Source organism: Aspergillus sydowii, assembly GCF_001890705.1.
Source record: "Aspergillus sydowii CBS 593.65 unplaced genomic scaffold ASPSYscaffold_14, whole genome shotgun sequence".
Classification (NCBI taxonomy): domain Eukaryota; kingdom Fungi; phylum Ascomycota; class Eurotiomycetes; order Eurotiales; family Aspergillaceae; genus Aspergillus; species Aspergillus sydowii.
In genome coordinates, this window is record NW_024467872.1 from 1,424 (window position 1) to 259,419 (window position 257,996).

The window sequence follows — 257,996 nt, forward strand, 5'->3', positions numbered from 1 at the left end:
CCTGTGGTATATATAGGATTAGTTACCTAAGTACTCACGTGCTTATATAGTATAATACTCTATAGGAGATAAGACCATGAGCTATTAGCTCACGGTAATAATAGTCTTTTAGTCAAGACTTTATTACCACATGACCCCTAAATCGGGTGGTTTTACAGAAGTTATATAAATAAATATCTAGTTCTATAGATTTTATTAATAGTATCAGGTCTTCTCTATAAAGAAGGAAGATCCTGCTATTACTATAGCTCTTATTTCTATATCTGCTTCTATATCTTCTCCTACTTCTACTTCTATATAGCTCTTTATAATTACTATTCCTAACTATACTACTATTCTTTATAGAATAATATATTTACTCTTCTATATTCTAGCTATACTAATTTATTATAGTTTAATTAATCTAGAATCTCCCCTGCTATCTATAGGTACTTTAAAGATAGACTAGAATATATAGTATTCTACTAAAGTAATAGCTAAGTACTAGACTAGAGTCTAGTTTATTAAATTATCTTTAAATATATAGTTTATTCTGTATAATCTTAGATATTCTATTATTATCTCTAATGTGATAACATCTCGGGGTTCGGTAACTATTAAAGTCATTAAAATACCAGAGTGCAGCCTGAAGGCTTACTCTCTGATACTATTATTATTCTAACTACAGCTATCTAAGCTTTCTATATATAATTAAGCTAAGCTATTAGTATAGAACTATTTAATAGTAGATCTTCTTTAATATTTCTTTATTAAATTATCTAAAGATAGAATCTCCTGGATATTAATATTTCTAATATATATATTAGAAGTACTAATACTATTAAGTGCTAGCTTAGAAAATTATATTCTCTCTTATTTATCTAGCTATCTATCTAGACAGCCTATAGTTTATTATTCTAGTAGATATATATTTATTCTAGATATAGAATTAGCCGCTAATAGTTATTAATATATCTAGTATTAGATTATATTAATATTAGTTCTCTATTAAAAATAGAGAGGTATAGAACTTTATTAAATTTTATTATCTTAAGATTTAACTAGACTATATTTAAGAAGCCTTATTATCTTTATTAGTCTAGTTATTATCTAGAGATCAAGATAAAAAAATATAGAACTAAATTATTAAAAGTTTAATTAAATATTACTATATTCTAGATAAACTAAAATTAGGTATAAAATAGATAATAAAATTAAGATAATATTTTATTAAAAGCTTTTTTCTATATCTATACTAGACTAGTATAAAAAAGAATAAATATAAAGAAACTATTTATTATAATTTTAAATATTTAGAATACAGGATTCCCTATAATAACTGATTAGTTATTTAGACTATTATAGTTATTCTATTATAAAGACTTTAAAAGAAGTCTATTAAGAGAGTAGTTATACTCTTTACCTTTATAGTAAAGAACTATTTAAGAAATAAATATATAATTACTATTAGATTAAAAAGGTATTCTAAATCTATATTATTAGTCTAAAGTACTAAAATAGTACTATCTAGTATAGAATATATTTAAATTATATATAGACTAGTAATAATAGTAAATATTTTATTTATATTTTTTAAAATCTTAATAATTAAATCTCTATATATATTTATTAAGTTATTATCTAGCTCTTATCTCTTCTAGCTTTATTAATAATAGTACTAATAGAGAGATTCTATAGTCTAGTAATCTAAAAAAAATTAGAAAATATTTAGAAATATATAAAGCTTTACTAGTATTAATTTATTCTAAATCTATTCTATATTCTAGAAAAATACTCTTATCTATTATTAAACTATCTATAGAGTAGATTCTAGATTTATTAAGATCTTTTTAGTATTTATTAAATAAAAAGATTCTTATATAGAGAATTTTAATATCTTTATAGTATAATTTTAATATTTTTTTAAAGTTATTTAAGATCTCTAAACTTTCCAGGCTATTATTACTTTATATTTTTATATATTTAATATTATTAATTCTATTAGCTAGTATAAGTTTTAAATAAGAAAAACCTATTATTTTTTAATTAATATATACTTCTATTCTTACTCTCTATTTTTTTCTTATTAATTCTATATAGGCTATAGATATTTTAAATAATAAATTATTTATTAAGAATTATTCTTTACTCTTCTATCTAGTTTTAATTCTTAAATATATTATCTAGAAGTCTCTATCTAGTTCTATTATAAATAATAATAACTCTAAGAAGAAGTTCTTAAAGAAATAGTAGTATTAATTTTCTAGATTAACTAGAAAAAAAGTTAAGTTAGCCCTGGCAATATAAAAGACTTTTATACTAGTTATTATTAAAAATAATAATAATAGTACTAGTTTTACTCTAAAGGCTCTAATAACTAGTATCTTATATATAGAATTTATTAAACTAGTTAATAATATTTCTATTATCTATTTAAATAAGATAGTTACTAGTAAAAATAATAAAGAGACTGATAATAATAAGATTAATAATAATAATAAAGATAGAATAGATAATTTTATTAATATTAAAAAGACTTAAATATTTTACTAAAATTTCTTTTCTATTTTTTAAACTAGTATCTAAATCTATAGACTTTATTAATTAGCTATTAATCTTATTATAAAATAGTTTTTTTAAATTTTTAGCTATAAATAAAATTACTAAGATCTATCTTTATATTTATATAGCTTTTTTTTAGTAAGTCTATCTTAATTACTTTTAATAATATAGAATAACTATAATGAATAGCCCTTTAAAATCTATCTCTCTAGTATTTTTTTTAAGAATAGAGATTTTTCTAGAAGCTTTTATTTCTTCTAATTATACTATTATTATCTAAGATAAATAAGTCTTTTTTAAATATCTATTTTTCTTCTCTATCTGACTTTTATATATACTATCTAGAGTTATATATCTCTATTAATTATACTACTATTTTATTCTAAAACTAAATTTTATAAGTATATAGCTTTTTAGTTTTTTTATATATCTCTTTAGTTTAGTTTTCTAATAATATTTTTATTTTATTTTATTTAAATATACTTTTATATACTCTTACTATTTCTACTTCTATTTAATTTATATAGATAGGTCAGAGTATAAGAAGAGATCTAGTTTAATAATATTAATAATATACTAAACTTTAACTAAGTAGTAGAATATAAGTCCTATCTACTTTAATTTAAAGACTAGTTATATTAATAACTAGAGTCTTTCAGGCTTATTAATTCTAGATTAAATATTAAATATTAATTAAATTATAGATAACCTGGCTATCAGACTCTTTAATAATATAGGTTTCTAATAAGTACTATTTTAAAATCTAATATTGACTAAACTACTTTAGCTAGAACTTCTATAGTATTTTATTATATATAAGAATCTAATTATTTTTCTTAAAAGAATATTTCTTAATAAAATTATCTTAGATAATTTATTATTTAATTATATAAGTTAGTAGCTACTTATTTATTAAAGTATAGATATATTAAATTTAGATTAGTTAATTCTTTTATATTATTCTTTTTTTCTTTATATTATTATTAGATAGTCTAGATTTAATTTTATAGATAAGTTTAAGTAGACTAATACTAGTAATACTATATACCTAAATTTAAATAATAAGAAGTACCTAGAATAGATACTTATTTTAAAAATATATTAATTTATTTATAAATATTTTTATAAGTATTAAATCTAAGACTCTATTTAATTTTTTATCTATTTATTTATCTATAGATAGTACAGTATTATAATCTAATATTTTATTCTTAAAATCTGATATAATACGCTACTATCTTTAATAAGATATTTAATCTATTATTTAATACTAACTTATTTATTACTCTATATTAAAAAAGATATCTTTATAAAGGAAATAAATAATAATTTTATTTATTATATTTAAGATTATTTTAGCTACTAGCTAATCTATAATATAATTAATTATTATTATAATCTATTAGTTTTTATTTAGAGTTACTAGTAAGAGGCTAATAAAATTAATAAAAATTTAATATCTCTTTAAAATATATACTTTTATTATTCTTTTTCTAGATCTATCTAGAATTACTATAATACTTAATATACTAGATACTTATATAATATAGTCTGAATATCTTAGTATATTAATAGCTACTATATTTTTATATCTATAATATTAAGTAGGTTTAGATATTCTAAATAGCTATATAATTTATATATTCTTTTATAAATAAGTTTTAAAGTTTATTTTATAGATATAGAGCTTTAGTTCTATTTTTATTAATATAAAATAGAATATTCTCTATATCTAGATCTATTATATCTTTATATTTATTATAAATAAAATACCTTCTATTAGTTTTAATACTTCTTATTATTATAGTATCTAATAGTAAAAGTTCTTAAGTAAAATACTATATTATACTATTCTTCTATATTTTAGTATTCTTTAACTATATTAATATAAGCTATCCTATTATTTTATTTAACTATTATATTATAAATTTTTTATTTATATTATTATTCATAGTAGCTAGGCCTTTTTTAATAAAGTTAGACTATTTATTAATAATATTAGATACTACTACTTTTTTTTCTAGATAGTATTAAATATCTAGATTATAGATCTACAATTTTTTTTATCTATTATATTAAGTATTTAAAATAAGTTTAGATAGTTATATAATATTTTAGATTTTTATAGTCTATTAGAATCTTTATTCTAGTTCTATTCTCTAGATAATATTTCTAGTATTTTAAGACTTTTTAATAATTAATAATTTCTTTTTCTATATTAAATAGTTCTATTTTATATTATTTAACTTTTTTTTATTAAAGGCTACTAGATATTATTTATTATTTTATATTAATTAACTAAGGACTATCCTGGTTAACTATTCTAATATATTAATTTTAATCTAGAAATATTCTATTAGATTAATAATAAAAAGAATAGATACTATAACTAGTATTTTCTTTAATTATTAGAATATTCTTTTAAAACTAGTATTCTAAATTATTAATTAATACTTTTATTTCTATTCTTCTATATCCTTTTTCTTTAGAAGTTTATATAATAAAACTATAATTCTAGTAAAGTTATAAATAAATAATTAGTAATATATTATTAATTCTAGAAACTATTAAAGTTTATAAATATTTCTTAATTATAGCTACTTATTAATAATTTTAAGCTTAACTAGAACAGATTAAATAGTCTCTCTTTTAATAATATATCTATAAAACTCTAGTTTCTCTACTCTAAGAATATATTTTAAATTTTTTATAAATGATTTATTTTACTATAGTATATCTAGATCTATTCTTAAATAATACTTATATTCTTTCTATATATCTAAAAAAAATAAGAATATTATTAAAATAGATAGAATAAAAACCTAAATATAAAGTTAAAATTTAATTTATAAATATTTATAATATTACTAATATATTTAATAGTCTAAATAGTATAGCTAAGAATTTATACTTTTTAAAGATAGTATTAAATACTATTTTTTAGATTAATACTTCTGAACAAGCATCTCCACGGGGAGTATTGGGGTGTGAAGCTGGAATATAAGGATCTATTTCTATATATCTAGAATCTAATTAACTAGATTAGAGAAGTAATATATCTCTTAAAAATTAATCTTCTTTTAAAACACTAGTAAGTTTAAATAACAGATCTATTCTTATATATATTTTAATTTAATAATTAATAGTTAATATATATTCTCTAACTTTTATTAAATTTTAGGATAAAGATAATAGAGAAAATTTATAGACTAGATAATATTTTAATAATTTTTTTATTAAGAAGCTTTATAAGCTGCTTTTTTAACTTTTTTAGCTTTTATAATAATAGAGAGTAAAAGAACTAATTTACTAGTAATTTATTACTAATATTAATATAATATTTAAATCTCTAGTTAGAAGAAAATATTAATAGTAATTTCTTTTAAAAAATAGCTATAATTTCTTTATAATTACTTTAATCTTCTCTTCTATTATAATATTATTATTCTAGAGTAGTTAAATAACTACCAGAATAGTATTCTTTCTTTATTTTCTTAAAATTCTAATAATTTACTTTATACTTATTAGTTCTAGTATTAATTTAATACTAGAAATATAGTTTTTAATATTAATAAGCTAGATAATATATATATATTATTTATTCTTTCTTTAAAGATATATTTTAGATATACTTTAATTAATCTATAAATTAATTATCTTTAACTAATCTCTCTTTAATGTTATATTATAATGGAGTAACTTTAATATAAATACTTCTATACTTACTTTCTAATTTCTAAAAACTATTAGTAATTAAAGATACTTTTTTTATAATTAAGAATTTTTTATTTACTATTTTTACTTCTAGTTATTCTATATTTTAGGAAGATCTAATAATCTTAAGAATAATTAGCTAACTAGATTAATAAAAATAAATAGCTAGCTCTAGAATTAATAAGAACTTTTATAATCTTAGTAAGTATTCTAAATCTAATAATATAGATATATAAAATAATGTCTAATTTTATAATATATAATATAACTATCTTTTACTAAAATATCTTTAAGATTAGTTATTTATATATAGTTAAAGATTCTAATATATCTAGAACTTCTAATTTCTAAATTTCTATTCTAGAGATTTTTATTATTTATATTACTAGTCTTTTTTTATCTAACAATCTTACTCTTTTTTTAAATCTCTTAACTTAATTTCCTTACTATAGATTTATTAATAATAAATAACTTTTAAGTATTCTTTATTATACTAGAAATATACTTTATTTATTAAATACTAGACTTTTTATTCTAGACTCTCTTTTTTTAGTTAATTAAATTATATAGTAAGTATATTTAAATCTATAATATTAAGTTAATTAATACTAGTTAATATATTATTTATATGATATTTTATAATAGTATTATCTTATTTATACTAGCTAAATCTTTATACTAACTTTTTAAATCTAGTAAAATAATTAAGATTTTTTATAAATTAAGCTTAAAAAGCAGGCTTAACTTCTATCTTAAAATATTAAATTATAAGATATTTAGATAGAGAAAACTTAATTTAAATAATTATATTTAAGAACTAGCTACTATAGCTTACTATACTATTATTTTTTTAAATATAATTAATATAGTATTTTTATTTCTTATATTTATTATAATGCTTTTTAAAATTATTTAAAATTTATTATTAAAATTCTTTCTATATATTAATAAATTTAATTCTATTATTCTATATTCTTTTATTTAGGTTTACTATATAGTTCTTACTATTTTATATAGAAAGTTTTTAATATAGTAGATTTTCTAGATATTTAAAAGATTTTTTTTTTACTAGAGTATATTTAGTTTTAAAATATTCTTCTATTAATTAAAGCTATTTTTTTATAGTATTATTAAAAATCTATCTATTATATCTTAAAGATTTTTTATACTTAATAATTTTAAATATAGTTTTATAATTCTAGTTTAGATACTTTTCTTTTAGTTCTAGATTATTATTTCTATTATTATTTCTATTAATATTTCTTATAATATTTTTTATAATATAATTATAATATTATTTTATTACTCTCTTAGAATTATAAAGATTTTTATTTATTATTATTATTAATTCTCTATTTTTTTTTAATTTATTTCTATTCTCCTGCTAGAATTAGTTCTACTATTCTAAAACTTAGACTATGACTAGAATATAGATATTATCTATAACTATAAGATTCTATATTATTATAGTATTCTATTTCTAGTAAGCTAAGGAGATATTAAAATTATACTTATTAAAATTATTATTAAAGTTTTATTAAAGATTTACTATTATTGTAATTATTATAATTAATATTCCTAATTTATTAAGATTATTATTCTTAAATTACTATTTCTATATCTTTTAAAATATCTATCTATTAATTTTGTCTTATAGTTTAAAGGTATGGAAAATTTTTTATAAATAGATCTATTATTATTATAATTATTAATAAGCTTCTACTTATTTTAGTTTTTAAAGAGTTTAGTTTACTAACTTTTTTTCTTTAAAATTACTAATAAAATTAAAGATATACTACTAGATATAATAATATTCTAAGATTCAGTAACTATTAAAGATATTAAAATAAAGAGTATAGTCTAAAGACTTATTTTCTAGTATTTTTATTGTTCTAACTATAGCTATCTAAGCTTTCTATATATAATTAAGCTAAGCTATTAGTAATAGAATTATCTAATAGTAGATCTTCTCTAATATTTCTTTATTAAATCATCTAAAGACAGGATCTCCCCGGTATTAATATCTCTAATATATAATACGTCAAAAGTCCGGCTACACCGCCTATACCGCATAAAAATATATATTATTAAAACCTGAATATCTTAACCACCATAATGAATTAGATGTTCTAAATATATTTAAATAAAGTAAAATCTAATACTTAGTATATTATTTATATACCTGATATATAGCTTTAATTTTACAGGGCATGAAATTAGTTAAGCTATTAATTATTCTCTATAGTATTACTGATTATACTTCTTAAATAGTCTCTTTAAACTTACTCTAATTATCCTGGGATTTTCTCTCTAGATAAAGAAAGGGATAAAGCTAATCTAGCTTCTTTTTTAAAAGATTCTATATATATTTAATTAGATTAAGATTAAGTAAATATAATAGCTAATTAACTATATAAATACTATATAACTTAAACTACTCCTGTATAGCTAAAGCTATATAGATTTAAGTACTATCTTATTAAAAGATTATATCAGGCTTATAGTATTCTAATAAGCCTTTTTTAAGTATTTTAATATAAGAATTAGCTATAAATCTATCTTAATTGCTAGTTTTATTCTAGGGCATGATAATAAGTTTAGATTAGCTATTATACTAGATTGTAGCTTAAACTATCTGAGATATTAGTTATCTATAATACTAGAGGTTCATGAGATTATCTCTAAAGACTTTATTCTAGTAGTAGAAGATAAATTTTATATATTTATTAGGTTAGTATTAAACTGAGTACTTATCTAAAAGTATCTAAATATTCTAACTATTATTTCTCTGCCACGCACGTGTAAATTTATATTATTTTTTAGCTATTTCCTTACTTAAAGGGATCCTTTTTCTAGATTTCTACTTCTTAATAAAGTAGAACTTTAAAATATTATAAATTATTAAGATAGAAACTCCTCCGGGGGTCTTAGCAGTAAGGGCTTTCTAACTAATAAAAGGCTATTAGTAGATAATTTAATAAATATAGTATTTAGTTATATAACTAAGCTTTACTGGTCTTCTATTTCTAGGATGAGAATTTATTATTTAAAGGTCTTAATAGTATTTTTTAGTTTAGTAAATTATTAAGCAAGTAATATTAAACTATTTTATTAATGCAATTACTTGAGCTGTAGGCTATATAGAATAGTAGAACGTGTATTATTTAAAAGCTCTTAATTAGACCTTTAATTTCTACTTATTTCAGTACTGAATAACTGCATGATAGTGGAGCAATTTATTATTAAAAAGTTAGTTAAGTTTACGTGTTTTTAGATCGCGCTAAAGTGTAGCTGGACTTTTGATACCTGTTGTATATTAAGGGTACTGATACTATCAAGTACTGGCTCAGGGAATCATACTAATATTTTCTCTTAGATAGGTACTTAGACTCTATTCTTTTGTAAATAATCTTAGATCTATATACTAGTTTAATATTCTATTTTATTCTATAGGTTGTTCTATAAAGCTATTTTTAGTAATATAGACTGCTTAATAATTATTTTTAAAAATAGTATAAAACTTATTATAATCTATTAGCTTTATTACTATTTATATTGTATATTTTAGAGAATAAGAATAGAGATATAATAACTATCTCTTTTATAGATATATTTTATATTTATTTATCTAGAAGTAAATTCTAGAGGCAGCCTCTATCTCTCTAGTAATACTATATCTAGATCTATAGTTAATATTCTATAAATATCTATATAATTTAGAGATAAGATAGAAAAATAGATATATATTATAAAGATATTATTTCTATAGTTTTCTGTAGTATTTCCTATTTATATTGACTTGAATTAAATTAGTTTTCTTTATAAGATGATTCTTATAGATTACTAGATATTATAGATTTATAGTAGATTCCTTAATAGACTTATACTAGTCTATCTACTTTATTAATATTTTTATAGAATTCTAGATTCTAGATCCTAAAATTATCTTTATATAATATTCTTATTTATTCTTACTTATGAATCTTACTTTAAAGTACTTGTAAATATTTATACCCTCTATCTTTTAGTATTTATAGAGTATAGATATATAAAAAATATTATATATATAAAGCTCTACTAGTAATAATATATAATAGATATTCTTATTTATTCTTTTAATAATCTTTTATAGGCTAGCTTATAATTAATTAAACTTTTTACTAGACCTGATTTATAACTAATTCTAATTATTATTAATTTAAATATAATTACTAATTTAAAAGGCCTTTATAATTTATTTAGAGTTATAGTATCTTAACTAATATTTCTAGATCTTTATAATATCTATCTAAACTTATTTATCTTCTTAAAATACTTTACTTATTCTATAATATCTAGTATAATCTTATTCTTAAAATATAGATCTATTATAATAATTCTTAGATTTATATTATAGACTAGTTAGAATAATATTTCCTTAATTAATTATTATTATAAGTTATTATAGATAAATTTAGTAAGAGAGATATAATTTATAAGTAATATATAAAATTAGATTAAAATTATTTTATAAAAATAAATCTATAATTAGTTATAATATTTATAGAAATATTATAGTGTTAGAATACTTTATAAACTACTATGGATACTAGTTCCTTACTTTTAATTAATTTTTATATAGAAATAAAGTAAGCTATCTTATTTATATAATCTATTATTATAAGAATTATATTATATATATTATAAAATCTACTTAAATCTTTAATCTTAATATTTATAAATAGATTAATAATAAAGGTTATATTAATCTATTTTTAGAGATCTATAAAGACTAGTAATAATTCTAATAATTCTTATTATTTATTATATAGAATTTATAAATTCTAATAGATACTATATATCTTATAGTACTTTATAATAAAAGTTTATATATTTAGTTAGAAGAATCTTTATTAAACTAGCTTTAAGATCTTTCTCTTTATAAAATATTTTATTAGAGAATTATTATATAGCTTTATAAAAATCTCGATTTATAGTTAGTAGTAGTCTAGAATATATAATCTTTCTAGATTATAAAGGAATCTATTCTATACTATCTAATACTTCTATAAATATAGTATATTTTTATAGTAGTCTAGATTCTCCATAATATTATTAAATTTATAAATTATTTTATAGATCTTTCTTATAAGTAGATCTTTTTTAAGAGCTTTAGTAAGCTCTTAAATAGTCTCTATAAAAGATTATTCTAAAATAATCTTTTTTTATAAAACTATTATATTTTTTTCTATAAGTACTCTAAATTTAAGAGTTTTATTAAGAATATTATAGCTATAGCTATAATCTAGTTACTACTAGATTAAAAAGAATTAGAATTCTTTATAGTATAAATACTACTAGTACTATCTATTATAAATATTAAGAAGATTTTAGTTCTAAGCTAGTCTCTACTAGAAGTAGAAGAAAGTATAGAAACTTTTATAATATAGATATTACTGGTACTATTTATTATTATAAAAAAACTATAATTCTACTAGATAATTATATATCTATAAATCCTAGTTATAAGAGTAGTTTCTAATTTATTTATTTATTATAATCTTTATAGTCTTTCTTATATTAATTATTTTTTTATATAATTGATTTTTTATAAAGATTTATCTATAGGATTTAACTTTTTTATATAATAGATAATCCTAAATCTGAACCCTGCTAGGAACTAAGATTAATAAATCTATATTTATAAAAGTATCGTACTAGATAATTAAAATATAGCTAAGATTTTATAATTAATAATAATCTTAATTTCTTATAGACTATTCTATAAATAGTAAGTATCTTTATTTATAAAAGAATTTTGTAATTACTAGTAGTTCTTATTTATTTATTATATAGTCTACTTTACTAGAGAATAGCTTCTATAAGAAGAATATTACTAGTTTCTATATTTTTTCTAGATATAATTAGATAAGAACTTCTATAAGTCTTCTTTAGAGATATTTATTTTAACTTATAAAAACTAATTTTTAAAAAAATAATTTAATTATATTATTTCTATAAACTTCTACTTTAAAATATCTATTATCTTATAAGTCTTAGCTATTATAACTAAGCTCTTATTCTTAATTATTCTTATAGATCTATTTTTATATTTATAAAAAAGATTATTTAAGAATACTATTATCTATATATATCTATAAGTAGATCTAAGAAATACTAGTATTTTATAAACTATCTCTAGTATAGACTAGCTCTAGATTATAGTTATTTATAAGAGTTTTATTTTAATTTCTTATAAAATAATAATATATTCTAGAAGTTAATTTACTAGATTATAAAGATATATTTATTATATTTATAATATAATCTAGCTTTAAAAAGCCGACCTAGTACTTTATAAATATATTATTAATACTTTACTATATTCTATAAAAATATAATAATATTATTAATATCGATAACTATTATAATATTTAATAAATTATAGAATATCTAGTTTATATACCCTTAGAATATTATAGAAGTATTAGTTAATCTAAAAAATATAAATAAATATTTAAATAATCTATATTTTATATAAAAAGTTATCTTCTACTTATCTTCTTCTATAATTTAAATATAATTATATATATTATATAAATCTAGTTAGATAAAGATCTTTATACTATATAGTTATAGAATTATTTTATTAATTAGTAGAAGTAGATAGTAGTTCTTTAATAATATTATATTTAAATTATAGAAATCTATATAAATATAAATACTATTATTTTTCTTAGCTATATAGAGTAGTAGTAGTATTTTTATAAAGAATTTAGATATTTAGATCCAGCTCTTTATAAGTATTATCTATATATATTTATATATTATATAGATTTCTATAGGGAATAGTAATATATTAAATTTAAATAGTAGACTCTTTTTTTCTTTTAACTTAATTATTAAGTTTACTTCTTTATGATAAGAGAGTAGTTTCTCTAACTTTTTTTAAAAAAAAATATACTTATAAACTTACTATATTACTCTAGTAACTCCTTATCTATAATAATCTATTATATATTTATTATACTTATTATAAAAACTTTATTTTAACTATTATAAGAGAATATATTAAACTTTTTTATAAATATTATATCTATTAATATCTTCTATAAGTTAAAAATATATTCTAATAAGATTTAATATATAATTAGATTATAAATTATTAACTAAGATATCTTTAATATTATCTTTATTATATTTAAAAAATATTACTATAAGAATGTAGAATATCTACTATATTTCTTAAAAGTCTTAGAGATTAAAATTTATTTTTATAACTCTATAATTCTATAACTTCTTCTTATTTACTATTTATATATAAATCTAGTATAGAAGTATCTTCTATCCTATTTACTTTATAAAAAAATAGAACTATATTAATAGTTTTTTTTACTATTTATTAAGATCTTATAATCTATAGTAACTCTATTTAATAAGATAATCTTTATAAATAAGAATATTCTTTCTACTACTAGTTAATTTTTATTAATTATTATTAGTATTATATTTATAGATATTATAGTTATAGGATTCTTCTATTAAGTTAGTTTTACTATTATAAGCTTAGAATAGTTTAGTTATATATATTTCTACTTATTATAATAATAGTATTATAGATTCTAGTTTTAGTTACTAGAAGATTATAACTTTTTATTCTAATAGAAGCTTTATTAATTATTTTCTTATAAGATCTTAAACTTATCCTTAGTTCTTTATAGAAAGCTATTTTATTTTAATTATTAATTTATAGATTTTATCTCTTAGTTAGAGCTTACTTATAAGGATAGTAAAAGACTTAGTTATAGTTTTATAATAACAGATACTATCTTTATAAGAGTAGTAGAGAATTTTAGTTATTTATAAATTTATTATTTAATAATAGCTAGGTAGAATTTAAAAAATATTTATAGAAGAATAATATTAAGATTTATTTCTTTCTTTTTAAGCTTAGATTATTATTTATACTAGTACCAGAGATAGATATAATTATTCTTATCTTTTATACTTTATATATAAAGAGTCTTATTTTATATAATATATAATCTATTTATAAAATCTTCTAGCTATATAACTAGAAATTTATAAAGATTATTTTATATAGAATTCTTTATTATAGCTAACTCTATCTTCTATAATTCTTATAAAATTAAGATAAGATATAATACTATAAGATTTAAGATATTTTTATCTAAATAATTTTTTATATTTTTATATACTTAAATCTTTTATATAAAGCTATAGTAATTATATAATTAGTTATATAATATTATTCTTTCTTTATAGAGATCTTAAATAATAGTAGTTATTTCAGGATTAGTAAAAAAAATAAATCTATTATAATTATATTTTTTTTAAAGATTATAGAGGAGCTAATTTATATTAAATTATTATAATTAATTCTTACTTTTCTTTTACTTCTTTTATTATATAGCTTATCTATAAAGATATACTAGAGATAGGTCTTTAAGATATTTTTATAAAATAGTAAAGAGATCCTCCTAGTTAATATAGTTATTTATAATAATTTAGATACTTTATTTATAGAAGATATTAAGTTAGTTTATAAAGAAAATATCTACTTTATAACTTTATTCCAGGACTTGTAAGCTTAATTATATATTAAATATTATTATTTCTAATAAACTAAGTATAAAATTAAGTATTAAAATTATAAGATTCTTAGCCTTAGAAATTATTATAAATAGTATAAAAGAGTATAATATATCTAAAATAAAAGAGATAAGAATTATAAGTAGTATATTTTAAGAATTTAAGAATTCTAATAGATTAATACTAATATTCTAATATCATATTCTTTATAAAGTAAAGAGATTTCCTTGTAGGCTGAGTTAGCTAAGAGCTGACTCAGCTCTATACTTTATAAGTACTCAGGCAGTCTTGCGGAGGGTCTTATAGATTAGTTAATATTAATACTATTAATTCTTTATTAGTCTATTACCTACCCGAGACAGATTCTCTACCTAATCATTATCTATTTCTTTTATCCTTGACAGATTCTATATTAATTTAAGATTTATGTAGTATTATAAAGATAATAAAATCTTTTTATTAATTTATTTATCTTATTTAATATATTTTATATAGCTATTTAATATTACTATTTTTAGTTCTTTATCTCTAATATATAATAATAAATTAGAGTAATTCCTATATTCTAGCTTAGATCTAACCTCTATTATTAAATAAGATTTCTTCTATCTCTTCTAGCTAGTATAAAATAGAGCTACAGTATCTTAAAATATTAAATCTATATAAAGATCTATTAAAATATAGCTGTGATTCCCTGAGCCAGGACTTAGTGGTATTGAAGTCCTTAATATATATTAGAGGTATTAATACCTGAGAGGTCCTGTCTTTAAATAATTTAATAATAGAATATTAGAGAAGATCTACTATTAGATAGTTCTATTACTAATAGTTTAGCCTGATTATATATAGAAAGTATAGATAACTATAGTTAGAACAATAAAAATACTAGAGAGTAAGTCTTTAGACTATACTCTAGTATATTAATAACCTTAATATTTACTAAATCTATTAAGATATTATTATATCTAGTAGTATATCTTTAATTTTACTAGTAATCTTAGAAAAAGAAAGTTAATAGAAAATTTTTTTAAAAAACTAAAATAAATAAAAGTCTATTAATAATTATAATAATAATAGATCTATCTATAAAAATCTTCTATATCTCTAAACTATAAGAGAAACTAATAAATACATATTCTAGATATAAAAATAATATTTTAAAAATAGTAATGTTAATAGATTATAAATATTATATAATATTAAATAAATAAGTAGATAAGTATATATATAAGATCTTTAGCTATAGTAGAGCTTATTAGTTCTAGGATTATATCTTAAATAAATTAATTAATAATTATTAAAAAAGTTAAGTATCCTTTACTCTTAGATAAATTAATAATAAATTTAATAAGATATCTTATTAAGGCTAGTTAGAAATAGATAATAGTTTTAGTAATCTATTTCTTCTATCTCTCTAGGCTTTTACTTAACTATATATATTATAATTCTAGAGATAATATTTAATATTACTTAATATATTTAATTAATAGTACTTATAGCTAACTAGATTAATAGTACTTATAGCTAACTAGTATATATATCTTATTTTACTTAGGATAGTCTATAAGTATTAAGTTATATACTTACTAAATAAGGTAAGTTCTTAGTAGTTTATATTCTAGTATCTAGATTCTATTATAGTAGTTAATATAGTCTTAATAATTAATATTATATTTACTAAGAAAGGTCTGTAGCTTTAACTATAATAAAAGATTTCTAGCTCTATTCTTCTCTAGAATCTCTACTACTTTCTAATAGATAGTATTATAATTCCTTACTCCTATCTATAGATTAATTAACTTAGAACTTATTATTAGAACTATAATATTTTTTAACTAGTATCTAGTCTTTAGTAGTTAAAAGATTTAGAATTAAATATATTTATTAAAGTTATCTTATAGTATATCTTAATCTTTTTTTAATAAGATATTAGCTTAGGTATTTATACTTCTCTTATAGTATTTAAATAAAAAGTTAAATTTAGATAAAAATAAGCTCTATCTTATATATCTTTTAATAAATTTCTAGAGTAAGTAAAAGTATTCTAGATTCTTATAGTTAGTAATTATTTTAAAGAATAGAATAGACTAGAGTTCTATATTCTATACTTCTAGATAGTAGATAACAGCTAGTAGTTCTTTATTATAAATCTTATAATTATATTTAGCAGGTATATAATACTTTAAGAAATAGATATATAAATAGAGTTATATATTAGAATAGTATTATAATAGAGTCTTTTCTAAGTAGTAGCCTGATAAATCTATCTTTACTATTATTTTATATATTAGATTAAAAAGAGCAAGTACTAGTCTTTATATAAATAAATTCTTAAATTATTAAAAAAATTACTAGTATTTTTTAGTCTACTGGTAAGCTATTTCTTTATATATTAGATTAATAAGTAGTTTAGTTAATTAGAAGAACTAAGAAATAAACTATTAATAAAAGTTTATAAATCCTAGAAAATTTCTAACTCTATAAATTATTATAAAGGCTTCCTAGTCTTAAATAGCTTTAATTTTTTTAGAATTTATAACTACTTTCTTCCTGGTTTCTATTATAAATTCTAAGTACTTAGTTTTAGTATATTTAAATTTATATTTTTTAATATTCAGGTATAGTCCTGTTTCTTATAGCTTATTAAGAGTCTTATAAATATATTTATAATATTAATTTTAATAATCTATCTATAAAAATAAGTATATTATTAAGATAGATAGAGTAGAACTTATCTAGATACTCCTATAGTATCTAGTTTATATATTTCTAGAAAATACTTAGAGTATTAGTTAATCTAAAGAGAGTAATAAGCTATTTAAATAATCTATATTATATCTAGAATATAGTTAGCTATTCCTAGCTTTTAATAATTTAAATCTTATAAAAGGTAGTAGATATATTAAGTTTAGTAAACTACTTTACTTATATAACTTAATTTAATATCTTATAGATTAGTAGTAGAGGGTATTAGTTCTTCTTAATTAAGATATTTAATACTCAGTAATCTATATAAAACCTTAGACTACTATTAGGCTTTTTAATAAATAGTACAGGGGCAGCTGTAGATAAGCTACTAATATAGATAAAGTTTTTATTAAGTAGTTCTATAAGTTCTTTTTAAAGTACTATCAGTTCTTCTCTTAATATATTATAAAGAGGCTCTTATAGGACTTCTAGATCCTTTCTATTTAGCTATTTAATAAGTTTAATACTATAATCTATTCCTAGTCCTTAATAGGGTAGCAGGGTACTGGTATTATTTAGCTTAAATAGAGATAGAAATTTATAATATTAAAGAGATAATATCTTCTATAAGTCTAGTTTCTTCTTTATTCTTAGTACCTTATTAATATCCTGTAATATAGTACTAAATATTTAAATAGTAGTCTTAGGCTTCTTCTTCTATTAGTAGATATAGTATTATACTATAGTAATACTAATTTTAACTATTCCTAATTCCTTAGACTTATATAGAACAGTATTCTTTAATTATATATTTATAGAATAGAGATATAATCTCCCCTATTTTAATTCTAGTTATCTATTATATTATTTTATTTAAAAGAGACTTAGTATAAGGTCTATTCCTAGCAGGCTCCCTAATATTATATAGAAGTATATACTATATTTAGTATATATATTAATATTAATCCTTATTTATAATACTTATAATATATATTTCAATCTACTAATACCTTTAATAGATATAGGGTTAATCTAAAGTATATATAGTCTATATTTTTTATAAATATCTTACTTATAGCTCTATAGATAAGATATCTAGTATCTATTATTATAGTAGTAACTCCTATCTAGCCTACTATAATATCTAATAGAAAAGAGTTAGAGTATATATATAAACTCTTAAAATTCTTTTATTCTAGTTAAGATATTCTGATTAGTAATTTTTATATATAGCTTTATATAAAGACTATACTTTTTCTAATTCTTTATCTAATATCTCTTTCTCTTCTAATTTAAGATCTAGGGCTATTATAGCTATAGTAAAAGAGTAGTATATAAGTATATAAGAATACTTTTAAATAAAGTAATTAGAAGTACTATAGTATAGGTATACTCTATTATTCTTATACTTTTAAAGTTTATTAGCTAAGATCTATCAGATATATCTTTTAATTCTAGTACTTTATTAATTTTCTTAGTTAATATCTTTAATAACTAGTAAGGGTTACTAATCTATTATCTTATCTTATAGAGATTAAGAATTAGAGACTAGTACTACTAATAGATAGATAAAGTTTTACTATTAGTCTATTCTATTTAATTAGTCTAGATTATTACTAACTTACTAGAGTTATTTATAATAACTATTATATATTTTTATAAAGTCTCTCCTTATTATTTCTTATACTAGCTAGTAATTTAGTATAGAGTTAAGTAGGGAGATTTTAATCTTATCTATTTAAAAAAATTCTTTAGTATTTAGTAGAACTTCTTTAAATTTCTTTATAAATTATTAAATTAGGTTAATAATATTAAGTAAAAGAAATAGAACTTTAATAAATTCTTATTAGAGATTTAGGTCCCTAAATAACTTTCTTATTTTTACTATAAAGATATTTTATATATATCTAGTATCCTAGTACTTATTTAACTATAGTAATATCTAACAGCTAGCTTATCTAGATAATCTATTAAATATATATATAGTCTTTAAAGTCTCTATAGAATATATATTCTAGTCTATTTTAAACTTAATGTATAATTTAATTTTAAATAAGAGATAGTTATTCTTATTTTTTCTATTATATAGTTCTATATTAGAATAGATTAGATAGAGATAAATTATAGCCCGGGGAGAAGTCTTCTATTAATAAGTAGGCTCTTATAATAAGTTAACTTACTCTAGAGATAGTAGCTATTATACTAGCTAGAAAGATAGATTAGTAAAGAATTATAAAGAGATCTATATATTCTAAATTTTTATCTCTAGNTTATTTATCTATTTTATATATTAAGCTTATTATTAAGTAATCTAGGCTTAAAGCTCTTAAATTTATTAAATAAAAGAGCCTTTCTTTTCTTCTTATATATTAATATTTATATTTATTATTTTTTCTAGATAGTAAGTCCCCTTACTATCCTTCTTTAACTAGTAATAAGCTATTCTAAATATTATAGGTAAGGCCTGAAGTAAGCTAGTTATATACTGAATATATAATAAAATAGCTAAAGAACCAGGATACAGGGGCTGTTAGAGTTTTAATATAGCTAACTAGGATAATTATATAATCTTTAATACCTAAGGCTAATAACTTAGAGATAATGCCTAGGGCAGAGTTGACAGTAGGGCTCCAGCGGAGTTCCCATCACAATTTATTACAGTTATTCTATATTATTAAAAGTAATTAAGATAGATTTATTAAAGAAAAGTTATATAAATATAGAAAAAGATCTTAGTAACTTTATTTATAATTATTTACTTTATAATAAAATTAATAGCTAGCTAACTACTAAAATTTATAGGTATAAATACTAATCTAAAAATTATAAGAAAAAAATCTTAATAAAATATCTAAGTTTTCTTAATATTAGAAGAATTATCTACTCTATTTTTATTATTATTATTAACTTTATTATTATTAACTTTATTATTATTACTCTTTTTATTATTATTACTAGTGACTATCCTATCTAAAAAAAATAGAAATATTATTAATTAGCTTAATAAATCTTATAAGATATTATTAGAGTCTCTAGAGTAAAGCTAGTACTATTATTATTCTTTTTAATTAATAACTAATATAGAGATTTTTAGTATAACTAGAATTATTTTAATTTTTTTTCTGGTTAATCTAGAAGAATAATATTATTATTTATTCAGGAACTTCTTAGATTTATTATTATTTATAATAGAATTATATAATAGCTTCTAGATAATATATTCTAGAGCTAAAATTAAATAGAAAAATAAAAAGAAATCTTTAATAAATAATTTATTATCTAGAATATTTATAGCCTATATAGAATTAATAAAAAAAGAATAGAAAGTAAGAATAAAAATATATATTAATTAAAAAATAATAGGCTTTTCTTATCTAAAACTTATACTAGCTAATAAAATTAATAATACTAAGAATATAAAAATAAATAATAATAATAATCTAGAAAGTTTAAAAATCTTAAATAATCTTAAAAAGAAGATTAAAATTATATTATAAAAATAATAAGATCTCTTATATAAGAATCTTTCTATTTACTAGATTTTAAGAAAATCTTAATAAATCTAAAATTTATTCTATAAATAATTTAGTAGTAAATAAGAGTCTCTCTAGAATATAGAATAAACTTAAAATAAATTAATACTAGTAAAATTTTATATATCTCTAAATATCTTCTAGCTTTTTTTAGACTACTAGACTACTAGATCTTTCTATTAAAGCTATTATTAATAAAACCAAAAAAAAAGTAAAATAAAAATAAATAATAACTTACTATATATAAAAATCTAATTATTAAGTTCTTAAGAAATATAGACTAAATATTTACTACTACTACTAGTTTATATATAATTTAAATATACTCTAAGCTAGATAGTACTATCTTAATATTCTAGACTATTAATATAGAATTTAAATATTCTTTTAACCTACTAATAACTATAGACCTGGTTCTTAGATAGCTTCTTACTATAAAAATAAAGAATATAACTATCTTTCTAGTAGACTTTCTTTAAAGTTTTAATAATAAGATATCTATAATAATCTAAAGACTAATTAGATTTATAGGTTTTGGAAAAATCTAGATAGCTTTAAAGCTAGAAACTATATTAAGATAATGAAATATATTAATATTTATATTAGATAGAATTAAAATAAGAGATTTACTAGTAATTATTAAATTAAAAACTAAGATATTAGATTAAATATAAAATAAGATTTTAATAGATTTACTCTTCTAAAAAAAACTAAGTTTTAAGATATAGTAAATAATAGCAGGAAATATAATATTAAAAAAAATAAAGATTTCAGAATAATAGTATAGAGAAAAAATAGAAGTATAATTAATTAAGTAGTTTAATAAGACTTTAAGTCTAAAAAAAGATAGTAATTATAGAAAAATAAAAAAAAGAAGATTTAATAGAAAAAAATATAAATATAAAAATAGATATATAAATATTTAGATATATAAATTTTTTTTAACTATAATAAGAATCTATTAATTTACATAATAAATTTATTACTATAGAAAATCTTATACTCTAAATATTTAAAATTATAATAGATAGTTTCTTTATACTTATTTTTTTATACTAGTCTAATATAGATACAGAAGAAGCTTCTAATAAAGTATTTTTTTAATTTAGCTATTTACTTTATATCTAATATTAACTTATTCTAGATATAGTAATACTTAGTTAAGCTTTTAATAGCTTAATTCTAATTTCTTTTTATTATAATTTTTAGATAATAGCTAGATTAATAAGGATAATAAGATTTTTTTTAAATATAGTCTAGTTAGATCTTAGAATAATAGAATTTAATAATAATCTATGTCTCTCTATTTATAATAGAGAATCAATATTAATATAGCCTAGTACCAGATATACTAATAACTATTAATAATTAATTATATATTTAGAATAAATATATATTTATTAGAATAATAAACTATAAATTATCTAAATAGATAGCTAGATAAGTAAGAGAAGATATAATTCTCTAAACTAGTAACTTAGTAATATTAAAGTCTAATATATATTAAAGATATTAATATCAAAGAGATACTGCTTTTAAGTAGTTTAATAATAGAATATTAGTAAAGATCTACTATTAGATAGTTCTATTATTAATAGTTTAGCCTAATTATATATAGGAAGTATAGATAGCTGTAGTTAGAATAATAAGAATACTAGAGAATAAGCCTTCAGGCTATACTCCAGCATGTTAATAACCTTGATATTTAGTGAACCTCAGGATGATATCACATAGCTATAAGGTCTAAAAGTTATTTTATTAAAGTCTATTAATAAAGATATAGAATAACTATTATCCAGTAAATTCTTATACTCTATATTTAAATTTTAATATAAAGAACTAGTAAAGGATTAAGAGACTTTTAAAATATATTATTATTAATATTTATAACTAAAATACTAAGAAATTAAGTTTAATAATATACTATATTATTATAAAGAATATATTTCTTAAACTATATTATAATAGTCTTATAAATATCTTAAAAAATAAGAAAAAGAAATAATGATATACTAAATCCTTTTTATTTTATTTATTACAAAAAAACTCGTAAGTATAAGAGCTTTAATAATATAAAAGTGAGACTATACAGACTATTAAAATACTTTAAAAAAAACTCTACTAAATATAGAAAAAAAAGAAGAAATATTAAATCAAAGAATAATAATAAATCTAAGTATTTAATAAAAAGTAATATCTCCATCTTACTAAGAAAAAAAGTAACGTAATTCCTCACCGAGCCGGACACCTCACCGAACCAGACACCCCACCAATGTCCACGCGTTTAGAGACCTGCAACTATTCAAACAACCACCATGCCACTAAAAAGAACCCATTTATCTCGAAATTTAGTGGAGTAAGAGAGAAGGATCGAACTTGTAATCACTACTTTAAAAAAAAACGAAATTTCTAGTATTTATCGTGTAGTAGAGATTTATACTATGCTGAAATCCACCCTTTATAACCGCGTTAATAGTTGATCTTTTTGCGTTAATCTACGTGCTAACAGCTACAGATTATCTCAAACTCAGGAAGAGGCTTTAGTAGTATAGATAGTATCTAGAAATTTATATAGAGCTACTTCTAGATTATTATAAGTAGCTAAAATAGCTGATTTTATTCTATAGGTAGATAATCTATCTAGATATAAGCTTTTAGAAAAGGATTAGATTACTAAGTTTACTAAATAATAGCTAGAACTTAAATATTAATTTATATAAAAATATAATTACTAGTAAGCTTAATATAAGGATTTAAATATTATTAAAACCTAGTTTAAGATACTCTAGAAGATATAAATACAGTATAGTATTCTAGATAAAGATATCTTTAATTTTAATAAAATAGGCTTTATAATAGATATAATAGTAATATCTAAGATTATTACTAGATCTAAGATACCTGGAAAGCCTTATTTAATTTAACCAGATATTTAGGAATAGATTATAGTAATTAAATATATTAATATAAGTAGTTAGGCTATTCTAACTACTATTATCTTTAAAGAAAAAATCTATATTAAAAAATAGTATTAAGATAGCTGCTTGCTAGGTAACTAGAGGATTAAAGTTAGTAAAAATAATTAGATAATTAATAAGATAGATCTCTAGTAGCTTCTAAAGATCTTTATTCTAGTAACTACTAGCTATATAGTTAGTAGATATTAATTACTAGTCTTAGATAGCTATAGCAGTTATCTAATACTCTAATTTAATAAGATATATAGTAATAATAATAATATTATTATTTATATACCTCTATACTCTTCTTATCTTCTATAATTACTAGATATTAATTACTTTAGACTGTTAAAGCAGGTATATAGATCTTTTATTAAGTTAAAAATACAGCTTAGATTTAGCTATATTAATAAACTAGATTTCCTGGAGATATATCTAAAGGCTTACTAGAAGGTCTTTAAGTCTTAAAATATTTAAAGTAGCTTTTCTACTGCTAGAATCTATCTATTTAATCTAGAAAGAGTATTCAGCAAGCTTAATATTTTACTAGCTATATCTATACCCTTCTCTAGCTATAGAGAGCCTTTAACAGTATTTTTAATATTTATTATACCTTATATAGTTTATTAATTAAAGTAATATATATTCTTAATTAAAAAGTATCTTAAAAGAGATCCTTAAAGTTCTTTAATACTATTAAAACAAGCTATATAATAGTTAGTAAAGGGCTGTAAGATTACTTTATATAATACTATATATCTAGTAAAGAAAAACCATAATCTCTATACTATAAATAAAAAAGAGAAGTAGAAAAGAAATTAATCTAAATATTAAATATCTCCTAATAAAGATCTTTCTATACAGGAAGCTAGAGATCTTATTATATAGAGAGATAAGAGTTCTATTTAATAAGTTATTATCATGAAGAGTTCTGTATCTTTACCTTTAATAGCACCAAGACAAGCACCACTAAAGTATATAAATTATAGGATTCAAGGACATAAAAGAAATAGATATCCTGTAGATATAATTAATTAATTTTAAATAAAATTCATGTTGGTTAATTGTTGAGAATAGCTTCAAGTTTTCGTGGCATGGACGGTTCGGTGGGGGTGTCCGGTTCGGTGAGGTGTCCAGCTCGGTGAGGAATTACATTAATAGAAAAAGAATACTTATATAATAAAAAAAAATAGAGAAATAACTTTAAAATAGCTTTAAAATATTTTAAAAAGATAAAAATAAAGTTTTAGTAACTTTAAAATTAAAAAATATAAATAATAAAATTACTCTAGATACTAAAGTTATTAATAAAGTTCTTTTAATAGTAAATTATTAAGACTATTAGATCAACTCTTTATAATAATTCCTAGATTAAAAAGAATTATAAATAGTCTTATTTAATACTCTAATATTTAATATATTACTTATTCTTATATAAAATACTTGTATTATAGCCGAAAAGCTTTATTTTTAGTATTATAGTAGGAGTAAAAATCAGGCGTCAGGTGGGACCGGGCGTCAGGTGATCACTGACGGTAACACTGACGGTAAGCAATCAAGACAAACAAGCAGCAGTATTCCTGGTAAGTGATGACCATTCCGCAATATCTAGAGCTGTTATAATATTACTATAACCATATAATATAGCATGTACTGTGATAGTATTCTCATTACTGCATTCAATATAAGTAGGAGCATTGAAGGATCATTCTTTCACTGATATTCTTAATGTTGACAGTTGACACTTATTATATCGAGTCAGTCCCTACATACCCCGTGCCTTACAGCAAGTCACCTTCAACAGATGGATCCTGAAAACATACTAACATGATCCACGCAAACTGCAACATGGCAGCAAGAATTAAGCACCTTGTTAACTGTAGGATATGCCACAGTCTAGTCGTCAGGATATTCATCCTTCATATTACTCACAAATTTTCGTGATGCACAATCCCATCGTTTGAAATACCTCCCCGACACCGTAACCAGCGCTGGCGGCAACTCTGACATGACTGGTGTTATGACTTCAACATTTTCCTCAGCAACATATCGGACGCTCTTGTCCTCCACACTGGGAGCAAATTAGCATTTGTCGGGCCCAGACAAATCCGCAAATCTCACATCACATGGTAGAAGCTTTGGTGCCTTCCGCTTTGGAGATGATCGACCCCCATCCTTCTCATCCATTGCTCGCCAGCCCCGCACTCAGGATCCCAACCCGTAATTATGGCCGTATAGTTATAACGACGATGCCGACATACTTGACCCACGCGGTAGCTCACCCGATTGTGCTCAGAAGGCCGCTGTTTCGGCAGCTTCTGCATCTCATCAACGGCTCTGATGACATGTGCGCTCTCCATAATATGTTCATATTCCAGCGTCCCACGGAAGATAGACGCAATATATTGCTCAATGAGATAAATGTCGTACGGAAAGTCGGTAGCGACTAGCTCCATCAGCCAAAGAAGATGATGTCGCAGCTCAGCTGGACGGAGAGGGTTTGATAATAACAAGGAAGACCAGAGCGCAGCATATCGCGCGCAGCCAACGTCGACTGGCACTAAGCCCTCACCGGGGAACTGACCGATACGTTGTACTGAATTTAAAATATTCTTGCTGCACCGTAGCACAATCTCAGATGCCCTTGACTCACCCAAAAAGGCCGATTGTTCCATTGGTGATGCCCCCAGAAAATTCAACTGAGCCCTCATGTCCGACGTGGGGGTCTCTTTGCTAGAACGAAAGGGATCCATATAAATCGGTTCGCCATGAGAATTAGTACTTAAAGCGTTATCGTCAATGTCAAAACCCAGAGGAGGCATAACGATAACATGGACGTGGAAAGGAAACCCGCATGGGTGGGCATTGAGACCAAGCTTCTGCGCAACATGGCAGTATATGACCGCTGACACTAACGGTAGTGAATTATGCCCGGCATCATCCAGTGCAAAGCCTAAAAAGTTGTGTTCCAGGCAATGATACTCCCGGCCGGGTTCGATGCCGATCATGTTATGAGCCCTCAAATATCCAGCGATAGCAATCGCCTTTCCGCGAGAGGTCATGTTGAATATGTTTGGATACTCGAGGATAAAACGGGAAAATATCCCGTCCAACCTATCGTTAATCTGCAGGGACTTTGAGTACCAATGCCGCCACTGGTGTCATTTCAGTTTGCCTACCTCATCAAAATTCCCAAATCTACTTTCTGGTATGAAAAGATCAAACGCGCCCACCGCATTGGCAAGCGATATCGCATTCCCATTTCTAAGCGCATCCCATTCTGGAATGGCGATGCTTCGGTGAAGACTAGTCAGGACCGCTTTGGCATAGTATCTTTTACAGGTGTTAGAGAGTAGTGTTTCATGCGGCCGGAGATCACAAACCTGCGAGATAGATAATCCTCTGCACACGAGTCGACGAAAATATTGCGCAGAAGAGCGTCTTTGGCATCATATCCAAATCGGACAATTGACTGGAATTTTTCTATCCTTCCAGTTTGACTGTTAAGGATGCTGTCCAGGAGTTGACTGGTGGTGCGATCAACAAGATGTCGGGATATGTAGAGCGCTTTCCAATCCACACTCGAGACGGGGCCCGAAAGCTTTGCTGGCATGTCATGCCTTTGCGCCCAAAATTTAAAGTGAGTCTGGCAGTATTTCTTCCATAATAGTGGTTCGTTTGTAACCCCCCAAAATTGTCGCGCGGCGCTTCCGACAGCGACTGTGTCCGAGGCACTGCAAAACAACAGGATATTATAGAGTATTTCTTCTGGAAATTCGCTGAGAGACAGGACCATCCCGTTGTGTGAGACTTGGTACGATCTTTGTTTTGCATTTCTTCGACACTACTTGGGAGTTCCCGGAAGGCTGCCGGTGGGCTACGAACACGATGACGAGATTCAGCCCCTCTCTGGACCCAATTATCCGACACTACTCCGCAGCTTCCGTCCAACCTTGGGGTCTATTCAGTTACTGTTGATCTACGTTGGACATCGTTATCAATCTACATGGGCCAAGGTCACTCAACAGCCCAAGCGGGTACTGGGGATCCAAACGAGAAGGGTGCTACAAAGAAAGACTATTATGAGCTTCTTGAGGTGGATCAAAATGCGACGCCGGAAGAGTTTGTTCCCAACAATCAAACTCGACTAGGTAGCTGGACTGACTAGACCTTGCTGTCCTTTATTTACAGGATCAAGAAGGCCTATAGAAAAAAGGCACTGGAGCTACATCCTGACAGAAACTTTGGGAATGTACACGCTTCAACGAACCTGTTCGCAGAGATTCAATCTGCCTACGAAGTGCTCTCAGATCCCCAAGAACGATCATGGTATGATTCTCACCGTGATGCGTTTTTAGGGGGCAATGGTGAGGGTGATGTGACTGAAAATTCTCATAAAACGCGCATGATGACGGCTGCCGATATTCTCAGATTATTCTCGAAGTTCAATCCCCAGATGGAGTTCACCGACGCACCGAATGGGTTTTATGGTGGCTTGCGTGAAACATTTGCACAACTTGCGCTGGAAGAAGAATCAGCATGTCGCTGGGAAGACCTGGAAATTATCAAATACCCATCTTTTGGGTCGCGCGATGACGCTTTTGCATTCGTGCGAGATTTCTACGCTGTATGGGGCAGCTTTTCGACCAAAAAATCTTTTTCGTGGAAAGACGCCTACCGGTACTCGGAGGCTCCAGATCGCCGCGTTCGTCGGTTGATGGAGAAAGAAAATAGGCGTCTGCGAGAAGGAGCAATTCGCGAATTCAATGAAGCTGTTAGATCGCTTGTGGCGTTTGCAAAAAAGAGAGACCCGCGCTATAAATCTTATAGGGATAGCACGTTACAACACCGTGAAGCGCTTCGCCAGTCTGCCGCCTCCCAGGCGACAAAGTCGCGAGCAGCAAATCAAGCAAGGTTGCGGAGCCATGTCCTGCAGGATTGGGCGAAGTCCGAGGGGCTCGAGGAAGATGTGACAGACAGCTCCGACGAAGCTGAGACAGAGCAGTTTGAATGCATCGTCTGCCGCAAGACTTTCAAGAGCCAAAATCAATTTCAGGCCCACGAGCGTAGTAAGAAACACATCAAAGCTGTGAAGCAGCTTCGTTGGGAGATGAAGATCCAGAACGACGAGCTTAACTTGGGAGATGCGGCCAATGATTATGGGGACACGAAAACGAGTGGAGATGGTTCTCATGAGGAAGAAGGCACTGTCAATATTCCAACAAGCCCATCGGAACGGAGTTTGGATCGCTCGAATGGCAAAACGGAACACAGCCACCCCTCAATGTTCAAATCTGACAAGCTGGGAACTGAAACTTGCTGCGAACTTCAAGGGTCGGATTCCACACCAGGTCATAACCTAAAGGAATCGAGTAGTCGCAATTATGATACTGACTATGCCCCAAGGGAGGTTCTGGAGCACAGGCTTGACCAAGAGAACTTTCCCACTCAAATGCTGATGGATAGCGTTGAGAACCTGTCTCACGGCCTGTCAGCCGCTAGGTTGAATGAAACTTCTTCCTCAACGACAGTCAAAGTTGGCAAGGCAAAGAAGAAACGTGCTAAGAAGGCCCGTCTTGCGGAAGAAAAGCTTCAGTTAACGGAGTGCACTATTTGCAACGCTTCCTTTTCTTCGAGGAATAAGCTTTTCTCTCATCTAGAGTTGCATCGATAGCGGTAATACGCGAGTTGCAGGGCGAGATTATTGCGCATCCGTTGCTTGCTAAGGAGTCTCGGTAAACAATTTTGATGCTTCTCAGCACAGAGAATCGCTCTACAACTTTGTTAATACGCAAAACACACGTTATCATTTTGCTATTGCATCGTACACACCGACAAACACCCTGTGGTTAACTAATGGCTTGCCCTCAATGATTGAGTCTTAACCCAATCCAGTTTTCGAGTTCTTCACTACTTGTGCAACCGGCAAAAGGATGCCCTTATTATTGATGGCACCAAGGGCGGTTCCTGTACTCCAACCCATTTTTTCCAGCATCGCTCTCCCTTTATTTTCCGCACCTATTTCGGGTGCTGAAGCACCGACGACGTCACCATCCACGTAAGAGACGTTTCCATGGCCACGCTTAGCTTTATCCGACCGGCTGCGAGTTTTGTCCCATGCCAGTAAAGCGCGAGAGCTGAACTTCTCCTTTGAAAACACCCGTTCCACTTGCGATATCGTCCTATGCGTATACTTTGGTGTCCGTGACGTCTTTGACAAAATAGGAAAGCGAGAGGAGCCCTTGCCGCGGGACTGCGAGGTCAGACGCAAGGAATTTGCCATGTCATGAATAAGCATTCTGCGATTCTTGGTCATCGGAGGGAGTGATAAGCTGTATTTTTCGGGTCTCGTTAACGAATCAAGGACATACAAATGCAACTGTTTGTAAATGAAGACCTTACCTATTCTTTGGTGAAAGAAGGAACAAACGTATTTCGGATTTTAAGTCCTCGATGTCTATACCGTTCGCATACTTGGTTTTCAAGTCTGGATCATTCTTGCGTCGGCCTAGGAGTCCTTGAGCTCGAAGATCTTCCCGCTCCCTCTTCTTCGCTTTCTTCTTTAAGCGATCGTTGTTCCAGGCATTTACCAACTCATTCTCCAGCTCCGTATCAAAGGCTTCAAAATTGCAGTGTGCGTGCTTTTTATTTTTCTTCTTGCTTAGGCTGGGCCTGCCGAAATCCATAACATCTAGCCCATAATAGGGATCGAGTTCCAGTGCATCGGTGAAGCCAGTTGCGGAGGCAAATATGCTCTTTTTAGACGTTTTTCGAGTCGAACGTGATAAGCTAGAGGGCGTGGGGTGTGCTTCCCCTAGCACCTCCGCTGGTGATGAGCCCTGATGATCAGATTCGTCATCTTCGCTCACCGAGGAACGAGTTACACTCTGCGAAAAGGGCTGTATAGCTCCATGTTCAAAAGGCTGCCCCCCGGTTGAAGAGGAGCCGCCGTCCTCTGATCCGTCTTCAAGTATGTGTGCGATGTAGTCGGCTAAGATCTCATCCTCATCTGATATTTTATTACCATTGGAGTGGTCGTTACTTCCTATCCAATCGGGAGAGTCTTCGCCAAAAGCGACTGATGATTCATCGCCTGATGAGAAATCAGTAGATGTAACAGTCGCCGGCGTATAAGCTGGTGGCTCACCGTCGATATCTGCAAGCACGCCGCCATTGATTTCGGCGCCTTGTGAGTCGACGTGGCACGTTGATAGTGGCTTGCCTCGAGTCCGCCTCCCCCGGAAGACGACTTCATCCTCGCTCGAATCTGTAGGAGAGAGAGATCGTAGCCGAACAGGATGTGCTGGGCTTCCCGTTATTGCCACATATTCGTTGGCTGGACTGGGATCTGACTTATATTCGTAGAAGTCATTTGGAATTAATTCAGATGCTTTTTTCTCTGTGTGGGATTCCCCGTTTCTGGAAGGCTGTTCGGCTATGGAGGCAGGCTTATGTTCCTGAGACTGTTCAAGGTTGCCTGCGCTCACAAACTGGACTGCCTGGTGGCGGAACTGGGAATTTGAACGCCATAAATTGCGACCTTCAGTGTTTCGTGCTTCTTGCTGCATAGAAAGGTAACCTGGCTTTGTATCTTTTGACAATTAGCAGAGTTTTTGCGGGAAAGGCTGTTTGGTTATGTTGAGTGCGGACCTGTCTGTGGTTTTTTGCTAGCCTTTCGTGCCTTGGTCTTGTTGAAGCGAGCCATTGCAGCGGAAAATGTTCACCCAAGATACGAGAACTGAAGTTAAAAAAGCTAGACCATTTGTATGGTGATTGGCACACAATAATAATGGATATGAGGGCTGAGGTATAGTAACATTGGGGGACTCTTGTAGTAATTTACTGCATATGGGTCTTCTTTAGTCGTTGTTGCGTGGTGGCACGAAGGACTTCGGAACTCGGAGACTCGTCGGAAACTCGCGGTATCTAATATTACGGTTGTACGTACTTGTACTACTGTGTAATCATGGCCTCGTTAACTAGTTGAACTCTTAAGGCAGACGAAGACTGATGATATACTGTAACTTGACAGCTTTATCAATATTGCCATGGTATAACATAGATGAGGTATCGCACAAACCCTAACAAACCCAGCGGTTTTTTTTTTTTTTGAAATAAATAGCTTCTTCTATAATATTAAAATTGCAACACAATATCTCTCTCAAATAAAGAGAACAAACAAAACTTAGGGCAGCAATGCCGAGCCATACACCCCAAAGAAAACTTAACCATAGTACACACAGAAGCAGTATGTATTGTCAAGTATAAAAGGAAACAGATATTTATCTTAAGCTAACTTTAAATTTGTTATAAAAGTATATGAACTTTGACTATATCTGTAACATAATCGCGTCACAGTTCATTCCCTCGTCAACATGGAAACCGAATACAAGGCGGTAGAGGTCAGATAGCCAGAGATACCGCCCACTCTGGGCCATAAGCTTAACCGTCTTGGATATATCCATCGCGCTTGCCCTGGTTGCAGATTCTATATCTTGAAACGTGGGCTCAAACGCTACTAGACTCTTGTAATGTTTCAGAAGAGCCACCTGCCAGGGAGCAGGCCCGAAGGCGTCCGACGACAGTGACTTCACAAAGGATGAAAGACTTTGGGATCCATTGCGCTGAAATCCGTTGTTCAAGGCTGCCTTGGCGATTAGAACTCTAAGACCGTTTATATTCAAGTCGTTAGAGAGTGTTATAACCGTGTTTGTTGAGGATGTTCTCTCAGAAGAATGACTCTTCCCTGAGATACTTGATGCATTCGATGACCAGTTAGTGTGTGAAGCCTTGTCTTGATCCTGGCCAGGCCTGCAAATGCTTTGAGCGGGCCCTTCGTTCGGAGAAATAGTGCCAATATCTTCGAATATCGTTGTTGGCGTCTCAGGGTTTCTCGGACAGGGTAGCACGTCCTCGGCACGAGCAATGTCAGATTGCTTGATTTGTTTCTCAGCCAATGTAAAGGTTGCCTGGCTTGGTCGAGGTGTTCCACGATCAGAGTTCCGTAGGTTCCTCTGCGTCCATCCTTCTCGGAATATGTCACAAAGCTCCCAACATGCCTGGACTGCCGACCCTAGCAATTCTTCGTGTACCACACGGCCTGCTTTTTTGTTCTGCCGTATACTGAACAGCATCTCGGCCAATGACCAGCAGGCGCTTAGGAGAGAGTCTGTCTCCGGTACGCGATCTCTTTGTTTCATTAGGCGATGGCATAGTGTGATGTAAAAGTCGAGGGTTCGTTCCCTAAATGCATCTGGGAGGTCACGGTCGTGTGTATTATATAAATGATTGTTCAGCTCAAAGCTGACGCGAAGAACCGAGTCCGAGGCCTCACTGTCACGAACCCTAGTTTCAAATAAAGTTTGGCAGAAGTTGCGGCAAAGATCAAGCGTTGGATTAACTTGGGACGCATGGTCATCCACTTGACCTGCGTATAGCTGCTGACACAGCCGCCAGCAAGACTTCCAAGCGTCGTCTTGGGTCTTGACAGCGAAACTACCTCGTTCCCGGTGAATTGAGCTTAGGGTGGCAAGGGTGTTGCAAAGCGACCAGCACTCAACGAGGGCTGCCTGCAACGCCGTTATCTCAGCGCTCCCCATAGGAAAATACTCAGTTTTTGAAACAGGCTGATCTGCTCCTTGATCATCACTCCCAGTGGCTCTCTTATAGCTATCGATGCCTTCTGGTATATCTAATCCACCATTAATAAGAGCAACGCCAGGCCAACGGAAGTCTGCGACTCGCCTTCGAGACTACTTAAGTGTAATCTTTTGTCAATACCTTCAAAGTCCTGCCTCGTCTGTGCGCGTGGTGTTCCTTTCTCAGACCAGTCCCTTGTGGGTTCAATACTGGTAGTCAGCGGAGGAGGCGATATGGGACTGCTGGAAACCCTCTAAGAGCGATAAGTAGGACTACTTTTTATTGAGGGTGGGACCCTATATTCTACCTTTGCTCTTTGTTCCCCTATGCTTTCAGACATAATATCAATACTCTTAGGAGATCCCGAGGACGCAATTGTCTCCACTTGGGACTTGGGCGTTTTGTCCCAGCATTGCCAGGCATTTAGTTCAAACCCACTAGAGCCGGCCGTGTCATGTATCACAGACTTCGGTTCGTCATCCTCGGGCCCAGTTCTAGAGTGACCTAGGTTTAAAGTCGTAGTTTGTATCTATGTAAAGGGAAAAAGAAAATGAACATGGTTAGAAAAAAATAAATCGTAGGATTAGGAAGACATAGACTTTTGGCAATCCGTGCGTGGCCTTCTGGTTTTCAAAGACGTACCGCCAGTTTTTCTTGAGAAATATGCCTTGACGCTGTTGCTTTGGTTGCGGATATGGGTATATTTTCGGCTTCGTTATCACTAACGCCTGGGCCATAAGAATCCACATCTGCTGTTGGTATTATGAATGAGGAGTGTGAGCCTTCGGAAGTCCCGGTAGCTTGCGCAGGGAGGTGTTGCTCAACCGACCTGGGATAATCAGTACATAGCTGCAATCATGCTGGGATGAACCGAAATTAAACAGGGGGTGCCAGAATCTCCTTACATACATTATGAAGGCTCCAGAAAAACTAAAAGGTTTAAATTAGGCAAGAATACACACCCAAAAGTTGAGAATCGCCCTCAGGATGAGAAATAACTGCAATGGACAGCAACTATCATAAATCGGAATTGTGCTGACAGTAAGAGTAGTAGGGCATCGATTTCTGCATGGTTGGCCACCTGGGAGGTCAAGCTGAAGTAGCTGAGACGATCGTACTTCATATGGAGTGGACGGCAAGGTAATCAACCATAAGTTTATAAGGCGAAAGTTGACATTTTGACGACATCATGAACTGTTTGCATATTGGGGCCGTCTTTGTCCGCTTCTTTCTGAAGCGCGCGGCTGATCTGGACTAGGATTAGACATCTAGACTAAGCCGTTCTAGTGTATGGCCCCGGAGCCCAACCCAACATGATTTGTTGGTCTCAGAGCATCAGTTCACACTCAGATTTACGGTTTATTTACTCCGTAGCTTTGGAGAGAATTGGAATAGTTAACAATCATATTTTTATAAGCCATAAAACCGAATCGCGCCTATGCATGCTTACTGCAGTGGATGGATGACGCTGCTGAGCGCCTCATAATCCAACTGTAGACACAAGGTCTTTTGAAAAGGGTATTTATTGAGAAAGATATCTCCAGGTTGGCGTTGTCTAAACAGAGAGTGCTTTGACCAGGTCACGGAAGACGATGCGAGACGGAGGTAGAACAAATGGAGGCGTATCACCAAAAACACCGGCCAGCCCAATTCTTTCCGACGGCCCTGCTTTTAGATCGGCGATATTTGTTGATGTGGAGGATTTGTTCACAACGCTGGTAGGGTGCCGCCTAAACAAATTTTCTAGCCCAAGGCTCGAATATTGGACTAAGTTATTGTCTGAGTGAACAAGTGGAGAGGCTCTGCCTGCACAGCCAATTCGCTGTACATCTGCTCCAGCATCCACGACAATGTATTCAGCTGAATGCGAATTCGAGATTAACGCCACCGGTTCTTTGGCCAGTTGGAAACGAGAAAGCAATGTCGCCGAGTTTACATCGTATACCTGCACTGTAAATCGAGACTTGCGAAGCCTTTTCGAAGTTGCCCTTTTTTGCAAATCCTTTGAAGTCGTGGCGAATGTCTGTGTTCTGGAGTTCACAGCTAAAATGCGTGGGTCGCTGTCATTGTTTGACTGTAACTCTGGATGTTCTATTGCTTTCACAACATCGTTGACTGTATCCCACATAAACACCGACCGGTCTGTGGCAATGAGAAAATAACAGCCCAGAAACGCAGCCGCAGAAATATCTCCCGAGTACACCCCAACCTTGCTGTATCTGATACAGCAGCTCCGCACGTCAATAAGGATTGTAAGGCCGAGGTCTGTGGCGTCCGACTGTAAAGAGGCTGCCAGTACTGACCCATCTTCAGAAAAGCAGACTGAAGCAGAGCTTAGGTGGGTAGAATTCACGTTGTAAGATTTCAGATAACCCCTCAAGTCGAGCGTATTCCGGCACTTCCAAGTTTCCGGTGCCTGTTCACTATCTCTCTTCATACCATGACGCTGCCTGATAACTGGACGCCAAAGACGCAGTAATCCATCAGACCCAATTGTCGCAAACTCATGACCATTTGGGCGTGATGCGATACCAAAAACATTTGCAGAGCCATTTGCGGAGAGATGCGGATTATCAATGCGGGTAACTAGCTGCCAGAGAGAGGATGTTTCGTTCCAACGCCAGAACTTCAAGTATATTTCCCCCGAATCAAAGTAAATTCCATGGTTCATGTTAAGAGCCTCAACATCTTCCGGGTAGGGGTCCCAGCTATCAATGGTAGCCATCCATTTCCCATCTTCGGAGACACTGAGATATTCAATATTGGGTGTAAGGAGCCGAGCCCCATCGGGACCAATATTTAATGCTGTTGCGTTGGTACGTGCGAGAGCTTGGCGGGAAATATGACTGCCTGAGCGGATATCATAGGTCTGTAGAACGGGAGCACCTGTTGACGTGATGCCGTCATGAGTGAGTTGGTGAGAGGTTGGGACAGTTATGAGAAGTTGATCTGGACACTTTGGATGCAGCGTTGCCGCAAACGTCCTGGATGCATGAGAAGATTTTGCTATTATTTGCCCAGGGTGTTTTGAAGACCTAGCACACAACTGTAGGCCAGTTATAGTAGCCAAGGGCTGCAACTCTCTAGCTGATAATACCACAACACGATTATCAGCCAACTTTATGATATATGAGTTCCCACTCCCGGAGACAACTATATTGCAAATTGGGGATGATAGATGCGGCAGAAATTGCTTTCGACCCGTATCTAATTGCCACAGCACCATGACCGACTCATGGCCACCTGAGAGGACATAATTGCCTATTTTTCATCAGCAAGATTTATATTTGATTTCACAGAGGAAACAGACCATCATTTGACCAACGAACGGCCATGACAGGATTTCGATGCCAATGGAGGCGCCTGGGAGCTGCTGGTTTCTTGTCCTCCCCACCCTTGACACCGAAGAAGCTTAACGCATCATGGTATATCAGTATAGAGCCGTCAACCCCCCCGACAGCAATAGCAAAATCTGGCACCTTCTTGTTTTCCGAACCGCGTGGCTTCCCCTGTTTGATATCGATACAGGTAATGGTGGCGGCCAACTTGACCTCCCTCCAAGCGTAATTCGCTAACTCTGAGTCTGGAGTCAAGCACGAAGTCCCCAAAAACATGCGCGAGCCACCGTATGCGATGATTGCCTGACCACTTCCTATTATTTTAAAGTTGTTGATGTTGGCGTCAGTTTCGAGTAACACTGTGCTCTTGGGGGTTTCAGTATTCAACGGAGTAATCGTTAGCTCCCTTCTCCCGTTCTTGCGCTCTCGCAGACAAAGCAATTGACTATAAGTGTCTGTTGTATTATGCATGGAAGTATTGCAAATCAAGTCGGCTGAAATTGTTTTGTGTGACGACGTTTTCCAATGCGCAAGCTGTTTGTTCGAGAGCCAATCCCACTCACTCACCGACCCTGACGCGATGAAAATGTGGATATGCTCGGGGCTGAACGGGGATAGTAAATACCCAATTATGCTGTCGCCGTGGCCTACCTCTAGGACGCGGAAGAGACGGGAAGTTGCAACTGAATAGATATGAATCGCTGTTTCGAGACCGAGAAAGAGGTATCTGCAATTACCGTTAGATCGCGGCCTCAAATAAATGAAAAATGCGCGCTTACTGTTCATCGGCTGAAAGCATAGGATCCAGGTGAGTAAACTGTCCGGCTATGCCCCGCGTCAATGACCAACAATCGGACGGCCTTGTCGCATTCTTATCGTCGATGCTAACGGCGACCTCAGAAGTTGTGTAATAACATGCGGGCTTTTGGGATAATTCCGAGGCAGTGGGGGATTTCGGATGCCCTTCAACCACATCATCGCCAGTAGAAGTCCGGCGCCTCTTCGTACCCTCTCTTCTGGTTTGCATGTTTTCAAGTGCTACTTCACTTGGCCGGGATCGTTTCGCAAGCCGCGCTGCGCTTGCGTAGTCTATTGTCGACATCGATGACTGTAGATCAGGCGATATTATGCCCTTGGTTTTGGAATGTTGCTCGACACGACTACCGGCTAGGTAGGAGGTACCACCAACGTTGAGTATATACAGAGTACTTGGAATCGAAAAAAATCTCTCTTCTGGAGGCTAATTTTTGGAGCCCAATTATTAGTGGCCAGCAAATGAGAACAGATACAAATCTGGTTAGTGGCATACTTTCACAATGGGTCCTGGCGTGAAAAGTTAAGGCCACACCGCCTTCGGATTATGCAGCCCTGCGATCATTGAGGTGCGAAAATCATCACCTTGCGGTTACTCGGGTTAACAATTACTGCAAGATCCATCACCTAGCTTTTGTTGCACATCAGTTAAAAGGAAAATAAGGTTCTTCTACCACTTTTTACACCACAGCTATAACCAGTATATCGTGATGATTATACCAGTTCGTTGTTTCTCTTGCGGCAAGGTATGTCGGCAGAAGGCTATTTGTTACCTTTTGATACTGATGTGTAGTTGTGATAGGTTGTCGGAGATCTATGGGAGCGCTACCTACAACTACTTGATGACGGCATTCCAGATGGGTTAGTACTGTATTTTTGCAGTTATAAGCTTCGTGCATTCTCGCTGACTCCGTGCTTTCAAGCGATGCCATGGACCAGCTCGGATGCAAACGCTATTGCTGCCGCCGAATGATTATGACACATGTTGATTTGATTGAAAAGCTTCTCCGGTGAGTTCTAGTTTTCCGCTTGTCCAGTTGGGTAAGAAGACCGACTCATTGGGATTATTCAGATACAATCCCACTGAGAGGGACCGAGCCAAAGCCCAAGTATAACCGCTCGGGTACTCGTTATAGCCACGAATTATGCCTCAGCTCACGCGCAAATGTATGGCCAGCTTTTTTGAAGCTTGTGCAGAGATATATGCATCCGCGACATGCATATGCCACGATGGATTTCGGACCGATAGCACCACGAGATTGCAAGTGGTATCGACGCCATAAATCATTTCTAGAATTGGCACGACAACCCTTTTTTTGTGCCGTGCATGTCTACCTTTACTGCTCATGTTGTACAAGCCCCATGACCAATGTTGGTTTGCCTTTTCCCTACTCGTGCGAATGTCGCATGATCGACTGTTGGAGGCAGCACCCAACGTGATTACACCAGGCCATTTGGAGTAGAAAAAGCAAGAAAATGTACTAAATATCTAATGATATACCATGCAGGCATCATTGGACCCGAACTGCTCGTCGGCTCCGGCAAAGCCTCCAAGGACAAGTAACTACTCTACGCAGAACCAGATAAACTAATACTAGTAGACGGCTACTAGTCATACGTCTTACTCTCATACTTCCTGTAGATGGACTCAAGGATTTGAATGTGATTATTATATTCTGTTCATGTCTGATTGTTTTCTTGTTTCAGCTATTCGTAACTTAGATTGTTCACACCCATCTTCTAAGCCATTAATAAATCAGTGTATTGTGTAGCTCCTGCGATGAGATGAACACTCAAATCCGCATTTATCCGTTGCTCAAACAGAAGGCAAATGATGCCTTTCTCCCTTGTGTGTGGTTCAAATAACCGTATAGTTCATCATCATTTTCTACCACAAATGCCATGTTGTTTCCATTTGCATCTCCATCAAAAGCCTCGACTTTGATAACAGCAGAGCCAGGGAATTTGGTAGAAACTAGCTGCCGTAGTTCGCTGATTGACCTGGTTGACAATTTATCAAACCAGGGTTTTGAGCCCGCATGAAATTCGCTCTCAGAGCTGATACTAAGGTAGACTGGAATAGGCATAACAGTTGAATCTAACATAGGGTCCATATAACCGAACGTATTGCTGCCGGATTCAGGGTGCGCAGAGGCGGTGAATGACGTATCATTGGCAGCTTGTAGAAGCGATGGGTCGATTTGCATATCAGTTAAGTCACCAGACGATATCGGCGCGCTGGCGAGAGCCTGTGAAGCAAGCGTACTGATGCCGTTTGAGAAATCACCGTCAAACGCTTCAACGATATCAGTGTTTCCTGTGTCAGAAACACGAACGTTAGTGGGGGTGACCTTTCGCCTACGGGAAGAATCTCTTTTTGTCTGGTCGTCCCGAAGACGTTTCATCACATCGCGGCACAATACTTCCATAGCCCTCAACTTTGTGGCATGCTCAGGGTCTGCCGGCCCCGGGGCGAGAATGCGTTGAAGCAGTTCTGATTCCCGAACCCACTGCTCCTTAAGCTCGCTCCAGTGCTCGTCACCCGCTTCCAGTTTACTCGTAAAATGGTCATTTTTCAGGGTATTGTAGAACGCGTTGCGTATATGACGACTCTCTTCTGGGTTAACTCCCAGTGCATTCTTGGCCTCAGCAATGGTCATGCGACGTTCCAAAGTCCTCATTCTCTTGGTAACATCGGTGCAAACGACATCAAGAGCAAGAGATTTGGCCTCGAGTTGGTTGGGGTCCTCCCAAAAAACACGCTGAAGGTGTTCGGATTCTTGGATTAATGTATTCTTCGCCTCTTGCCATTTCTCAGGCCCGGCAATTGTTTTCTTAATGAAACCTGCTTTCTCGCAAATGTTCTGAAACCGGTCTCTGATTTGACGGTAGCCCACGTTGTCAAGGTCTAGATACCTTTTGCTCTCGTCAATAGTGGTCTCAGAAGGGAAACGTGGCGGACCAGGCGGGTCGGCCGGCAATCCAGCCCATCCCCTTGTACGTCGACGTCGCTTCCTAGCAGCCCAGCGTTCTGCACTTTCTGCTTTCAATCGATCCAGCCGCTCCTTGCGCTTCGCTACAACCTCAGGTGACAAACCCGGGGACTGATCAGGTGAAATAGCGGGTTCGGCCTGGAGAGTTTCCGGCTCATTATATGATTCTGGGCTTTTGTATACTTCCTGCTGTAACGCTAGTAGGCCGTCATCTTCGGGTAGCTGAGCGGAACTTAGCGCAGCCTGCTGTGCTTTCACCCCATTCGGAACTCGGAGTAACCAGCGATTTTTGGCTCGCACTCTCATCAATTCACGCTCTTTTATTTGAAACCCTTCTTCATTGAGGATCCGAAGCATGTCTCGCTGGCTCGTGTTTGTCTCCCACAGTTGCTTAACGCGGGTCACGAGCTGCAGGTTTTTATGTGCTGGATTTTGTTTTGAAGGAAATCCCCATCGTTTAAATTGCGTTTGGAAAGCGCGTTTACTAGAAAGAATTAATCATCAATGCTATCAACAAGACGCGTCAAGAGGCAAGAGAAAACACGAACCTCGGAGAGAATTGGTACACATCCCTCATGTACTCCATAATTTCTTCCAGAGCTTTCCTATCTTTGATGTACATCTGATAGCATATTTCGCGCTTCCCGTCCCAATCGTAGACCATGGTGCGAAGCGGGCCCTCCAAGTTGGAGGCGCGCTCTGGGGATTAACCCAGGGGCCGGGGTTCTGGGAAGAAAGTCTTATACGTAACTGAATCAGAATGTCGGGGGTGTATGTGGAGCTCCCGCAAGACATATGTTGTCGCTCCTGTACGCCGTAGTGGAAATAGTCGCCTGCTTGCTATATGTGTAAGTTCAGTACGCCGTAGCTAGTTAGCTTGATGTGAAGAGGGTGATATGGCTGTGCGTAGAAATCACTTGCGCACTTTTGCTTTCCACGCACGTGATTGATTGATCATGATTTGCATAGTTAACACTATAGCCATCTTCCTGTATTCTGGCTGCTTTTTAATATTCAACATAAAAAAAGTGAGATGATAGGTCAAACTCGGCTTCCTTATACGACCCTAAGAATTCAAGCTTGTTGACTCTGGATATTGTCTAAAATAATAAATCGCCTTATTTACAGCATGATAGACATTCAATAATTTGATGAGCATAGCATGCTACATCAACTTAAGCTGCGGACTCTTCTCCTAAACTTGAATATCCTAGTTCGCAGCCACGTCAAGAAAAGCATCCATGTGCTTTTTGACTGAGATTTCCAATTTTCCGAGTCTGGGGGTGGCCGTGCCGTTGAATGCGACCGATAAGGGCCGTCGCGTGGAGTACGGTTCGGTGTATTCGCTTCCCGATCCTCCTCTTGTATATCACCGTCTGATATTGATGCCTGGTAGCCTTGTTTCTCCTTTCGCTTTATTTGCCTTTCCTCTGCCTTTACTCGTTGTTCCTCGAGCTTCCGATTCTTAGCTGCCTCTTTTTCTTCAAATGCTTGGCGTGCTGCTTGGACTGTAGCTGCCCGCGACACAGGATCCATACTCGTTCGTGTTTTGGAACGGAAAACATAATCTAGCGACGACCGAGTTGTCGGCGATGTTGTGTCCAGTATGCTTCCATTATCCCGCGAGTAGCCGAAAGATGCACGACCGGTTACATTTGTCGGCGGCGTTCCAGCTCCAGGTAACGGCGTGAACGAGCTGTCAGGGAGTTGCAGCGACAAACGGGGCTTGGGCACCGAAGAGTTGAGTTCATATTCATCATTAGTCTCCGAGTTTGCGCGTAGCAAAATATCTCCCTCTGCAAGCCCCCTTTTCCGGAAGCCGTCGTTTTCAAAATAGGAATTTTGACAGGAAACGGGTACTAGAGGAGGAGTATATGCGCGGGGTGCGCGGCGCATTGGGTGGACATACTGCGAGCCTGGTTTGCCAATACTAGAGCTGCTGGCTGTGGAAAGTTGAGAAGTGCCGCTCGTAGATCGACGATGGAAATCGGATAGCTTCCTCCTTGCCGGGAAGTTATTATAAACGTCAGCCTGGACATGGTCCCTTTCGTGGCTTGTGTAGATTCCTAAACCCTCCTGTTCAAACGAAGACCTCGAAAGGTCAATTGATGTAGACGGTGATCCATCTCGCGATACTCTTTTGAGTAAAGGTTTTATTTGTACTTTCGCAATACGTTTTCTTGACGAACCATCAGCCCTGGGAGAAGACATGACTGCAATAGACGAGCCTTTCGGCGGCCGTTAAGCTCGAGTATCTCTCGGACAATTGCTGGGGGCGTTTTTGGAATTGCGACGTCGCTCAAAGACCGAACCGGGTCTGGCTATTGCGCTTCTAGCTGAAGGTGCACTTGCTCAGGGGAGTTGCAAAATTCAATGGCAAAAATACCATGAAGGTATTTCCGGATAACGCGTTCGTGTTGAGTCTCCGTTCTGGCACCTATTCAATAATGGGTGATGAGCAGATACTTTGTGCGCTATAGAGCTTGACTCCGTCGTCCCCTCACCTCCTCTCCCTATCGCTCCAGAGTATAGCAGAAACGAGCTAATCTAATGATGAGATCTCCAATGCATGGTTTATGTTGCAAGAATTCGAGATGTAAACTGCCTTCAGAGACTCGGCAATTAAACAGTGACTGAAACGGCGGGTTCTGGGAGCAATTTATCGGGGACTGAAATGTGCAAGTCGCATTACTAAGAACGGTCTGAACAGGTCCAGAAAGAGAGAAATATCCAGGCAAACGAAGACGACAACGATGAATAAAGTCCCTGTAGATTGGGTGGAAAGTTGAAGAGGCTCACACACTTTGAGGAAGGAAGATGGCGGCGGTGAGATAGTAAGAAATCCAGCTTGGGACGGCGCATATTGGGGAGGTCTCCTTAGCCGCTATCTAGTAGACGAATGCGGAGAAAATTGGTGGGTGTTGCGGCTTGCGAGCAACCGGGTCTTCCGATCGACCCAAATACTACTCCGTATTATCCATGCACGCTCCACATACGGAGTACATTGGTAGCAAGCAGCTGCATAAGGCTTGAAGATAACTGCGACACACTTGATGCGAGGGCTTATACAGCCTTCCAGCATGGTTCTAGACTTGCATACTGTAAATTTTTATTTAGTTTGCAGCATGTGCACACGCAGAGGCGCTTGTAGGTTGGTAGTGCCGCTATGGCTACGAGCTGAACTTTGGTCCCCGTGCCATCCTCCACATTGCAATGGGGTCCAGTTTTGTCAAAAATCGAAGGGGACAAAAAAAAAAAAAAAAAAAAAAAAAGGGGAGTAATCATAATAATAAGAAGAGGTTCACATTGAAGCTCCATGATCTCAAGATGTTTGTACCTTTGGGTTCTCGTCATCGATCCCGGGATGCGCTTCGCCCCGGCAACCCTGGTTCAGTCGTTCCAACTCCGAACATGGGCTGACCATATTACATGTTGACATAGCATAAAACATCAAGACATTAATAGTCATTACGATCTGAGAGGCGAATAAATATTTCTCCAATAATAATTATCTTTCGCGTCCGCCGCCCCCCAAAATTCAGAGTTCCGGTTAATCGTTTATCTCGAGGTGGCTGGCCTCTTTTGACACCAGCAGGGGGATTTGTTGAAAGGAATTCTGCCACGTCGGGTGGACGACCTCAAGTGCACCGCAATACGGCGTCCGTCGCACCGTGCATAGCCAGCGGTTTCTACAGTGGAGAGAGTGTTAATTCGCTATGGCGAATGATTTCTGCCAAGTTCCAATAGGCACTCTGGAGTCTGGACGACCGGACTAACAGTCTGACTTTTTTGACAACCAGTCGTAAGCAAACCAGCGAGAGAACCCCCACTCATGTTGAGAAGTCCCCCGAGCCCATCACTTCCCTTATTGTATGAGCCTTGTGTTGTACATGGGTACGAAGTACGGACGAAGATGGCGGGGCAGTGGGATCTCCCCTCCTGTTTCAGACTTTCAGTCTTTTACGACCTACCTCTCCCTCCAGAATCTTCTTTACTTCTTTACTTCCTTGCTTACCCTTTACTTTCCTCCACCGGGCTGCCTGCGAGGGTGCGATATTAATCGCAAATTGGAACTAAGTTCTATGCCTTGATTGGTACAACAAAGACTATACACAGATTCATTCTCTTCTCTATTTACTCAGATTATTCCCCCCTGGAAAATTCTCGAAGATGACCGCTACTGCCCAAACACTGTGCATTATTCTTTTCGTTTTTTTTTCCCTTTCTGGCAAAGCCAATGCTTTCGGTGCTGGAAATATTGCGTCAATTTCCAAGATTGAGGGTCAGAATTGGCGTCATGGAGACATTGAGGATGTCCTTCTGACCCTGTTCTTAGCCCGTGCAGCCGGCGGTCGGAAGTTCAGCAAGCTTGATGTTCAGCGTGTTTATTTTGGTAATTGGCTGCGAGACTATAGCCAGGCTGTTGACGTTGGGACTGTAAAATATGTTAGTGCCGAGGCCATTCGGATTCTTTTATGGGTCCTTGGGTTCATGAGTTTTGGGTATGATATTATGAAAGCTTTTTTTTAACCTAAGACATCTGCTGAATTTCTTTAGGTATGGCACGAAGGAATTCGAAGTGACAACGGAACGCCTTGGATGCTATCAGCCCACCGAACATATTGATAACCCACTCGGATACGCTGAAGGTGAAGATGCCCGCAACTACGATCGGCGTCTCAGGGGCCCTGTTGATAAGAAGCGTGAACTGGGTATTGATCCTAAGACAGGTTAGTATAACTGCTTTCCGAATCGGGTCTTCTCGCTAACGCCTCGAATTATGATAACAGGCCTCAAGAACTACATAGCAAATGAGCGCATGGACATTGCGACCTCTGCTGCTCTTGTGCGACAAGTCTTGCGCCGATCTATCCAATTGGGACGAAGGTATGCAAGAACAAATAACGAAGAAGACTTGCATGAAGCTCTTCGCCTTCTTGGAACCGGCTTGCATTGCCTGGAAGATTATGCCGCCCACTCCAATTATGTAGAGTTGAGTCTTATCGAACTTGGTGAATCGGAAGTTTTCCCTCATGTTGGACGGGATGCTCTGGTTGAAATTGAAGGGGTTTCGAATCCAGTCTATCCTATTGTAACAGGCACCTTCGGAGGCGTGGACTTCTTCCACTCGGTGCTTGGTGAAATATCAGATAAAACGACGCAATCCGAGATTCAATCGCTGGAAGGGGTAATTAATGAATCTCAAGGCGGTTCGCAGCCCCAAAGCTTACTCCGGGATTTGTTGAGCAAGGTTCCGGACGGACTGATCGGCAACAGTGACGAGAAAGTTGGCCGGATGGATGAGCTTAAAACTGAAACAAACAAAACAAAGGAAAGAAACAAGCACGTTTCTCCGCGCGAACCTGAAGAGTGGGCTCAATACCTCGATGATGTCCAAAAGCAGATTTACCCAGTTTTAGAGTGGCATGACGACTTGCTCAAGTCTATCAACAACGCGATCGAAAAGATTCCGGTTTTGCCAGACCTGATCGAACAAGTTTCAGAGCAAATATCGGTCGCCGTTTTTTCCATTCTCGCTCCCTTAGTTCTGCCTATCATTCAACAGGTGAAAGCAGAGCTTCAGACAGGATCGTCTGAAGTTATCCAGAGTAGCAGAGAGCAACAGCATATTGTTTTTAACGATGATTCTTGCAGCGACCCTACCCACTCAATGCTTTCCAAAGATCACTTCTCCAATGTCCTCAACGAACCTGCTGGCCGTGTCGCTTCTCAAGTTGTCAAATGGACCGTGCCGCAGTTGATGGAGCTATGGGATGATGAGGAGGCTGACATCAAGACCACCTTGGATAGAATTGTTTCTGGTGTTTTCCATCACCCGACATTACGTCACGGCGGAAGAGATGGCTCCGGAGATGTTCGCCGAATCATGTTCGATACCGTGAGAGAATGGTGGGAAGGTAAGTCGAGACGCGAACTTGACAGCCTCCGTGAGCAGCTTTCTCGCGATGGTGTTAAGCAGGGCAAGAATCATAAAGAGGGTGTTCATGACTGTGGTCACGGTTGCGGAAAGCCACTTACCGCACACAAAAGCGGCTCCCAAAACTCGGGCCAAGGCCGCAAATCCGAAACCAGCGGAATCGAAAAGATAGCCTCTAAAGCTGCTGGCGGGGGGCCGCTTGGTGGCCTTGTCGGCGGACTTGTGAGTGGCGTCGGGTCGATGATACTTGGCAACGAGTCTAAGGGAGACTCGAAACCTATGCAGGGAAGAGAATATGGTAGCGGCCAGGAAAGGCGGGCGCATATGTATGAGCAACAACACGCAGAATATCACTCCTCAACCCAACGTCCTGGGGCACCTGTTGAGGAACTTGGTCAGCGAGAACGCCACCATCGCAAGCATCATAGTCAAGAGAGCCATGTCTCAATCGGGGACAGTGACGATTCTGATAATGATCGCAGAAGACACAAGCATCACCACAGGCACTCTAGCAAACATCGGAGCCGAGAGCGTTCCAAAGACCGTAGTAGCGGCTCTGAAAATGAGGAAACGCGGCGCCAATACCAGTATACCCAGCGTGAGAAGACATACGATGACGGGCGAGCCAGATACTTTCAACAAAATTCGGAGGAATACCTACCCGGGCGTGCTGAATATAGAGCCGAATACTCAGAATTGAGTTACGGGCATGATAACGGATCGGCACGCCGCCATGAACAACAGGGGTACTCCCAGGACAGCAGGCCTAAACAGTAACACCCCCTTCCCGCCCTGGACATTCCATTGCCGTGGGTGATGTGCTAACTAAATACAAGGCATCATGCAAGAGATCATGTGTCCGGGTATAGAGAACCCCAAGGAAGGTATGGTGGATCCAGGAGTGATGGATACGGATCTCGAAATGAGTATAGCTCGGGCCAAGGGCCTAGAAACGAAACCCGTTCTCAAGATGACTACGACTCGCGCCAATATGGTAGTTCTAAAAACCAATACGAATTCCGAGGTGATCAGGAATCTCAAGGCGGATATGGGTCCCACGGATACGAGTCTCAAGGAAGATATGGACCGCAAGGAGGATATGAATCTCAAGGCGGATATGGATCCCAAGGCGGATACGAGTCTCAAGGAAGATATGGGCCACAAGGAGGATATGAATCTCAAGGCGAATATGGGTCCCAAGGTGGATACGAGTCTCAAGGAAGATATGGGCCACAAGGAGGATATGAATCTCAAGGCGAATATGGGTCCCAAGGCGGATACGAGTCTCAAGGAAGATATGGACCACAAGGAGGATATGGATCTCAAGGCGGCTATGGGTCTCGCGATGAGTACAGCCCTCGGACTGGGTACTCTTCACAGGAGAGATATGGACAGAACTACGGCGAGCGTTATGGCGGTGGTGAATACAGATATTGAGATCCAGAACGTGGTAGCTACTTAGTGTTGGTGATTGTATTTAGCTTCCGAAAGTCGAGTAAGATGAGCTTGTGAAGAATGCAGAACGCCCTATTACATGATAATCCAATGCCACAGGTCAGAACCATAAGTTAGTTACCATTCCTTAATCTCTCCAGGATTCGGCGCTTCGACCCGAACAACTTTATCACAATTGAGTAGGCGGAGTGGGTCCAGGGCCAGTTTTACCTGGCAGANTGGAAAGTGACAATTAGCAATGACGGTGTTTGGTGGATATACTATGAACAACTTACCCGCCGCATAGCATCTACTGTTGACTCTCCGACTTCATGCTCGAGGTAGTCTCGTTTGATGAGGCCTACGCCATGTTCACCAGTCACGGTACCCTCCATCTCAACCGCTCGCTTTACCATGCGATGAACGACACCTTCTGCGGTTTTCCTCTCCGTGTCATTCCACAAAATGATTGCTAGCCGAGCATGACAGTGGTCAGTATTGGGAATCCCCGAACAAGTCACAATGCGGAAGAAGGGGAACATACCATGAAAATTGCCATCCCCAACGTGGCCGCAGATACCAGCTAGTAAACCGCTTTGTGTCATGTCTTGCTTGGTGGCTTCAATAATATCAGGCAGTCTGCTCATTGGGACTGCGACATCGGTTGTCCACACGTGGTCCTCCGGACCTCGTCTCATCGCCATAACACTCCACAGAGCCTCCTTGCGGGCGCTCCAAAGTGAGGCCATTTCCTCGTCGCCACGGGCGAATTCGAAGGACTTAGCCTGAGCGGACGAAGCAAGTTTCTGGACTAGGCCAATCTGCTCTTTGACACCTGTCGGCGTCCCTGTGAATTTGAAAAAGATGGTAGGTGCTTCCTTCCATTGGCGTGATGTGGTTCCGCTTGCGTTGATACATTTCATTTGCACGTCATCTAGGATCTCTACCCCAGCGACGGGGATTCCTTCCTCCACAACACGCGTGACACATTGGGCGGCGCTGTGGATAGAGGGAAAGCTGGCAACAGCAACGTTCTGGCTCTTGGGCTTGACTGTCAACTTCAACGTAGCTTCTGTGACCAAACCGAGGGTACCCTCGCTACCAATGAAGAGACGCGTCAGGTCGTAACCAGCGCTCGACTTCCGTGGACGCTGCCTTGTCTTGATAATTGTACCGTCCGCAAGAACAACAGTTAGCGAGAGAACCCACTCACGCATGGTTCCATACCGGTAGGCATTTGTTCCCGAACAACCAGTGCCTACCATGCCACCAATCATGGCGCCAGGACCGGGATCCGGGGGGAAAAAGAGACCTTCATCAGAGAGGGTCTCGTTTAATTCTTCCCACCCAATCGCAGGCTGGACCACAACATCCAGATCACCCTTATGTACTTCCAAAATGCGATCCATGCGGCGAAAATCAATGCACACCCCCCCCCTAGTGGGAGCAAAATGGCCCTCCAGACTTGTTCCGCCGGAGTATGGTGTTACAGGGATGAGGCGCTGATGGCACACCTTCATTATACGAGAAACATCTTCGGTACTTGACGGGTAAAGAACAAGAAACGGCTTCTCTTTTTCATTGGTTTTGTAGGAAGACCAGTCTGAGCCTGCGTGGGAGATTAGATCCGTGTGTTCCGTGGAGACATTTTCCTTTCCTATAATCTCAACGAAGTCCGCCCAAGCAGCTTGCAGATTAGATGGCGAAATATCGTGTCGCGGGGTTTCAAGCTCGTAAAGGTTTGACGTGGATGTCGTCGGGAGGCTTGCGGGTTTCAGAGAACCCAAGTAATAAGCCCCAGTGGAAAAGAATACCAGTGCTAAGCAAAACCTGTTAGAACAAATAACAGATGGTGGAGGAGTCTAGCCGAGGAGCTAGTCAAAGCCATACCAAACATCAAAGCTGCATATCGCCCACCCTGGGACTGGGTCTGATACTGCGCATACCGCTCCTGCTCTGCGCGCTCACGCCTCAACCGCTGCTGGGTACTTTCATACAGCTGGTTTTTAAAAGGCTGCGGTTTCTCGTCCGCATATAGATATTTTCTTGAGAGGTGGAAGCCCTTCCGTTGATGTAGTAACGGCAGCCGACTGCCACTTGGTTGTTGAAGGGCACGAGGTATCACTCGTAAGGGCCGCATGGTGTTAGGTCGCATCATTATGGTGTAAGCCTACCAGGCGAATATGGGTATTAAGGAGGGAAATCAGACGAGGTATCGCGCCGTTGCCATATGCGCGGGCCTCTTGTTCCCACTAAATCAGAGATTGCAGCAGGTTCAACTTTCAAATAAACTCGGGCGGAGAGCGGAATTGAGCTTCATGAAAGCCTCCGACGCCAAGACCTGTCTGTGGAGTATAACATCATTCCCAGTGCTTATTGCATGAACTTGAAATCGTCGTTTTGGAAAGACTATGTGGATAGATACTCCAGAGACTGCAGACAAAACGTGCGACCATGATCACCCTGTGGCTATTGGTCTTCGGACTCTTCCCTTTCATGTAGTCATATTGCCCGGGTAAATAGCACACTTCTGGGTCTTTCATCCGGTAGGGCGGTTAATTTACAACAAGCTCGGGGACCGTATCGTCGAATCAGGTCCCCTCAGGGTAAATGACCCCACCATCGTTCAGAGCTGTGCCTTTCCTGGAGCACCAGCAATTCGACACCAGCTCGCGGCTGCGCCTTTCCAGTTTGCCATTGCTGGGAGGATGAGGCCCCATGACTCTCTGTCCGGGAATATTTCCGAGTGGATGGACCCAGATATCGAGTCTTTTTGGGGTCTCGACACTCGACGGAGCGTACGAAAGGGACAGACGACCCCACGTCATTGTACTATAAATTCCGAGACACGTCTCTCGTCCCTCCACCATCTTCGTGTCAACCTTTTGCTCGCCATTTTATCTTAATAATGAGCTCGCAGATTGCGACAGCCCAGGTATGTGCAAACGCTAGTGTGCATGGGTCGTGAAAAATAACAACAGTGGCCTGTTTAGAACCCCTCCTTCATTCTCGAAGGAATTCACCAGGTGAAGTTCGAGGACCGCCCTGTCCCAGAGCTCAAAAGCCCCCACGATGTCATTGTGAACGTCAAGTTCACGGGGATTTGCGGCAGCGATGTATGTGCAGTCAGATTGAGCCGGGCTGACCGGCCCATTCACTAACATCCACCTTAGGTTCATTATTGGGACCATGGCGCCATCGGACAATTCGTGTTGAAAGAGCCCATGGTTTTAGGCCACGAATCCTCAGGAGTCATTAGCAAAGTTGGCTCAGCGGTCACTAGCCTGAAGGTCGGCGATCGCGTCGCGATGGAGCCTGGTATCCCCTGCCGCCGATGCGAGGCTTGCAAAGCGGGCAAGTACAACCTCTGCGAAAAGATGGCTTTCGCTGCCACCCCGCCCTACGACGGTACTCTAGCCAAGTACTACATTGTGCCTGAAGACTTTTGCTATAAGCTGCCTCAGTCAATCAGCCTTCCCGAGGGTGCACTTATGGAGCCACTTGGCGTTGCCGTACACATTGTGAGACAAGCCAGCGTCACTCCAGGACAAACTGTTGTTGTCTTCGGAGCTGGCCCAGTTGGCCTTCTGTGTTGTGCGGTGGCCAAAGCCTTCGGTGCAGCTAAGATTGTTGCTGTAGACATCCAGAAGCCAAGATTGGAGTTTGCGAAGCAGTTCGCCGCAACCACCATATTCGAGCCTTCTAGGGTTTCTGCTGCGGAAAACGCAGCCCGTATTATTGAGGAAAATGACCTTGGTCGTGGTGCAGATGTTGCGATCGATGCATCCGGCGTTGAGCCATCTGTCCACACGGGTATCCATGTCCTCCGGCCTGGTGGTACTTATGTACAGGGAGGTATGGGTAGAAGCGAGATGAACTTCCCCATCATGGCAGCTTGCACAAAAGAATTGAACCTGAAGGGAAGCTTCCGTTACGGCAGCGGTGATTATAAGCTTGCGGTTCAACTTGTGGCTTCTGGTCGGATTGACGTGAAGAAATTGATATCTGGGACCGTAAAATTCGAAGACGCTGAACAAGCGTTCAAGGACGTCAAGGCTGGGAAGGGCATCAAAACGCTCATTGCTGGCCCTGAAACTAACATCTAGTCCAGTTGCTGGTCATCGAAGGTTTTGGTGGGGGGATCCAGGATTGTCAAAAAAGCGGGATGGGTGACAGGGTGACATGCTATGGAAGCGTTTGCTGGTCATGTTGTCAGTAAATCACGTTTATTTACGGGCAAATGGAACCCAGAGATATTATATTATGTTGATACACCCTACAAAATATCTATCCGTCAGGCAAGAGGTTTTTTTCTTTTTCTTTTTCTTTTGGTGAAAAGGCCAATGTGAACTGCATGATACTACTATACATATGAAGGGATTGTATACAGATATAGAGCTTCCTTCCAACTCAAAACTTCAAGAGTCTTTGAATGTTGCCTCATATCTATGTGACTAGTTAGCGTTCGGCCAAGTGTTGTTAGGATAGGGTGCATACCTCTTCCCCCTGAACGCCCATAGGCCCCAATTACCGCAAGAGACATCATGCGGATCCAGATCATTAAGATCCCACCTTAAGCTACGGAAAATGTTCTCACCAGGCTCGAGCAGGATGTCGAACTCTCCTGCACACTTGTCGTGCACCCAGTTGATGTCCCTTTCCATATCCCACTGCGTGTAGCCGGTAGTGATGATGGGAACCTTGGTCTCAAGGAGCAGCGGCAGTGTCTCTTCCCACTCATGGGAGCTGGCAGGGTGTCCAAGACCGGGATGGAAGAGTACAACACAGTCGAGGTATGGATCAAACGGCTGGAAGTACTGTGCTTTATACATCGTGTGGAAGTAATCCACATACGTTGTGATTTTCATCTGACCGCCTAGCCTGTCTTCAACAATGCCCCCGAACGGGTTCTCCGGCGTCCTCTCTGGAAGAGGGAATTCCTCGTCGCGATTTGCCATGCTTTCGGGGCCGATGAAGATGAGATTAATGAGAGACCGTGGGAAGATGTGGCTAAGTTGGAGCCACACATCGCGAGGCAGGGAAGATTCAGCACGTGCGCCTATAATAAAGACCCGTACTGGGGGTGCCTTCACGCGTAGACCTTGAATATCGACGCCCTCACCCGTCTTGGGCGGGTGTAGAGAGTAACGGAGGGCTAAATTATTGTGTTAGCGTGCCACAAGTAAACAACGAGCATTGCTTTTTATTCAACTTACCGCTAACACTCTTGAGACCCTCAGCCGTAAGCCTGCCACCCTTCCTAATACTATACGGACTTAATTCATGCAAGACGCTACCTATCGTAAGTGGGTAGGTCAGCATGCGCGTCACTTGCCGCATGCTTCGATCATCATTGATCGCATCAAACTCCCTGGTGTAAAGAAAAGTATCCCAATTTGTCATATTAATAACAAAGTTCTCATCCTGTAGACCAGGATACGCGAATTCCGGGAAAAAACGTCCGGAGCGTAGGTCGTGGTCGTCCTCATTGATTTGCTTAAGAGTCTCGCAAACTTCCAAGTGGGCTTCAAAATCATCCATCCAATGTCCCTCGGAGCAGTAAATTGGAATACCACAATCCGGGCACTCAAAGTGCGAGTGGGCCGGGGGAAGACTAGCATTGGAGGGGCTTTTGCGTGATTCCGGGTCATGCGGAGAAACTGGCACTCGCGTCTGTTGGTGACTTGGATGGGGACAGAATGCGTTTTGTTTGATAAAAGCCGCACGCTGTCGAATCGCAGGCGACGGGGATTGGGAGAAATTGTGAAATAGATTATTTGGTTTCAAGAGCGCACGGGGATCCGGGGGAGAGCTCGAGGTCGCGGATGTTGCTTTTTGTACGACTGACGGAAGAGGCAAGTTTAACAACGAGACATGTTTGTTTGAAAGCAATGAATCTTTGCGTGAAGGGGAATTATTGCCTCGAGATCGAAGTTCTCGTGCTAAGTTAACTGAGGAGCCATAACCCCGACGTGAATTGAGAACACGGGTTGATCGTAGGGAAGATCTAGACGACGCAATAGATCGACGGAGAGCCTGCAAACAGCGTCCGCAGGTAAACTCGCCGGACATTGCGTTGGTTGAGGGAGGTGCTGAACGTGCGGGTCATATGATTGTTGAGCTCAAGTTTAGACATTATTATTTTGGTCGGCACAATCCCGCAGCTCCCATAAGCACGTGACTGCAGCCATAGGTACCCGAATTTGGTTTCAAGGCTATATACGTAGTAGTACTACTCCGGTTATAGGTATAGTAGAGGTGATAAACAGTGCTGAGTGTATGCAGCGTTGGTAATCATATGTAATGGTCGCCTATCCAAGCCTGTCTTTGCAATAACATCAAAAGATGTCTTCGCACTTGCTCCAATCTTGATTCGCCCTACAACCCCAATAATCACCCGTGTGCTTCCAGTACTCCTCCCCGGTAATCGGACACTTATCTTTACTAAACCACCTGGGAATATACTCTTCTCCATTGGCTTCTCTCTCTCTTCTTTTAGCACGCTGCTTCTCCTCAACCCGATGCTTTTCGGTAGCGGCCAAATCGTATTCCCCCTCCTCCATTGCCCGTTGATCAGGTCGGAGACGGGTATCAGTGGGCGGGAGTTGTGGTCGTAGGCTGTCAGTGAGCGAGTTAAGTGTGATGACGAATGGTGTCAGATTGAACGGAATGCCAGTTGGTCGGGGATGAGCTTGCCAGACTAGAATTGTCTTGGCTGACTCCGGATCCTGACCAGATACTGGTGCTTCGAACCCTGGTGTATGGCGAGCGTAGATTTTGTCGTTCCATCGACCGCCAATACTCCACTTAGGCGAGCCATCCTGACCAACAACTTTGCCTGACACTTGGTACGCTGATGACGCTTTCCAGCCCCTAGGCTTGAAGTCTAGAAAGCACACCTCGCCGGTAGTCCAATTCTTGATCTCCATCAGACCATAATTGTCAACAGTAGGATTACCGGTGATGATGCCGATAACTGATGACGTGACCTTCTTCCACGTGTATAGTTCTTCGCCCCCTGACGCAGGCCGCAGCTTCAAGAACCATGTTCCAAGGAGATTGATGTCGAAGGATTTCCCATAAAATTTAGATTTGAGAGACGATTCCCCCTGTCCCAACTTACGTCAGCCTCAAGTCATAACCTAGTGGAACATCCGTATAAGCTTACCCAGTAATCCCATTTTGGTGACTCGGCTAGAGCAACCCCAATTGGCGGATGGTGGCTGACCTGCTCAACAAAAAACCGATAGCCCTTGTCCGGTCTGACATATTCGAACGTCTCGCCCAGGAGAGGATTGAATGGTTTGGCAACACGTCCGATGGTGGAAGCGTATTCACTTGCGGCATAGGCGGCGACATAAACCAGTCGCTCCATTGAATCAGTCTGGTCGGCAGCAACGTCGAGAAGATCGGTGTATTCTAGGTCTTCCGCCACACGTTGAAGTAATGAGGTCGGTTCGTTGAAAGAGACTGGAAGAGTCATCTTTGTCATGTCCTTTCCAATCATAGATTTCAAAATCCCCTACAACAGAGATGTTAGTGGGGAATGTGGACGTAAAGCATTTACTTACCCATAGGGATATTTTGGGTCGATTGTCATAGTCCATTTTAAGTCTCTCCCTAACAGGTTCTTCATATCCTTTGAAAGACGGCGAAATCTCAGAGCGTCTCACAGCACGAAGCTCACTCGTCTCCTCAGGCGCTGCCTCTTCCTCCTCATTTATCTCAGGGGCTGTACGGTCTACGACCTCGATCTCTCCGGAGTCGATCGCATCGAAGAATTCGTCTTCCTCGTCATCGTCATCATCCGAGTCGTATAAACTGCTAATTTCTGATAGGGCGGACTTTTTGCGGTGCAGTGGCGGCCGCTGGCTTCCATTATCTTCGGGATACGAGGGATCCTCCACGATTTCCGGAGCCTGCGTCTTCGGCTCTTCTTCACCGTCGACTCCGCCTTCGCCAGACGCGGCTTTAACAGCAGATCGACTAATACTTGGTGATGTGCCCTCCAACGCCTCCTTAAGCGCTCGTTTCGTACGCCGCCTCTTTTCCTCCGACTCGCCCATTTTAGACTGTAATTCATCGTGCTCCTGAGCAATTCGTGCCATGCTTTCTTCCCACATTTTGCGTAGATAGGCCTCTCGATTCAGACGATATTGCCAGTATGAGTCGCGATCCCGAGAAATTTTCAGTAGATTCTGCACCAAGTCCTTCAGGCTACTCACAGCCCCCTCGTATGCGGTCAGAGCTTGATCAACCGCCTCATCTGAAAGCGTAATCGCCGGATTACTCGCTTTCTCTGCTTGTAGTGATGATGCAACATTGGCCAGTATCTCAAGTTGGAGCTTTGCAGATTGTGCGGTGATATTCATGGCATCCTTATCAGTAGGTGGAGTCTCACGGCTAGACGCATAATCGACATATTCGTCATCATCGCCTTCTAAGTCAGGAGCGGTGGTAACATGACTGGCCACCCTATTGATATCACTCTGAGTAGGGCCTTGGTCTAGGGAGCCATACAGCGAGCCGTCGTCATCAGCGGCCGCACCATCTAGAGTAGTACGAGACGTGTATGTGCTGAGTCTCGTGCCACTGCTACTTGGAACACCGAGAGACATTGGCGCTAACCCCTTTCCATTAGATTTGAAGCTTGGAGATTCGGAGAGATTTTCACTAGGTCTGCCGTCAACTTGGTCAATCTTTGCCTGGCGCAAGATCTCAGCGTGTTTTGTTTGGCGCCTTTCTTCCTCCTTGGCCTCATCCTTTGAATATTGGATCGCATTATTAAGTGTCCAAAACCAACGTTTAGCCTCTACAACGTGGTTTGCTTTGAGATGGTACTTAACGGACGACTTTCCATGAATTTCAAACCGCGTCTTGTCTTGAGAATCCATGTTGAGCCTTGCAATTTTCATGTTGATTGCACCCCGACAGGCGGAGCCCGCATCGTCTGACATATTATGATAAGAATGGATAGGATAAAGGGTTGGTTCAGAGGGAGCCACTTACCCTGATGTTTATAATAACTTAAAACACCATCCTCAAGAACAAACCATCGTAGTTTATAGCCGCTGGTATAGTTCGTCCATTTCTTCAAGTAACCCTTCATTTCCCTAGAATCTTTGCCCGCAAAGGAGGCCTCCCCGGCACCCGGTCGTCCAGACACGCCCTGGCCCGAGCTGGTACCGAGAATGGCCTTTTCTTGGATGCCCCGCTGAGCTATAACGGCAGCCGGGGACTTCTTAAGTATCGCTCGCGTTCTGTCATCTTTCGTCACATCCTGGGGCAGCTTTCCCTTCTTGTCGCGACGGAAAGGATCAGCCCCGTGCATCAGGAGGATTTGGATAAGTTTTGTGTCTCTTTTTCTAGAGCCCTCATGGAGGAGGGTACCGCCTGACTGAAGGGTAGCAGGATCTGTAACAAGATCCAGAGCATTAACATCTAAAATCCCTTCGACACGAGGCTCCTCCAACAGCTTCTCTAACCTCTCATAACCGCCTTGGGCAATTAACGATTGGATCTCTTGTGTTTTTCCATCAATAAAAAGCGAGCGAGCAAGCTGCAGCTGCTGAAAGATCTCGGGTGCACGCGAGGCTTCAAGAGCCGTTTGTCCACGATAGTTGACGACCGAGTCGTTGATTGAAGGCCTGCTCAGTAGCTCGCGTATGATGGGGCCGCGACCAAGCTGTGCAGCAAGATGAAGGGGTGTGTTGCCTTCTCGATCCCGAGCGTTGATATCGATATCGTTGCCAACTGACAGCACGTACTCAACAACCTGCGGTTCCGCACACTGAATCGCTAGATGGAGGATCGTTGTGCCAGATAGCCCATTCGCACCTTGTGGATCTTCGCTTTCCTTGATGGCTCTAGAGATCGCTGTTGTGTCGCCGCTTCGTAGGACCTCGAAAAGTCGGAAAGTTTTGACAGACTGATCCAGGGACATGGCCCCGCCATCCTGGGTTAAAGAGGGTAACTTCTCGATATTATCGCCTCCACGGCTTAACCCACTAGGATCCGATGAGGTTTCTGCAGACATCGCGGAAGGGGTTGTCTCTTGGCGCGACCTTCGGAAACTGGAGCTTCGGTGCGTCGGGCTGGCGGAGATCGACAGGCTGCTGCTGTTGTTCGCTGGGGGCGACGTGGCAGAGTCGGTCGAGTCGTTGTCGTGACTGCCAGTTCCTTCGCGGTTGTCTTTCGACTTATCACGATGCAGAATCGCCAATGCCAAAGCACTTTTAGAGCGTCTGTGTCTAAAGGATAGAGGCGGGGTATGTTAGCAATGTCGTCACTTCGAGTTCCTCTGATCTCCTTAGTGAGATGACGGCTCTCGAGGCAGCCGTATGCAGTTTGCTTATCCAGCAAGGGCAGACTTGTCCAATAGAAAAGTTCAATGCCTTCTCATAATCAATGGACTCATTATCCCGCACGCATCAGATATGACATTGCAAGGCTCGATGACCCATGGAACCAGAAAGAGATATGGCCAAGGTACTTACCCTTCGCCCTTTTCTGTCATGGCTCTGGAATACTAAATATGCATAGGTGGGATGAAACGCGAGGAAGGTTGGATTCAATGAAAATGCGATAACTTCGAAATGAATATTTTGTAACAAGATGGTTGAGAGACGAGGAGCCGAATTCCAGAGAGGAAAGCGTCGATCTTCCTGACCGTTGTGGCGCCTTGGCGGCTGTTCAAGATAAACCTTCAATAATAATGTCCCAAACACACGATGGTGAATACACCAGAGTCCAACTAAAAGGCAACAAAATATTACCGCGGAATTCTATGGCCGCCGGAATGCGCATCGCATTTAACCCGCAGTATGGCTGAGGGCAACTACATACGCATGGGTTTGGAAACAATACTTGACCAAGTGCATTTTTGAAGGATGTGTGGAAGTTTATTATCCAGAAGTACAACAAGCCCCAAATTGTATTCCCAATATCACATGCTCATTAATAAACGCAAATTTATATTATCCATACATACACGACGAAAATCCTTCCCGTCTAACTAGATATACACTTTTTCAAGTAAAAGGACCACCCTATGGTCTCTCGGGTGTCTCCCCACTCACCAAAAGGATGACACTTCCGAGTTGGCGTCTCAGGTCTTCCTTATCAACGTCGTGAGTATCTTCAACTTCACCCCACATGTCCGTTTGCCACTTAACTTCGAGGCTGGATGCCTCAGCTGCCTCTTCAATTCCGAATTTCTTCTGCCCCGCCCTTTGCAGATGGCGGAAGTTCTCGCTCCACTCGCTCACCAGTCTAACAGCAACTAACAGGCTCTTGGAGGCAAGTATACCCCTTTCAAGGGCAGCCAGATCATGGGCCTCCAAGCTCTGAACCCATTGCTTGATAATATCTTTCGTTGCCTGAGCCTGGGACGCTGGGAAGATACTCTCTGTGTCTAAGACCGGTATTATCTCAATGCCAGGCCATACTTTGGTGCTTAGAAATGCGATTATATCCTTTGCAACTCTCATTTGAGCCTCCCGAAGTGTTTCTTGGCTTTGATCGTTTTCGTCAGCCTCAGCGGCATATTCGCTCTGTTCGGGCACCCAGCAGAGTAATGTATCCGTGTCAAGATAGCGCATCGCGGTTTTGACTATTTGGTCTCGCGCAAGTGTTTCTCCCGCAGCGTCCTCGTGTGCAATGTCGGCTGCGCGCGCCGTAAGAGAGGTTAACGGGATCATGTGATTTTTCAGAGCTTGTTGTGCAGTGTTCATTACATCCCATTCCAAAGCAATTGCATGTGCTAGATATGGTTTTGTAGGTGGTATCGATAGGATGCTTTTTGACGGAGTCCGGACTGGCCGTTTATCTAGTAGAACCTGATACTCGCCCCCTGTAGGCGCAATAGCAAAATGTTAGCAACCGTGAAAAAAAAGGAAGGGGAGAAAGGGAAAAAATAGGGAAAGGGGTAAATAGTAGCGAAAATACCTTGCTTTCTCTGAAAATCGACATCTTTCCAAAAGCGCTTCTTCAGTGTTGCAGGCTTCCTGATCGGGCGAGGTTCCGGCTCGGCTTCTGATATCTTTCCCTGATCCTCTGTTTTTTGAGTTGCACGCTCCCCAGATCCTGGGGATGGCGAAGGGGCCTTAGGCGGAGGTCCATGTGCAGTAATTGGGTGCGCAACGGCCGCTTTCAATGTAGAAGAATGGAGAGCGCGGGGTCTTTGGGTACTCTGTCGCGCAGCAGTCAAAAGTGGTTGCTGTGGACGGGCCGTGGAGGTTCGAAGAAGTGAAATCATCCCCTTCTTCACCATTTTCGGAATTAAAGATAGAAAAGCAAAGACGGCAGTATACTAACGCTTCAGCGGCGTGGGGATAAGCTGCTGGAATGGCCCTGGTGTGACAGAAACGCTTAATCGCAGCCTACTGTACTCTCACAAGGCCGATCTGCTCGGTTCATTCCCGGAGACAAGTGACTTCGCGCCGTCAAACAGGACGTGCACTCGCCACAGACGCCACACTTCTATTTTCCCCACAATGAATTACAGTACTGTATGTCGTACGGAGTACTTTTTGTATATAGTAAAGGGAAGACTTTCGAACCGGTTATTTATGCAATATTAATATTGAAGATCTCCGGTAATCGATATTCGTAGATAATACGTTGACAAAATAATACCGTGACCACTTCGTTCCTTCCACAACAGTGCCTATGAATAAACTAGTTTGCACGAAGCCGATGTCCAAATTATTATTGCGTCAACGGATTATGATAAGCTTCAATAGTATCAATAAATAACATATGCTATAGGGTTCTTCGCTTTCCTTCTGGGACAGTGGCCCGCGGCCTTCCTCTTATCCACCCTGACTCCAATGAATTTGGATCCAAAGTAGATACGAAGAACCATTCACATTTCAACCAGTTAAAGAACGATCAAACCATGAAGCAAGCAATATTGGCGACATTATACTTAATCTCGAAGAACTGATTAGATATTACCGTTGCAAACCGCTAGGCATGGTGGATAATCAGAAAACAAGACTGGAAAAAACAAAACAAAAACAAAGCATTTATCACAGAATCTCAAAAGGCCTCCCAATTGTTGATCTAAGCAGATAGAAAAGAAAACAACAAGCAACAATTTTGGTCAAATAAGTAGAACAGAAATTGAAGCGACGAGAGCCCGCCCACGCTTTTGTAATTTACACGAGGAATGTAACAACCTCCAAGTGGGAGTTGTATAAGGAGATACAGTCAATCATCAAAAGTGCTTGCACAGTCCGGTTGGCTCAATGAAAGCTAATTCGACTGTGACAAGGCCATCCCCGCGGGATGAGGCCTAACAATAAACCAATTAGCGCACCTTTAGCTGAAGCGAAAAGGACTTCCGTATAGGTCCCTTGTATATAATTTCTTGAAAAATAGCGTCATAAACCATCTCTTCGTAAGCATCGAATGACCCAGCCAGCGGTTCGAGGGCGCTGCACCACGATCTTGGAGCGGGAGTTGCTTGTGCGGCTGGCTCAAGAAATATCAGCTGCGGTTACGCTGGGCACCAATCGATGGTGAAAATCGTTCCCATTGAGTCTGAATTTGCGATAGTAGGGTTTTTTCAGGGGATCATCGTCTGGTCGTCTCTTCATACGTTCCGCATCAAAGTCATCGGCACCTTCACGGCTACCCCATGTAGTCTAAAGCGCGAACAAGGAACAGTCAGCTGAGTATAAGTATTTCGTGCGCATGGCTAGTCTCCAAAGAACATTATGAATATCAATGCAAGTCAAGGTGAGAGGAATCAAAGCGAACAGACCCATTAACAAAACATATGGGGTGAAGTTGGCATCAAAAGGGCAAGAAAAATAGCATGGTGCAACCGTATATGCAGAGGGAAACCATTTCCAATAGCCCAGGCAATACATCACCAAGACTGGGAAGGAAAATACAATAAGGAAAACCAGATTACCACGTACCGCACTAAGGGTCATCACGGCATACATCTTTATCGCACCATGGAAATATCCGAAAAGGATTGACACGGGAAGGAAAACCCAATCAATTGGGAAGCGGATGTAATGACCCAAGAGTTTGATAAACTTGCTGACAAACATCCAAACAGCAAGAAGAGACATAGCTAACGCATGGGAATGTTCATCCCAAGACGCAGTAGCCTTATGACAGAGGAAGATAAGAGCCAAGTCACCGAGGAGAGCTGGGGGCGATAGTGTTGTCATATGAACAGCATATGCACTCCAAAGTTGGCGGCTATTGTTGATTACGTAGAGCGTCAGTCGACAGGCAGCAACAGGAATATCGACGATCAAAACAAACTTACTGCCAGATGTGACCTTCATCAAACATACTTGTGAGATTGCTCCTCCAGTTACTACGGGACCATCTTGCGCATTGCTTTAAGAAGGTTGGGTTATCTTCCAGTGTTGTTTGAACTTCAGCTTCGGGGTGGTATTGCATGAAAGTCTCCCAGCCATGTGAGACCATCCAGCGGGTAATGAAGTTGTCGTCATCGGCATTCAGCTGATATTTTCCGAACCACCATCCTTCATTGGTAAATGCGTAGGTAAAGGCATCATCCTGCAGAATGCTTGTCTTGTAGGCAACAGTTCGCCCCGACATACAGGGAAGTCCGCCATCGATGTGGGTAGTAGCGGCACAGTCAAAGTTCCTCCGTTCCAAGTAGAGGGCTCCGAGGAATCCCCAAATACGCTGCGACAAGGTCGGGGAGATAGCACGTTGAAGCCGTTGGCACGTTACTACACCTCCGTATCGTTCATCTTTTTCGAAAGGGGCTAGCATCCAACTCAGCACCTTCGGTGGCCAGATCACATCATCGTCAGCGAATATGGTGATTGCTGTCTGAACTTCAGGAATAGCTCTGGTCATCTGACGACGCTTATTTGGGTGGGTAACAGTGAATAGGCGGATCCTCGATTTAGCGGCAGGCATGCGACTCAGCATGCCTTCGGCCTTCTTTTTGTTTGCTTCAATTGTAACAAGAAGAAGCTCAAAGGGCCGGTTCGTGAGTATGGTCTCAATCGTTCGCTCCAGCTCTTCACCACAGCCATCCAGCGTAGGAATAATGACTGTCACATCATCCGCAGTCAATCTCGGGTTTTCAGGTGGGGTTATAGGCTTGAAGGTCCAGAATGAAACTAGATTCACAACAAGACGAAAATACCGGTAGAAGCTGTGAAATAGCATAACAGGGTCAGCAAACATGATATAAAGGGGCGTAATCTGAATTGAATTCCCAAGGTGAGCCAGGAGGGGCACTAACAAAAGAGCGATAAACGCTCGCATATACGTTATGTGCATTATCAGGTCTTAGAGAAATCAACACAATTCTTCTGTTCTCCCTAACCAAAAAGAGTGCTATTGGCTCTGTCTCTTTTTGTCTTCTTTCAGTTTATCTGGGTTTTCTCAACTGCCAACCTTGATGCACATGGGTCACAATGCTCAATGTGCAGAATGATGACCCGTGACTTGGTCTTCTCAAAGTCAATTTCAACAGTCAAAGGAGCTTTAAACCAAATATAGGAAAGGCGAAAAGAGGATCTTTCTGAACTAACAGACAGGAGAGAGAAACGAGTGGCAGGATATAGATAAGCAAGCGGAAGTGGATGGCAAACGAATGTCTGGGCGAGGATGGCTCCTCATGGACTAAGAAAATTGCCTCCTCGGTCACGTAGAGAAATAGTTTCTCGCAGGAGGCAAAAGATCGAGGCCTCTCTGACAGCAGCATTGGAGACTTTTATTTGTCGCCGATAGAGTCGAGGCAGGGCTGGCACATGTTCAAGTGGTATCCAGACCACCAATCAGCCACTCCTGAAACAAGAGATGGGGAAGAGAAGGGGGGCAAAAGAAAAGGGAAAAAAAAAAAAAAAAAAGAAAGAGAGAAGCGTAAATAATAAATAATAATAATGATAATAAAAAAAATTATAATAATAATAAAAATAAGTTCCTTAACAGATTGTCATTTTGAGTGTTGTGCAGGTGCCTCGCGCGTCAGACCCTGGATGATGGATCTAGATGGAATGAATGGAGGAATCAGAGGACAGTGCAAGTGGGGAGGGATTGGCGGCGCACGAGCAGCAACTTCGCACTAGCGCAGTGGGGAGAAGGGTGGATGACGAGGCGCTAACTTGAAGTCTGAGAGACTGGCTGACAGAGAGAGCCAGAGAGACTGCGCTAGGTCCTCTGGCAAAGCTAGGCTGGGACTCGACTCCCACAGTGGATCTCATCATTGCCATTGTCCAAGCCTGCCAGTGCCGGGTGAACAAGGAGCTCGTCCTAACCGCCCCGGTCACTTGCCGCACTCGCATACTAGGCATCCTGCAGTCCGCAGCTATACCCTCGTCGACTCACAGCCTACGGAATAGTAGGTATTACGATTTGTGGATTCGTCCTTTTGTCATTGCAATTTTGCGTTCTACTTTGGTACTTTGTGCCCAGGGCAGCGGCTGATTTGACTTGACCAACCACTACCAGCAGCAACTTAAGCTAAGGCCTAGGCCGAACCTGCAAGCGAACCGAGAATGCTAGGAACTAGTACAAATTACCCGTAATACTACGAAGTTGCTGAACATCATTCTGGAGATGGTAGTAGTAGAATCATAGATCCATATACTGCAAAATCGGATAATGGTAATAGTTATCAGTAAAGCCCACGGTGGGTTTGTGAAATTGCAGAGTGCAGAGTGCAGAGTGCAAACCCCAGTAGTTGCAGGTCCGCGGGTGGCAGACGCAGTATCGGGCTGACTGCTTCCTTCCTTTTTTAACTTCACCTAGGACAAGTATGGAAAGCTTCTTGCACACCTCCCCCACCAGCCCATCTGCGTCTCACTCTTAGTCTTGTGGCAATACAAACATACTTATTGATGAGTCAAGGCCAGAGTACATAGAATTGGAGGGACGCCTTTTCTCCTTCTTTTACTTATGAATTAAGTATTCTCCTTTTTGTGGCGGAATCGGAACGAGGTACACGCATATTTGAGGTGACACCGGAGGGTGGAGGTACTATCTTGATCGGCATCCAAGCACAGTCGCCAACTCGCCATACCTGCGACTGGAGTAAGAATAAATCCCCGCATATTTAGCCTTGTTAATATCACCTGTTTAGACCTCATGATTCTACTACTGTAATTCCCGTCAGCGCGGGCGGCACCGAATCTAGTCGAACTGTGGCACATGAACTCGCGGTGGCAATTCTGAGTCTTTGGATCATGGTGAGCGTGAGGTCACTTGTTTTGCAAGAGGCTCTGTTCGGCACGAAGATCAGAGCGTGCGAGAGAAAAGAAACCACAGTGCGTGGAACAGATGCGATTCGCAAATCAGAGCCGGTCAATACGTAAGGCCTCCGGCGTCACTGATCGAAGGCAAGTTAAAATCCAGCCAAGGAAGCGACACCTCCCTCAATCACGATCGGTTCCAGGGAGTACCTTCTCGCAAGACAACGAGAACTTTAAAATCACTGCTAGGAGAGGGGAGATTCGCAATTCACAGCCAGGCGACCAGCTTTATGAGAACAGCTCGTCCACAACTTGCAGCCTCCAGCCTAAGGCCAGCTATTTTTAAAACATGGAATGTGGAGGTTAAAGGGAGTGACCGAGTCAAGCATCAAGTGCAATCACACTCCCTACCCCCATTTATTTTTGAAACCACCAAGCTTGGGAATGAATACTCTCCCTTGCCCTGATCATTATTGTCTCCGATCTCCCAATCTAGCGACATCGACCTCAGCCAGCCAAAGTCTCCAGTGTAGTATTATCTACGAGTGGTGATCCTAGCGGCGATCTCGCCAACTGTAAAATACCGGTAACTTTCCAGGGAAGCCTCCAGTGTGCGTAGCATTTAGATAAGTACACGAGGTAGTTTCCAGTCGCTAGCCAAGCGCGCGAGCAAATAACCTGGAACCTCGTTATGGTTTAAGGCTTAGAGGCTGACCAGCAGCATCGTGCTCTTAAACTGGGGGGTTTCATGGGCGACTTGGCGAGCAGCAAGGATACGAAGTCGAGACCATCCACCGAAGCCATGTCAGGTCTTCACCTAAGGGCGGAGTTGGGCAATAATACCGATGTTATTATTTATTCATTCACTTATTAAGTTATTATGATGGGCTCGACGATCACGTTGTGCTTAAACGCCTGCAGGACCTTTACATCATGAAGCAGACGTGGAAACTGGAAACCAGTAACGCGTTCTTTAGGGATCTTTCCCGGCTCGGCCTGACACTGGAGTCATCCATGCAGTGGGATCCTCCTCCGAAGCCTGGACGAGTGTGCAACATTCTCGAACAATGAGGCGCAAAGCACTGACACCACGCTTTCCTTTTTACTGAATTCTGTGCATGCGCAAACCATAAACTTACCGCGTGTTCCCCAGACACCCAGAATAATACGGGAAAATAAAAGGCCAGCCACGAGAAGCAGTACGTATACGTAGTGAGTAAACTCGACGTTCGGAGCAACTACGTATTTGGAATTTCGGTGCCCACCATCAGTTTCTGTGGTTCCTGTCAACGTTCTCAGGATCAACTCATATTGAAGATCCTCGGCCCCGGTCATCCCGTCGCGTTGCCCCATCGTCCCCGCCTCCGTCCTGACCTTGAAGTCTCGAACAGTTCACAACACAGCGCCTGATTGTTAGGCTGTTTCAGTTATAGCTCTCCGCTTCCCGGCGGCTGCTGGTGATATAGGCAGGGTGCATCAGGGAGGACTTTCTAGCGAAATTTGGGATCATACAGGCAATATGTTGAATTAATATTCGTTTCGTGCCGTCTCATTGCGCTCGGACTCCCAATTCTCAGCGGCGGCACGAGAGCGATGATGGATGGGCCCATGATAACAGTCAAAACCATCCGGACCGAGACTGTTTCTCGCTCTCTTGGGACTTGCGAGCTGCGACTTGCGAGTCGCGGGGCTGTTTAACTAGCTTCGGCGAATTGTGTCTTGCATAAGCTAAAACTGAGGCTTCTCGCCTAGCCCTAAGCTGAGGAGGGCGCATATCTCCGAAAAAAGCAAAGCGTTGTCCAGGGCGCCCACATCGACAGGATCAGTGGCTGGCATTGGCTGCAGATGATAATCAGCTTCCTGCATGTCACCGTAAACGGCTCGGACTGGCTTCAACCAAGACTTTTCGAGCGTCGATACCCTGGTCCGAGCACCCCTTGCAATCATGCACTCCGATGACGACCGAGTACCGACACGTTATTCGAATATTTTTCATCATCTTCATCAGCTTCTTTCCCTTTTTTTATTTTTTTTATTTTTTTAATTATTATTATTATTATTTTCCACACCCAGGTTCACGCTTCTTGGACGAGGAAAATTACCTCATCGCCTACTGGCTCGAGAGGTCCACGATACCACCCAAAAGTCCGCCAAGCTGACTCGGATTAATATTGAGCAAACTATCTACCTCAGGATCGAATAAAAGGAGTAAGGGCTCAAGAAAAGGAGACACGTTATCCGATCTAAATAAGTGGTGGTCTCTATCATTCTTCCTGGATCATTTTACCTCTTCAATCGCAGGCGCGAAAGTACCGTATCACGCTCACTCCTGGGCAGTGAAAAATAGTAGGCCACCTACGTACAGTAACGGAGTCCATAGAGATCCCCCCAAGTTCTAAATCTCATCTTGTTTGCCTCGGAGCAACAACCGAAGTAGGGAGCCGACTTCCTAGAAGGTAGTTCGCTCTCAAACAATCTCGAAACTCCATCTCCATGGCGTCTGACTAGTACTTTCGACTTTCGAGTCGTTCCTTTTCAGAAACAGCAAACACTACTGCGTTCTCATATGGAAGAGTGGAAACGCTGCCGTTTGAATTTGTCCGGACTCGGTAGCTTGCAGGGAACCTGAGCGAGTGAAACAAACGCGTATCTCGGCTGCACAGACATATTAAACACTGGCTCGAACTCCGCTAACAGAGGACCCGAATGTGGAGCGAATATTTCGCACGACAGCGCAGGCGTCGGCGATACCACTCAGAGCCTGGAGTCGCGTACTTGTCTTGAGTCTTGTGTCTTGTAGATTTAGAGCGCGCACAGTATAACGTCTTCAATAGAAATATCACCGGCGTCGTCAACGCCGAATCAATCTGGAGTGTTACCTCTACCACCTAAGCAAATATGTAACAATACTGTCAACAATCACCAATATTCAGGCAATTACCTCGACACAGTACGTAGTAGTATCCTTTTCTATGCAGCAGTACGGGAAGTTGCCGTGAACACTGAACAGTCTTCTTCAATGCTGGGTCAATGGTTGCCATCTTAGCGCCCGGCTCCACCAGCATCCCCAGGACGTTTTACCTGCCCCCTTTTTCGAGTTACTATTGTTGAACAATAATAATGTCAAAGTATTCGTTGTTATTCGTCGGACGTGCCGGGCATGCATATTGCATGATTGCATCCCTCGCAGCGCGGCCTGGATCCTTCGAACGGCACGGAAGATCCATTATTTCGATTCCTCGTTGTCTCCGATTTTAAGATTTTTCAAGGTACCCCTGTAGCCCATCCCGAAATGCAACGGGGGGAGTTCAGTGGGAGATGGCATGTGAGGACGGACCAGCTCGTCTCTCATCCTTGAAAGGTTCCATGTTCGTAAGCGGTTGGTGCCGACCATGCCAGATCATTTAGCCGATATGAGATGTCAATATTTGAATCATTGGCTCTTTTTTGTTGGAGCTACGTGCGTAATTAGGCCCTTAAGAGAAGAACGCCTGCCATCACCAACTTACCTAGCAGGACAATTGGCGCTTTCCAGCAGCCCTCTGTTACAACAACCTTCCGTGTGAGGTTCCGTCAGATTGCAATTATCATTATTACAGTTCGGGGAATCCAAACGAGGCGACGAGCTAGCCCGTGCGAGCCGACACGAGCTGTCTTGCCCAGTGCATTTCTCTTAGTGGTGGAGACGAGGTCGCTCCTGGCGCCTCCGCCAGTCCGCCGGCCGCCCATACCTGGTGGAACCCGTCGACGGAATTGGCCGATTAAGGAAGCAGTCTTTCGAGTCTCGAAAACTCGTAGTAATGACCCATAGTCAGATGCTGGGGTCTGAACAGGTGAACTTGGTCTTTGGCTCCCTGGCGACTACTTCGTGGCAAGACAGCTTGGGACGACGGTGGTCTCCTCACTTGTACCACCGCGCGTCGGTTCCAGGCATGCTGGGCAACCGAATACCTAGTAGTCCAACAATTTGAGTGCTACATACGAGCCCGTCCTTCGTAAACGGTTCCCAGTGAGTTGGAAACAATTAAGGAAATGATTTGCCCCATCATGCAGCCGGGGTTCCTGCCTGCCTCCAATAGCACTCCGTACTCGATAAGGAATGATACCTAGCTCCAGCTGTTTCCCAGCTCTCCGTCTGATGCAAAGGCGACATGCTGCCAGCGGCTGCCAAATCAACCCGGGTGAAATACGAACGATCACAAACTCGGAATAACTGCACCGAACCGTGTCACTGCCGTGACTGCCACGGCCTCGCAGAACGGAGGTCCACCGTCATCCTCCGTCCAGTCTCGAGTCTAGTCTTTAAGGTCCGGCGAGGGCTGGCGTCGGTTGATTTTCGAGGCCAGCTTATCATACCAAGGTTAGATATCCTCACAAAAAGGCAACAATCAGCAGGTCTCCAAAACCACCTGGCCCGGACTCGCACTACTGTAACGCTACTGCACCTAATAGCTGTGCTCAAAGCCATTCGCTCTTATTTTCTTAGCTCCTTCAGTCACCTTCTCGAAGGAGCCTGTGGCTCTTTTCCCTCGAGTTCAAGCTCGCTCAGATCGCCGGCTGTCTTCCAAAAGCTCTCGTGTCTGGCATTCCTCTCATACCTCTCTGACTTGACCATCTTGGTTGAGCTGAATGATACAACTTCTAAACCGGGACTTTCCGTAAAGCTTGAACTCTTTGACGGAAAATATTCGGCTCGAATGCACTCTAACGCATAGTCAAAGTGTAAATGCAGGTACAACATGCCTCTGTGCCACGTAGAGTACTCGGCCATACGCATACTTCCTTTGGAGCTTGACGTGATACACTTTGCGCCAGCAACCAGATATGCATGTACAACATGGAACCTTAGCGGCATCACCCCTTAGAAAAGCCGCAGCACAGATCAAAAGGGAGACAATGATAAGAGCTTGTAAGGACCAATAGTACAGAGCGCTCTTTGAGAGTTGAGATATTGATCCTTAGCGATCAACTTGCCCTCCCAGAGCACAGCACGTGCAGGTCTAGAACCTCTTTTTGTACTGCGAGTCTGCGACAGATGCCTAGATCTAATGATCTCTCAAATCGTGATTAGGACGGTGTGGGCTCATCTTTCCCTTTGAAGTAATCCCTGTACTAAATCATATAAGCGGGCGATCTTCTTCCTTCCGTTGCCGAGCCCGTCAATTTCGGATCCTGTCAACGCTTCAACTTTATGCTCGAAAGGGCGACGGGAGCGAGGAGAGATACTGTGTATATTAAACTATGACGTCAAGGGTCTCAAAATGCCAATGACCGCAGCGTCTTAGCATGCCCACCGCATCCTTGCATGCCAGCGAGGAACTGACAGTTCTCTCAGAACCATGCCCGGAACTGTGCCTCATGCTTCCCCCCGAAGCACTAATGTACAGTTATTTATCGCCAGTGTAGGGTCGGCAGGGAATATCCTGGCTAATCTGGGGCCCGTTTTCGAGAATGGCGCAGCTCGCGTCACCATACCATCTCGATGCCCCTCCTTCCACCCACTTTCTTCCCGCCTACTCTCTATATTAGGGTGAATCCCCTTCACCAAACGATATTACTTGTGGGGATCTAGCGTGTCTGGCCCCTGACGGACGGTTGATCCCGTACTACTATTTTCGGCCGTGATATGATTGCAGGCTTGTAACATACAGAGATATGTTCATGACAGTAAGTTTGGTCCTGACAATCTCATTGTGCAGCTTAGGAGCCACTCGGTGGGAAAACCACTTTGTAACCTTGTTAAAAAAAAAAAAAAATAAAAATAAAAAATAAAAATAAAAAATAAAATAAAAAATAAAATAAAAAGGGTGCCTGCAGTTCTACATTCAGCATGCAAGGATAACAGGTGCTTTGATACTCAGAGACTGGCTTTCTGGGAATGCACGGCCGGTTAGGGTCCCATCAAGTACCATAATCAAACCAGAATGCGCGCTTAGCACCGAAAATCAATTCAACCAGTAAAGCTTTTACTAGTACTTAATTTGTCATGCCATACCCCAGCCCACTAGCAGCCCGCTTGCTCGCCTTGAGGCCTCTTAGTACGCAGGTATTCTGAATGACCCTGGCAGATGATGAGTATCCTTTCCTTGCTAAGAAGGCAGGGCTTAAGCTTGCGGTTTCTATTGCCTGTTGAAGTATTGCCAATAGCAGCTCTACTCCCGAGTAGGTTTAATGAAGATGAAGGGGTGCTATCAGTATTACCACCACTTGGGGAGGATTCCCATAATAAGCGGGCCTGAAAGTGTGATCACTCAAAAGACAAGGTCACCCCAGAGCAGAGCAGTTACTAAGCCCCAACCATGTAGCAAACAGACAAATCTAGGTCCGCTATGATTAATCTGGACTCAACTTCGCCTGGTCTATTCATGGTATGGCCAAAAACAATTTGTGTAGTTGGGAAAGAAGATATTCCTAATATAGTAAGCACAGCGGCGCATTGATTACATAGAACTAAAGAAAGAGTAAGAGCAAAAAACTCCGGGCAGATTTTCTACTAGATTTTCTATTGTTACAAGATAGTGGTTTGTGTTCTCACTTTATCTAGTGCCAAAGCTAGGTCACTAGGGATGGAACAACCAGCTCGAAGGGTGATACAATATTTCAAAGTCAACACCGCCAAACAAACCAACCGCAGGGTAAAGATCGTGTTGACCCTCTAGCCCACGAACACCACCTGCCTCCTCGTCCACCTCTTCGTGCAGATCCCAACCACCTACACGCTGCCCGTTTCGAGTGAAAAAGACACTGGTGTCAAGATTTGTGGTAGATGGTGTGGCGCCGGGGCCATTTATGCTCCCGGGGAGCTTGAATAACATTCCAAGTCCCACGGTATCGCCAACCCTGAACGCATCAGTGAAGTCCTTTCCGCCCCAGGAATCGTTTACAAAACGGCATCCGTCGTCTGAAAAGACACCAAGGCTTCCTCTCTCCCAACCGGGGGATCGCCAAGTGGGGTACGGTTGTGCCGCGAACCCGATTGACAGGCCGCTATCATCGTTCGGTGTAGGGCCACCCCGTAGGCCAAGTAGTTTGACTTCGAAGTAGATAGTTTTCTGCATCTCTGTGATGAATGGCGAATCCGCCAATGCGAAGTAGAGGGGCAGATTTGATAGTAGGATGCAATCGCCGCTCCTATCTCTTGTGCACCCCACCCAGCGATTGTGATGCTTGGAGATACTACCCCCAAACTCAGCTGGTGGTACTGGCCCGATGACATGGCTTTGGACAGAGTTGTATACAACTGCAGACGGGTAAGCAGGGTGATACAGCGGGGTGCTATTACAAAATTCATGCGCGCGTTCTGCATCATTAGAGGATGCATTGCCTGTATTAGAGTGATAGTTGCCAGATACCGGCGGAGGGGGGAACTCTGCTGTATCGGGCACTGCCTCTTGCCAATTGTGATAAGGAGGCGGGTTTGAATCCTCGTAGCCAGGGGGTGGCCCGGGTGGCGGGGGATAGGCTTTGTTTGCCATGTGGAGGATTGGCGCTATTCTGTGAAATTAACGGAGATGTAGTCTGAAATAGAATTTGTTGTTATCCCTTGCGTTTTATGAGATCTTCCCGCTGGTTCTTTTTGGTTCGTGGGGTGGTGGGAGTTTTACCTATATGAGATCGGAGCCTTAACTTTATATATTTGAAAGTGTGGCTGTGCGGGAAGAGGCTTTACTTATTCAAAAGAACAATAAACATTCGAGATGGGCCTTTCAATTTTCATTCCACAAAGAGGCCAGGGACATCCCGCTTTCAGGTACCCAGAAGTCTGACCCCAGCGAATAATAACGAGACCAGCCAAAGTCGATCTGATGAGTCCACCCCAGGCATCGATAATTCGGTATGATAGTCCCTGTGGAACTGTCAGCCGCAGACTGGAGTTGCCTCGACGATCCGATGCCCAACTAATTCTACTCTGACTGTATATGCCTATACAATCTCATGTCGGCTTTCAATTACCGGGCGAGACTTGAATTTATTGCTTGTTTTTTGTCCGATCTCGTTGCCTCAATTATCCCCCCCTGACTGACGAGAGGTTCACAGTAAATCGATTGGAGCCGGGGTGTATTTTTAGGCCGCATATGCAGCTCGACTGCGCCTGGTGAGACACTTGACCATGTCCGGTTGGGCAGTTCAGCCTGCGCTTGTACGACAATGAAGATTGCCCGCCATCCATCTCTCGTCTCTTACTAAACCTGCGCTTGAGGTTTCACCTTCATGTGACCAGTGCACATATGATTTGAGCTGTACAAAACTCTGGACTCCGCTGTTGCGATGGCGAATTATTTCTAAAATTCCCATGCCACACTATCAAGAGTGTTGTGCGACTCTCTTTTTCCCTCCCATCAATGATTCTTATTTAATTCGCAAACCGAACCTCCTCATCGTTCCCTCTTCTAATCAACCATTTATGACCATGGATAATTCATTTTGAAATTTACGCTGACTCTTACACCACTATTCGATCCGCGGCTGTCAAGATGCCGGCCCTCATCGAACCGAGTAGCGAAAACCGCCGGCCTCGGAGGTCATCCATTACGCAGCAATTGCAGCGAATGTTCCATAAAGACAAACTAGATGATGTAAGTTGCACGCTTTTCTTGCGACACTCTTCAAAGGAATCTGTTCGTGTTTGTGGCCCGAATGGCAATTGTTGTGTTAATGGTGCTAAGCGTTGAAAGGCAAGGAAAAGTAACAGTTACGATGACCCGTTCAACACAGACGTCGTGGAATCGGCTGCGTGTAAACAAAACTGCTCTGTACGGCCGGTAAGGCCCAGCGATCCTGTCGATTATACAAACTATAGACCGTCCGATGTCAGCTCTACCGGGTACAATCCTCATTCATATACACCGTCGAACTCTAAGGCCACCGGCTTGAACACCTCGGAATCAAGGCCCTCTTCGACTCAATCTTCTCGGCTGGAGTTGCACCAATCAGTGGAAGACTCTCCAACTGTTGATGGTGCAGTGAAAACGCAGGATATCGAACGATCACCCACCGTGAGTCATTCTGTCGTTGAAAAGAAAGAGAGGCGGGCTACAAAGCGCCTGGAGGCGGAGAGACTGGAGCTCGAGAAGCGGATGCTCAAACTTGAAGAGGCCGAACGCACTAGAGATGTCTCAGTCTTGAGAAGAGAATCGCGAAGACTCACTAAGAAGCAGCCCTTCGGGAGTTCAAGTAGGTCATCAAGTGTGAGTGGTGATGAATCACGATCTCGCCCCCCCTCTCGAATTTCTTCTATATTTTCAAGTTCAAGGCGAAGATCTAGGTCTCGATCAAGTTCAACAGAGGGGTTCGATAATGCCCGGTTTGCTGGCCGTGATGAAGCCTCATCGAATGAGAACGCAGACGCCCTTCCAGCTTTGTCCTCGACTTTGCCTGAACGACTGAGCACAGCAATATCTAAAGAGCTAGCTGCTAGGAAAACTGCATTACTTGCGTCGCCAGAGCAGTCATCGCACTCGTTAAAGCTGCCGCAATTGAAAACAGGCACCGAGTCTACAAATGTCTCTCCCGGCCAGCAGACAGTCCGAGATGGAGAAGACATGACTATTTACGCCTTCGGCGCAATCTCAAGAAATAATATACACCAAGAAGAACAACATCTTGAATTGAGGACTCCGGAAATCAACGGTGCTCACCAGCAACCGACGGATTTAGACAAGGCATTATTTACCGCAAACTTGACCTCTAAAAAACGAAGCGTAGCACCTTCACAGTCCGGAGAAATTCCGAAGACGGGCCAGACCACACATCCCAACATGGAAAACGGATCCCCCGATCCCCATCATCTGCCCGAGGATGGTGAACATAGCGCAAATTTAAAACACCGTTCAAATACGGTCCCATGGGGTGGCTCGCCTAGGAGTTTGCTAGCCAGAGCATCCACCGATGGATTCATACAGCAGCACCACCACAGAAAGTTCAAATCCTCTCCTCTAGCAGAGTCTCAGACAATCAACGGTGATGGTGTGCTATCCGCCCCGAAAAGAGCAACAACTCTAGTGAGCCTCCAGAGTTCCGACACAGCACGACAACAAAGGTCCAGTAGTACCGAGAATGAGGCTTCAAAAAGATTGAGCATGGCAAGCTCTCCTAATGAATTGCAAACGCCGAGTTTGCCAGATAAGAGAACAATCCATGCACCCCCAAGTATCACAGTCAGACCATCGGTGACAGAAGCAACGGATAATCGACGATTTATGAGCAGGATAACGACTTCAAAACCTAGTCAGTTAGCTCCATCAGCACTGCTAACGAAGCCACGCTTCTACAACTCACTAAACAAAGTGACAGGCCCTTGCGGTGGAAAACCTAAGGCGATCGGTACTCTATCACCTCCACGCCGGGAACGAGACTCGTCTCCCACTGTGCCCCCGAAGAGCCCAAAGAGAAGCAGCCGGACGCTTTCGCAGTCTCCAGATTTGGCACACGAAAATAGGATGAGGCCAAAGAGTAGTCAATCGGTTGGCATGTCTCAGGATTCCGAGTCGGACTACAATACTGCAGACGAAACTGCGTCTGCCAGATCGAGAACCTCTGACGGTTGTGACCCACCTGTACCCACAACTATACGTGCAGCAGGTAAGACGCGTACAGCATCGAAGAAATATATATCGTCAGAGCCTGACAGTGGCCGTGTACCAGCGGTTTCACCCGGCTCGAAAGCGGACATGAAGAGAATGAGCAAAAAGGCAAGGCAAATTGGACGGGATCAGCTCGTTGCGAAGCTCTTTGTAATCTGTTGCAGATGCAAATTTTGGCATGATATGCCATCGGAAGTGTATTCGAGTCTTACGCTTTCTGATCCCTTGTCGGCGGCTCTTGACCAGGAACTTGCTGCCTGGGACCAGAATGCCTTGTCTGATAGACTAACAGTCTCAACGACAGGGGTGCATCCGGTACGTGAATCGTCCGCGAAGTCACCCAGGTTTGAGACGCAGCAAAGATCAGTACGCACGCGCATCACAGCGGACCTGCCATCTGGGCCTGTCAAATGCTGCTGGTGCGAGCATCATATGAGCAAGCAATGCTGTCAAGGGTGGAGCACCGTTGTTCAAATGCGTCAGAGACACCATTGATTCCACATGAAGTTGATTTGCTTGGTGCCTGAATCATTGTCTGTAATCTTTCAAGTGTTTCTTGATGATAAGCCATTTTTCTTTTTTAGCCGAAGCGCAACAGCCCCCTTTATGTGACGAAACAACCGTACGTTACCGTTACGGAAGAGCCATTATGGAGAACACTGATTGGTAATGATAATGGCAGGCGATATCAAAAATAGGATTATAGTGTTGAGCATTATTACGCATATCGTAGCCACTAGCCACCTGTGAGTTGATGTTGCATGTGGTTTGCGCTCGGCCTCGGTTCCCAAACTAGCGACTGGAGCGCAAGGGTCGATATTGTCGCAACAAAGAGGGAAACCAACTCAAGCGAAAAGTAGAATTATTTCGAGAGTAAACCGATGATCATTGGGCTGGATGCTATAGTGGAGTGTCACGATGCACTATCGGACTGGGCGGGCCAGTAGGTGTTAAGTAGGGAGGCCTGCTTTGGATAAAATAGTGAGGAACAACTCACCCGCAACTTTCAACAACCTACCCTCTCGCAATCTCCCTTCGCAGCCCTCTCTTGTGCAACCCCCGTCCTTCTTCCTCCACATTGGTGGTCGGTGCCTGACACGATGGCACGTCAAAGAGGACATTCAACTACGTCTTCGACCTCCACCCTGCCGGAACGAAACCAGGTATGCTGAAGTGATATGATTTCCAAATCAGCTGGCCTTGAGGGGCGGTTCTTCAAACACCTTGTTCTAATACAGACTAGGAACTGGAGAGCATGTATGATTACCTGGCAAAAGTTATTCTTCTTGGTCCAAGTGGTGCCGGAAAGTGAGTCCATCCCCATCCCTCGGGGTTCTCCAAGCTCTGTACTGACGACCGCCCCCAACACCACGCAGGTCCTGTGTGCTCCACCGATTTGTCAAGAATGAATGTACGGCTCCGAAATCTCATATCTGAGCCCGTCCATTCTGGGCTGTCCAGAGCTGGATAAATCGGCTCGCTAATACACCGTGCTCCTGTAGGGAGAGTGCTATCGTCGCAAACGATCGGAGTTGAGTTCTCCTCTAGAATCATCAAACTAGGCACCGGACCCCGACGAACGAGGATCAAACTACAACTTTGGGACACTGCTGGGACGGAGAGATTTCGATCTGTATCAAGATCCTACTACAGGGGAGCTGCGGGGGCAATTCTTATTTACGATGTCGCATCCCAGGCCTCGTTTTCCTCCCTTCCGACCTTTCTAATGGATGCACGAGCCCTCGCATCTCCGAACCTCACCGTTCTCCTCGCTGGGAATAAGGCTGATCTTACAAATGAGTCATTTTCCAGCAATGACTACCATGAAGATGGAATGCGCCCCCCAATGACCCCGTCCAGCACGTCTAGCCGGCAGTCATCGTTTCCATATGATTCTGTGGCTGGTTCCTTTCGTTCGAGCAATATGGGGGCGGGTACCAGGATGACTGCTACGCATGCCTCATATGGTCGCGAAGTTGGTGTTGAAGAAGCTTCGCACTGGGCTGCTAAGTCTAATATTCCGGCTGTCGTTGAGGTCTCTGCTCTCACAGGAGATGGCGTAGAGGAGCTCTTTCAGCGACTTGCGCGCATCATACTCACGAAGATTGAGCTCGGGGAGATTGACCCCGATGACCCGCAAAGTGGTATTCAATATGGAGATGGCGGGGTTTATGGCCATGGCATGAGTGATGCTTCGAGCATAAGAAGCCAGATGACGCTTGATGATAGTGCTGTCCAACTCCACCGGAGAAATACAAGGCGACGAGGCGGTGGAGGTAACTGGAGGACAGGCATAGGCGAGTGGGAAGACGTTTTCCGTCTCAGCGGATCCCACAACAGGAAGCGATCAGGATGTTGCTGAATTGTTACGATCGACTCGTTGTCCCCGGGTCACACCTCGCAATACTGCTCTTATCTATTTAGGTCTGGCGCGGCATGTCGATACAAGGTGTTGGTCCAAAACTTTGCCCATCCCAGCGGCGCTCTTTTGCGTGTCAGATAATGCCCGTTTCTTCATTTCTCTACTGCACTATACCCCGATTACGTTCGCTGTTAATTCCGAAATTTCATACACTGTTCTTTGGCAACTCAAGGGGTGTGTTGTTCGCTGCTCTTAAGCCAGCCTCTACGTGCTACACCCTGCTACGCTTCTCTTAATGGAATGTTACCCTTGACCTGCTGGTCCAACTTAAGGAATTACTCCGTAGATGGCGCCTGAATGAACCTACACCGGATTTATTCGAAGTGCGAACACATTAACAATCCATTTTCCCCATGCGAACTTCGAAAACGCATTGTAATCAGATATTATGGGATTCTAGGTTTACAAGCGCATTGGCTACAACGTTGTCGTAAAAAACGTATCGTGCATTAAGAAAGAGACCATCATGGCCGAAAAATGGATATACCAAATCAGAGAAGTGTAGAAAGTAGATCCGATCTATATGTACATGCTCCTTCCCATCTATATTATCCCTAAGGGAACGGAACAAACCGCAAACATAAGATCCGATAAGAAAGGGAAGAAGTGAGAAAAGTAGAAGAAAGAGAAATCAAGTCGTGTACCGAGTGACTAGTAACCAGCGACTCCCATTTGCCAACCCCCAGCTAATTTCCCAAAACTGGCGAAGCTACAGCTCCATTTAGAGCATAAAAGCCATGGCAGCCAAACCAGCGCCAACGATACCGGCGTTTGAAAGCTTCGCTCCAGGAACAGCAGCACCTGTGAATGGAGAAGGAGAAGCGGAAACGGTGGCGGTCCCAGACGCAGACGCAGACGCAGACGCAGACGCAGAGCTAGAGGGAGCGCTGGGAATGACTGGGATTGACGACGATGGCACCGCAATGGTGGAGGAGTAAACCGCCTCGCTGACGAAAGTGCTGCAGTCGGGCGTGGCAGCGGCTTCCTTGATGAGAGGGGTGCTGGTTGGGGTGAAGGTCGGAGTGGAGGTGGTGGAGGTATGCACAGTGACAGTGTTGGTTGTGGTGCGGGTTGAGGTGAGAGATTCGGTTTCACCAGCTCCACCGTTTGCGACAGCAGCCAGGGCCGGAGCGACGGCGGCGCTGACGACGAAGAGAGTCTTGAAGAATTGCATTTTGATAGAGGTTGCGATTAAGGTTGATTAATCGGGTTTGTTAAGGATGGTTTATCGTCGTTTATAGAACGAAAGATCGACCAGTTGATTCGTCGCTTGAGGGGTATCGGTAGCGAGTATTCAAAGAGTGAATGGGACTGGAAAGAGCGGCAGCCCGTGTGGGAGAAAGAAAGAAAGAGCGACGACAACGAGAGTTGGATGGCAGTGAAGAAAGCTGGGAGCAGGAAGAGGAAATTATTAGGCCGAAAGGACCAGATGAAAAGGGGCTGTCGCGCGAGCGGGGCAGCCGAGCACGAGCAAAAGTCGGTTAGTGATAGTTTAGTGTTGCTTTCTCCGGCGCCAGGCCATTCGTATACTTCAGAATCCAGACTCAGCGTTTCCCTGTTCCCACGGGCAATAGGCTAAGGACTAAGGAGCGGAAATCTCCTGTCGCCTGCTCGCTGAAATAAAGCCTTTTCATCCGCAAGCTCGATTGGCTCTACTGTGTATATGATGGGGAAGCGTGCCTGAGTGTTGAAGGTTAGCGCGCGGTACATTACGTTGCTCAATTTCCCAGGACCCATCAAGCGACATTTAATTCCGGCATTGTATTGAGGATGCTCCGTGCTGGGGATAATCCGAATGTGGTCTGATTGATTTCCTCTAGCTTTAAGACGACCTCAGCTTTTTGTTTTGGTGATGCTGCTGATAGTGTCGAAATACAAGTTCCATGTGCTCCACGGTTCATCAGGGACTGTCCATGACTCCATGTTGATTGATCTTGTTCTCCACGGCTGGTTATCAAGCACACTAGTGGGCATGTTCCACAATAAATTTGATTAAGTCTGGGGATCGCCGAGAATCTTTATCTTAAAGAGTTTGGGCAAATTCCACGCTCGTCCAATTACAGGTGAAAATCACTGTTGAAGGGGAGTGGGTACGTATCAGCATTCTTCGCAAATAGTGACAGGCTTTTCCTTCCTCTACTGTGTATTCGACACTGTGTACACAAGTGAAATGCAGGCAACAAGCAACAAAGACAATTTATTATTGAAACAAAAACAAAAAACACATCACCGATAATTACTACTTGATGAGACAGGCCTATTCTAAGTTAAGCTCAATATTAATAGCAAACCGATATCGTTGTCATCAAACTCGTAATAATAAGGGGCAGTTATAACTCGTAACAGGGTATCAAGACGGTCAACAAGATTGTCTCCCTCACAGCAAAAAACAAAGCTCAGAAAATAAAATTGCACCACCATCACAAAGTATAGACGGCACCTGCAACAATGGCAGCCATAATCCAATACCCGCTGGCTTGGATAACCGACATGGCAGCAGCGGAGTCTACCGCCGCCTCGTCAACTGTAGTACCATTCGGTAAGGTACCGTTGATAACTATCGTCTGCGTGCCATTGACGTCCGCGACCCGAACAATACTGCCGTTCTTAGGCTGTGTTCCGTTGAACAGCGATTCATAGTACGTGCTGTTGTTGTTGTCATCGCAACCGCACTCTGCATATTCACCGCACAAGCAGATGACTGGCAGCGATTCGTTCCTATTGTTTGTGTCGTTGGTATAATTATAATGGTGGTCGTATGGGTAAACGTGTGCTCCATATAGCCAGAGCCCTGGGAAGAAGGCTAGAGCAGCGACGGGCAAGAAGAAGGGCACGACACCTAAAGGCGAGCGAATACCCGATTGATAAGGAGCGACAGCACCTCCGCCGTAGTAACCACCACCGCGCCCATATGAGGGTCGCGGTCCAGATCCGCCAGGCGATGTGCCGCCCCGGTTACTAGTCGTGCTGGTTGACCCTGGACGTGTTGCGGGATGATTACCACTGGAAGGACGACCGCCTGAGCTGCTGCTGCCTCCACCACCACCGCGTCCTCCTCCTCCACCACCGCTCCCACCACCTCCTCCTCTGCCGCCACCACCACCTCCACGGCGCTTCTCCAGATCTCTCCCCTCAAGACCTAAGTCTTCATGGGAGCGTGCGAAGATATCGCTATGGCGAGTGGCTATGTCTGATGTCGGGACCGCGACGGAGGTGACGGTCGTGGATAGAAGAAGCGCAATAGCAGATGCGATAGTGATCTTCATTATGGAGCTTGAACAGCCGAGACAAACTGACTGGGAGACGTGACGATAGTATTTTGAGTAGTGATGGCTATGGCAAGTTGAGATGACGAGGTCGTGTGGATAATTAAAAGGGGGTTACGAATTTGCGAGACGCGCGATTGATATGACCCTCTTCTCTGTTCAAAAAAAAAAAAAAAGAAAATATATGTGTGTACTAAAGAGCCAAGTTGCCTCGTACTTCAAAGATAAAATTCACCAGATAGGCAGGGCTGTAGGGAGAGTAGGGCTGCAGGAGTCGTCTTTATATTGGGATGTTGACCTGAGAGAAAGAAGAGTTGAGGCCGAGCACTGCCCTGGAAAATAAGCCTTGATCAAAACTCTGTCTCGGTTGTGAGTCCAATAAACTGTCGTGTGGATGACAGTCGCCAAGAGCCATAAACTCTACAATTCGGCGAGAAATACGAAAGTCTGAAGAGACGGAAGTACTACAGGCCGGGAAAGGTCATGATGACTTCATCTTTTGCAATCTTCAGGGTCCATGCGGGCAGGCGCAGACCGAGCCATGGGGCTGCAGGACTGCTAATTGAACGGCTGCATGGCGCTGACACACAGCCACACTCGGGCACCACCGCTAAATTGACAGCCTCCAGGTGAAACCGCAGCATTTCATTGCCTTGTGCATATAACCATTGCATTTTTGATACTTATCCGTCTTTTTCCGCTTCCTTAATGAGGAAAAAGGAGACCTTTTCAAACAGGGTAATATTGTGCGACAACTTGACGGCCAATAATTAGACCGTACAGAATACGAGGATGTTGGCCACTGTTCAAGATTTCGTTCACTGGTGGACATCGCCTATATCACGTGCTGAAACATTGCTGACTAATATCAACTACCATGCAAAATAATTCCTCCCACCCGCAACGAAAGATTTTCCTGTCAACAATTAAACTTGACGCAGGAGCAACAGCAGCTTCAACATGTTTCTCGATGCAAACACTTGAAAATACATGGTTATACTTTGTCGTCTATTCATGATGTATTCGACAGACGTCATATACGTCATGCCTCTCACCAACCAGAACTCAATACCCGGGGAATCACAAACACCAGCAGCCCGATGATGACGATTTCACTCGTCCGATCTGCATTGGCAACCGCATAATCCAACTGTCCCTGTTAGCTTTTCCCAAGGTCCGCGGACTTATGGAGGCAGACATAGCCACGGACTCTTCTTGCGAAGAACGGTCAACACATGTCACGTCTTGTGGCTGTGCCTGAACGGAGTTGGATGTGCTGGACCGTCTTGGTTCGAACTTAGAATGCTAGTTCAAGGTTGCTAGACAAATCAAGGGCCTTCATAGTTCATGTTTTCCTATTTCTACGAGAGCATGACTCCTTGCGCACCTACATCACATATCGGTTTAAAACGTTCATATCAATTTAAGGATTCAATGGATTATTGTCTCTAGTATACGGAAAACGTAGCCTACAACTTGCTAGCCTTATCATCAATGACCTGGACAACAACCTTTCCCCATGTCTCCCTTCCGCCGAGCGCCTGCAGCGCCTTAGGAACACTCTCCAAGCCAATAAAGCTCTCATCCTTGAAGNCCGTGCCCTTGAACTTCCCTTGCGCAACCAGATCAAAGATACCCTTCCACACCACACCTACTGTTTCTGTCTCGAACCGTGCATACTGGCCCCAATGCAAGCCCACGATGCTGACATTCTTCAACAAGACCCGATTCAGCGCAACCTTCTCGATATTCCCTGCCGCAAACCCAATCACCAACAGCCTTGCGTTCCATGCTACACACTTCAGACTCGCATCAATCATCCCCACAGGATCATAAACAACATCCACACCCGCCTTCCCATTCCCACTCCGATTCTTCGCACACAGTCCCTTCACCTGCTCCGGCCACGCCTTATCCCGATAATCAATGACATAGTCCGCACCGAATGCTTTCGCAACGTCCCTCTTCCTCTCCGTCCCAGCCGTTGCAATCACTGTCGCGCCACGTGCCTTCGCAATCTGCACAGCAGCAAGTCCAACCCCACCAGCAGCGGCATGAACAAGCACCCACTCGCCAGGCTGCACATTCGCCCTATGCACTAACCCGCCATATGACGTCGGCGCTGTAACGAACAAGCCTGCCGCGTCCTCAAAGCTCCAACCCGCCGGCACAGGGAGGAGAGTCTGCTCAGGCGCTAGAACATGCGTAGCATACGCGCCCTGGGTGGCACCAAACACGCGGTCACCGACTTTATATTTCCACGGGCCACCTTCGGTTGGGAGAGCGGCGATTACACCTGCGAATTCGGCGCCGCCGACCCATGGAAGGGGTGGTTGGTGTTGATATTTACCTCGGATTTGGAGCAGGTCGAAGAAGTTTGTTCCCGCGGAGTGGATTTCGACGAGATAAGAAGAGGGAGACGGGGAGGGTGTTGGTAGGGTGCTAACTGTGAGATCGAGAGGACCCTAAGTAGATTAATTTCACTCGTCAATGACTTACTTCGTTGATCCGTTTTGCTGATAGTTAGAAAAGGGGTTGCATGTCTGGACTTACCTTGACGTATTCCTTTACTTGGATAGCGCGCATGATGATGATGTGAATCGGAAACCGCCAACGGAGGGAAATTACCGTTCAATAAAAAAGAAATAGTCAATTGGACGAGGAGAAAGTGGGTTTGTGGGATTTATATCACTGCTGTTTATTGTTTAATGTGGGATTGACGAAACTTGGAGGCAGGTCTCCGTCTGATGCGCTCCCCGCAAAACGACCGAGCAGGATACCTACCGGTAATGATGCCGAGGTTGTCGGATAAGCTAGCCCGCCCCTCATGCCTGTATTACGAACAACTATACCAAGTGGTTTAACATAGCCTCATATATTTTATCAGAGCCAGATACCTGAGAGTCTACTCTAAAATATGGTGGGTATTCATGCCACGTACACTGCACGCATGCGATAAGCTCATTGAGGCGAGTGTGACAACGTCACTGCCGACCGGAATTTAATCCCGAGATAACATGTCTATTCTTGATAAAATATGACCTGTCCCAAGACTAAGTACCTATGTACTGGCTCCTATAGTAATTTTACACCGTTGTACAAGAAGAGGCGAGCCCGAGAGCTTTCAGATCATTACTACCGCCGCCCTCTTTTCGAACCGGCCCCATGCCCATAGTATTGCCGCATCCCGTTTTACACGCACAAGAACCACCAACTCCGGGATATCAAGGAATCGAAGAGAAACACCAACCGATAAATCTTTCGTGAATACCAAATGCAGATGGCGACACAAAAGCCCGTTGACGCTGTATGACCATGCAAAACTCAGAGAAGCTGAACGTACCACAAATACTGAGGATAAGGCATCTGAAAGGAGGGGGAGACCAGCAAGCTGCCTGAAAAACTGAGAAGGAAATAACACTGTATGGTGGCATTTGCAATCCTGAGTTCTAGAAGTCAATGCTCGACCGATGGAGAAAAGGCTCGGGTCCAGGATAAACATAGCCCGGCGAGCACAGGGAAGAATATGGCCCGTGATGGAAGAAAGGAGACGTCGGTGGGGCCACCACGCCTAGGTGCTGGCTCGGGCCTATCTTTGGCGGCTGTGGCACCTCCTTCTCTAATGGTCTTGGTGGCTGTCGTGCATTTTTGCTCAATTGGGCGGTCAACTCTGAGTTATGAGAAGCGGAAACGGTGGGCTTCCATAATTTCAGTCCACCTTGAGACTCAGATATCTGCTGTACAGGTTGCTGAGATATCATGTGCATCGTAGGGTCGATTGGCGGAGTCAGAGGACCTGAAGTATAGAATGCCATTGATGAGGCCTCGGTGGTTGTTTCTATAGGTATTGAATACCATTGCGGTATCGCCCACTGGATTTCCGGAACTGCAGTCGTTGTTGACACAGGTGTTGGCATGGATTGGTCAGTGCCCAAAGCGTAAGGCGAATTCGTGAACGTAGGTGTCATTGTAGGGGTTGAATTGAGCAAGGTACCATCCATCAAGGGTGATGGTTGAGGCGCATCAAATGAGGGCGGAGTGGTAATGACCAGAGAGGCATGTGAGCTGACACGAGACTTGTCTGGCGAGATTTGGGGTGAAGAATAGCTTGAATTGGGATCCCAGGCAGCAGGAATGTGTGGTTCGTATACGTCGTTGGCTATATACCGCTCTTTCTCGGTGACGACAGCTTCTGTTGCCGACGGCTGTGGCCGAGAACGGGATTGTGTTTCGGGTGAGCAGTTATCGGAATAGCGTTTGGGAAAGCTCGTCTCGTGGGATGGATCTTTTGTTGTCTCTTCTGACTTCTTTCTTGTCTGACGGGAGGGCTTGGTAACACGCCATTTCTTGAGCCTACTTCGTAGCTGAGTCTCACTAAGATGACGTTAGTTGTACTATTTACGCTGACTATTAAAGTGCTTCACCTTGGATTGAAATTATCTGAGCGTATCTTTTTGATGACTTGTTTCAATGGCCATTCTTCGTCTTTATATAGAGTAGCAATCAGGGCCTTTTTCTCCTCCCACACATCTGATGGGATGGAAACAGAATTCTTCATCTTTGAGCGTCTTTGTTCCGCCTGGACAATCGAAAAAGGATAGTTATTAGGCCAATGGACAAGTATGGATGAAGTAAATGTTGGGTGGAATACTGAGGCAACGATTTGAAGAACAACGGTGGGGGAGATGCAGCTTGGAAGAGAAGGGTCTTTTTGAGAAAAGAGGATGCATGTGGATCGGAAGGAAGACGAGCACGTCAGATATATGTATTTCAAGACGGGACGAAGAAAGACACTGGAGGAATTGGCCACATTTGGGAGCAAAGACGGCGCAAGATCTAGAGCAATGGTGCTCAAAGGAATCGGGCCCGTGGCCGGCCGCTCAACTAATGCACTAGATGCCGCTTGGTTAGATCTGAATGAAAAGAAAAAGGCGGAACGAGATAATACGTAATCTCGTGCTGTCAAAACAGGCGACCGACGGGGAATCGGGGACAAGGGGTCCGCGCAGCTGGGAGATCAACTAACACGAAGCTGCCCGAGGAACGAACGGTGATGAGAAGAGAGTCATGATTGGTGATGCCAGCAACACTTTTTTAGTTGCTGCCGCCGGTAGCACGCTCCAGAGCGCCGGGTCCTGTCGTCTTTCCAACCCTTGCCTCACGAACCCATCAGGCTCTGCGTCAACTCAGGCCATGGAAATCTTTCACGTCGATCTCGCGGTCACAATCGGATGATCGATGTCCAATATTGTGATGCACTCGATGACAGCAACGCCATGGGGCTCAGTGGACGGAGTATAGCTTCTGCGACCTCTCCAGTGCAAGGATGGCGCTTGCTTGTGTTTTCTCATTTTCTGCTCTTTGCTTTCTTTCCCCGTGACCGGCGACATATTTCCCCTTTTCAGCCTGTGCAGAGCATTACCCCATTGGCCTGCAATGACCCTCTCCCGTCAATAGTACGATTTGACGTATACTTTTCTGCCTCCCCCCTGTTCATGTCAAACTGAGTGAAACCTCTCAGCTGGTGAGTTGGTGGCAGTCATGCCCTGTCAGGGTTTTGAAGCTGCTGGCCAGTGTCCCGCTGTCCTTGTTCTCTTTCCCAAAAATTCAAGATGTATCTTTGTGTTCTCTCAAAAGTGCCGCCTCAAAAAGCCTGATTCGCTCCGCTTATGGTTATTTCTTTCCCCCGTTTATAAATTCAAGTCAAAATATTTTTGAACCCTTTGGCGTGATCCAGTTTGCTTGTCTCGGATCAAGCCCAATTAGGTCATTTCATCTTGAATGGATTTCCGAATGGCGAAATATGGCACTGAGAAGACATCAAGAACCCAATCAATGTCGAGCGACGAAAAAAACGAAATCATCTCTTGCATCAAAGAGTGACAAAAGCAAAGAACTGGCCTGATCTTCAGTTGGAGGCAGTCGGTTGGATACCAGATATTCAACAAGCGAACAAGATCCCCATCGTATTAGTACGTACGACTAGACCTAGTTGAGGGCTTGGCGCAGATTCCGAACTGCCGTAGGATAGGTGTTTGAACTGCGGAAAGAGCATCTGAAGCCACGGGGCAACGAAACGGATCAAGCGACGGCCGGCATGGACAGGGTAGCAGGCCTCGAGATCTCCCACACTGTCGTCAGATGGAGGTGCCCAGCAGCGAGGGACGATGTATTGTACCTGAATTCCGCTTGCAGGCAATAATGGGCGTAATTTCACAGGGCTTTTCTTGACCCCACTAGCCACTACGCAGCCCTGATTCGCGGTAATCTGATGATCGACCTGTCAGTTTGAAAAGAACATCTGAACCGAAGTTTGACACAAGGCTTCAAGACACAAAGCCATATTTGGACGATGCTTCCCCTCCTCGCTCGCGGTTTCTGAGTGCCAGGCTGCCAGCCTGGTTGCCCTTGTCTATCTTTTCCGCAATCAAAGCTTGTCTTGTTTGTAGTCGTTTCGGGATTATCTTCCACCATCGAGGTCCCTGGTCAGTGGTCAGTGGCTGGTCGGCGACTCGATGTCGATCGGCAGAGTAGATTCTTTGGTACATCCATGTTTCCACCGCGCTTAGACCGGAAGAACCAAAACACGCATGGAGAATCTCACTTCTAATAACGATTCAATCATTCAAGTCGGGAAAAAAAAATAGAAAAGAAAAGAAAGAAAGCCCCAGATGTACCAAATTAAGCTACTTTCTCATCGTTATACGTCACGACTTTCAACCATTCTGATCAAAAGTGATAAGAGACAGACCTTCTGGCGCCTTGTCTGCGACGAGATATGGGCCACAGGTGTCATCATTTGGCTGACTGACCATCATTCATCGGCATTGAATGGTGCCAAAACTAAAGTCTTCTAGTTTATGACAGAGGTGGAGTGCCACCAGACGCCCCGTGCAGACTGCAGAGTCCGTACAGAGCACGTACCACATCAGTCCGTGCAAAGGATTATCGGCGGGTCGAACCTTGTTATCCTGAGGACCCAGAAAGAAGTCTCAATGACACGGGCTGTCTTCTCCGGTGGAATGGAAAATACAAATCCCAATAGCCACAGTATTTTCAGCAACATAGCCCGCCCGATCTTGCTCATTGAGTCGACAGCCATGGCTTCTTGGGTGAGTTGTATAATGCAGCGATCCACTCCAGAGCCTCGATAGTCAGTCAGGCTGCAGGATTGAGCTGCTGTATTTACGGACAACAATGGCATAGTCAACGAGTCATACATTCAATAGTAGCCGATAACTACAAGGAAAGGAGAGCACGTCGTCTCACGGTGGTTCAATCACATCAAGCGTCGGAGCCTAGCGACCAGGTCGTCATCAAGCGAACCGGATATTAGTTCTCATTGTTTATGGGACCTCTCTGTGCGAAGTAAATGCGTTACACATTCTTTTCCTACTCAAGATAATTTCTGTGCAACCTAAGCTGATAAGGTTACATTTTTCATGGTTTCTGATTCATCAAGCTCTGGTGTTGGTTCGTGTGGTTAAGATCAGTCATGTTTCTGCAGTCTACACCTGTTATCTTCTCAGCAGGAGTCCAGGGCCGATCTGAGAGACCCGGTGCTGGATGATCCCGATCTGGTTGCACAAATCCCAGGGAGCATTACGATCGGCCACATTGCCTTCCTCGTGTGGTTGCGGATTGCGGATGGCATGCGTGAACAGCAAACTGCACAGCAAATGGGATCTTCTTCCAGACCTTCAATTTCATAGCTTTCGGGCATGAGCAACAAAAGACGTGTACTACATACTGTATACAGTTCCGTAACCGGGGTCGGAAGATGCAAGTGTGGCGTTTCTCATCTTGGAAACAAGGCATGCTGTGCGACAAAAAATGTCAAGAGGAAGACAGAAATTGGTTTATGGGAAGATGAAAAGTATATCGATTTATGTTAATTTGCTTCCTGGTTGAAATACCAGGGAGAATAAACGAACACTGTTGACGTCCAAATGGTATTTGGCACCAATCGGGGCACTCTGGACCACTTGAGGTGCGCCTTCGGGGAGCCTCAACCGCCCTGATACCGGCAAACCGTCCTTTCGCATGAATGAATCCCATTCTGCCCTGCCCTGCCACCGTACTTGTACGAACTGTTTTACTCTTGTCCTCCCCCAGTGGCCAATACAAGAGGACTTGGTGCTACTCCGGTTTCGCTTTCGCCACCGGATAGCGCTGCTCCTCATGTTAGGGTTCGTTGCCTCACATAGGGAGCTGTCCGCTGCATTCGCAACCGCAGATCGAGGAGACCAGAGGTTTGTATCACCCACCGTGCTACGATGCATGATAGATCGCTATATTCGTTTCTGGTGACATCGTATGTTCTTCATCGAACCCCTATTTCAATTCAAAACTGAAATATTCCAACAGAGAACCGCTTTCCTCCTTGATTGTTGGCGGTTTAGAGTTCGTCGGTCACAGTCAATCAGACTCATTGACAGAGGTGCTTGAGGGGTTGCAGGTCAACCCTGTTGATACTGACACATCTCTGACTTCCGTTCCAGCAGCCACGGAGGTAAAGCTCCAAGACAAACCCCGCAATCCATGGGTTCCCCGGTCAAATGCGATGGATTGAGAACACTCAACTGTTTCCTGAACAAGCCAACCAGCCAAGAAATTACCAACGGAGCTCCTAAGAACAAAGCAGGAATCGCATAGTGGGGAGGCGGAACCAGTCGAGACAACAAAGACGACAGCTTCGTCTATCTGCAAAAACGAACTGAAGTATCGTGAGCTCATCTGTGAAACCTATCTGCGTTGGGTTAGTTGACCCGCGGATATCGTTCTCCATGTTTTAACCCCGACGTATAGCTTTGTCCATCAAGTTGAAATGGCGCTGATCGGCGGGGGAAGCTCGACTGTGATGCCGTGAGCCAACGCCGTTCGACATCCAGAGTTTGGATAGGGTGTCGGCCTTGCCGGAGTCAGACCGAGCCTTGTCGCCTTGGACCTTGGCCAGTTGAGCTGAGGGATAGACCTGCTGTACATCTTGGCTTTCGCGCCCCCCTCTTCAACGGTTGGAGACAAAGAACGGAAGCTGGATATCGAACTCCGGCACTTCAGCAAGCCGTATCGAAATGAAATGGAGCAAGCGGAGCTATTCGAGTTACACAGCCCGCTCTGCAGCTGCATCCTGAGTAGGATCTTTGCCTCGTGTCAGCCCCAGTACTCATACAGCAATTGGCCGGCGGGGCAATTTACTTTTTCTTTCGTGTCCCCAAATAGGCAGGAGAATCTCGCCGTCGAGGCGGAAGAAAGAAAGTATATCATGCTCGACACTGCCGAACTCATATCGAATAAGGTAGCCCAAGTGCCAATTCAACGGTCTGGACTTCGTGGTCGTATTGGTTTTCTTTCAGCCGAACTGTCGGGTTTGGTGGTCACAGCACTACTGAGAGGTACATAAAGAACTCGAATCCACTTATCACATTTCGAATCGCCGAGATCGCGATACGCATGGGCTTCCAGGTACGCCACAGATCCTGCGAGGCTGTGACTGCTGTGAATCCCACAAGTACTGCGGGGCCGTCCTTGTCCAAATTGAATTGAGCTAATAATGATTAAGGAACAAGAGGGGACGAAAAGGGATGGCATTGAATCCTCTCGGTTCCGTTGTGGAGTTCCATTCAAGTATAGGTATCGACCTTTATCTCCATTGATTTAAGAAAGAACTCTCGGAAATGGTTGGAGACACGCAGATGCATCTCAGACCCATCCATGCTGTCGGGTGACGAGAGCAGAAAGTAGTGCAGAGCGGTGAAAAACATTTACCTTCATCAGCAAGAGAAAGGCGTTTGGTATTATGAGGACCTGATGACCTCGTAAATATACCCCAGACTGAGGAAACATACACCTGATATTGATAACAAGAGCTCTAGGAGGTCACGGAATGAAGGACTTACGATACCGAGACTTATCGGTCCTTAATATAGGTAAGTACTATATCGATAGACATAAGTTTTCCTCCGCACACAACCATCCAACTCGCTTGCTTGCTCAAAAAATAAGAATAAATAAATAAATAAACACCGAAAAGGAAAGAAAAATAATCAATGAAGCCGCGTATCCAACACGGAAGAAAAATTTATAGGCAAACTGTCACATCGCTAGGCGCATGTAGCATTGAAATTAACCGCTTTATGTCCGCGATACTCCTCAAAACCCAATCCTGTTATGCACCTAATGTACCCATCCAGGTTTTGCTGCTGTGATAATTGACTGCCGCCCTCGCCTTCTCCGCTTGATGCGATAAGATGAAAATAATAATAATAAAAATAATAATAGGGATGACATAAAAAGAAGAAATAATAGTAAATGTCCACAACTACACTAGTCAAACATACCACCTGGAGAAAAGGACCGGAAACCATCGGTGGAAGTAAGAAAAGAGAAGAAAATAGCGCAAAGGGGTAAAATTACAATGGATAGCAGAAAGAACCTAACGTCGTCTCTTTCGGAGACGGTGTTCTTTCCCTTTCTTGGACTTCTTCGTGCTCTTATCAACGGGAAGCACGAGTGGTTCGTCCTTCATGTTCCACTCCATAAACCGCATGAGGTAATCGTCGATATCGCCAAGTGACGGTTCCATGTCCGCCGCATCCTCTGCGGTGTCGGGCTTATTGGCATCCAGAAGTCGCGCTTCATCAGACAACGGCGTGCCTGTTTGAGCCGGAGTTTGGCCGGAGGTGGATGTACCGGTGGCGGCATTGACACGGTCATCGAAGTCGCCGTCGTCCGCATGCTCTAGCTCCTTTTGCGCATTCTTAGCAGCGTCTATATCTTCTTTATCCTCTGCCTGTTCGAAAACGCGAGAGGTATTGGTGACTCGGTTCTCGAGGACTCGATCCATCGCTGCGCTAGCTTCATCCTGCGTGGCAAGAGTCTCGTCGGTGCCAATCATATCGTGCACGTCGAGCTTTGTGAAGTAGTCCGTTGTGAACTCGCCTTCTTGGATGACGACATCGTCAAGCATGCGCTTCTGGTTGGCTTTGCGAAGAATATTGGACTCGATGGTATATTCTGACACAAAGCGGTAGATGTGCACGTCGCGGGTTTGTCCGATACGATGGCAACGGTCCTGGCATTGTTTGTCCATTGCCGGGTTCCAGTCGAGGTCGTAGAATATCACCGTGTCCGCGCCTGTCAAATTGATACCCAGACCTCCGGAGCGACTGGATAGGATGAATGCGAGGATGCGATTGTCATTATTGAACCGATCTGTGAGAATTTGCCGTTGCTCGACCTTGGTTGTGCCGTCCAGACGAAGGTATCGATGACCATGGATATTGAGGAACTGCTCCAACACGTCGAGCATTTTAGTCATCTGCGTGAAGATTAATGCGCGATGGCCGCCAGCTTTAAGATCACGGAGTAGCTTGTCCAGTCTTTGTAGCTTCCCGCAATCGTACTGTAGAAGCCTTTTGTCCGGGAAGGCGATGGATAGACGCATTTGAGCCTCGTGGAAAGGATCATGGCGCGGGAATCTCTCCTTATTTGTGAGGTGTCGCGTTGATATTGGAGTTAGGGCGGCTTCTGTGACCCCGGCCGCAACTGCTGCCGGAGTAATGCAAGCAAATCTCTGCACATACCCGTCCATTGCCTGAGATCGCTCTTCCAAAGACATAATCATGGAGGCAAGAACGGAAGATTGACTTGATAGCCAATCCGCATATGAGCGTTTCCTCAACGGACCGTTGGCTGTTGGCCGCTGCTTGCTGTCTGCAGTGAGAAATTCGATAAGGCTGCTCCCATACACTGGGCGACGACCATGGCGCTTCGACTCGAAATATAGGAATCGCTCTAACTCGGCCATCCTTGTCTTTCTGCAGTCATTCTCCAAAGCTTCTAGGGTGGATTGTACACTTGTCCCGTTGAACCTCATATGCCAGTTTGTCCGGTGGTACTGACGTTCGCGAAGTGTGTTGAATGGAGCATAGGCCATGATTCTAGCGCTATCATCCGCCAGCCTTCGTGAGATGTCTTCCCTTGAAATAGGAACTAAATTGAGGAAATCAAAATCGAGTTTCTCGAGCGGGTGTTGATAGAGCAGGCGCCGACGAACGAGAAGCTCCTTGATCTCGAATTGTGTCGCAACTGAGCGTGGCATGGCAAATGAGGTTGAAATAGGCCGAGTTTCAAAAAGATCCGGATGGTTGCAAACTTTCCGTAGCTGCATCAAACAATTTATAATTGACAGATAGTTCCCGGATGCAAGAGTCTCCTTGGTCTGTGCTCTGGACATAAAGCCGTCATACAGATATCTTTGTCGTTTCGATAGCCTGCAGTATACAACATGTTCGTACTTTCCTGGCATTTGTTTCTCAACGTCTGCTTTCAAACGGCGCAAGATGTACGGTCGCAGGACGGTATGAAGCTTCGTCACCACCTGCTTGGCTTCATCGTCCATTGTTTCTCTACCGTGCTCCAGAATCTGTTCTACTGGTCTTCGAAACCACTCAGAGAAGTTCCTCAGGTCGGCGAAGCCCTCAGTACCGGCCTCATCACCGTCGGTCGGCATTAGGAAAAAGAGGAGAGACCACAGTTCAGTAAGATTATTTTGAAGAGGAGTCCCGGTGAGTAGGAGGCGAGCCCGTGTTCTGAACGTGAGAAGCGCTTGCCACCTCTGTGAGCGGAAGTTCTTGATATTGTGGGCCTCATCAAGAATCATATAATGCCACGCTCTTCGTTTCAGGACCTGCTGATCTTGTAGAACCAGTTGGTAAGATGTGATCAACACATTCCAGCTGTTGTCATCCATCCAGCCTCTGCGTTTCTGTCGTCGTTCTTCTTGATTTCCGTAGTATGTCATGATTTTGAAACCCGGACACCATTTTTTGAACTCCATTTCCCAGTTGAGAATGACACTTGTCGGAACCACAACAAGATGCGGACCCCAGACTTCATGCTCCACAGCCAAGTGCGCGAGTAGAGCAATCGTTTGGATAGTCTTGCCTAAACCCATCTCGTCTGCAAGAATACCGTTGATATGATTTGTATATAGACCCGCTAGCCAATCTAAGCCGAAATGCTGATACTCTCGTAGAGTACCTCGGAGAAGGTGTGGTATCGGCGTCTTCAACCCAGGAGCAGGCGATTCGGTTGACTGCGCATGTTTCTCGGCCGCAGCTTCATATGACGATATTGATTCGGGCTCGGAGGGCTTGGTGGCGACCGTCCCGGGAGACGCTTCGCTAGAAGCAGCCATACTATGATATGATTCATGTTGTGCATGTTTGGATTGATCGCTGAAGTTCTCTTCGAGAGGTTTCGCGGAAGGTGATGCCGGTGGCTCGTCAATATGAGTCAGTTTCTTCGGAGAAGATATGTCCATCATTTCGGTGCCATTGGGTTGGATCTCAGAAAGACCGATATGGTTCTCAGTGGTTGTAGTATCGATGGCGAATGCTTCATTCTCATTGGAGACGGCCTCTTCGAGGACATTTTTCTCGTTTTCCGCAGGCGCAATGTTTTCGACTGGACTTTCCAGAGCCGCAGGGGCCGAATCTGTGGTTGAAACGGTTTTGTCTTTTATCGCTGGTCCTGTCGGAACAAGTGTAACTTCATCTGGATCTTCAGACTCATATTCAGACTCATCCTCGTCAGATGATGGATACTTCTCATCGTCCTCCTCGTCGTTTCCGTAATCCGGGGTTGTCGTGATGCCATCGCCGTCATCCGAAACAGCGCGACTGGGGTCACTGGAGGCTATGTCTTTGGCTGAGAAAAATCCTAATAACCCCGACCTACCATCATCTTCCTCCGAATCAGCGTCACTAGTTTCCTCGTCATCGCTGTCACCCATATCATCGTCCATATCGGTTGAGTCGTCGCTATCATCCATGAGCAATGGGTCGATTTCATCGAATTCTACTTGACCTGATTGGGGGTCATCTGGGAGAGGTGGTTCGTAGGTAGCCCGAGGAGTATCATCAATATCTGTCCCATCGCTGTTTTCAATATCCAAATCAGAATATGCAAACGCTCGGTCCGGATCATCGTCGGTATTTGGTAAATTTGCATATTTCAATCGCAATTCCTCTGCAGTAAGGCCTGCGTCATCATCCTCCTTGTCATCCCCGTCTTCCTCTTCAGTATCCGTTGACATATTACTCTCACCGTCATCATTACCATTATCGTCGCCAGATCCGCCATCAGTCTCAGCCTCGTCATCATCAGTTGTAGTCTCTGGAGCATCGCTCCCGGTCTCGCCCAATATTTCTAACCGTCGTTTCTCGAAAAGCATGGTGGACTGCTTAATTGCGCGGTCCAAGGCCCGTTGATCTTTGGCTTTCTGCTCTTCTTCCCAGCGCGCAAGCCGTATCCGGTCAATTTCCGCCCGCGCTAGGTCAAACATTTTCTTGAGGTCCTTCGCCAGCTGTCTACGCTTTCCGCGCATTACCTCTTGCTGTTCCCTGAGTATGTCTTCGGGGTCCTTGTTGCGCTTTTTCCATTCTTCCGCACACAAGTAAGCAAGAGTTCGGGCGGTATGCCGATGGCGACGATGTTCCTGGTCGAGAAGCTTCTTGAAGTATAACGCATGGGCCACAAGATGGTCTTGGTGCGAGTATTGTTGCGGTGGCTCTTCCTGATGTTCCGGCAAAAATGCAGAGCAGACCTCAGCGCTGAGAAGTCCACCAGGTTCCATCGCGTCCATTACTTGTTGCCGCTTGTGCGCTTCCTCCAAGGCCCCTGCTGAGGTAGACAAGCCCTCCCCAGGATTCCCTGCGCCCTCGCTCTCTATCCATTCTTTAAATGAGCCGTATTTGCGAGCAGGTAAAACGTGAGAAGGGTGCTGGATGCCCAGAGCTGGTTTTTTGACTTTGATCCGTAGCCGAGGTATCCGCTGTCCATTTCCATCATGCGCGTTGTTTCCATCGTCCTCCAAGTCTCGAGGATCGTTTCCTACATTATCTGCAACCGACGACGCGTGCAGGGAGGATCGCGTTGATCTGCTTCTATTTGTGTTCGAGTGGGTAGCGGCTCCGTTAATGGTTCGATTATTGTAATTCGTAGCACCAGAACTATCGGACCTTATACGCGTAGATGTACGTTTTGGCACGGGAGAAGTTGGATCTTGCCACTTCCGCCCACTTGAAGGCTTTGCCGTTGTACTTGAACCGTTCACCGCGGCGGCGCCATCACCAAGGGATCTCCTATTTGTGCCTAGACGGGATGGAGAATTCGCCAACGGGGAACCCGCGACGGCATCTCCTCGGTTAGACAGAGATTTACCTTTATACTGCTTTTGACCAGATCTCAACGGTTTTGTAGTCGATGCAGGCTGTTCGAAGAGGCCCCCGACGCTCACTCTCGTAGATCGACGCTTTCCGTCCACGAGTTTCGATGTTGGGCCATCAACGCCCGCCTTCTTCCAGGGGGGTGAGATCGCCCGAGAGCTTGACCGGCGAGAAGGAGTGGAGCTCGCGACCTTTCGGCGTTTCGAGGGAGGCCCGTCACTGCGATCGGTTGCGAGCTCTTCTTTTATTCCGGACTGGTCAAGAGTGGCAGAATCAAAAGGAGGTCCGTTTGAGAAGATATCGGAGGGAGCGGACTCGATTTCCGGGGTCACTCGTTCATTTTGGCGCGGTGTACCATTAGTTGTACCGTTTTGCATCTCTTGTGATAACGGAGACAGGGGCCCTCTTTACAGTTGACCCCAGTTTACCCAACGAGGACGCGGTTGGAACGGGTAAAATTCGCATCAGCAGGTAGCGGAGATTGAGTTGAGGTGCCACCAGAAGTCTGGCATAGTTATCGGCAACGTAACGTGGCTGGTGGGCGAAAATGTCGATGAAATGGATGGATTGCGTAAAGAGGTGGTTTTTTTCCAGTCCTTCTGACGACGAGTCAACTTCAGGCGGACGTGTAGTAAGCTACCTCGCGCGCCGTCCAGTTACATAATCCCGAACCCCGTCGTCCGCAACTTCATCCCAAGACCAATTGAGCCTTTCGTTCCTCCCCTCGCTACGCCGCAACTTTCTATCCAAAGCAGCGGAAATGTTAGTCTGACCGGGCGTTTCTCTGCTATGACTCTACGTAAAATTTTACGTGCTGATATTGGTCTACAGATGCTTGCTCAACGCATTTTATCGCGGCGCCTGCCCCAGGTTGCCCTTCGCTCTACCACACCCCGCGCCTCATTCTCACAAATTCACTCACTGAAAGCCGCTGGAAGTGATGATCCTCTGCAGGTATGATGCTTCACAGATATTATAATTATGGATTCCATGTCAATTGACGCAATTGGCCGCCTACAAAGAACGGTGGCTACCAGAACCCTCCCCGAGTGAAGCGTGCACACAGAGACCCGTACGGCGGTTGGTGGGATCAGCAAGAGAGGAGGAACTTTGGCGAGCCGGTCCACGAAGAAAATGAAGTCTTGGGGGTTTTCAGCCCCGAGGAATATACACATGTAACCTCTCGCAAGGCCGTTTTCCAAATTGGCGGTTTCGTCGCGGCGTTTCTAGGGCTCTGCGGCGTCGTGAGCCTCTTCTATCCCGACAGACCGAGCGCTCCTAAAACTTACCCTGACGGTCTAGAGAAGGAACTTGGGGGTCGGAATGCTGTTCCGGTACGTGGCGGTTCTATCACCCTTCAATCTGTCCAACCTCTAACATGGAATTTTAGGCTCGCAAAGCTGGTGAAGAGTCTTTGTGATGATATCTTCTCATGTGTAAATACATACAATGTGATTTGTTCCGGCGTCTATCGAGTATCTGGTTTTTGAAATGGGAGCCTACCTTGCGACTGGGGATATACCTCGGCCTGCATCTTTGTACCGCTGAAGATGGCTACAGCCCGAGTAACTGAGAATAATGGGTCGGCAATAATGGAGAAGTCTGCTTGGAAGGTAACTTATCTATTATTCGTATGAGAACTGCTGTCAGGACGGTTTGGTGCGCTTGCGGGAATGTACAAACCCGAAAACCATGCAGAGGGGGCTTCCTAACCGTTAAATTTAAATAGATGTAACATAAACTTTTTTTTATATCAAAGTAGTGCTTTTCAAACAGGATTGATTCTGATGTTTGAGTGCGGCGCTTATGCCACTTTATCTCTAATGTTGTGGGTGGTCTTTTTCTGTTTCAGCCTTTCAGGTGTTGGGAGCAACCAACTTGCAACACAATAATGATCTCCCGCCGCAACCACACGCCCCTTTCTTCTTCACCTCATCTAACTCAACCTCGCTACTTGTTCATTTTCATAACATATAATTCCTTTCTCGCTTTTCTGGATAGAGTGAGGGAAATTTAGGTTTTCCACAGTCATTCTGTCCAGCTGCGCAAGCTGGTACTCTGCATCGCGAACTCACCTCCCATGGTCCCGCACTCCGTCGCCCCTCGCCGTTTAAATGCTGAAGGATCCAGATAGCGAACACCCCCCATGTCTACAGCATCTACTCAATCCCGAGGCATAAACCGACGGGTGAACAGTGTCCAGAATGAAGCTCGTCACTCGCGCAACATCTCGTTATCTCGCCGTCGTACGGTGAGCTCCTCAACCGCCTACTCCTACGCACTCCGCACTGCATACCTTGCCCACCTTCTTCTTCCTCGTGCACGGCGTGTTCAAAATGTGCCAACTCCTCAACAACGGCCGAAGCGGGCTTCGACCTCGTTTCAGGATTTGATGAGTGATTTTTCCTTGATTCGGGACTCCAAGAGCTCCAGATTCCCCCACGGCTTTATATCCGAGCTCGAGAAGAGGTTGACTGGGGTTTTGATGGGGAAAGAGAAGAGAAAAGAATATCAAGATCCATTGGTTGTCCGGACCTTCGCTGCATTTCTGAATGCGCTAAAGGATCATTCGTTTAAGAAGCGGATGGAGAAGGACCGACGCGCCGAAGATCTCGTCCTCATTTTCTATTCAAACGCCACTAAGGAACTGAGCAAGGGCAAAGAACCCGATGATGATAGTTGGAGATTCATGGTGGATAGGCACGTTGCTCTCTTTGTTCGTCTTTTTGCGCTTATTCTCAAAAACAACGACTGGGCGAAGGAACGACCGGAGCTTGCAAACCGATTAGCGGTCCTGGAAACCAAGCTTCTATCTCAAGATCAGGATCTCGTGCAAGCCACAGGCCCGTCCATTGTTGAGGTTGTAGCCCCCTTGAGCTATGACGTGAAGGATATGCCGCTTGTGCAGCATGTTGCGAAGATATTCCGCATGGACCTCTCCCAGGTGCAAGCTGATATTGATGGTCATCGAGGGGTATGGACCGAACAAGCAGCGCTCCGAGATCTCAAAACCTATCAAACTCATCTTAGTCTTAAAACCGGAAAATCACTATCCGCGGATGATTTTGAAGATGAAGAGGCATACGAGACTTGGAAAAGGAGTGAGGGCCCGGACCTATCACAAATGATGCTCGCCATCATGCAATCGAACCCTGGACTCGCCAAAAACACTCCTGGGGGTGCCCTTCCTCAGTTCAATGCAAGTGCAGCTGACAACGCCTATGGAGAATCAAGCCCTGGAGACTTCTCGCGAGCGAGCACCGGACGACCTATATCATACGTGATAGATCAGCCCGTGGATTTGAGCTCTTTATCTCTGAATTCCTTGAATGATGACTCAGAAGAATCCGATACCTACACGTTCATGCCTCCAGATCCATGGTCAGTGTATGGCACTATTCTAGCACAGGCTTTCAGCTACGATCTGAAAGACCGTGATCTCGAAGCTACACAAGCCACATCAGATGTACCGTCTATGAAATTGTTTTCTAAGCAATCAACAGAAATGTTGAATGAAATTTGTCTACGCTGGAGGATCCCGTCGTGCTCCAGGATCGTTCTATTTTTGGATGTTGTACGATCAAAGTTTGTGGATAATGAGATTGACCTCGACACTCTAGACTCGGCATTTACATTTGTCAAGGAAATGCCATCTTCAGAAGGCAAGAAGCGCAACAGCCTTGTTTCGACGGTGCTATTTGACAGGCACAGATGGACCGTGCATGACAGGTTGCTGATGCGCCAAATACTTTCTTCCCTTCATGAGGCCATATTGCGGGAACTATATGATGTGATGATGGATTGCTACGAGGCCAAACCTCGTCCAATCGGGCCGACGATGTACGTTTTGGAGAATCACATTCAGCTTGATCCCGACTATACCGAGGACACGGGTGATATAGACCGCTTCCGTTCGTATGTCCAGGACGGCCTGTCACAGAAAGCTACCGAGAAATACCAAAACATTCTAGGCCAGGAGGTTCCTGTGGAACCCGAGGAGTGGGAATTCGAGCATGTCATAAACCTTTGTGATGCTATTACCAAACATTCGGAGAAAATCCGCAAACGCTATCGAAAAAATCCAGAGATTATGGGGTATGCAGCATTAATACTTTATACGAAGGCTCCTCGCTGACATAACCTATCAGGGTCAACCCGCATGAAATATTATTGGCAAATACTCTCGCAATATTTGCTGAGGATATTCATCAATTGATGATCCGGATCATTGAACTGGAGAAGACTAAAGAAGAAGAACTCGACATGAATGACGCGTTTGACCTTTACAAACAGCTATCTGCCGTGCGCGAACTATTTGCAAACGCACTTCCCGAGTATGGTCCTTCAGTAGTCGAGTGGAAATGGATGCTGACTGACATTGACTAGTGCTTCATTCCCATTCCATGTCGAAGACGTATTAGAAGATTTTGTCTGGAGATGGATACGCCTTACTGAGCAGAAAGTGATGGATTGGGTTGAACAAGCGCTTCGACAAGACGCTTTCAGAGTCCAGGATGGTGACACGGTTCAGGCGGCTGCCGAAAATTCCAGACATAGCGTGTCCGTAATCGATATATTCCGCTCGTTCAACCAAGTTATAGAGCAGATGATACAACTTAACTGGGCCGACGAGTTCCAGTACGCGAAGTTCATGACCGCGTTGTCGAAATCGATCGGCGGAGCCGTGGCCAGATACTGTGAAACGGTAGAAAAGATGTTTGCGAGGGAAATGGATAGACTTTCCCCAGATCAGGAGGCAGCTTTGAACCAAACGGCGCAGGAAAAGCTGATGCAGTTCGCAAAAGATGCGTGGACCAACAAAGAGAAAATCGAGCCGTTCCAATTCTTCCCGGAGGTAAGCTTGGTGAGGCGTGGCGATTATCGGTGTGCACAACTAATTACTTTCCACAGTCCTTGGTCAAATTGAACAACGTTGAATATGCCCTCAGTCAACTGGACAGGCTCGAGCGCGAGGTGAACGTTGACGGCTGCGCGGAAGCGATTGCTCGACATAGCCCTCCACAACTTCAGAAAATACGCAAGTCAACAACGTATGTTTTCACGATCAAAGTCGTGGAAGCAGAAGATTTGAAGGCCTGTGACATGAATGGAGGCAGTGACCCGTATGTTGTTCTGGCCGACGAATATCAGAAGCGAATTGCGAAGACACGCATCATCTACAACAATCTTAACCCACGGTGGGATGATACTGTGGACATCACGACCCAAGGGCCTCTTAATATCATTGCCACAATTTGGGACTGGGATGCTGTAGGTGATCATGACTATGTCGGCCGTACGTCAATCAAACTCGATCCAGTGCATTTTAGCGATTTCCTACCCAGGGAGTATTGGCTAGACTTGGATACACAAGGGCGGCTTTTACTCCGCGTTAGCATGGAAGGTGAACGTGACGATATCCAGTTTTACTTCGGTAAAGCATTCCGTACCTTGAAGCGAACAGAAAGAGACATGACGCGGAAGATTACGGAAAAGGTAAGCGGCCAATTTTCCTGTCGATGTGCAAGGGAGTACTGACAAGCGCTAGCTGACTGCATATATTAACCATTGTCTGTCTCGGCGGACTCTGAAATCATTGCTATCTCGAGGACTCGGCTCGACGGTATCGAACTTCTTGAATCGAAACCGCGCTCAACAATCCATTGCTGCACCTTCTAGTGTCGATGTTGAAAACGCACTGACGCCCCTATTTAATTATTTCAACGATAACTTTGCAATAATGGATAAGACACTCACGCCCGAAGCCATGAGAATGGTCATGGCACGCCTGTGGAAGGAAGTGCTAGCTACTATTGAAAGTTTGCTCGTGCCCCCACTGTCGGATAAGCCATCGCATCAAAAACCCCTTACAATGCAGGAAGTTGAAATTGTCTCACGCTGGCTCGTGCTTCTACTAAACTTCTTTCACGCACCAGACGAAGAGACGGGGGAAGCTGCGGGCGTTTCCATCGATATCTTGAAATCACCCAAATATCATGAGATTCAGAGTCTGAACTTCTTTTATTTCGAACCTACAGACACTCTCATACGTACTTCAGAGCGCATGGCCTCCGCAACAATATCCCGGCAACAAGCGAACCGAAACCGGGCCTCTGCGCCGCCTAACGTTGGTCTCGGGGGACATCCCAGCGTTCTTGGCGTCCCGGGTGGACGTCGTGCCAAGAGCGTCATGGCCTCACGGAACTTGGGCACAATGAAGAAGGCTAAGGCGGAGAAATGGCGCGAGGCACAAGCTGATCCAAACGATGACATGATTCTGCGAATCCTCCGAATGCGGCCGGAAGCAGCTGGGTATCTTCGTGACCGCAGTCGCCAGAAAGAAAGGCTTGCAGCGGCAGCCGCAGCAGATGCCATTGTCAAGCAAAGCCTTATGGCTGGTGCAGGAGGACGAATGGCTGGTACCTTGGGACGTCGTGGATTGTAATCGATTTGCCTTTACCTGTTTGTCTACAGCATGAATACCGATTGATGATTTGCAATTCTTTTTGCCTTCGTTTGAAATGTGGATAACAGCGAATTTGTAGTACATAAGATAATGATAATCATCACTATACCGGTACAATCTCACCCTAAAACAACCACTTGTATTTCCGTAGATTGCCTTTTATTCCTGTTTATGCACACCTCCGCATTTAGTGATACCGCTCAAAGACTTACGCCAGAGCAATGCATTCGATCTCAACGGGAACACCCTTAGGCAGCTGCTTGGCCGCGATACAAGAACGAGCAGGCTTGTGGGTGAAGAACTTCTCATACTGCGCATTCATCTCGGCGAAGTTCGACATGTCATCGAGGAAGACCTGCAATCAACCCGTCATTAGCTATTTCACTTCAACAGTATCCGTAAACAGGAGGATGAAGTTCGGGCTCACATTGACACGGATAATTTTGCTAACGGACGATCCGGCAGCATCGAGGATGGCCTTGATGTTGTCACAGCAAGCCTGGGTCTTGGTTGCGATGTCACCTTCAACAAGGTTGCCGTTCTTGTCCGCGGGGATTTGGCCCGAGAGGAAGATCTGGCCGTTTGCCTTGACGGCTTGAGACTGTCCTTTGTTCAGTATATATTATCAAAATGGATGAGCGGTGCGCTTTCATCGATGTCTGTTCCCGTTGTTTGTTTCGGGGTGCTTGTGCGGGGTAGCAACTCCTGGGTGCTGCGAGAAGGGGAAATTGGGAAATGGGAGACATACGTAGGGGCCCACGGCTAAATAGAATTGTCTAATTAGCTTTTGTTATAAGATCTAAAGAGTCGAGTGCGTCTCGGGGATCGTAAAGATGGTAGGTGGTGAGAACTTACGCGGGCAGGCGTTGGCAGTGAAGATGTTAGTGAGGTCGGACATTCTGGCTGCTTGTAAAGGCAATTGAACACGAGGGATAAGCCGAGGGCGAATTGAAGCTGTTAGAAGAGGACGAGAAATGGTCAACAGGCGATGCGAGATCCTGAACATAGATATATTGTGAGTTGCGAAGAGGAGTTGGTGTATTCCGCGGGAAAGTTGGAGGGGCAGAAAGATATGGAGTCATCTCCCCCACTTCTACGTCCACTTCTACTCCGAGTCGCCGACCAACTACTAACACTCTCTCCTCCACCAACCGGACGTACAGAGTAAGATTGACTAACCAACTAAAGTATATATTCTAAATCTACATACATTCACTAACAATGGACTGGCAGGCAAACTACAACTTAGCTGCCTGAGAATCTTTTTTGGCCAGATCACGCAGTTCCCGGCGCAAGATCTTCCCACTGGGGCTCTTTGGTATGGCCTGCAGGTACACAACGCCACCACGGAGTTGTTTGTAATGTGCCAGATGACTCTTGACAAAATCCTTGACCTGGTCCTCGTTGATCTTCGTTTTATCCGCTACGATGTACGCACGTGGTACCTCGTTTCCGGATCCATCGGGAGCCTGGACACCGATGACGGCGGCGTCGAAGATGTGAGGGTGCGAGATGAGGTGGGATTCGAGTTCGGCGGGGGCGACTTGGAGACCCTTGTACTTGATGAGTTCCTGATTCGTCAGTATAAGCTCCCAACCTCAGTTCGTCATATGGGAAAGTACCTTTTTCCGGTCAACTATGTAGAAGAGCCCCTCTCGACGCACACCAATGTCCCCTGACTTGAACCAGCCATCTTCAGTGAAGGCCTCCTTAGTGGCCTGTGGGTTCCCGTAGTAGCCCTTTGTCACTACAGGTCCCTTGACAAGGAACTCTCCCTCCTTACCCTCCTCAACATCCTTGCCGTCCTCGTCGACAATCCGCAATCGCATATTCGGGAGGAGACGGCTGACGCTACCGGTGAGGTCCTCTGTCTCCCAAGGCATACCAGTGGTGCTGCCGGTTGTCTCGCTCAAGCCCCAGGTCTGGTTAATCAGGCATCCAAGTTTCTTCTGCGCCTTTGTTTGCAGGTCCGCACCCATGGGAGCGGCACCGGAATAAGCGCGACGCAGTGTCTTGAACTGGTCTGTGACGGCTGGGCTGAGGGTTATCAACAAGTAGATGGGGGGCACAGTGAAAAAGAATGTAATCTCCAGCTTCTTGTTGTATTGGAGAAACTTGGGAAAATCGAACTTCTCCATCCAGAAAACTGTGCCCCCGCAGGCGGCAGGATTAACGAAATATCCTTGACATCCGGCGACATGAGCGGTGGGCAGATGAGCCAGCGTGCGATACGGATGTTCATACTTGGGCTCTGATTGACGCCGTTGTGCAATATACTCATTGTCGAAATAGATGGGAATCAAAGCCTCAGTGACCATATTGACGTGCGAAATATTGACCCCTTTTGGCGCTCCGGTAGTTCCGCTACTATACAACAGGCAGATGAGAGAGTCTTCTAACTTTTTGGGATCCGTGATGCGTTCCCAGTCCAAGACTTCTGACTGCTTCAAGCCGTCGAGATAGTTTTGTCCCGTGGCAGCGTTCTGGAGCACGCGCTCATGACCCATACTTCGCAGGATAAGCACACGGTCCTGGGGGACACCAGCAGCCTGCGCGGCCTTCAACACCACGTCCTTGGACTCTGGGCCTGAGATAATCAACCGACTACTTCCCTGGCGAATCTGTCTCTCTAACTCAGGGGGTGTAGCAGTCGATGATGCCGCACTCCAAACACCACCGGCAGCTACTACACCATAGAAGACAGACGGGAGTAATACCTGGCCACCGGAGACTCCCACAACGACGTCCGTCCCTGCGCCCTGGCTTCCAATGCCAAAGTGGTGGCGCAAAATATATGCGACTTGGCGGGTAAGGAGACGTGTCTGGGCTTTTGTGGTGGCATTCGAGGGGTCCGCCGCCTCTGCATGGAGAACTGTACTCTCTGTGCTCTCAGGAATAGGCGAGTCTACCATGACGTGGGTCAACCACGAAGTCGCAGTACGAGATATTCGAAAACATACCGAAAATAAGTGTCAACAAATCAATGTTGGGAAAGTCATAATCTTTGTCAGGGAGGTATACCACCATTTTGCCGACAATTCTGAGGGTTGTATGTAGGTAGAACGGGGATGGATGCACAGAAAAGTAAGCGGATTCGGCAACAACAAAAGCAAAAATCAAATTTAAGCGGCCGATAGAATATTTAAACAAAGGAAGGTCTTCTTATTTAATCATAACTAACTAATACGTCTTTCACATTACATATCATTGTCTGCTGCCCAGCGGCACCGGTTTACCGTTGAACCCAGCCCGAGGTTTCTCGGCTGCGAAGATCCGCCCCAGTCCATGAACGCATGCGGGGTTATACTAGGTACGCGTTACTTCACGAGCACGTTGCTGAGTACGTAATGTTTGGGGGCTGGGATCTATTATAAAATACTTTTTATTAAATTTGTTATTATGCTTTCCGTTGTTCGTCTGGCGGTTTCAAAGAGAAGTCCAAACTTCGGTAGGTTCGGACGAAAAACCAGGTTATAATGAGCCCACATGGTATATATAGCCCTTATGCGGAGTTGCGGACCTACTAAAATTGCCATGGTAAGGCTGGTCATTGGTTTTAACTAGTAAAGCCTCGAAATAGATCTGGGGCAATTGAGAAGGATATATTTAATATTAATAGTATGTATCGCGTCAACACGTGTGAGACCGGCTTGGATGATATGTACAAGTGCCGCCAGACCATATATATAGTACATTGCATAGCCTAAACTCCGTGCTCCAACCGCTAAAAAAAATTAAAAAAAAAAGAGGAATAACCAAGACATCCAACCTAATAACGATAGCGGGATGTATATACTATGAAAGTTTGCTCTCACCGAGCGTAAGAGCACATCATGGTTTGTTGTTGCCCAGGCTGCCCAGCTGTTGCAAAAACGCCGCAGTCTCTTCAGCGGAGAATCCAAAGAACACAGGCCCATTGAACACGACATTCGCTGTTGGAGCCTTCGGTAGATTATCCGTTCGCTTTTCGCCCTTCACACTTGTTCCATCGGGTGTTTGGGCGGGTTCTTCATTATTGCGAACTGTCTCCGTTTCTACGGCTGGGTGGTGTGGGGGAGGGGCGCCTGCGCCGTGACCAAACGGACAGCGGCCTTTAGGCGCGCCTGTTGCAGCATCATCAAACGGTTTGTCAGCGGGGACGCCAGGAGCCGCAGGTGATTGGGAAGCAGATTCAACTGCTGGAGCCGGAGGTATGGGGACGTGGATGCCCCAAGGCCTGCTCGGAGATTCTCCAACACGGATATCACGCAGAGGCCGGTCGAAGTGGCCTTTTCGACCCTCGTCGTTTTCAATTTCGTCGCCCTCAGCCGGAGTTTGAGAATTGACCCCTTCCGCCCATTTTTCCACACGTTCCGCCGAAGAGCTAGTGGTTCGTGAGCCGTCGCCAGGGAGGAACGCTCGATGCTTCTCCGACAAGCCTCGAATCATGTTGGTGAGGTTGCCGTATTTTGCATCCATTTGCCGGGAGCTGTTGGAGTACCGTTTGACACATATTGCATGACTCCTGGGGATTTCATGCTTGTGTCGCTCCACATAATCGGCCATTTCTTCCGGGCTATGCTGATCTAGATACCTTATAGGACACCGTGAGGCAGGGCAGCGAGTTGACGAACGCGCGGAAGGAGCTTGACTTGATTGTCTATCCAGCTGCTCCTCTTTGATGGGATCTAAATGTTGGTAGCCGCACATATTACCATTTTGTAACGGCAACGCAGTTTCGATTCCTTTGACCCCGTTTTCAGAGGACAACTTTTGAGGCTTTGAGAAGGGGCAGCGCAGACTTCCACGCGTGCCCCTGGTAGTAAAGTCTCTTTCTAACGAGCCAGCTCTTGTTGCAACCACCCCGGTTGATCCATCATCATCATCAGGGTTGAGGAACGATTTGTAAATCCTCACCCCCTCTGTTATGGCAGCAAGGCCCGAATCTCCTACGTTTCCAGACTCTGAAAGAACTTTTACTACATCCACTGAATCTAGATTTTGTTTCTGCGGGTTGTCAAATCCAACATCGCGGCCAAGTATCTTCTCCGAGACAATCTTGCTGTGCGGGTCGAGTCCTTCGGCGGATCGGTGTGCTAGCTTGAGATACTTGAAAAGAAGTCAGCAGTGATCAACTGGGCGGCTTTAACCAAAAACAAAGGAATAAAGTCTCATCAGATAATACATGATATGTCCGTCACCGTCACATGGACTCCTGATCTAGAGCTAATCAAGTTCTCTCATCACTTGAGACGAGGGTATGATGTGGGTAGGAAAGAGGGAAGAAGATACCTCATCATGGGCATAATCCAACCTTTCCTGAAGGTATTTCGCCTTGGAGTTTGTTTGTTGGGTTGTTAGTAGCAGAGTTTCGAAAGCTCGAGCTAGTATTTTCAACTGTCGGTCCGGCTGCGAATCGGCAGCCAGAGACACAGGAGACATCATGTAAGGGAGGCAATAGAGTTACAAGGCGGCAAAAAAGACATCTGCCAAAGAAGAGAGCACTTCTGCCTTGCGCAGAAGTACTACAGAAGAAACATGAAGCAAACTGTCGTGCGACAGAATGGTGAGGGAGGAGCCGGAAGGAGCTTCACTTTTTTTGTTGCCTTAAATAGTCACCTGCCGTAAGCGAGATGGCCCGTGCATTCACGTGATTCCATACTCACTCCCTAGTATAAAATATTCAAGCGCCTCTCAGATCATATCTATACTATGTCTGATTTTACAACTAACTTTTTTTTCTCGCTATCTTTTGAATGACATGAAAAATATCTTGCTGGAATCCATGCATGATGCAAATAAGTTACGATCGATCAGATAGGACCGTCGCCTTGGCTGGGTATGCGAGCAGCACACTCTCGCGTGATTTGAGCATGTCATGCATGTATCGGTGGATGATCTCCCGCGAGGTTGGCTCTCCATATTTAATATTTATTTGTTGATGACCAGCGCAGAAGGAGGAAACTGGGCAGAAAGCATTCATGGACTATAGGGCAATACCCTTTCATAATGACACAGCAAAGTAAATATCCGGCGTCTCGACTCACCTGACAGTATAATTCAAAAGGGCAACAGTAGATAGGAGGTATGCATCTGGAACTCTATTGCTGGAATTTCAATCAAGTGTGCCAAGTGGAAAGTATAATATACCACCGGGCGCTCTCGGGAAGGTCTGGAAGTCGGGCTGTGGATGCATCTTGTTAGTTTTGCCGGGATCCATTTGCTCTTCTATAAATAATACAACTGTAATGACAAGCTATTGAGGCGCCGGACAAACCAATACTCTATTCATGCTTGATAACCACGTAAGTGCCTTGCGTCCCGGTCCAAGTACTTTGAAAACAATATTTAGGAAGTGTGTTTGCAGCTCCCCTCCAAAAAAAACAAAAAAAAAACACAAAAAAAAAGGTAGGCCGTAGGATAATGTGGGACATGGGTGTTGAAACCCCGAGCACACAGAAGATAGCATGCTCTAAGCCAACAACTGTTTAGCCAATGCGCGTTATCAGAGGCGATAGCAACGCACAGAAATCGAGGTACTGCATACTGATGCAAAAGTGGCGTTTAGGCACACCACCAACCTGTAAAACAAAAAGTGTCAAATGGATAAACAAATGGCATACATCTACTGGGCTTGGATCTGCATATGCGGCGCATACCGGTGCAAGAACGCAGCGGTGAGTCTACACGCTCCCCGACCCCGCGAGGAGAACAAGCGACATATACGCCTGGTTTGCCTCCTGGTTTCTGGATTTAGAGTATCACCGAGGGCTAAAGTTATAAGCTGGATTTAAATAACTATCCCAGAAACTGTCAACTACGCAGTCACCGCACATGGTCGGTGAGCCATAATGGTCAAGAGATTATCCCACGTTATGTCGGAGACTGGAGTACCCTTGGGAATGAAGGCCTGTAATGTACCGGCCAATACGACCTTTACAATATCGCACCCCCCAACCCATAGCCTTAGCACGTACTAAACGTGAGTTCGGGCCGCGGATCCCTCTCAGACCGTCAGACGGGGAAGCGGAAGGGTCTTCTAGACGAGTCCAATGCAGTCCTTCGACGAGGATGATTTGAAACACGGCGCGAGGCTGCAGCGCTCCGAAGGCACCAAAAGGGACTTTCAAGTGCAAGCGATTTGAGACAAGTGGCGAGCAGCGCGAGGGAAACTTATCCATCCGCTAGTAGGATAGCGATTCGCACCATTTCACCTTGCATTGACGATCGGTGGTGGTGTCATTGATCCACAGGCGGACAGGGAAAGAGTCGTATCTGCACTTCTGCAGAAGACACCAAAAACGATGCGAGTTAATCAACCGCTAACCCTTAACGGTTTCGAGGAATAAAGGCCAACCGGCAGACCCAGATCGAGGGTGGACTTGATTGGAATAACCTCGAGTAACTTTCAGTGATTGATGGGGGGAATGTCGGAGGGGAGTGGAGAGGGGAAGACAGCGGCGGTGGGCTGATGATAGGATTCTAGACTCGATTGCGAAGGCTGGCGGGGTGTCCTGTATTACGCCCAGGTACCAGCGGCTAGTAGTATAGTATAGTGGACTAAACAAGAAGAACTCTGGGTTCTGGAAGCATGTAAGACTGGACCATGCGCTGATACTGTTCAAAGTGAAGAAAGCAGTGCAGTCCAGAGCATTATTGAAAATGAGGCAGGAAAGTAAATATTAATATCGGAGTGACACCCGTAGCATGAGGAGTGGAGTGAGTGACACAGTTGAAGCTGGGCTGCCTGAGTAATCTCTGTTCCGTAACTCTGTATCAAATCTTTTTACGATTCAGAATTTCAGATCCTCAGGTTTTTTTCCTTTCCCCCCCTCTGCTTATCAGAAAAACTATTTCTACCTGCGCAAGTCTTCCCACCCCTCACCTCTACTCTTTTCTCTTCTTTCCTCCTCTTCTTCTTTTCTCTTCCTTTCACCATGTCCCAACAACCCTCTTCCACAGCCCCCGATGCCTCCACCACCGCCCAAGTCGCCGAACACCCCTCCTCCGCTCCCTCCCGCGCCGCCGAACTCGCCAGTCTTAAGGTAAAGCTGCGCGCGGCGCTGCGCCAGTTTCCTGACTTCCCGTCCCCCGGAATTCTCTTCGAAGACATCCTTCCTATTTTCGCCGATCACTCCGTGCACGAAGCCCTCATCCGCTGCCTCGAACTCCACGTCCTCGAAACACACGCTAATGAAAAACCTGACGTTATCGTCGGCCTAGAGGCCCGAGGCTTCCTTATCGGCCCTAGTCTCGCTCTGCGACTCGGCGCCAGTTTTGTCCCGGTTCGCAAGCAGGGCAAACTGCCGGGCCCTTGTGAAACTCAGGCCTATGACAAGGAGTATGGCCAGGATTTCTTCCAGATGCAGTCCGACTCCATCAAACCTGGTCAGAAGGTGATTGTGGTGGATGATATTATTGCAACCGGTACGTTCCGCGCTTATTTCAATATTTCGCTTGACTAATGCCTCTACTTTCCAGGCGGCTCGGCGTATGCTGCAGGAGAACTCATCAAGAAGATGGGCGGCAACCTATTGGGCTTCATCTTCTTGCTCGAACTGGAATTCCTCAAGGGGCGGGAGAAGTTGCCTGCTCCCGTTTACACTCTGCTCTCCGGCCAGGAATCGGCGGCGTAATACGATTGCTCTACGGTCTTAACTCATGTTTTCTACGAAGTCAACGGCTTCCAAAATAAAAAGTATCGATATATATCGGCCCAGGTCTCGCCCTCCTCCCCCCCCCTCGATTGCCACGATCTAAAGCTCGGAAGAGCATCTGATCATAGACGAACCTACAGTTACAAATTGGGTTGCATCAACGGATAAACAGCATATTATTCACACGCATCACGACCCGCTGGCGGCCTGAAAGAGGACGTGATTTCCAACGCTTGAGGGATCGACGGAAGGGCTTCTACTGTTCTTAATCAATATAGACTTTGAATTCTGAGTATACGGTGTATAGCATAATTAATAATTCCCTTTCTCTAGCCTGATGGTGGCCATGCAACTTAATCTCGAAACTAATCCAGCGGAATAGAACGCCTCATGACGTTCTCCGCCCAGTCCTCCGGGAAACCCAACTTCACGGACTCCCTAATTGCCCTGTTCATTCGCGGAATGTACTCATCATTGGGTTTTCCAACCTTCACACGCTCTTCATCAATATAAACCAACACCTTGATTTCGCCACCTTCTCTCTCAAAACCGTTCCTTTCTCTATACCCCTCGTCCAACCACTTAACCACTCTCGCCCCAAAATACCATTTATTATACTCGCCATCCCCCTGCTCCCTGGGTCTAATTCTCGCCGGAACACCAGATCCGGGTAAAGGAAGCCCAGAGCAATGATCAATCCCCTCATACCCGTCCAACAACCTTTCATCCTCCTCGCTCATCTCATAAAGGACACCATAGACACCTCCGTGCGGAATCGATTCCGAGATCGACTCCGGCACTGAATCCCCTTCGGTGATTTGCCGCCCAACGCGCAACCCCGCGGGCGGGACGACATTCGCATATCCGAACTGGCAGATTAGCCAGCGCCATGAGTCCAGCGCAGCGATTGCGACGGGGTGTGCCGAAAGCGTTGGGTCGTGGGTGCATCGCATGCGCATCTGCGTGGGCGACAGGTTGGAGCCATAAGCAAAATAAAGATATTTTGTCTTTTGGCCGGTTTGTTGATCCTGTTGGTTTGTTTGGAGAGGTGCGGGGGAATGGGCGATTGTTATAGTTGTGGTTGTAGCCGGGGTTGAGTGGAGAGGTGGGATTGATGATGGGTCCTGGGTCTGGTCTTGTTGGAGGTGCATACTGCTTTTCTTTCGGAAGACTTTGGAGAAACGTGGGTTTGTGTGAGATGTAGGAATATACGTAGTAAGTTGGAAGAATGAAGAATAGTTACTCAGTCTGAGAACTAGTGGAGAGCGGGAGTGGAGTTCGGAGACAATGGCGAATTCAGGTTCCTGGCTCCCGAATCCCGAAACGAAAAGATCGAACCGAGTCATACTCTGGTTCTGAATTCTGATATAAATAGTACGTAGTTTTGGAAGTTAAATACAGGGTTCTGTGGAACGGTGGAACCAACCAACTTTGGATCAACTCTATTATAACGAAACATCTACAGAATGAATTTATGTACTCTATTAAGCAACAAATAAATTACTGATTGGAACGCCCTGCGACCGCATTGAATACCGTCGTTTGAGGCCCACTCCGTTTGCCCGGCGCAGGAGCTCGTATGTCTCTTTCCCCCCACCCACCATCACCATGCTTAGCAGGTGGCGTCGTGGGATTCCACCAGTTGTCACCTGTGTCTCGTCTAGCTGCGGACGCGCAAGGTATGGCTCCGCAAGAATTGCTGCGAGTCCTGGACCCAGGTGCTGCTGGCTCTGAATGTGCATCTCCTCCTCGTAGGAAACAACAATAACGAGTTTCAAGGTGTTTCGCGACGGTGGATATGCCGGGATATTCCGAAGTTTCTGGGAGAAGGTGCATCCCCCGCGCTTTATCACAAGCACTTGGTGAGATTGCGCAACGTCACGGGTAATGCGCTGGCCACAAAGGTCACCAGCCATGTAGATGTCAGACCAGGGGAGCCGGGCTTGAGACGCTCCACCAGTGACCGACAAAAGCGGCGTATCGTCCACATCTGGAAGGGGACCCGAACCTAGCCCCGTGGCAACTGCCGCGGGAATGGGGAGGCGGGTAGAAAGAGTCTTCTTTGCAGACGGGGAATGCGTATTGAGCTGGTCAACCTCCTCTCGCCACAATGATGACACAGAGCTGACTAGCGATGATAGGACGTCCTTTATGTTGGACTCTGAACCGTCTACTGGCACCGGGTCTTTGCCTTCGTCTGCGGATGACTTAGTGGTGAGGACTTCCTGCTGTCCTCCATTTCCAGTCGTAGTAGATTCTCGACCATCATTTGAATCATTTCGTTGGTTGAAGCTTTCTGGGAGAACGTCAATGACCAGGTCAATCATCGCGGGATCGCGCATCCGTGTGAAATTCGGATCCCCAGGATCTAGGACATCAAATGTGATCTCCCTGAGGAGGTATACCTTCTCATCCTTTCCCAATGGTACGCCGTTGACAACCTGCACTCTAAATTCGCTCTCTTCCGCACTCAAAGCGGATGCGTCCTTGATCATGCTCATACGCAAGCCACCAATGGTTTTGACAAGAATGCCATCCCGGACTCGTTCCAGTGAGCCAGGCCCGTAGGCCATTCCAGGTACAGCTGGAAATGATATGTCCAGAGTAGGACGAATGGTCATGGCTGAACTCGTTCCGTTGAACGGCACCAACTCTGGCGGCAAAGTCCAAGGAAAGAATGTATAGTTCGTTGGCGAAGTCAAATCAGCGATTGTAACACCAGGGCGATCCTTTGCTGGCTGTTCCAAAGATCCTTCCGGTGGCCCACGACTCGGCATCAAGTCAAGCCGAGCCAAATTTGCGGCGTGGAAAACGTCCGGACGAGCCGCAGTTGACGACAGCCCAAACGTTGGCGGCGATGGCGCAATAGGGCAAACTAGCTCACCTGAAAACTCGTTTTTATGAGACTCCCTTGTTTTGTGCTGGGGCTTGGTTGAATATGTGCTCCTTGGAACAACCAAGGGATGACCCTCGGTACTAAAGACGAACGGCCGATCTAGATTGTTTAGGGGATGCTCAGGGTGATACAGCAAAAACATATACTTGGCTGTCTCGCCAAGGAAGAAACTCTCCATGCGATCACTCAACTCGCCGTTGCGGACGTCCTGGAGCCCGGCCCAGCCGCACTTTGTCCAGCAACGGCGTTTAATGTCGCGCAACACCATCTCACCAACGTGCAGATACCAAGGGTCCTTCGTAGCTTGATAAAGATAGAACGTCGACTCTATGAACTCCGGCCGCCCGCCATACCATCCGAGGTTACCCTCGACGTTTCCTGTGGCAACATTCCATCTTTCAGGAAGCCCAGAGAAACGATTCCAGATGGCAGTCGTAAGCAAATGGATCCCTATCGCCTCGTCCAATTCCCCTGCTAATGAAAGAAGGCCTGGGAAGAAGGCACTCAGGCTGTCGATCCAAAAGGCCCGGGTTGCGCCGGTAAAAATATCTCCCTGGATCAAGTGCGGATGTTGGTAACCTTCGCCACGGTAAAGATGGCGTCTTATTGATGAGTGTGAGTCCTCCCAGACCTGCAGAAATGCCTCGGGCGAATGTTCGTATTCGCTAAGTGGAACAAAGTAATCATCGAGAATATGCCACGGGCTGCTGTTATTATAATCTGGCCGCTCTCCGGAAGATAGTAGGACATATGACTTGAACGCGTATTCAAAAAAGCTGTCAATCCCGGCACCAATCTATACAATCACAATGTTAGCTTGCTGTGCGAAACTGAACAGGGAAGATTGGCGTACACCAGTGAAAGGGGCAACCCATTTGCCAGACTCTGCGTCAATGCCCGCGCCAATTAATCCAATGTCACTTCTTCGATGCCATACCGACCAAAAAGCCCTTTTAGCTAATTCCTCGTAGCGGCCGTCTCCAGTGAGTCTACTTAAAACAGTGAATTCTAAAACGAGACTACCTGCGCCTGCGCTGCAAGTCTCCGTAACCTCCGGTGATGACACCACGCAAACATCATTATCTCTGCCCCCACATCCATGTGTAGTATCCGCATTCAACGGCGAGTTGGCGTAGAATGGCTGTTTATGTACTCCGTGCCGCAGATTCACCCGGGGGTAAGGAAGGCCGGTGTCGGTATAGAAAGCCGGGAGGATGCGATTTGCCAAATCAACGGCTAGGCGAAGGAATTGACCGTCGTACACAAATCCGTTGTTCCAGCTTATGCCCCCCTTGTCACCGGTGAAGGATGCCTTGTCCCAGGCTTTCGCATACGCCGCCTCTGCGGGGGGCGGGCTATATCGGGTTATGGGAAGGTCACCGACGGCAAAGAGATGCGAGCTCAGCAGCCCACCTATGAAATCAACGTTAGAAGAGGGTATGGTTTTAATTTAAATGGGCAGAAAAACCAGCCGCGTACCCAGTCCGCGAATGACAGTTTCAAAAACCTGGACTTTGCTATCCATGTCAAATCCTCGACTACGTTCGCCCTGTCCCGCAGGGCCATTAGAACCGTCCCCATATAGCCTCACAAAGTCCTTTATTCCATCCTGGAAGTATTCCCAAGCCTTTTGCCCATCATCCGGGCTGGAGGACAAAATGGCCAGGGTTGACAGGCTGTCAATCAGGGTCAGGGAGTAGTTTCCCAAAACATCATTAAGCTCGGCGTGGCCAGGATTCTTTCGATCGCGGACGAGCGGTTGGCAGGAGAGAGGACGTAGTTCATCTTCGGGAAAGGCATGTTCGAGGTAGTTTTCAAATCCATGGTAGAACATCTGTTCTGTTTCGACCCTAGCAATCCCCAGGCGATGTGGTTAGTTTCATGGCACCAAAAGAGAATGAAATTCAGAAGAAAGTAATAACTTGGATATAGACACACCTCAAACTCTTAATTTGATCAAATTTCATCCCCTCAGTCGCAGAAATCCATAGCGACAGAATAACGACCCAACCCATCATCCACGCTGAACAGACGGACATTTGTGGTCTCCCGCATCCTGAGCGCATTGCCGCAGAAGCGAACCGGCCGCAGACGGCATGGGAGTGCAGCGGCGACGAATTCAAAAGTAGTATCGGTTGCGTCGGTGGCCCTGGTGTCTTGCCCGAAGCTCCCTTGGAATCGCGGCTTGACCCAACAATGTGGATATGCTTGTGAAGAAGAACGAGCTTGCACGTGAGCTCGAATCCGAAGACCAAATGATCTCCCGCTCCGATCTACAAATATGGAGTCGGCGCATACAATCCACATTGATAACACAATAATTTGACGTTATTCTAAGACCAATTTACCCTTGTAGCCATCTTGATCTATTGCTTGACTAAAGTTCCCAACGGAAGACAAGCCTCAGGGCAAACCTCCCTAATTCACTAACGTTAATTAATCCTGCCCTTCGCCAACGCGCTAAATGCCGCTTAAAACTAAAGATATCGTTGGAGGAAATACTGTATCCCTCGCACCAAGAAGAAGCTAGAGAGCACACGAAACAACACGACAGCGCGTCAATTATCGCCGCGAATATACCGCTAATGACCTGGGTTGCGCTTCGACAACATAGTCCACACCGTCGTCAGATATGTAACTTGGTGGCCGGCGTCCATCAGTCTTGCGATGCAGACTTTCATCACCCCTCTCAATGTCGGAAATATCTGGGTAGTTGTCGACACGTTGCCAGTAGAGCAAGTCGGGATTTAGTCTCTGCGCGCAGATTAGTGGTGTGCTCTCTGTTATCGTTATCACTCATGGCATAACCACTCACCACACTACTTCTCCATAGCCCGTACGCGGGCGGCGGAGTAGCTATCTTCATGGCGGGAATTGTGCGGCTTTCAGTGAGGTGCTCTTCATCCTCTGCCATGGTGACAAGGATAGGCTGTTCTGGCTGGGCATAACCAGTAGCCTCTCCCGTACCTATTTGCAGTATAGGTTCGGTAGCGTGGTTTGGAAATCGATAAACCGCAACAATCAAGCGGCATAGAGAATGACACCAAACCACCCCAAGTGTTAGAAGTATGAATGTCAAAACAATGTAAAGCCAAGACCCATGGATGGCGCGGACGACAACAAAAGCAATATCTAAGCATGTCAGTGCGGTAGTAACAGAAATACTTGGGTAGTACCTTACAGATAGAGAGATTGATTAGAAGAAGGACTGTGGAGAGTGTTAAATTGAATAATTTCCAACGAATGGTCTGGTCTTTGATCATCGAGGTACAAGACCGCGCCCGGAGTGTCCTTTGCGGTCGTACATTCTGTGCATCCTCACTCGGGAAGTCGACCGGCACACGGCCATTGCTTTGGGAGCTGGATGCTGAAGTGGCAGTTTCAGTTGGAAAAGAAGATAAACGAATGGAGGAAGTCGTGCCCCCCGGAGCGCAATGCGACGGCATCGGTGGGTTTAAAATCGACGAGAGTGACAACATCTGCATTCTCGCATGTATCTCAGACCAGGTTCACACTTAGGTTTTAATCTCGATATACTGCGGAGTGTCAAATTATCGCGCACTACCAGAGTTCGTTGCGACGTGAGGAAATCCAATACTCTCCAATGGACCACCTGGAGAAGGTGCGCCTGGCCAAACTTGTCAGAGGTGTCCATACCATTGATATTTAAAGGACGAGTATATGGAAGCAGAAATTTGTTGCGCAAAAGCTATTTTCAAGCAGTATCAGTTTTTTTGACCGTCTCCGGCATTAAGCAATCAGTATGTATGTCCCGTAGACGGGTTTGTAGACAAATTTCCGCATCCGTCGCAAAACACGCGACATGGCAGCTTTCATAGCCCACAAAACCAGCATGACAGTTTGGATGGCGGCACAGAGTAATGTCAGCTGCGCATATTTTCAAACTTGTATGGGATTAAACAAAAGCAGCTTCCGGGGCTCATTCGAGGATAGACCGACCTAGTTGGGGAGTGAGCCGGGCTAGAGAGAATGTCAAAGGTTAACAACTAACCACCCCCGCCCCCTAGGAAACTGACGAAGCTGTGGATCCATATAGTCAGGGCGATTCTGATACTCAATTCCTCCATAAATGTGATAATGACTTATTCCCTTTCAAGGCCAAATCTAGCATTATGCTAATCGAATCCTGGTTGTACGAATTATACCACGAAGAAATGACATGCTCTAAAATCCAATATCGATTATTATCAGCGTCAAAGGTTCGCCGTAAATCGAATTACACAAGAACACACGTCATGAGCAATTCTGGCAACAGTGAATATAATATTTCGAGAATTGAGCACATGTGAGCCTGTACTCTGTATCAATACATCCCAGACCACAAGAGCTGGCCTGTTTCTAAGTTCAAGGAGGTAAATCTTCAAAAAGTGCTTCGATTTAGAATGTTCCTCCTTCCGTCTCAGGGTTATTCGACCTGCCACTTTCCCTTTGGTACACCTCAGGTGTAAAATGTCCAGCGAGTTGGGTGGGTGTCACGGCACACTTATTCGTACCGTGGCGGTTGGTTCGTTCTTCTAGTTCTGCATGGTATCAGACAATAAGTCGTCGGTTGTATTATAAGTCATCAGTGGCGACCAAGGATAGGCCCTTCCCACATATGTATTATCATTTGCCCAATTCACCCAACATCAATGTTCTGTCAGATGACCCGGAAACAACTAATGGATAGTTAGTATAGTGGCCTCCGGGGTTTCTTATGGTTCAACTTACTAATAGGCTCGTTATTCGGTGTGAATCGCACATCATTTACAGTACCCTTGTGGCCAGGGAGCTTGTACAAGAGTTTTCCGGTCTTAAAGTCCCATACAACCACACTCCTATCGCCGCTTCCCGCTGCGATCTTATCGCCAGCCGGATTCCAGCTAGCCCGGATGAGGTTCTTTTCCAATCCAACAGGCGCACCATCGTAGGTCCTAATGTGTCGAGTCGTCGGCGCGAAAGGTCGAATATCCCAAGTTCGTACCGTCGAATCAAAAGAGTTGGACAAAAGAGTCTGTGAATCTGGTGAGATCTCAAGAGAGGTGATAGTATCCATATGCCCGGCCATAGAGTATACAATAGCCTTCTTTCGAATGTCCCATACGTGGATGGTGTTGTCGATACCTCCACTAAATAACTCATTTCCGGCTTCTGACTGCGCAACCGCCGTAATAGGTAGCTCCGTTTCCAAATATTCAATGGCATCTTTCTGCCGAGGGTCCCAGATTCCTATTGTGCCATCGTCACTAGCGCTCACCAGCATCTCTTGGCCTCTCTTGCTGATTTCAAGGCAATTTATAACTTCTTCGTGACCAATGTAGCGACGAATTCTCTGACCGGATTCGATATCCCAGCTTGCTAGCGTCATATCGGCGGATGCAGAAAACATCGTTTTGGAGTCTCGGGACCATTGTAGGTCGAGTACTGCGCCTTTGTGACCAGATAGGATGCCGTAGTTCTCGCACTGTCCATAGGTGTTCCAAAGTACTATCGTTCATCCAATCAGCTTTGCCTTGGTCTTGTACCCTAAACTCTTTGACATACATATAGATCGATCCATTGATCCTGATGCAATGTGCTGCGCCGTTGGGTCAAATCGGACGGTGAAAATTTCGCCAGAATGGCCTATATTTTATGAATTAGCATATTTATCTGGGATCCACGAATTATAATTCACCTGTAAGCTCCATAATCGGCGCCTCAAGGCCACTTGTGCGGGGAACCTGTGATAAAAGTTAAGCACGGCACTATATCCATATCACTGAGCCCTATGAGGTATCCATACAGCTTGTACAATAGCTCCATCCTGTGATGAGCTCTTGACAACCGCTGCGCTATCATTGAGACCAGCATCGGACTTCTTTCGTTTCACAACCAATTGACTGGACGAGCCAAAGGCCGCTTGAGCCGGTCGTTTTTCTCCAGACATTATTTGAGAGTGCGCAACTTGAAGCCGAGAGGGTGAAGGGTAAATTGTCGCTATGAAATATCAGAGGTAGAAGAACGAAATGATGATCACCCAAGTACCGCGATCAAGAAAAACGCGGCAGCGGAAGGAGCTTGACGGTAGCGGTAGTTCTCGGGCGGTGTCCTTTGAGACGCTAGCCGCAGCAAACGCTAAGCGCGCACAGCTCCGCCATCACCCCAGCTTAGGCCGGCGGTGGTCTGTCTCTTGCGCTGGCAACTAGATTCGTCGAGTGTATTTTGAGACCCTTGAATTTCGGATATTGCAGAATCTGGTCCTTGCACATTCTAAGAAAAAGCCCGAACCATGTCGTCCACAACGAAAGTTTCCAGAATCGGAGAAGAGTAGGCAGTTTATTCTTCCAATCTTGAACAGAGCAACCTGCTAACGCGTCAACCTTCTAGACTCTGGAAGTAAGTAAGCTGGAAGTCGCCGCCTGTTATCTCACAAATATTACGGGCTGCCAGCCAATGAGCACACACTGATCCACGTCGTTATTTGCAGAACGAAGGTTGATAAAGTCAACGCGGAACTGGTGACGTTGACTTACGGTACAATTGTAGCGCAATTATGCCAGGACTACAATGGGAATTATCACGAAGTGAACAAACAGCTGGAGAAAATGGGCTATAACATTGGGATGCGGCTTATCGAGGACTTCTTGGCAAAGTCGACTGTTGGGCGATGTGCCAACTTCCGCGAAACGGCAGACATGATTGCCAAGGTACGGTGCCAGCTAAAGTATCCAATATTCCCAATGAAACCTTCTGAAATTAATAATTTGGGACAGGTCGGATTCAAAATATTCTTAAACATCACACCGACGGTGACGAATTGGACAAGCGACAACAATCAATTTTCCCTCATCTTCGATGAGAACCCATTAGCGGACTTCGTTGAGTTGCCGGATGACGGGCGAGCACAAGATGAGCTTTGGTTTTCAAATATCTTGTGTGGCGTTCTCCGAGGTGCGCTAGAAATGGTGAGTCCTATCAATTGTTGCTCAATGGGTAGGTATACTTATGCTCATTTTCTGCCCTTTAGGTGCAAATGCAGATTGAAGCACACTTCGTTAGCGACATTCTGCGTGGAGATGACACGACAGAAATGCGAGTATCACTTGTGAGGTACATCGAGGATGAGATGCCGCCGGAAGAAGATTGATTGCAGGCTCCATTGACCAGCAATTCACGGCGTATGGTGTTCGGTTTCTGCGATATCGGTTTTATTTATGCCATTAGAGGTGCCTGAACTCGTAAGGGTGCTTTCAATGATACCAACCGGGAACCCGTTAAATAGGCTGTTGTTGCCTACCATCTTTGCTTGGACTTATTCTACAGGTAAAGCCGGATTCCATGGTTACTCCGAAATTTAGTGATGCTTTAACATACCTCAACCCCAGTCTCATCATGATAATCAATTCAGAATCAATTCACACATTCCATATATCTTGTGGAGGGCGACGGCCGTGGATTGATACCAATCCACTAAAATATGAGTCTAAGATCAGCAACCCGCGGCCGATTGCCGTCCAGCTAGTGTAACCACATATCTTCGACATGTGGGTTGTCGTAGTAGATATACATTTTAAGTTCTAAGTTCTGTCCTATAGGTTTAACCCATGTATCATCCTAGTTATAGATGAGGCGCCATTTGGAGATTGATTTAACAAGAAAGCGTGGCTTTTGAAAGGTGTCTCTACTATAAGTATAGACCGCTGACTAGTTGTACGGACATAGATACTAGTGGCAGAAGACAGACCTTATATGGACCTTTGCAGGCTGGAGCTCCTTAATGATCGCCCTCCCAAGTTAATAATAACCTAATATTGGAGTGCTTAGTGATCAATCATTAGCCCCATCGGAACTCCGGGGTATACGGCCGAGGGATACTGAGCCATTGATTCATCGGCATTGACCATCATCAAGTTGACAGCTAGTCAGAAAAAAAAAAAAAGGACTTCCAACTACATGACTCCATGCATAATAAGTGGAAATAGAAGTTTTGGGTTGCACCTAATGCAATGCTGAAGATGAGTTCATGTGCCAGGAGGTGAGCCACGTGATAAGCCATACCAAAGATGGACAGGAAATCCATCCATTGTGCTAGTAATTACGCGCTGCAAGAGACCCTGAGTGTAACAACTGATGCATCGACTCTTGATCAGTCCATCGACTCGAGACTGCTTGTTCCGTCCTTTTCTTCCATCTCGTTGAAAAACTGCGCACTCCCAGCGTATTCGCCATTTTCTTCTCGCCTATTTATTGGATTTGGGTCTTATATCTGTTTGGTTGAGGGAAATTGGATACTCCGTCACTGAAACAGTTCTGCGGCGAAAGTACAGAGTCCGCCTTACCAGATCACTTTTTCTCCCAACCTCCGAGTCCGACATCTACGCTTTGCAATTCCACGCCGATACCTGTATTCTATCTGCAGGTTTGGCGCTTACTGTTGGTATGTTAATTTCTCATTCTTGCCATTTATCGTCGTCGTTCTCTTTCCATCCTCTTTGCCCTTCCCTCTTTTTTTCGCGCTGTGGTTGTATCATTTTCGCCTCTGGTCCGCATGCTCAGATCTACGCTTGGCGACGGCATCCCCCAGCCCTCCCGCCTTGTTCCGAGCAGTTTAATCCGCGCCGAACAAGCGATTTCCGCCCAGCAGGAAGAAAGAGGGAATCAAGCGGCGCCCAAGTCCCCAAGTCCAAGTCGGTCTGAGAACTTGACCACCACTCACTCCTCTCTCCTCCAGGCACCGCGCCTGATATCCACGCCCCCATTTTATCCTTCTGCTCCTCTACCTCTTCCTACAGCTTTCCCATTCGCGTTTTCCATAGCATCTCTTTTTTTTCTATCGCTGTCTTTTTTGAGATCCACCTCTGTACTTGATCTCGACGGTCGCCTTCTACTGTACTTCGCTCCTCCACCCACCGCCCCCTCTTCTCACTCTGGCCTGATCTCCGCCAGAGTTCTCCATCACTTGTCCTCCCGTCTTCTATAGGGGCGGTCTGATCATCGTCATTTTCTTTTTGTTGAATTACCTACCCTTTCGTATACTGTTGGCTTATTATTCTCGTGCCTTACCTGATTTATTTGCACACTAAACGCCGATTTTATTTCGTTCGCCTTTCGTGTCGCTAATCACTGCTGCAACCCAGCCGGTTCGCGCCTTTGATCTCTTCGGTCGAGGCCTTTAGCAAATGTTATAGCCGCGAGTTTCTATACTCCAAAACCTCTCCTCACGGCTACCGCCAGACCGATCTGCGAATACTCCTTATCGTGCCCGGGGAGAAATTGCAAGCCGCAGATACGTTTTTTTGGTTTTGTCTGCATTTTCTCCTGAGCGTGCAAACGCCTATATTATCTACGCCGCACGCTGCAAGCGACCTACCCTAGCGCTCTCCTATTCCTATCACGACACCGAATTCGTCCTTAACTCTCTCACTTCACGTCCGTGGATGTGTGTGGATTCCTCTTAACTCGTCGCTTCCGCCGAGGACAACCCGATCAGGTGAAGGTGATTGTGTCACCGGAGCGCCATAATGAACCAAATGAATGTTGGTGCAATAAACCCCGGCGTCGGCGGTCCGGTTGGTGGTGTCCCAATGATCAATAACGGTTCGATGGCACCCCGTAATGATGGTAATATGAATAATCTCCCCGAGGTGATGGTCAACAACCTTAACACGTATATCTACGACTACTTTTTGAAACGTGGTTACCACGATTGCGCAAGAGCACTTGTGAAAGATGAGTCGATCAAACTCAATACCGAGCCCCCTATTAAGACGAGTCCGGGCCAACGCCGGGAGGGTGAGGTGAACGGCGTTGATGGTGACGCGATGATGACAGATGGTAAAGACGGCGACAAACTGAAGATCCCTGACGACTTGCCTCGTCCCAATCTTTCCAGTGAAGGCCAGCAGTCCTTCCTGTTGGATTGGTTCAGCCTGTTCTGGGAGTTCTTCTGGTCTCAAAGGAAAAAGGGAAACAGTGCTGATGTGAGACAGTATCTTCAACATACTCAGGTATGAGTGTCATACTTCACTTCAACTCCCCTCTACAGGTGTCTAATAATATCCACGTTGCAGAATTTGATGCGCATTAGAGAACAGCAGCAAAATCAAATGTTTCGAAACCAGCAACAAATGATGCCGGGTCAGATGGGGCGGCTCAACAACATGCGTGGAAACGGGATGATTCCGGCCAATTTACAAAAAACTGCTCTCCAGAACAATACCGGTGGCTTGTACGCACTGCCCCTTGCCCCCCTCCTTTATATATTCTGAAACATCTATCATTCCCAGCCCTGCCAGTGCTGGGCAATCGGATGCTGATCCATTCTACAGTTCGCAGCAGCAGTTCGCGCAGCTTCAAAAGAATCAGCAGATGCAGATGATGCAGATGCAACGTGAACATTCTGACATTGATATGAACGGCCATCGACCGCAGTCTCCGTCCTCCGCCGAAAACGCACCGTCTCCGTCGAAGCGACCCCGCCTCGAAGGCGGTCCCATGAATGGGCAGCAACTGGCGCCCAATGGAAGAGGTCAGGGACAGGCCATGCCTGGTCAACCGAACCCAGCATTGTTGATGCAAAATGGGCTTACGCCACGTCCAATGAACCCGAATCAATTTGGTGCTTTTCAGCAATCGGGTCCGGCTGCACAGCCAAAATCAATCCAGGTATATGCTCAAAACTTGGCTCTACATCACTCTCGCTCAGCAATGAATAACCAGGGCATGCCTAATGGTTTAATGAACCCCGGCGTGATGCCGAATCAAGGCGATCTGGTACCCATGCCAGATGGCCAGGGTATGTATCCGATGAATAACGACTTCTATGGCACGAATGGCCAAATGGCGCAGGTTAGGGCTGGGGTCCAAACTCCTGGTGGTCAGCATGGTAACCATGCTCTCCAGGACTATCAAATGCAACTCATGCTCCTCGAGCAGCAGAATAAACGCCGACTCATGATGGCTCGTCAAGAGCAGGACAGCATGAACCGTGGCCCCGATGGCCAGCCACTACCTGGGCAGCAAGGCCAACAACCACCGGGCCAAATGCCACCGGGCACTTCTCCCCAGGGCAGTAGGACAGGGGCGTCGCCAAATCCCAACGATCAAATGAAGCGCAACACCCCCAAGATTGCGCAGTCCGGTCTCCCTGGTTCCCCGAATGCCCCCGACGCGATGATGCAAGGCCGTGGATCTCCCGGATCGATGAATTTCACCGGCCAAATGCCCCCGGAAATGGCACCTCAGTTCTTCATGAAGAACATGCAGGACGGTATGCAGGGCCCCAATGGCATGCGGCCACCCAGTTCCAACCCGGCGTTCAGTGGTCCTCAAATGGGCCAAGCGATCCCGGCTGGCGGGCCCAACCGGATGCCAAATGGGGGCTGGCAACCTCAGCAAGGTGGCCAACCCATGGTGCCGCAGCAATCTCCTATCATCCAACAACCCCCAACGACTGGAACACCTCAAAGCGTTGGCTCGATGCCACCGCCTCAGGCGCCACCGGCCGCCAACGCCGGCCGTCAACCTCCCCCATCTCCACAGACTGGAGCTGCTGCCCCTCCAACGCCACAACAGGGTACTAAGCCTGCACCGAAGAAGAAGGAACCCAAGGAAGCTAGAAAGGTTTGTTTTGAGCTTTCATAGGTTAAACTTTGCCTGTCATTGCTGACTACTCGTAGCGACCAACCAAGAAAGGCGCCGCAGCAGCGGCAGCAGCAGCAGCCAACACCGCAGCTACCCCGTCCTCGGAAGCGGAGCAACCCGCGACCCCTACACCTGCGACACCGATTACACCCCAACATCATCAATCATTCAACAAATCAGGTGCAAATGCCACCACGGGCGCTCCACAGCAGCCGACATCGGCGCCCGCTCAACAGACCTTGGTGCAGCCTCCGCCGCCTGATCAGACTCAGCAGACATTCGGTGATCTTACCATGCCTGATGTAAGTTCTTAATGTGTGACCTTTACGAAACTGCCGTACTAATCTTGAACCCAGCCCTCTACTTTCAGTCTTGATTTCAGCGCCCTGGAGAACCCCGACATCCTCGAAAATTTCGACTTCGATACGTTCCTCAACACCGATACTGATACAGCAGGATTCGGTTTTGACCCAAGTATAACATATCCCGACGGTGTAGAGACTGGCGCCGAGAATGGTCTCTGAACGAACTCAGTGGTTTTTTTAATCCCAGCTCCCATATACCCATGTTTTGTACATTTCTTCTCGACCTTGTGTCTGGTTGGCTGTTGACCCCTCATTGCTTTCTGTCCGATTCCTTTCTTTCTTTTCTTTTCTTTTCTTTTTTTTCGCCTTGATTTTTTGTACCGACATGATCTTGGATATGGATATGTGCCCGTGAGACTGGCGTTGGTGAAATATTGTTCTTGCATATCCTTCCCTTGCCTGTTTTCTGAGGAGTAACGTTACCTCTGGTTTGAAATGGTTTGCGCTTACGCCTTTGTCCTGGCCAAACTGTTCCTGTTTGAGCCTTTTCCAGCTCTCTACCTTTCCCATTTCTTCTTTCATTACTATATTACTACTATTGATTTTACCCTTACTCGGTTAATATTGAAGCCTCAAAGGACCGTCGACGTTGGTTATTTCCATAGCATCAGTTCTGCTCTTCCAGAATACCTATCTGAGATTACCTGGTTAGAATCTCTTTACTCTTTTTTATTTGCCTCTGTCCTACAATTTTGGTTTTTGTGGCGTTACCTTGAACTTGGGCTTGCGACAATACCTTAGCTACGAGCTCTCACTGGTTTTGGGCCCATTAGGTATGGTTCAATGAATCAGGCAAAAAACAAATTTCATGTTTTGCTCCTTATTTCGGCTTTTCCCCTTAACTTCTCGCCTTCTGCGTAAACTCTTCTTGTCCTCTCCATCCGTCTTATAGGGACAATCTAGAAAGGCCTGACCGCTTTGCTAGCCCGTCAACGAGTTTGGAATAACTAATTATCTTACAAATCTGGTCACTGTGCCAAAAAAAGAGATGCAGTTGAAGATTGAACCCAGCTATAATCAGCTAAATTCAGAGTGTGGCGTAGCCCTAATCCATACCTTGAGAGGTTGAGAAAGACATCAAACATCATCATTATTGTGAAGTGCACCGGCCTCTCCGGCGCTTGATCGGATTACCTCGCAGCCGTTTCACCCCACATGTTGATTGCCTCACGCTCTTTGGCCGCCTTCTGCTCGAGCATCACGTCTTCCTTGACCATGTCAATCAAATAATCACAGACCTTCGAAGCACACGCTTCATGCACCACGTTCCGAGTCGTGCTAAAAATTTGGGTATGGCCAATTGCTCCTGCTCTGGCTAGGAATGGGTCAGCTTTGAAGTATGCGGCGGCAGTATATTCCCCGTCAGCTTCGATAAGTCGTCCATCAGTTCTTTCAATACGAATTTCAGGACACTCCAACGCGAGCAGATCACAAACTTCTTGATAAATTCAACCACATGGCCCCTTCCGTACAGGAAGGTGACATGTAATAGGTGCGTTAGCTTGGGGTTCAAGTTCTGGTGTAAATGGAAGGAAGAAAGAGGTTGACGTTACTTTCTAGTTTTGCGACCCAAGTTTCAATGCCTTGAAGTTTACGTGATATCTCTGAAGGGGTAACATTCCAGCGCCGCTGTTCTTCGACCACAGTAGCCTCAACAGCCGCCAGTCTGCAGTTTCCAAGCGGCTGTAAGTTGGCGTTCCCTGCAGTTGGTTTGCAAGCCCATGAAGAAGTAACTGGCGGCCTGCTTCTACCGCCACGTCTTTTCACTCTTTTCGACTCTTCGTTGTCCTCAAATTTCCTCTTTGATGACACACTTGGTTCAGTGGGCGAGCTATACGGATTTCGAGGAGCCACCACCAACGGAGCCTCATTGAACTGTTCTAGGCTCGGAACTCCCCTAGACCCAACCAATCCATTGGATTTCTGGCGCGGGTCTCGGGGAATAACAGCCAGTAGAGCTTCGTTGGATTTCCCCAAGTTTGGAAGCCCCCCTGTTTCGACTTCATCCCCGCCATCTCTCACAAGCACATCATAGAGGGCTACATGTGCCGCGCCCTGTTTTGACTGCAGCTCCTGCGAGTAGTACTTGAGAGAACCAAAGTATGTACCGCCGTCCACTTCTACCTCATGGCGGTACCCTTTGTGATGAACGTATTTCGTGTATTTCGGCTCGGGAAGACCTTGATGCACACAGTATTCTGGCATTCCTTGTTAGCAGAGTGATAGGTGTCTTTAAAAATTCCGTTCTCTTACCATGTAGCGTTTCTACCCAGTTCCAGTCAGGAGGTGAAATTGAATCTCTGGGTCGTTCGGGCACGATCCAGTTTGGGAATTCATTCTTTAGCTTCTTCAAAGCTTCCCTACAGATGGAAACTTTTGCGACTCTTCGAGACGTATAGATGTGTGAGCGAATGAATGTCATGCCATAGATCGTCATTTTTACGTCCCAGTATTTGGACTTCCGGCTGCTTGTAAAGTGGAACCTAGGTAGTAGAAGTGCCTTTGTCGCTAACACCCCAAAATAGTATAGTATTTTGGAGTCGCTGATCGACTCAATATCTATTGAGTCGAGTGTTACTGATCCCGCTCGAGAGGTGGATGCTGTCCGAATCTACCAGAAGTCAGCCTTTTGAATTTAAAATGAGGCATGGTAAGTCGCTTAAGTCTTGCCATACCTGATCTCTAAACACGCCTACTTCCATGGAAGCAGCACATAACTGGGTGTTTTGAGGACCGTTGATTTCTTGTTTATGATCCTCCACTTCGACATGCATTTCAACCCCTGACGTAGTGTCGTAGTTAGGGCCAGGGGAGGGACCTAGACTTGAGTTGGATGAGCCTATCAGAGTGAATGCACTGTATTTGACGCGGTATATGAGTATGGCGAATCTCTGCAGAGTGACTGGTTGGAAGGATGAAAAGTAGCAGGCGCAAGCGTACGTGACGTGGAATACATATAGGAAGGGCTGCCGTAACTAATCCAAGGGGTCAGGGCTCGGTAGGGTGAGGGTTGACTTGACCAAGAGAGAAAGTTTGTAGAGTTCAATTCTGGATAGTAATAAGACGAGGATGGACAGGAGGCTATACCAAATGTTGGCTGCTCTGCTGGTTCTTTGCTCTTCATGATGGACAAACTGGGGGTTTTATCTAGAGGAGAGACAGAAGACGTGGTTTTTGGCGAATTGGTGGTAGTGGGCAAATGACAAGCGATAAGTAAGGAAGTGAAGCGAAGCTGGGATAGTGAGGAGAGGTGTGCGAGCTTTAACATCCAAAAGGTAGGCGTGCGTGGGTTGTCGTTGCTTATTTCTAAACTAGGCAAGCACTTGCAAATGCCCGCAATTTGCAGAGTCATCAAGCAGGACGAGTATCTAATGATTAATTGTATGTCTCAATAGAAAGAATAGTGCAACAATACAAAGTTCACCCCTAGTAACATCCACACAGGTTTACCGGCCTTGCCGCCTGCGGGGTCTGTAGTATGAAACAAGCAAAATAGAAGGCGACATTGTTATAATGGCCGAATCAATGATCATAAAGATAAAGGTACGTCGGAGTTCACTCTACCTCACCAACCTCAGCTGAGGCACTCATGAGCATTGGTTGCGTACTCAGGAAACCATCAAACTCGTTCTGATGATCGTCGCCTTCTACCGTGGCGAGATCTTGCGTGCGTGATACAAGTGTTGGTTCCTTCCTGCCAATGTTTAGGCAGTCTTCGCGACTAGAGCCGATTGAGCGTCTTCTTTTGCTCTCAGTGGGGGTTTCCACGCTACCACTAGTCCGTGCGTTGAGTTTCGGAGGGGTTTGGTGTATTTTACCACTCTCTTTAAGAGTAGTTTCTGCTTCGTTTTCCTTGTTTTCCTGAGATAGTCCTTCCTTTCTACTCTTAACCGGCCCACTAGGACTGGGATGAAGCTTGGTGGCTGCAGCAGGGTCGGATGGCGCGGTATTTGATTTGACACTTGATTCGGATACGTCCCGAGTGCCTGGGTACGAGATGTCTTTTAGGATACTGATGGAGCCGCGGCGGCTCCCACTTTTGCTGTAGGATTGGGATCGCGCTTCTGCAGCGGCCGAAAGCTTACTTCCCATAGGTAGAGCAGCAGTGGAGGGGTTCGACTGAGCGTGAGTACTGAAAGAGAGTGGCTTAGGCGGGCTGAGGGCCTGGATTAACTGGCTATACGCGTCTTCATCCATAGGGGCAACAAGGCTGGGGTGTTTGCTATGCTCGTAGCTAATACCCGTCATGCTTGAGATCGCTCGACTACTGTTGGAACTCGAGATATAGTCCGACATTGATATGTCCTCCCAAGATTGTCTCGCACCCCGGTGACGCACAGCTGGGTCAAACATGTATGGATCGACAAATGGGTCGGCGAAGGCTGTCTCCGGAGGAGCCCACCGAGGGTCCATGTAGTTACCCTGGCATTGTGGTACAGGGCCCTGGTAGTTCCTATTTCTCCAGAGGTTCAGCGCGGGTGGGTTACTAATTTGTCCGGTAGTAGCTACCGGGGGCCGGGTTTCATGTCGAGAAGGTGAGTGGGCGTGTGCATCGTTTGCTTCCTTGAGGTCACTCACCCCGCTTCCTGCATTGTAGTTGAAAAGTCGTGGTTCCTTGCTCCACATTGAAGTATTCGGCCAGGCAATACTAGAGTACTCCAGAACATCTGGTCCAGGTGAGCCGGCGTACTCTAATTCTGGTCAAAGATTGGGGTGAAACTCACTCAGAGGAGCGTGTTGGAACGAAAGCGCCATGATTTCCTTGACTCGTTCAAAAGGAGGGCTGCGATGGGGCCGCGCAAACCCCTCTGCGATCACTACTCTGATTCTGCCATGCAGATCCCCTGCATCCCAGTGCCTTTGCTCCAAGATTTCCTGGTGGAAAGGGGGAAAGCGTAGGGTGTCTTGGTTACCGCTTTTGTCGACGTCTATAGAGTTCACCAACCACATGTTAGTAATATTTCTATCTGGCCAAGCCACGGGGTATTTATAGAGGAAGAATAGCCTACGGGAACTTAGTTCTAACCAAGAGATAATCAACGTTAGCTTTCATCTTACCAAACGTTACGAGACACCGAATAAACTTACCGATCACATGCGGCCAGCTCGTTCTTTGGGAAATCACGCTTCCCCTGGTTGACATCAATCAGCTGTTAAATATGGCACCAACAGCGGCAGTGTCGGTGGGGACTTACGCCACGCACAACCCGTCCACAAAAATCCTGACTTCAAATAGCGACGTATCATCCGGCTGCAGGAGGCTTTCCATCAGGCGGCTAGCATGGGGTTGCTCCCAGCTATGGATGGACACTCGAAAGGGACTGTTTGTAGGGAGGCTCGGGATGAAAGTAGTGAGAACCGGCAACTGGCCGAAGTTGCCGTGCGGTTGATAATAGGTAGCCGGGCCATTGAACGCAGGGTTGTGAAGATAAGGGGATTCTGGATGATGGACTCGACGTTAGTATTCAAAACGGAAACCTCTGAAGATATTGAATGTTACGTGCCTCGATCACGGGTCACAAAACATTGCGTCTTGAATTCCTGGATAGGCACTTTGGAATTTGCTGGAAATAGAAGCACGTCCCAGTTTTCGTACCGCATGATGGATGACCCGCGTAACACTGCTGCTCGCTTTTTCGTGATAATATTAGAAACGATGAATCTGAAGCTTGTGCTGGCATCAAGGTAGAAAATATCAGCGGTAACAACACCACGGCCGCATCCGCATGAATGGACGAGATGGATGGGTTCGGACAACACAGAGGGAGACAAGTTGGAGCTGCAACGAAGCTGGCACTCGATGACTCCAAAGAGCGCCATGCTAGTAATTGGCGGAAGGAGGCAGGTGGGAGTAATGCCCCCGGATCATGGGAGCTCCTGCCATAATAGGCCAGTCCATTCCCGTCATTTATGTCCGTACTGCACTACTACTACTACTGTGACAAAACCGGTGTAATCAGCTAGGATAAATTGTGGCTAGGTTGCAGACGAACCCTATTTATGACAATTGACCTTGACCCAGAGGACCAAAGAAAATCAGGTCTTTGCTGAAGAATCTATGCTCCGAAAACCAGTATGTTGTGACAGAGATACATACATACCTCGCGATCTTGACTCAAACACAAATAAAGGCGCCAGTACTAAAAAATGAAAGGAGCAAGCACTCTGCGTGGCGAAGGGGGAATCATCATAAGAACCTTGAAAGACACGAACATTAAGAAGCAATGAAAGGCTTCAACTAGAAGCAGCTCACATTGGCATACTAGTCAGGAAGTGTGAAAATGCAGAACACCATCAGTTACCGCAAGTCCAACAGCGGATCAAGCACCCATCCTTTATCAGATCAGCACGTCGTATACTGCCTTCAGCCGGAACTCCAAAGGCAACCAGAAGCAAAGAGTATTGCAGAAAATATCCCCGCCAAAGTCATCAGTTACAGGCAAATGAGATCCCGGTAACAAGAACGATCAGGGCACAAATGACCGTATTATACGTAGTAGAGAGGACAGGCGAATCAGTAGAAGCTCAGAGCCATCGCACAAACGAGATAAATTTGAGTGGGCTCGGTGGACAATGCGAACGAAACAATGTTGTACAGACAGTCTAAGAACAGAACATCGTTCAGCATCACGAAAGCAAGAAATGAAGAATTCTTGTTACCTTCCAGGGCACGCTGTAGAGCAAACTTTTTTCTTTTGCAGATTGCCTCCCATGGAGTATAGAAAAGGACGCGCGTCGAATTGCTGGCCATACGAACAATGAAGCTAAGATTCGGGACGTAATTTCAAGAGCGGGATACATGAAAGGAAACTTGGGAAACGTAGGGTACATCTCGAAAGACATGGGAAAAGAAACGAAAAAAAAAAAAGAGCAAAGATTGGTTAGGTATGGAAAGCGAAATGGGTAAGAGGACCTAAGGAATCGCAGAATATTGTGGAATAAAAAGACCCAGGCAGGTATGGCTAAAATGGAAGCGCTGCACACATGAAGTACATAACACAGGAGAAGATGTGGGTCCATCAAGAACTATAGAGGAAAACTCGCAGAGATAAATAGCAAAGTTAATGCGGTATAACTCAAAAGACCCATCATTGAAGGGGTGACAGAACTCCTGTTGCTCCTTTTGACAAGAAGGAACGCTAACTTTTTACTATGGGCAACGGGTTAAAAACACACTGCTAAAGAAGACGGGAGTTAGCGAAAACTTACCTTCATAGGTGCGAAACCGCCACCATACTGGTGTTGGGGAGGAAGGTACATGGGAGGAGGAGGGGGTGCGGGGCGGTAAGGGCTGCCAGCAGGGCCAGAGTTGTTCTGCGAGCGGCCCCAGCTCAAACGCACGCGCGAGTTACCGATGGGGTATCCCTGCATCTGGTTGATGGCCATCTCTGCAGCGTGACGCTGAACGAATTGAACAAAGCCGCATCCCTTGCCGGGCGGGATTTTGACGTAAGTGATCTCGCCAAATCCCTGGAAGAACGAGCGGAGCTCATCCTCGGTAACATATCCGGAAAGGCCACCGACGAAGACGGTTGTGTTGTTGGGGTCGGTGAACTGGTTCATGGGCTGGGGAGCACCGTAAAAGCCCATGGGAGGAGCACCCATGGGAGGGTACATGCCAGCAGGACCGGGCATGCCCATACCACCAGGAACAACACCGGGGCCCTTGTTCTTCGGGGTAGCTGTGGAGATGCGCATCGGACGGTTACCGCAGTACACTCCCTGCATTTCGCTGAGAGCACGCTGCTGGTCGTTTTCGTCAGAGAAACGGACAAATCCGTAACCGCGAGACATGCCGCTGATGGGATCAGTCATGATTTTAGCGGACTTGCAGGACGGGAAGCGACTCTGGAAGAGAGAGACGAGAACGTATTCGTTGACCTCGGGACCTAGGTCACCGACAAAGATCGAGTACTCGGGGCCACGGTCATCGCGGCTACGGTCCGCAAGGCCTCCACCAGTGGCCCAGTTCAATTTGAACAGGCGGTTGGTGTTCGGCATCGGGGTGCCGTTCAAAGACAGGGCCTTGCCCGCGGCGGCGGGGGAGGCAAAGTCAACGAAGCAGTACCCGGCATTGCTCCTACTACCAACATTAGGATCGTCGCTCTTGATGGCCGAGTTGTTTACAATGTACTCACCCAGAGAACTTGTCGCGGATCATTTTCACGTTGACCTGTTCACCCATCTGGAACCAAAGGTTGCGGACAAAGTTCTCGTCAATCCAAGGCTCGAGCTCGCCCATCCTACATAGAACCCATATTAGTTACCACGATAGCAAAGGAGCCCATTCGATACACAGCGCGTATACGTACCAGAGAGTAGTCTTGCCCTCATTTCCTTGCTGAGGAACAGCAGGGGCACCCTCACCTGGGGCTGGACCCTGGAACGGCGCAGTTGAAGGGTCTGTCTGGCCAGTCATGGCAGTGTCAGCGGTAGCTGGAGCACCGGGAGCAGCGGCGGCTGCGTCAGCCGCTGGGTGCTGGTTCTGAAAGGTATCGAAGTTCTGGAAAGACATTTTGATTGCGATTCGGATGTTCGTAAAAATATGATTGATAGTGCTGTCTAAAAACAGTTGTGTTAGTTGAACCTGGCTGTGTTTACTCTCGCGCCGCAGCAAATGTTGCATAGAAAGTCGACTTAGAAGCTCTGCATACCTTCAAAATTTTAATGAGAAGCTGAAACCCCAGAGAAAAAAAAACTTTTCTAACGCGTAAATAGCCGGGGAATTCGTTGAGGTCGTCAAGGAGCGTGTCGTACGATCGTTGATCACTTGAGGGACTGAGAGGTGTTCTACTTCTGGGAATGCGACAATGTCGCAGTTAGCAAAGTGAACCAAATCTACCTTGTTGTGAGTCGATTTGAGAGCTAATATGAGTAAAAGTAGCAACTGGACTGCAACCGGCTCGACGAAAAAGATAGGAATAGAGCGACAAAAACTGAAAGTGAATATAATCTTCAACAGCTTGCTGAAGATAATTCTCAGCCGGGGGAGATGGTTGGGGACTGGAAAGCGAACACCTCCTCATTTGCAGTCACTTCCGGTCACTTCCCAACGCCCGGTCAACATTCGCTAATAAGCAAAATGACAGTGTGCCGGAAAAAGCGACCGTGCTGACCAGGGTGAAGGTAGAATATCAGCAGCCCTTGGTGGCGCGAAACCAGGAACAGTGAGTTATTCACCTGGATTCCCGCCGCATCCGTCGATACAAACTCCACCCCTCCCAACTGCGACCGTCTTGCGGAAATGGTGCCATTATCCACCCATTCACAAAATATCCTCGGAAGACCAGGCCGCACGTATTGGAGAAATAGGAGCTAAGGGCATGGGACGTAATTTGCGACTTCAGCGATTTCAGCAGTAGGTAGGCGATCAGAACCAGTAGCATATCACAATTGATGAGATATCCAATGAAGTAAGCCCGTCCGCGTCAACTCAGATTGAAAACGTTGGCCAGTGGTGTCGTGGCAAGCCTTCGAGGCGGCGATTGTGAAACGGGCAGGTTGCGTTGAGCGCATCAAGAGGTAGGTAGGTATTGGCGGACTACCCACGAGACGAGACAAGGACGATCTCAAGCGAACAGAAGGACGAAGGAACGGCGGAAAACGAAGAGACCGGTCCAGTCCAGCCCGAAGTAGTGAAAAAAAATTATTAAACTTACCAGACAATGCAATATCAAATCGAAGAACCTCAACAATTGACGTTCGCAGGACGATAAAAAAGGCGAGTGGCGCGGCAAGAAGATTTGTATGCTTGAGAACAGAGGCGTAAGATAGCAGGTACTAGACAAGGATAAGGCCCAAAGGCGGAGGAGAATAAGAAAATAGAGGAAGAGAAAAGGCAGAAAAAAAGGCACAAAGCAGAGTTACAGGACTGATCCGAACCGACTCCGTGTTTTCCGACAAGAACAAGAAACAGGGGAGGAAAAGCGAAGAGAGAAGGAGGAAAGAGGAGGGGTAGGATGAAGATAATTCTTCAGATGGAGGGAGGGGAGAGGAAGGAAGAAACGAAACGAGGAAAGGGAAGAACGATGGACTGGAGACTGGAGACTGGAGACGACTAGGGCAGACCAGAAAAAGACGGGAACTCCAGCAAGAGAGAATGAGGATCGGTAAAAAAGACGACCAAACGAGATCGCAGCAACTAGGAAATGCTAATAATTCCTCGAAAATATTATACACACGCACAGGCACAAGCTGCGACTGCGAGTTGCTGCTGCGCCTGTCTGTGAGGAGGGGCGACGTTGGTGGGACGAAGAATTTTCCCTCCTTCATCCGGCTTTACCTCATACCTACGGCATGCACTCATTAGGAGGTCGACTGCCATCGTCGGCTCTACAGACCGGCGCTGATGCATCTTGAGATTCCTGTTTCCCTCCAATGCTCAACAATATCTCAAGACTCAAGTTCTCCAGGCTGTTTCTGATCGCCGAAGAGTATTCGGCCGCTAAAATACATGTACGGTAACTGTATGTACAGACATGGTAACGGGTGCGCCTGGTGAGCATACAGCCACTGCAAACCAGATGACCGACTCATCCTGCGGGTTTGCGTCCGACATGATCTTAATTCAAGTACATGCGCTAATCCTCTGATGTTGAGCCTTGGGCTGTCGAGACTTGATATAGCGTGTCGTGCCTGGCTAAGCTCGACCCAAGAATCTGGATCTGTAAATATTGTCTGGCGTTGTGGATGCTACTATAGGACAATCACAGGAACAAGAACCCATCTCGTCTATCCTGCCACAATGCTCATCTGATACATTTGACCGTTGCCGACAGAGCCTGAACCTCTGAACTCTGAAGGTAAGGAGGGAACGCGTCGCGCTCGAGTCAATCAAGGGGCAGCCATCCAAAACAGTGATACTTTAAGTACATGCAGGAAAGGAATCTGCAAGGACCTGGGCTCGATGCACATGCGCATTTGTGGTGAGGACTTTTCTCAGAGCGCAAACTCGCCCTGTGACTCGTCGAGTCTCATTCGTGTCCCATGGGCCCTCTCGTCATGGCGTCTCCGCCTCGGCTTTGGATGGCAGTGGATGCTCTCACTTAATTCGTAGATCCGTTGCCGCTTGCAGTCACGCCAGTGCTCATTGTTCCCTGGATCGATTTTCCGCGATCCCTTTCAGAGGTGCTTACTGCTTGACTAAACTTGAAAAGCCTGAATGGCAAAAAGACTCGAAAGGAGGGCTGACCAGTGGAAAACTGACCCCACCGATGAGCACCGAAACCTTGGATCGTGGAGCTGGTCGTGTGTGCCCTGGATTGCTCTTGTGCGTGCACACATCGACATCGACCCTGCTCCATCTAGACCAGGCACCCACAATATGATTAGAGGACGGCAAACTAGAACCATATTGCCATCATGCTTGGACAGGCAGGTCAGAAAGAAGCTGCACCGACATTCTCCCACTCAGCAGTAGCACGAAGTAGGATCCTTGCGCTGCGGTAAGCCTAGTGTATTTACATCACATTACCATACCTGGAGAACTCAGCTCACCACCACAAAAGCAAAAAAGAAGCGGCCTGAAGCTGAGGCCTATGGGCCAAGCTCCACATCCAGAGGCACAACCATGGACTTGACTCTTTGGACCAGTGTGGACAGTCCTCATTGGCCGGGCCCTCACAACGGAACATCCGATGGAAATCGCGCTTAGAACACGATTGCAGCATTTTAATATCGGTTGCCTTGGGGGAATCGCACGAAAAAGCAGGGAAGCCTGGACTTGACCAGTTGCATCTTGAGCTCTTCAGCTCCGTGCCGCGCTCAACTCCCGCCTTGCGATTGTCAGACCAACGCAGGTCCGAGCTCCAGGTGTCCACATACAGAGAGCCTGATTGAAATGGGGCACAGCCGCACAATTCACAAACCTGGCAGCCTCGCGGCATTAAACCCGCCCTTAATCCTGTTTGGGCATAATTGCTGGACGCGTGCGCGACGTGATCCTTTTCCCAGGCACAGACTTTTTTATTTTCCCAGCCTCTCATCGTCTTCCATCGTTGAGTGTGTTTGATGTATCGTAATGAGCCTGAGCAAGGGCAAAGCCAACCTTGCTTCTCCAAACACCTGGAACAAACATTAGGTAGCGCACGCGGCACGCTGCTGTGCCTGAGTCTTCATCTACAATGTTAGGCCGCAAGCAACTGCCAAATGCCCGTAATCTGGAGAGGATCATTCGTTCCATTGCGAGTTCCTCGGTCATTTACATTGATGATTGCATGCTGGATGCTGGATGCTGACGGCCCCAGACTCTCAGCCCAGCTGAACCCTGTAAGTTGTCCCTTACAGGAGCCCTTGCAACAACCAACTCCAACTCCTCGTCCGGCCGCCCCTGTTGCCAGGCAAAGGCGTCACCTGCACTTCTCAACAGGGAGGTTCGCTCTTGTAGTGGACCTACCTTTCCGGAATTATCCCATTGATATGCATCTACCGTGCGTTGCAGATTCCCCTTTCATAGTTCAAATATACATCCACTCGGCAAACTCAGCAGTCAGCACACTCGCACAGTGACAAAGCAAAAGAGTCGCGGAGCCACAGAAGAACCACGGATCCAGCATATCAGCCCACTGCTCTCTTTCTTTAAGACTTTGGACTATGATCTAATTAATGTAACAAATCCTGCCAAATAAATTCTCTCACTGTGGATCCGGACTGGCCGTCCAATCTGGAAGTTTCCCAGCGGGTGGTTGGTTTATGGTTCGCGCCGTTTCTAAAGCTCCAGAATTTGGGTCCGCGGTGCGCATGGAATAAACAACAATGCCTGTGCCCTGGGCTTATAAATCCGAATCTAGAAGGCTCTACCTAAGACCGAGCTACCAACGGTTGCCCGGCACCTTAGCAGCCATGAGTTTGTGGATCTACCTATCAGTTTGTCTACCAACGGTGATTGCACTAGGCAGTATGGCCAAGTTCTTCAAAAGTTAGTTTGTGCTTGTATAGATCCTCGAGGTTATACATGGCAGTTGAGAAATATGTAAAAGAGAAACTGGATAGATATTGCATCATGGATCAGCAGATATAACATTCTCCGCCTCATCACCACGAGCCATGTCCTCGTCACAAAACTCCACCTCTGTCCCTAACTCGTCGCCCAGCAACTGAATCGTTTTCTCATATACCCTCGCTGTCTCCATCTCCCATTTCCCAGGGGCTTCACCCAGCCCAAACTCATCATTCTCCATATCCATGTCATCCTCGTCATCATCATCGTCAAGGTCATCGCCGTCGTCATCAAGATCTCTCCCTTCAACAGCCTCAACAACAATAACTCTCGCCGTCTCCGCAATACTCTTTACCCTCACTTTCTCCGTCATGGAGACAATGTTGCGCCGCCCCTCGAATCCCGAAAGAGTCTGGCCGGTCTCAGCATCTTCGCCTAGTATCAACGAGGCAAAAAAGGAATCTAGCTTGTGGAGAAGGCGAAATGTAGGTTTTGCCATGAAGGGATAGTCTGGTAGGTAGGTGTTTACAAGGACGGAGATGGAGATTAGGTAGGGTATTTGGAGAGACGCTGTAGACTCATCAGTACTTTCCCACCACGTCATTTTCGGTCTCTCTGGTTAAAGACAGCAGAGAGTCAAAACAAAAAAAGGATCGGAAACATACGAGTCCCACTAACCCAAAGCACATCAACTATCGCCTCAACGTCCTTCACAACCTCCTTAAAACTCTCATACCCCCTTTCCCCAGACTTTTCACCCTCATCTCCTTTCCCACTTCCGGCAGTAGACGTAGTGCCGGCACCGCTTCGGCCATGCTCCTGTGGCTGCTCAAAAACGCTACTAAACTTCTTCGCGTGCCGTCGATTAATCGCCAAGATTGCCTTGTCAACGTGATTTATCACCGTGGTCTCTTTCATAGACCCTGCTCGGAGCGGGTGTGATCTTTGCTTGGGGAGCATCGACGGCGTGACTGTTGATGTTGACGGCGTTGGGGATAAGACTGATCCTTCCATGAATCCCCCGCCGCCACTAGGGGTATAATTTGATGCCATTTTTTGAAATATAACTGAGTGGAATGTCGTCAGTACTTGATTATTGTGTTTGCGTTTGCGATCTGAGTATTAAAGGTCCCCGCGACGGGGTGTGTAGTGTGGTTGCAGCTTGCTGTTGAGGTTAAAGCTAAGAATTGAGTTATAATTAATGACGTAGATATGCGGCTGGGTTGTCACCACTCTTCGTAATTTGATTGCAAGTTAAAGGTAATAGTACAGCTTTTGAATCATAAAAAAGTCGATAAGCCCCGAGCCTTTTGCAGTTCAGATTGAAGATGTCATGCCAAGCTTTACCTACTCAGGTTTGGTCCGTGCGTGATCCAATCGAGATTCTCTCGTCTGCATGATATTGAAACTTCAAATTGAGACCTGTGGCGCCCACGAGGCTGTATGTTGTGCAGTTGGGAAAGGTTTCAGAAGCAGGAAATATTCTATTTCATGAAGTGCAATGCATTGGGCTAATTGGGTAATGTCTATATAGGCGTCCCTATGCAGCTGATTAATGAACCTATAATAATTACTGGTCAGCAGATGCCAAACTGAATTTACTGAATCGGCGGATGCAGTTGGGCACGCTCAGAATGGTGAGAAGATTTATGTAATGCTGGTTTTTGAAGGCAGTGCATGACATCGATTGATTTGAGTCAATGAGTCTTGCTACTCTGGCCCCAGCGTGTTCATCACGAAAAATAGACCTAGGAAGATAGAGTGTAGAAACCTACCATGTCTCTGACCAGGCATATCTCAGCCCCGTAGTTCCCAAGGACCGGTGGTATTAACAAGAATGCAATCTAAACTTTTGTAACCTCCAAACGCCATGCTAAACCATGCAACAAAGCCATCATAGCGAAACCCATCATTCGGGCTAGCATCAGTCAGTGAAAATGGACAAATAGACATAATGTTCGGAGTTACTCACTCTAATCTTCCCCTTTCGCATCTTCAGCTCCTCCAACTTCTTCTTATCCTCATCGAACTTCTTCAACAAGTCAATCTGCCTCTCTTTCCTCTTCTCCCTAGACTGGAACCGGTAGAAGTCTCCGAATCCTTCCGCCTGCTTCTTCTGCTTCTCAATCAACCGTTTCGCTTCCTCTTCACAAGCCGCAGAAGTGAGTCTCGGCCCACTCGTAACAGTAACGAACCCATCCTCGTCTGGCTCCGCAGCCTGCCGAGTTGACTCCTTCTTCCTATTCTCTGCGACCTCCGCGAAAACATTCATATACTCGCTCACCGTACGCAGCAGCTCCGCGCGGGGTGGGTAGGTCGCTCGCTGGTGGGTGATATACCGCTGCAATCCCAGCGAGGGAACCCGGGATTCGTCAAGCCCCTCGCCCCAGGTAATAATATCCTTACCGCCAGATGCCTTCCTAGATGCTTTCCTCGCTGCCTTCAAGCTTGCCTCCATACTAGCTTTGTCAACGAAGACCACAACTGCATGCGATCCGCTTTGATGTAGCTGCCGGTCCCACGTCGAGGGGAGAGAAATACCATCCAGTCTATTCTCCAGCTCATCGATCATCACGCGCTTGCGCTTCTTGCCCTTTGCGATGTTCGTGCCTTGTACTAGGGCGATCTGTGCAGCGCCGTTCTTCTTCCCTGTGCGTGCGGACTCGAACTCGACACGCTCGACGCGGCCGCCGGGAAGTTGTGTGCCGAAGAGGTGTCGAAGGTGTGTCTCTGTCGTGTCGATAGGAATGTTGACGAGGAAGAGCGATCGAGGAGTGTCGGGGTCTGGGATTCGAGGTTCATGAGGGCGGAGGTAGAGGTAGTGTGTTGCCGGCGTTGGAAAGGAGGGTGTGCCTGGGAGGTTGAGGGGCAAGGCCGTGTATCCTGCTATCTCAAGTTCGGTTTTCATTCTTGCCTTTTTCTTTGTGTGTGTTTTGTGGAATTGCGTGGAAAGGAAGGAGGTTTGAGGTTTTGCGATGAAACTTTTTGGACTCTATCCGCGGAGTTGAGGTTAGCGGAAATTTTAAAAGCCGGTGATTGGCTCGGGTAGTGCATAACTTCTTGAATTATTCCCCCCAATCATACATGTACATTTACCTAACTCGACAAATTATTGAGTTACTCGGACAAGAAAACAAATGTGGCTATCGCAACATATTGGTAATCATCACTCGATTATGTGTCTCATATTCACCTCTTATACCTTATCAGGGTCGTTAATACCACCGTTTGTAATAACATATGTCGCCTCACGCTCAGGGCAATCTGAAATATATATTTAGCAAGTCAACCTCAAACAATCGAGAACACAAACCTGGAGAATCCTGTATTTTTGCTACACGTTCCTCGCCACGACCCTTTCGAAGCAAAACCCGAGTTGTGGAAGCATGAGCAAGAACATGCCCACCAACAGGCTTACGGCCATCAGCTCCAGCGAAAAGAGCACTTGCACCAGGGTCACTCTGCACTTGGTTTGTCTGCACAGTAATGTGAGCCTCGATCTAGCAGCAGATGTAGTAAGCTCACCATTAGGACACAGACATTAAACTCTGTGGTTGCAGCGCATTAGTACTGCCGGCATATCTTCAGGAGGCCACACACCTTCAGCCATATGAGCGAGCTTCATCAAGAACTGGTTAAGCTTCTGCTGACGATCCGCCAGCTCTCCTCGTCCACAGTAGTCGACCCTGAAGCAGTTCATGATACTGTCTATTATCAACAGCCTGTACTCTCCTCCAACAAATTCTTTACTTAGGGTGTTGAGCAGTTCGAGTTGGTGCTCGCTGTTTAAAGCACGCGCATAAGCAATGTTCTCCTTAGTGGAATCGGGATCAAGCCCAAAGCGTTCTGCAATCTGCCCGATGCGGTCTGGACGAAATGTGCCCTCTGTGTCAATGTAGGCAACTTTGCCCTCCGCACCTCCCATTTCCTTGGGAAGCTGTGCGACAACGGACATGGTGTGGGAGAGCTGGGTTTTGCCGCAGCGAAACTCGCCAAATACCTCGCTGATGCTCATGCTCTGAAATCCACTACGAGTGTCATCAGTTCTATGATCCATCCTCAGTCTTGTTGGAAAACATACCCCCCCAGAATTGAATCAAACTGCTTGCTACCTGTTGAGATATGAACAACCCTCTTCCGTTGATGGCTGAGTTCCATTGCTGTAATGAAACCCGAGGCCGAAGGCTAGTCTGATTAACTATTGAAAGTCATCCTCTAAGGGTCATTGGAGAATCCATACCAAACATTTGTTGATGGCCTCCTTGACCTTCTCTACCTTAATCTCGCTGAAACCTTTGATCCTCAGCAAAGTCTTCCGCGTCGCGCCGTGGATCGACTAAATAGCATAAAAGTAAGTCCCAAGACGGTTTAAGCAAAAGGAATTGAAGCGTCAAGGATGTACCGCAATAGTAAAGTATCCATTCGCCTTGAGTTTTGTGATGTCTGCAGCACCAATTCCTTTTATAGTCAATTTTTGAATGTAGATCGCGCAATTGAAGATGAGTGAGTACCATGGGCTTGGATACAATCGATATCGACGATGAAATCCTGTGAAATAGTTAGCAAGCTGTCCCAAAGCAGAATGAGCAGCGGTGATGTCCAGAGAGTGAGCAAGTGAAAGGAACACGGCCTCACATCATCGGGGAAATCGTCGCTGGCTTCAGATGTAGACATTGAGAAGGTTCCAGAGTGCTAAATCCGATAAAACCTATAAATGCGAGTATGTATAGACGACGAATAGGTCTTTGTGGTGATAGGACTGAGGAAGTGAGGGAACGGCTGATATAGCAGCGGAAGAAAGTGGCCAGCGTCACGGGGTACTCAGATCTGGTGGGTTGGGTTGGGATAACTCACTCAAGAATAACTTGGAAGAGAGCCTACAACCTCCTCCAAACCACCGTGGAAATGTCCGTTCCTGCCTATGCAGCCCTTACGAAAAATGTCTTTTCTACGAAGTGATTCCCAATTGAAGTATGGGACATACTGAAAGGTTCAGTCCTCAATTGGGGGCATATTGGGTAGCCGTAGAGATCTGCTGAAAGCACATAAGTAGACGGATATCGTGGATTTAGAAATTGGAATTTGCTTTTATTCTTTTTTTTGCTTCACTTTCGACAAATCTAAAGGACATCGCACGTACAGTGAACAGGTGACCACCGCACCAGGCACCTTTTCTTGCTCACTGACGATCTTCAGCACAACTTGAACAACACTGTCCATACAGGTCTCGAAGCCTATTCCACTGCATACCAACACACTTGCCTCGGTCCGCCAACGTCTCGCATGCGCTCGATTAACCCTCCGCCTCGCCTCTCTCCTTGCCACACCTATAGTATAAATGAGAAAGATACCCGAGGAGTACAATAGACGCCAATCATAAGACCCTGAATCGTGCATAGGATCCAAGTAGTAAGGGAACCTAAGTCTTCGTGAAACTTTTGTCCGTCGTATACATAAGAGGAATAAGGAAAGGACGTGCCGAGAAATGAAACATGAGGGCGTAATATATGCAAACGAAGAATCACAAGAAATTGAATCCAGCTATGTGCTGCATGGATCAGATAAGAAAAGGGGGAAGGAGAAATAAATGGCTATAAGGCGGTTTTAATAGCTTGAAATAGCCTTTTTTGTCCTATGCGACAGCGGTGGTTGGTGCGGCTGCCGCTACGGAAGCATCTGCACTAGTCTCAACACCAGTAGCAGCCACGGGGGCAGCACTAATAGACTCTGCGGTAGCCTCATTGTTGGGGCAATCCCGAGAGATGTGGCCAGCCTGAGAGCACTTGTAGCAGACCTTTCCAGCAGAGCTCAGGGGACCACCGTTGGGGGCCGTGCAATCGCGAGAGATGTGACCCTGGAAGGTACGTCAGTATGTTGAAGCGTGTAGAACACACCTTTAAGGTGCACTTACAAGCTTCCCGCATGCGTAGCACTTCATAGCCTGAGCCTGGCAATCGCGGGCGAAATGATTCGGCCCACCGCACTTGTAGCAAGTGGCAGCGCGAGGGTAACCGCCATACCCACCACGGAAACCACCATTGAATCCCCCACGAGGCGCACCTGTGCCACGGGGAGCACCAGAAGCAGGAGCGGGGCAGTTACGCTAATGAAATAAGACAGTTAATTTTGTTCCAGGATCCAAGAGTGGAAGGTTAAAACATACAGCAAGGTGGCCAGGCTGGCTGCAGTTGTAGCAACGACCGTTCGCGCCGTTGAGGCGCAACGTGGGACAATCCGCTTGAACGTGGCCGAGACCCTGGCAGTTGTAGCATTGCTTGGCTACAAGTAATAAATATCAGCACCCCAGCGTTTTCTCTCTATGAAACCTAGGACTCTTACTTTCGGTGGTACGAGGACGCGGGCAGCTGCTGGATTCGTGTCCTATAGATGATCAGATATATGGTCGTGCAATGTCGTGCACCATGACTGAGACCTACCAGGCTGCTTGCCTATCAACCCCAACGAGTCAGCGCATTGAAGCCCAAAGCTGGATATGGGGGTCTAGTATTATTACTCACAGTTGTAGCAAAGGCGCTCAGAGGAAGAGCAGACCTCTTAACTATCCGTTAGCAGATCCAGCGTCTCGAAACCAGTATCTCTTCCCGCAACTAACCAGCGTAGTGGCCAATGTTGCCACACTTGTAGCATGCACGTCGAGAGAGCAGCATATTGTCTGTATAACGAGCTAGAATATGATAAGACAAATCTTCAGTTAGCAATACTGAACTGGCCCTTGGGTTGGGGATGCGATGATTTCTATGCGGATCGACATGGCATGGTTGGTGTCAAGGAGAATGCGCAAACGGAACAGGGAGGCAAAGGCCGTAGGTGTTTATTATTCATTGCAGAATATTTGCGGCTTTGGTAGAGAATTATTGCTCTTTGGATGGGAGGGATAAAATGGCATAGCTCAATATCATGGTTGTGAAGCATTGGCCCGCGCACAACCGGAGCGCAAAAGATGGCACAGGAGGAGCGCAATAAATAGGACGAAGTCACGGGGGATATCCGAGCAGCTCACTCACCCTTCCTAATACCAACTAACTTCAATATCTCCTTGTCAATAGCGCTGGTTTGATCGTCAGCCTGAGAACCTTGGAGGAGGAGCGCTCCAACAGCCCACTCTCGAGACTCGAAAAAAATAGTGGGCTGACAAAGACGAGAGCTCCAAAGGCGCACAAAAACGGACAGCACTAACCACTTACAATCAGCAGAAACCACAACACACCAAGCCCTCCAAGACAGAGGAAGCGGTCCCAAAAGAATTTCTGTAACCCACGAAGGCGGTTGCCAGTATTTTGGAATTATTAAATTGTAATAAGCGACCAGCAGCCAAGGGACAGGTAAAAGAAAAACTGGCAGAGGAAAAACTTTAGCTCCCGGGCTTTCCCGCATTGCGTAAGGCGTTCGGTGCTCTCCCCAGATTCTGGCATGTATCTGCCTGAGGCAGCAATATACTGGAGTATACGGTTCAAGGGGAAAAAAAGGGACAACATCTTAGACACTGAAGAATGGAATCAATTCATGATACATCCGAATATGACTACTCTAGAGATATTCCACACGAACTTTGTTCAACGGAAGTCCCGAGGCGGCCGAAAATATAGAAGAGAAAAAGAACATATTTTGGGATATTATTTACTCCTCCTTTTCAATAACAGCGGGCGCTTTGATTTCGCGGCCCTTGAGGAACTCAAGTCCTTCACCACCCTAGAAATGAACATTAGTCGAGTACCAGCAATCGAGTAAGGGTTGTAAAAGCTTACGTAGCTGATCAAAGGAGATACTTCAACCCCAACAGCATCACCCTCAGTAACAACAACCCCACCGGCACTCTCAATCCATTTCTGGCCCTGGTTCATGATATCGCGCTTGCTAGTGTCTGCGTCGTCCTCTCCGGTGCCTCGTGCGTTCTTGAGAGGCGAAAATTCATCCTCACGGCGCACTTCAATGCTGGCGAATTTCTCAAGCGCAATCATGGGGAAAATGTCGAAGATGAACTGCTCCAGCTTGATACCGTTCGGCTTCTCAGGCTTAACGATCTCGCCACTCTCAATATCAACACTAGGAATCTTCTTTCGGGCGATGTGGTGAGGCATCTTGTGGACCCAATTCTCGATGGAGTCAAAGAACTCAAAGGAATAGTAGTGGTTAACGATGTTGGCAGCACGGAATTTCAGAAGGTTGGCATTCTTGGGATCCTTGGCCTCTGCTGTTTCCTTGTCAATCTCAGAGTATTCAACCACATCTGGCTTGCCGTTCTTCTGAAGAATCAGGCCCACCGACTCGGTAGCATTGCGCTTCCGTACCACCTTCGTGGCAACGTCGACCTTCTTGTCGGCAGCAAACCCGATGAAAACAGGGTCAGCAACCTTAACCAGACAGTTGTCGACACAGTAGGCGTGGATGTGCTTGATCCCACGCTTGCGCATGTCCTCCCTCACACCAGCAGTGAGTAAAGCCTGGTAGATTCCTCCATTGCCATCGGGAGCAACGGCCACCTATAGACGGTAGAGGTTAAATAATGACCGAGTACGGTTACAGTGTAAGAGATGCTCACGTACCTTGGATTTGCTCTCTAGCATAATCTTACCCTCATTCGAGATGCATGGCAAGACACCTTGTTCAAAGATAAAGACGTTGCTCTTGTCCAAGCCAAAGTAGTTGTGTTCTCCGAAGAAGTCCTCCGTGGGCTTGCGTGTTGGCCCACTCGTCATCACGTACCAAGGAATTACGGCATCCTTGCCTGATGACTTCTTTGCGAGAAGTTGTAGTTTACCGATACGCTCCGCTTGGATCTGGAAAAGGGATTTATGACTAGGGAGCCCGATATCAAAGCAGCCCTTTGGCTGTGAGCTTCCTAGCCGAGTTCCTTGCCCTCCAGCGAGCAACACAACAGCAACTTGGTTCTCTGCGACGAGCTTGAGCCCTTGATCATAGTAACCCTGGATATCTTTCGGGTCGGAGTCTAGGATCGAGGCAGTAGCGATTTCGGGGAGGGGTTCGAGAGAGGCGGGGCCAGTGGCCTCGGCCTTGGGAGGGTTGAGAGCCTTGTCGGCGAGTTCATTGATGCGGGTCGGTTCAAAGTTGGACGCTTGGTGGAAAAGCTGAGTTTGCTCTGTCTGGCTCAGTTGATCGTAGAAGGCAAATACTTGTGACTGTCCCGTCTGCTCGTACTTCTGCTTTAGCTCTTGGACCTCTTCAGCGGAAGGTTCGCGGAGAGCGGGCTCGGAGTGGCCCTGAAACTTGTCCACAAGGTTCTTGATAGCGGCAGCCATGATGGATAACAGGAATAGAGGTAATTGGAAGAAGGAGGAGTGAAATCGAGGGAGAGAGGTTAAGCAGGGGGGCAGGCAAGAAAGGGGAGGGGAGGGATGACCGATTCTAACGAGGGAGCGCGGGGTGAGTTCTTGATTGGTATGAGCATCAGAGTGAAGACTCGAGAGAGTGTCCGGGTAACCAAACTACGTATTTATTGTTGACCGCTAGAGCTCCCACCTCAAACCAACCTTGCCATATTTCGCCTATTTTTAGTTGGAAAGTCCCATTAATATTATCCAGGCTTTGGTCTTGCCTTCATTTGATCTGGGCTTTGGCCCATTTTCACACTTGTTTTGCTTGGAACAACCAATCTGCGCGGGGCTTTCCTTAGAGGCGGGGCGCAAGACCAGAGCTCCCATCTCAGCTGGTTTCACCGATAGATCCCGCTGCGCCACTCCAAATAGCGCCGCTACAAATAGAATTCCAGCCGACTGGGTGGTGCTCATTCCAATGGATTAGCTTGCTTGCTGCCGTTGAATACCTAGAAAGGAAACCAACACATGGCATGTCCGATGGTTATCCTGGCTGTAGTCTACATTGATGCTTTAATCGTAACTGGGTATATTTCTATATTTTACAAGGCTCGTTCTTGTCACATCACGTCGCGAATGATTACGGTACATGCTGGCTGCTCCATATCTCAATCTTGAAGCTCTCCTACCGACGTCGGCGGTCTCTATGACTATCACCGTCACGGTAGCCACGTCTATCATTTTGGTAGTACTCGCCCCTGTTCCTGTCACGGCGAGTGTCTCTCCCAGGGGGACTTCGGCTATATGACCTATCGCGACGGTGGCTCCGATAAGAATCTCGCCGCGGACTCCGACTATCCCTTCTATCTCGGTAGCTGCTTCTTTGGGGGCTTCGGCTGTATGACCGCTCACGAGGCATGGATTGCCTATTTTCTTTCTTGTCGAATACCATGTTGTAATCGGCGCGTTCTCTAGCACCTTCGGTTGCTCTGTACTGGCGTTTCTTCTCAAGACCTGCTACCCCACCAAAACCACCTCTTTGTGAGCTCCGCTTTGATACAGTTGCATTTCGCCAGTTGTCCGACAATTTAGACACCTATTGTTTGTTAGCAACGGAAAAACGAAAAACATTAACATGAACAGGAAGCGTAAATAGGAACTAACACTCTGGGAGAAGTCCACATGAATGCGATGATCGTCGATCAAGACCCCCTGCATCTTGAAATAAGCCTGTTCACAATCCTTTTGATTTTCAAATTCGATAAAAGCATATTGCAGACTATCGCCTGTCCGCTTATCTCGAATTACTTCGCAGGACAGAATCTGTCCAAAACGACTAAATATAAGTTCGAGATCCTCATCTATTACAGACCGTTAGTATAACCCTCTGAAAAGTAAGCATGAGAGCCACCATACCTTGAGTCACAGGGTTCAGCTTGCAGACAAACAAGACATTCTCTGGAGGCTTGACCTCGGCAAATGGGAGATCTCCAACCATTTCCAAAGTCAGTGCTTGCGCCCTCGCCTCACGCTCCCGTCGGAGGTTCTCCATAGACGCTTCATCCATATCATCAGCAAGACCTTCATCATCGGCAATCCTGACAGTCGCCAATTGCGCCTTTGTCGGCAACGGACTCTCCGGCGGTTCCACCAACCCTGGCGGGTCGTCGAAAGGATCATCGAGTATAACTGTGTGACGGATGCGGATATCCTTAAGCGGCCGCCCTCGGTCGTCTATAAAAGCTTCGTTGACTTTTTCAAGCACATCGAAACCTTCCACCACTTTTCCAAAAATCACTGCTTTGCCATCCAGATAATCGAGATTGTCCCCAAGTGTAACGATGAACTGACTCGTAATAAGGCGAAGGTCGGGATCATGTGGAGAAGGAACTGCTGCCATGCTCACAGTGCCCCTTTCATCATGCTTCAATTTCTTTGGGAGTTCGAGAGGAACGGTTTGTTTCGAGGGCCCCTCCAGCAGGCCCCATATCGATGATCCGCCATCGCTGTCTGCGGAATCGGGTCCAACGGGGTCGCCAGTTTGGAAGGAAAAGTTTTTCTGGATGCTGAAGAACGGCGAGAAATTGTAGTACTTGACTTTGCAGAGCTTCAGGAAGCTAGTGCCATAAGAAATAGACAGCTTTAGTTTCTCGTTCAGCCACTCGACATGATACGGGGCATGAATCGCACAAAGTGCAAATTCCGCGCAAAGACCCGAGGGTACTTACTTCTCACATGCTTTAGGCGAGTCATCAACCAAGAGGTCGATGACAATGTCACCCAAGGACGTTTCCAGGAGGACGCTCATTGCATTTGTCGCCAGCTGCAGGGAAGACCGATTTTGCACCTAATAAATAAATGTGACAAAGCGAGCAATACGCAAGAAGGCAAACCAGTGGTCTAATCTGGCTCGCGACTTGAGAAAAGAGAGGTTGGCGACAGCTTCAACCGGATGGAGCAAAGAATTGCTGGCAAAGGTCCCAATGCGGAGCCGCCGTCATTCCCGCCTTTTGGGCTCGTTCACTCGCCGATCCACCACCAACCGCCGCAAGTCAACCAGAAGCACCGAACCTGCTGGGGATGGATTTTCTGCAGGCTCCTATAGAGTGCGTCGCTACGGGTTGATCCTTCCGGTACGACATTTACTTCGATTTCGATTCAGTTTTGACGTCGTTGTCCATGCGACTCCGTCCGGGGCTGTCTCGTACAACAGCCGCGTCCTCACCCCAGCATAGTTTATTCCGGGAAACCCTCTTTAACGACAGAGGGCCTATGATTAAGCCAGGCCTATGGGATAGCCTGCTGCATTCCCGAATTTATGAGAGTGAGGGCCGTTGCCCACACAGAGGCGAGGCGAACCCCTGTCTGATACCTTGGTAGTCGATAGACGCCTACGCTGTTGTGATTAAACTTGCGGCGTATTGTTGGAATCGATACTTATTTGCCATAACCCAAATTGTTCTTTGTGGTACAATATATCTTGAAACGGAAAGAAGCTTGGATCACTGCTACATTACGTGCAGTCGCAGTCCAACTGTAACCCCAAGATTACACTTTGTACCCGTGAAGGTTTCGTTTTAGCCTGTCAGCGCAGGGCCATGTCCAGACACAAAAATAACGCAATGGAAGTATTTTTAGGCGCATTTTGTCGCATCGACATTTCAGTTCCACAGCAGACGTTGAAAAAACGGCTCGCGGTCTCCTGCAGCTGTTTACGAAAACGAGGAAGTAGGATCTAGCTGGATTGTGCCATGGGGATCGAATTCATTTAGTTCGAGACTCTGCGCAACTGAATATGGGAAATGCACGTGGTAGAGTTCTCCGTGTTCGCAAGATTTTCCAACCATTATACGCTTTGGTCAAATTAAGCAGGGACACTGGCAGTTCATAACCATTCCAAAGCGCTGCTAGCCTGCCAGCCATCTTGCCTGGTGGTCAAGTTGAGTTTGCGGTTGGCCTTGTTGCAAATTGTGGATATCGTTGGCTGATATACAGAGACACAGATGGAAGGTCTGGGCGGACTTTCTGCACACGTCACCTTTGTCTATCCACCACAATTTAATACCTCTTGCTCCGACTTGGCTTTTGTCCTCTATGCATGTCCGGTACAGAGTACATAAGTACTTAGTACAGTGTCCCCTGAGCCTTGTGCATGTTACTAGGCCAGCCAGCCCTCTGCCTCACGTTCGTGCTGGATCTGTCTGAATTGAGATAGCGCCCTAGGTTCCTTAGAGCGTTGTGAAGTCAGTTGAAAAGCTTCTTCGTTCATTCTCCCGTTATAGGGCTCCTTTCTCAGACTCATTGTTCTGTTTCAAACCCCCCGGGAATTGTTTTGCTTGGCTGCGCTCCAGGCTGCTGATATCTTTATCCCGACACTACTGGTAAGATCGATTCGAGGCAGGTTTATGCGCGATGTGGCCTAGTCACATCCAAATACCTGGGTGAACAGTACATTCTCGTACTTTCAGCTTTCTCAACTGCCTTGGCTCATCATTCAACTCCATATGCCACAGAAACCCGAAAGCCGCGGCCGAGCGTATGAAATCTCTCTTGATGCTTATATGCAAACGTGGAGCTCGAGACCCGGGGACATTAGTGCGATCTGGATAATAGGGAGTTCGTTTGCAGGATTCCTGCACCTTGGATTCCGGCTATCTGAATTGTGGGCCCAGTTTTGGCTGTTCTAGATGTTATTCGATCTCGTTGATATTCGGAACATGTCAAAAGTACCGCGGGCTTTGACCGCTCCGCCTCGAAGTTGTTTGACGAGAAGGATACCTACGGCTTGGCGCAACCGGCTTTTCAGCCCAGCACTCCTTTGGGGACGTGCAAACATTCGTTCCGACTCCCAGTCTCTTGGTCAGGAATCAACGACAGTCATATTGCGCTAACACACATTGATGCAAACGTTGTCGGCGGCTGCCCGCGCTACAGTAATCATGCTCGCATCGCCAACTCTGTTTTCGGCTGACACTAGTGAGAACCCATGGCGCTTAACAGGATCGGAGTAGAATTATGAGAGAAGCTTATGGACGAGACAGACAGACATTGGCCAGGTCCATAGGTACGAATCTCTAATTTCCATGCTACCGGGGTGATGTTTTGATGGCATCCCATCAGGGTGATGATATGACACTGGAGCGAGGCATGTGCAACGCTACTGGGTCTTTCGTGGTACAAAACGTTTCCTAACTCTCGGATGAACTTTCTTTTCCTTGGCTTCTCCCAACGAGCTTCGACTGGCCAGCCGGCCAGCGTTCCGCAAAAACGGAGACGTGCAGGTTGACATAGCACAGCGCATACGAAAACAAAGAGGCGCGTCTCATGGTGATCACTCTCCTTAATCATCGGCGAATAGAGGAGTTAGCTTTTGACATTGGGAATATTCCAGATGAGGAGATTCCCAAGCAGAACGGCGACAGCGACGAGGGCATGGGCGGTAGCAAATGACAAAAAAGAGGGGGGCAAAAGAAAAGAAAATAAATAAAATGAAGCCAGTAAAATCGAAAAAAAAAAAAAGAATGTAGACAGTCAGCATGGAGGGAGGAACATGCTCTAGCACCACATGCTGTTATAAGCTGCTTGTTTTCCCACCCCCGCGCCAGGGTATATCAAGTTATCGGAACTTTATGGTTCACGCTCCAGAACGTCACAGAAGGGTTACTAGACAAGCCGATCACCCTTGAGCGTTGACCTCATAGTAACAGTGGAAGTACTTCTACTCGCCAGACCCTACCTGTTCTCTACGTATGTGAGTCAATCGGAATGAGAGACAGCATGTTTTCCAACCCACTGATTGGTGAAGCAATGGACCAACCCTTCTATCCTGCCGATGATGAGGCGGGCTTTGGTTCACACCCCAGGCGAGATGCTTTGTCGATACAGCATGACATCCAAACCGACACTCACCCAGATATCGTGGACAGGAACCTGGCCTGCATCAGTACGGCTCAAGAGATCGAGGCGAAGGGTCGAGCCCCGACAAGACGACGGATCCCAGTTGCAGTAAGTTCCCAACTCAGGTCACTGATATACAAGACGCAGATGTACCTAACAGCAATACTGTAGTGCGTAAGGTGTCGGAAGCGGAAAATTAGGTGCAGTGGCGATGCTGGTGATGGCTTGGGTTGCTCTAACTGCCAGAGCACTGGAAGCGTGTGCCAGTTCCTAAGGGCAAGTTAGCTCCATTAACCTATGGCCGATAGGATTTCCATCGAATGATGAAGACTAATCGGACGAGAAGGTGAACTCTGCGATGTGCCAGACCAAGGTTCGAGTTCCTGTCACGTCAGGATGGCCATATCCCGCAAGCGACACGGCAGCTCAGAGGCTGGGGACATACGTGTCTTCGTCGAAGATGGGAACTGTACCTACCAGCTTTTCTGAGCATTGCATTCATCAATTCTCACGGGCCCCAGAGTACGAGGTCACTCCGGATACTCAACATCTCTACTCTCGACAAGCTTTTAGCATTGAGTCTACAATAAACTACGAAGACGAGCCTTCAACCACGTACCACGTTCAACAATCAACCCCCGCCTATACGTTACCAAATTTGCCTCAAGTATTCCTGCCGGAGTACTTCTCAATGGGATTGGGCTCAAAAGGCTGGTCTGCAGCTCTGCAGGGCAATCGTGCCCCTCCCGGGATCGTTTTTTCAGAGGGTGAGGCCGGGAATCCCCTGGCCACTGCAGCTTACCCATACGTGATTTCTGGCCAAGGACCACAGTCAAACGAGGCTCTTAGCATAGCGCTTCCTCAAGGCGCACTGGCGTCTCCAGCTCAAGAGACGGAGCGGACGCTTCCCAACCCTACCAACGGAAGTCCATTCCCAGAAAACACCGACGGTCTTCCCACAAACATGGATGGTCCACCACCTGCCCACGATTATAAACCCTGTAGCCGCTGGATCGCAAGGTGCGAACACCGAGTACCGGACGTACCTTTCAACACCGCTGCAATGGATCGACCGAAGGCGGTCCCATCTAGCGGGCAGGACGTGGCGTTTGGTTTCTTACCAATAACGTCAAACGGTGCACCCCCGCCAGCTCTATCGTCACCTGGAGGGTTTTCGAGCTTAGAATCCACAGCATGCCCCGCGGAAGTAAACGAAGAGTTCCGCGGAAATGCGGATAATAATCGATACAGGACCTTTTCGCGTAACAGCAGGCGAATGGTGCCAGTTGCAGACTACAGACCTAATACCTATGGATACTCCAGACCAACCTACAGGAACCGATCCGAACAGAGCGACTCGAATACTGAAAGCACATTGATCAACGGGTTGCCCTACACGCGGTCGACTCATACAGTCGGCCTCCCTCAGCTCGATGAGAAGCCCGGACCGCAGGCCATTACCCGACACCCTTCGTACACTGGTCTTTGTTCTCAGTAATAGCGGTAGGTTCCGGTCTATCCAAGAGCTGGCACACCTCTACGAAATGAAATGCGTCAATTGTCTGTATAATGATGGTTTGGGAAAGACCACAAGAGCGACAAACAATCGGATTTCAGAGAAAAATGCCAAAAAAAAAGTCCCAATAAAAAGAAAAACAGCGAAACTGGATCCTGTCAACTTTAGGGTAATTCGTCTTTTCCCTCGGCCTCATTTCTTTCTTTTTTGCTCTTCTCCCTCTTTTTGCCGCCTTTTCTCATGCTTCCTCTCGTCTCTATTACGTTCTGGGCTTTGGCAGATTGGACAATCTGGTCCTTTGTGCAGGAGTTGTTTACTCTTCTTAATGGAACTGCGCAAACCGCTAACGCGGATGTATGCAGCCCTTTTCTTCTTCTTTCTATACGGTATTATTTCCTCTATTAATTCGCGGGTCGAAACTTGATTCCAGCTCATGGATGTCATATTGCTGTCATGGACGGCGATGGTGGCCTGCTCGCCGATTATGATCTTCGCCGGTTGCATGGTTGTTCTTTGTCTCGATTCTCCTGTATGGGGGTTCGGGGACCTGGACACCTTCGTTCTGCTTGAATTGCATTTTGTGTGGTTCTTAGTCTAATACCCTAATAGCATGTGCAACTATTCTTCTCCGGTCACGGTTTGAACAAAGAAAGACCGACCTGCGGTGATCTCCGATTAGAGTCTGTCCAGTGAGCCAAACGGGTAAACCCCGGTAGGTTATATGGACGAACTACAGCGTAAGGGTCTGAGATCGCCTGCATTAAACTGAAACCTGGAAAGGGTCAGGCCATGCTATACTGTAGTATAATATTGCACCCAGAATGCTTAGTGCCCGTCGTCAAGATCTCGATCCTTGTCTGGCTGAAGCAATCTGCTCAGCAGCTGCTTCGACATGTCGCCTTTCTGCATTATCCTGGGATAGGTAGAGCATACTGCAGCAGACGCAGCTGAATCCAACCTGGCGTGCAGCATAAAGTCGGATCCCCGCGGAAGCCTGCCCTGCGTAACCAAGACGATCATATCATCCCAGTCTCTGCAAAGCAAACCGTTTCTTTTCTTTTCTTTTTTTTTTTTTTCCATCGGTCCACTGACAAATAGCCAAGAACGGTACGTACTTCCATTCTGTATCTCCCACTCCCACTCCCACTCCCGGTTGATAGGAAAAAGAAAGGAAAGGAGAAGGGACGAAGGAAGACATTTTCCTTTCCGTAGCCGCCATCGCCTCCAGACGCGCCCCGTCCCGTCGGAAAAGCCGCACGCAGCCCCGTCGGGGGGAAAGGGAAGGTTGGAAACGTTGAGGGAATCCAATCCGTCTTGCCGCAGGAGACTCGAGCAGATCAGGAAGCTGTTATTGGCCGGGGATGGCATGCAGAGGTTTCCAGGGGCTGTTCCTTGTTAGTTAGTGGATATCTGCAGGTTGAGGGATCGATGGATGGAGAGGACGGCGCGCGCTAGAGTGTGTGACTATGTGCGCGCGCGAGGATGTCAATGACACGATATAGTTGGAAGTAGGGATGGCAGAGAGAAGATGCGCGGCAGGGATATCCTTCCAAGCGATCGGTTCAGCACCTGCAGTAGTAGCCTGCAATCGCGCCTGCTGAGACAAATACTTTGGAGGATTATTTAACTCCGATGGCTGGCGTCCGGTTGGTGGATGTGTTGTCCAACAGGGGTTGGAGACGGTGAGATGGTTTTAGTTACGTGCAATAGAGGTTGTTGTTATTATTGCGACACTGCGCATGGCCCTACTTTCTTTTTCCTCTTTCCCATGAAATGGCACTAGTAAAAAGTACCAGTGACAGCTACTTCACTTACCTGATACGGCATGCTGGGCGACATCTCGATATGGCTTCGTTGAGCAGACTGAGTGAAAAGAAATGCATTGAGACAGCCGACTATGTAAACGAAACGAACCCCATAAGACCAGAATTTCAGTGAAATTTTTTTAATCCTCTGAAGCCTGTCTATCCGCGTTTGGTCATGGTGAGAACGGATGGTTGGAAACTGGGAGATAATAAATAACGATACACCGCAGCAGAAACCTTGGACGAGCATGCTTTTTTGTTCTTCTCTTTTGTTGCTAATCACAGGGTTGTTGGGTTCATCATTATTATCATCGTGGACATCAGCCTTGCTGCGTCCAAGTCCGAGTGCGAAGCCGAGTCCAAAATCATCAGAATCAGTACGCCAGTTTTCTCGCCACAATATCCCCCCAACCCCCGAGCACCAACACAATCATTCGTGTGCAGCACACGCTTAGTCCTTGCTCTTCTTTGGGCCCTTGACCTTGGCGATACCGCGGAACTTCTTGGAGCGGTTCTTCCGTTGCTTGCCTGGACTGGGTGTTAGCTCCTCCTTGATCACAGAATTTTGTATCACACAGTGCGCAAATTTGGTGGATAGACATACGCTGCTGTCGGCTGGGCTTCTCGATCTTCTCGCCAGCACCGAGACGGACGAGACGGTAGCGAGGCTCGAACTTCTTCAGGGCCTCAGTGGAGTCGTAGATGAGAGCGAAGCCGGTGCTCTTGCCACCACCGTATTGTGTGCGGAAGCCGAAGACGGAAACCTGGTCCTTGTTGGACTTGTACAGGTCGGCAAGCTTCTCACGGAGCTCGTCCTTGGAGACGTTGGCGCGGTTGGGGTGCAGGACGTCCCTATCATCTCACATCAGTATCCAGTTCCAACTCGATCGCTTCGTGCGTTTGTCCAAAGCATCCGCAATTCCATCTCTTCCTCATCAATTCTTTTTTTTTTCTGTGTTCTCGAATCCATTCCAGGCACGTTCGAAAAAAACTTTCCCTCATCCAGTGTGTAATGCAGGTGTAGAGCGGTGCAGGAGAAGGGGTCTTACACGACCATCTGCTTGCGGGCAAGCAGAGGGTTGCGGATGAACTTGCGAGTCCGCAGGGTAACGGGAGCGTCGGCCATTATTGTGGTTGTTGTGTGCTTGACAAGACTGAACCACCAGCAGCGAGAATGACAAGGTCAGGGGGCGGGTGGTTGGGATGTCGTTGTCGTTGTCGACTGTCGATTCTGGCGGGCGTCGAGATGCGCTTCGTTCAATTTCGTTTTCTTGTGCAGTCGGCTGTGGGCTCGGCTAGGGCGGGCTAGCCAGGTTTGGTTAGCCCCACACGTGACTGTTCCATACTCCGTCTCGCCCTACCAAAGGACTTCGTAGTAGATACGATCAACAGTGAAATTGCTATATTCTACTTTCCAAGTCTCTACGGAGGTTCTCACGTCGTCCGAAAATGGATGCGATAGCGCTTTTATCAGCGCAGTACTTCCAACAAGTCGACCCTCCGCTCCTTTCTTTGCCCGATGGCCCCGCCCTCGTATCCCCCACCATACAATCCGCCATCTATGAGCGCATGTTCAACGAAAACACAGCATGGCCTCTCCCTCCAGCTCCTTACCAGACGCGCGTCCTAAAGACAATTATCGCACGGATTGAAGAATCTATCTCCGATCCTGAGGAGGATGTATGAGTACGCCTACGCATTTTCCGCAGCATTACAAAGCACCATAGCTTCAAATGGAAACTGAAGCTAATTATGGTTAGGAAGTCCTTGACAATCTGATGGAAAAATGGACCCTTTTACTTTCAACTCCAAAACCCTCTGCCCTTGAGCAAGCGCAACAACTCACCTACATAAAGTACAGCACCCCTACTATGTCCTCATTACTCGACGCAGACGCAGAAACGCACCCAGAACAATGTGAAAGCTTCAATACAAAAACGATCGTCACCTCTGAAAACCGCTCCCTCATCCTCTCTGCAGGAACGACCGGGTTCCGCACTTGGGAAGCTGCCCTGCACCTAGGCACATTCCTCTCGACTACAGACCCTGGGAGGTCGCTCATAGCAAACAAGCGCGTCCTCGAACTTGGTGCCGGCACGGGATTTCTTTCCTTCCTTTGCGCAAAACACCTAGGCGCCGAAAATGTTACCGTTACGGATCGAGAGCCTGCGCTTATTGAACAGATTAGTGATTGTATTGGGAAGAATGGGTTGGATAGCAAGAAAATCCAGGCAGGGATTTGGGAGTGGGGGATGCCACTTCAGATCTCTCCTTTCTCTGAGGAAGGTGGAGAGGGCGCTCGGAAACGGTTTGATATCGCCATCGGAGCGGACTTGGTATGTTTTCCTCTACTGAAAGATGACGAGACAGTCTCTGATATACCTGGATAGATATACGACACGGACATCGTCCCCCTCCTGGTCTCCACGATCAAGGATCTGTTCAACAACTACTCAATAAAGGAATTCATCATCGCTGCAACAGTACGGAATGAAGATACCTTTAACACGTTTTTAGATGTCTGCGGTAAGTCATGCTCCCATCCTTTATCTGTCATTTCACTCGTCAATCGGCGGTTGAGGTTGTTGGTAAAGTACCACACACCCGCCTTCAGCTTCTTTTCCCCACTCTTGTCTTGTAGACATCTGATCCCAATCGCTATATTGTAGCACGGAGTTCCCTCGCCGTAGACCAGATACCATTCCAGTCGCCGCCGAGCGAAGAGCAAACTGGGTTCTTCCACTCGACTTGTATCCCGATTCGGACCTATCGAGTCCACACCACCTCGTCGGGAAGTTAGTTCGGTTGGCATGAATTGGGGAGGTAAGTCTCTTTAGACTATTAGGTATTCAACTAGCTATGCCATGAGTATCCGAAAGAATGAAAAAAGCCTGTTGAAACACTATATCGTATCTTGCGATGATCAGAGTAAACGGTGTAGTTAAATTACGCAATCTTAATTAAGCGCAGATTATGGCTTATTAAATCAAAGTATATCAGCCTGAAAGTGTAGATACATATAGCAAACCCAGGATAGCGAGCAAAGATAAGAAAGGCAAGACGAGGGCTCGACCTCGGAGATAAATCTGAATATATAGTCCGAGATAAGAAGGAGCGATCCGTGGCTCGTGGGTATCATAATCTATAAATGAAATCTTCAAATAGAAAAAAAAGAAGTAAAAAGAGCAAAATCCGAAATAGTTCCACCCAAGTCCAGTCTGTAATGCAACACAGTCCAGTGCAGCGCAATGCAAGTAAATGGTATAAGAGAAAGAAAAAGAAAAAAGAAAGTGAGATATATAATGAGAGATAGAGAGCTGAAATGAAACATTCTACTCGGCTAGACTCTCACGAAGTAAGCCCTCATCCAGCCGCTCAGCATGAATAGAGACAGGCGGGGGAGGCGGAGGGCGGAACCCCATGATTGGACCCTTCTGGTTAATGCCAGGATAGCGAAACCGGAGGTGTGGTCGTTTTTGAGGAGCAGATGAAGCTTGAACGGATGGGGCTTGCTGATGTTCAGACGAGTGTGTGGAAGAGGCGCAGGATTGAGTTGGTGAAGGTTCCTCTGTGAGTGGTTTAAGGCTGCGGCGTGACGACACTGGGACTGTACCCCAACGGCCACGGACCCAACCGCCGACGCGACTCCCGAGCGAGAGGATCCGGGTTGGGGTGATGGAGGAGTCGTCGAGTGACGAAGGGGACGGGTTCTCAGCTGAGTGTTGAGATTGACGGGGCCCAGCTACGGAAGCTAGGAGGGATTGGGGTGATTGCTGGGAAGGCGATGGTTTGGCGGGCTCTCTTCCTGCAGTGATCGTGCTGGTTGAGGTCGTGGGTGGTGTTGAGGATAGGTCGGATGACATGATCCGGCGTTGTACTCGTGGCGGTAGAGCACCGGGCGTGAAGTCGCTCATGCGAGATGGACGATGGCTAGGGGTATGGATGTCCATGCCTGCGACTGAGAACAGGCTCTCGTGTGACGCGGCTCTTCGGAGCTTGCGATATGGCGTGGATGTGGAAAAGATATCATCATCCGCGACAGGTGTTTGCGGTCGAGAGATTGACACTGAATCCTCTCCTTCCTCAGGAATCACTGACTGCAGTTGGAACTCGCTGAACTCATCATCGCTCATAGGCCCGCCGTCATGCCCGTCCAACGCGCGGTAGGCGTCCGAAGGCCCACCGCCACTCTTGAAGCGACCATTTCTCAATGGCGAAGTGAAGATCGCACTGTCAGGGCTGGTAGGCTGCGACGTATCAAATCCACGCTCCACACGATCAAAGATAGACATAGACGATCGATAAGCCGACTGAGGCGAGCTGGCCATGGAATCAGGAGGAACAGGAGATTGCAACGACCAACGGTGCGACCCAGGCGGAGGAATCGAAACTGATGTCTGTGATAGAATCGTCGAGGCAGAAGACGCAGAAGGTTGGGACCGATGCTTGGCTTTTCGGGATGACTGTGGATTTGAGGTAACTTGCGGAGGCGGATTGCCCAAGGAACGGCGTTTTTTGGTCCGACGAAAAAGAGTGCTTTTCTCCTTTTTGTCTTTCTTCGCGGCCGGTGGGGTATGATAGTAATGGTGGATGTGAAACTCTTGCGACACCCGACGTGACTCGTTGGCATCCAATTCCTGGCTTAACGTTGTCACCGGCCGGTCACCCCCTGCCGCCGTTGAGACAGGCTGGTGCGACACAATTTGATCCCGCAAGTTCTGAACTTCCTGATTGGAGCTCTCGAGCATCTCTCGCAGTTCCACGATCCCCATCTGCAGATTCGCATTATCCTGAAGGATGTCTTTCACAAAGCGGGAGACCACGCTCGTACCACCGGTCCGGCTCATGTTCTGAGCAGCGGCCGCTCCTTTCAATCGACCAGCGGCGCCATCAAGCTCTCGCTCAACCGTGCGTCGTCTCTCCATGCGCTGCACCAACTCAGCATGTCGCTCGCGCTCTTCGCTGGCCTCCTTCTCCATCCGATCAACCTGATCATTCAAATCTCGAAGGGTACACTCCGCCTTCTTCCACCGGTGCACCGCCGACTTCTCGTCTTCCTGAACCGCCGATAAGCTTTCTTGCAACTTAGACTGCTCGGACTCCATGCGAGCCAATTGCGTCTCAAGATCGGCTGCGCGGGCAGCCGACGCCGTCAAACTGCGCAGCTCTGCCTCGCTGCTCTCAAGCGCTGTAACCAGTGTTTTGGCATAAGAGTCGGAGTCGGCGACGGCCTTGTTTAGGCCCTCCAGCTCGTCGAGTAGGTTGCGGTTCTCCTCGACAATACGAGCATTTTGGGCCTCGACCTCGCGCTTTTCGCGCTCAAGCGTTTCAATATTGTCGTGCAACTTGCGGCGGTCTTCTTCCGCCTCTGCCATGTATGACTCATGGCGATGGAGTAAAGCCTGGAGAGCAAATGTTAGCGACGAAAACGAGCTCATTGCAGACTTGCACGGTAAGAAGCGTATCAACGGACAAGACAACGTGATAAAATCGGGGATTGATAATTCGAATCCATGGCCATAGTAGCGAAGCACCGCGGATTCCTGATCCACGCTAAATCGAAGAGAGTAAATAATGAAAATCGCAAGTGAGGAATTTGAGTGTCAACAAGAAATGCAGATGAAGTACAAAAATGACAGGTACAATGTACGACGAAAAATGTGAAGAATGATAAACATTCATCGCGATAAATACCAGCCAGCCAGCCATGGCACGATGACGGCCCAACAGGGCAACCAACCCAAAGATCCGAAAAAGAAATCATGCAGGAAAAGAATTGCACAGCAAACGTTTACGTACCTGACCTAACCGCGCGGCGGTCTCGAGGTCCTTCTCCAATCCTTCAAGGGCATCGTGGTTATTCCGGAGGAATGCGCACTCCTCCCGGCCACAGCAGCAGTGGAGGTCTGCCCGACTACTGGCTAAAGAGTGGGTAGGAATGTGCCCCTCTGTCTGGCTCGGAATCGGCGTGGATTCCATAGCTGCAGCTCTGTCCCTGCTGGGTCGACTATCGGTGCAGAGTTGGGTCTTGAACAAGCAAAAATGTAGGAGGTCTGAGTTGGCAGTGGCACCCCCCTTGTGGAGCGATGAACTGGTAAGGTAGACACTAGGCAGGCCTACCAAGATCTACCAGGTCATCGAATTACACCGAAGAGGGGTGGCTGGAAGGAGTTGAGTTGGGAGAGGAGAAAGAGGGGGAAAGACAGGCACTTGGAGTTCGGGCGACAAGAGACTATTAGGTTATTCAGATCCGACAAGGCTGTATTGTGGTTGTCCCCTTTCTCCGACCATAAGTATGCAGAGGCGGATTGGGTCGGTTACTCTACCTCGATGCGATAAATAAATGACCTCACCGGCACAGCCAAATCAATCAGTCAGACCGCAAAAATAGAACAACAGAAGGAAGGCGGCGAGTTAAGATTTAAGATTATTATGGGCGCCTGTCATATGGTGTATTATCTTTTCATTACACATAATTCTGGTGAGAAATGGTTGTATTAACATGTAATAATACGATACCACAATGCTCCCTGTGATGAGACAATGACCAATGCTCATCACATCACCAAGTTTGGGAAACTAACTCAGCCAGGTGGCAGGTCAGCCCAGGGTTTCGTGATGTCTTTACTAGTTATGGGAGAGTCACAGTTGAAGAGTTGAAGTATACACATCGATTCGATATATTGCGGGCTATGGGTTACAATTGTGCTTGCATATACCTGAGACAGGCGGTCAAAGCTCAAAAAGATTGAGAAACCAGTCCCCAGAAACGTGAAGGAGTAGTGAACACTGAGTGAGGTAGCCAGAGAGTATAATCATAAACACGGGGTGCCAGTCTTCAGATGCCAGTCTGCAAATGCCATAACATACTTGAACCATGATTCCACCTAAACGCGCCGCCAAAAGACTCAATTCAGAAGCTCATTGCAGAAAATCATTGCGTACATTAATAAACGCCCCAGCGCCCCCCTCTTCACTTATTTCATTGACCAATACTTCCGTTTGTTGGTACAGCCGCTCTAGAGCCGCTGCTGATGACTTTCCAAGTGACACTGGAAACGTTAGATATGGATCTCACAGAGGAAGGAGGTGAGCAGTACCTAAGATGGCTGAGTTCAACTCTTCCGCAACAGTAACACGCCCGGCTGGGTCCAGATAGTGCCCATGTACCGACCGCTTAGGGTCTGCATAGCATACTAGGGAGAAAATGTCATCCAGCATCTTCTTGTCGCCCCCGTTCTCATCATTCAGGTAATCCATCCGGAGTTGCTGCCCATACTGCACTGCCTCAGTAAGAAGCTGATTGGACTTGGTCGCCGTCTCTGTTTCTTCCATGTCCATGCCATCGACCTCCCAGTTATCACGATCCTGCCCTTGATCATCAAGCTCCATCTCTCCGTCGAACACAGCACTCTCGGAGAACCCATTCGTAGTCTTTCCCTTCTTTGCGGATGGCGATAGTTCAGTGGAGCGCCGCATCATCTCCAAGAATTTGCGGCATCGTAATTTAAAGTGAATATGAGGGTACTGTTGCAAAACATTGGCATAGTAGGCATTGGTGTATTTGAGAGCTTTATCGATATCGCCTTCGAGAATGGCAGCTCGGATTTCTCGTAAGGGTTAGCGAGACGTATAAAATATAGGGATGAGCATTGTCTGGACATACTCTGCCGGTTGATTGCTTCAACATCCTCTTCTACTTCGTACTTCTTGAGTTGCGTCTCGCGTCCATTCTCCAAGGCGGCAGATTCGGCAGCAACCTCTTCTGCAAAAGCCCGGGCGGTTTCTACATAGCCGTCGTGGGCTAGAAACTGTGCAACTAGTTCCTGTAGGAAGGAAGTCTCGTCCAGAGATGGCTGAATGTTAGCGATGCTCGTCAAGCTAATCTCTGAGTGGATCGCAGCCTTTTCTTTCTGTCGATTAATTAGCCATCTACTGAGAGACCTCGCCATAGTCTTAATCAACAAACGTACCTTGACCATCCCATCAATATCATACATAAAAGGCTGCTGACCGAAATTGACAGATATATGCACTGGCGGGTTTTTCTTCACCCCTACAGACGGATAGACCTTCAAGTTTCGCAGTTCCCGGAATGCGATGCCTGGATATTATTAACGTTGTCGTTATTTATATATCGGAGAGTCCGGAACATACCAAGAAAGACCCCATTCTTTGTAAAGAAAGCACAACCGGTGGAAAAGTTCACGCCGCATCCCACGGTGTCGTTGACCCCAAATGTTGGCCCGTATTGCCGCCCTTGTCCTTGATTCTCGCCCAAGAATGATTTGCCATCGTCGCCATGGTATGCCCATGATTCGTGTTCCCAGCCAGGAAGTCGCTCGACCGACGCTTTGTTATTCGAAAACCCTATTCCAATCATCCTATTCCCATTAGCAAATATCCGACATGGCGAAAGGCTCGGATATTCCAAACATACCCCTCTTTCGGTTTGGAATGTATTGTAATCTCGTAGTAATAGATTCCGCATTGCGGAGGCATAGGGTGATCGGCCCGGACGGAGGCCGCTTCATGTTCCTGCTTATGAACAGGTCCGGTGTACCGGATCTCCAAGCCATCATTTGGAAGTTCTAATCCGGGGTATTTATCTGAATCGCTCCACCGGGATGGAAGCGGCATCGGCTGGTCATCGTCTTCGCTAACGGGTTCTCCGTCGATGAGATCATACGTCATTCCTCGGTATGAAGGCGCAATCCGGGGCAAACTGCCCTGGCCCGAAGAAGTCGAAGCTGCATCTCGCTGGGATGCCGGCTTTCCGCGACGGGCGGCATCGAGGCGAGATATGTATCGAGAGTTGCGGAGGTAGGAGGGTGTGAAGGAGGGAGGCGTTTCGGAGAAAGGACCGATATTCTGGAAAAAGGGATCGTAGGCCGGAAAGCTGGCAAACTTCCGGGAGTACGGAGGAAGCGAATCCCCTGGGGATGACCTCCAGGAGGAGTTCATCTGCATTTCTGCATCCACGGCGGCCGAATGCCTCTGGGGGCGGGTTTCGGTGTAGAACGGCGGGGGATAAGACGAAGTGGAGTTCAACTGCGACAAGGTTGTGCTAGTTTGTGAAGACGAAAGTCCAGCTGTTCCTGAGAGGACAGAGGCATAAGAAGAGCGACGGGGAAAAGAGGAGATGCTCGGTGCCGAATATGTGGTGGTGAGAGGAGCTCGAGGAGCTCCACCGGAAGGGGAAAAAGGTGTATCAGTCATGCTGTTGACGTTCAGTGGAGGACCAGGCCTAAGGCGGGTACTATGTATGATGCCCTCTCACGCGCGCTGCTATCGAAGCCGGGACTGGGCGTGGAAACCCCAGTCAACCCGCAAGAAACACTCATGAAATTAAACCCGTTTCGTGATCTAATTTTTCTCTCTCTTTCTTTCGTCTATTTTCCGTTGCGGTTGCTTTGTGCTTGAGTGTATCTTGTTCTGGCTCCTAGGAGCTATCCGTGATTGGGGGTGGGGAGGTGGAGTAAAGGGTAAGGCAGGCTGTCACGGCCACGATCACCTACACCCCATGCAGAGACAACCCGTAGAAGGCAGACTGGAGCGGGATGATAAGGATTTCGCTGGAGTAGTGCAGGATGATGTAAAAGGTCTATTCAAATCCAAAGTAGCTGGAAGTAAATTTGGAACTTGCTCCTGATGAGAACAGACATCACTACTCGTATCGCTGAAAGAAAGGAAGAATCTTCTCGTCAGACAAAAGGGAGAAGATGGAGCGCTCCGAGGCAAACCAGGAGAAGGAAAAGGAGATGAAGGAGAAAGTCGCAAGGCAAAATGGACAAGGTTGTTGATGGCATGACCAAACTGCGGGGGAAGGTCAAAGGCCTTAACGGCTGCACAGCCGGCTGAGGGGAAACAACGACGAGAGGATATTATTGTCGTTGCTATCCATGTTACAGGCTGGTGGTATTGGTCGCAGCCGTTAATTCTCGTGTTATTTTTATTATCGAAAACCACGAGTTGAGTTGGTAATAGGTCCCTATTCTTCTCATATCACAACTCAATCTTAAAGCCCCGCCCCTAATCTTGTAGTAGACCTACTGAGCAAAGGTAAGAAAATTACGAGCACCGAAGCCAAGAGGAGTAAGAAGTCCTGCTGTGAATTACCTGACTTGGTATGTGAGGCATGTACTAAGATTCTGAGTTTCATGATTCCAGTGATCTGACAGACATCTTATTCACAGGTGGACCTATTAATAGGAGCTTTAGCATCACCTAGATATGATTTACCATTCCACTACGCACAATCTGAAGGTATATATAGCGAGCATGCATAGACCGGTATGTTCAATATTACATGTGGAGAGATTGGGACTATAGTCTCCATCTCCGTATGTGATGGGTAGTGGGAGAAGAAGCCAGTCAACCCGGGAAGCACATCAACAAAGCTAACGGCATGATACCGAGAACGATCCCTTTCCCATACACCATAAGACAGCGCCATAGTTTAGCAGAGATTCGGTTGACCGGGGCGGTTGGGATTCGAAAATGTTACAGTCCAGAAGGGATATCGGTTTTTAAACCATGCCGCATAGATTATGCTTGCTTGCAGGTAGTTCGGAACATACTCTGGACTGGCGACACGGACGGTCTTTCTAAGGTGACATCGCCAAACTATGTAAATCACGCAAAGCGGGCTGGAATACGGCCGAAGGGAGAACGGTACGTTTATATCTATATCCGGTATTATAGTAGCTAATTGGAAATTCCGTTCTAGCATTCCGGGCGAGAAGCATACTAGCAGGGATCACAGGACAACCCGTGCACAGCCTCGTCACAGATGCCAAAGATAGACTTATCACGCTTCTTGTTTCGCCGGGCCATTCGCCGAATAATTGGATATCTGTGTCCCGAGCAATAATGGATCTCAGTTGCATCTCCAATAGCACCAACAAGAATAACCCATGCCATAGGCAACCGGCCACAACCACTGCGCTCGGAATCGGACATTAGAGATAGATACCTTTACCGTTGAAAAGCGGTAATGTTTAAGTCAACATGGTTATAGCGAAAAGCCAATGCGATTATCGCTTATTTATTTTGAGGGCAGCCTCATCTGCTCGAAAAGGCATCCTAACCCTAATCATGATGATACATAGTAGCAAATATGAAAACATGGAAAATAAGCCCAACATAATGAACTGAAGTATGCCAGGTGCTACAGGCCTCGAAACCCAGGCAGCCCCGGGGTGGTGAATACCCTGCTGTTGGTTGAAACAGAAACACCTCGCGTGACCAATCCCATAACAGAACCAACGCCAATCGTAATATAGCAGAATTCGCTCCTGAGCCCACCAAGGGAATAAAGTAAACACAGTAAGATCAAAATATAATATACAAAGAAGATGACAATAAGCATGAAGTTGATATCGGCCTATGCGGCCATGGCGACAGCGGGCGAGGATGCCTCGACCATGCTGGGGGGAGCCGGCGTGATATCGCCGTCACCAGAATTGCTCTTTTCGCTCGGAACAGCGCTTGCACTTTGGTTGGCTCTGCTGTCACTGTCGCCAGTTTCGAGAACGGCTTCTTTCGTTTCTCCGTTTTCTTCCTGCTTCTGTGATCGGGGCGCGCGCCATGAGGGAAGGTGCCATTGTACTCCGGTGAAGCTTTTGAGCTGCAAGGGCTTGCGCTCCCACTTGCGGCATGGGGCCCCAGTACGGTCGAGGGCACGAAGGCCGGCGTTGATTGCCCCTGTGTTTGCTTTGGGGCCTAGTCGGTGGGTTGTACCCAGCTTCGCGTTCTCCGTGGATCCGTCCTCACTATAACAGTAATGTTAGTTTCAATGTTCCGAGTAAAGGAATGCGAACAAAGGATCGATTGCAACATACAGCCTAGGTCTTTTCTTAGGTCCGGGCTTTCCCCTCGGCTTGAGGGAGGTGTCAGATGCTACGTTGAGGCTCCTCTTAGCACCTGGCTTCGGACCAGGAACGCTCTTCCGGTTTGCATCCGCAGAGGTTCCGGGCACGGGCGTCGACGCAGCATCAGAGGCATTGTCGACCGAGGACGCAGGTGGCGCCAGTTCTATGGCGGATGATGCGGGAGAGGAGGGAACATCCTCCTTCTTGGGGGGAGAGTCGGCACCCGACTCATTCTTCTTGTTATTGGCACCCGCGACGCTGTTCCTCTTCTTCTTGTCCTTTGCGTCAGAGACAGGCGCGAATTTCTTCAGAAGACTGGACGACAGCTTAAGGACAACAAGCAGCTTGGGTGTTCCAGCGCTGCTGGAGCGACCGTTGGCGCGCGATGTGGAAGTAGCAGCCGGCATGGTTTCGGCCGATAATGTAGACGAAAGACGACTCGTGATGGTCGTTTCCGTGAAGATTTGTAATCTCTTTTTTCCCTCCCTTCGCTTTATTACTCCGGTCGGGCGGTCGGTGGATTTGAGAGGAAGAAGGTCAATCTGGCCGGGGTCTAAGGGCAGCGAGGTGGCAGTGTCCAATTTAAATGAGGATAAATTAAAGACGTAGGCTGCGGTGTTTAGGTTGGATTGAGCCGGAATTGGGGGCTCCTCGGGCGTCAAGCGTGGCGGCGACGTTGAAGTCAGGACGCGGCGAAAGTTCGGAAAGTCTTGTTAAGGCAAACGTGAGGCAAAGCACAGTGACATAGTCCGGTGGTGAGGTGAAATGGTGAAGCTGACGATGGGGATGGAGAGGTGGGATGGGAGAATGGGGGAGAAGAAAAGAGGGAGGATGAGGAAGGGGGGAGGGACGGTGATGGAAGGGATGGGGATGCTGAGGCGTCGTGTGGTTTCATTGTTGGGCGAGCTGTGTGTGTTTCTCTGTCTCGTCTAGGGAACAGCCAGACTTTCGGTGCGGTCAAGTCCAGGAGAACTTCGCCAGAAGTGAGAGAGGTTGATCTGTGCTTGAGCGTACCGTACACGTACCGAACTATAGGACGCTGCGCTTAGGGCGTAATTTACGGTATTATATGGTATGCATGCTCTAGCGTAATTAACAATACATCCCATTCTTTCATCGCCCGGCGAAGGCGAGGATGACTGCCAAGCGCGTCTATTCTTGACCAATTCGCCCAGTCGTCACTTTGTTGGCGACTTATCTCCTATCCAGAGTAACAGACAATGTAAGTCCGCTGTGTTCGACGGTTTTCCAAGACATCCGAGCCCATCCGGGCGGTATTTGGCTATTTGCAACAAAAGACGCGTCGCCGCCGGACAATACCTAGTCAAACGCATGTTCTCCGTAATCTCGCCATTCTCAGGCATTCGCTCCTATCACCAGTTATGGATCGCCCAGTCCCGCCGCAACCAGGTTTGATCGAATTGAAATTTCTCTCCACCGGCAATCAGGATTGCTCCCTGTGCAGCTCAGCTCACTGCCTCAGCTGGCTCATCACAGCGACCTAAAGTCAGCTTCAGTCCATCCAATGTACTTCTGTACTCTGTAGATACTCCAGTGGTGATCTGGGTTGACCACTAGATAGATCACACTCACACCACCATCATGTGGTTGGTTCTCCTGACGGAGTCATGGTTCATGGATCATAGCGCTTCGTGATTACGATTCGCCATCCCGAGATTCGGAACTAATTAACGAGTCGACGGGAATTGGGAAGCAGCACCGCGGTCAGCGGGAATTTCTTCGCACTAGGCGATGGAAAGCTGGAGCAGCCTCCCTATACTCCCGGCGAACTAAGAATTCTTTTCCGATCGCCTCGCCGCGTTTGGCCCAACCACGCTACCCGTTTCTCAATTCTATGGAGGTTAAAACTATCAAGATTTCACTGTACATAACCAGGTTACCCAATCATCATGCTTGCCACTTCTTGCTCCAAGACAGTACTCTGTACTTCATCTGCGGTGAAGACAGGGTTGAAGCCCATCTTCTATTAATTTACTTCCGATTCTTCAGTTTCTCTCGACTAGACAATTTCCAAATGCTCATAAATACAAGAATGAATCAACATTGCCCAGCAACGCTGTATATGTATATAAACGCATGCGATGACACTCCTTAGCCGTCTTTCTTTTCCAGTCTTTTGCGCTCTGTTACTTGCTTCACGGCTTGCTGCACCCCAGAACTGCCTCGTACACTGCTCAGGACCAAGCCTTCCTTCATGCCCTTCCGCAAAGTTGCAACACTGTCCTTATCCCCCTGGAACGGCGCGAACCCCAGCTGCAGAAGCCGTGTTGCTTCGGTATCCGTGGCTCGGCTGAGGTGTAGGAGCTGTGCGAGACGCTGGATAGTCTGGGGATGGAGACGTTCGCCTGCTCCAGTATCCTTTGGTTCAGGAGGGGCGATCTGCGATATGAATATATGTAAACTGACAGAAATGGTCTCTGCCATGGTCATTATCTGCCACGGGAGCAGAAAGAATGTGGAGGTGATAAAGACTGGGCCTTGATGGCTGATCAAGGACAGATTCAAGGTGAACAGCGCAGCGAATGCAAAGAAGCGCCACTGGATATGTCAATCAGCAAAGGTCTGGTACGGTTCAATATCAAAATGCGACTCACATAACGGCCCCAATCAGACCACCAAGTGTAATTCAAAAGAAGCAGCCCCAAGAATGACATCACGTAGGTTGGGACAGTCTTCATCAATCCCGCAACAAAATAACCGTGTGCCGTATCAATATTGCCCCATTCATTGATCCTTGGTCCCCACATATCGTATGCATATCGCTTTACGGGGCTTGTGAGTGTATCCTGCGCCAACTTCAGGTACATAAAGACGTCGCCGGAGCTGCCTGCATCTAACTTGTCTGGGTGGTGCTGGGCCGCTAAACGGCGGAATTTGGTCTTTATTGTCCTCTCATCTGATAGTGGCGACACTCCTAGGACTTCGTAAAAGTTGCCCGCGTTCTGTATTTTCTGGTAGCTCTCATACAAATTGTAGAGTAGATAAGCGATCACGATGGCGATGAAAACGCGACGGCGGTCTCGCGCATATCGAGGGGAGCCTGGCTGCGGCTTGGGGTCCCCTGCTCGGATAGTGATTCCATAGTAGACATAAAGGACCGTGTTTGTTGCATACTGGTGATCCGCAATGTTAGCACCGCGCGGAGACATCAGGAACCACCGGGGAACGCAGCGGGTAACGGATCAACTGACCTTGGGAAGAGTATACCAGCCGATCAGTGACAGGATGGACATGGTTGTTCCGTAAACTTTGTTATCGACAATATGAACATCCAACGCCTTCAAGATCGCACATCCCAAGGGTTAAATGGCTTTTATCCCAACACCTGGCTAATAAAGAGATGCCGCGGTCACTAGTATTCCTCCGCTCATTTGTTGTCCTGATATGACCGCCTTCAAGACCGCCTTCCCCAAATCACTCTTCGGCCGAAGAATCGAAAAAGTAGAAAAAAAAAAAAGCTTCACGGTCCTCGGCCGCAATCAGCTTGATCTGCCCGCGCACGCATTTCCTCCACAGCTGGCTCCGCGGTAACAATGGCCGTCGACACAATGGAGATCGACTCAAACCCCGTCCCCGCAGGCGTTGCAGAGACCGAAAAGGAGCGCAAGCGCAAAAACAAGCACAAGGACGAAGCGTCATCTTCCTCAAAAAAGAAGCGCAAGCAAGAAAAGACCGAAAAGGCCGACAATAAATCCAAAAAGGATAAATCCTCAAAAAAGAGCAAAGATAAAAGTAAATCCGACACGGCGGCGACATCAGCACGGGCACCGGCAGCGGCATCAATTCCCGACTCTCCGTACTCTCTCAGCACCGCAACACTCTATCTGCCTCTCTCACCCATCTCAATCTCCCCAACGCATGCCCTCGCCTCTCTACTAGCAGAACACCTCTCTCCTCTGCTCCTTACTTACTACCCGCCGCTCGAGGGCATTGTACTAGCCTACTCCAATGCATCGATATCAAGCGAACCACCTTCATCCTCCTCATCCTCCCCGTCCTCGACATCTCCAAACCCGCAGCCACTTACCCTAGCCGCCTCGGCCGGCGAATACGGTGTCATGTACGTCTATCTCACAGCGACTTTCCTCGTCTTCCGGCCGCAGCGCGGCCAGACCCTCGAGGGCTGGGTCAACGTACAATCCGAGGGCTTCCTGGGCGCTGTCGTCCTCAACCTCTTCTCCGTAGGCATTGAGCGGAAACGCCTCCCTCAGACCTGGAAATGGATCCCGCCAGGTGAAGAGGACTTCGCCGAGAACAGCGAGCCGACATCAAACAATACCTCCGCGCAAACATCGGAGGACGAAGACGACGAGGAGGCTTCGAATTCCACACCTTTCGACCCCGCAAAAGAGCACTTTAACCCTGTCCCCACGGCCTCGGACTCGAATCCGTTCGCCTACGACAGTACAGACCAGGACCAGGATGCTACCGGTGCTGGTAATGCCGAGCAAGGAGGAGACGGCAGCGAGGAGGAAACATACGAAGGCTACTTCCAGTCTATCTCTGGCCACCGGGTCCGCGGGACTGTGAAGTTCCGTGTTGTCGATATCGACGTCATCCCCGGCTCAGAGCGGGATCGCGGGTTTTTGAGTATAGAAGGGACTATGCTTTCTGAGGATGAGGAAGCGAAGGTTGTTGAGGATGAGAGGAACGGGGTCCTTCCGGCATCGAATACGCCTGTGGTAAGGAAAATGACAGTCCCCGTGTCGACGGGGGGTATCATTGTGCCGCAGATGGAGGATGTGGTGTTGGAGACTCCGAGTAAGAAGTCGAAGAAGGCCAAGAAATAATGATTGAGCGAGGGAAAGAGTGGATGTTGTATATGCAGAGATGAGATGCTTGGCTTTTGCTCACTGTACTGATCATGTTCATATTCATGCTCGGCGTTGTACGGATCAAAAATCTGCTTGTTGCATTGCTTATACAACTTCTTGGTACATAGAGCTTGCTTCAATTGATTTACTCGATAATCGTGCACGCACCACCAAGAATTACATACAATGGTATCCATTCAAACATCACCTAAGCCGCACAACGTTTAAATCCTCACACCCTGAGGCATCCCCACTGTCAAAACATCCACGCCATCCTGAATTTCCTTCTTTGACGGCATATTGTTCCTGCGCATCAACTCCGCACTCTTTACCATAACTGGATCCATCCCCATGGTGGCAACAGCAACAACCGTATTTCCCTTGCAATAGTAAGCCACGAATTTGGCATTTTCAGGCTCACCCTTCAGAATCAGATCGTCCCATCCGTTTGGCGTGTTCCCGCAGTAGCGCAGCTGCGCACCAAGCGCGGACCAGAAGATGGGGATGAAAACCTTTGGCTTGGTTTTCTGTAAGGGTGACGGGTCATTGAGAGTATGGAGGATCGAGGAAGCGACGCTACGGCCAGAGTTTTGAGCGACGTTCCAATGTTCGATGCGTGTGTATGTGCCTTTCTCGGGATCTGTGCCTGGTCCGTGGTAAGGGTACGTCGCAATATCACCAATTGCAAAGACATCATTGTTCAAGCCAGGGACAGCGAAGTGCTCGTCTGTCTTGATGGAACCATCTTTCTCGAGGGTGACGGCTGGGTTGCCCTGGAGGAAGTCGGTTGCGGGGCGGACACCGACACCCAGGACGACAACATCGGCTGGGAGCACGGTACCGTCCTGGAGATGCACAGCGCCAACCTTGCGGGCTTCTTCGTCAGAAGGAGTTGCCTTCGCAACGCCAGCAGAAAGTTTGAAATTCACACCCGAATTTTCAAGGTTGCGTTGGAAGATGCGACCAACTTCAACGCCCATAACACGCTCCATTGGGGCTTGTTCCTGGCCGACGATGGTGACTTCGTTCTCCTTGGACAGAGCGTTTCCGACCTCCATACCGATGAAGGAACTACCGATGATGACAATCTTCTTCTTCTTTTCCTCGCCTATTGCTTTGAGAATCTGCTGGACATCTGTCACTGTGCGAAGTTTGAATATGTTCTCTAGGAGCTGGAAGCCTTCCAAGGGGAGGCTACGGGGTACGCCGCCAGTGGCCAGAACGAGCTTGGTATAAGGGAAAGTCTTGCCAGAGCGGGTAACAACACTCTTCTGACTGAAGTCAACCGAAGTAACCTCATCAGAGACGCTCTCGATCCCGACTTCCTTATACCACTCAGGGGAGCGCCACTGGATCTTCTCTGGATCTGGAATCAGAGCTTTGGATAACTTCGTACGGTCAATTATAAGGTTGGGCTCGCGGGTAATAATCGTAATAGCTCCACTGTATCCCAATTCTCGAATGGCCAGGATCACCCCTAGGGTACCGGACCCTCTAGATAACGAACCCGTATTAGCCCATTGTATCAACCAGGAGCGGGGTGACCTCTTACCCTCCTACAATAACTAGGCCTCCCGGGCCATGGGCACTACATTTATGTTCTGAGATGCGCTGCCCAGTCTTGATAGCAGACTCTTCACCACGAACATAAACGGCGCCGCTCTTCTCCACCAAGTCAAAGGTATTCAAAGCAGCAGGCGCAGGCGCATCTTCAATATCTCCACTCTTGACATTAAAGCAGGCTATCAACATACCGTTAGAACACGGAACACATACTTAATAAGACCTAATAAAATACTCACCTCCGTGCCATGGACAAGTAATTCTCCCTTCTGGTGAAACCACACCAAGCTTCAAGGGAGCACCATAATGGGTACATTTAGGGCTAATGGCATGTACTTTGTCATCATATTTCACGAGCAGTACTTTGCCATCCTGCACGCCCTCAACTTCCGCCTCGACCTTGTCAAAGTTGTTAATGCCCGATAGGGACGAGATATTTTTGAGCTTGTATTCCTGGGCCATGGTGGGTAGAGTGTGGGACAATGCTGAGGAACTTGTAGAAGAGAATAGCCTTGATTGGTCAACGCGTCGATAGATTATGCGTAAAGGAGATCGATGGATTGATGGCGTAGTGAGTCGGACTTGACTCTGGTACAAAGAAGCGGGGGACGATGGATGAACGCAGCACAAGCAGGAACAGCAGGAAGAATTGCGACAACCACAGCGACAACGCGGGACTAATGATGACCGAGAGACCGGAGGAGCGGTCGAGACCAGCGCTGACTGGCGGGACAGGCAGGGCCAACGGGCGAGTTTCTGGCGGGAAGGGGGGAAAGAGAGGAGGGGCACATGCATAAGTCGTGGTTCTCAGAAAGGGAGCTGGGGAGGGAGGTCGGTGTATAGGTTGGCGAAGGATCAATCACAGCAACAGCGGTTATGGGGGGAGCAAGAAAGTCAACAAGAGAAAGAATGGGCTGGCCAGCAGCTCCGCATCTTTCTTTTGAATCTTTTTCTCCAGTCCATGCTGTCTCCAATGCGTCATCTCAACACAACAGTGAAGTGCTGCTTCCAGGCTCTCTATAGATGACGCCATTGCTGTGCAGCTCTCCCGAGGTTTCCACCAATCAGCAACAACTATTTTGTCAGGCTGCTCCAGCTTCAACATCATACAATGCTTCAACGAGGGAGGAAAATACACGATATATTCACAAGTAATTGATATACATACATATTGATACATATTAATTCAAGTTCCAGACTTTCGTCCTCGCCTCCGTCGGGGCGTGCTAATGCTTATTTCCTCCAACGTCCGGATTCCCCTACTCGAATGAGACGATTGCCTAGTCTGCCTTCGCGTGCTTGGACTGTTTTTTTGGACCCATCCTGATCCCCGCGGAAGCCGGTGAGTTTTTGCAAAACTTTCGTCGCTCCCACCTGGTGACACTGGTGGGCTGGACTGTGTTAAATCGACAATATCTAGCATCTGGGAAGGGGGAGGAGACAGGTCCCGCGCTTCCGGCCGGACGCTGTCTGGAATGACGCTGAGAAATGAAGTCTCGTGCTTGGAATCGGAGAATGTTTGTGTTTGGTCGGCGCGCTTCGGCGAAGCAGGAACTTCCACCTTCACGACTTTGGGGGATGACCCTCGACTTGAGGAATTGTTGAATGACCGGTCTCGTTCTGTCCTGGCACGGGCGCGTTGTCGACGCTCCTCGTAAGCTTTATCGATTTCGTAAAACGGATTGGGAACTGTTGGAGAGCCCGGCCCAACAGGACTACTCTGTCTTTCGCTTTTCATTGGAGAGACTGACGAGGATGGATTCTGGCTGAGTAAAAAGTCCATTAACTTGTGATAGGATCCCACGCTTCCAGGACTGCTAATCGTTTGGAGTTGCTCGGTCAAGCCTGTCTCTCGGAGGTCGTGATCATCGGCGTTGGGAGGGCAAGTAGAATGGGACGGGTATTGCACGTCGTTATCCCGCTTAGGAGAAGGCCCCCCTTGTTCCTGATCAGAGCTATCGCTTGAACTCGTCTCAGAGGGGGAACTGCTTGATAAAGGACTTGAAGCGGAATAAGCTGGTTCAAATCCTTCAAATCGTGGTGATCGAACAGGGCTCTCTTCACGAGAGTGATCGGACACGGGAGAACGGTCGTGATTACGAGAAGTCGGTTGTTGGCTCGATGTTTCCACAAATTGGCCGTCTTCGTGCGCATGGCTTGCGGTTGAAGCGCCAATCACAGACTGACTGGCCTCTTTCGCAGGTTTTTCACCGTCTGCAGAAAACCTTGGTCGTGTAAGCGCCAGGGTATCGATGTACATGAAGGAAAGATTAATTGACTGACATGCTGGCGGTCTCTTGGTCTCCAGTATCCGCAGCAGGCGCAGCACGGAGCAGCTTCGGTTCGATTAGATCGTCGAAGGGTACTTCACGAAATCCGTCGTCCTCCCCCTCATCATCCATGCCGGGCATCTCAAATCCACTATACTTGAACGGGCCCTCTTCGGCGTCCTCGTCTCTGGGTTGTCTCCTGTACGCCTTAGCGAGCTGGATGTTGAGGATGTTATTGTCAAAAACGTCGCTGACTACGGCGATCCGATAGTCCGACACCATTGGCTGCCAGTTTGTCTCTTTTGACACATCCAGCTGCTTGAAAGCCAGTACTAGACCTGGCTTCAGATCCTTCTCCACGAGGCCCGGGAGGCTACTTGCATCACTTGGGAGTTCCGGTAGGTCATCCTCGGTGTCTCCAGCCGTTCTAGTTGTAGTCTCATCCATTTCACCCGGCTGTTCGGCGTCGTCGTAGTGGAGTTGCATGTCATCGTCGCCATAGTAATCTCCATTTACATCAGCTTCCTGGTCATAAGCCTGGAGCTGCTGCTGTCTTCTCTTTCTTTTCTTGTTCCGTCCCTTCCGCTGCTGTATTATATATCCAGCCTCTTCATCCCAGCGTTGCTGGAATGGGAAGGGTGGAGTGCTCAACTCAATATCGTCAAAGACACATTCGGTAGCTCCAAGTATTAATTTCTCGCGCCAGTCCACTTCAGGCTCGCTTTCCTGGGTTTCGGCAGGAGGCTGTTCTGTTTTCTGATGTGTAATCTCGCGAACTTCTCCGGCTAGCTTCTTCCGAGTGGCCTCTTCTTCCGCTTTAGAACGTGGAGTCCTCACACCGAGGGAGCCGAAAAGAAGTCGCCTGGTGCTGGCTACATCCAAGGAACGGCGCTGTTTTGTAGCTTCAGGGGTATCTTGAGCTGTATCGTTGGCGGTCTCATACTGCTCGTCCTGGTCCTCGGCCAGTTCTGATGTATCTGGTGCCACAGAACTCGGGCGCATGTTCTCCTTCTCAGACACATAAGAGACATCAACGCCCCCAGACTCCAGGTCACGGAGCAACTTCTGACGTTTCGCCTCAAAATCTTCCTGCTCGCGTTGCTTTGACGTTTTGGCGGCCCCGTTGCCGGTGGAAGAACCACCGTTACTTGAATCCCACTCTCGGAGAGCGTCAAAATCTGCATCCTCCTCAAGGAAACCTAATTGTTTCAGTTTCGTAAGTCTTCGCCGCAGTTTAGCCCGCTGGTTAGATTTCCTTGTCCTTTCGGATCCTGCCCCAGGGGGGTTGGCTGGGAGAGAAGGCTTTCGAACGGTGGTAACCTTAGGAGCTTCTTCCTGCTCGGATTCAGATTCCGACGCAGAGCTTTCTGAAGAAGAATCATCGTCTGAGTCAGAGGAAGATTCAAAAGCAGCCGCGGAGCCAGACTCGGATTCATCAGAAGACGAGTCCTCCTCACTCGACTCCGAGGCACTGGAATCACTGACGGAGCTATCACTATCACTCGAGGCAGCGACTTCCAGTTCTTCTGAGGTCGACCCAGCTCTAGGGGTAACCTCAGGCTTGGCTGTTGGCAATTCCTGCTTTTTTTGGTCAAATGTAACGCTCTTGGACTCTCTCCGAGAAGTATCTCCGGTGGAACGACGCGAAAGAGAGCTCTTTCTCGGCGCTGGGTGAAGAATGCTTGGCCTTGAGCGCAAAGAATAGCCGCGACGAGGGGCATTCAAATCGGAGGTTTCCAACTCGGGCACCGCCGAGATATCCATATCTTCCTTAAGACCCTCGAGTTCTTCTCCAATATCTCCAGCTTCGGGACCGGAGGCGGCGTTGTCGCTCTCTGACGCTTCGCTGGTCTTGTCGATATGATGTCGAATAACAGTCCCATCACCGTCTTCATTCGGCTCGTGAAAGTCCTCATAGTCATCCTGGTAAGCGTCCACGTATTCGTCCGCGTCCTCGTCCTCGTCCTCCCTTTCCAGTTCGCTCTCAGGCCGAAGTAGAGAAAGTTCCTTCCCAGTACCAATATGTTGACGAGGAGCCCATTCTGTACCCTCCTCCTCGTCATTACTGCCAGCGCCCCACATCGTAAGAGTAGTACGCCTCTTCTTCCTAGGAGGAATGGTTATGGCTGGCCTCGATGACGTCGGTCTCTTCAGGAAAGGCTTTCCAAACGGAATTCCATCAATGAGATGCTTCCCGTCATTTGATATCTGATGCCGGCCGGAGATTCGCCGCGCTCGTAGGTCGTCGATTTGAAGAGCACGTATTAAGACTTCGTCGCCGTCGCGCAGTAACCCCTCCACCTCCATAAAATGCAAGCATTCTGAACCTCCAACCTCGACCACATAGTCTTCCAACCCCCACTGGCCGCTTGATTCATCGTCGAAGAGCTGCGGTTCTGTCTCCAGCGGAATAACTTCGTTCACGTCTTCCAGAAGCTGTGCAATGGTGTAACCTCCATTCGCATACAACGCATTGGGCATGCGCGACGATGTGACGGCGGAGGACGTAGCTGGTAATACAGACGAAGGGCCCCGAAGGCTATGCCCCAAAAGCGATGGCGGTGACGTAGTCCAGAGAATGCGCGACACAGGCAAGCCGTGACGCTGAACGGTGAGGTGGAGCCGCATGCTTGGAATGTCAAAAACTCTGTAGCTCCGGTCGTGTCTCTTGGTGGCCTGTAGGAAAGAAACGTCGGTTACGAATCGAGAGCTTCAACAGCTCGTCTATTGGCGACCCGGCGCGCGCGAATTGAGATTTTTATTATCGGAAGTAGTCGTGCGATCGATGACTGAATTAAACAGGGTGTTAGGTAGTAAAGCAGAAGAACGCCAAAACCGAGATATGCAGGATCCGGACCGCTAAATGAATCGCAAGGAACTGAAAGCAGCGCGCATGATGGTGGGATGTGGAGGAACACGAGGGAAGAAAGTCGAGTCCTGTGAAGCGCCAACGCCTCTTTGCTCTTTTGCTCTTCACCGCTCGGGTTGGTTTGTTTTGATCGGCGCCGCCTCAGGCACCAAACGGCTCCAGCTATCCTCTTCCTAACTTAACTCATGAAACCTTTCGCCGTTCTTTGTTAGGTGCCAATAATTCCCTTGCTTCTTTGCTAGTTGGGTTATCTTACGTGAAAAGCCTTGTTGGTTCTGAGTTGTCAACGTGGCAGGCACGTCTGGGATCAATGCTCCCCATTCCGAAAGATATATTTTAGCACAAGGCAACTGATAATTATAGGGTGGTCCTTTTGGCTAGTGACTGAATAAATTGTGGGTAATAGCTATCTAGTCAAGATGTCAATTGTGGCTGTACAGAGTGCCGTGCATTTTGATCGCATGACCTCCTGACCTATAAATTACAAATAGTGCCCGGAGAGCCTATCCACAGACCAACCAGTGGGAAGGGCAATGTGGTACAGCCACCGGATTTACTGTGGCAATCGACCTAAACAAGTAAAAGGGACCGTGAATCAGTTGCAATTAAATGCCATTGACTTATTGAATATCATGTATAAAAGCGGCATTATAGGTATCATCATCCAACTAGAAGATAGACTAGTATCGCCGAACATGGAGGATGACAAGTAGAGGAAATGCTCATGGAAACCGAATAACTCCCGTATATGCATTTTATGGATGAACTTCGTTTTCAGCGCAGGGCCATTGACCTACCTTGTAAAGGCGGTTCTTGGGGGATGTGTAATATTCCGCTTCACGGCTTCGGAGCTCGACTCGGGCTAGGCACTGGTTTTCTGTTCGGGACTCCAAGATTGATTCGGCGCGATGGTCTCTGCGTCTCCGGTTCCCGTGCCGGTTGTTGTTCTTCAGCGACCAGCTGATACTGTGGAGGGCTCTCTTCCACAGGGAGAGGTGCCTTGTGGATCTTGAGCACACTCTGCTGTCGTGCGACAGGGGAACCTAGAGGAGATCCAGATCGAGATTCCGGCGGGGACGAAGGAAGCATATCAAAGGATTCGGAAGAGGAATTCGCTCCTTGGTTGCTATACAGTGCGTTGGACGATTTAGGGGCTTCTCCAGCTGGAGATCTCGCATCAGCTCCAGTTTCAACACGAGGTCGGGTAGAGGAGGAGGCATCTGGTGGGCAATACTCGCGGCGGGGGCCTTCCAAGGGACTGAGAGTCTCAGCCATTGCGTCCTCGTAGCTTGGAGGAGCTTCGTCATAGCCGTCGTCCAGATTAACGGTAGGGGCTACAGCTGGCCTTGGTGGAATGGGTGGTCGTTGGTTATCCTGTCTTTGTGGCCTCTGTGGCGAACTTGGGGGTGACCTTGGTGGTGGGTGAGTAGGTTGCTTTTCTTTGGTTTCTTTGGCTTGCATGTTTGTAGCCATTGCCTCCAACAAGGCTGGTGGAGGAGTAATTCCAGAGTACACCCGAACAGGTACCCTTAGTGGAATGATGATTAGTTGTGACTGTTTCTGGGAGTTAGCTATATTCCGAGACGGGATCAATGAACGCTACTCGGGGCCACGTACTTTTAACTTCCCTACCGTGCCATGAGCCAGGCCAACTCGCACCTCAAGTTCATAGCTTCTTGAAATGTTGCAAGTCTGGAAAGAGGGCGCAACAGACGGTGGTAGAGGCAGACGGTTCCAAAATTTTGGATCGATGGTCCATTCGGTGCCTGCGGGATCACCACCTCTCCCAAGAGGTATGCCCATATTGCTGGTGCTCATAAGGACCCAGGATCCGTTTTCTGTTCGCTTCAGATCTTGGGCCTGAATATGAGTATAAGAAATCAATTCGATTTGCAGCATTTGCAGGAACACTGTTTCATATGACTCGGACAACTTGCTGACTAGAACACGCATTGGTATCGGCTCATTGCAAGTGAGAATGGATGGGTTTGGAAGTCGAAGGTCAGCGGCAACACGGAGAGAGCCCCCTGGTTGATCTCTAAGAGATGATTTAGAGCTTTTATGAAAAAGTTTCTTAGGTGTTGGTCCACTCGCGAACTGGTGTTGTCGTCTAGCGTACGCTTCCTCCTTGGGGTTGCCAGTCCTTGGCGGTTCGATGGGGAGGAAAGTCAGATTTTGTATCTAAAATTCAGAAATTAGACGGCTGCAAGGGCAGTCAAATACCGAAAATTTGAGAGGGAGTGAAGCTTACTGCTCTTAGGTTCTCCTTATAAAACTGTGGACGGACAACGGTGGCTTTTACATAATACTTGATCTCGGCCACCCCAGGGAAACCAGTCAAGGACGGAGGAAGAGTGCGTTTCACATGACGATTCGCCTGTTTGGCCATCTCGACCTTCAGTCCGGATATGTTGAGATTGGTGAGCATGCTGTTATGTAGGTTGCATGAATTGTTGAATGGAAACTACAAAAAAAAATCAACCTCTGAAAATCAATCAGATTATGTGACATCAGCTTACCTTAAACTGGAACGGATACTCATATCTGCCTGGCGCAAAGGTCCATGCAGTAGCAGGAGATGACTGATTGTTGACCAACGCCTGGTCGGGAAAGAGGTCGGTCACTTTGTACAGTAGCTGAACCATTCAGTTAATATGTCGTTCTTGACAAAGCATATCAGAAAAAGGGTAAAATAAAATAACATAATAGAATAGAATAGGATAAAAATAAACAAAAAAAAATAAAAAAAAAATCATACCTTGTGAACTTCGAGCTCTGTACGCTTCTTCTCGGAGTGTTCATTATGTGGGTATCGCGGCCCTGCCAGGCGGGTGCGACTCTCAGCCTCTAGTTTGACTTGAATGCCGGCTATTGACGCCTCTGTCTGTAGCGTGAGAATGACTTTCCCAGAAACAAAGTCGAGATTCGTGAGATGCGTAGTATGTGGCCGCTCCAGGTGGTCTAGGTAGAGAGCGACAGACATGGCGAACTGCTCGGGTTACTCGCGGAAGAGAATGACGGCCAATGCGCTGGTTGACGCCACAATCCGCAGCACAGGATCGGGCTATCTCTCAAGGGCTCCAAATTCTACTACGTATGGCCTGGAATGCACGGAGCGGGATGGAGGAGAAAACGACGGTAACTCGGAACGAACTACAATATACGGAAGAAAGAAATGACGTTAAGGCTGAGAATCGCCGGTCGTGGGGCAGAACAAATGGACGGACTCTCGGCGGGCTCGGGCTCGGGCGTTGGCGGACAGTGCGACAGCCAGCGGATTTCGATTTGGGAGTTGGCAACAACGCGGTGCAGATTTATTAATTACGGACTGCTGCCCCTTGATTACTTTCTATGATTGATATACTCTTGAGATCATCTCCTATTTGGCTGCCTTCTACCAGTTCCAATTATGGGCCTGCAGGCGGGCTAAGCCACTCAGGGTGCATCCATGGCCAGCCAGACTGCACCGCCACCTTGATCAAGCCTGCTCGGCCAGTGAGCCCACCAGAAAACTGCTCGATTGTCGTATCGTGAGACAACGGCGAATTGGAAAAAGGGGATGATAATGTCCAGATGCATGTCGTTGGTGCATCCACTCCCGAAAATGTGCATAGCCGAGTGATACCCTGGTAGGGCTCTCTAGGCACCAAAATTCTTAACGCCCCAGTCTACACTGCTCTATCCATAGTCTATACAAACTCTTCAGAGTCCCTCCTTGGCAATCATATCTGGAGAAGCTCAGCTTAGTGCTACGCATGGAGAACGCACGATGACGCAAACAGGATTTGGCACGTACCAGCAATGTCCAAGTAAAAGGCAACGGCATTGAACCTAGCCAAAATTAGCCATGAGACGATCTGCAACCATCCATGACAGTTGTATCTGAGCGGGCCGACAGCACTCACTTCGGTTTCTGGCCAGTGAGTTCGCCAGCAAGCCACTTGAGTCGGTTACTCCAATTAATGAGGTCCAAATGACTCACGCCCATTAGAGTCCCCTTATAGCCGTGGTCTCCTCCCCATTTGCTACTCGCTACGCTGACTAGTCCATCGTTGTATCCTTCGACTTGCTGAAGGAGACGGTGAGGCAGCCGAAACATTGACCAGAACCGTTCTTCCATGACTGCCCCATAGGAAAAATAACTGCGACATCAGCCCTACCGAACCCGAATCCGAGAAGAACACTTACCGAACATCCTCCACATCCGGCGTAGAAGGGTTGAATGATTTCTCCATATATTCGCGGGTCAGCTGAGAAAACGCCCCGGTCTCGACCTTAATCTGTTCGAGGACGTAGTAGAGCTGGGCTAAGCGGTCATCTGGTAACGCCATCCCGTTAGCAACGATTTTATAGGCCAATTAGCCATATACGCACCGCCTATCTGCTGAAGTACATAATCTGCGACTGCTGAACCTACTAATTATCAGCAATCGTTTTCGAAAGACACTAGAAGTTACGCACCCCTATGCGGAGTGGCGATAGTCGTCAAGGACAAGACCTTGAAGCTTTTGGGTTTCAAATGCGTGATCATATATCGGGAATCAAGCCCGCTTTATCTCGATTAATATGTGGTAGGAGAATTTGGTGCAGTTCGTAGTTATCTCACCCCTGCAGGCTTTCGTGAGCAATCTCGCCATCTTTTCAAGGGCACCATAGCAACATACCATACTATGACTATGCCGCGTTAGATGACAGAAAAACAAACAGGTAAACAGGGGACAGTTCGACTCACGCTACTATATTTACTTCTCTCCCCCGCGCAGCAGACGTAATCGTCTCTGCCAATACTTCCGCTCGCATTTCAATAGATGCCGACGGCGGCACAGTCGCGGTAATAACTTCAACGCCTTTCATCGAGAGCGCCTCCTTAATACCACGCCAATATTGGACTCCTGGGAGAAAAGGCCCAGCAAGTCGTAGTTCATCAAATCCAAGCAGGCCATGTGCGAGGATAATGGGATGCTTTGGGGTCTCTGTTGGCATTGATGAGTAGGAGATTCCCAGGGGGCCACAACCATAGCTTTTAAGACGAACCGTAATGATCACGAACTACGGAGTACTCATCTCTAATGACTTTACCGAAGGCTTCGAGTCGGGGGTCGGGACCTGCGCGTGAATTGCTCCTCCTCGAAGAGCGGAAATATCTTATGGAACAACTTGGACACAGATATAGCGACGGAGAATAATAGCGACTAGCAGCCCTCAGACTCTGCGTAACAGAGCCTCTGCTGGGAGAAAACCCCATATTTTGCGACTCGGTTCTGGAAAATATAGAAGTGAATACGCGGGATGTTGAAGATAAAAACAATCGACAATGCGCGGTGACGCAATGCGTGCCTTGATGCCTGAGGCTGCGGATCAAGATATCAAGTTGTCAAGCATGTGAATATTAGAGACGTCTGGTGCATTGGAAGTACTTAATATCATACTACCTTACACTAGTATTCAGATATTCTTCAGACAAGAGTATAAGGGTGTTAACCTCTTGAACACAACCGAATATCAACCTACTGAATACATGGCCTCCAGAGCCTCCTAAAAGGCACCCGGACCGGGACTATCTAAGGAGAAACCGTCATAAGTACTAATATGATACACCGAACAGAATACTGTAAATGAGGGTAACGTTATGGGCTCTAAATCAGCAAAAAGAAATGGACCATGCTTATATCGTCGACGAAATCGCTTGCACCTTATTTCTATGCCTTGGTAACGATCTTCGCAGACGGCTCGGGCTTCACATCAACCAGCGCGTGGATCAGCTTCTCAACAACCTTGGGACCCTTGTCCGTTCCAGCCTTTTTGATCTCCTCGAGTTTCACTTCAGCTTCCTTATTCGCATCCTCCTCAGCCTTCTTGTAACCGCTTGAGTGCTAGTTCAAGGAACACAACGTCAGCAAATCCGGTCGTAATAGTGCTGTTATAGTCAAGCAAGGTAGCTCTCACCTCAGCTTCGAACTTCTTAAATTCCTCTTCTTTCTGCTTCCTGTATTCTTCGATCTCCTTCTGCGCCTCAGCCTTTGCGTCCCTTATCCGCTTTGTACGGTCTGTCCAATATCGTTAACGAAGATAATACATTTAGTGACCGGTTTTTGGGTCCGTACATTCTCTAGCTAAACAACGCGACACGTCAGCATGTATCAAAACGGCTTTGATGGAGATAGCGCACCTTGCTGGACAATCTTCTGAGCCTCTCTCTCGGCCTGAATCGAGAAGAATTAATTTATACATTCCTGGGGTATAGGACCTCAGCAGAGCTTACGTCGAGGAGAGTTTGAATGCCTGCGGAGTTCTGGGCGGACTATAAAAGAGTTAGGGATCTCCTGAGTCTGAGGGGATTCCAATCGTGAACTCACCATATTGACAAATAAATTCTTTCAGATATACAAGAGCCAGTCGAATGACGAGATGTCTACCGAAAAAGAAGCGACTAAACCCAAGATCCGAAGAGTGAAGCTTGTGATGCGGCGTCAAGCTGGACCTCCGCAATACGGATGACCCTCCTTGGGCGGTCGGAGATTCTGCCACACTTCACCGCTATCACTTGGAGTCTCGAACCACCTGGATGCCTTTTTTCCAGCTGCCATTGAAAAGCAATTTTCTTGCCCGTTCTCCCGTTCTTTTTGAGCTGTTTTGACTGTCTACATTCTCTCGTCATGTCGCGCGCTTCAAAGTTAACCTTGGCCGGCACCGGCTTAGCCACCGCAGGAATCGTCTACTTTGTCCACTGGGCCCAAGAACAGGAAAAAGCAGTACGTTGGGAGCACTGATATGCCTTCATGAGACTAGAAACTAACCTGATATCTTTTATAGTCCATGCACAAAGGTGTCGAGCGGGACATGGAGAAACAACGCGTTCAATTAGAGCGAAAGGCCGACTTCGAGATGCAGAAGGCACTCCAGGAGGAATATCTAAAGCTCCAGAAGGTCTCTCCGAGCATAGACGGGCCGCCATCAAGTGGGGAACAACCAAATCTGAATCAAGGGCCATGACAGTTCCCAATATTAGAGATGTTACTTGTGAGTTAGGGCCCTTGAGCGCATGGTGATCAGTTCTAACGCTTCACCATCCAGTGATACAGTTGTAATATAGACACGATATGTACATTATTCACGACATAGAGGCACTCCATTTTTTCAATCCAACATTGTTTACGTGCAATAACACACCACCAACCGAACTTGAGGCATTACTGGCAATTAGAGATGATCATGTGATCCAAGCGCAGGCGTTGATGGTATATATTGGTCGCAGAGACCTTAAACTGCAGCAGTATATCCCGCTCTTATAAAGTGTTTGAATCACGTTTTACTCGTCAAGTATCCCAACCCTGTTCAGGTGTTGAGCATATACCTGTTTAGACATACGGCCCAGCCAGATGCGTTGATGATATGAGTCTTGGCATATTGGATGTCCTTTGCGGGGATAGGCCAGGACTAGACCAAATAAAGGACCTTTGGGTTTCGGTCTGCCCCGGTCACACGCAAGTTGTACGGAGTAGCATTGATGAACTTGGCGAAGGCCGGTTATTGCCGGAGGCCGGAATGTTCCCGGCCTCTTACCCCAATGACGATCATGTGGCGATCTCCGACGGGACTACGGGCTCCTGTTTATTTCATCTAGCTCGCCTATTAAGTGCTCATAAATGGACCTGATTACACAGTCGGCGTCTATAATTCGTTCTCTTTGTTACTTTTACAGTCCAGCATGGGAAATTAGAGTGCAACTGCTTGGAAAGCACATATCACGTGACGGATTACAGCCCTATCAACGCCAAGCCTTTGTATAGATGGAGGTGAATGTCATTGTGTTAGTGTATCAGAAACTGAAGTTTGGGAGGGCAGGTATTGGCTTGGACTGCACTTATATGAGCCTGGAAGCTACCCAATACGAATGTGCACCAGTAACATGGGCTTTTCATGCGTGGATGTGTTCTTCTTTTTCTCTTTCGTAATAGACCCTCTGAGGCCGGAATTGATACCGGCCTCAGGTCATTATAAGAAGCCCCTGATTTCCTGCCAGATTCCCTCTCCCTTTCATCCTTCCTCACCTGAGAAGAAGCCAGAACAAGTCTCTACCCCGACTTTCTGTTTGTTTCCCTCAACACTTCGCTTGAAGACACTCTTCTACTACTCCCAACTGCCCTTGCCTCTTTCTCAGTTTTATACCATGTCGCCTTCCAAAGTGGTCTCAAACTCCCCTACCACCCTTGAAGCTTTCCCTCACATTCATGATGACCCTGCCACACTACCTCGTTCTCTTGACCCCTTCACTGTCACTACCTCCACTGGATTCCTACCTTACCTCACCTCCCCAACCACCCTCCCAGATGTCTTCAAGCCTTTGATGTCACTGCTTGCTCGCCTCCCTGTCGTCAAAGAAGATGGGAAGCCTGGTCTCTTGGCCACTTATGAGCTAGGCCCAGCTGTATTGGAGGAGCTCCCTGACTTGACTGATGAGGTTGACAAGCTGGTCACCGCGGATGGAGCGTTAGACCTCTACACCATCATGGCTGTCTTTCGTGACTATTCCTTCCTTGCCTCATCCTACCTACTTGAGCCCTGCTGGAAGAACTGGTGCACAGATCCCGAAAACGGTTACGGGTTGGGTCGCGAGGTATTGCCCAAGGCTGTTGCTAGACCTTTGTATCGCTGTGGACAGATGTAAGTCGGCTCCCCCCTGGTTTACCATCCTCTTAAAAGATGATGCCTAACAATGACATTCCAGTCTTGACATTCCTCCTTTCATGTCCTATGCTGCCTCATATGCTTTATTCAACTATACCCTTGACGACCCGTCCAAGGGCATGATCTATTCCAACCTTCGTCTGGTCCGGGCATTCGAGCGTGGTCTCGACCCTCGCAGCTCTGAAGCGGGCTTTATACTGACCCACATTGACATGGTGAAGGACACTGCTGGTCTGGTCAGCGGTGCCCTTCAAGTCATCGACACTCTTCAGCAAGGCGGCTCTCGATCAGCCGTTAACAATGGCTTCCGGGATATCCTAGCCTCCATGGAGAAGATCGAAGCCGGTATGGAAGATATGTGGGCCAACTCCAAACCGTCCGAGTACCTCCAATTCCGTGTTTTCATCTTCGGCATCACTTCCCAATCCATGTTCCCCAACGGCGTCGTATATGACGGCGTCGAGGACAACAACCCTTTGTTCTTCCGTGGCGAGAGTGGTGCCAATGACAGCATAGTAAGTTCCGAAACTGAAAGAAATCAGGTCGAGGGATAAATTAGTAACCCGAGGGAAAAAAAAAATAGATCCCACTTCTGGATCATCTTTTGCAGATTCCCATGCCCAAGACACCGCTCACGGAGATCCTTCACGAATTTCGTGCTTACAGACCTCTCCCGCATAGAACCTTCCTGGCTCACGTCCGTACCAAGGCGGAAGAGGTAGGTGTCCGTGACTTCTCCCTCCAGGATACTGAAACTGCTATCCTGTTTCTGCGGACATTGGACCATGTGCGAAGCTTCAGGTGGAGGCACTGGCTGTTCGCAAGGGAGTACATCATCCGTCGGACCCCGCACCCCACTGCTACTGGAGGCAGCCCGATTGTTACTGTGAGTTGACTTTAATAACCCCGGCTCTTGGGGGTGGTCTATTTGCTAATTTAGTTATAGTGGCTTCCGAACCAGCTGTCTGCAGTCATGGAGATGATGGTCTCCGTCTACGACAGCGTACTCGCGCCACACAAGGCCCAGGGTACCGCAGGGTACGATGGTTCCTGCCAAAAGCTAGTTGAGCCCATGATGGAGGTCGTGAGAGACCAGAAGGTGAAATTGGCAAAGGAAGTTGAGAAATGGTGCAAGGAAAGAGGCGTCTAGATAGAGTAAAGGTGTTCGCTTAGCGCTAACAACCTCTCCCCACATTTTCCGTTTTCTAGATAAGATTTCAAGTACGGCCACTGCAGAAGGCGGCTGGTTAGACAATCAAAATAATTGCTCCTGAAAGGCTGATATCCAACAAAGTCTTTATGTAGACTCGGCTCAAATAACAATAACAAGCCCCCTAGACCGTCCATAGTCAATGGCATCGGACGAGACTCCCTCACATCCTTCAATATACAAGCATTCCACATTTGCCTTATCCTCCGCCATCTGCGTATCTGCAAGAGCCTTGACTGTAACGCCCGTAATGTCAGTGTATGCCAAATTAAGAACATTCAACGACCGCACCCCCTCTACTAAAGTAGCAACAGTCGAGTCCTGAATCCCCATGATGTGCGCAACGTTCAAAGTATTGAGATGCGCACCATACTCACGGAGAATCGAAATGAGTATCGCAGCCGGAACGCGGAAACAGCTATCGACGTGCAGCACCTCCAGCGGTGCATGTGCGTTCGCCACGAATGCCATTAGGGTTAGATGCGTGACCCAGGGAACATCACTGAATATAAGTGTCGTCAATTTCGGGAGGTGAAGGGGTTGGAGTTGCCCATTGTCTCCATCTGTAGTTGGCGTAGCGAAGGGGAGGGCCTCGATTGCTGCGCCGCCGCGGATGCGGAGGAATTGGAGAGTGGGTGGGAGGCCGAAGGTGCCGCCGATATAGAGGCCGCTTATGTCTAGCTTTTGAAGGTGGGGAAGGTCCGCAGGATTGAAAGAGGGCGGATAGGGCACAAAAATTTTGGGGTTTGAATGGAGGCGGAGCTCGGTGAGGTTTGATATTGGGAAGGGGGTTGTAGGGTCGATTAGGCGGGGAATGTAGAGGGCTGGGATGTAGTTTTCGTGGACACCGGACTCATTTGTGCCGAGCGTGATGCTTTGTAGGTTAGGGAGGGCTGGTGGCCAGTGAACGTCGGGCTCGCGAGACTTTGTAGTATTGTGGATCTCGATGCGTTCGAGTTTAGGGAAGCTGGCTAGCAGTTTGGTGAGCGTGGATTGAGGGATGGTAGTGTCTGAGGAGACCAAAAGGGTTTTAAGCTTTTTGCAACCCTTGAAGAGTTCGTAAATGTCGTTGGGTGAGGAGGGCGATAGGATTCCAAGGTGTTGGAGATTTGGGCAACGACTGATATACTCGAGAACTTTCCGTATAGAGGCCTTGGTGAGGTTCGTCACGATGGCTTCTGTGAGCATGGCCTTGGATCGCCGGATATAGGCTAGAACAGAGGACCAATGAATTTTCCCGCGTGCCCCAGAGAAATCGATACGCATCCATAAATCCCGCATTGACGAAAGAAACCGATCCCATCCTTTCGAGACCCGTAAGATAGCCCTGTTCAGGTCAGAGAAGTAAAGCGAAATCGGCGTAGGTACTTACACTATCTGTTTGAATTCAAAATGCTCCAACACCATCCGCGCTATTTCAAGCGGGAACACAGTGAACGGATCATAACATTTTGATACCAATTTATCGTGCAGTTTCGAGTGCATTTGCTCCAGTACCTAGGCTACATTAGTATTGATGTTTAAGGAGACACCGCGAGAATCAAAACAAACCTGGCGTCGTGGATTATCCTTTGGTAAAGTTTTCAGTGCGTACGCATATACTTCGCGAGCCTTCTCGGGTTTCCCATCCAGCAATAGTGCTTTGGCACAGCGTAGATATCCCTAAAAACTGTTTAACTAAGAATGGAAAGTTTGGGTTGGACGCTTTCTCACTCGTTCATCTTGTTTATCTTGCTTGATCATTTGTCTGGCATCCTTCAAAGCCTGTTCATACCGCAGGAGTTTCGTGTATGTCGCTGCTCGATTATCCAGCACTGCGAGCGCATCTACATCAGGACATCTTAGTGCCTGAGGTATCAAAGTCAGAAAAAGTCACCACAACTATTCGAGCGCGAGGGGAAAAGCCGCAACGCAGCCAATAAGATCACAAACAACAGGTATATATCTACCTCTGTAAAGGCGCTCACAGCGCCATCCAAGTTACCCTGGCCATATAGATTCTGGCCCTGCCGTTGGAGCAGCGCGGCTTCTCCTACATGGCGGTCAACAATACTCCAGATTACGCGTTAAATCATCGAATGATTACCTCGAGAGCCCATTATCAGCCATTCACAAGAACTGGAGCCAGCTTTTTGAAGATCATTGTGCTGAAAGCCGTTGAGATCTCCAAATGATGGAGTGTGGTCAACCTGGCAACGGACGCCACAGAACGGGCGGGGAAAAACGCCTTTGGTCCGCGTCGCCTCCCCGAGAATTAACGGTGTTTACATTCTCCCCCTTTCGGTGTTTCGAGATCACATAATTTTGTATCTCAACAAAACCTCATCCGAGGACATTCTCCTCGGTTTTATTCCTACTTTAATAACTCAGGCTGCTTGCAGGACAAGCACGTCCGTTCATCATGGAGCCGCAGGGTGATCTGCATGCTGCTTCTACATACATTAATAATGTCTTGCTGGCCCGGGGCCTTGTGAAGACAGGCCGACCGATTGATTTCGCAAACCCAGAAAATGAGGAGGGTGGGGTGACGGACACAATGGCAAGGATCATTAATCTCGTGAATGATTTGGTTTTAAGGCGAGATGTAAGTTTCGTCCTTGCACACGGCCAGGGGTCGGCGTTCCCGACTGACGGAACTCAAAGCGCGAGGCAGAACATCGGGAGAACCTAGCGACAACGATCCGGACGCTACGAGCAGAAGATTCTCATAAGACTGTGGAAATTGTATGTGCGAAGAAAATCCATCTCTAGGCCTGATAGGTTCAGGTGGGTTTCAGACCTAACACGCTGCAGGAAAAACTCCAAACGAAGAAGTCGGAATTATCGCGGTCGCTGGCGCTGGCCGAGGCCCAGGGACGGGCATTCAAAACCAATATGTCGAGTGCGGATGCAACCATCCGTGGACTGAAAGACCAAGTCCAGCGCATGAAGACTACCGTACAGCAAGTCCGATCCCAGTGCGCCAACGACATTCGCAAGCGCGATCTCGAGCTACAGAAACTGAAGGCCCACCTGGCAGACCGACAACGAGGGAAACGCGACGGATTGGGTGTGACCACTATCAATATCAATCCTGCCGCTAGCCAGTCGTCTCGAGCCCGGTATCTGTCAGGGGGCGAGGGTGTTCACGATCCGGGATACAGCTTGAAGGAGGAAACGAATGAGTTCCTTACGCAGTTGTGCCAGACTCTTAGTGATGAGAACGATTCTCTGATCCTCCTTGCACGAAACACCGTTAATACGTTGAAGGAAGTACAAGGATTGTCGTCGACGGAAAATTCGGCTACTGAGAACGGGTATTCATACGGGGCGGCCAGTACAGGACCTCAGAGGTCAACTCATGGTGGCCCTGCTGTCACAAACCTACCTGCGTCGTGCGACGAATTATCCGGTGAAATGGAACAGGTGCTCGAGCATTTACAGACACTACTCACCAACCCGTCATTTGTACCGCTGGAAGAGGTCGAGGTGCGCGATGAAGAGATCAAACGACTTCGCGAGGGCTGGGAAAAGATGGAAAGTCGGTGGAGGCAAGCAGTCACCATGATGGACGGCTGGCATAAGCGGATTGCGCATGGCGGAGGCTCTATCCGGGCGGAAGAGCTTCGGATGGGGCTCAAGCTCGATGTTCAGGTCCACTCGAGGCACTCTGGAGTCAGAGACAGCGACGTGGCCATGCACTCGCCGATTTTCGAAGACCAGGAAGACGAGGAGAATGAGGATGGGGATGAGGACGAGTGTGAGGAAGAGATGACAGGGGCGGTGCCCAATCGCGAAGACACTGCACCTCCACCAGAGGAACAACCTCAACCCAGCCCCAGCCGAGCTCTGAAAGAGCGGACCGATAACGCCACGTTAGTAGCGCAGCCGCCGAGGAAAGGGGTCATTATTTCAGGCGGAGACCGTAAATCACCATCTAAGCACCGGCAAGAGGAGGACGACACAATGCCAATCAAGGCCCATCAATCAGATGCTGTGACGCGAAGGCCATCAAGGAGACGAGCCGAGCCCAAGGGGCCACGTCCGGTAAGTTCGAGCAACGCTTCCTGTGCCAAATTTACCTAATTATTGTGTCTATTCATAGGGTCCCTCTCGGATGAGTGTAAGTCAAAAACTGGCAGCTGCCGAAAGCGAAGCTCGCGCAGCTGAGCAATCGCGCCGCGAGCAAGAGAGTCGAAAGAGGAGTCGTGGAGGCAAGATCGCGCGAAAGAGGACGGGGGACCGACGACGGAGCACGTTGACGACCGACGAGCTAGGGGAGCTGATGGGGGTGAAATAGCATCATATACCCATTACAGTTTTGTTCTTCATTGTTTAATAATTTCGTGTGTTGTATTGTTGGTCGAGAATAGCAAGCTGGTAATGAATGTGACGGCATAGAACTGCACAACCTCGGCAAAAATATAAACGACCCGTCCGTCGGCTGTCTCCAACTCCCATACATATAAAAGCCAAAACACATCTCCGCACTTCAGTCCAAACAACCAACCTCCCTCACTCGCCCAATTGGATACTTTCCTACGAAAGTCCCGCAATGCCCGACACATTCACAGGTTGGGTAGCACACGACCCAAAATCCCCCCTCACCCACGAACCCTTCACACCCAAACCGTTTGAAGAAACGGACATCGAAGTCCAAATCTCCCACTGCGGCATCTGCGGCAGCGACGTACACACAATCCGCTCCGGCTGGGCGCCAGCAGACTATCCATGCGTCGTTGGACACGAGATTGTCGGCACCGCAATCCGCATCGGCAGTGCCGTCCCATCATCCAAGCACATCAAACCCGGCGACCGCGTCGGCATAGGCGCGCAATGTTCCGCATGTCTGCGCCCGGACTGCGAGGCCTGCGCTGACAACGAGGAGTCCTACTGTCCCAAAATGGTGGGCACGTACAACTCGCGCTACCCCGACGGGAGTAAGGCCTACGGCGGGTACGCGAATCGGTGGCGCGGCCCGGGACACTTTGTCTTTCGCATTCCCGAGAAACTAAGCAGTGAAGAGGCGGCGCCGTTGCTCTGTGGCGGTGTTACGGTTTTTGCGCCGTTGAGGCGCTTCGGTGCGGGACCGGGGAAGAGGGTTGGGATTGTAGGGATTGGAGGACTAGGTCATATGGGCCTGTTATTTGCGAAGGCGATGGGGAGTGATGCCGTGGTAGCGATTTCGCGGTCGTCGGCGAAGAAGAGTGATGCGGTGGGTCCGACGCCGGGTAGTCTGGGTGCTGATGACTTCATCGCGACGGGAGAGGATAAGACCTGGGCGAAAAAGCATGCGCGGTCACTAGACTTGATTATCTGCACTGTCTCTGGGGAGAATATGCCGCTGGCGGGGTACCTGAGGCTTTTGAAGCGGAATGGTGTGTTTGTGCAGGTTGGGGCACCGGAGGAGCCACTGCCGCCGTTACGGGCGTTTTCGTTGATTCAGAAAGGTGTTAAGGTGACGGGGTCGACAATTGGATCTCCCGAGGATATTCGTGTGATGCTGGAATTGGCTGCTGAGAACGGTGTGAAACCGTGGGTGCAGAGCAGGCCGATGGAGGAGGTCAACCTGGCTTTGGCGGATATGCATGAGGGGAAGGCCAGGTACCGGTATGTTTTGGAGAATGCGAAGAAGACGGGGAAACTGTAAAAGGGTTCAATTGACTATATTGGGTGGTATGGGCGTTGGAGTGGACAAAGTATGATTATGCGATATACCTGCGGGTGTACCCGACGAACTTTAAGGAGAGTTTATGGTGTTTCCGCAGATCTAACCTGGAGTTTATTGATGGACGAATATCTTGCGCTGAGTAGGAGTGTGAATAGATACAGAAATATTGCTTCTTTCCGGCACATACGACCACAGGGTGTGGAAAACAGGGCTTCCCGTCCGCTCAGCCGTACTTAAGCCACACGCCGGCTGGTTAGTAGTATGGTGGGTGACCACATGCGAATCCCAGCTGTTGTATGTTTTTTTTGTTTGTTCGTTCATCTTTATTGCTGGAGTGCGGCGGCTTGCTCATCAAGCTGCAAGGTGATGAGCCTGCATCGACGAAAGATCTCCAGGGCTTCATCCAAGATTTTGCGCCGCTCAGTCTCCGTCAATATCTTGTCTGCCTTCAAGACCCTCTTCTTAAATTCCGTCCTTACCGCGTTATCATCCTCGACACACCAAAATGAGAGTGGCGAAGGGAAATTAGTTGGGTCCATCTCCTTTGGTGCCAGCCCCCAGAACTCAGGACCAGCTTTGAGGAGTTGGCCCCGGATGAATCGACCCCCGTTAAACAGAGCCTGGTACATGATCCAGATATATGCCACAAGGAGATGAGGGTTTTCCGGTATCCGCTGTTTGATGTATTGTCGAAACTCGGTGCCAGCATTGTCCTTCCCGAGGCTGAGACTGGCGAAATCAGGATCCAGCGAGTTCAGTGCGGCAAGGTCAGACTCTAGGCGTCGAGTCCTGTAGAGTTCGGGCATATACAGAAAGCGGAGGATAGCCTTGACCCTTTCTTCGTCACTGAAAAAGATGGTCGGGTCGTCGCTGATCTCACTGGCAGCAGGCCAATCCCCGTAATCGCCGATGATTGAGTGCCATATTTCTTCGAATCCAAGATAGATCTCCGCGTATCGGGAAAATCCCAGAGTATAAAGACCAGATGTATTCGCCTGGGGCGGCAAGCATAGGGGTATCCGGGCGGTATTCAGTTGGTTTACCACGCCGTGTGGTTCTCTGTTCAGGTTAATGTTCGACGGATCATGGATGTATGCCGGAAGATAGAATGGGGTTTACTTGATAGTCGCCTTGATTCGCGAAACCAGGTCGAGGTCGGCTTCAGCCATGGTAGTGATCAACGGGTGTCGAATGCGGGTAAAAGGGTCGAGTTTGAAGAAGAGAAGAAGTGGGAATTTCCTCTGGAGATGATGTGCCTTCAAGTATGTGACTTGAGGTAGAGGGAGTACCGTTTGCGTCAGAGCTGCCTCCTTGCGTTCTTTATAGGTAGTCAACCAATCAACCCGCGTACGAGACGAACAAAGGGTCAGCCGACACATCCATGATTACTTTCTCAGCTCGACTGACTAATAATTCTTGATGGTGAATTGATACATGAGAGGCTTGAAATCGTGAATAGACGAGTATACAATCACTCTCGTAGTTAGCCAAAAGATGGAATGCTGGATTACTTAATCGGGCTTATGGCCGAGTCTGCCCGCTATACCTGATCAGGAGAAAGTCACGAAATACGAGGTCATTGCTTCTGCGATGGATCCAGATAGTGCAGAGAGTGGGCTGGATATATTATAAGGAGTTGAGGGGAATTGGGAAGCAGATTCTTTCAAATCTATTTTTCATTTTCGTCCTATCTTTCTCTCGTACGACTTGCTCCGTCGTATTATAGTTGGCAAAGATGTCCGGCGGTTTCGATAACTGGAAGCCCTACTTCTACGACCCGTCCATGGCGGCGGCGGTCATCTTCATAATCCTCTACGGAATAGTGACTGGCGTGCATACCTACCACCTGTTCCGAACGAGGACATGGTTTTTCGTCCCGATGGTGCTTGGAGGGTATTGTCAGTTTCGTCCCCGCTCCCTTCAAAGGCTCTAAATAGCCGCTCCTAGTAAACATTTCTGACAGAAACAGTCGAGTTCATAGGATACATCGGCCGCGCGTTATCGGCATCCCAAACCCCTGACTGGACGCTCGGGCCGTACATAATGCAGAGTGTTCTGCTCCTTGTTGCGCCAGCGCTTTTCGCCGCAAGTATTTACATGTACCTGGGCCGACTCATCATTCTCGTACGCGGCGAGAAATTCTCCATCATCCGGGTCGGGTGGATGACCAAAATATTTGTTGCTGGCGATGTCCTCAGCTTCCTGATGCAATCTTCGGGTATAATGCGGATGCCCGCTCGCGCTGCATGAACATATGCTAACGGTGTTTTAGGGGCTGGAATTCTCGTCACAGACTCGCAGCAGATGGGGGAAAACATAATCGTGGGCGGTCTCTTCGTCCAAATCGCTTTCTTCGGCTTCTTCGTTGTCTGCTCGTTCATATTCCAGCGACGTATCAACCGCCACCCGACCGCGCTCGGGAACGCTAGCACAACTCCATGGATGAAGCATATGTGGGCGCTCTATGGTTCTAGCATCCTGATTTTGGTCCGATCCATATTCCGTGTTGTCGAGTATCTCCAGGGTTGGGATGGCTATTTGCTGCGGAACGAGGCTTTCATATATGTGTTTGACGCGCTGCTGATGTGGTTGGTGATGGTGATATTCGTGGTTATCCATCCAAGCGAGGTGAACTGTCTCTTGGGCCGCGGACGCGTTATGACAACCAAGGGAGGGTTGAGTATCAGCGAGGTTACCGTGTGATTAGTAAAGAGTGTATATATCGATCTAGCAATAGACCAAGATTTCTATCTTCTGTCAGAGAATGTTCAGGCCTTGTTATTAAGCCTTTTTGAAATTGTGTCATCGTTCTATCCCAGAATACTGGTTTCCGAATACCTCTTTCATGCACCCATGGATTAATGGCCGCCAATGGTCATCCAGAGTATACCATATCTCCTGCACAACACGCCTAGCCCATTCAGTACCAAACCATATGTCTTGGTACCGCGGAAGCAAGGCACAGAAATAGGCTAGAATCGCCAGTGCCAACGGTCGACGATCCCGTAGTCGATCCAGAAAAGCGGGTTGTAGTTTGATCACCCAGCGGCATGCGAGCGCGAATCCCAGCCCTGCATGGGCAGCTGCCATGAGATCGGCCAAGTGGTCAATTGCCTCTTGATATAGGAACGAATCATGAAGAATCGGGTCCTGCCGAGTGCATGTTTCATTAGCCTTGTGTAGTCGTTCAACCGTAGCTTGAGCTTCGACTGAAAGAATAGGTTCGTAATCGTTCACTTCTCGTAGTGGCGCCCAAATGTGATCGTCGAAAATAGTGCTCATTGCTCGATTTAGGATCTGCTGCACGCCACGAGCCAGCACAAAGGCTTGCACTAGATCACCGACCGCAGTGTTACCTGGCTCCGGAGTCCGTGGGAAGCCAAAGGCGTAGAGGACTGTAATACTAGCAAAAGCAAACATAGCCTTGCCGTTGTGAGAGTTGATATCGCCGAGCTGTTCGCGGAAGAGCGCCAACGCCTGGTCTTGATGTGAAATAGCAATCTGGAGGTAATCTCTTTGGGTGGTGTCTCCTAGGATGATTGGTGATCGTGTGCATGCGATGTGTAGGGCTGACAGGGCCAGAATGCCGTGCATGAGGAACGGATACGAGACAGCTTCGGCGGGGACATGGGTGCGCCAGATGGCCTCGGTTTGCTGGCTCCGTGTAAAAATCTCATGGGTCTCATTTACCCAATGTAGCATTAGTTCAAGGTCGCAGATGTTTAGAGGAGGTAGGGATGCGTCGCCATTGTTTGCGCCGGTGGTGCTGCGGAATTGGCCAAGCAGACTAAAGTCCGGGGATGGCGGTGCTTGTTGTCGGTCGGAGAGGGGACGCGGGGAACGCGATGGCTCGTCGGTCATCCACCGGAGCGGACCGGACGAATCGTACTCGCATTCTGTCTGGCGGCGAGCGCAATTGGCACAGACCGGTCGTGATTCATCGCACTGGGAGGGACAATAAATGAGGAAGAGCAAAGAAAGCGCAGGGCTGGATGGCTGGGAGGGATTGAGGGCTGAGGCCAGCGGGGAGAGAAGGGGCCGTAGGGTACAGGGAGACTGAGGTGACGATTATACCTTGACTCGACGTCGCTTGCATTCCAGGCAGCCATGGCGGGATTTCTGGTGAGACCGTCGTTGGGCCATGAGAGGGCTGTCGCAGGCTCAGGCAAAGAAAGGAGTTGGACGGGCCGGCGCTCTCGTCCTCATAGATCCGGGAGCTTCGTGAAGGATCAGGTTAGTGGGAGTTAATATAGCCAAGGCTGGAGCCGCTCTAGGCTGCATCATTTCTTAGCGAACTACTCTATGCCAAACATCTCCGCAACCTGCCAGCGAGTTTTATTCCAGTTCGCTCGGTTTTTTGAAAACGCTAATGGGTATATAAATATTGAAGGCTCAAATAATATACATCGTTATCGCGGCCAGTCTCTTAGCCGTCGCCGCCTCCGCCGCCACCACCACCTCCCTTGGCCGCCCTTCTGCGTCGGGCTTTTTCATAGATAGCAAGGATGGTGATAAGAACCATGAGGTCGAAGTCGGGCCCGTACTCACCAACCACCTGGAGTTTGCCATTTTTCCGAATGCTCTTGAAGGTGTTGCTCGTGAATATTGCCACAATCTGCCCGGTCAGCTCGTCAACAAGCTTGAAGTTGCGGAAGCTAAAGAACGACGATGACTCGCCCTCCACGGCCTGAGAATGGGTTCTCGTCCAGAGGAACCACCGCCGTTCAAGCCCACCGTTGGGCGAAGGAACAGACATTGGCCAACGGTACTTGGATTTGGTGAGATTTTGGCCTTGAAGATCTTCCCAGATCATGTTTCCCGCACGGTTCGGGTCTCCTAAGCCGACTTTGAATTGCCGTGTAAATTTGATGAACTTGCAGACACCTGCTACGGGCGCTTTGTTGTCCTCACCAGCGTGGAATGTGATGTCCGCCTTTTTTGGCGTTAGGTGAGAATTGTAAACGAAATAGAGCTGGTTTTTATTAGCGTCCATCACGCGGTAATCGTACCGAATGGCGCTATGGTAGATGTGGTATAGACGCGACGAGGACGACTCGGGGTCAATGCTTTGAGGGTGCTCGGAGGCTGAGCTCCTTGACGAGGGAGTCGACGGTCGCATATCAACGTCTGAACTTTTGACGTCGTTGGTGCGAAATGGATTGGTCTCTGGAAAGTTGGAAGTCATGTTTGCGATCCCTTCACTGTGTTGAGGATCTGGTAGTGTTGGTGATGGAGGGACAGATGAATCTCAAGAGCGCATCCTCCGTCCTTATATGCTTTTTCTCGTATCCCGCCATTCTTGGGTACAAGGCTGAGCCGGTAGATCCCCTCCACTTTCGACGGTTCTTTGCCAGATGCGAACTGTTCGTCCATGGGCGAAGCCGTGAGGGTCTTTTTTTGAACCTGGTACTTTGGTGTTTTGTCCAATCAGACGGGCTTTGGATACGAGCACCTCGAACGGGCTAGCGTGGAAGTCAACTGACTGGATCCCTGCCCCTTGGCACAGCCTCAATCGACACCTTCCCAGAACACCAGGCCCGCGGATTTGGATATCTCGTGGCAGTACATGACTTGATTCGCTGGAAAATCACATAAACCTTTTGGGAAATACGAGTTCTACGTATGAACTGCAGCCAACAGAGAGTTCTCTCACTGACTCCCCGCGACTGCCACCTGGGAAGATATTCCCATAGAGATCCCGAATGCGACTCCCTCGCTGCTATGAGAGTAAATACCGTCCATGTGGGCTCGAGGAAAGGTATATTATTCACTGTGCTGTGAATGAAATCCACTCTTGTAACAAGTATACTCCACGTGACATCACATGACTGCCAAGTCTCCGCGGTCTCGAAGCAACCATCATAACACAGCGAAAAAGTATGCGTGTTGGAGCTCCGCCATCAGCTTTCTTTTTAAGAAAAAGGAACCTACGACCTCGTGGCGGCCTTATCAGCATCCTGCAATTTATGGCACGGGATTGATTTACTTTTCTCACCTCGTCGGCGTGTTCAACTTTAACAGCCGCGTGGAGAGCGATTCTTTTCCGCGATACCCAACTAGCAACCTGTAAACTTGACGAGTCAACGTTTTTAGGTTCATCATCCCTTCACAGACCAAGATGAGCTTCTCATTCAAATTCGACTCGAATTTCTCTCCCTCCACACCTGGAAAGTCACGAAACCTTTTTCGTAATGGCTCTTTGACTCCAGCTCAACCGCCATCTGCCACTAACTCTTTCACTCCGCAAGGACCTCCCCCGTCTACTATCTACGGTGGCTCCCAGATGAGCGCGCGATCCCCAGACAACTCCGGGAAGCCTATCTTCAGCCAATCCGAATTGCTGAATGACAGCATCTTCGGCTCCTCCGTGGACTCCCCCGATTTCGCGTCTCGGACAAAAAAGACCGCACCGGCGAAACCTTTCTCGGAATCCCTTTTTGACGTGTCCGCGGGTCCTCGGTTTGGCAACTCAATGAACTGGGGCATGTCGAATGGTCCGCAGTCGTCGCAAATGTCTGGTGAGCTAGGCTACGAGGAAGAAAACAATGAGCCGATGGAGGAGGAGGAGGAGTATGAGGACGAGTTCATAGAAGAGAGCAGAAGGACTGCAGGATCAGGAGTGAACTTTTTCGATTCTCATGGAAGCAACACAGCGCCCGCACCGGCGATTTTACCACAACGCAAGTCGATCTACTCGAATCCTGAATATGCCAAACGGCCCAAGCTTGACGAAAAGTGGGCAGCGCAGTCGCCTCTGCGCAAAACAAAACTCTCGCCGAAGAAAAATTCACCTATGCCAGCCATTGTGCGAAATCTCGCGTCACGAGGTTGCAAAGCAAAGGCAGGAGAGCCGGATGATTTTATTATTCAAACTGAGGATGAGATTTCCCGGATGTACGATGAAGCAAGACAGGCACAGTATAACGATCAGTATACGCAGGAGGTCATAGGAAAGATCTGCGCCGCGCTATCCAAAGTGTGGTACAACGCGCCTGAAGACAGTGATCCTTCCCGGGGAGGTGCAGGAATTGGCCCTGGAGATAATGCGGCGAATGTTACAAAGGCTGGCTTTTTGGGGTCGTTATTGCTGCAACTTCACCACCCACCGCCCACTTCTACCAAATCGGCCGGTTTTCCCAACAATTTTGGATTCGCGGCGCCCCGTTCTCTAGTGTTTGGCAATCGTTCCGAAACACCTGTTCCCATGCCCAGAGTGCTCTTGGATTGGCTAGAGGCGAACGATTCTCTGTTAGGTGACATTCAAGCCCTGGGACAAGTCGGATCCGACCCAACTGCGTCTTCAAACTTCTGGGAAATTGTCAATGCTGCTATTTTACGAGGCCGAGTTTCGGAGGCAGCAAAACTCCTGCGATCTTCTGATTTTAACTACGCTCGCTCAGCGCTGGAGGATGGCTTACCACAGGCCGGTTACCGCGGAGTGCAGTTGCAAAACATTCAAAGGTGCATCAACAAGATGCTTCAAGTGTTAGAGTCTTGTCCCGGTGTCCAACACGATGACTGGGATGTTCGCGGTGCAGAGTGGGCACTGTATCGAAAGCGAGTTTTGACCGCCTTGTCAGACTTGGAGGAATTTGCCGAAGGAGATGAACAGCCAGTACCAGCGCGGGCAGCCATGGGCAATCCATTCCAAGCCATCAATTTCGGGCTGGGCCCAAATCCCACTCAGGGAACTTCATTCACTGAGTCTGCCCGCATGGCCGAAAGTCGGGTGCCGTGGACAATCTACCAAAATCTACGGTCGATGTACCGAATTATACTAGGAGACCCAGTTGCTGTCATGAATCATTCGCAGGGCTGGGTTGAAGCCACAATTGGTTTAACCGTCTGGTGGGACGGCGAAGACGATGAGGATACCGCCAACGGTAGCGCTGGAAACTTCCTACGTAACCGTAGACCAACGCCACGTTCAGATCCATATCTTCGCCGTTTGAGCCTGGCTTTCAGAAGCGCAACCGACACTGGCGACAACAAGGGATTCCGCATCAACGCGCTTAGCCCTCTTGAAGTTGGCCTGGGGTCGGTTTTCGAGGGTGACATTGAGGGAGTACTAGAATTATTGCAGACCTGGTCGCTCTGTGTGGCTTCAGCTGTGGCAGAGGTGGCATCCATTGGTGGCTGGCTAGACACAAAGAGCAGTGGTAGTGCACCCTCTGGGCTGAGTGAGGATGACCTGATGGTGCTTTCGTACGGCCAAAACGATAATGCATCTACCCGTGAGGTCAATAGAGATGATGTGCTTAGCGCATACGCCGCGGGTCTATTTGAGAGACAGACTATTAGGAATGCCACCGGATCTCGGAATGGATGGGAGATTGCACTCGAAGTGTTGAGCAGACTAGATGACAACCAGAAGATGCAAAAAAGTGTCTCGGAATTGCTGGACAAACTTCCTCTCGACACGGCGGAACAGATGGACAAGGTTGTTTTATTGTGCTCGGAATTGGGGCTGGACAACGAAGGGCGGCGAGTTTCAGAGGTAAGTGGCGCACAAAGGCATGCTGGAATGTAATACTAACTTTCCCAGCGGTATGGGGACCTCACTGTTTCCAACTCGGAAGAATATGGGTTGGCACTAATTTGCTATGCTCGTGCACACAACCGCCGCAAGGTCAAATCTGTAGTTGACCTTCTCATCTCCTACAGCCTCGTCCATTCTCGGGCGTATCCTGCTTCGAGAGATCTGGATGGGCAGCTGCAGGCGTTGATTCGGGAACCGAAGACGTGCCTGTCGGCAGTTGCAAATGTGGACGAGGAGGCTGCTTCGACACTGCAATTTTACTTTAGTGGATACGCGACCCTGCGGCGGTTCTACGAGACCCGTGACGAGGCGATCGGGCTGCAGCACGGACAGAAGCCGCGCTACAAGCCGCTAGCTAGGCGTCGGGCTGCAGCACAGGCCCTGGTTGCAGTGATCAGCAGTGCTGCGGACGGCATCTATGGGGGGCTCTACGATCCGGATCGCGATTCCGCTATCCAGGTGGACGGGCTGCTAGCTCTTCTGGGAGAGGCTCTACCTTTTATTCACCGTACGTTGTCGTATTTCTCGTTCCTTTCTTTTCTTGGAATAAACCACTGACCACAGTAGCATCGATGTCTGTGTTGACGACCTCTCAGCAGTTTGCGGTACTGTCTGCGATTGAGGATCTCGAGACTGTCACACCTCGTGTCTACGCACAATGCGAAGAGTGTTTCCGATCGACGCTCCTCGAGTACTACTCCAAACACGGGTATTCTAGAAAGGCCAGAGACTCATACGTACAGCCGCCCTCACCGCGAGAATTACTGAGAAAGTCGGTGTCGTCGATGACAGGATCAAGCACCTTTTCGCTCATTGGCAGTGACATGCTAGAGTCGGCGCGCACACACTCGTCCTCTGGATCCGGGGAAGGTTCTGGCGTGCTTGTGCCGCGCAGCGAGGGGACTACAGTACAAGCCGAGCGGGAGTGGGATTGGCGGGCAGGATTGACGGAAGACACGACGGGAGAAGACATCATCCGGATGCTGCGCTTGGGACTAGCGAGTGGGCTGAGCTTTGGGGCTCTGGGGAGGGTGTAGTCTGCTGTCTGCTGTTTGCTTTCTTTGATTGTGTAGTAATAACTATAGTATGAGTTGCACCGTTGCACGGGAGGGCTCGGAGTCAGCAGTTACCTAATCCATTCAGATTTGCCACCGTGATGACTGATCCCTTCAGCCTCACTGACCGCAGCCTCACTGACCGCAGCCTCCACAACCACCAGAGACCGGGCACTGGGCGGTCGCTGGGCGGTCACTGGGCCAGTGTGAGCCAATTCTAAAAGTGCTAAAAGTGTTCGTTACTGCAGACTCCTCTGAAACCGTCTGGCCTGATCCGAGGTACTCAGTGTCACCTCTGTCAGGCAGCGAGATTGCTGACCGGCGGAATGCATCGGAAGAGTCATCTACAGACCATGACAGCTGAAAAGAAGCGCCAGCCGCAAGGCCCCGACCAAAAACTGGGACCATTGCTCCAATTCACACGAAATGAAACTAATGTCGTGCCCCGGCCCAGCACGCTAAGCCCTGTTTGTGGAAGTGCTGAATATCCACGCTTAGAGAATAGCATGAGCCCGGTGCAGGGGCCAGTGCTGCAGTGGATTAGGCTGATCAATGATGATGGATGATGCTCCAGTTCAGCCCCGATCGTCACTTGGCTTGATTCTCTTTCCAATTGCAGTCTTCCAACAAGTCCCATCTGTATGGCCTAACGAGTATCCGGGTCGGCGATGGCCGCCCGTTGAAACTCGTCTCCAGTCGCGCTCGTGGCTCGCCCGCCCTATGGGACCCATTCAGCCGTTACGCCGGTGATCCTTTGCTGGGTTCGTAGCTGCCCTGCTGGCTACTGCAGCCATGGCCTATGCATTGGGGGAGCTTTGTCATGGCACCAAAAGGTACGAACCGACCAGAATAGTTGTCAACAATAGGCGTCCACCGGCAGTGATTTGACAATTGTTGCTTTTTCTTTCCTCCGCCTCATTTCCTACTTGTGCTCTTGCCAGTTTCGTTTCCTGAAGGAGATATCGGGGTCCCCTAGGGCTGGACATGGTGCGCCTGAAGAGTCGGGTTTGGGTTCGGTATTTCTATAAGAGTTTAATGTGCCCGCTGGAGCTTCGAATATCCACACTCACTACTACTCATTCTCACACACTCTCTTAATTCTATTCTGCTTGCTGCTTGCTGCTTTGCTTGCTTCTGCTGCGTGTTTCTGTTCTTCTTTCGCTTGTTGTTATCGCCGTGCGAACCTTTTACCTCACCACATCGACGCTTTTGACAAGCCAGTCACGATGTGCTACCAACTCGTCGAACGCTACTCCGTCTGCGGCTGCCTATACTTCCAGCACGCCATCGATCCATGCACAGCATACGGGCAACGCGGCCACCAAACGCAAGAGAAGACCGTGCTGGTAGGCTACGCCTGCCCCAAGCATGTGGCACGACGAAACAGCAATTCCTCTTGTGCTAGTTCACGATGAGACCTCGCATCCGCATTGCAGTCGGTTTCGCATTTTGATTGAAGCGCAACTACTCGTTTTTCGCATGCTTCTCTTCTCGTTTGTTACGCTCGGATATCCCATTCAGTCTTATATTTTTTTTTTGTTTCCGGATCCCTATTCGGTTCGATTCGGTGTCTGCCGGTCAGAGCATCATCCTGTCCTTTTTGCGTATTCGTTCTGGAACGAAGATATGAACATCTCGGCTTTTCTTGGCTTGTTTTATGTGGGGATGATGGAGGAGGACGAGAAGGAGCCGTTTGACAGCGTTGTTGTTGTTGTTGTTGAGCATGAGGCACGATTGGATGAGCGACGGGCTATGTCTTAAAAACAATATATACAATACAGAGTAGATCTCTTAATATTGAAACAATCATAAGACTATATCTGAAGATGATTAGCTCGTGTGGTAGATTGGAACCAAGCTCAGCTGACCGAATACGAATGGAGGAGCAGACGTGAACGTATAAAGTCATCACTTTGTCTTTCCCCTCCGTTTCCATCTTCTTGCAACCTTCATGATTTCATGATGTCTTTCCTGATACGTGCCCTCCGCATCTCCAAAGACGCGCTCTTCAATCCCTCTCTGCCCCTCCGCACCCGCGCTCTCCTCCTTCTCCTCCAACCCATCACCCTTCTCACATACACAATCGAATGGGCCATCTCCCGGAAATTCCCACATACCAGCGAGATCCGCATACCACTAAAAGGAAACTGGAAATCAGACCGTACCCTTCGAGCCGTAATCTACACCCCCAAACATAAATCCCACTCAGTACAGTCCCAACCCCAGAAGGTACCACTGCATCTCAACATCCACGGCGGCGCATTCCTCGGTGGTCTCCCCGAGGGCAACGCGCGGTTCTGCGCACGGTTAGCAGAGAAATCTGGCGCCGTGGTGGTTTCAACCTCGTACCGCTATGCGCCGGTGCATACTTTCCCTGCTGCGCATGAGGATGTGCGTGATGTTGCGGAGTACCTGATACAGAACGCTGAGAGGCTATGGGGTGCTGATCCGGCGGTGTTCACGGTCAGTGGGTTTTCGGTTGGCGGGAATCTGGCATTTTCTGTTGCACAGGAATTATCGGCTTCGGGTGGGGTTAAAGGGTTGGTTAGTTTTGAGGGGGTGGTATGTTTCCCTTCACTTCTTCTTGTTCTTCTCCTTCTTTTTTTTAATCTGCTACTAAACAAAGGAATGGATGGCTAAATGAAAGTGAAAGGTCGACTTCCGCCTCCCACCCTGGGGCAAACCCAAACCGCCTGACTTTCCGGCGGTGGATCCGCTGTCTTTCCTGCAGCCGCTGTTCGATGCGTATGCTGGACCAAACAGAGCGAGGGATATGGGGAACACACTTCTTCATCCGACGTTGGCGGACTTGAGCGTCCTGCCGCAGAATGTGCTCTTTGTTGTTGGTGGAGCGGACATCCTGCGGGATGAGACGGTGAAGATGGCGGAGAGGTTGGAACAAGAGGCGAAAGCTGGTAACCGGGTGAGGAATCTAGATACACCAGATCAGCCAGATGGGAGAGCAGCTGTTGTGAGGATGAATGTGGCTGAAGGACAGATTCATGGGTGGACGGAGTGTGAGTATCTTCTACACATCTACTTTAATCCCGATAACTGATGCTAGGTGTAGTGCCGTCTTTTGCAATTGATGAAGGTCTCCGGACGAAGGCTTTTGATGATGCAGTCACGTTTCTGCGTGCTGTCCATCGCGCTTATGGATTTGTTGCGTGAGTTGGTCTGGTATAACGTCGAAGATCCCCGCAATCTCTCCTGTACTATATGCTATACACCACACACCCCACTCTCATTTAGAAACAGATTAAGCCCAAATGATCCTCTCCAAAAAATCAAACCCCCTTCTCGAAACCTCCCAAGCCCTACTCCCCACCTCCATCCCCATCGCAAACGTATGGTCCTCCCCAGGAACTTCTATAAGCTCACACTCCACCCCTTTCCCCTTCAAAACATCAAACAGCTTCCTACTCACATCAACCGAAACCATCATATCCGCATCCCCATGCACAATCGCCGTAGCCGGGAACCCCTCCTCAACCCTCGCAACAGGGTCAATCTCAGTAACGTCCCCACAAGCCGCCGGGAAAATAGCATCAAGAACCGTCCCATCCGCAATCTGTGTCAGCGCGAATGCATCTCTGGGCCGGCTGAAATCCGGTTTATTGGGCGCGTCCTGGCCCTGGCCCTGGCCCTCGAGTGATATCCCGCTTGTCGTGGGAATCGGGAACTCGATGTACACCCTTTGCAGGAACTCTGACGTGAATCCGCCAGGCGGAAGTTTGGATTTGACGTGTGGGAGAGGGGCTCGCCAGAATGGATGTGTGAAGTGCACTGCGCCGTAGAAGTTTAGGATTGCGCGGGGTGGGCGGGGCGTGTCGTAGCCCTAGGGGTTCGTATATCAATATCAAGCTCATCTGTCTGTCTGTCTGTCTGTCTGTCTGTCCCTCCATCACCAGGAAGGGGGGGGGGTTGTAGAAAATCATCAATTATCAGATGGGAAGACAAACCAAAGCCAAAGCCAAAAACCCGCCACTGCTCGTCCCAAATGCCATTACGCGGTCTGTATCAGTCTTATACATGTACCTATCCTGTCCCTGTTTCTCCAGGAACCGGTCTAGACTTCCGTCGTATATCCAGCCCAGCAGGTCTCTTATATCAGCCATTGCACCGCTCCGCACGTCAATTCCGGGACAGAGCCTGTGGTTCGGACAGATCACGATCCATCCACGCGCGAGACAGTCGGTGATTTGGGGCATTGAGACCATGCTGCTGTGGCCGAGCATGAAGGCGCCGCCGTGGATGTTTATTACTTTTATTTCTTATTTAGCTGGGAGGGTTCAGTTGGAGACGTAGAACCGGTGGACGTACGGACTGGGTAGAGGCCATTATTTGATTGAGGGGGTGGGTGTGCCGGGAGGTAGATGTCTGTTGTTATTGTAGAGGAGTTGATTTGTTTGTAGACTGCTGTTAGCGGAGTAGGAGGCATTTTATTAATATGTTGTATGTTGAACGATGGGTGGAGAGAGCTTTAGTTGGAGGGGAGTAGAACTATTTAAACAGTCGCCTCTCGGCTTTTCCGGACGGATTGTCCGACCCTGCATCGAACTACAATCAAACTACAAGTTCAAAAAAGTATTCAAACGTTGATAACAGTCGTTATTCATCACCATGCTCATTCATGATTCATATCCTATCTTCATCTGCACTTTCTCCTACCACCTACTCCTCCACTTTCACCAAGCGACCGCCAGGCTGTACAGCCAGGTCTGAGAAACTGCAGAAACTGCAACAGAGCGGTCCTTGTCTTATTTGTCCCTGCAATCATTCATATCCCATCCAGCCCTTTTGATCCTTCACCCCACCGGGCACGAGTCGAGCACAGCTCGTATTACCCGCATCCGGTGAGGACAGGACCGTCTAGACCGGCCATCCTTTTTTTGCGGGTTTTATATATATATAACTATAATATAGGCATGTTGGCGTCAAGTAAGCTGTGAACAGAACTCGACAGAATCAACAGCAGATTAAATGAGTGACTGTATACTTATGTACCGAAGAACAGCAGGCGTTCAACTGCACAAGCACCTGTCAAGCCAAGAAGCCGATCTGAGCCAGTCAATCCGGACATTGTTGCGGTCTTGAACGGAGAGAGATGAGAGAGAGAGAGAGGGAGAACGGAAGGGCTCACTCCCTGAAATTACAGTCTCATCTAGCGACGAACAACAATACCCTGACGGCGCACACCGCGGCGCGCACGGCTGTACTCCTCATCAAAGTCGGACTCATCCTCGGAGCAGGAGTCCTCGGACGACTCGGAGATATAGCCGCACTTGCTGCCCCCGCAGTCGAGCTTGACGCGGTCGCCCTTGCGGGTGATTCCGTAGCGCTCACAGTGGCACGCAGAGGAATCCGACATGGAGCTGATCGAAGAGGGCGAGGTACTGCCGGACGAGCGGGACGAGAGCGACGAGCCCACGGACGAAGGCGGGGACGAGGACAGATCGCTGTAGTCGTCGGACATGCGGGATGAGGCGAAGCGGCGCGTGAGCTCCTCCATGTTCTGGGGCGCGAAGTCGGCCTCGCGCAGCTGGCGGGAGGCGTAGGGCTTGGAGGGCTTGGGGTGGTGGATGCGCGATGGCGAGATTCCGCGGCCGGTGGCAACTTCAGAGCGGCGGCTGCTGCGGCGGTTGGAAGACGAAGACGAAGAAGACTCTTTGCCGCCGGGCACGTCGAGGATGTTGAGCTTGCGGCCGGTGGTGGGCTCGACGGTGTACTCGGCAGCGGGATCGTGCGAGACGTGGTAGCCGTCGAGAATGTACTGATCTGTTAGTTTGACTGTAAAACAAAGATAGTTACACTGAAGAACATACGTAGTACCAGTAGCGGCCACCCAGCTTCAGCATCGAGGTCTGGAAGCGGAACTTGCCAACCCACGAGCCCGACTTGGAGCCGTCGCGAGAAAGGGGAATCTGGCGAGCGTAGTTGTCCCAGGAGCCGACAAGGTGCACGGTCTTGACGTTGGACGAGGTGCGGAGGTTGAACTTGAGTTGAACGGCGGACATGTTGATAGCAATAGATATTAAGTATAGACGGAGGTGTAAATAGTAGTATAAAGCGTGTCGAAGTGGTCGTTGACGATGAACTGATTTAAAGGACTACCAGAGCCGAATTAAGCAGTTCACAGCGATTCTGTTGGCTTGTTGGGTGGCACAGCAACAGACGAGGCTTTTTTCTTTGTCGCAAAGGATCCAGTCCCGACACAAATGTTGGAAATCGAATTATAACGAAGATTGAGGCGGAGCAAGTTGGTTGGAGCTGGCGAACGGAGAGCAGAGCACGTTGACCGGCAACGACAATGAACCCGTCAAGATTGATTAATTTGGAGTATCCTGCACAGCAGATAATAAAGGCAAGGGCAAATATTGGTCAGAGAGCACAGCTCGTCTGGGGTTTTTGGATATAGTAAAAAAGGTGGGGGGGGGATTAAAGATGAAGTGTAAGTAAGTAGAAAAGAACAACAAACAAGTGCAACCAGTGCACAGGATACTCAAATTAAGGCAGCTTCGACAAGACTTGCTTGCTGAAGAAAAAAGAGAAAAAAGAGAAGAGTCGAGCCGGGCGCTTGCGAGCCTCTTAAGGCAGACTGCGGTCTCTGAGCACAAGATTGATTCTCATCCTCTCATCACACTGCATAAAGTCCCATTGGTGTCTTCTATTTTCGTCGACTGCCCTCCGCCAATCACTGTGCTTTAGCCTCTGCCCCGCTTCTACTGTGGGGCTACAGGTGGGCCAGTGGACTGGTGCGGCGGTAAGTTACTCAGTTTGATTGGCCTGCTGTCACCTGCAGTGCGGCCGGCCACGAGCCAATCAGCCCCAACGAGTTAGCGCCCGTGATGAGCCCGTCACTCGATCGGCCAATGGGGGTTGTGATCACCACATAGACTTTCCACCTGCAGTGTCGTCAACTGAGACTCATCCAGACATTCTCGCCCGCAGACAGAGACGGCTGGTCGACACGAAACATCTCGTTCGCTGAGATTGAGGATAAAACACGGGAGTAGCCGTAGACTTGTTCACTGGCACGGCTTCACACCCACTGCATACACAATAGAGAAGGGAAAGAGGAGATGAGACTCCCCGCGTCTCTTATTATGCAGTCTACCGACAATGACATACACCGTATATCACCATTGGAGCATCTCGCAGCTGTCGATCACGATGTATTGATGACAGAATGATAGGTGGCTGGCTCTGCGCGTCATGCTGCAGTGGTCGTCGACGTGGTCGGACGGCTTGAGTGACGAGCCTCGTGCAGACAATGGCCTTGTTGGAGACGTGAGCTCGTCTAGCATCTTCCCTGTCTTTGGATGGACGACTCCGCACCTTACAAATTATTCAAAGGATTCAAAAGCCAATTTCGCAGCTTTAGCGTCAGTCTGACAGCCAGACACGGCTTACGCGAGAGAATGCTCACTGAAGACAATCATCGGTTGTATTGTATAATAAGCTATCAACCTCGGTCCATATACGCCAGGAAATGCCAAAGGCTGTTTTTACTTGATATCCCCCAAAATTAAGAACATTAAAAACATCGCCAGCCCAGGAAGTAAGTAAAAAAGAAACAAAGTGCGTGGAGGGAGAAAAGCGGACGAAAAGAAAGGCTGTTGTACACCGTAACTGGAGCCTGCCCCTCACCGCACGGATACACCGGACCGATTGGTGAACATTCGAGCCGAGATATTCATCGCCGCTAATTCTTGGAACAGAAGCTTGGCTGCATATGGAATATGCACCTGAGAGATTCGGTGCTTGTTGTTGCACAGTCGACACTCGAAGAGTCCCTTCTTCAGTTTCCTGTAACGTGGGGTAACTTGCGTTAGCTCGAATCCTGGCCAAATCCATAACAACAAATCAAACTGTTTCAAGAGCACTTACGCTATCGGGGTCATCAGCCCGCAGTCATCGCAGATGTGGACTCGGAACGGGTCGGACACGTCGAACAATCGCTCTTTCAGGAAGGCACTCGCACCATGCGCAATCATACAGTCACGTTCCATCTCTCCGAATCGAAGACCACCGTCGCGAGCACGACCTTCCACAGGCTGGCGGGTCAGAATCTGCGTCGGGCCACGCGCACGCGCGTGAATCTTGTCGTCAACCATGTGTCGCAGACGTTGGTAGTAGGTCGGTCCCAGGAAGACCTGTGCTACTAGTTTGCGGCCAGTGTGGCCGTTGTACATCACCTCAAATCCACGTGACTGGTAACCGTGCTCGCGAAGAAGACGCGAGATGGAGTCAACAGTGACATCGGTAAAAGGAGTTGCATCACCTTCGAACCCACGCAACGCAGAAACCTTGCTGAGCTGACACTCGATCAAGTGAGCAATGGTCATACGCGAGGGAATGGCGTGCGGGTTAATGATAAGATCTGGCGTAACACCCTCGCGAGTGAACGGCATATCTTCTTGTCGGTATGTGATACCAATTGTACCCTTCTGACCGTGACGTGAGGCAAACTTGTCCCCAATCTGCGGTACCTTGGTCGTTCTCATGCGGACCTTGACGAACTTCAGGTCATCGTTGCTGGTGGACACCAAGACTTGATCGACGATACCGTTTTCCGTGCTACGGAGCGGTGTCGAGACATCCAGCTTGGTATGAGCCTTGGTACGTTGACCCAATTCCTCTGCATCTGGAGCCAGTGGGGCGGTCTTTCCGATGATGATGTCCTCACCAGAAACACGCACTCCTGGGGCGATAATGCCGTCTTCGTCCAGCTTGTCGTAGGTTCCTTTCCGCATGCCAATCGTGTCTGACCGCATCGGCTTCTCGAACCGTTCAACAACTGTCAACCCAACCATCTTCTCGCTGTCTGTGTATGTACGGTAGAAAAGACTGCGGAAAAGGCCACGATCGATACTGCTCTGGTTCATGATAACTGAATCTTCCTGGTTGTATCCCGAATAGCACGCAATAGCCACGATAGCATTCTGACCAGCAGGAAGTTCACGGAAACGCAAGAACTCCATGGATCGTGTCGTCGCTAGCGGTTTCTGCGGATAGTAGAGGAGATTCGCCATGGTTTCCATGCGTTGGTCGAAGTTAGTCAGGAAAACACCCATAGCCTGCTTACCCATAGCAGCTTGATAGGTGTTACGAGGCGACTGGTTGTGATCGGGGAAAGGAATGATACTGGCGCAGATACCAAGAATCATACTGGGATGAATTTCGCAGTGCGTCCAAGTATGGGCCCTTTGGCTGAGAACCGACCGCACACGTTTATTAATATCGTGCTCCTCTTCGGGCAAGGCGTAGCCAGCCTGGAGTTGCTTCGAAATTTCAAGGTCCTCAGGTGTCATGACGATCATGATTGTTTCTTCTTCTTCGGCATCAACATACTCAACAACACCTGACTTGACTAAACCGTCCCATCCGAAATATTGCTCCCGACGGTCTTCTGGGTCCATGTCTGGCGGGAGTTCCTTGTCTTGTTCTAGCTTGCGGATGTGCTCCTTGTTCAAGACTAGATTACCGCAGTTTTCACTCTTGGGATCGTTATCAATGACGTAAAGCGGTCGACAGACACGACCAGCATCGGTAAAGATCTTGAACTCTCGCTCACGAATGTCTCGAATAAGACTAACTTCGTGGGAGATCATGTTGCGCCGACGTAGGGAAAGCATGGTGTTGACAAGGTGAGCAGGATCCCGATGAACACCAACCCAAACACCGTTCACAAAGACCTTGGTGGCATTCGGCGTTACTTGAGGTTCAAACTCCTCAAGTACTTCCATGTTTCGCTGGATCATGAAATCGATGATAGGCTCGCTGGGTGTACCGACTGTGATGTAACACATGAGCGCCAAGTTCTTGACCAAACCACAAGCTTGACCTTCAGGAGTCTCTGCAGGACACACCAGACCCCAGTGAGTGTTGTGTAGCTGTCGAGGTTTGGCAATCTTTCCGTCACGACCGATGGGCGTGTTTGTTCGCCGAAGATGTGACAATGTAGATGCATATGTATAGCGACTGAGCACTTGCGACACACCAGCCTTGGCGCTGGCTGCCTTCTTCTGTTCTCCCCAGTTACCGGTAGCGAGCGCATATTTCAAACCACCGCTCAAGGTGCTGGCCTTGATACCAATGTTGAGGTAAATCTCACGGTTGGTTTCCACACACCTTTGAACGTAACGCTGAAGATCACGGGTAACTCTGGTAAACAAGACTCGGAAGAGGTTGGCAAGCAGTGGACCAGCAAGGTCGAGACGCTTCTTTCCAAAGTGATCACGATCATCGACATCGCGCCGTCCAAGAGCGCACTGAAGGAGTCTGTGCACCATATAACCCAGGAAGAAAGCCTTTCTGGTTTCACTGCCTTCGCTTTGAGAAATGTGAGGCAACAATTCCTTCTGCATAATTTCCCGAGCGTATCTAACACGACGCTCATGATTCATGCTGGACTGGGAAGAACCACGCTTGGCAATGAAATCCAATGCGACTTCTCGGTCCTGAATAACGAAACCCTCTTCAATACAGGGTTTCAGCATCTCTAGCATAGAAGTGTCATTTCGGTCGTAGCAGATGTGGTTGAGGATATCTTCGTCAGACACTACACCGAGCGCACGGAAAACAACGACGATAGGAATATCAGTCTTGACGTAGGGGAGCGTCGATCGAATGGTAGGACCGAAGCCTCCCTTGGCACTGTCACCCCTGGCAAACAGCTTGAGAGCCAACTGCGAGAGTAGCCTTGAACCCTTCTCCACGGCACTGCGAATTTCGGCAACATACGGTGTTGGACCTGGCGGAGCCTTCTTAAAGACCTGAACAGTATTTCCAGCACTGCGCTCCTGGGCGATCAAAACCTTTTCACTTCCGTTGATGATGAAATAACCACCCGAGTCGTAAGGACACTCGTTCCAGTTGTAAAGAGCCTGTTCACTCAGGTCTTTGAGAATACAATATTTGGACTTGAGCATAATCGGCATCTTTCCAATAAAAACGGTCTCTTCTTTGGCCTGATCTGCAGATAATTCCTTCTGCTCCCACTGAAGGTAAGTTCCCGCCGCCTTCCGATCTTCGTTTGAATCCACCACATCATCATCGTCGCGGTCAGCCACTAGGCGCTCTCGTCCTTCCATGATCTTCTTCGTAATCCCGAGATACAAGGGACTGGCGTAGGTGAGGTTACGAAGACGAGCCTCTTGGGGCAACATAATCGTGGTTGCGCCATCACCTTCGGTGACTGATGGCCTCGAAAGCATGACGGTTCCGAACTTCAGCTCGTATCGGCGAACAACGACGGGATCGATTTCATCTTCGCTAGGAGGGAGGGTCTGATCGAGAGTCACTTGTCCTTGCTCCTCCACTAACTCCTGCATCGTTGACGAAATGAATTCATCGAAGGAGTCAAGCTGCTGGGAGACAAGACCCTTGGTGTCGAAGAAAGACGAAATCACCGTCCAACAATCCTCCGACGTAATCCCCTCATCCATATCATCGTAATACTCCTCATCGTAGGCATCGCCATAGTCGGCCATCTTGACGGTTACCGATCAAAGACACTCGGACGAACAAAAAGAAAATCGGAGAGCGCAAAGGGCGCGACGCGCTCAGCGAGAGAAATCCGCTGCAGGTCGTCGGGCTGCAATACCAAAATTTCTGTTAAGTCTTTGAAATGGGAGAACAAAAGTTAAATGGAGCGGCGAGGACCTCAAATGAACGGAGTGTTAGATACCCCAGCCTTGTCGAGGATGCTGGAGGAACGCAGGCTGAATGAAACGAAAGGCCCGTCAGTTCGAGATGAAGCAAAGCGCCACTAGCGGCGGATCCCCAGGGGGAAGGCGGTAAAGCGGGCGTGAAAGAAAGTTAGATCACGTGTACAAAATGTTCATGCCTCAGACACGTTAATACTCAATGGTCAGGCACTGGCCAATCAGAGCTAACACTACCTTTCCTACCAAGGCAGGACAAGAACTGAACGAAGCAATCTATAGATAACTGAGAGTTCGATGCTATGCAAATGTTATTTGATTATGCTATAGCTTATTTTACAAAAACTGCAACAGGGTTTGTAGCATTTCCTTGTGGTCTTTCTCTCCTGGTTCATCCTCTGAAAGCCCTGCGATTTGTTCTGGATGCCCATCAGTATACAACCAGACATATAATGGAAAGTATCAGCTTACCTTGGAGTGTGCTCCGAATGAGTGACAAATCCTCATCACGATCTGATAGGATCGATACAATCTTTTTCTTGGCTCCATCATCTTCAGCCACCAGCCATGCAAGAATGACATCAATGAGTTGCAAAGAGAAAAGGCCGGCATCGAATCTTCGTGAAAGCCACTCGGCCTCCATTACTTCCTGTTCCTCTTTCGTGAAGTTTGTCCGCTCTTTCTGGATGATCTGTTCGACCGGCGATACCCTAGAAGCATAGTCACGCCTCAATTTAACCAATTTCTCAATCTTCTCGTAGTCTTTCTCCATAAATTTCGCCAGCGCGCGAATTCGGGGCGCTGAGCCACCAGGTAAGAGCCGTAGTAGGGATCCGAAGATGCCGAGAAGGTGCTCTGTTATTTGATTTTCTTGCTGCTTGGAAGTTAGCGTTGCCGTACAACTAATACAGACTGGGGCGAGTAATACCTTGCGCATAAACATGCCAAATACAGTTCTCAACCCTGCCACCTCAACCAATCGCTCACAGGCAGCCGCACCACCAAGACCACCTAGAGCATGGTCGAGGGTTCGGAGGGCGCGGAGTTTACTAAACTTGCCCTCCTTTAACATAATCTGGGCAAGCTCGATACCCTCGCCCTCCAGGAACTTCTCTTTTCCAGCATCATCATCGACAAGACAAGTTAAGCAGTCGAACAAATTCTCGGCATATTCTTCTTCGTCCGAGTCCTTCTCGGGATCACGCTTTCGGTATTGACTTAATAATTGTAGTAGAGCATCTACCCCGTCAAGTCCAATAAACCGTTCTCGATTCTTGGAACCAGATTGTAATAAAATAGCTAGGATCTCGGCCGCGTATTGTTGATTTTGGCCCACGGGCCTTTCTTTCTTCTGTATACGCGCGAGGAGCCATGGCATGGTATTTGAATCTTGGCCAATCTTCTCTGCAATGGATGCCTGGGAGGCAAGATTCTCAAGAACACCTAAATAGGTTAGCCGTTGCAATTCTTCCTTTAGAATGATCGACTAACCGAGAATATAATATACTCCAGCTCTGTCGGCATCTGATTCCTCATCTAGACGCGACAGGTTTTGTGCGAGTAGTTCGATGAGATCCGCGTCCAACTAATCATATTAGTATAGTCCTCCATGACAGGTGGCGATAATTTACCATTGCGTTCACCAAGATATCCCAATGCTCTTGTTCTGCTTCAACATCTTCGTCCGTCAACTCACTAATGATTTGGATCACATCGATGGATATATCGGCGTTCTCGTGTGAAAGAAGAGATATCAAAGAGCCAAAACAGCCCAACTTTGTGAATTCGGGGTATAGGTCTGTGTGTTCCGAAAGGATAGACAGGCTCTTGATTTCGGTATCTAGATCGGCTTCAGAGGTCATGAACCTATAATCCGTCAATATCTTCCATGTTGTGAGAACCAAGATGACGGTTACTTTTGAGGATCATTTTCGAACTTTCCACGCAGCTCCGCGTTCTTGGATATCTTTTTCTCGAAATTTAAGGCGAAGCGTCTCAACCATGCGGCGTCGAATTTCTCGTTCTATACCCGAGTCAGTGCAAATTGACAACCGGAAAGAGCGTCACTTCATACCGCAACCTCTCCCTGATCTTGCTCATCGATGTAATTCATGGCCTGGGCCGTTTCCCGTTCCATGCCACCACCGAAAAAACGCCCTTCCTCGTCATCGGGAATATCTTCTGATTCGAAATCGGGTGGAAGCTCTGGACCGGCATAACCGTCGTCTCCCTCCTCATCCTCTACCATTGGCGCCTTCCCTTTTGATTTGACATCCCCGTTCGCATCTATTTTGGCGGCTTTGTATAGCTCATCTGATCCGCGTGATTTAGTAACTCGGGCTCTCTAGCTCGTTGGCATGCAAACATACTCGGGTCGGTGCTGTCCAGTTTCCGCTTCGCACTCGCGGCCGATAGTGGTTTCTTATTTGTAAGTAACAAAGAATCAGACGTGAGTAGGGAAGCAGGCTTACTTTGAAAAGCTCATCTACGCTTGTCATGGTTGCGCAAGGCTGTTCTCAACTAAGTGCGACAACACCACCCTGGAGGACAATCGGCGCCGAAAAGGTCAGACGGAGTAAATTCTGGACAGACAGTAAATTGTAACAGATAATAATTCAAATTTCGAAATAACTGGACGTATCTTTCTTGTCAACGCGCGCACCAACCGCGAAGCTGGTCGGGGACAACTACGGGTGCCGCGAAAAGCTCTCAGCGCAAGATGGCGCCAAGATCGGCGTCAGATTTCTCGGAACAACTCTCAAACACCCGTCCATCTTCAACCTCCTCGACGAACAGTCAACTGCACACTTCACACCTAAATCGAATTCCTTCCTATTCAAATTCCCCATACTACTCAAAATGGCTCCCAGACAGAACGAGAAGGGCCTTTTCCAGGCCGCCTACGAGCAGGTTACTTCGCCTGAGCACACCACCATCGTTAGGAGCATCCTTGTTTTCGGCGTACGTCCATCACCTCTGCGGTGTCACCGCTTCATATTCGCCTCGAGAAATTACTAACTCGCTCTTCAGGCCGGTGTTGCTTTCCTCCACAGCAGCCTTTCTGAGCTCCTCCTCCCTCCGTAAGTTCCCAGTCGCTGCTCCGTTAGTTGCGCCATCACTCATGAACCAAGTGCTTAAACGAATTCCCCAAATCCTTACCGCGTCGAAATGAACTTCGAGCGTTGCAAATGAACGCTTTGCGCCGCTCGCCGACAGAAGTGATATCCGAACGACCTCTCTTTACGCTCGAAGCGGACATGTATTACTAGTATATGGTGTGTTTTATGGGCATGCGCTATACCGTTTGGCGTTTTGATAGAATTATTTGGAACAACATATGATATATTATAATTCAGCATGCCTTGTTAGCAACTCTTTTCCGCGTCGGCAGTTTCTTTTCTTTGTCATATTTCGTGCTTCTAGTTGGAGTGGCATTTTGTAGTTTGTCCAAGCTTGTGTTCCCAGAGATTGCAAGTTGTTGGACAATCGTCACGCTACAGCTGTTCTGAAACTACGTATATTCTTGACGGCACTTACTCGTAATGCCTAGTACTTACATCTGACTATTGGAAGAAGTTTCTGGTCACATCGAAGTTTTAATTATGAACCTCGCAGTCAACGCCATAGCCGCACGGTATGACCGCCACAACCACACTCTTTTCAGGGCGTTGAAGTTGCGCAAGCACATATACCCTTATATTCTCTGCATTCATCATAAGAATACAAGCATCTCTCGCTATTGCTTCCGGAGGGTTTCATGAGATATTCGTGCTGGTGCCTCCTAAGGGACGGCAAGGCGACATCTTAGCCTCATTGCTGGATCGACTGCAACTTTGGAGAGCGAGATTTGCTAGCATTACTTACAAAAATATTTTCATTTTGGTCATATTGAACCCTCAAAGCTACCTCTTACTGTTGGAACCCCCTTTTGAGGTGCACAAAAATGCTTCGTGAAAGTGAGCTCTGCTGGCTGGACTCCAAAACAATTTAATATCTCCTCAAATTCCTTACACTCTTTATGTCAGTACCTCTTTCTTCGGCCTGATGGGAGCTTCGTTACAAGAAATAGTAATATCTAAAGGTCAGGTATAGTTCTTAAAAGGGTTTAGCGGACTGTGTATGAGTTTGGCCCCAGATGTGGTTGTTGCCTAAGGCCAAATATCGGATACTTATTTCGGCAAATCGAGGCCGTCTCCGTCGCTCCGTCTAACTTGGTTCGTCCAATGCCGATTTCTCACCGGTCAAATGCGATGCAGCCCATTGGACCAGAAAGAGCTGTGAGGAAAGAGGCGGGGATGGCCCGCAAATACGGAGGAGTCCCCGCCTCCACACACCCATTTCGCTGGCAGATGAGCAGTGTGAGCTCGACGCTCATACGTTTTTCTCTCCAAACACCGAGTTATTATTGTGCGTCAAAAAAGCTGCTGGTCTCGACCCCGCTCGAAATCCAGAAAACCGCGACTACTTCCCCTTACAGATTCGTTGATTAGCGTCTCCAGACCGTTGATCTCCGGTGCGCCGGACGCGCCCGGCTATCATCTGTGAGCAAAATGTTCAATGATAAGCGGAAACAGTCCGCTGCTGAGTTCGACGATGACGGGCCTAGTATGAAGAGGAACTGCAACCCCTTGGGCTACGATGCCCGCACTCCATGGCTTCATGATTCCGCATTCTCTGCAAGCCGGAGGTCGGTAGGGAATCGGGCACACGCGGCTTCTTTACCACTTGCTAATATGGTGTCGACCGTGCAAGATCTACTGGATCCGGATTTTGATCCAGTGATTGCGATACTGGATGAAGAGCCGCGTTTCTTGAAGCCATTGCCCACCCGTATATCACCGGAGGACTTGGAATTTCTGCGCTTTCGAGGGGCGCTGACAATCCCCGAGAGCGGGCTCCGGACTGAACTTTTACGTTGCTATATTAAATGGGTCCATAGCTTCTTACCTGTGTTGAATTTACAGGAGTTTCTGCGGCGCGTTGCTGAGAATGACCCTGAGGGCGACATTAGTCTTATGCTATTCCAGGCCGTGATGTTTGTGGCAACAGCCTTTGTCGACTTGAAGCATCTCCAGGCAGCTGGGTACGCAACCCGAAAAGCCGCTCGCAATGCATTCTATACACGACTAAGGGTATGTTCAAACGCACGGTGTCACACCTTCTGCCAGAACTGACAATTGATGATTACACAGTTACTCTATTCGCTTGATTGCGAAGAAGATCGCTTAGTTGTTGTGCAAACCCTCCTTCTCATGACTTACTGGACCGACCACATGAATAATCCGCAGAGAGACATATGGGATTGGATTGGCATCTGCAGTACCAATGCGCATTCTATAGGGTTGAACCGAGATCCATCACCTGCCGACCTCGACATAAGGACAAAACGGTTGAGGGCGCGTTTATGGTGGTGCTTGTTTGCGCGGGATCGACTCATAGCTATGGGCTTGAGGCGGCCAACACAGGTCAACGAAGGCTCAAGTAACCTTCCAATGCTAACGCTGGATGACTTTGACCCCGAGCCATTCCATCCAGCTGTCATTGAGCTGTTCCACTGTCGGCAATTGGAGGATGCGTCACATCGGAAGCGCCTTGCTACTATGTTCATTGAGAAAACCAAACTATGCCAGTGCATTGGCCGAGTTCTGTTTGCTCAATATATTCCCTCTCAGTTTCAATTCGGCATGACGAACAAAACAACAATCACCCTTGTACCTCGCAATGCTTCCGAATCAGAGTTGGCTCGATGCAGTCAGCGACTCGACGCGTGGCTTTCTGGTCTAGCAAAAGACGCCCAGTTTATACCTGCCTCGAAGACGAATTTCAACGAAGGAGAAGATGTCTTACTTCTCCACGGTGCCATGATACGGATGCTCTACCATGCTACCGTCAGTGCGTTGCATCGGCCCTGGGCATATGGACCCGTAAAAGACCAAACAAAGTCTCGCCTTGAGTTGGCAAACGTTGCAAAAACCAAGATGCAGGATGCTGCTGTTGGAATTACCCAGATTATCCAGGGTCTTAACCAACTAAATCTTACCCGGTACCTCCCTCAGTCTGGCGTAACCGTCATCTTACCGGCGGCCGTGGCTCACTTGGCCAACTCCATGTCAAACGATCCCACTCTTCGTCGAAACAGCATTTCCAACTTCCAGCGGTGCATCCAAGTACTGCAGGGATTGAAAGAAATATATCCCGCAGCCGATATGGAAGTGGCTAATATAGAAGCCGCTGTAAAAGCGCAATCCAGCACAAGTGCGCTTTTGAAAATCATGCAATTCAACGGCTCTCCTCCAGAGCAGCCTCAGAATTCGCCACGCAAAGCGAGCTTTGTTCCCAATCCATCACATATACCGTCACCAATGGAAGATGACAACCCTAGGCGCTGGACGCCCCCTAACGACGAGAAAGAGCCTGAAACTGTGCATCCTATTCTACATCAGCTTGGTTCTCCACCAGCTCCATCATCAGCTTCTCCAAGCGGTTCGCGTAATAACAGCGCCGCAGAAGGGGCCCAGCCCAATCCTCGACAGAATCAACCCACTCCACCCAACGATTTCATGGAACCGGTTAACAGCAGCAACACTACTCCTAACAGCCGACCTCAACCTCCCCCAGCCACTGGGCCATTCTCTTTCTCTGACCTCGAACTCGACCTGAACACATACACCTCCAATTTTACCCCTCCCAATCCTGACCCATCCAACGACCTCGACATTGACCTAGACTGGACCACCGAATTACTCCGCTGGGCAGACGCCAACCCGGAATACTACGACACAAACGCGAACGAAGCCAGGGATATTTTCTCGTTTCCAACAGGTCCAGGCCATGGTCCAACGACTAGCCTTGGCCATAATCCAGCTCAAGGCCAAGGCCATGGACAGGGGAATTTAAGTGGCGGAATCACAGGAGATCTAGACCGAGATTTGGGAATTTCGTTTTCTGGGGATGAAATGTTTTAGTTGGCTACGTTTACGATGTGATGATTACTCTTCTACTACATCTTGGGTCTTTTCCCTTGTCTCGAATCGATGATACCTGCACTTTTTGTTTTGTATCTCTATGTACACAATGCAATATATCATTTTATGGGCGCGTGATGGAAGACTTGAAGGAGCTAGTTTGTAGTACTGACATTCTCTAACCTAATAGGCAGAAACTATTAAACCAAAATCCAATGAATGATGCATGGTATTGTGACGTATGCTCTATTCTATTGCCCCGAAATGCAATCTCTTCTTTCCTCTCCATTTCCCCTCGCACTTATTTGTCTCGTTCATAACACAAGTACTACTAAGATCACTCAAAAGTAGTTGAATGCCCGGGTATCGGTATCGGTATCAGGCTCAAAAGACAGATAGACAGATCGGTGAATCACTTCTTCGCCCACCGATTCTTCTCATCGCCCTCCTCCCACTCGTGCTCGACATAGCCTAGTCTCTTCTTCACGGACTGCACTGTATTCTTGTCGCCTGTGTTCTTGCCCATGTTGTCGCTGAGTTTCACAGCCGCGCGGCCGTTCGCGGACGAGATCTTGATGACGATGTTAAGTGGCTTGGATTTCTCGTCTGTGGTCTTGTTGATGAAGTCATCTGTGTTTATAGAGTTAGTTTATTTTCTCCATAAATTTCTTGGCGTGGATAGAGAGCGAGAGCGAGAGCGAGAGAGAGAGAGAGAGATATATACTGGTAAAGAAAGTCCCAACCCCAAAAACAGGCTTAAAGCCGGCCTCCTCCGCAATGACCTTATACTCAAGACAGTGCTCGATATCTAGGGAGTCCGAGAACACAACCGTTTTGGTCCCCTTAATGCCCTCGCGGTCGTAGAAGTCGCGCGCCATCTTCACAAAGTACGTTGGGTCTCCTGAGTCCTGGCGAATGCCGGTGTAGACATCTGCGTAAGACTTGGCAGTCGGGTTGGCGTGTTCACTCTCTAGTGGCGCGGAGATGGGTGGCTTTGTCTCTGCTTCGCTTTGAATGTTTGATTCGGTTGTTGTGCTTGGTCCGGAGGGGGTTGTTGAGACGGCGCCAACGCCGGCGGAGGTGTATGCGGGGATGGGCTTGCGGAAAGCATCGAGGAAGGCGGGGGTGCCGAAGGTGTCTGTTAGGGCAATGCCGAGGACCTAGTAGTGGCCGTTAGTATCTAATTTTTTTTACATAGACTTTGTGTTGGGGGTTGCGTACGCCTTCGCCGAAGCAGCCGAGCCAGTACTTCAAAGCCATCTCGTTTGCGTTCTCGTAGTCGTCTGTGATGGCTGCGATGGTCATGTACCATTCGTGCGCGACTGTGCCGACAGGAGCAACATCATACTTCATTGCGAAGTGGACATTGCTGCTCCCGGTAAAAACACCGGGGACACCCTTGGCCTGTCCCTCCCGCGAAGCCCGGCACAGTCCCTTCATAACTAGGTCCTGGGTATGGTAATCGCGGCGCCGCCGGGTTCCGAATTCTGAAAACGTGCAGCCGTTCTCTAACAGGACGTAGCCCTTCCGGTATGCCTTCTCCTCCTGGTGTTCGTAGTCCCAGTCCCTGTCGCTGAACATGAAGTATGCCTGGCTGGTCAACGCCAACAGCGGGATCTCGTATAGAATGGTCTCCACCCAGACACCCTTGACGACGTATTCAATGTCACCGAGGTCGCTGTCGCTGCCTGTGTCTTTCGCAGGCGTGAACTTGATCTCGACCTGTTCTGAGGGCTTGAGGCGGAATGTCGTGAGGTAGTCTAGGTAGGCGTGGTTGAAGTAGGGACATCGCTTCTTCAAGAACTCGATCTCGTCGCTCGTAACCCGAACATTCGCGAGTTCTGTAGAGGAATAATGTATTTAGCGGTGTGACGACTAGAATCAGGATCCTTTCACATACTGTCCAACTGAGCCAGGATCCATTTGTATGCGGCCCGCGTCAATTTCATATCCGGCGTGCGATTCGTGAAGCCATAGGTGACGTCTGCGCAGTGATGTTAGACTGATCGGCATATGATACAAAGAGAATAACTAGTACGTACAGACGTCTGGGAAGTATTTGAGGATCGCGCATTGCATCGTCAGCTTGTACAGATCCGTATCAAGCAGAGAGGTGATCCCCTCCGGGAGCGGGGACGATTCGCCCATGGTGAAGTTTCTGCGACAAGAAACAAACTACACCAATTGGACCTGTGCTAGAATAATGGAGGCGCAGATCTAACTGAAATCACGCGCAAAGAGTGTAGACAGACAGCCAGGCACAAGAACTTGAGTCATTGAAGAATTGAAGCGTCAGTTGAAGTTATTTAAGCCGCGGGGAACAGTGCCGAAACAGGAAGGTTTGCAGTGTTTGCATTGGCGCACGAGGGGCATTTACCGCGACGTCATTACTGGTGGTTACTTATATTGTGTCTGATATCGTCTAGGTTATTGACGAATGGCGGCAAGTCCTCTTCTCTCCGGCAATAGTTCGGCAGCTGCAATTTCGTTACGTTCATAGTGCGCGGACTCTTAGGTATAGCGGGGCTCGGAGGTCGTGCGACTTCGGCGAGAGCACCGGCCAAAGGCCGAGAGCACAGCACTTTCCGAAGGTGGGGGATTGTCTTTGATAACTTGTCGATTATTTTTTATGATAGCTGGTTGTGGTTGGCGTTGACAGAATTATTAAATAGTGATGGTTGTATGGGGATCGCAGGATATATGTTTCTAGCGTGTCTATCTATTACCGTCTAATCGGCAACCCTAATTCTACTGCCCAAGAGTACTCTTGAAGAGCGCTTCCAATCGCTTTCCCTCACTGTCTGCTAGATCTCCATGGCTCCAGGCGGTGCCTATGGGGTGGTACGGGAACGGTCTAAACAATAGTTAGAGCTGTAACCTGCAAGATAGTGGCGGTCCACACTCACCCATATTCCGGCACGAAGGTTAGCCGGCCATTGGGATCTGTCTGTTGCTTGTGCTTGACAACCCGGAGCCAGAAGTTATCGAAGAATTCTTTTTCGGCGGCGAAGGCTGGATTTAGGGGCTCTGGGCACTGCGAGGACTGTGTCGTACCCATGCGCGTGTGGAGGTGGCCGACCTGATGCTGATTAGATACTTGAAAATGATTCCTTATTTTGCTGTACTAAGCCTCACATGTGGAATGATACGAGTAAGGATCTCCTGGTCTTCTTGATTGAGATCAAGCAGTCTCTCGCATACGACGACCCAGTGAGAGACATCGGCGGTGATTGTTAATCTGTGTCTGTCAGTAGGCTACCGAGAGGCCAACCAGGGCAGCCACGTACTCAGGCACTTTTTGCAGGATATAGTCCGCAGCATAGGGGGTGAAGAGAGACCGGTTGCGGTGCGTCTCGTGGCAGACTCGTCCAGCGAAGCCCTCTTCTTTCTCGACCTGGAGAGCCTTTTTGTAGAAAGCGACGGACTCGTCCAAGCTAAAGTGATCACTGCGTGGGAGAACAGTTAGTCAGGTGCTTTAAACAGTTCAAGGAGTTTAATATACTTACGCCCCCGATTGAGCATTGACAACGGTTGGTTTTAGGACTGAGGCGCGTCGAAGCTGTGACCGGAAGAGCTCAGCATGGTCGTCTGGTGTGAGGCCGGGAGGACGGCGACCAGCATAACTCGGCCAGGCTGAGAACAAGCTGCGTCATTGTCAATTGATTGAAGCACGAGTGTAGAGTAGTGGTATACGGACATGACGTTTATTTCGAGGCCGGCCTCGTCGCAATTGCGGCGTAGTAGCTGAAGGTCGTCATCGCTCAGGCTGGCAATGTCTAGTTCAATTCCGTCTTTAACAATAGTCAGCCCCATCCTCTGTAATTCAAGTAATGCTGAATAGCTACCGTATCCATGTGCCTTCCACTCGACGAACTTCTTCTTCCACTCCGACAGCTGGGGGCCGGGCTCAATGCCCCAGGTAGCTCTAAAGCGCGAGACGACGACCATGATTACAGAATCCACGAAATATTTGTGCAAGCGCAGAACGAGCAAGCTGCGAATACCGTACTCGCTATAAATACAATGCGCATCGAGGGGATACTTGCCCTGTTGGTCGGATTTTCGTTTCCGGGTTAGGGCTCATAGCGGGCTGCATTGACGCAACGGGGCGGTTCCCCCCATGCAGTAATTTCTCCCGCCTCAGGTCCTCCACCCCCCACCCCTCTGGCCCCCCATCGACCACTCCCCGCACTGCCTCTTCCATCCACGATTCATTCCCCGAGGCGCGTCTGGATTAGGAAGTCTCCAGTCCCGTTCCCCTGCGGAGCTGCCTGGGCGGTGTTCTATCTGCGAGGAAAAAAAGGAAAAAAAAAGCATCAGACGACGCGATTGTCCCTGCTGGGAATGTTAATTTTCCCCGCGCGCGACTCCTCACCCCGCACATGCTTCAGATAAATATACAGCAGGAGGATTCCGCAGGATGGGTGGGATAATTCTTGCTCTTCGAGTTCAGTGTACTCTGACAATCACTCAACCACGATGGCGTCGAGAACTATGAAAGCGCTGAACTACGTCGGACCGTTCAATGTCAAGGTCCAGGAGGTGGATATGCCACGGCTGGAGCATCCAGACGACATTATCGTCAAGGTCACCAGTGTATGTTTGGTCTCAATTACTTGATCGCATTGTCTGACAGTGTCCAGGCTGCTATTTGTGGCTCCGACTTGCAGTAAGTCGCATATCCAGAGCGCGCGCTTTCATACTCACAGTAGCAGCATGTACGAGGGGAGAACGGCAGCAGAGGCTGGAATCACGTTTGGTAGACCTGCTCTTCATTGCAGACGCTCTGCGATCACCTACTGACAAGCAATAGGTCATGAGAATCTAGGTATTGTCGAAGAGCTCGGAGACGGAGTCACACTGCTCAAGAAGGGAGACCGAGTGGTCATGCCATTCAACGTCGCGGACGGACGATGCCGGAATTGCGAGGATGGAAAGACTGCATTCTGCACTGGAGTCAATCCCGGCTTTGCAGGCGGTGCTTACGGTCCGTCACTTACACTAATGTTGGGGTAGTTGGTCGCTGACGCCTACAGGATACGTCGCCATGGGACCCTACCGCGGCGGTAAGTACACATACGATCGTTGACACCAAAACCCCCACTCTCTAACAACCACAATGCAGGACAAGCACAATACCTCCGCGTCCCCTACGCAGATTTCAACGCCCTGAAGCTCCCCGCAGGAACCGAAAACGAAGCCGACTTCATCCTGCTCGCAGGTACCCCGACCCAGTTCAACCCCCCCCCACTCCTGCCCCCAAAACACCAAAGCAAAGCTAAAAAAAAACACTCTACAGACATCTTCCCCACAGGCTGGCACGGGATCGAAATTTCCGGCTTCCAGCCAGGCGACAGCGTCGCTGTATTCGGCGCCGGCCCCGTCGGCCTGATGGCCGCCTATTCCGCACAGCTGCGCGGCGCATCGCGCGTCTTCGTTGTCGACCGTGTGCCCGAGCGTCTCCGTGCCGCTGAGCGGATTGGAGCTATCGCTATCGACTTCACGGCGGGCGATGCCGTCGACCAGATTATTGCCGGCAATGGGGGCGAGATGGTTGATCGCTCGGTTGATGCGGTGGGGTACCAGGCTGTTGGGAATGATAACTCGACTGAGGTGCCGAATATTGTCCTTGAGAATATGATTAGGGTGACGAGGGCTTGTGGTGGTCTTGGGATTCCGGGACTTTATGTTCCTAGGTTTGTCTTGTCTCGCTTTTATTACTTGATATAAGGCATTTAGCTAACGTCTAATAACAAAAAATAAAGCGACCCAGGTGCTGGTGACTCTGCTGCTGCAAATGGAATGATCAGTTTGAGCTTTGGAAAGCTCTTTGAAAAGGTATGATGCCCTCAATACCGCCATGGCTAAAGGAGGATATAGAAAATATCTAACCAACTCTTTGTATACAGGGCCTCACGCTCGGCACCGGCCAATGCAACGTAAAAGCCTACAACCGCCAACTTCGCGACCTGATTGTCGCCGGCAAAGCAAAGCCGAGTTTTGTTGTCTCGCACGAGATTGGAATCGAAGACGCAGAGACGGCATACGAGAAGTTCGATAAGCGGATTGACGGATACACCAAGGTCATTATTCACCCGAATGGCGGGTTCCAGAATAAGAAGCCGCCAGTTGTGCCGTCTCCTTTGTGATGCGATGCAATACGATATGATGCGATATGATGATGGTGTAGTTTAGTGCAAAAGTTGGGGGGTCGTGCGTAGTTGATGGGTGGGGGTTGTGGGATGGAGGCGTTTCTTGAGTTATACAATTGAATATATGATATGTCGTCCATGACCATGATATACCACTACCAGATTTCTTCTTGATGTACTATCCTTGTTTCCTGAAGACCAGACATATGAGTGATGCAACAACACTCCAGTACTCTCACCAGCAGCCCCGTCAATCTACACTGTTAAGCCACTCAAAGTGGATAGATAAACCGCAGATTCTGGCGATCCGTCTTATCCAAATCCGTCTTGTCAATCTTCACAATCTCACTCCCAGTATCGATCGCATCGCTTTCATCTTCAGAGTCTATGGCACCCTCGGCCAATAGCTGCTCCCGACGTCGGTTCTCACGTTGCAGGTAGAATCGGATTATCAGACACATCGCGGGCGAGATGAACCAGAATGCGGTCATAAAGGCCCATGGGAGGACGTAGCGGGGTTGGTATTTCGATTCCCAGAATCTGATCCGGACCAGTCTGTTTAGCTCGGTAGTATGAATTGGGGGCTGGACAGGCCACTTACTCTGGCGAGATCATGTTGGCAACAGATGCAGCGACAATACATGAAGACATCAGGGTTAGCTTCTTTGTATGGCCTGTAGTCGTTGTCCCGGCCCAGTTGAGGCCGAGGAGGTAGGATGGTTTGAAGGTTGAAATCTGAGTTCCGACGACAAGAGCTACTTTGTTGGACCAGGGGGATGCCAGCTAGACGGTATCGGATTAGTGATAAAGCAGTGCTCCTTTAGGTAATAAACTCACCTCGATAATTCCACCGACGAAGCATGGGATGTAGGAAATGGCACATGTATAGCCCGTACCTAGTCTAGTGCCGTGCAACATGGCGGCTGAGACAAGGATCAAGATGAAGCCCCAGAGCGGTTTCACGATATTGAACAGAGCACTTTCTGCCGGCGTGAATCCGAATCCGACAACAATAAGAGGGAGCTGCTGGGAGGTGTTGTTCGGAAGTTCGTTGAAGAACATGTGGAAGCTGGATGATGGTTAGTAGGCAGTTAGGGCTTTCAGCGAGCGAGCCTTACATGAACAACCAACTTTTCAGGTCAGTAAATGACTCTCGCACCTGCGACCACTTGAACGTAGAGTTTGTGATCCCAGCATGGGTCTCACGGATGACCTCGATGGTGTGCACTTTCTCTTCGGTAGATAGCCATTTCGCATCCAGCGGAGAGTTGGGAAGGAAGATGAGTAGAGGCAAGAACACCGCAAAGGTTAAAAGGGCACAAACAATATGAAGCCACTTCCATGAGTTAATCCCGCCAGCTAACACTCCGGCATTATCGTCGAGGATGAGCTTGTACGCGATCATAGTGAGCATAACGTTGGCCATACTTCCGAACGCCCACCATAGAAGCTGCACCCATGGACTCTGCTTGGGAGGGAAGAAGGCCTGATGGAGGATGGCGGTTGAGGGTATGATCTGGGACTCAGTCTTTTGTCTATTAGTATGCTGATGAGAAGTCAAGGTGGCCAGCAACTTACCATTCCCAACAAGAACCGCACAGCCATCATCTGGCGTCCAGTCTTCACAGCAGGATGGACTCCGATGAAGAGTGCCCACAGAAATAACGACCCCGTAATGAAGTATTTGGGGCCCACGCGCTGCGATATCCAAGCACCCGGCCAGAGCGCAACGAGATACCCGGCATAGAACAAAATGAACAGCCGATTGTACTCATTCTTGGACATACTGACATCCTCAAAGATCCCCATCGTACTGGCCTGGGACAGTGTCGACTTGTCTAGGTGGATGAGGAAGGAAATCCACCATGTCTGGATGAGAAGAAACCAGAAGTTCTTCCGGACAAGCTTTCCTCTGGCTTCGGGGGTAAGAGGTCGAACACTGCCCTTGTTCTTGTTGTAGAACAATGTCGTGTCATCGGCGTCTCCTTCATCGACGACATGACGATTGGCCGAGGTCTCATCTGGTGCCGCAATTGCTCGCGCGTCAGGCTCGTGCTTCGTATCCGGCATTGCCCCTGCCATGGTGCTCACTCTCAACAGAGTATTAGGAATAGCGATGAATGTAAAATTAAAGGAGTATGTCTGTAGCTGCACGTCGGACACCAGGCTTGGCTTTATATAAGATACTGCTTGGCCAACTTGGCTTTTCTTGTCTGCCTTGGCTGGCCTCCGATCAGACCTATTTTGCGACAAGCCTCCACCTGCCGCAGAACAGCGACAGCCAGATCCAGGTACCTTGCTGGTAATGGGTGTCAGCCAAGGCCTTGGCGTGGGTTGTCAGGTCTGAAATGCCAGGGGTATAAAAAGATCTCGACCAATGCTGCAAGGGGATGCTGTTGGGAGGGACCTTGGAAGCCCGGTGGAGTGCTGAAACGCGATGTCTTATTAGAGGAGAAATGCAAGATATTCAACCTGAGTCGTCTTGCCAAGCTATATAGTGTTTGTTGCATTGCGAGTGTTGAGGACCTTGACTGCCCACCGAATTCGGCGATCTTGGAAGCGTCGTGGGGGTTCTTATTGCATTTGTTACATCTAGGACGGCGACGCCGAGAGGTGTATATTACTCATATTTAGCAGTATAAATATACGCAGGTGAATTAGCTAGTCCCTGTTGGTCATGGTCAAAGATGCAGTGCGACGCCACACCTCGATATATGCAAGGTGCCCATCCAACTCGTGCTACAGCAATTCGTCAAATATGAATCAAAGCAGTCTTACGGATACAAGTAGTATATTAAGTGCCTCACATTTCAAGAATACTTCGAAAAGAATCGTGGTGATATGTGGAGCAAAGATTGATGCCCACTGTTTGACTGCAAATATCAAGGAGATAGAGACTTGACAATGGATGAATCTCTAGATAAAGCGTCCAAGCTTTAGGGCCTGTAGGGCAAATAGGGCCTCGTTATTATTAGACTAAGTTCGAGTATGCACAAATAGTACATATGAATACTTCATGACTATTGCAGCCTTCTGCCCTATATAGACTATAGCGATACGAGATTCTCACACATCTGGTCGTAATATTCATTCTAGCAGACATAAAACCAGCCGTTCTTACATGTTGGCCGCACCATTTTTATAAGGTAGACAGCGTGGGATGTCGGGTTTGGCTTGAATGTCTGTGTTCGAGCCCTAACTGTAGGCTGCACTTGACAATTCGTTCACCTTCTCTGTCCTCAGATTAATCCCTTGATACAAAATGTCGACAAGATTGTTAGCACGCTTCAAGTCAATCTTCTTCAACCGAATGACTTGAGAGACGAGAACTACGACCTCTACGACCTCTCAGTTCCATAGGGCTAGCAGCCGGCCAGGCGAGTGATGATACGAGGTTCCTTGTTACGATCGACGACTTTTGTCAAAGACGAAACAGTGCTTCCCTAAGGCTAGCTTTTGCTGATTTTAATCCCTCTTAAGTATTCCAAAGCCGAGCTCTTGAGTTGGTTGATCTCATCATCGAGGTATGCAGTTCTCTGTGGTACTATTGACTGAGATTTGTACTTACTTTATGCGATCTGTGCTTTAGAAGAGTAGAGCTGCCGTCATGAGCGCCCGGAGCTCGTCCATAGAAGACTATATCACCGTTGTCATCTAGTCAGATATGAGAGCCGATAGGGAAAGAGACGTCGGGATGCTCTCTCTAGGCAATGGGAGGACTGTGTAGCGTCAGTAGTTACGTTGATGTTGTCCTAGTTAGCAGAATATGAAGTACGGAGGATAAAGATATGACGAAGGATGAAAAGTTAAGCTTCTTGATCAATATCAACGCTGAATCAGCTTCCAAGGCTCTCTATATGTCAGTGTAAATGTCCATGGATACTCTAGAGTAGAAATACGGTAAATTACGGGCTGGCGTGAGAAAACCAGATGACTAATCACGACATTCAAGGGCGCATTCCGAGGGCCAGAATCAGCCCGCAATACTCAGCCATCACTCACCAACTTGCGGCCTGGTTTTCATCTCGCCTCGGTCGCTAAATACGTCGATAATTATCCAGGCAATAAATTCATTGCTGTTGACCTTGCCCAGGAAGAGCTGCGAAAGATGGCACACGGCCAGGAGGATTGCGCCTCGGTGCTAGAACAGTTCGTGCACGATGTTGCGAACCTCCCAGCGGAGATCAACCATTTGATGGAAGAAATACAGGCCAAGGACAAGACTATCCAAGACTGTCGCTCAATCATCAATTCGCGAGACGCCAGTATACAGAAATTCATCAAGCTCAACGGCAGCCTTACCCCAAACCCAAAGGAGGAGCAGTATTCGAAGGCCGTATTACAGAACCTCGACAGGTCACAGCAGCTACAAGACGAAAAGATCCACCTGAGTGAAAAGGCGTGTATCCTGCTGGACAGGCAGATAAAGAGGCTCGACGTGAAGATCCGCGATCTACAGAACGACGGCGTACTCTCCAATGATCCTCCAATTCCCTCGCTCTTCAACAGCAAAGATTCATACCGCGACCCCCCGAAGATATTCTTCCCCGACTCAACCAACGAGTCCGCGTCATACTCTTCCCCTCTTACTGCGTCGACAGGCAACGCGAACCCGCTAGGAGCCACTCCAAGACTCAACCTCTCGTTAAACAGATCACACTCAGCATCCGCATTGTCCTCACAAAATGCCGCCCGAAGCTCCGCGCCCGCAACCCCAGCCTCCGCCGCAGCCCATTTTCAACAACGCCAACGCGAATCCTCAGCTGGTGCCGTCGAGAACAAGCGGCGACGTCTCAATGCGTCCCTTGGAACCCTCCCCGCGGCCTCCTCCAACCTCCGCCAATCCTCACTAGGACCCGGAACACCCAAAGCCGGGACACCAACCTCCAGCCGCGCCGGCAGCGCTGGCCCACGCTCAACAGGAATCACCAAGAAAGCCCTAACGAAGAAAGTCGCTCCGCACCAACAACTCAAGAAACTCAAATCCATCAATGGAAAACCGACTAAGCGCTCGTCTAGCGCAAGCGGTCGTTTGAAGATCAGCTCACACAAGAAATCGCCCTCCGGTGGCGATGAGGACGAAGACGATTCTTTCCTTAGCAGCGCCGAGCTCTCCGACTCTGAGAACGGCGATGCTCGCCGTGGCGACGACGATATGGATGAAGATGACGAGGATGAGGGTAATGAAGACACCAAGGTTTACTGTACGTGTCGTACAGTCAGTCACGGGGACATGGTGGCATGCGATAACGACAATTGCAAGTTCGAGTGGTTCCATTGGAAGTGCGTTGGGCTGACAAGGGAGCCTGTGGGCAAGTGGTATTGCCCTGATTGTTTGGCTGCGAAAGCATCTGAATAGTTTAGCCTGTTTATATATTCTTATGATTTAATGATATCCTACCACGTATACGTGGATTCTATTCTCGAGTTTATTCCTTAAAATGTATCTGCGCTACGGTGTTTATAAGCTTTGATACTTCGGAAAAGAATCAACTCAAACCCTACCACAATCTGTAATACGTAGGTATCTCAACTACCTATCTATATTCGACAGAAAACAGACCTATCCGACCCCCAAATCACAGACAATGCAACGCCATCGCTATGCAAATAAAACACCCCATTTTCCATCACCAAGCAACCAGCCAGTAGTGCAGAAAGAGACCTTTAAAACCAGAACTAGAACGAGAGCGGACTCATCTCATGGATCCAGGTTTCAAAATACTCGCAGTTTTCAGGACTCACCGCACCGCCAGGCACACAGAGGTTGAAGACAGGACAATGGCCACAGGGAACCTCGGTCATGCCGTTTCGGACGAGCCGGTCGTCGGCCGCAGTAGGGTCCTCGTCTGGCTTACGCGCTTGACGCGCTTTGACCTGCTCTGGGTTCATTACGGATTTGTAGACTTCGCCATTGTTCAGCGAGACGAGCTTATTGTCGTAGCACAGCATTTCAAGGAGCTGGGTGACGCTCTCTTCACCGAGGCGGACGGGCGTGATTCCACTTTGGTTGACGGCGTTTGTTAATGTGGAGACCGTGGGATAGCCCTGGTAGCCGGCTGGATACGGGAGATACTCCTTTGTGCCTCCTGTCTCCTTCTTGACGGCCACGCTGCCGTCTGCGGTCTTCAGTCTCTTGTTGCGGGACTTGTCGGATGTCGTTATCTCGTGCCAACTCTTCCGCGCAACGGAGAATTCGATGAATCCTGAGACAACGTTGATAAAGTTCTCGTCGAGCACGCCATCTGTAAACCATGCGCCGCCCGTAACATCCTCGCTAGGCGCTAAGCCGGCCAGCATGTACATCTTGCGGCTGGGAAACTTGACATTGTGGACGCTTTTGATATAATTTTTGCCTTCAAGGGACTTGAGACATCGGTCGAGGATGGATTTGTGCAGATTTGTACGATTAACTATGGCCCGTACCCAGATACCTGATCTGCCCATTGAATGAATCACATTATACACCAAAGATTCGTCGGGGTTGAGGTTCTGAAGTCTGGTGAAGGAGGAAAGAGAATTAGCATTCTTTGTCACGAAGAGACAAGTGGAGAAATATGCCTACTTTTCGGCGTCCTCCCGAGGAATAATCTTCCATGCGAGTTTGTCATTTCGGGTTTGAAGCAGTCGGAACAGATTCTGATTGACAAGTGACTGGGTGCATTGGAGCAGGAGTGTGAGGTCATTTTTCGGAATGATATCCAGACCTAGCAGGTCTTGCTGAGAGAGGTTATGGTCGGCAGGGAACTTGCTGAGGCATGCATCGTAAAGGCTGGAGGCGAGCTCAGTCACAGAGCCGCCAGACGGCCCCGCGGAGGCCATGTTTCGAGAAACCGAGCGTCAGTCACCGCAAAGGCTGGCGGAATAGCATGTTCAGAGATACATCCGAGGGCAGAAAGTGCAGGTCGATATCCAGGTACTGCGACAACTACTCCGCGTCCAAAACCAGCGAGCGAGAGAGGTTTGAAATGCGGCAGCAATGAAGGGCCGAAGATGTTTTTTGGCGGATGGAATTCTTTCTGGACTAGCGCCAACGTCGGAGTCACATCGGGTTTAGCGCGGCCTCAAGCTCCCCCATTTCAATGTCGGCCTTGCAGCCTGAGCGCCTGAGGCGATGACGCCTGGGCTCGGAAATTTCCAGAAGCTCTGAGATCCCTCAATATTAGCTGCGTCGGCGCCTGTCGACTCTGACCAATCTTCCTCTCCACACAGCTCACTTCAGCTATCTGTCCACCATTTGCTAGGCATTCCACATCATGGCTGACGCTCTCAAAGCCGAGGGCAACAAAGCCTTCTCTGCTAAGGACTACGCAACCGCCGTGTATGTATACTCTACCCCGCTTTGCTAAAGAGCTTTGAGGTCGAGGACAACAGCTGATTCTAAGCAGAGAGAAGTTCACCCAGGCAATCGAACTCGATTCGAACAACCATGTCCTCTATTCCAACCGCTCCGCCGTCTATGCTGCTCAGGCAGACTACGAAAAAGCCTTGACCGATGCCGAGAAAGCCATTGAGATCAAGCCAGACTGGGCCAAGGGCCACCAGCGTAAGGGAGCAGCTTCCCGTGGCCTCGGAGATCTTCGTACGTCTCAGCTATTCTTGTGCTTCATACATATATGGAAGATTGTTGACATGGTCTAGTGTCCGCCCACGATGCGTACGAAGAAGCCGTCAGACTCGAGCCTGGCAACGAACAAGCCAAGAACGGGTTCAACGCCGTGAAGAGGGCCATCAACGCCGAAGCTCAGGCCGATGGTGCTAGTGGAGACCCCATGGGAGGACTTGGAAACATCTTTGGCGACCCTCAGCTTTTCCAGAAGCTCGCCAGCAACCCCAAGACCTCCGCGCTGCTTGCCGACGGTGAGTTCATGGCCAAGCTCAAGAAGCTCCAGCAGAACCCGAACAACATCGGAGAGGAGATGAGAGACCCTCGATTCTTGCAGGTTATGAGCGTTTTATTGGGGATCGACATGAACTTCGGGCAACCCCCTGAGGGAGCTGGTCCCTCCGGTGCTACAGAGGCCTCTGAGGATGTGCCAATGCCTGACGCCCGCCAGTCTGCACCGAAGAAGGAGCCGGAGCCAGAGCCAGAGCCAGAGGATGAGGAAGCGCTTGCCAAGAAGAAGGCACAGGAGGCTGGTGATGCCGAGAAAAAGATTGGCAACGATTTCTACAAAAAGAAGCAGTTTGATGAAGCCATTGAGCACTACACCAAGGCGTGGGAACTGAACAAGGACGTGACGTACCTTAACAACATTGGTGCAGCCAAGTTTGAGAAGGGTGATCTTCAGGGTGCCATTGACACATGCCGAGACGCCATCGAAGAAGGCCGTGAGCACCGGGCGGACTTTAAGCTCATTGCCAAGTAAGATCCATCAGTATGCAGGATGGTAGTTTTTGTATGCTAACGATCGACAGGGCTTTCACGAGAATTGGCACTGCTTACGAGAAGCAAGGAGACCTTGACAAGGCCATCGAGAACTACAACAAGTCACTTACTGAACACCGAACACCCGACGCTCTTACCAAGCTCCGCAATGCCGAGAAGGCTAGAGACAAGGCTAATAAGGAGGCATACATTGACCCTGAGGAGGCTGAGAAGTCCCGTGAGCTAGGTCAAAAGAAGTTCCAGGAGGCCGACTGGCCCGGTGCAGTTGACGCCTTTACCGAAATGACAAAACGCGCTCCCGATGACCCCCGTGGCTTCAGCAACCGTGCCGCCGCCCTTATCAAGCTCATGGCCTTCCCCGGAGCCGTCCAGGACTGCGATGAGGCCATCGCGCGCGACCCCAAGTTCTTCCGCGCATACATCCGCAAGTCACAGGCCCTTGTCGCCATGAAGGAGTACAGCCGGGCTATCGATGCATGCAGCGATGCATCGCAGCACGATGACGGAAGTCACGCGCGTGAAATCGAGCAGCAACAGCAGAAGGTTCTTGATGCGCAATTCAGCGCTCGCGCTGGGGAAAGTGAGCAAGAGACCATGGAGCGCATCCAGCGAGACCCCGAGGTATGACCTGTCTTTGATATTAAATATTGCAATTTTTGAGACTAAAACTAATTTCCCAGATCATGTCTATCCTTCAAGACCCAGTCATGCAAAGCATCCTGCAACAGGCCAAGGGTGACCCCGCTGCCTTGCAAGAGCACATGAAGAACTCGCAGGTCCGGCTCCAAATCCAGAAGCTGATGGCTGCTGGTGTCATCCGTCTTGGACGGTAAATGCTATAATCCATTACACGCACATTCGAAATGACAATGCATATGATGTTCTATACTTAACGAATGCCAGCTTAATATGACGTTATTTTCATGGATATACCTCAAACTAGCAAAATTAAAAATATCTGATGCTCAGTAGTTAATGAACAATAGCTCCCGCTTACGTAATATATCCGTAGTCCTTGCCTGTTCGTAAACGTGAGTGGATCTGGCGCACTATTCCCAAAGCAGAAACGACAAAGGCGCAATGATCAATCCACCATATACTTGCAACACTCCAGCATCCATCATGGACAGGCAATTTCCCCTCGCTCGACACAATGGCGGGCAAAGAAATAGAGAACTCGCTTGACGGATATTTAACCTCACCCCAACATCTGGATCCAGGAGCAGAATCGATGTATTTGGATTTTGATTCGATATTTTCTTCACCTACACCTGGATACGGTCCATCTCAAGCGACGCCAGCACTTGAGTCATTGAATCGTCCCAAGTCGCATTTCACACGCGATACGGTGAGAATATTGGAGCAATGGTTGGAAAGCCGCTCGGACAACCCATATCCGACAAAGGAAGAAAAGGCTTGCCTGGCCCAAAGGACTGGTCTCGCCGTCGCCCAAGTGTCGACTTGGTTTGCGAATGCGCGACGACGGCGCAAGCATGGCACGTCAAGCAAGAGATCCTCGACTTCCAAATCCATTGAGTCGTGTAGTGTTTCCCAGCTGACAACCGCCGAGCAATGGTCTGCCATGAGCCCGCTTGACCGCTGGGAAAACTCGCCTCCGGAAATCGAGCCTGCGCCTTTGGAAGCCATCATGAACGCCGTAGCGGGTAGTGACAACAATAAACTGGCCGAGGAAGAATTTGGGCTTGCATCTTCTACGGGAAGTGAACAGAGACACTCAACTTCGGCTGGTAATGACGCCCAGTCGGTAGTGTCCTCGAACCAGTCCTGGTCCGCTTTATCTAGCAGCTCGAACTCATCTGCCCACAGCTTCAGCTCCAATGTTTCTGGGGGATCGTTTGGTTGCTTTTATCTCGACGAAACAACCCGGCGTCGGCGCCGGCGCCGACAGAAGACGTCCAAACCGGTGAAAATACAAAAAAGACCTTTCCAGTGCACATTCTGTACTGACAAATTCCGTACGAAGCATGACTGGACGCGACACGAGAAAACGCTGCATCTATCGTTAGAGAGCTTCACCTGTGCTCCGTTTGGTCCCGTTTACAAGAACACGATAGATACGGCTAACCACTGTGTCTTCTGTGACGAACCCAATCCAACAGAAGCCCATACGGAAGGGCACAGGTTCACCGGATGTCAGAAAAGACCATCGAGTTTCCGAAAGTTTTACCGCAAGGATCACCTTATTCAACATCTCCGTTTAATACACGGTGTCACGCAGGTGTTGCCGGTTATAGATACATGGAAGTCGCAAGTGCAGCATATTAACTCAAGATGCGGCTTTTGTAGCAAGACATTTACATTGTGGTCTGAGCGAAATAACCACATAGCGCAGCATTTTCGCGAGGGAGCATCAATGAAGGATTGGCAAGGTTGTCGTGGCCTTGATCCCCCGGTGGCTCTGGGGGTGGAAAATGCTATGCCGCCTTATTTGATCGGCAGTGAGTCTACGGGAATGAATCCATTTAGTGCATCGCGATTAACGGACGATGCTGGCGATATGGGCTACAGAGAAGCATCTGCAAGGCCCAAGCCGACTCCTTTTGAGCACCTTACTGCTCACTTGACTGAATACGTGCAAAGGATGACCAACGTTGGCGAGGTCATTACCGATGAGATGCTGCAAAAGGAAGCGCGCTGTGCTGTATACTGTGACGATGATCCGTGGAATCAAACGCCAGCAGACAATGTCGAGTGGTTGAAGCTATTCAAGGAAGGGGTTGGTATGGGGCAGACTGAAACTTGTACAGATTTGAATGGTGATAACCCAAGCTTTTGTATCCCATGGTCGGCAGATCAATGGGCGCCGTTTAGATCCATCCCTGGGATGGACCTCCTGGACATGGACAGCACATGCATTCCCTGGTCATGGCAGAGCCCCGAATGCCTTGTTGAGTTTCGGCGGAATATGCAGCCAATTCCACCTGGACAATACGAACAAGAGGATATTTTCACGGGGTTAGATTGCTTGCTATTGGATAATGAGTTATAACTACATGTCCAAATCCATGTCAGAGGACTTAAAGTTGGTCTTTCGGAAAACCGTTTTTCTCCATCCATGAATCATCAGCAAACGTGGTCAGATAATTCCTGAGACTGTCCGGAAAGATAAGAACAATGGTTCTATGGTCCGTGTTGTCTTCTGGATGCGCACGAAGATACTGGACAAGGCCAGCAAAAGCCGCTCCAGACGAGCCACCACAGAGTATTCCCTCTTCCTCCACCAGTCTTCTCGCAAACCAAAACGAACCTTCATCGCTGGTTTTCACCCAGACATCTGGTGCCGCCTGGTCCAGAACCCCAGGCACAAAGTCATACCCAATCCCCTCCACACGATACTCACCCTTCTGCTCATTCAACACCTCCGGACGCGCGAGAACCGACCCAACAGGATCCACGCCAACAATAACCACATCCCGACCATTCCTCTTCTCCTTCCTCCTCAAACCCCTTGCCAACCCAGTGAGAGTCCCTCCAGTCCCAGCTCCAGCAACCAGAATATCAACTTCGCCCTCTGTCTGGGACCATATCTCCTCTGCAGTCCCGAACTCGTGCGCACGCGGGTTCTCGGGATTATTATATTGGTCTAGGATCCACGAGTTGGGCGTCTCCTCCCTGAGACGTCTTGCAACGCCGAAAATAGACTCGTCGGATTCACATGGTACACCGACGGGCGTGCGGATAACCGTTGCACCTAGTGCCTTCAGCACCTGCTCTTTCTCAAGCGACATCTTCTCTGATAGGACGATGGTGCATTTGTATCCCCTGGCTGCGGCTATAAGGGCGATTGCTATGCCGCTACAGTATACAGGAATTAGCTAGTTCCAGTTCCACACATAGGAATGAGACGCGTTGTTTATAATACTAAAACGTAATAGAGAGGGATAATAACATACGTATTCCCACTGGTTGCTTCAATCAGCGTATCTCCCGGCTTGATCAGTCCTTCACGTTCAGCCTGTTCGACCATGCGCTTTGCGATGCGGTCCTTGACTGAGCCGCCGGCATTGAAGAACTCGAGCTTCGCGTATATCTTTGCGTGGATTCCGAGAGAGCGAGGGAGGCGTTGGAGGTGGACGAGCGGCGTGTTTCCGATGTACTCTGTAATTGAAGCGCTGGGATGGTTGAGATGGGACATTGCGCTGGTTGTTCAGTCTGGCGGGCTAGGAAATAAATGTGGACTATTGTCTGCTTGTTCTGTTCTTAAGGACGCAACGAATTGACAAGGGCGTACTCCAACTGCGCCTTATAGTTGCCTAATCGGGATATCCTGTGATTTACTTAGTAGTTACCTAACAGTCGGTCCCGGTATGTCGATATAATTAACTTGCTCTATCTGGTATCGGCGCTATATTTTATGTGATTCTGTTTAACAGGGAACAAATGCTGGCCGGGATAGATGATCAGTGTTGTTGCCAGCTCCACAAACAGTCTCATGAAGTGGCAACATCGACCACATCCCAAGGTTTTAACCCAGTTAAAAGCGATTTATCTGCACGTTTAGCTTACTAGAACCATGATCGATCAGAGCTCAGGATGGGAACACGAAAGGCGAAGACCCACCCGCAATGAGCCGCCTGATTGGACGCCCTAATGGTTCCTGTTAGGGCTCTCCGGAAGGTTCCAGTTCTCATGGCCGACAAGTCTGATTTCTCATGATAGAATTCTAGAATACCCCAAGTGGTATAAATAGTCCTGGATCAAAATGCATCTGTTGAATAGTCGGCGTAACGGAAATAACAAGCGAGACACAATGACTACCACGGAGGACAGCCAAAATCAACCCGCAGAGGGACAGGCCCGCCTTATTAGGCACTTTCAGAACAAGTACGCTTCTTGCTATTCAATCTATCTGTGTTCAAAATAATTTTCTAATTTGAAGGGATCTTGACAAACATGCAAGCGGATGGTCGGGTCTCTGGGACACGGATAACAGCGACCTCTGGGATAGAGGCAAGCCGTCCCCGGCCTTGGTCGATCTCGTCGAGGGGAGGAAGGATCTGCTTTCTCCTTTGACAAAAGATGGGCGGAGAAAGAAGGCACTTGTTCCGGTAGGTTAGCTTGTTCTCCATTCTGAAGTCAACCCCCATTAACAAGCGGCGTTGGCAGGGCTGCGGAAAGGGCTACGACGTCGTCATGCTCGCCCTCCATGGGTTTGATGCGTACGGTCTGGATGTTTCTGCAACAGGTGTCGGTATTGCGAGGGGATATGCGGAGACGGAGTTTCCTAATCCGCAGGAGTATAATTTTGGATCGATGTCGGAGGTGGAAAGACCTGACAATACACGGGGTGAAGTTACGTTTATCGAGGGGGATTTTTTCCAGACGGACTGGGAAACTGGGATTCGGTTTGACGTAATCTACGATTACACGGTAGGCCTAACTTTTGCTTCTATTAAATTTAATTTGGCCTGTGAACTTACGATATGCAGTTTCTGTGTGCCCTGCACCCTGCCATGCGCCCCCAATGGGCAGCTCGAATGGCGGACCTTCTTTCCCCAGCGGGGATGTTAGTTTGTCTTGAATTCCCCATGTACAAAGACCCAAACCTACCAGGACCACCGTGGGGTTTGAACGGAGTGCATTGGAATCTTCTCGTGGAGGGTGGTAGTGGTGCTGTTTCGGAGAGTGGCGAGAGTAGCCGTAAGGAAGGATACTTCCGGCGGATTCTATATGAAAATCCTGCGCGCTCTTATGAGAATGGAAAGGGAACAGATATGTTAAGTGTGTATGTTAGAGATACTGGAAGTTAATAGTAATGGGTGTCTAATAGCTGCTGTATGTTTTTATATTCATTTATTATTTGAATACCTCCAGTGATATAACGTATCTGGCATAAGATTAGAATCAATCAAATAACCAGCAGTAATTTGCCCAAAATATGGAGCAATCTATATTTCAATTCTTATATTTTCCCTAGGTTTGCAGTGAAATAATTGTTTACATTACGCCCACTGCGCCTTAAGGCTGACAGTCCAGGGCATGATTGACCACGCGTGCGCCCGTTGACTTCCTGTTTAGGCTGATCCAGCACCTCGGCTTGTTTATAAGTAGGCCACATCTTTCCCTCTTGGAATTTCCAGGTTCCAGAGGTCAATTCAAAAACGACCGGGTTTGGAACCCTCGCAGTGCGTTCTGGCTTGCCCCGAGACACCACCACGGGTGCTCTCGCTGAACCAGTACGTCCATGCCACAGCGACTACCGGGATGATCACTAAAAATACAGATATCCCTTTCGACAACATTCTCCCAAGACCGCGTCGCCTGCCCAAGAGAGCCGTACGTATATTCACGCTCCGCCAACCCTAACCGTGCAAGCTTCGAGACATGCATTGCCGAACTCGAAGAGGCAGCGCATGCTCTAGCTTTTTCGTCAGGTATGGCCGCTACAGGAGCCATCGTGCAAGGTCTAGCCCCCAACTCCCACATCATCTGCATGGCCAGCCTATATGGCGGAACGCATAGGTACTTGACGCAAGTGGCCCCGTCGTTCCAGTGCAGCGTGACCTTCGTGAAAGACATCGAGGGCGAACTAGCCACTCTTCTATACAACTGCGGTGAAACTACAAGCCTCGTGTGGATTGAAACGCCGAGTAATCCAACACTATCACTCGTGGATATCAAAGCTGTTGCAGATACTGCGCACAGCAAGGGCGCATTGCTCGTCGTCGATAATACGTTCCTGTCGCCGTATATACAGACCCCGTTAAAACACGACGCTGATATCGTGCTGCATTCCGTGACGAAATACATCAACGGACATAGTGTATGCCATTTACTCACGAGATCCAGTCCTATTCATGACATGAGATAAACTGACCCTATTCCACTAGGATGTCCTCATGGGCGCAATAGCTCTCAACAATCCCGAAATCCACAGCACGCTCGTCTTCCTGCAAAACGCAGCCGGGAGCGTCCCCAGCCCTTTCGACTGCTGGCTCGCCCACCGCGGCGTGAAGACCCACCATCTGCGCGCGCTAGCTGCGCCCCATAATGCGTCCGCCATCGCACAAGTCCTCGAGGATTCTCCGCACGTCCTTTCAGCACACCCGCAGCGCGAGATTGGCTAGGCGGGGGTATGGTCTCGTTCCTTATTCGAGGTGGACCGGAAGCTGCAGCGGGGTTCTGTGAGACGGCGCGGCTGTTTACCCTTGCGGAGAGCTTAGGTGGTGTAGAGAGTTTGTGTGAGGTTCCTGCCGCGATGACGCATAAGAACATGCCGGAGAGGGTGCGGGAGCAGAGCGGCGTCTTTGGGAACCTGGTTCGCTTAGTGTTGGAGTGGAGGATGTGCAAGACTTAAAGGAGGATTTGGTTCGGGCTTTGGAGTGTAGTGCTACTGGGACTGGATAATTTGTTCTGGGATATAGTATGTTTTCTTACATATACAGTATGCCTTCATTAGGGTTAGATGGGCTTGTTCTGATACACGTATATTCCCCACTGCTGCTTCACGGTGTTTACTGTGGTAAGGGCATCGGTACTAGTCACTCCATATTCGCGTAGTACTTCCACACACTCCTCGTGCCCATTCCAGAGTGCGTATTGCATCGCCGTCCACCCAAAGCTCCCAGACTCGTGAGTCCCGGCCCCAAAATCCAGCAAAACCCGGGCGGCATCAGCATAACCATACCGACAGGCCAGACGCAGCGGGGTCCAACCATGAAACGAAAGAGCATCGACCTCCGCACCGGCGTTAAGTAGAGAGTGCATTGCCGCCAAATTCCCGCTGCGCGATGCGGAATGGAGAGCCGTTTCGGAGTTTTCGCCGTGCTGGTTAACGGGTGCGTCCTCTTTTACCAACCGCACAATGATCCCGTGTTTATAGTGATCCTGGTCTGGTGCTTTTGGCGGTATTGCTGCTGCGCGGTGCAGGTGGGTGTGTGTTCCGGCGCGGATTTCGGAGACGAGAAGCTTGTCCAGATAAGGAGTCAGGAAGATGAAAAGATGCCGAGATGTAAGCCGTAATGAGAAAATGTCTGATTTACTGAATAGCTGTGGGTCAAGGGTCGGTCTCTGTTAACTTGATTGCGCTAGAAGAGACAATGCTTCGAGGGGATAACGAACCTGGGCAAGTTGGTGGAGAATATCTTCGTGCAGTTCGTCGAGGGATGCCATTCCTGAAGAGTGGACACTGAGGACAAAAGAAAACATCATCTGGGTGTCCAGATTCGAAAATTGATAATGGGGTAGTATACGCGCCTTAATGATGTCCCTTTTGGGATTGTCCTTATCCTAAAAGGGACACCATTAAGGCGCATACTCACTGCCAAGACACAACGACACAGACACCTTGATTGGCTTACGAAATGAGAGTTAGAGATAGAAACCATCGATTCTGGTAACAGATGATTATTCTTGACAAAGAGTCCTAATTAGAGTCGTTAAAAGCTCATGTTCGCTCGCTCCTTCCACGACAATATCCAAGTCCTAAACTAGGACCATATCTCAAGGCTATCGGCCAGGGTGCTATTGGCGTAGATTCAATGGATTTCCTGAATTCTCTTTCTTGATTAAATCTTGTCTTTGTTATTTATCCCACTACTGTGCGAACACAAATGGAAGGCATGTTATCATTAGAAACCCCTAAATGGCTGGTGACCATTTCACGAATAAGAGAGAGTATAATCGGGTTCTTCAGCGTCTCAGCCACTACTGTCTAGCAGCCACCTCAAGGACATCCTTCAGATCAATCCTTCGGCTTATGCGCCGTCATATTCTCAACCCCAGTCTTAGTCTCCTGATGCTCCTCACTCATGTGGCGCTGCTTAATGAACGGGCTGGCCAACAACCCCACGGCCGCGACAGCCGTGTACAGTATAAACATATTGCGGATACTCACTGAGTATGCATTCAGGACAGCGCGATTCTGAGCTGGGCCCTGGACTGACGCGACCAACTCCACACTTGCTGCAGCCTCATGTCCGGAAAATGACAAGAGATGGGCGTCGTCAAGACCAGCCGATACAAGAGATGGTTGCTGACCAGACATGCTATTCTGGAAGACTACACCACCAAGCACGATGGACAGAGAAGTAGCAATACTGCGCATGAAGCTTAATGTCCCTGTCGCGACCGCCACGTCCGGTTGCGCAACGTTGTTCTGGAGCGCGAGCATGGGCGTGATGAGGAGCATGGAGAAGCCGATACCTCCTATAACCTGAAAGCCGATAATATGCGCCAGGGACGTATCAATTCCAAATGTGATATACAGCCCCGTCCCCAGAGTCAGGAGCATCGTTCCAGCCCAAATAACCTCTCGGTAGCGGCCGGTCTTGTGAACAAGAACGCCTATGGAGATGTCGCAGAGCGATGCAGTGATCATCATGGGTAAGATCAGAATACCACTTTTGCTAGGCGATGCTTGCTTGACGCTTTGGAAGTATAAGGGTAGGTAGTACTCTGTGCCTGTCGTAGCCATGCTATGTGAAACAGCAACTATAACAGCGGCATTGTTGGACCAGTCCTGGAAAACCCTCAAATCCAACAGGGGGTACCTCGCAAGGCGTCTTTCGGCGAAGATAAAGAATCCAACAAGTAAGGTTCCAAACACGACCATGCAAATTACGGTTGGGCTATCCCAGGCAAACGTCACGCCACCGAAGTCGAGGCCAAGGAGAAGTAAAAGAATAATAGTGACAGTCGAGGCGGTTCCAAACCAGTCAATGGCCTTCAAGCCATCGCGCAGAGGCGTATGTGGGCTGTGCAGGTCAAGGAAAAGGAATATGACGACCAGAGCAACGCCACAGACAGGGAGATTTATCCAGAAGCACCAGCGCCAGGTTGCATACTGCGATAGAGCGCCCCCAATAACAGGGCCAGTGGTTCCAGCCAGGACCCAGACAAGCGCAGTCGCACTGACATACAGAGATCGACTCCGCATACTGAAAAGATCTGCAATAATGATAGTGACCAGCGACATGATACCTCCGCCGGCAAGGCCTTGCACCCCTCGTCCGGCAATCAGCATAGGCATAGTAGTGCTGGCACCTGCAATGACACTACCGATGGCGAAGACAATGTTTGCACCGAGGACGGCAGGCTTGCGGCCCCAGATGTCGCTGATGCGCACCCACGTTGGATTTGCGGCACACATTGCGAGTAGATAGGAGGCACCGATCCACGTATAGCCTGCAGCGGAGTTCAGGTCTTTGGTCATTGAAGGAATGGCAGTTGCGACAATGGTCTGGTCGAGCGCCGCGATGAAGAGGACGAGCTATCACGGCTGTTAATTCCCACCAGGGTCTACGGGATATGTGAGAGCAGCTTACACAAAGCATGAGTATGATACTAAAGATGCGCAACTTGGACCTAGCTGGGGGGGAACCGGCCGGGTCTTCAGACACCTCGAGAGGCTCCATGGCGGTGATAGTAGCTGGTCCTGGCTGCACCGGTGATTCTAAACCAGGGGACGTTTTAGGAGGTTGAACAACTGAGATTTCGTCCATTCTGCGATTATGTTTGAAACTGCGGACTGAGGGGAAAGAGGAGTTGTTTTATCTGCAGCGGATCATCCAAAGGGCGTGGAAGGCGCGGCTGAGCCCTAACTCTGCCCGCATTGGGATATAACAGAAGCACTTTACATATTGGCATAGGATAACTGCATGTCTTGATGTAACTCCGGTAATAAATGTCTAGTGCAGCTAGAAAATGGCTAGGGCGTTTGGCGGACTGCCTACACTACCAGGGACATTCAAGGGACAGCTGGTAAGCAGGAACGAGTACTTCTTCTTCCCAGCACAGGCCTTGGACAGGGCCTCGAGATCCCACAGTTCTCCGATGTTGAGTCCGAACATGCCCAGGAAGTACTGGTGCAACACTGATACATAATTAGCATTGCTTAAAGGCAGTGAAGCTGTAGAACTCACCCAGGTCACCCACACCACCCTCGGTCCCATCCTCCTTGACAGGAGGCAGCTGCTCAAACGCAATCGCATCGCCGGCAACAGCCGCAAAATGATGATTCCAGAACCACTTCGCACTCTCAGTGCTTCCCTCCACTCCAACCGTGCGGTGGCTAGCCATTAACTCGCGCTGCTTCTCTGCCGTCGCAGCCTCCGTCAGCCCCTTGGTGAACCCACTGCGAATGATCAAGATATCCCCTTGCCGCAGCTCAACCCCTTCCCACCTTGCAACCTCTTCCAGCTCCTTCACTGTGATCTTGTGTGCGTCAAACGGCGAATAAACACGGCCCTGCGCATCCGCCCAAGCCTTATAATCCAGCAAAACACCACGCCCAACCAGACCCCCTCGCGAGTGCCAATGATCCAGCGTCGGCAGCCCGCAGTCCTTCTCAAATGGCGTATTCGCCTGGGTCAGCGCCTCCTTACTCGTCTTCACCCCGTTGTAACTAAACCCAGTCGGCTGGTGTGCAAAATGCACCAGACTATCCCACTGACTCGAGCACTGCGTGTTAAACGACACTTCATCGTCAAACCCATGCAGTTTAAACGGTGTATCCTGGAACGAAGACACCTTGTGCTGCAGGCCCGCGCGCTGGAACCCGGGCGTATGGATCGCGTTGATCGGCCAGTTCAGCGAGACCGAATAGCCCTCTTGCGCCTCCTTTAGGGCCGCCTGGACTACAGATGGAGTGAGGAGGTTCAGGCACCCGATGTGGTCTTTTTGTCCGTCCTTGTCAAAGACCCCCCATGCGCAGCCTTGGGGCATGCCCTTTACTGCTGGGAGTTCGTCGAAGCTGGGGAGCGAGGTGTACTCGGAGGGTGCCATAGTGTCTGTTGGGTGTATAGGTGAGAAGCTGAGTGGGTTGCAAGAAATGGGAGATCTGGGTATCTAAATATCTTCCCCTCCTCGCTTGCCAACCCCACGAACCTGGAGATGATGAGTGATGGCCCAGAAAATGCCCCATAGTATCCATCGGGCGTATGGATATGGGGGGCGGAATGTGCGCGGAACCGCAGCAGTAGATTGGTATAGATTGACATGCTGGGCCCACGTACCTGTCTTCCCCGCACGCAACGTGTGGGACGTGCTCGCGACAATGGGTTATTCTTGCTATTAACAGCTTCTGCTTCATGCAAAAGGTCGGGCAAGTGGCGTTGACGTGGAGTGTGGTTACAGTCCCCGCATTAACCAATTTTTGGTCCTGGTCCGTACGCAGCAGTTCCCCCCCGCGTGCAGGAAAAAAGACAAGGATGTCGACAAGTTGCATCAATAGCATGGCGCTTGAGATAAAGCTTGCTGTTCCTTCCTGTCTTTCAAGACTGGGTATAACATGTCAATTAACCACAGCGCCACCAATCCCCCGATATTCTTATAGTAGAAGTATCCAAGATCTGCCTGCCGTTCCCAGCTACACTCCAGATGCTGTCTAAGACACATACTTTCCCTACTCCGAAACTATGAAAACTCTCGCCACTCTTCAGTGAGCACAATTACTTCAAAATCCGGCAAGAGACCTGGAGTACATGGCCCACCATCTGTGGTCTCCTCGCACAGTTGCAGTTATAGAATACCGGCGCAATGTTGGAAGGTGTATATGAGGCCCAAGAAGTCTGCAAAACCGCACCCACTGCGAAGCGTATATTCGTTGGCTATGATGCCCAGATATCTGACACCATTAGCAGCTAGAGTCTTGCTGATATTGCTGCGACAATAACGTGGCAGAGATCTAGGGCTCAATCCGGCCAAACCCTCGTCACTTTGATTAACTAAAAGAAATCGCGAATTTCCCCGATGAAGTTGGTTAACGTCCGGACTTCTCAATCCATTCCAGCTTAGTCTAACATAGGACTTGGAATGAATTGAGGTTCACTCACGCGAAGGTACTTTCTAGCATCAGCCGTGGAGTGCCCTACGGAGAGCTACGCATATCCAGGTCAGTAGGTGTCTATCACTTGCATGTAACTCATACCCCGACTATCCGATCGTTTAAAAAGCCTTCAGCAAGGCAGTGCAGGACATAGACAGTCTCACCCTAGCTAAGTTCATGTCTCTGCCAGATAAAACAACCAGGCACGGAAAGCCAGACTAACTACCTACAAGAGCCATTGACCCTTTATGCTATGTCATCATTATGCATCACCCACCGCCTCGACCACTCGGGGTACAACTCCCGATTCTGCAATATTCTGCTGGCAATAAATCTCAGAACGGCCTATCACCTCTCTATTTATCAGACACTATAGCGAAAAAAAGGGTGCCGAATAGGCAGTATGGCCGAGTGGTTAAGGCGGTAGACTGTGCGTTAACCAATCACAACCCGCAAAACATAAAACCTTCTTAGCTAACTGTCTTCACTAGTGAATCCTAAATCAGGAAGTTATCTACTCCCTTCGGGGACCTGCGTTCGAACCGCAGTGCTGTCGTTCCTTTTTTTTTTTTTTTTTTTTTTTTTTCTTTTGCCAACTTTGCATTAAACTTGATAAAGCGTGTTGTGAAAGACATCGTGATCCAGGAAAAGCGTTAAATATTGTCGGGATGCTTGCGTTGTCACTGTTCGGAGTAGGGACGCTACCTGAGAAACGGCTGCCCACGACAGCGTCTCATTAATTTACACACCACTGTCATCCTCAAGCATATCGAGCTTACCGAAAAGAATGAAACAAATAAACAATGGTGGTAGTCGCGGAATTAATCGTATAGATTCAGAGTTTCGAATAAGTATCCATAATCATAACGCGTGCACCAGCAAGTCTTGCCCTCTACTAAACAGATCACCTCCGCGAAGCAGCACAATCCACATAGATAAATCACACAAAATCATACAAAGCCAGAATACATCTATCTCTACCTCCTCGCCCACCGCATAGGATTCGCACTCATAACCACAATTGGTTCATCTGGCTTCCTCTTCGCATACATAGTCCCAAGCAAGACGTAGAACAGCATCGTAAACGCCGCCAGCGCATACTGCACGTGCGCAAGCCTATGCGCACCATGTAGCCTTATCCCGTTGCCAATGTCGATTCTCACCGGGTCGGCTATTAGATTCGCATCGGTGCTGGCATCGGTATTGTCGCCGCCAATGAGCAGCTCCAGCGCGTTCATGGCTTGCAGAGACCCAATGCACATGATGAATGCTGTGGTCATGGCCAGTGCCCCCAATACAGCGGCGGCAACGATGCCGAAATTGTATGCGCGGCTGCGCGCTTTGCCGCCTAGTCCGAATAAGAGGATGGCGCCGCTGAGGCCGAAAAAGGAGAGGTGGATCGGGGGAAGGGGAAAGAAGAAGACGTTTGTTTGGAGGTCTCGAGCTAGTGGAAGGGCTGTATTTAGGACTGGGCCGAGATCACTTGCACTTGGGAGGTTCTCGACAAAGGTTTCGGTAAGATCGTCGAGGTCGGGGGCGCGGAGGTTGTCGACGCAGTGAGTGGAGGAGGAGGTGCTCGCGCTTTCATCTAGGGATGTTGCGGATATGCATCCGCCTGGATATGGGGTTGTAAAGTTAGTTGGCTCCTCTGGGGTAGGTAAGGCTTAGGAAGGCTAACCGAAATATCCAATACCAAATCGGAATTCATAAGATGTGTTATGACGAAGTTCAACAAGATAGAGCTGGTCAATTCCGGGGCTTTTGCTCATGCAACCGACGAGTGTGATCGCTGGCGTCCTATTAGTGGCTGCACTCTGGTCATTCTCTTGGATAGTTGGGAAATAACAAACCACTCATGACCACTACGGCCATCCATACCAAGACCGCGAAGCATGCTACCTTCGGGTTGCACGTCCGGCTTTTCTTGCCACCGCCAGATTTATGGTATCCATGAGACACGCCTTGCGGCACAGCATTGTATGGTTGTGCACCTCGGTTTGGCCGCCCATTACGGCCCTTGCCGCGGCCTCTGCCTCCGAAGAAACCCATAACTGAACGTGTGGGGAAAGTAGTTGAAAGATGATTAGAAGAAATTATAGGCGACTCTAGAGGAATGGAGCTCTGGGGTTTGAAAACGGGATTTATATAGGTTGGGCAGCCTGAACCCTAACACGCATTTGGAAGACCCTATTCCGACCCCATCTTCAGCTGAAACATCAAACTTTGGGTCTCACGGTGATTCTCCGACCTTGCATAGGTATGATCCCAACGTGGCTGGTAAGAACACGACGAAGGTCTCCAGCAGGCACAGCCTTCTCACAATTCGCAGGGGTCACGGCAGCCGATTGGATCATAACGGAAGTCTAAAGCGCACGATCTGAACCGTTAGACCATGCTCTCCAATCATATCTCAATCGTGAAGGTTAGAAAAGGAAACCCAAGACTTGGGCCAAAGAAGGCCAAGTGGACCAAGCACAAGGCTGTAAAAGCCAAGCCATGCCAAAGGCTACTGGCCCCTTCGTTAAGCACGTCTTGAGGAAAACTCGCAAACGCTTCAGGCCAAAAAGGTGAAGACAACACTGAAATAGGTCCTTGGCTGTGGCAAATTTACGAGTAGTTATCAGTCTTGCTTTTGGCGTGGTCTTCGAGGCGGAGCACGACTAGATCTGGTTAAGAGAAAAGGCAATCCTTCGCAAGGCTGCGTACTGTTAGCGCACGGAAAAATCATCGACGCTTGTAACGAAGCAAAATAAATATTGTCGTAAAGCATATATTTATATTCATTTCATAATATACAAAGGAAATAAACCATTCGTTCTCTCGGGGGCGTTTCCAAGACGGACCACGAGGACGCGCGGGGTATATAAGGCAAACAATATCCAACTGGCATGAGACCTGCGGATCATATAGCATAATCAAACGGGGCTTGCCTTTAAAAGATTTTCTAGTCCTGAAGCCAAGGCAATTGGGCAGGAAATAAGAGCGGCATGAGCCATCTCTATTCCTTAAAAATGCTTTGCTGCTTCCAGCCTTTGGGGCCGATAATAGCAAGGTTGTCCAACGTACCCTAGGGTGGTGGGTTTGGATTTTTGAGTTCTCAATGTAATCACATGTGAGTCCGCTCTTACACGGAGTGACATGTTGATAGCCTGATGCAAATATTCAAAGTTCCGGCTCTACGGAGCCGATATGAGTGTAATTGGCCTACCGGCAAGGTCAGCTTGCAGTGAGGTGCCACTCTTGGCCTAGCCTTTGCGATACAAAAGCCCATGGCCATCCGTTTTCTGCTTCTGTCTTTTGAAGCAAATCAAGGAGACATCTCCGCGAAAGTGGATCACGAACCCAGGAACCACCTGCAGCACTGGTTAGTAAAATAAGTAGATAGTAAAATAAACCAAGACCCTTACAAGCACATAGTGCATAGCATGCCATGACGCGGGTAGACGGGTCGCCATCACTTGAGAGAGCGATACCAAAAAGAATACCCAAATTTTTCGTCACGTCGTCCTAGTATTCTGTTAACGAGACCGTTCTTTTATTTTTTATTTGCTGTATCAAGGGCTGCTCTCTTGAGATTTGAGTTAGGGCAAACAAACCTCTATTGTGCTAATATCCTGTCTTGGATTGTGGTTTGCGTACAAATTCCGGACTTCGTACTCCTGTATCAAAGCTTTAGCTAGGCAAATATGTTGCGCGGCAGTTGCTAGTTTGAGTCAGTAAATGGCCTAATCAGGTATATGCATCAATCAGGCACTCAATGACTTACCGTAAAGCGGTTTGGTGTACCAGACAACAGGATAGGGTCTGCCAATCCTTGAGTCGGCAAGTGAAAAGTGCAATGGACGGAATGCATCTGGCTTTCGTGCTTCCCAGGCATTGATCTTTTGCTTCAATATGTTTCTTTCCGTCGCAGTTGCATGGGGGTCGCGTCCGCCATAACAGTAATTGATAGATCCGGCCAAGAGCCACACTGCGCGATGCGCCCAGTCGCGGTCGGTTTGGGACACTCGATGTGTCCACATGAGCTGTAGTCTCTCGTCGAACGGGCTCAACGTAAGGCGCAGGGGATTCTGGGAAGCTAGAGCAAATTGGATGTCTTGCATTACAAACACCCAAAAGGATGCCTCTGCAAGGCCACCAGATACAGCGCAATCAACCTGAGAGCTTATGTATACAGAGCCAGCTAGGAGGTGTCGCTGTGAATCGTTCGAGGGGGCATGTGCTACTCAATTGTCAGAGTGATTTCACTCAAGAGTAAACTATGACGGTTCGACATACATGAAATCTGCTCAAAAAAGCGCAGAATAACTGTGGACGCCAGCAGAATATCTAGTCCTATTCTCGATTCCCAATTCCCAAGACCGGGAAGGAGGATAGCAATGCATTTCTCGTGGTATTCGTCTGCAGTGTTCGGGGGAATTAGGTTCGTCGTTTGAGAGAGGTGGCGGGCCGCGGTGGCCAAGCATGCGTAGAGTAATAGAGGGTAGGAGGGCGCTCGTTCCACAACATCCATTGAGAATTGTCTTTCGTGGTCACATGAGTCAAGCTAAAGCGGCCAAATTAGTTATTCTGCTGTGGACAAAAGGAGGAAGGGGTGGAGAACCCATGGGCCGAGAGTTCGTTGGAAGTGTCGTAAAAGGAAAGCTTCGTTAAAATCTGCCAGCTTCGGATGGTCGCGCGGAGTGTCCGGTGGCAGGAGTGAATCCATTGAATGAGTTCGTGAATGGGGGATCTTGCGCGACGGTCCAGCACTTGAAGTAAACGCTTGAGTTGGAGATGCTATCGAAGGTAAGGTCGAAGTCGAAGTGCTGAATCGAGCTTTGCGCGTCGTCTTCGGGACTACTGGTGACTCTCCCGCCGAGACGACGTGATAATCGGCGGCTGTCTGCTCTGTCTCATCTTCGAAAGTTACTAGATAAGTTAGCCATTGTTCCAAGCAGCTACTTACATCCGCCGCGAGGGCCAAGTGCGATGCGATACTCACATTCAGGTGGCACTTCCATCCAAACTTGATTATCCGGAAACGACAAGTCACTCTCCCCATATCGCGGAGGATCTTTCGATCGCATAGACGGGTTTTGACCATGTCGGAAGGTAACCTCCTCTGGCTTCGCTGGTGCGGGAATACACTGTCGCCCAGAGCGTTGGCAGCGAAGACATTCAGTTCCGGTTTTATCACCTGCATATTAACCATCAGATACGGTAGTCGAGGGCCATCAAGAGGGAGGGCTAACATTTCAGATGGCGTTTGCGGCAAGTCAGACTGTAGGACAAGGAATGGCGTTAGAATAGACGCGATGTCCGAGGTATGCCGAGGCGAGCGCATCCCACTTACCAACCCCTCATAACGCTATGGGCAGAGCTGTCTTCGGCAGACGCTGGTAAAAGCCATAGATGAGAAACATCAATGCTGGGCGAAGCAACCATGGGCGGTAAATACGAAATTCGGAAGAAGCAAGCCCATGTTGAAAACACGACAGAAGAACTCAAGAAGCTAATAATGAAGAGGAGGCTGTCGAAAGAATAAGGAGCACTAAAGGTGTAGATGCAGCTTAACGCAATGTGACAGTGATTGCGATGGGCAAAATAATGTACAACGGCTCAAGTGTGGATGAACCGTTCATGCAAAGTGGAGCCGTCAAATTAGCATTGATAACT

The 257,996-nt window shown here is 46.7% G+C and overlaps 88 protein-coding genes and 1 non-coding gene across 89 annotated transcripts; 29 read left to right on the forward strand and 60 right to left on the reverse strand.

The window, feature by feature from the left end:
• Positions 1-25,924: 25,924 nt before the first annotated feature.
• On the reverse strand, positions 25,925-27,824 carry ASPSYDRAFT_161366 (uncharacterized protein; the record flags this gene model as incomplete). Its single annotated transcript, XM_040842987.1, has 4 exons — positions 25,925-26,099; positions 26,150-27,153; positions 27,208-27,361; positions 27,412-27,824. The coding sequence occupies 4 exons, from the start codon at positions 27,822-27,824 to the stop codon at positions 25,925-25,927; spliced, it is 1,746 nt and encodes a 581-aa protein (XP_040697816.1).
• Positions 27,825-28,034: 210 nt separating this feature from the next.
• ASPSYDRAFT_160878 (putative C2H2 finger domain protein) lies at positions 28,035-29,702 on the forward strand (the record flags this gene model as incomplete). The annotated part of the gene is made up of 3 exons (XM_040842944.1): positions 28,035-28,150; positions 28,268-29,268; positions 29,362-29,702. The coding sequence occupies 3 exons, from the start codon at positions 28,035-28,037 to the stop codon at positions 29,700-29,702; spliced, it is 1,458 nt and encodes a 485-aa protein (XP_040697817.1).
• Positions 29,703-29,909: 207 nt separating this feature from the next.
• ASPSYDRAFT_210630 (putative R3H and G-patch domain protein) lies at positions 29,910-31,596 on the reverse strand (the record flags this gene model as incomplete). The annotated part of the gene is made up of 2 exons (XM_040844000.1): positions 29,910-30,360; positions 30,431-31,596. 2 exons carry the CDS (start codon positions 31,594-31,596, stop codon positions 29,910-29,912), a joined length of 1,617 nt encoding a protein of 538 aa, XP_040697818.1.
• Positions 31,597-32,358: 762 nt separating this feature from the next.
• On the reverse strand, positions 32,359-38,107 carry ASPSYDRAFT_61369 (uncharacterized protein; the record flags this gene model as incomplete). The annotated part of the gene is made up of 8 exons (XM_040849973.1): positions 32,359-33,719; positions 33,773-33,920; positions 33,975-34,196; positions 34,310-34,516; positions 35,229-36,651; positions 36,703-36,928; positions 36,978-37,732; positions 37,785-38,107. 8 exons carry the CDS (start codon positions 38,105-38,107, stop codon positions 32,359-32,361), a joined length of 4,665 nt encoding a protein of 1,554 aa, XP_040697819.1.
• Positions 38,108-38,408: 301 nt separating this feature from the next.
• ASPSYDRAFT_49966 (DNA-directed RNA polymerase core subunit RPB10) lies at positions 38,409-39,398 on the forward strand. The gene is made up of 4 exons (XM_040847975.1): positions 38,409-38,564; positions 38,621-38,679; positions 38,742-38,828; positions 38,891-39,398. The coding sequence occupies exons 1-4, from the start codon at positions 38,529-38,531 to the stop codon at positions 38,931-38,933; spliced, it is 225 nt and encodes a 74-aa protein (XP_040697820.1). The 5' UTR covers positions 38,409-38,528; the 3' UTR covers positions 38,934-39,398.
• A 60-nt stretch (positions 39,399-39,458) lies between these two features.
• On the reverse strand, positions 39,459-41,712 carry ASPSYDRAFT_49967 (Clr5 domain-containing protein). Its single transcript, XM_040847976.1, has 2 exons — positions 41,360-41,712; positions 39,459-41,295 (listed from the first exon to the last, which is right to left on the reverse strand). The coding sequence occupies exons 1-2, from the start codon at positions 41,473-41,475 to the stop codon at positions 39,624-39,626; spliced, it is 1,788 nt and encodes a 595-aa protein (XP_040697821.1). The 5' UTR covers positions 41,476-41,712; the 3' UTR covers positions 39,459-39,623.
• A 287-nt stretch (positions 41,713-41,999) lies between these two features.
• ASPSYDRAFT_104061 (uncharacterized protein) lies at positions 42,000-43,022 on the reverse strand (the record flags this gene model as incomplete). The annotated part of the gene is made up of 1 exon (XM_040839789.1): positions 42,000-43,022. A coding segment is annotated over one exon (1,023 nt), but the record flags the coding sequence as incomplete, so codon positions are not given.
• Positions 43,023-45,296: 2,274 nt separating this feature from the next.
• Positions 45,297-48,539, forward strand: ASPSYDRAFT_136159 (uncharacterized protein). The gene is made up of 4 exons (XM_040840748.1): positions 45,297-45,541; positions 45,602-47,522; positions 47,586-47,950; positions 48,023-48,539. Exons 2-4 carry the CDS (start codon positions 45,631-45,633, stop codon positions 48,184-48,186), a joined length of 2,421 nt encoding a protein of 806 aa, XP_040697823.1. The 5' UTR covers positions 45,297-45,541; positions 45,602-45,630; the 3' UTR covers positions 48,187-48,539.
• On the reverse strand, positions 47,870-50,557 carry ASPSYDRAFT_478726 (FAD-binding oxidoreductase). The gene is made up of 5 exons (XM_040847524.1): positions 50,074-50,557; positions 48,728-50,002; positions 48,480-48,655; positions 48,016-48,414; positions 47,870-47,907 (listed from the first exon to the last, which is right to left on the reverse strand). Exons 1-4 carry the CDS (start codon positions 50,339-50,341, stop codon positions 48,322-48,324), a joined length of 1,812 nt encoding a protein of 603 aa, XP_040697824.1. The 5' UTR covers positions 50,342-50,557; the 3' UTR covers positions 47,870-47,907; positions 48,016-48,321.
• A 130-nt stretch (positions 50,558-50,687) lies between these two features.
• ASPSYDRAFT_49974 (NAD(P)-dependent alcohol dehydrogenase) lies at positions 50,688-52,343 on the forward strand. The gene is made up of 3 exons (XM_040847977.1): positions 50,688-51,118; positions 51,177-51,299; positions 51,357-52,343. The coding sequence occupies exons 1-3, from the start codon at positions 51,092-51,094 to the stop codon at positions 52,287-52,289; spliced, it is 1,083 nt and encodes a 360-aa protein (XP_040697825.1). The 5' UTR covers positions 50,688-51,091; the 3' UTR covers positions 52,290-52,343.
• A 258-nt stretch (positions 52,344-52,601) lies between these two features.
• On the reverse strand, positions 52,602-58,219 carry ASPSYDRAFT_61376 (uncharacterized protein; the record flags this gene model as incomplete). The annotated part of the gene is made up of 8 exons (XM_040849975.1): positions 52,602-52,629; positions 52,681-53,338; positions 53,400-54,026; positions 54,150-54,275; positions 54,629-55,292; positions 55,352-55,705; positions 55,755-57,133; positions 57,193-58,219. The coding sequence occupies 8 exons, from the start codon at positions 58,217-58,219 to the stop codon at positions 52,602-52,604; spliced, it is 4,863 nt and encodes a 1,620-aa protein (XP_040697826.1).
• A 1,012-nt stretch (positions 58,220-59,231) lies between these two features.
• On the reverse strand, positions 59,232-60,439 carry ASPSYDRAFT_160594 (ATP synthase complex assembly protein ATP12; the record flags this gene model as incomplete). The annotated part of the gene is made up of 2 exons (XM_040842923.1): positions 59,232-60,034; positions 60,130-60,439. 2 exons carry the CDS (start codon positions 60,437-60,439, stop codon positions 59,232-59,234), a joined length of 1,113 nt encoding a protein of 370 aa, XP_040697827.1.
• A 1,225-nt stretch (positions 60,440-61,664) lies between these two features.
• Positions 61,665-63,471, reverse strand: ASPSYDRAFT_61378 (glycosyltransferase family 2 protein; the record flags this gene model as incomplete). The annotated part of the gene is made up of 4 exons (XM_040849976.1): positions 61,665-61,832; positions 62,112-62,403; positions 62,474-63,343; positions 63,434-63,471. The coding sequence occupies 4 exons, from the start codon at positions 63,469-63,471 to the stop codon at positions 61,665-61,667; spliced, it is 1,368 nt and encodes a 455-aa protein (XP_040697828.1).
• A 2,765-nt stretch (positions 63,472-66,236) lies between these two features.
• On the reverse strand, positions 66,237-67,006 carry ASPSYDRAFT_49984 (uncharacterized protein). Its single transcript, XM_040847979.1, has one exon. It carries the CDS (start codon positions 66,717-66,719, stop codon positions 66,393-66,395), a length of 327 nt encoding a protein of 108 aa, XP_040697829.1. The 5' UTR covers positions 66,720-67,006; the 3' UTR covers positions 66,237-66,392.
• A 4,938-nt stretch (positions 67,007-71,944) lies between these two features.
• Positions 71,945-72,859, reverse strand: ASPSYDRAFT_136164 (SSH4 family protein; the record flags this gene model as incomplete). Its single annotated transcript, XM_040840749.1, has 1 exon — positions 71,945-72,859. One exon carries the CDS (start codon positions 72,857-72,859, stop codon positions 71,945-71,947), a length of 915 nt encoding a protein of 304 aa, XP_040697830.1.
• A 999-nt stretch (positions 72,860-73,858) lies between these two features.
• ASPSYDRAFT_61380 (uncharacterized protein) lies at positions 73,859-76,462 on the forward strand (the record flags this gene model as incomplete). Its single annotated transcript, XM_040849977.1, has 4 exons — positions 73,859-73,960; positions 74,060-74,088; positions 74,152-75,965; positions 76,050-76,462. The coding sequence occupies 4 exons, from the start codon at positions 73,859-73,861 to the stop codon at positions 76,460-76,462; spliced, it is 2,358 nt and encodes a 785-aa protein (XP_040697831.1).
• Positions 76,463-76,683: 221 nt separating this feature from the next.
• On the forward strand, positions 76,684-78,508 carry ASPSYDRAFT_479231 (putative Ras family GTPase (Rab4b)). Its single transcript, XM_040847533.1, has 4 exons — positions 76,684-77,130; positions 77,211-77,275; positions 77,344-77,378; positions 77,470-78,508. The coding sequence occupies exons 1-4, from the start codon at positions 77,068-77,070 to the stop codon at positions 78,327-78,329; spliced, it is 1,023 nt and encodes a 340-aa protein (XP_040697832.1). The 5' UTR covers positions 76,684-77,067; the 3' UTR covers positions 78,330-78,508.
• Positions 78,509-78,685: 177 nt separating this feature from the next.
• On the reverse strand, positions 78,686-79,662 carry ASPSYDRAFT_479260 (putative extracellular serine-rich protein). Its single transcript, XM_040847535.1, has 2 exons — positions 79,077-79,662; positions 78,686-79,008 (listed from the first exon to the last, which is right to left on the reverse strand). Exon 1 carries the CDS (start codon positions 79,561-79,563, stop codon positions 79,111-79,113), a length of 453 nt encoding a protein of 150 aa, XP_040697833.1. The 5' UTR covers positions 79,564-79,662; the 3' UTR covers positions 78,686-79,008; positions 79,077-79,110.
• Positions 79,663-80,809: 1,147 nt separating this feature from the next.
• On the reverse strand, positions 80,810-81,655 carry ASPSYDRAFT_93793 (uncharacterized protein; the record flags this gene model as incomplete). The annotated part of the gene is made up of 1 exon (XM_040852885.1): positions 80,810-81,655. One exon carries the CDS (start codon positions 81,653-81,655, stop codon positions 80,810-80,812), a length of 846 nt encoding a protein of 281 aa, XP_040697834.1.
• Positions 81,656-83,124: 1,469 nt separating this feature from the next.
• On the reverse strand, positions 83,125-84,241 carry ASPSYDRAFT_61383 (NADPH:quinone oxidoreductase family protein; the record flags this gene model as incomplete). The annotated part of the gene is made up of 2 exons (XM_040849979.1): positions 83,125-84,120; positions 84,209-84,241. The coding sequence occupies 2 exons, from the start codon at positions 84,239-84,241 to the stop codon at positions 83,125-83,127; spliced, it is 1,029 nt and encodes a 342-aa protein (XP_040697835.1).
• An 863-nt stretch (positions 84,242-85,104) lies between these two features.
• On the reverse strand, positions 85,105-86,213 carry ASPSYDRAFT_160862 (uncharacterized protein; the record flags this gene model as incomplete). The annotated part of the gene is made up of 2 exons (XM_040842942.1): positions 85,105-86,029; positions 86,080-86,213. 2 exons carry the CDS (start codon positions 86,211-86,213, stop codon positions 85,105-85,107), a joined length of 1,059 nt encoding a protein of 352 aa, XP_040697836.1.
• Positions 86,214-92,090: 5,877 nt separating this feature from the next.
• swr1 (putative SNF2 family helicase/ATPase (Swr1)) lies at positions 92,091-97,265 on the reverse strand (the record flags this gene model as incomplete). The annotated part of the gene is made up of 1 exon (XM_040845349.1): positions 92,091-97,265. The coding sequence occupies one exon, from the start codon at positions 97,263-97,265 to the stop codon at positions 92,091-92,093; it is 5,175 nt and encodes a 1,724-aa protein (XP_040697837.1).
• Positions 97,266-97,719: 454 nt separating this feature from the next.
• On the forward strand, positions 97,720-98,308 carry ASPSYDRAFT_61386 (uncharacterized protein; the record flags this gene model as incomplete). The annotated part of the gene is made up of 3 exons (XM_040849980.1): positions 97,720-97,842; positions 97,911-98,222; positions 98,279-98,308. The coding sequence occupies 3 exons, from the start codon at positions 97,720-97,722 to the stop codon at positions 98,306-98,308; spliced, it is 465 nt and encodes a 154-aa protein (XP_040697838.1).
• A 726-nt stretch (positions 98,309-99,034) lies between these two features.
• ASPSYDRAFT_161156 (C2 domain protein) lies at positions 99,035-103,333 on the forward strand (the record flags this gene model as incomplete). Its single annotated transcript, XM_040842964.1, has 5 exons — positions 99,035-100,983; positions 101,037-101,222; positions 101,275-101,743; positions 101,800-102,384; positions 102,437-103,333. 5 exons carry the CDS (start codon positions 99,035-99,037, stop codon positions 103,331-103,333), a joined length of 4,086 nt encoding a protein of 1,361 aa, XP_040697839.1.
• Positions 103,334-103,562: 229 nt separating this feature from the next.
• Positions 103,563-104,360, reverse strand: ASPSYDRAFT_161302 (uncharacterized protein; the record flags this gene model as incomplete). Its single annotated transcript, XM_040842979.1, has 4 exons — positions 103,563-103,709; positions 103,782-103,955; positions 104,103-104,116; positions 104,210-104,360. The coding sequence occupies 4 exons, from the start codon at positions 104,358-104,360 to the stop codon at positions 103,563-103,565; spliced, it is 486 nt and encodes a 161-aa protein (XP_040697840.1).
• Positions 104,361-104,499: 139 nt separating this feature from the next.
• On the reverse strand, positions 104,500-106,390 carry ASPSYDRAFT_50004 (uncharacterized protein). The gene is made up of 2 exons (XM_040847982.1): positions 106,315-106,390; positions 104,500-106,259 (listed from the first exon to the last, which is right to left on the reverse strand). Exons 1-2 carry the CDS (start codon positions 106,379-106,381, stop codon positions 104,953-104,955), a joined length of 1,374 nt encoding a protein of 457 aa, XP_040697841.1. The 5' UTR covers positions 106,382-106,390; the 3' UTR covers positions 104,500-104,952.
• Positions 106,391-107,102: 712 nt separating this feature from the next.
• Positions 107,103-108,902, reverse strand: ASPSYDRAFT_50007 (uncharacterized protein). Its single transcript, XM_040847983.1, has 2 exons — positions 108,626-108,902; positions 107,103-108,442 (listed from the first exon to the last, which is right to left on the reverse strand). Exons 1-2 carry the CDS (start codon positions 108,776-108,778, stop codon positions 107,186-107,188), a joined length of 1,410 nt encoding a protein of 469 aa, XP_040697842.1. The 5' UTR covers positions 108,779-108,902; the 3' UTR covers positions 107,103-107,185.
• Positions 108,903-111,270: 2,368 nt separating this feature from the next.
• ASPSYDRAFT_161200 (adenine phosphoribosyltransferase APT1) lies at positions 111,271-111,969 on the forward strand (the record flags this gene model as incomplete). Its single annotated transcript, XM_040842971.1, has 2 exons — positions 111,271-111,760; positions 111,815-111,969. The coding sequence occupies 2 exons, from the start codon at positions 111,271-111,273 to the stop codon at positions 111,967-111,969; spliced, it is 645 nt and encodes a 214-aa protein (XP_040697843.1).
• Positions 111,970-112,355: 386 nt separating this feature from the next.
• Positions 112,356-113,141, reverse strand: ASPSYDRAFT_161249 (gamma-glutamylcyclotransferase family protein; the record flags this gene model as incomplete). Its single annotated transcript, XM_040842974.1, has 1 exon — positions 112,356-113,141. The coding sequence occupies one exon, from the start codon at positions 113,139-113,141 to the stop codon at positions 112,356-112,358; it is 786 nt and encodes a 261-aa protein (XP_040697844.1).
• ASPSYDRAFT_1161851 (glycoside hydrolase family 47 protein) lies at positions 113,096-117,000 on the reverse strand. The gene is made up of 4 exons (XM_040840100.1): positions 116,825-117,000; positions 116,366-116,736; positions 115,740-116,299; positions 113,096-115,682 (listed from the first exon to the last, which is right to left on the reverse strand). The coding sequence occupies exons 1-4, from the start codon at positions 116,950-116,952 to the stop codon at positions 113,475-113,477; spliced, it is 3,267 nt and encodes a 1,088-aa protein (XP_040697845.1). The 5' UTR covers positions 116,953-117,000; the 3' UTR covers positions 113,096-113,474.
• Positions 117,001-117,448: 448 nt separating this feature from the next.
• On the reverse strand, positions 117,449-118,365 carry ASPSYDRAFT_61393 (uncharacterized protein; the record flags this gene model as incomplete). Its single annotated transcript, XM_040849981.1, has 3 exons — positions 117,449-117,666; positions 117,695-118,018; positions 118,068-118,365. The coding sequence occupies 3 exons, from the start codon at positions 118,363-118,365 to the stop codon at positions 117,449-117,451; spliced, it is 840 nt and encodes a 279-aa protein (XP_040697846.1).
• Positions 118,366-119,512: 1,147 nt separating this feature from the next.
• On the reverse strand, positions 119,513-120,815 carry ASPSYDRAFT_161384 (WD40 repeat domain-containing protein; the record flags this gene model as incomplete). Its single annotated transcript, XM_040842988.1, has 5 exons — positions 119,513-119,565; positions 119,618-120,373; positions 120,431-120,511; positions 120,564-120,609; positions 120,672-120,815. 5 exons carry the CDS (start codon positions 120,813-120,815, stop codon positions 119,513-119,515), a joined length of 1,080 nt encoding a protein of 359 aa, XP_040697847.1.
• A 342-nt stretch (positions 120,816-121,157) lies between these two features.
• On the forward strand, positions 121,158-122,015 carry ASPSYDRAFT_93806 (TRAPP complex core subunit BET3; the record flags this gene model as incomplete). Its single annotated transcript, XM_040852886.1, has 5 exons — positions 121,158-121,195; positions 121,256-121,264; positions 121,356-121,575; positions 121,642-121,833; positions 121,896-122,015. 5 exons carry the CDS (start codon positions 121,158-121,160, stop codon positions 122,013-122,015), a joined length of 579 nt encoding a protein of 192 aa, XP_040697848.1.
• A 963-nt stretch (positions 122,016-122,978) lies between these two features.
• ASPSYDRAFT_50018 (uncharacterized protein) lies at positions 122,979-124,098 on the forward strand. Its single transcript, XM_040847985.1, has one exon. It carries the CDS (start codon positions 123,417-123,419, stop codon positions 123,846-123,848), a length of 432 nt encoding a protein of 143 aa, XP_040697849.1. The 5' UTR covers positions 122,979-123,416; the 3' UTR covers positions 123,849-124,098.
• Positions 124,099-124,398: 300 nt separating this feature from the next.
• Positions 124,399-127,035, forward strand: somA (putative cAMP-dependent protein kinase pathway protein (Som1); the record flags this gene model as incomplete). The annotated part of the gene is made up of 5 exons (XM_040849982.1): positions 124,399-124,875; positions 124,939-125,096; positions 125,164-126,490; positions 126,547-126,813; positions 126,868-127,035. 5 exons carry the CDS (start codon positions 124,399-124,401, stop codon positions 127,033-127,035), a joined length of 2,397 nt encoding a protein of 798 aa, XP_040697850.1.
• A 638-nt stretch (positions 127,036-127,673) lies between these two features.
• ASPSYDRAFT_482375 (uncharacterized protein) lies at positions 127,674-130,040 on the reverse strand. The gene is made up of 4 exons (XM_040847592.1): positions 129,552-130,040; positions 129,130-129,487; positions 128,430-129,074; positions 127,674-128,314 (listed from the first exon to the last, which is right to left on the reverse strand). The coding sequence occupies exons 1-4, from the start codon at positions 129,648-129,650 to the stop codon at positions 128,007-128,009; spliced, it is 1,410 nt and encodes a 469-aa protein (XP_040697851.1). The 5' UTR covers positions 129,651-130,040; the 3' UTR covers positions 127,674-128,006.
• ASPSYDRAFT_481317 (uncharacterized protein) lies at positions 129,368-130,329 on the reverse strand. Its single transcript, XM_040847572.1, has 2 exons — positions 129,552-130,329; positions 129,368-129,487 (listed from the first exon to the last, which is right to left on the reverse strand). The coding sequence occupies exon 1, from the start codon at positions 130,226-130,228 to the stop codon at positions 129,719-129,721; it is 510 nt and encodes a 169-aa protein (XP_040697852.1). The 5' UTR covers positions 130,229-130,329; the 3' UTR covers positions 129,368-129,487; positions 129,552-129,718.
• ASPSYDRAFT_50021 (uncharacterized protein) lies at positions 130,235-132,070 on the reverse strand (the record flags this gene model as incomplete). The annotated part of the gene is made up of 3 exons (XM_040847986.1): positions 131,965-132,070; positions 131,601-131,897; positions 130,235-131,543 (listed from the first exon to the last, which is right to left on the reverse strand). Coding segments are annotated over exons 2-3 (1,333 nt in total), but the record flags the coding sequence as incomplete, so codon positions are not given.
• A 2,000-nt stretch (positions 132,071-134,070) lies between these two features.
• On the reverse strand, positions 134,071-135,391 carry ASPSYDRAFT_160643 (RNA-binding protein; the record flags this gene model as incomplete). The annotated part of the gene is made up of 3 exons (XM_040842927.1): positions 134,071-134,956; positions 135,015-135,119; positions 135,189-135,391. 3 exons carry the CDS (start codon positions 135,389-135,391, stop codon positions 134,071-134,073), a joined length of 1,194 nt encoding a protein of 397 aa, XP_040697854.1.
• A 4,513-nt stretch (positions 135,392-139,904) lies between these two features.
• On the reverse strand, positions 139,905-140,839 carry ASPSYDRAFT_120658 (general transcription factor IIH subunit TFB6 family; the record flags this gene model as incomplete). The annotated part of the gene is made up of 2 exons (XM_040840412.1): positions 139,905-140,383; positions 140,479-140,839. Coding segments are annotated over 2 exons (840 nt in total), but the record flags the coding sequence as incomplete, so codon positions are not given.
• Positions 140,840-141,309: 470 nt separating this feature from the next.
• ASPSYDRAFT_50029 (putative ribosomal small subunit assembly protein) lies at positions 141,310-142,774 on the reverse strand. The gene is made up of 3 exons (XM_040847987.1): positions 141,786-142,774; positions 141,589-141,731; positions 141,310-141,374 (listed from the first exon to the last, which is right to left on the reverse strand). Exons 1-2 carry the CDS (start codon positions 142,719-142,721, stop codon positions 141,723-141,725), a joined length of 945 nt encoding a protein of 314 aa, XP_040697856.1. The 5' UTR covers positions 142,722-142,774; the 3' UTR covers positions 141,310-141,374; positions 141,589-141,722.
• Positions 142,775-147,451: 4,677 nt separating this feature from the next.
• Positions 147,452-149,091, reverse strand: ASPSYDRAFT_160851 (UDP-N-acetylglucosamine diphosphorylase; the record flags this gene model as incomplete). The annotated part of the gene is made up of 3 exons (XM_040842939.1): positions 147,452-147,523; positions 147,580-148,314; positions 148,378-149,091. The coding sequence occupies 3 exons, from the start codon at positions 149,089-149,091 to the stop codon at positions 147,452-147,454; spliced, it is 1,521 nt and encodes a 506-aa protein (XP_040697857.1).
• A 568-nt stretch (positions 149,092-149,659) lies between these two features.
• On the reverse strand, positions 149,660-151,419 carry ASPSYDRAFT_50038 (uncharacterized protein). Its single transcript, XM_040847988.1, has 4 exons — positions 151,335-151,419; positions 150,523-151,223; positions 150,271-150,467; positions 149,660-150,202 (listed from the first exon to the last, which is right to left on the reverse strand). Exons 1-4 carry the CDS (start codon positions 151,412-151,414, stop codon positions 149,792-149,794), a joined length of 1,389 nt encoding a protein of 462 aa, XP_040697858.1. The 5' UTR covers positions 151,415-151,419; the 3' UTR covers positions 149,660-149,791.
• Positions 151,200-152,119, forward strand: ASPSYDRAFT_50039 (uncharacterized protein). Its single transcript, XM_040847989.1, has one exon. It carries the CDS (start codon positions 151,590-151,592, stop codon positions 151,839-151,841), a length of 252 nt encoding a protein of 83 aa, XP_040697859.1. The 5' UTR covers positions 151,200-151,589; the 3' UTR covers positions 151,842-152,119.
• Positions 152,120-154,157: 2,038 nt separating this feature from the next.
• Positions 154,158-156,106, forward strand: ASPSYDRAFT_483800 (uncharacterized protein). Its single transcript, XM_040847612.1, has 4 exons — positions 154,158-154,357; positions 154,412-154,611; positions 154,675-154,779; positions 154,850-156,106. Exons 2-4 carry the CDS (start codon positions 154,414-154,416, stop codon positions 155,999-156,001), a joined length of 1,455 nt encoding a protein of 484 aa, XP_040697860.1. The 5' UTR covers positions 154,158-154,357; positions 154,412-154,413; the 3' UTR covers positions 156,002-156,106.
• Positions 156,107-156,646: 540 nt separating this feature from the next.
• ASPSYDRAFT_483188 (uncharacterized protein) lies at positions 156,647-157,766 on the reverse strand. Its single transcript, XM_040847601.1, has 2 exons — positions 156,754-157,766; positions 156,647-156,678 (listed from the first exon to the last, which is right to left on the reverse strand). Exon 1 carries the CDS (start codon positions 157,385-157,387, stop codon positions 156,845-156,847), a length of 543 nt encoding a protein of 180 aa, XP_040697861.1. The 5' UTR covers positions 157,388-157,766; the 3' UTR covers positions 156,647-156,678; positions 156,754-156,844.
• Positions 157,767-158,275: 509 nt separating this feature from the next.
• On the reverse strand, positions 158,276-158,950 carry ASPSYDRAFT_161348 (40S ribosomal protein eS24; the record flags this gene model as incomplete). The annotated part of the gene is made up of 3 exons (XM_040842983.1): positions 158,276-158,352; positions 158,429-158,676; positions 158,874-158,950. The coding sequence occupies 3 exons, from the start codon at positions 158,948-158,950 to the stop codon at positions 158,276-158,278; spliced, it is 402 nt and encodes a 133-aa protein (XP_040697862.1).
• A 265-nt stretch (positions 158,951-159,215) lies between these two features.
• On the forward strand, positions 159,216-160,580 carry ASPSYDRAFT_50043 (protein-lysine N-methyltransferase). The gene is made up of 3 exons (XM_040847990.1): positions 159,216-159,504; positions 159,585-160,160; positions 160,215-160,580. The coding sequence occupies exons 1-3, from the start codon at positions 159,274-159,276 to the stop codon at positions 160,491-160,493; spliced, it is 1,086 nt and encodes a 361-aa protein (XP_040697863.1). The 5' UTR covers positions 159,216-159,273; the 3' UTR covers positions 160,494-160,580.
• Positions 160,581-161,156: 576 nt separating this feature from the next.
• Positions 161,157-167,043, reverse strand: ASPSYDRAFT_160787 (uncharacterized protein; the record flags this gene model as incomplete). The annotated part of the gene is made up of 8 exons (XM_040842935.1): positions 161,157-163,226; positions 163,624-163,776; positions 164,770-164,876; positions 164,925-165,434; positions 165,491-165,737; positions 165,798-165,928; positions 165,982-166,208; positions 166,265-167,043. 8 exons carry the CDS (start codon positions 167,041-167,043, stop codon positions 161,157-161,159), a joined length of 4,224 nt encoding a protein of 1,407 aa, XP_040697864.1.
• A 1,046-nt stretch (positions 167,044-168,089) lies between these two features.
• ASPSYDRAFT_50048 (uncharacterized protein) lies at positions 168,090-169,112 on the reverse strand. Its single transcript, XM_040847991.1, has 2 exons — positions 168,554-169,112; positions 168,090-168,498 (listed from the first exon to the last, which is right to left on the reverse strand). Exon 1 carries the CDS (start codon positions 168,784-168,786, stop codon positions 168,574-168,576), a length of 213 nt encoding a protein of 70 aa, XP_040697865.1. The 5' UTR covers positions 168,787-169,112; the 3' UTR covers positions 168,090-168,498; positions 168,554-168,573.
• A 98-nt stretch (positions 169,113-169,210) lies between these two features.
• Positions 169,211-170,104, reverse strand: ASPSYDRAFT_35583 (uncharacterized protein; the record flags this gene model as incomplete). The annotated part of the gene is made up of 2 exons (XM_040845350.1): positions 169,211-169,598; positions 169,668-170,104. 2 exons carry the CDS (start codon positions 170,102-170,104, stop codon positions 169,211-169,213), a joined length of 825 nt encoding a protein of 274 aa, XP_040697866.1.
• A 1,705-nt stretch (positions 170,105-171,809) lies between these two features.
• Positions 171,810-172,951, reverse strand: ASPSYDRAFT_61410 (J domain-containing protein; the record flags this gene model as incomplete). The annotated part of the gene is made up of 3 exons (XM_040849983.1): positions 171,810-172,256; positions 172,313-172,831; positions 172,910-172,951. The coding sequence occupies 3 exons, from the start codon at positions 172,949-172,951 to the stop codon at positions 171,810-171,812; spliced, it is 1,008 nt and encodes a 335-aa protein (XP_040697867.1).
• Positions 172,952-173,251: 300 nt separating this feature from the next.
• Positions 173,252-174,508, forward strand: ASPSYDRAFT_35585 (DNA-directed RNA polymerase I subunit RPA43; the record flags this gene model as incomplete). Its single annotated transcript, XM_040845351.1, has 1 exon — positions 173,252-174,508. One exon carries the CDS (start codon positions 173,252-173,254, stop codon positions 174,506-174,508), a length of 1,257 nt encoding a protein of 418 aa, XP_040697868.1.
• Positions 174,509-174,756: 248 nt separating this feature from the next.
• On the reverse strand, positions 174,757-176,557 carry nfr1 (putative AIF-like mitochondrial oxidoreductase (Nfrl); the record flags this gene model as incomplete). Its single annotated transcript, XM_040852887.1, has 3 exons — positions 174,757-176,026; positions 176,085-176,274; positions 176,335-176,557. The coding sequence occupies 3 exons, from the start codon at positions 176,555-176,557 to the stop codon at positions 174,757-174,759; spliced, it is 1,683 nt and encodes a 560-aa protein (XP_040697869.1).
• Positions 176,558-177,229: 672 nt separating this feature from the next.
• ASPSYDRAFT_50051 (uncharacterized protein) lies at positions 177,230-181,442 on the reverse strand. Its single transcript, XM_040847992.1, has 2 exons — positions 178,379-181,442; positions 177,230-178,320 (listed from the first exon to the last, which is right to left on the reverse strand). Exons 1-2 carry the CDS (start codon positions 180,991-180,993, stop codon positions 177,282-177,284), a joined length of 3,654 nt encoding a protein of 1,217 aa, XP_040697870.1. The 5' UTR covers positions 180,994-181,442; the 3' UTR covers positions 177,230-177,281.
• A 129-nt stretch (positions 181,443-181,571) lies between these two features.
• ASPSYDRAFT_485778 (arrestin (or S-antigen), N-terminal domain protein) lies at positions 181,572-184,546 on the reverse strand. Its single transcript, XM_040847657.1, has 5 exons — positions 183,993-184,546; positions 183,754-183,870; positions 183,486-183,698; positions 182,852-183,415; positions 181,572-182,788 (listed from the first exon to the last, which is right to left on the reverse strand). Exons 1-5 carry the CDS (start codon positions 184,215-184,217, stop codon positions 182,072-182,074), a joined length of 1,836 nt encoding a protein of 611 aa, XP_040697871.1. The 5' UTR covers positions 184,218-184,546; the 3' UTR covers positions 181,572-182,071.
• A 437-nt stretch (positions 184,547-184,983) lies between these two features.
• Positions 184,984-186,479, reverse strand: ASPSYDRAFT_160917 (triglyceride lipase; the record flags this gene model as incomplete). The annotated part of the gene is made up of 7 exons (XM_040842948.1): positions 184,984-185,065; positions 185,140-185,376; positions 185,423-185,552; positions 185,609-185,650; positions 185,696-185,784; positions 185,967-186,207; positions 186,269-186,479. 7 exons carry the CDS (start codon positions 186,477-186,479, stop codon positions 184,984-184,986), a joined length of 1,032 nt encoding a protein of 343 aa, XP_040697872.1.
• A 149-nt stretch (positions 186,480-186,628) lies between these two features.
• Positions 186,629-187,611, reverse strand: ASPSYDRAFT_50055 (uncharacterized protein). The gene is made up of 6 exons (XM_040847993.1): positions 187,591-187,611; positions 187,497-187,535; positions 187,404-187,437; positions 187,339-187,347; positions 187,181-187,281; positions 186,629-187,107 (listed from the first exon to the last, which is right to left on the reverse strand). Exons 1-6 carry the CDS (start codon positions 187,591-187,593, stop codon positions 186,934-186,936), a joined length of 360 nt encoding a protein of 119 aa, XP_040697873.1. The 5' UTR covers positions 187,594-187,611; the 3' UTR covers positions 186,629-186,933.
• Positions 187,612-187,890: 279 nt separating this feature from the next.
• ASPSYDRAFT_93827 (protein PET117) lies at positions 187,891-188,227 on the forward strand (the record flags this gene model as incomplete). The annotated part of the gene is made up of 2 exons (XM_040852888.1): positions 187,891-187,986; positions 188,048-188,227. 2 exons carry the CDS (start codon positions 187,891-187,893, stop codon positions 188,225-188,227), a joined length of 276 nt encoding a protein of 91 aa, XP_040697874.1.
• Positions 188,228-189,404: 1,177 nt separating this feature from the next.
• On the forward strand, positions 189,405-191,072 carry ASPSYDRAFT_93828 (indoleamine 2,3-dioxygenase family protein; the record flags this gene model as incomplete). Its single annotated transcript, XM_040852889.1, has 4 exons — positions 189,405-189,898; positions 189,963-190,437; positions 190,506-190,808; positions 190,869-191,072. 4 exons carry the CDS (start codon positions 189,405-189,407, stop codon positions 191,070-191,072), a joined length of 1,476 nt encoding a protein of 491 aa, XP_040697875.1.
• ASPSYDRAFT_484087 (Leucine Rich Repeat domain protein) lies at positions 191,026-193,382 on the reverse strand. Its single transcript, XM_040847615.1, has 6 exons — positions 193,219-193,382; positions 193,082-193,164; positions 192,846-192,980; positions 192,684-192,794; positions 192,505-192,629; positions 191,026-192,459 (listed from the first exon to the last, which is right to left on the reverse strand). Exons 1-6 carry the CDS (start codon positions 193,229-193,231, stop codon positions 191,235-191,237), a joined length of 1,692 nt encoding a protein of 563 aa, XP_040697876.1. The 5' UTR covers positions 193,232-193,382; the 3' UTR covers positions 191,026-191,234.
• A 151-nt stretch (positions 193,383-193,533) lies between these two features.
• On the forward strand, positions 193,534-196,761 carry ASPSYDRAFT_61419 (uncharacterized protein; the record flags this gene model as incomplete). Its single annotated transcript, XM_040849984.1, has 6 exons — positions 193,534-193,716; positions 193,776-193,856; positions 193,947-195,158; positions 195,217-195,402; positions 195,431-195,434; positions 195,608-196,761. 6 exons carry the CDS (start codon positions 193,534-193,536, stop codon positions 196,759-196,761), a joined length of 2,820 nt encoding a protein of 939 aa, XP_040697877.1.
• Positions 196,751-198,244, reverse strand: ASPSYDRAFT_50062 (biliverdin-producing heme oxygenase). The gene is made up of 2 exons (XM_040847995.1): positions 197,902-198,244; positions 196,751-197,841 (listed from the first exon to the last, which is right to left on the reverse strand). The coding sequence occupies exons 1-2, from the start codon at positions 197,949-197,951 to the stop codon at positions 197,106-197,108; spliced, it is 786 nt and encodes a 261-aa protein (XP_040697878.1). The 5' UTR covers positions 197,952-198,244; the 3' UTR covers positions 196,751-197,105.
• A 273-nt stretch (positions 198,245-198,517) lies between these two features.
• ASPSYDRAFT_93833 (RTA1 domain-containing protein) lies at positions 198,518-199,485 on the forward strand (the record flags this gene model as incomplete). The annotated part of the gene is made up of 3 exons (XM_040852890.1): positions 198,518-198,680; positions 198,752-199,000; positions 199,055-199,485. 3 exons carry the CDS (start codon positions 198,518-198,520, stop codon positions 199,483-199,485), a joined length of 843 nt encoding a protein of 280 aa, XP_040697879.1.
• Positions 199,486-199,584: 99 nt separating this feature from the next.
• ASPSYDRAFT_61422 (uncharacterized protein) lies at positions 199,585-200,925 on the reverse strand (the record flags this gene model as incomplete). The annotated part of the gene is made up of 2 exons (XM_040849985.1): positions 199,585-200,727; positions 200,857-200,925. The coding sequence occupies 2 exons, from the start codon at positions 200,923-200,925 to the stop codon at positions 199,585-199,587; spliced, it is 1,212 nt and encodes a 403-aa protein (XP_040697880.1).
• A 283-nt stretch (positions 200,926-201,208) lies between these two features.
• ASPSYDRAFT_160814 (uncharacterized protein) lies at positions 201,209-201,901 on the reverse strand (the record flags this gene model as incomplete). The annotated part of the gene is made up of 1 exon (XM_040842937.1): positions 201,209-201,901. The coding sequence occupies one exon, from the start codon at positions 201,899-201,901 to the stop codon at positions 201,209-201,211; it is 693 nt and encodes a 230-aa protein (XP_040697881.1).
• Positions 201,902-202,434: 533 nt separating this feature from the next.
• ASPSYDRAFT_485098 (putative nuclear pore complex subunit Nup85) lies at positions 202,435-206,537 on the forward strand. The gene is made up of 4 exons (XM_040847639.1): positions 202,435-202,970; positions 203,031-205,279; positions 205,328-205,829; positions 205,889-206,537. The coding sequence occupies exons 1-4, from the start codon at positions 202,901-202,903 to the stop codon at positions 206,356-206,358; spliced, it is 3,291 nt and encodes a 1,096-aa protein (XP_040697882.1). The 5' UTR covers positions 202,435-202,900; the 3' UTR covers positions 206,359-206,537.
• Positions 206,538-208,315: 1,778 nt separating this feature from the next.
• On the forward strand, positions 208,316-209,547 carry ASPSYDRAFT_136208 (putative lipase/esterase family protein; the record flags this gene model as incomplete). The annotated part of the gene is made up of 3 exons (XM_040840750.1): positions 208,316-208,938; positions 209,030-209,393; positions 209,447-209,547. Exons 1-3 carry the CDS (start codon positions 208,336-208,338, stop codon positions 209,545-209,547), a joined length of 1,068 nt encoding a protein of 355 aa, XP_040697883.1. The 5' UTR covers positions 208,316-208,335.
• Positions 209,548-209,635: 88 nt separating this feature from the next.
• On the reverse strand, positions 209,636-210,817 carry ASPSYDRAFT_160856 (uncharacterized protein; the record flags this gene model as incomplete). Its single annotated transcript, XM_040842941.1, has 3 exons — positions 209,636-210,214; positions 210,339-210,640; positions 210,700-210,817. 3 exons carry the CDS (start codon positions 210,815-210,817, stop codon positions 209,636-209,638), a joined length of 999 nt encoding a protein of 332 aa, XP_040697884.1.
• A 379-nt stretch (positions 210,818-211,196) lies between these two features.
• On the reverse strand, positions 211,197-212,649 carry esdC (GTP-binding protein EsdC). Its single transcript, XM_040847997.1, has 2 exons — positions 212,202-212,649; positions 211,197-212,149 (listed from the first exon to the last, which is right to left on the reverse strand). Exons 1-2 carry the CDS (start codon positions 212,391-212,393, stop codon positions 211,541-211,543), a joined length of 801 nt encoding a protein of 266 aa, XP_040697885.1. The 5' UTR covers positions 212,394-212,649; the 3' UTR covers positions 211,197-211,540.
• Positions 212,650-213,790: 1,141 nt separating this feature from the next.
• Positions 213,791-218,121, reverse strand: ASPSYDRAFT_50074 (DNA-directed RNA polymerase II core subunit RPB2). Its single transcript, XM_040847998.1, has 2 exons — positions 214,267-218,121; positions 213,791-214,185 (listed from the first exon to the last, which is right to left on the reverse strand). The coding sequence occupies exons 1-2, from the start codon at positions 217,869-217,871 to the stop codon at positions 214,023-214,025; spliced, it is 3,768 nt and encodes a 1,255-aa protein (XP_040697886.1). The 5' UTR covers positions 217,872-218,121; the 3' UTR covers positions 213,791-214,022.
• A 212-nt stretch (positions 218,122-218,333) lies between these two features.
• On the reverse strand, positions 218,334-220,725 carry ASPSYDRAFT_50075 (beta-catenin-like protein 1). The gene is made up of 9 exons (XM_040847999.1): positions 220,517-220,725; positions 220,415-220,466; positions 220,120-220,358; positions 219,962-220,068; positions 219,677-219,911; positions 219,537-219,630; positions 218,974-219,488; positions 218,517-218,919; positions 218,334-218,464 (listed from the first exon to the last, which is right to left on the reverse strand). The coding sequence occupies exons 1-9, from the start codon at positions 220,541-220,543 to the stop codon at positions 218,382-218,384; spliced, it is 1,755 nt and encodes a 584-aa protein (XP_040697887.1). The 5' UTR covers positions 220,544-220,725; the 3' UTR covers positions 218,334-218,381.
• Positions 220,726-220,904: 179 nt separating this feature from the next.
• ASPSYDRAFT_93842 (putative TOM core complex subunit Tom6) lies at positions 220,905-221,129 on the forward strand (the record flags this gene model as incomplete). The annotated part of the gene is made up of 2 exons (XM_040852891.1): positions 220,905-221,006; positions 221,076-221,129. The coding sequence occupies 2 exons, from the start codon at positions 220,905-220,907 to the stop codon at positions 221,127-221,129; spliced, it is 156 nt and encodes a 51-aa protein (XP_040697888.1).
• Positions 221,130-222,595: 1,466 nt separating this feature from the next.
• Positions 222,596-225,010, forward strand: ASPSYDRAFT_61428 (transcription factor domain-containing protein; the record flags this gene model as incomplete). Its single annotated transcript, XM_040849986.1, has 2 exons — positions 222,596-223,177; positions 223,238-225,010. 2 exons carry the CDS (start codon positions 222,596-222,598, stop codon positions 225,008-225,010), a joined length of 2,355 nt encoding a protein of 784 aa, XP_040697889.1.
• A 140-nt stretch (positions 225,011-225,150) lies between these two features.
• Positions 225,151-227,460, reverse strand: ASPSYDRAFT_50081 (nicotinate phosphoribosyltransferase). The gene is made up of 5 exons (XM_040848000.1): positions 227,053-227,460; positions 226,911-226,994; positions 226,232-226,851; positions 225,735-226,170; positions 225,151-225,640 (listed from the first exon to the last, which is right to left on the reverse strand). The coding sequence occupies exons 1-5, from the start codon at positions 227,156-227,158 to the stop codon at positions 225,423-225,425; spliced, it is 1,464 nt and encodes a 487-aa protein (XP_040697890.1). The 5' UTR covers positions 227,159-227,460; the 3' UTR covers positions 225,151-225,422.
• ASPSYDRAFT_81807 (sugar phosphate isomerase/epimerase family protein) lies at positions 227,442-229,053 on the reverse strand. Its single transcript, XM_040851111.1, has 7 exons — positions 228,856-229,053; positions 228,708-228,801; positions 228,517-228,654; positions 228,298-228,456; positions 228,146-228,248; positions 227,917-228,089; positions 227,442-227,864 (listed from the first exon to the last, which is right to left on the reverse strand). The coding sequence occupies exons 1-7, from the start codon at positions 228,956-228,958 to the stop codon at positions 227,759-227,761; spliced, it is 876 nt and encodes a 291-aa protein (XP_040697891.1). The 5' UTR covers positions 228,959-229,053; the 3' UTR covers positions 227,442-227,758.
• Positions 229,054-229,201: 148 nt separating this feature from the next.
• Positions 229,202-231,394, forward strand: ASPSYDRAFT_50083 (glutathione-independent formaldehyde dehydrogenase). The gene is made up of 9 exons (XM_040848001.1): positions 229,202-229,606; positions 229,654-229,679; positions 229,726-229,769; positions 229,824-229,997; positions 230,047-230,076; positions 230,136-230,231; positions 230,310-230,706; positions 230,776-230,848; positions 230,920-231,394. The coding sequence occupies exons 1-9, from the start codon at positions 229,490-229,492 to the stop codon at positions 231,157-231,159; spliced, it is 1,197 nt and encodes a 398-aa protein (XP_040697892.1). The 5' UTR covers positions 229,202-229,489; the 3' UTR covers positions 231,160-231,394.
• Positions 231,395-231,434: 40 nt separating this feature from the next.
• Positions 231,435-233,232, reverse strand: ASPSYDRAFT_161307 (uncharacterized protein; the record flags this gene model as incomplete). The annotated part of the gene is made up of 5 exons (XM_040842980.1): positions 231,435-231,702; positions 231,764-231,945; positions 232,000-232,231; positions 232,281-232,690; positions 232,741-233,232. 5 exons carry the CDS (start codon positions 233,230-233,232, stop codon positions 231,435-231,437), a joined length of 1,584 nt encoding a protein of 527 aa, XP_040697893.1.
• A 2,038-nt stretch (positions 233,233-235,270) lies between these two features.
• Positions 235,271-236,521, forward strand: ASPSYDRAFT_93848 (putative PHD finger domain protein; the record flags this gene model as incomplete). The annotated part of the gene is made up of 1 exon (XM_040852892.1): positions 235,271-236,521. The coding sequence occupies one exon, from the start codon at positions 235,271-235,273 to the stop codon at positions 236,519-236,521; it is 1,251 nt and encodes a 416-aa protein (XP_040697894.1).
• Positions 236,522-236,841: 320 nt separating this feature from the next.
• ASPSYDRAFT_61434 (RPC34 RNA polymerase subunit family protein) lies at positions 236,842-237,984 on the reverse strand (the record flags this gene model as incomplete). Its single annotated transcript, XM_040849987.1, has 2 exons — positions 236,842-237,661; positions 237,728-237,984. The coding sequence occupies 2 exons, from the start codon at positions 237,982-237,984 to the stop codon at positions 236,842-236,844; spliced, it is 1,077 nt and encodes a 358-aa protein (XP_040697895.1).
• Positions 237,985-240,782: 2,798 nt separating this feature from the next.
• Positions 240,783-242,561, forward strand: ASPSYDRAFT_61436 (homeobox domain-containing protein; the record flags this gene model as incomplete). The annotated part of the gene is made up of 2 exons (XM_040849988.1): positions 240,783-242,220; positions 242,254-242,561. The coding sequence occupies 2 exons, from the start codon at positions 240,783-240,785 to the stop codon at positions 242,559-242,561; spliced, it is 1,746 nt and encodes a 581-aa protein (XP_040697896.1).
• A 28-nt stretch (positions 242,562-242,589) lies between these two features.
• Positions 242,590-243,707, reverse strand: ASPSYDRAFT_61437 (uncharacterized protein; the record flags this gene model as incomplete). Its single annotated transcript, XM_040849989.1, has 2 exons — positions 242,590-243,367; positions 243,466-243,707. 2 exons carry the CDS (start codon positions 243,705-243,707, stop codon positions 242,590-242,592), a joined length of 1,020 nt encoding a protein of 339 aa, XP_040697897.1.
• Positions 243,708-245,100: 1,393 nt separating this feature from the next.
• Positions 245,101-246,919, forward strand: ASPSYDRAFT_61438 (trans-sulfuration enzyme family protein; the record flags this gene model as incomplete). The annotated part of the gene is made up of 6 exons (XM_040849990.1): positions 245,101-245,293; positions 245,660-245,748; positions 245,796-246,335; positions 246,403-246,566; positions 246,614-246,839; positions 246,872-246,919. 6 exons carry the CDS (start codon positions 245,101-245,103, stop codon positions 246,917-246,919), a joined length of 1,260 nt encoding a protein of 419 aa, XP_040697898.1.
• Positions 246,920-246,973: 54 nt separating this feature from the next.
• Positions 246,974-247,684, reverse strand: ASPSYDRAFT_35615 (ankyrin repeat domain-containing protein; the record flags this gene model as incomplete). The annotated part of the gene is made up of 2 exons (XM_040845352.1): positions 246,974-247,561; positions 247,634-247,684. 2 exons carry the CDS (start codon positions 247,682-247,684, stop codon positions 246,974-246,976), a joined length of 639 nt encoding a protein of 212 aa, XP_040697899.1.
• Positions 247,685-248,255: 571 nt separating this feature from the next.
• ASPSYDRAFT_160697 (MDR family MFS transporter) lies at positions 248,256-249,927 on the reverse strand (the record flags this gene model as incomplete). Its single annotated transcript, XM_040842930.1, has 2 exons — positions 248,256-249,782; positions 249,838-249,927. 2 exons carry the CDS (start codon positions 249,925-249,927, stop codon positions 248,256-248,258), a joined length of 1,617 nt encoding a protein of 538 aa, XP_040697900.1.
• A 282-nt stretch (positions 249,928-250,209) lies between these two features.
• ASPSYDRAFT_61440 (uncharacterized protein) lies at positions 250,210-251,296 on the reverse strand (the record flags this gene model as incomplete). The annotated part of the gene is made up of 2 exons (XM_040849991.1): positions 250,210-250,385; positions 250,435-251,296. 2 exons carry the CDS (start codon positions 251,294-251,296, stop codon positions 250,210-250,212), a joined length of 1,038 nt encoding a protein of 345 aa, XP_040697901.1.
• A 1,439-nt stretch (positions 251,297-252,735) lies between these two features.
• Positions 252,736-252,894, forward strand: ASPSYDRAFT_t126. Its single transcript has one exon. It is a non-coding gene; the product is annotated as a tRNA-His (tRNA).
• An 8-nt stretch (positions 252,895-252,902) lies between these two features.
• On the reverse strand, positions 252,903-254,366 carry ASPSYDRAFT_50096 (uncharacterized protein). Its single transcript, XM_040848002.1, has 3 exons — positions 254,189-254,366; positions 254,017-254,127; positions 252,903-253,953 (listed from the first exon to the last, which is right to left on the reverse strand). Exons 1-3 carry the CDS (start codon positions 254,208-254,210, stop codon positions 253,316-253,318), a joined length of 771 nt encoding a protein of 256 aa, XP_040697902.1. The 5' UTR covers positions 254,211-254,366; the 3' UTR covers positions 252,903-253,315.
• A 1,188-nt stretch (positions 254,367-255,554) lies between these two features.
• Positions 255,555-257,765, reverse strand: ASPSYDRAFT_61441 (Zn(II)2Cys6 transcription factor; the record flags this gene model as incomplete). The annotated part of the gene is made up of 9 exons (XM_040849992.1): positions 255,555-255,691; positions 255,746-255,845; positions 255,935-256,041; positions 256,105-256,560; positions 256,617-256,884; positions 256,942-257,249; positions 257,323-257,517; positions 257,573-257,601; positions 257,674-257,765. 9 exons carry the CDS (start codon positions 257,763-257,765, stop codon positions 255,555-255,557), a joined length of 1,692 nt encoding a protein of 563 aa, XP_040697903.1.
• Between the last annotated feature and the right edge of the window lie 231 nt (positions 257,766-257,996).

What these genes read in the sequence shown, in the direction of transcription:
- ASPSYDRAFT_50096 (XM_040848002.1), bottom strand. Translation starts at nt 254,210, where the DNA reads ATGGCCGTAGTGGTCATGAGTG. An exon ending in GGCCGTAGTGGTCATGAGTG is followed by an intron (nt 254,128 to 254,188) that starts GTTTGTTATTTC and finishes ATAGGACGCCAG; the next exon opens with CGATCACACTCGTCGGTTGC. An exon ending in ATTTGGTATTGGATATTTCG is followed by an intron (nt 253,954 to 254,016) that starts GTTAGCCTTCCT and finishes CCCCATATCCAG; the next exon opens with GCGGATGCATATCCGCAACA.
- ASPSYDRAFT_482375 (XM_040847592.1), bottom strand. Translation starts at nt 129,650, where the DNA reads ATGCATGTCGAAGTGGAGGATCATAAACAAGAAATCAACGGTCCTCAA. An exon ending in TAGGCGTGTTTAGAGATCAG is followed by an intron (nt 129,488 to 129,551) that starts GTATGGCAAGAC and finishes GACTTCTGGTAG; the next exon opens with ATTCGGACAGCATCCACCTC. An exon ending in TTGGGTCGCAAAACTAGAAA is followed by an intron (nt 128,315 to 128,429) that starts GTAACGTCAACC and finishes GAATTTATCAAG; the next exon opens with AAGTTTGTGATCTGCTCGCG.
- ASPSYDRAFT_481317 (XM_040847572.1), bottom strand. Translation starts at nt 130,228, where the DNA reads ATGACTCTGCAAATTGCGGGCATTTGCAAGTGCTTGCCTAGTTTAGAA.
- ASPSYDRAFT_50018 (XM_040847985.1), top strand. Translation starts at nt 123,417, where the DNA reads ATGCTCAGATCTACGCTTGGCGACGGCATCCCCCAGCCCTCCCGCCTT.
- ASPSYDRAFT_479231 (XM_040847533.1), top strand. Translation starts at nt 77,068, where the DNA reads ATGGCACGTCAAAGAGGACATTCAACTACGTCTTCGACCTCCACCCTG. An exon ending in CCCTGCCGGAACGAAACCAG is followed by an intron (nt 77,131 to 77,210) that starts GTATGCTGAAGT and finishes AATACAGACTAG; the next exon opens with GAACTGGAGAGCATGTATGA. An exon ending in CCGATTTGTCAAGAATGAAT is followed by an intron (nt 77,379 to 77,469) that starts GTACGGCTCCGA and finishes GTGCTCCTGTAG; the next exon opens with GGAGAGTGCTATCGTCGCAA.
- esdC (XM_040847997.1), bottom strand. Translation starts at nt 212,393, where the DNA reads ATGTCCGCCGTTCAACTCAAGTTCAACCTCCGCACCTCGTCCAACGTC. An exon ending in GTGGCCGCTACTGGTACTAC is followed by an intron (nt 212,150 to 212,201) that starts GTATGTTCTTCA and finishes CTAACAGATCAG; the next exon opens with TACATTCTCGACGGCTACCA.
- ASPSYDRAFT_50051 (XM_040847992.1), bottom strand. Translation starts at nt 180,993, where the DNA reads ATGCGGCTCCACCTCACCGTTCAGCGTCACGGCTTGCCTGTGTCGCGC. An exon ending in GACCAAGAGACCGCCAGCAT is followed by an intron (nt 178,321 to 178,378) that starts GTCAGTCAATTA and finishes TACACGACCAAG; the next exon opens with GTTTTCTGCAGACGGTGAAA.
- ASPSYDRAFT_50043 (XM_040847990.1), top strand. Translation starts at nt 159,274, where the DNA reads ATGGATGCGATAGCGCTTTTATCAGCGCAGTACTTCCAACAAGTCGAC. An exon ending in TCTCCGATCCTGAGGAGGAT is followed by an intron (nt 159,505 to 159,584) that starts GTATGAGTACGC and finishes AATTATGGTTAG; the next exon opens with GAAGTCCTTGACAATCTGAT. An exon ending in TCGCCATCGGAGCGGACTTG is followed by an intron (nt 160,161 to 160,214) that starts GTATGTTTTCCT and finishes ATACCTGGATAG; the next exon opens with ATATACGACACGGACATCGT.
- ASPSYDRAFT_1161851 (XM_040840100.1), bottom strand. Translation starts at nt 116,952, where the DNA reads ATGCGCTCAGGATGCGGGAGACCACAAATGTCCGTCTGTTCAGCGTGG. An exon ending in GATCAAATTAAGAGTTTGAG is followed by an intron (nt 116,737 to 116,824) that starts GTGTGTCTATAT and finishes GGGGATTGCTAG; the next exon opens with GGTCGAAACAGAACAGATGT. An exon ending in GGGTTGCCCCTTTCACTGGT is followed by an intron (nt 115,683 to 115,739) that starts GTACGCCAATCT and finishes GTGATTGTATAG; the next exon opens with ATTGGTGCCGGGATTGACAG.
- ASPSYDRAFT_50039 (XM_040847989.1), top strand. Translation starts at nt 151,590, where the DNA reads ATGCGGAGCCGCCGTCATTCCCGCCTTTTGGGCTCGTTCACTCGCCGA.
- ASPSYDRAFT_50062 (XM_040847995.1), bottom strand. Translation starts at nt 197,951, where the DNA reads ATGGCTGAAGCCGACCTCGACCTGGTTTCGCGAATCAAGGCGACTATC. An exon ending in CGAATCAAGGCGACTATCAA is followed by an intron (nt 197,842 to 197,901) that starts GTAAACCCCATT and finishes TAACCTGAACAG; the next exon opens with AGAACCACACGGCGTGGTAA.
- ASPSYDRAFT_50048 (XM_040847991.1), bottom strand. Translation starts at nt 168,786, where the DNA reads ATGTCCGATTCCGAGCGCAGTGGTTGTGGCCGGTTGCCTATGGCATGG.
- ASPSYDRAFT_50004 (XM_040847982.1), bottom strand. Translation starts at nt 106,381, where the DNA reads ATGGTGGTATACCTCCCTGACAAAGATTATGACTTTCCCAACATTGAT. An exon ending in TTTGTTGACACTTATTTTCG is followed by an intron (nt 106,260 to 106,314) that starts GTATGTTTTCGA and finishes ACGTCATGGTAG; the next exon opens with ACTCGCCTATTCCTGAGAGC.
- ASPSYDRAFT_49966 (XM_040847975.1), top strand. Translation starts at nt 38,529, where the DNA reads ATGATTATACCAGTTCGTTGTTTCTCTTGCGGCAAG. An exon ending in GATGACGGCATTCCAGATGG is followed by an intron (nt 38,680 to 38,741) that starts GTTAGTACTGTA and finishes CGTGCTTTCAAG; the next exon opens with CGATGCCATGGACCAGCTCG. An exon ending in TTGATTGAAAAGCTTCTCCG is followed by an intron (nt 38,829 to 38,890) that starts GTGAGTTCTAGT and finishes GGGATTATTCAG; the next exon opens with ATACAATCCCACTGAGAGGG.
- ASPSYDRAFT_50038 (XM_040847988.1), bottom strand. Translation starts at nt 151,414, where the DNA reads ATGAGCGTCCTCCTGGAAACGTCCTTGGGTGACATTGTCATCGACCTC. An exon ending in TCGCCTAAAGCATGTGAGAA is followed by an intron (nt 151,224 to 151,334) that starts GTAAGTACCCTC and finishes TTATGGCACTAG; the next exon opens with CTTCCTGAAGCTCTGCAAAG. An exon ending in ATGTGGACTTCTCCCAGAGT is followed by an intron (nt 150,203 to 150,270) that starts GTTAGTTCCTAT and finishes AACAAACAATAG; the next exon opens with GTGTCTAAATTGTCGGACAA.
- ASPSYDRAFT_485098 (XM_040847639.1), top strand. Translation starts at nt 202,901, where the DNA reads ATGAGCTTCTCATTCAAATTCGACTCGAATTTCTCTCCCTCCACACCT. An exon ending in AAAGTCACGAAACCTTTTTC is followed by an intron (nt 202,971 to 203,030) that starts GTAATGGCTCTT and finishes TCACTCCGCAAG; the next exon opens with GACCTCCCCCGTCTACTATC. An exon ending in GGCTCTACCTTTTATTCACC is followed by an intron (nt 205,830 to 205,888) that starts GTACGTTGTCGT and finishes TGACCACAGTAG; the next exon opens with CATCGATGTCTGTGTTGACG.
- ASPSYDRAFT_50074 (XM_040847998.1), bottom strand. Translation starts at nt 217,871, where the DNA reads ATGGCCGACTATGGCGATGCCTACGATGAGGAGTATTACGATGATATG. An exon ending in GGGCTGATGACCCCGATAGC is followed by an intron (nt 214,186 to 214,266) that starts GTAAGTGCTCTT and finishes CCCACGTTACAG; the next exon opens with GAAACTGAAGAAGGGACTCT.
- ASPSYDRAFT_478726 (XM_040847524.1), bottom strand. Translation starts at nt 50,341, where the DNA reads ATGATGCGACCTAACACCATGCGGCCCTTACGAGTGATACCTCGTGCC. An exon ending in ATATGCAGCTTTGATGTTTG is followed by an intron (nt 50,003 to 50,073) that starts GTATGGCTTTGA and finishes GGTTTTGCTTAG; the next exon opens with CACTGGTATTCTTTTCCACT. An exon ending in TGGGGATGGCAATTTTCATG is followed by an intron (nt 48,656 to 48,727) that starts GTATGTTCCCCT and finishes ATGCTCGGCTAG; the next exon opens with CAATCATTTTGTGGAATGAC.
- ASPSYDRAFT_81807 (XM_040851111.1), bottom strand. Translation starts at nt 228,958, where the DNA reads ATGGTCGTCGTCTCGCGCTTTAGAGCTACCTGGGGCATTGAGCCCGGC. An exon ending in GTGGAAGGCACATGGATACG is followed by an intron (nt 228,802 to 228,855) that starts GTAGCTATTCAG and finishes CTATTGTTAAAG; the next exon opens with ACGGAATTGAACTAGACATT. An exon ending in TTACTCGTATCATTCCACAT is followed by an intron (nt 228,090 to 228,145) that starts GTGAGGCTTAGT and finishes AATCAGCATCAG; the next exon opens with GTCGGCCACCTCCACACGCG.
- ASPSYDRAFT_483800 (XM_040847612.1), top strand. Translation starts at nt 154,414, where the DNA reads ATGGACCAACCCTTCTATCCTGCCGATGATGAGGCGGGCTTTGGTTCA. An exon ending in GACGACGGATCCCAGTTGCA is followed by an intron (nt 154,612 to 154,674) that starts GTAAGTTCCCAA and finishes GCAATACTGTAG; the next exon opens with TGCGTAAGGTGTCGGAAGCG. An exon ending in GCGTGTGCCAGTTCCTAAGG is followed by an intron (nt 154,780 to 154,849) that starts GCAAGTTAGCTC and finishes TCGGACGAGAAG; the next exon opens with GTGAACTCTGCGATGTGCCA.
- ASPSYDRAFT_49984 (XM_040847979.1), bottom strand. Translation starts at nt 66,719, where the DNA reads ATGACCGGGGCCGAGGATCTTCAATATGAGTTGATCCTGAGAACGTTG.
- ASPSYDRAFT_50055 (XM_040847993.1), bottom strand. An exon ending in GCATTCAAACTCTCCTCGAC is followed by an intron (nt 187,438 to 187,496) that starts GTAAGCTCTGCT and finishes TTCTCGATTCAG; the next exon opens with GCCGAGAGAGAGGCTCAGAA. An exon ending in TTAAGAAGTTCGAAGCTGAG is followed by an intron (nt 187,108 to 187,180) that starts GTGAGAGCTACC and finishes TCCTTGAACTAG; the next exon opens with CACTCAAGCGGTTACAAGAA.
- ASPSYDRAFT_50007 (XM_040847983.1), bottom strand. Translation starts at nt 108,778, where the DNA reads ATGATGTCTCCTGTGTCTCTGGCTGCCGATTCGCAGCCGGACCGACAG. An exon ending in TGGATTATGCCCATGATGAG is followed by an intron (nt 108,443 to 108,625) that starts GTATCTTCTTCC and finishes CTTCTTTTCAAG; the next exon opens with TATCTCAAGCTAGCACACCG.
- ASPSYDRAFT_50081 (XM_040848000.1), bottom strand. Translation starts at nt 227,158, where the DNA reads ATGGGCGAATCGTCCCCGCTCCCGGAGGGGATCACCTCTCTGCTTGAT. An exon ending in CAAATACTTCCCAGACGTCT is followed by an intron (nt 226,995 to 227,052) that starts GTACGTACTAGT and finishes ATCACTGCGCAG; the next exon opens with ACGTCACCTATGGCTTCACG. An exon ending in GATCCTGGCTCAGTTGGACA is followed by an intron (nt 226,852 to 226,910) that starts GTATGTGAAAGG and finishes ATTCCTCTACAG; the next exon opens with AACTCGCGAATGTTCGGGTT.
- ASPSYDRAFT_50083 (XM_040848001.1), top strand. Translation starts at nt 229,490, where the DNA reads ATGGCGTCGAGAACTATGAAAGCGCTGAACTACGTCGGACCGTTCAAT. An exon ending in AGAGGCTGGAATCACGTTTG is followed by an intron (nt 229,770 to 229,823) that starts GTAGACCTGCTC and finishes GACAAGCAATAG; the next exon opens with GTCATGAGAATCTAGGTATT. An exon ending in CCGGGACTTTATGTTCCTAG is followed by an intron (nt 230,707 to 230,775) that starts GTTTGTCTTGTC and finishes CAAAAAATAAAG; the next exon opens with CGACCCAGGTGCTGGTGACT.
- ASPSYDRAFT_136159 (XM_040840748.1), top strand. Translation starts at nt 45,631, where the DNA reads ATGGACATTGCGACCTCTGCTGCTCTTGTGCGACAAGTCTTGCGCCGA. An exon ending in CAGGACAGCAGGCCTAAACA is followed by an intron (nt 47,523 to 47,585) that starts GTAACACCCCCT and finishes ACTAAATACAAG; the next exon opens with GCATCATGCAAGAGATCATG. An exon ending in AGGCGAATATGGGTCCCAAG is followed by an intron (nt 47,951 to 48,022) that starts GTGGATACGAGT and finishes ATGGGTCCCAAG; the next exon opens with GCGGATACGAGTCTCAAGGA.
- ASPSYDRAFT_485778 (XM_040847657.1), bottom strand. Translation starts at nt 184,217, where the DNA reads ATGTCTGTCGCTCTCTACCTAGACCACCTGGAGCGGCCACATACTACG. An exon ending in AGTATCCGTTCCAGTTTAAG is followed by an intron (nt 183,699 to 183,753) that starts GTAAGCTGATGT and finishes TTTTTTTTGTAG; the next exon opens with TTTCCATTCAACAATTCATG. An exon ending in ATAAGGAGAACCTAAGAGCA is followed by an intron (nt 183,416 to 183,485) that starts GTAAGCTTCACT and finishes TCTGAATTTTAG; the next exon opens with ATACAAAATCTGACTTTCCT.
- ASPSYDRAFT_484087 (XM_040847615.1), bottom strand. An exon ending in CTGTGAGCGCCTTTACAGAG is followed by an intron (nt 192,981 to 193,081) that starts GTAGATATATAC and finishes TTGATACCTCAG; the next exon opens with GCACTAAGATGTCCTGATGT. An exon ending in AAGATAAACAAGATGAACGA is followed by an intron (nt 192,795 to 192,845) that starts GTGAGAAAGCGT and finishes AACAGTTTTTAG; the next exon opens with GGATATCTACGCTGTGCCAA.
- ASPSYDRAFT_50075 (XM_040847999.1), bottom strand. Translation starts at nt 220,543, where the DNA reads ATGACAAGCGTAGATGAGCTTTTCAAA. An exon ending in TTCGAAAATGATCCTCAAAA is followed by an intron (nt 219,912 to 219,961) that starts GTAACCGTCATC and finishes GACGGATTATAG; the next exon opens with GTTCATGACCTCTGAAGCCG. An exon ending in TTGGCATGTTTATGCGCAAG is followed by an intron (nt 218,920 to 218,973) that starts GTATTACTCGCC and finishes ACTTCCAAGCAG; the next exon opens with CAAGAAAATCAAATAACAGA.
- ASPSYDRAFT_479260 (XM_040847535.1), bottom strand. Translation starts at nt 79,563, where the DNA reads ATGCAATTCTTCAAGACTCTCTTCGTCGTCAGCGCCGCCGTCGCTCCG.
- ASPSYDRAFT_50029 (XM_040847987.1), bottom strand. Translation starts at nt 142,721, where the DNA reads ATGAAAACCGAACTTGAGATAGCAGGATACACGGCCTTGCCCCTCAAC.
- ASPSYDRAFT_49974 (XM_040847977.1), top strand. Translation starts at nt 51,092, where the DNA reads ATGAGCTCGCAGATTGCGACAGCCCAG. An exon ending in CGCAGATTGCGACAGCCCAG is followed by an intron (nt 51,119 to 51,176) that starts GTATGTGCAAAC and finishes TGGCCTGTTTAG; the next exon opens with AACCCCTCCTTCATTCTCGA. An exon ending in CGGGGATTTGCGGCAGCGAT is followed by an intron (nt 51,300 to 51,356) that starts GTATGTGCAGTC and finishes CATCCACCTTAG; the next exon opens with GTTCATTATTGGGACCATGG.
- ASPSYDRAFT_49967 (XM_040847976.1), bottom strand. Translation starts at nt 41,475, where the DNA reads ATGGTCTACGATTGGGACGGGAAGCGCGAAATATGCTATCAGATGTAC. An exon ending in GTGTACCAATTCTCTCCGAG is followed by an intron (nt 41,296 to 41,359) that starts GTTCGTGTTTTC and finishes AATTCTTTCTAG; the next exon opens with TAAACGCGCTTTCCAAACGC.
- ASPSYDRAFT_483188 (XM_040847601.1), bottom strand. Translation starts at nt 157,387, where the DNA reads ATGCCATCCCCGGCCAATAACAGCTTCCTGATCTGCTCGAGTCTCCTG.